General features: G+C 38.3%; 1 protein-coding gene across 1 annotated transcript; it reads left to right on the forward strand.

Moving 5' to 3' along the window:
- Positions 1-42,759: 42,759 nt before the first annotated feature.
- On the forward strand, positions 42,760-48,103 carry LOC307058379 (T-complex protein 1 subunit alpha-like; the record flags this gene model as incomplete). The annotated part of the gene is made up of 2 exons (XM_079711838.1): positions 42,760-42,785; positions 47,635-48,103. 2 exons carry the CDS (start codon positions 42,760-42,762, stop codon positions 48,101-48,103), a joined length of 495 nt encoding a protein of 164 aa, XP_079567964.1.
- Between the last annotated feature and the right edge of the window lie 240,255 nt (positions 48,104-288,358).

Raw genomic sequence — 288,358 nt, forward strand, 5'->3', positions numbered from 1 at the left:
AAGTGGAAACTATGGCTAAGGAGGTATATGAACCACTCAGGGCTTCCAGGACAGCAGAGGTCAGGATAGGGAGATTAGGGTAGAATCAATCACGTTGTGATTATCCCCAAGGCTGTGGTAGCATTTGTCTGTAGGTCTAGGTGGTCCATGGAAGCCTGGGTTAAATGAGTACATACAGTTGAAGGTTTCTTGGCATGGAGATTCATAGGTATATCCGTGATGGGATGCCAATATGTTAATATAACCACAACCCAAAAAACAAAAATTAAAAACAAATTTGGAATCATTTTTCTAAAAGGTAAGAACCATTCTATGTTGTGCTATGTTACCCAGGGATTAGCAGGTTTGAGTTTTCCCCTGATTTGGAAAATAGTAAGCATTGTCATTTACTATAAGCCTGATCAATGGGTAATGTAACTGTTACTAGTAGGTTTGCCCACGACTCTCTTTAATTTAGCATTGAAAGTCCCACATCCCAGAAAACCACTTAGTCCTGGGCAAACTGGACAGTTGGCTACTCTACCAGTAGGCTGGCACTGGAGTCACTCAGTTCTAACTCAACAGCTCATTCCAAGCTCTGTGACCTTGGGAAAATTACTTCACTGCTTTTAGCCTCAGTTTACTTACTTGTAAGATGGTAATGGTAAGAGTACCTATCTGTATGGTTACTATGAATATTCATACACAATGTACCTGTCTTATGCTTATTGCAGCCTCTTGCACATAATAAGTGCTCAATAACTTTTAGCTATTATAAGGAAATAGAAAAATTCCACAAAAGACAGAGGTTTGTCTAAACCTCCCTAGTGCATTAAGCCAACTCTAGCAATGTGCTGTAGTTAGTTTTGTTGCTCACCAAATATTTCTAGTTCTTTGTTTAGGCATGTGGTAGGATTGATGTCAGGTGTGGGTGGTCATATGACTTGCTTTGGTCAAAGAAATAAGAGAAGTGATCTGTGTAACATCCCAGTGGAAGCTTTAAAACTGTCACATGGAACACAATGCTCTCTCTCCCAGGAAGGTTCCAAACAGTGGCTACTCTGTCACTCAGGGTCCTGAACTAAGGACCAAGAAGAGCAAAGCTCCCATTGACCTGTGACAGACATGAAGCAGGAGTAAGAAATAAACTTCATTGCTTTAAGCTGCTGAGGAATTTTGGGTGTGTTAGCACAGTGCTAACTAGCCTGTACACTAAGGAAGGGACTGATATTTCCTGAACTCTGCCAATTGTGGAGAACTACAATCAGGCCCAAACTGACTGACTTAATACAGTTACTGTTATATTGTATACTTAAGTTCATTTTTGACTTCAGTTAGGTTTTCAGTTTTGTTAAAGAATGAGTTGACTTAGCATGCTTTTTCATGGTTTGACTTGCATTGGCAATGATGTTATATGTAGCACGCTGTGCTTTTACTCTATTTTGCCTGTATTTCTTTGCTGTTTGTGTGTAATGCTTCAGTTGGATAAGCATTCATAACCCTGGCTGCACATTAGATTCTTCTGGGAGCTCTAAAAAATATCCATATCCAGACCCTAGCTAGACTCCGGTTGTTTTTCAAAAATTCCCCAGGTGATTCAAATGTGAAGCCAGCGGTTTGGCCCTGAACCAGATCTTTAACTTCTCAATGAGGGACTATGACCTGAAATTGCTGAATATCCTCTTTGTTGTAAGTAGGAGCCCAGAACACAGAGGGCCATGCAGCACCATGACCAAGAATGGCTGACATGGCTTAGTGGAAACTATTGTGCCATACTTCTTTTTTTTTTTTCATACAGCAGGTTCTTATTAGTTATCTATTTTATACATATTAGTGTATATATGTCAATCCCAATCTCCTAATTCATCCCACCACCACCAACCCACCCCATGCCATACTTCTAAGTGGTATTAGCCAACCTAGAACAAGCACTCAGTGGGGTCTGACATCTTTCTGGAAGGGAATTCAGGGCTGTAGGTGCCAGGTGAATGTCTGCAGAATTAAGCTTGTTACAAGTGTCCACATCGTCAAGAGGATGTAGTCTCTTTAAGAAAGTAAGGGATCATCTCTTAGTAGGTATACTAAAGGAAGTTCACCACTTTTTTTTTTCTTTTTTTTTGCGGTAAGCAGGCCTTTCACTGTTGTGGCCTCTCCCATTGCAGAGCACAGGCTCCGGACGTGCAGGCTCAGCAGCCATGGCTCACGGGCCTAGCCGCTCCACAGCATGTGGGATCTTCCCAGACTGGGGCACGAACCCATGTCCCCTGCATCAGCAGGCGGACTCTCAACCACTGCGCCACCAGGGAAGCCCAGAAGTTCACCACTTTTGCAAAAGGGTGATACCAGTCTACAAGCACTTCGGGAAGTGACATCTTGTCTCCTACTGTTCCTTTGGCTTCACTTGTAACAGATCTCAGCTCTCTTACTATTGGATCAATTATTCATTATCTGTTTGATACTGCCTACCTCCAGCTGAAATGTATACACTTGTACAGGCTCTAGGATTTTATTTTTGCTTCTGTTCTCATTTGTGCTAATGAATGCCCTCTATGGTATCATTAGCACCATATCCTGGTGGTCGCGTGGAACCAGAACTTGCTGAGCCGTGGAGGTCTGGCCAGGCTCTTCTCTTTGTTGCTTTGCCCACCTGGAATGTTTCTATTTTTCAGCTCAATTTACCAGCTCGTGCCCACCTAGGCTCAACATAGGCAGAGTGAAGACAAAATCCCCTGCTTTCTGCAGCTTTTTTTGGCCTCCTTGTCCTTTGATACCTGTAAGTTGATTGAGAGCTGCCTTATTCCAAGAGGAGCCCTTTGCCTCCCTCTGACTTCCTACCTCTCTCACCTTCTCTGAAGATTTAAATAGATCATAGGCAGAAGTTAATTGGAGATAAAAGTTTACAGTTAAGCAGGCAGGTCGTAACACAGTATCTGTATAATCTAAAGTAACTGGGGCTCCCTCAGGGTCATTGAAATGAACAAAGGTATTCTTCCAATGCATTTTTAAAACCTAGACAAATTGTGTGTCATATAAAATGCATTATAAAAGGTTCCAATTGAGTCATTGGATTAAATGAACATTTCAACACCTTTCAGAGGAAAAGAGATTGTATTTGGTGTGATAAAATAGTCAATGCTTGGCTTCACACTTAGGTAATGCAATGGTCATCAGGGAACACTTTACTTAAAACAAAAAAATAAAAAGAAATAAATCAATCAGCCCCTGACTTTGTATCAGATATAAAATATTATTGCTTTTAAATCATAGCTTCCAGGATATTATCAGAAAGAAAAATGATATTTAAAGCTTCTTCTGTCTTCTGACCCACTATTAAACCGGTATCTAATCCTCCCCCCCTACCCAATATCCACTACAACCTATTAAGGAATTGATCACTCATATGCTAAAAACTGTCTGGTTTCTCTTGTTCATTCAGTAGCAAGTGTTACGTAAATTCTGCTAAGGTCACAATTAACAGGAAGCCAGAAGCCAATCTCTGACCAGTGAACTAATACAGAAGAATGAAAACAGATATGATTAGTATGTTAGAAAGGGCTTCCTCATTCTTTAGTTTTCTTTATTCTGAACCTATTTTTTAGAAAACTATTTAAGAGATTCAGTTTGGAATCCATTTAGATAGTCTCATATTTGGAGAAGAGTTTAAGGTCACTCCTAGAGATGCTTCATTTCATTTGAAAAACATTGTACTATCACCTTTATGGAGAATATCTAATGAGAGACAGTTGGAAGGTAGAGATGTTGAATAATATCCTCCGAACTGAGAATGAACTTTAAGGCTGAAAAACAATGAAGCAGGCAACTCCATGAAGTGCAATTATGAGGTTTATTGTGGGTGACTTACATACAGGCAGGATTGGGCCAAGGATGATCCAGAGACATACACTATAAGGGGTACAGAGGAATTTAAAGGGGCCAAAGCTAAAAATAGAATCTGACAACTGAGGGAGAAGCACATCTGCATGAAAGGGACCAGGGGTTTTTCCTCCCACCGTGGGTCTCATGACCATTAACCTTCCAGTTTTCATATCAGATGAAGGCAAGGGTAAAAGTTGACAGGGAACTTAATTGGCTTGGGTGCATTCCTTATGAGTAGGCTAAAGCTCAGCCTCGCAGAAAGGGGAGGGGCAGCAGGACTAAGATGGAGCCAACAAAATGGAGTCAGTGTGGTTCAGCCACACAGAGACATTCCCGAATCCTACATTGCCTAAATTACAAAGTCCACTTCTCTCATGCCTTGGCTTCCCTCCTCTCACTTTCACACTCTTTCTGTGTCTTGACCTTCCCACTGATTTGTCTGTGGCATCCTCAGTTTTCTTTTCCATTTAAAGGTAATATTTTGTTCAGTTTTTCTTGTTCCTTATTTGTATATCTATATCATGATTATTTTTCTTAAAATTTAAAGTATCTATGGGTAGGAGCTTTGCTCCTGCTAAAATGATGCTCTCAGATGGTGATGATGATAAACTAAAATAAGAAATCACATTTCTATATGCTAAAATGGTTATAAGAAACACTGAAATCTTTGGATAAAACATTATTATGTAGAGCAGAGCATCTTGAAAACATTTAAAGACGCTGATAAAGTTAACATTTATAAGCATTGTTTTTTCTTCTTCGAACCTTCTATTCAAAGTTTTATGGAGCAACTACTGTGTACTTCATACTGACCTAGCAACCCCAAGCGGTCTTTTTATTACTTGGATGGAATCCCAGATTTTCTTGCAGGACCCAGAGGGGACTGGGGGGAAGAGTAAATTAGCTGAGATTCTGGCATGCCAAGGGTTGCTGTGGCAGAGTGGAGGTGACCTTGCAGCTGAGTGTCATAAGATAAACCATTGGGCCAGGACTAGATGTTCAAGGAGAGATAAGTGGGGCTTAAAGAGGATGAGGCTTTAAGGAAAGCAAAAGAGGTCAGGCCATAAATCCCACTGGCTGCCAAATTTAGCAGCAGATGCCAGCAGAACATCCCAGGACAGGCTCAGTGGTACTTCTATGATTGCTAGTCCAGAAAAAAAGCATAAGGACAGAGAATATAAATCCCAGACCTCTTCCCCCTACTGTCAGGAGGACACAGGAAGCATGCCTCATATACCCAGATGTTTCCCTGGAGAAGAGAAGGGAGAGAGAGCGCATCTGAAAGACTAGACATTTATCCCCCAAATACTGAGTTCTCTAGAGGGAATTAGATTAATTTATAAGAGAGTAATAAACTCAGTTTTATCACCACTCAGCAGGTGGGTGCTAATGAGGAAGATTAGATTGGTTACAGATGAAATAAAGAAGTTAAATTTTCTCTACACATTTGTGTGAAGTGAGGGGAATTTTGGAACCCTCTGCTCTGTGTGTGTGTGTGGTGTGTGTGTATTAGTCAGGAAAGGTCCCACCTCAAAACCCAGAGAGGAAGTGGTGATATAGCAGGAAAAATTTAGAACTGGTTCTTAGGTGGTTCTGGCAAGGAGTGACTGGCATGCCCCACTGTTATACATGACCATTCCCAAAAGAGAATAGAATAAGGGCTAACAGAAATAAAAGCAAAGAGAGCATTACTAATTATTGGTCTTTAGTAGTATTAGCAATACTAATACTCACCCAAAGAGAGTATTATCGACACAACTTGGGGAATCATGAATGACTTTATTGAAGAGGCATATCCTGAAAGATGAGTAGAATTTCAGAAGGAACCTAGAGACTGTCATACAGAGTGAAGTAAGTCAGAAAGAGAAAAACAAATATCGTATATTAACGCATATATGTGGAATCTAGAAAAATGATACAGATGAATGAGTTTGCAAGGCAAAAATAGAGACACAGACGTAAAGAACAAACATATGGACACCAAGGGGGGAAAACGGGGGGCAGGGTGGCGGTGGTGGGATGAACTGGGAGATTGGGATTGACATACATACACTAATATGTATAAAATAGATAACTAATAAGAACCTCTTGTATAATAAAAATAAATAAAATTAAATTAAAAAAAAAGACTTTCAGAAGGAGACTGTTCAAGAGCTCCAAGGCAAGGGGGTATGAAGCATGCTTAGTGAAAAATGAAATGTCCAGTTTGTCCAGGGTGTAGAGAACATGGGCAGAAGGAGTTGACAAGGTGGTTGAAGAGGTAGGGGTGGGGCCAGGCTGTGAGGGCGGGGCGTTGGGATCTGCAGATGGATTTTGTTCACCTCACTCTCGTGCTGAAACTCCTTCTTAGACAACAACTTCATATCTTAGAATGGGTTTAATAACATGTCCTGCCAGGTGTTCTATGGAAAAAGAGGTTCCAGGTCAAATAAGTTTGGAAAATGTCTTATATCAAATTCTCCTCTTGGAGAGTCATAATACACATTTGCATATTAAAAGCTCTGAGAAATCCTACGGTAAAGAAATCTGTGGGTTATTGTTTACTCTTTTAACCCAGCATTTCCTGGACCTGTTTGATTCTGGAATTGCTTTTTTTCTTTTAAACATCACCCCCCCCCCCGCTTTTTTTTTTTAACATCCTCTAAGAGTAGTGTTTTTTCTCTTTGACTTATTCTCTAATTCCTCATATGAAAACTGCAAACTTTTCATGATCTGGTCCTCTTTGTGCAATGAACTTCTTTTCCTTCAGCACTTTTTGAGATACTATATTTCTCAAAACTCACCTATTTCCTCTTTAGAAACTTCTTTGTTTGCTGACCAGGGAAGAATTGATTGTTCTTTTTGAGGGGGCTCCACTGCACCTTTTATGGTATATATTTACCATTATTTGTTTTCTCTACTGAGTCCCTTGAGAATAGAATACATACCTTATTAATTTCTATATTTCCATCATCTAAGATAGTGTCTGGCACATAGCAAAGACTCAATTTATGTTAAATAAATGAATAATTCCACCTGGTCTCCACAAATTGTTCTGGCAGAGGTGTGGGAGATGAATCTGAAGAGAAAAGAATGTGGAGACAAAGAGCCTTGTGGGAACCCACTGCAGTTGTGAGAGAGAACTTAGGCCTGAACTAGAGTCATAGCAGGGGGATGAAAGAGTGGGACTAAGATTTACTGAGCGTCTGTTATATGGCAGTCACTAGACAAGCTGTTTGCACATCTTATCTGAGCCTCACCAACACCTGTTCTGTGCAGGTCATTCAAGCGAGTGCTCAATTACACTACTCTCACCTGAGAAACCTCCGAGGGCAAGCCTGTCAACAGTTCTCTCTGCATATGTACCCATGCTTTGTCCATGTGACACATGTTAGCCACACTCGAGTGTATCAAGATGAGCATCAGTCTCCAAGGCAGCCATCCACAGGCTGAACAGGAGTCTATAAGGGATAGGCATCAAATTCTGTGCTAAAGCAGAGTTTTATTCTGATTAGTAAGTTGATCAGACCTTGTCTCTTAGGCAGCTTAAAAATGAAACACACAAAAAAGGATGCAGTGAGTCATGGAAGCAGCAGAAGAGAAATACACAAAGAAATGGCCTTAGAAAGAAGGCAATAGTAGAAGTAGGAAGTTAACGGGAGTCGTAACATGGGGAGTAGAGAGAAATTAGTTAGTAGTAGAATAGAAGGAAGCAGGTGGAAAAAAAAAGAAGGAGAGAGAAAGAGAGAGAGAGAGAGATTGTTACCATTTTGGCAGAGGTTGCTAGTGTTAGAAATGAACTCTCATCTTCAGGTGAATTTGAGTCTTGATGGGCCATCAGAGCAGCACCTGCCCTGTTCTGAGTAATGATGAGCAACGTGCTGATTACCAGGATGGTGACTGAGACAGTTTCCTTTTTGTCTTTATAATATCTTGAGGTAACTGGAACATATCTCTTTTCCTTAAACCTGAGAAAGCCCAGCACAGCCCTATTATTCTGATTTTTACAGTAAGGAAACCGAGGCAAAAAGAGACTAGGTATTTTGCTCAAGTTCATAAGACTAGGAAGCACTGGTGTCAGAAGCAGAAGCCAGATTTGTCTGACTCAGAGCAGATATTATATCTAATTCAATACAAAGCTTCCGCCAGCTGGGAAGCAGAGAATGGATTCAAAAAACACTGCAGAATTAGCATCCGTGGTGCTTGGCGACCTAGTAACTGTTTCATTTGCATATCATTTAACAAAAGGTCTTAGAATGTTTCTTTTCCTCTTCGCCCACATTTTTTTTTAACCTCCATTTGTGCTGTGGGAAGGTGACACAGAATCACAGAATCAAAGGGCTGTGATGCTGTGGAGTCCGGTTCTTTTTATAAAGTTTCTGAAACACTTGTGAATTTGCTTCAGCTTAACAGCAGAGACTTCTTAAATATAATAACTCTTGATTTTTGGTAGTGATGAAAAGAGGAAGCTTTCCTGCTGCTCACCAGTCTAGATGGAAGATGGAAGCATAGCACTCACCCCCACAGAATTCACAAAAATATTCCTTGCCCTCCACCACTGCAATGAGCATTTTTGTTGACAAATCCTGGTCTAACCCTTGTTCTGCTTTCAGGAAGGACCCCACTAACCTTCCTCTGAGGGGACTTCCAAGCAAATTTTATTAATTCTGTCTCCACAAATTTAAAGACAAGTGAATAAGACACAAAGCAGTCTGAAGTTTATCCTGTATACGTACATAAAAATAATTTTCTTGGGAAAAATGGTATGAAGAAGATTGGGGTGAACAGTATGCCTTCTATAAGTAGTGTTGTGGGGGGGGAAATGTGGACCTAGTCAGTGTCTGTTCTTAAGTTCTGAGCTTAATACATCATAAGCTCCACAAAGTCAGGGACCAAGTCTTTTTTGTCCATCACTGTATTTCCATCTCTGGTATAGTGTCTGCTACCTTTTATGGAATGAATTATGTCCTCCTGAAATTCATATGTTGGAACCAAACCCTCAATGTGACAATATTTGGAGATAGGGCCTTTACAGAAGTAATTAAGGTAAAATGAGGTCATAAGGGTAGAACCATAATCTTACAGGACTGTGGCCTTACGGAAGAGGAAGAGAGACCAGAGGTCTGTCTCTCTCTAGCACAGAGGAAAGGCCATGTGAAGATACAATGAGAAAGCAGTCATCTGCAAGCCAGGAAAAGAGGTCTCACTAGAAACCCACCCTTGATGGCACCTTAATCTTGGACTTATTCGAACCTCCGGAACTGTGAGAAAATGCAGTTCTGTGGTTTCAGCCATCCTGTCTGTGGTTTTTGTTATGGCAGCCTGAGTGGACTAATTCACTGCCCAAAAAATATTTTTGGAAAGGAGAGGAAGGAAAAAAGGCAAGTAGCAGAAGAGATCTGACTTTTCTATTGACTAGATTGTATGGTCTTTGGTGAATCATTGCAAATGTCTCTATTTGAGCTTCTATTTCCTAATAGATAAAATATAGATGAAAACAAGGTCCATATTTTAGGGTTGTGTGGAGGAGTAAGTAAGAGAGTATATGTAAACTACATGATATTATTCAAGTACTAGTTGCTCTTGTTTAGGAAAATATTTTACCCCAAATATTAGTCACTTTGGCAAAAGGACTAACTCAATGACTTTTTTTTTTTTTTTAATATTTATTTATTTGGTTGTGCCAGGTCTTAGTTGCAGCAGGCGGGCTCCTTAGTTGCGGCTCATCAGCTCCTTAGTCGTGGCATGCGAACTCTTAGTTGCAGCATGCATGTGGGGTATCTTTCCCTGACTAAGGATCGAACCTGGGCCCCCCGCATTGGGAGCACAGAGTTTTATCCACTGCGCCACTAGAGAAGTCCCTCAATGACTTTTTTTTTTTTTTTACAAAAGTTTTTTATTTTGATGTTGTCCAATTTAGTGTCTGGGCTTACATTTAGGTCTCGAATCGATTTTGAGTTTATTTTTGTGTATGGTGTTAGGGAGTGCTCTAATTTCATTCTCTTACATGTAGCTGTCCAGTTTTCCCAGCACCACTTATTGAAGAGACTGTCTTTTCGCCATTGTATATATCCTTGCCTCCTTTGTCATAGATTAGTTGACCATAGGTGTGTGGGTTTATTTCTGGGCTTTCTATCTTATTCCATTGATCTATGTGTCTGTTTTTGTGCCAGTACCATATTGTCTTGATTACTGTAGCTTTATAGTATAGTCTGAAGACAGGGAGTCTGATTCCTCCAGCTCCATTTTTTTCCCTCAAGACTGCTTTGGCTTTTTGGGGTCTTTTGTGTCTCCATACAAATTTTAAGATTTTTTGTTCTAGCTCTGTAAAAAATGCCATTGGTAATTTGATAGGGATTACTTGAATCTGTAGATTGCTTTGTGTAGTATAGTCATTTTCACAATATTGATTCTTCCAATCCAAGAACATGGTACATCTGTCCATCTGTTGGTATCATCTTTAATTTCTTTCATCAGTGTCTTAGAGTTTTCTGCATACAGGTTTTTTGTCTCCGTAGGTAGGTTTATTCCTAGGTATTTTGTTCATTTTGTTGCAATGGAAAATGAGAGTGTTTCCTTAATTTCTCTTTCAGATTTTTCATCATTAGTGTATAGGAATGCAAGAGATTTCTGTGCATTAATTTTGCATCCTGCAACTTTACCAAATTCATTAATTAGCTCTAGTAGTTTTCTGGTGGCATCTCTAGGATTCTCTGTGTATAGTATTATGTCATCTGCAAACAGTGACAGTTTTACTTCTTTTCCAATTTGTATTCCTTTTATTTCTTTTTCTTCTCTGATTGTCGTGGCTAGGACTTCCGAAACTATGCTGAATAATAGTGGCAAGGGTGGACATCCTTGTCTTGCTCCTGATCTTAGAGGAAGTGCTTTCAGTTTTTCACCATTGAGAATGATGTCTGCTGTGGGTTTGTCATATATGGCCTTTATTATGTTGAGGTAGGTTCCCTCTGTGCCCACTTTCTGGAGAGTTTTTATCATAAATGGATGTTGAATTTTGTCACAAGCTTTTTCTACATCTATTGAGATGATCATATGCTTTTTATTCTTCAAGTTGTTAATATGCTGTATCACATTGATTGATTTGTATATATTGAAGAATCCTTGCATCCCTGAGATAAATCCCACTTGGTCATGGTGTATGATCCTTTTAATGTGCTGTTGGATTCTGTTTGCTAGTATTTTGTTGAGGATTTTTGCATCTATATTCATCAGTGATATTGGTCTGTAATTTTCTTTTTTTGTAGTACTTTGTCTGGTTTTGCTATCAGGGTGATGGTGGCCTCATAGAATGAGTTTGGGAGTGTTCCTTCCTCTGCAATTTTTTGGAAGAGTTTGAGAAGGATGGGTTTTAGCTTTTCTATAAATGTTGGATAGAATTCACCTGTGAAGCCCTCTGATCCTGGACTTTTGTTTGTTGGAAAATTTTTAATCACAGTTTCAATTTCATTGCTTGTGAATGGTCTGTTCATATTTTCTATTTCTTCCTGGTTCAGTCTTGGAAGGTTATACCTTTCTAAGAATTAGTTCATTTCTTCCAGGTTGTCCATTTTATTGGCATAGAGTTGCTTGTAGTAGTCTCTTAGGATACTTTGTATTTCTGTGGTGTCTGTTGTAACTTCTCCTTTTTCATTTCTAATTTTATTGATTTGAATCCTCTCGCTCTTTTTCTTGATGAGTCTGGCTAATGGTTTATCAATTTTGTTTATCTTTTCAAAGAACCAGATTTTAGTTGTATTGATGTTTGCTATTGTTTCTTTGTTTCTATTTCATTTATTTCTGCTCTGATCTTTATGATTTCTTTCCTTCTGCTAAGTTTGGGTTTTGTTTGTTCTTCTTTCTCTAGTTCCTTTAGGTGTAAGGTTAGATTGTTTACTTGAGATTTTTCTTGTTTTTTGAGGTAGGCTTGTGTAGCTATAAACTTCCCTCTTAGAACTGCTTTTGTTGCATCCCAGAGGTTTTGGATTTTCGTGTTTTCATTGTCATTTTTCTCTAGGTATTTTTTGATTTCCTCTTTGATTTCTTCAGTGATCTCTTGGTTATTTAGTAATGTATTGTTTAGCCTCCATGTGTTTGTGTTTTTTACATTTTTTTCCCTGTAATTCATTTCTAATCTCATAGCATTGTGGTCAGAAAAGGTGCTTGATATGAGTTCAATTTTCTTAAATTTACTAAGGCTTGATTTGTGACCCAAGATGTGATCTATCCTGGAGAATATTCCGTCCGCACTTGAGAAGAAAGTGTAGTCTGCTGTTTTTGGATGGAATGTCCTATAAATATCAATTAAATCTATCTGGTCTATTGTGTCATTTAAAGCTTGTGTTTCCTTATTTATTTTCATTTTGGATGATCTGTCCATTGGTGTAAGTGAGGTGTTAAAGTCCCCCACTGTTATTGTGTTACTGTTGATTTCCTCTTTTATAGCTGTTAGCAGTTGCCTTATGTATTGAGGTGCTCCTATGTTGGGTGCATATATAGTTATAATTGTTATATCTTCTTCTTGGATTGATCCCTTGATCATTATATAGTGTCCTTGCTTGTCTCTTGTAACATTCTTTATTTTAAAGTCTATTTTATCTGATATGAGTATTGCTACTCCAGCTTTCTTTTGATTTCCATTTGCATGCAATATCTTTTTCCATCCCCTCACTTTCAGTCTGAATGTGTCCCTAGGTCTGAAGTGGGTCTCTTGTAGACAGCATATATATGGGTCTTGTTTTTGTATCCATTCAGCAAGCCTGTGTCTTTTGGTTGGAGCATTTAATCCATTCACGTTTAGGGTAATTATCGATATATATGTCCCTATGACCCTTTTCTTAATTGTTTTGTGTTTGTTTTTGTAGGTCCTTTACTTCTCTTGTGTTTCCCACTTAGAGAAGTTCCTTTAGCATTTGTTGCGGAGCTGGTTTGGTGGTGCTGAATTCTCTTAGCTTTTGCCTGTCTGTAAAGCTTTTGATTTCTCCATCGAATCTGAATGAGATCCTTGCCGGGTAGGGTAATGTTGATTGTAGGTTCTTCCCTTTCATCACTTTAAGTATATCATGCCACTCCCTTCTGGCTTGTAGAGTTTCTGCTGAGAAAGCAGCTCTTAACCTTATGGGAGTTCCCTTGTATGTTATTTGTTGTTTTTCCCTTGCTGCTTTCAATAATTTTTCTTTGTCTTTAATTTTTGCCAATTTGATTACTAGGTGTCTCAGCGTGTTTCTCCTTGGGTTTATCCTGTATGGGACTCTGTGCTTCCTGGACTTGGGTGGCTATTTCCTTTCCCATGTTAGGGAAGTTTTCAACTATAACCTCTTCAAATATTTTCTCTCGTCCTTTCTCTCTCTTATCCTTCTGGCACCCCTATAATGCGAATGTTTTTGCATTTAATGTTGTCCCCGAGGTCGCTTAGGTTGTCTTCATTTCTGTTCATTCTTTTTTCTTTATTCTGTTGTGCAGCAGTGAATTTCACCATTCTGTCTTCCAGGTCACTTATTCATTCTTCTGCCTCAGTTATTCTGCTATTGATTCCTTGTAGTGTAGTTTTCATTTCAGTTATTGTATTGTTCATCTTTGTTTGTTTGTTCTTTAAATATTCTAGGTCTTTGTTAAACATTTCTTGCATCTTTTCAATCTTTGCCTCCATTCTTTTTCCGAGGTCCTGGATCATCTTCACTATCATTATTCTGAATTCTTTTTCTGGAATGTTGCCTATCTCCACTTCATTTAGTTGTTTCTCTGGTGTTTTATCTTTTTCCTTCATCTGGTACATAGCCTTCTGCCTTTTCATCTTGTCTGTCTTCTTGTGAATGTGATTTTTGTTCCACAGGCTGCAGGATTGTAGTTCTTCTTGCTTCTGCTGTCTGCCCTCTCACATTCTTATATTTTCAACATCTCTTTCCAACTCTGAATTCAGAGATGTCACATTGGTAGCTTGAATCGGCTATGTAGGAGTACTTTTACTATGAATATTGGCAAACGCTAGGAACCTCAGCTTTCCCACCCCCTCCCCTGAAGACCCGGTGGTTAAACAGCAGACAATTGGGGACAACAAGCAGAACTGACTGCAAGTGACCCTCAGGCTCACTAAGGGTGGCCTGGACAATGAACCAGCTGGGACCTGGAGAAGCGCTTCTCTCAAGGGGAATGGGGAGTGAGGAGTGTACCAAACTCAACTTCCATGGGACCTTGGGCTTCCTCTCTCCAGCAGGGGGAAGACAACTCATGTATACCAAAGTCTCTAGAGCTGGGCAGCTTGGTGTTTGCAGATATATACTATACAGGTCTGATATCCCAAAACAGATGGTGTGGGGCCAGCAGCCTGTGTGCTCCCCCACTGCTTTGTCTTATTGGTCCTATGGGAATGGCAGAATAACACAGTGCAAGGCCCTGCACTGAGACACAACCCCACAACTCCCCACCCAGCAGAGCCCTGGCCTCAATATGTATTCCTGTGAAATAATGGGAGCCATGCCATGTAACACTGTGCAATATGTCCTGAATTCTGGTGCTTGTAAGATGGGACACAAAGTCAGCAACAAAAAGAAAGGAAAATAAGACATTAACCCTACAACTTTGAAACTTATGGTAATGGGACCTAGCCATACACATAGCACCCACTTCATTTTTGGATCAGGTCCTAAAAGTTGTTTGCTGACTAAATTTTTAAAATTTGTTTTTACCACATATTGTTACAAGAAGGTGGTTTACAAAGATCTATATTTATATCTATATAGATATATACAAATATATATATCATGTTAGAATAAATTAAAAATAAATGAAAGAATTTAGACAAAGGGAATATGAGTAATATTGGGGGAGGAATAATAACAATAAAAGGAGAGGAAACTGTGAGTATACAAATGCTAGTCATAGTATCCTATATCCTTTCAAGAGGCAGGTAGTCCACATTTTCTCTAGCAGCCAACATGAAGACAAAAATGCAGACATTATATTTGAAGGATTCTTAAAGCACACACAAACAGGTTGTTTAGGAAAAGTATTAACTATTCCTGGTACTGTGACAATAGGACACTATTTGATGTAGTGAGTGATGTCCTCAGAGAGGATAAATGTCACCCAGTCAGGGGCAGTGTCAGGATTTTAACTCAGGTCTTTTTGATTCCATGTGTTATTTTTAACTCCTTCTGGTTCCATGCATTACATTTCGCCCCTCCCTCCCTCCCTCCCTCCCTCCCACCCTCCCTCCTTTCTTTCTTTCTTTCTTTCTCTCTTTTTTTTCTCCCTTTCTTTCTTTCTTTCCTTCTTTCTTTCTTTCTTTTCTCTTCTTTTCTTTCTTTCTTTCTTTCGTCCTTCCTTCCTTCCTTCCTTTCTCTCTTTCTTTCTTTCTTTCTTTCTTGACTATTTTTTTGAGCAGTTTTAGGTTCATAGCAAAACTGAATGGAAAGTGTAGACACTTGCCATATATCCCCTGCCCCCACAAGCACATCTTCCCCACCATTGACATCCTGCACTAGAGTGGTACATTTGTTGCAATCAATGAATCTGTATTGACACTTCATTACCACCCAAAGTACAAAGTTTGCATTAGGGTTCACTCTTGGTGTTGTTCACTTTATGGGTTTTGACGCATATATAAGGACATGCTTCATTACTTTTTGGTTTTGCTTTTGAACCATTTCACACATTTGCTCAGGCAGGGTTCTTTTGCAAACTGATGAAGTCCCTGTGGATCTAGCATTCAGCTTCAAGAAATGATACTATCAGTTCACTGAGGAATGATGAGCTTCTGTGGGGACTGACTTCAGGCTATCAGGTCTCATGGATTTATTTATAAACAAGTGCTAACTTATTAATATTCAGTGGGGATTTACCTTCCTTGTCACTAGAAAACCCTTATCTAAAATAACCCTTTTTATTATCAGACTTCCCTGGAATCCAAGTTGCTAATCAAGAAATTGTGAGGCAAAGATGAACATATGAGATAATGGTAAAATAAATTGAGTAATCTTGAAGGATATGTCTTTCGGATTGTGGCAAAAACTAGAGAAATCACTCCTGCTTTACTGCTGACTACATATTTCTAATGACTTGTATTCCAGGTCTCTGAATAAACCCCAACAGATTATTATTTGTCAACTCTTTGTTTTCTAAACATCATGCAGAATGCCACATCATTTTGTTTGCATTTATTATGTGCATGTGGTTATCCAGGTTATCTAAAGTCAAAGCTCAGGCTACAGTAAGTAATATTTGGACTGGGTACCTTAAGGGGATATAGAGGCACCATGGTCTCCTGCACAACTCATTTCAAAGTGCCTCTCAAAGGTCACTCCTGCAGAAGGCTAATCATATCCATTCCATATTAATTAATATAAACTTCAGTTGCAGAGGATGACTTTTCTGATTTTATTCCTATTTTTTGTTAGTGACTTTCACTTAGGCCTTGGAGTTTATTATGCACTGATTATTAAAAAATGCAAGGGGACCAAAAATACCATCTTGTCTTCCCTTTAGCAGGGTTCATCTGAGACTGGGAATATAGTGATAATCTGGCATGTATGTGTGATGATTAGTATGTCTTTAAGGTTTTTAAATTTTTACCTAGGATCTGAAATGAAGGTGTCAGTGTATTAATGTAATATAAAAAGTCATTTGGTGAAATGAAAGTCTAAGAAAAATAAAAATTGCAAAAAATAAAAACATCCATCCCATAATTTCCCTCAAAATTCTCCTTGCAGCAACTGTACCCTGGCTCCCAGCTTAGGCTGCTAACACTTTTAGGAAATGAATTCTACCCCGATTCAACCACAGTTGTGTATCTTATGGTACCAGGAAATTTTACTCTCTTGGATTCCTAAAACCAGGATCTGTCAAATTAATTGTCACTTTCTATTGAGTATGGTATGTGAACCGCTACCTTCAAAGGAACACTGTTAGAAGAACTCATTTTCCCAGGCTTCTAGGTGATAAGGCTTTTGTTTGTCAGTTTTAAATTTGCACATGCATGGTCTGAACATAAAGAAAAGAATGTAAGTCTGTCACCAGTGACTGTGGATTTGAGACCAAATATTAATGTTTTTTTTCTTTGTCTATTCTTTGATTATGATAAGTAGCAATTGAAACTTTTTTGAAAGAGACATCAAAACTCACCTTCACCTCCTGATTAAACTCCTTCAGTTTGATACTGTAAAATTTGTGCTTGATTCATGTTAAGACTAAATCATCTTGAGAGCACTTAATTTTTTAAAAATACATTGCTATTTTAATGGGGCAAAAATTCCAAGTTGGAAGTCTATTTTCTGATGAAAATGATTTTGATTTTGAGCAGTGAAACAGTCATGTCAGTTGGAAGATGAACCTACCATATATTCCAAGCAGAAAAGTACAGTTTTTCTTAAATATATCCCTTTTGGAATCAGTGGCAAAATTGATGTCTCCCTTTCTTGATCGCTAAGCCAGACTGGTATAGACGAAAGGGCTCCTGCACTGTATGCCTTCTCTTTTCCTTTAAATGCTGGTTCAAATTAAAACTTAAAAATGATAGTCAAGAAAATAATTACACGCTGCTCATTGTTCTTGCCAGAGGGGGCATTGTAAGCAAACAAAGGAGAGCCCAGTGCTTTGAAGCTATAATAGGATTTCCCTTGTGTGTTTTTTCCTCTTTGTATAGTCATTAGTTGAGGTAAATCCCATTTCACTTAATAACTGCCTGGATTAAGGAAGTTTTTGAAGAGACTAATTTACATAAAATAAGCCGATTTGAATAACTGGTGCTAGTTTTGATACTGAAAACAAAACACAGACCTGCAATTTTATAAAAGATTTTGGCTTGATTGTCATTGCCTCAGGTGTTTCTTCTTATAACAATGAGGTTAAAGTTTCCTTACTATGTTATGCATTAGTGGAGAAGGCTGAAGAAAAATTTCCGTACAAATAAATTCTTTGGCAACTAATTGCTAGGCACTTTGCCTAAAAGTCGGTACTGCCTAAAATTACAGAAATATGAAACCAAAGGACAAATTAATTCTTCTGAAACTGAGGATTTAATGTTTACCTTTTTTAAATCCTAAAGAAGTGCTAACAATATTCAATGATAAAAATGGATACAAATTAAGAATTTCTTTATGTTCAAAAGTTAAATACTTTTTGTAATAACCAAATAAAATTCTACGAAAAGTGTTTCACTCAATTTTGTGAAAAAAACAAGATGTAATAATGTATATTTTATGTCTAGAGTTTCATATCATTTAGGGAGAGGTTTCTGAACTTCTCCTGTAAACAGCACTTTTAGTGTCTGGTAACTTTTTCACTGCATCTTTAGGCCAGAAGACTAACTTAATAGACTAATTTTGAGTAATTTAGGCCCAAATAACTTAAGTATTTATATCGTAACATTATAGAAGACAGTTGGAAAAATAATACACATAGAATGGAAAGAAAAATATTTTCACTCTTAAGCACCCATAGTTATTTACTATTAGTATGTGTATGATTATGCCACTGCACAAATTCTCAAACCATGGAGTAAAATGGACCTACTGTTCTCATTTCTTGTTCTGCATTGATTTTTGTTTAGTTCTTGATTTTTATCACAACAGCTGCTGAAAATGTTTCACAAAGATATGACATCATTGCAATATATACATATACCAAATCATTTGTTGTACACCTAAAAATAATACAGTTATATGTTAATTATATCTCAATAAAACTGGGAAACAAAAGATATCAAAAGGAATGTACATGTTGAAACTGAACTATCTCAGAGCTGTTTTTTGTGTGGTGTCTGACAGATGTTGCTGTGCTTCCTTTGAAAATTAAAATATCCCATGGCACCCTTGTGAATTTGCTGCAGCTCCCTGGGTGGCTCTGTGAGTTTGAGAAGGGCAGCATTTAGGACAGTATATTTTAGAAAGTTTTATAATACATCTTAATAGTTTAACTACCTAAAGCTAAATTTCTTGTTAGTGTTCTCAGTTCTTAAACTGACCATTAGTCATTAACTGCTAAAGCAGGTATTGGCTGTATTCATATACTCAATAAGTATCGATCTGTAATAACGACTTCTATCTATTTCAGGAATGACACAACGTTTTGCATGATAAATATCTGTTGGAAATATTGACTTATTTTAACTTTCCAGAAAAGCAGTATATAAGCAGCCTTCCAGTGGATCAGAGACTAGGATGGACCCAGTTGTAGAATGGAATAAATGACCAGATGAAAGAGGGATACCAGCACTCCCCATTTCTTAGGCTATTTACCTGACTCAGTTGCCATAGCATTTCTGTCTTCTGCTTTGTTTGGAATTCCCATCCTTGTAATTGCTCCTTCACGAACACAAGAAACACAGGACATGGGTTCAAGAGATTAGTGTAAAATAAATATATCATCTTGGGGAATAGTGGAGAAGCATACAGTGGATTTGGTGTTCTACCTGTATCGTTACCTGCACTCGAGTATCGGATTAACTGTCTATTACCTAGAGAAGAAGAGAGTTGTGAGGACTGGATGGAGGACAGGTAAAATTTAGAGTGCAGATTTAGAGTCAGAGTGGATCAAACATGAAACAGGCAGAAGGCAACATGAGGGCAAGAATAGGATCTAGGTTAGGGGAGGATGGAAGAGACTAGGATCTGCAGTTCAAGTATGCCCATTCGAATGGGGGAAACTGGACTAGTAGGGGATAAGCTGTTTCCAATTGGTTACAAAACAATTCCATTAGATAGTCCTTAGATTCTTGACTCTTAGAACTAATAGTGTGCTAGATAGTCTCATACGTAAATCTTTGTGCACATTTGTGATAGTTTCCTTAGGGCAAATTTATAGAAATGCTAGATCATAGAATATAAGTATGTTAAGACTTCTGGTACACTCTGTCAGAGTATTCCTCAGAAAGGTAATAACAATGAAAAGTCCACCATCAGTGTATGAGAATAGATACCAGAAATGGAAAGTTCCATTTCTTTCGGCAAGCTCCACCTAGGACAGTTATACCTCTACATAGCCATGAAGGGATTCTGCTTAAAAGGCCAGAAGCTGATTCACTGAGAAATACTAGATTTGCAGTAAAAATTCGAAAATAAGCAAGGTAGACTAAGAGTGTTGATTAATGAATATTGCCAAGCATCTGTGAACACCCTACAGTGAGATTCTGGCTATAAATTATAATTCTTCCTCAAGAATGGGAATACTGAGCCAGAGTGGTACTAAAGGAGTGGTGTCTCTTTGTTTTGGTCTGGATACTTTTACTTTGCTTAACATAACCTTTAAAAATGACCTCATTATTTTTACTCAAAAATCTCCCCTTCTTTCTGAATTTTCCTGTCTTTCCTGGAACTACCATCCTCACATTTCACCAAGCCAGACCTGGGAGTAATATAAAAAATACCACTTTAAACCCCACCCAGATCCAGCAGGCAATTGGTTATCAATTGCTATCATTCTATTCTCTGAATATCTTCCAAACATACCCCTATTCTAGTGCCCTCATTTACACCTTTGTCATTTCTTGTTTCCTAATGTTCTTGCTACCTTCAGCCTTATATTTCTCCAGTCTATCACACTGACACTAGAGTGGAACTTCTAAACTACATGTCAGATCATGTCGGGTTCCTGCTCAGGATTTTAGATAGGTTCCTATTGCCTACAGAATAGAAACTAAAACTTCTATTCAGTCTTACAGGGTCCTATTCACCATAAAGCCCATTGTTATGTCACATAGCTGGTGTCACCCATGTACTTACTGGTCATGGTTTTCACCCTGAACCTCTTGCCTTCATCCATTTGAGGTGCCATATCCTGACTTGGGCCTTATCCTTCACGCTTTTGGTGTATGACTTATCTTCCTAGGCACAGCTTCTCATTCACCTTCCCACCTCGTGCTCAGCACTGTGTCTCTGGTTTTGACCTCTTGTATCCTGCCCTGCCTATTATTGAGAATCTCCCTTTCTCCTGGTTGCTACTGTGGAAAAAATATGTCCAGCGTTCTACTAGGATCAGTGCATCAGTTCAGAGCAAAACTCTGTCCAGAGGTGGCCCACAGCCTGGGGAGGGGCAAAACTTGCCAGAAGGGGTTCATCTGCTTGAGTTTCAGGATTGAGGATCTCTAGCACCAAAACTAAGACCTGCCTTGGTTCTTAGAGGCAAAATTCCATCTCAAAGTTCTGTCTCATTTGCGGTTTTTCCAAGAAAGCTATCATAGGAGTGCTGTAGACAGAATGAAGCTTTTAACAGAATTCCTTCTACAAGTATAGAAAGAATGGTTTCTATTTGCTAAACTATTTGCAAATGAGAAATGGTTTACGATTTGAAAAAGCAGAAAAGCACTTTATCCTGACTGAATCTTTGTATACCAATAAATAATAAGGTGACAGCTGAATTAAGCTGGTTATCCTAATTTTAACGTTTTCCCTGCTGAAATGTAATTGGTTAATGAAAGGAAACAAAACCTTGCTCATATAAATAATGTAGACACATTTATCTTATTAAAATACTTCTTATTGCTTCTGGTTAAAGAAAATACACAGAATAACTTTATTTTAAGAAAATAAAAATTGCCATTACCGTTATTTACCTAAATAATATGACTAAAATATTTATAATTTGCCTATTGAGTCTAAAGTGCTTTGCTGACAATTACTTTATGTTTGATTACCTTTTGCATGGAAATAATGACTATTAAATTTTCTTATGTGCATGGAAGATGAATATATATATTAAAATAAAGCAGTGCTGTAAAAAGTATAAATAGGCCTTACAAGAATCAAACTTGTATTTATATCTTTGTTACAGTTTTTTAGAATTATGGTATGTAACATTTTTAGGTTGGAAAGGCTTTTATTGGCCTTCAGTCATACAGTGTATGATAGATGAGGATGAATTAATTTGGAAAGTATCTGAACCCCAGACAGAATCATAGTGCCCATTTTGTCAGGGAGACATGGGAGATCAGAAGGGGGTCTCAGAATGGAAAGAGAAGGCAATAGTCATGCAGTTCCAAATCTCAGACAGGCCATAAAGAGATGTTCTCAAATATTTGTTTTAAATGTATGATTTACATTTTCATTGAGTATTGAATAAATATTCACCAGATTAACACTTAATAAAACATCAAAGAGTAAGAGATTCCATTTTTTCATGGAAAAAGAGAGAAAATATTTTAGGCAAACTGCCAAATGTTTAGGCAAATGTTGATTATGAAACACGTTGTGAACTTTTTCCAGATCGAAATAAATGCCTCTCACTAAGAAAAGCTTTCACTGACACCCCATCTTGAGACATAACAAACATATTGTAAAACCCATCCAACTGATTAATAGTTTTTGGCTTTTAGGAGCGTTTTCAATAAGATAAAGAGATTGGAGTGAAGTGGAAGGGAGGCCGTCTGTTTCAGTGTTGAATTTTAATTTTCCATTATTAATATAACAATTAGCAATTGATAATTATTCCAGATAAAAGCTGTTCGTAAATATTTAAAACAAGACAAGTGGGTGGGTTGGTTGGATAACTTGGAGGGGATTTGGATCAATGAAACCAGGATTTAGTGGTTATATGGTTTGTGTTTCTTGTCAAATTCTGGAATGGTACTGGCATATAGAGTAGCATTAGATTAATTTCTTTTTTCACTCTCGTTTTCATGCAATTTCCCACATTATAACCCTTTGCTATAAAATGTGCCATGTTCAATTAAGGTATGCTAGTATGTTGAAGTATTTTTCAACAACTCTGTTGAAATCTCATGAATGAGGTCAGTTCGCAGGGTCAAACTAATACATGCTAAATGCTTGTAGGTAATTTTTTAGCTTGAGACAGGCTCAGAGGCATTTATTTGAGGAACTCCTGAGAATAATTGGTTCTCCAACAACCTAGACAGAATAGGCGTTTTGAGAATAAAATAGGTCTTCTTTCATTCCTTTCCTGTAGCTCATTTGAAGTAGCATCTTATAATGATCCTAATTTTAAAGTTACTTCTATTCACCCAATGAAAGTAACTTGTTTCTTTTGATCCTTTTGGTTTCTGGGTCTTTAAATTGCTTAGAGCTATTCTCTCAAACTGTCACTGTTAATCACGCACATTTGTTTTGCCTTATGCTATTAGTAGGATCAAATTTACTAACTTCTTTGCATGATCCTGTTATACTGATACACTTAACATCTGCCATAAATGATGTATTAAGATTTAGTGAAAATTATATTTCAACATATTTAAGGAGCAAACTTCACTGAAAACACAAATGGTTTACTCACATGTCAGTACTCTTCAAGTCTTTCTAATTATAATTAAGATATAATTTCATTTCATTATTATTTTGGAGACCCAAGCTCTCACAGTTTATCTTTTCCTTTATGCAGCATTTCCCCCCTAAACACATTCAGAAAACTTTCATTTTATCCAGATAAGCACAGGCTTTTGGTTGCAATTTCTTTTTCAGATCAAATACATGTTTCAGAATATGGAAGATTTTATGATTTTCAAATTAATACAAAGGCCAAGGTTAGGAATTTAACCCAATAGATGGAACACACACACACACACACACACACACACACACACACACACGGCATTTGATGCTCATTTGTTTTTTTTTGTTTGTTTTTTTGCGGTACGCGGGCCTCTCACTGTTGTGGCCTCTCCCGTAGCAGAGCACAGGTTCCGGATGTGCAGGCTCAGTGGCCATGGCTCACGGGCCCAGCTGCTCTGCGGCATGTGGGATCTTCCCGGACCGGGGCATGAACCCATGTCCCCTGCATCGGCAGGGGGACTCTCAACCACTGTGCCACCAGGGAAGCCCTGTTTGTTTGTTTTTATATTGCCCACACCAAAATTTATTTTATTCAAATGCGTAAAATCACTTGGGTCACTGAAGCTAATGTAGTAAGTCCAGGCTTTTATGTTAAAGCATTAGCTTAATATATTAATATGTCTCTTCTGAATAAACAGCCCTCTTGAGACTGTTTCAGCCCGTGAGTTCAGTAAATTTACCAACCCCACAAAAGCATGAGGCTTAAATAGAGTTCTCCTCTCTTGGGACATCAGCCTCACCAACACAAAATTAAACTTTGTAAGGGTCACCCATCGCATTTCCTTTCCCATGCTTCCCTTCCTTCCTTGTCCACACTCTTACTTGTTTTGGGAGACTTTGTGACTAAGGAGACAAGAGTAACCTCATTCTGAGTGACCTCATTCTTACAATAAGGGTAGACTTTATATATTTTTGTGGGTAAAATGGTTAAAAGGAACATCTTCAGAACCACTATGGGGAGGTGGGTAATGGGGAAATGCCTTTTCAGCTGAAATTGGGTCAGTTGACCTGAATCCATTAAGTACTCAGTAAATATTAACTAATATTATTATTATTATTAAAATAAATTTGCAACAATTTTCCATTGCTAGGATATGGAGAGCACAAAACTGCCATAGCAAGGCAGAACACAGACAACACAAGACAGAGGCACGTAAATAGAAAGCAACCCTATTTCAGTGTTAATAAATGAAATATCACAGTTTAGTCTGAATATTTCTTTTTAAAGAGCATACTAAATCAAACATTCATTAAAAAATCCTTCAATAAATGTTTGCTGCCCAAAGCATACTTCGAAAAATCATTAAAGAGAGACTGAGAATAATCTACAATAGTTTTTTTAAAGCAGTGTTTCAATCTGGAGGTCCATGAGTGAAATATTCTCCTCAGTTTATTTTGCTTGACTGTCAGGCTGGTTTTAAAAATGAGTTTGAAATGAAAACGAACTTATCAAAATGTGTGGGATGCTGTGAAAGCAATGCTTAGAGCAAAATTTATAGCACTGAATACTTATATTAGAAAAGAAGAAAAATTTAAAATCATTAATCTAAGTTTTCACCTCAGGAAACTAGAAAAAGAAGAGCAAATTAAACCAGAAATAAGCAGAAGAAAAAAAATAAAAAGAGTTAGAGCATAAATAAATTTGAAAATGAGAAACCAATAGAGAAAATCAAACCAAAAGCTGGTTCTTAGAAAGATGAATAAAGTTGATTAGCCTCTAGCCAGTCTATGAAAAAAAGGGACATATATTACTAATACCAGAAATGAAAGAGGGGACATGACTACAGATCCCATGGAAATTAAAATGATAATAAAAAATACTATGAACAACTCTTCACTCACAAATTTGATAATCTAGATTAAATGGACCAATTCCTTCCTTAAAAGACACAATCTGCTAAAACTTACACAAGAAGAAATAGATTATCTAAATAGGCCTACATCTATTAAAGAAACAAATCAATAATTAATAACCTTCCAAAACAGAAAGCACCAGGCCCAGATGGGTTAACTGGCAAATTCTACCAGACATTTAAGGAAGAAATTATACCAATTCTCTATAATCTCTTTCAGAAGACAGAAGCAGAGGGACTACTTCCTAACTCATTATATGAAAGCAGAATAAGCAAACAAACTGCAGAGCAGTATCTCTCATGAACATAGATGCAATAATCCTTAACAAAATATTAGCAACTGAATCTAACAATGTATGCAAATAATTATATATGATGACAAATTGGGATTTATCCCATGTATGCAAGCCTGGTTCAATATTCAAAAATCAATGTAATCCATTACCTCAACAGACTAAAAACAAAAAATCACATGATCATATTAATAGATGCAAGAAAAGCATTTGACAAAATCCAACACCCATTCATGACAAAAAATACTCAGTAAACTATGGGTAAGGAGGAACTTTCTCCACTTGGGAAAGACTATCTACAAAAACCTTCAGCTAACATCATATTTAGTGGTGAGAAACTCAAAGTTTTCCCACTAAGATCAGATACAGGGTAAGGATGTCCCCTCTCACCACTCCTTTTCAACACCATACTGGAAGTCCTGGCTACAACAATAAAGCAAGAAAGGTATACAGATTGGGAAGGAAGACGTTGTTCACAAATGGTATGATTGTCTATGTAAAAAATCCAAAAAAGTTTGATATAAACCTAAAACTGATCTAAAAGAAAAAGTTTAAAAAAAGTAAGTACCTCTGTAATAGAAATATAATCTATCTTCCATGATAAAAAAATGAATTTAAACTACTTTACTCCAGTTTGTTACACACTCCACTACTCCCCAATGTTTAGAAATTGGCAAGGTTTCTATCTTTATATACCTTTATGGGATTTGTAGCTGATTGAGTTATGCTCTCTGAGAATCAAGCATTTATATTAAGGGTACTTTTATCCTGTCACAGAGATGTATGAGAAAAGAATGATGCTAAGTACTAACAGAATGCTCTGCTAAATCAGGAAGAACTTTCCAGACCAAACCAAAGAGAGACCACTCCTTTAGCTATGGCTCAGTATTTCTTTTCTTGAGGAGGAACTAGAACTTGCTGCTCATTTTTCTCTGTGAAGCATCCACAGATGCTTACAAGTATTCATAAATTAACATTATTAGTAAACTTACTTAATTCTTACTTTTTCGTGTGAATCTAGTAGTTCTCAGTGAATCGATTTCTGGCCTTAAATAGGTGGCAGCATCCCACTTGTCATTACTATGAACGCATGTAACTGTCCTGAGTGGACCTTACCTGAGGATTCCAGTGCCATTTCTGGTGTCCGTTCTCACACTGATGGTAGACTTTCAATTGTTATTACCTTTCTGAGGAATCCTTTGGAAAGTGTATCAAAAATCTTAACACACTTATTTTCTAGAATCTAGCAATTGTCCTTCTAGGAATTTGTCATGTGGAAATTATATATCTTGTACATTAAAACATTTTTTTGAGGGTGTCTAGTACCCTATTAGTGAAGACTGAAAAATCAGAAACAATCTAAGTGTCCCCAAATGAGTATTTGTTAAGTAAATTCTAGTTTCGTAATTTGGAATTCACTGCAGCCATTCAAAATCACTATTAGACTAGTTAGTAATATGGAGAAAATATTTACAACTAAGTATTCTGTGAAAAAAGTACATCATAAAATAATGTGTATGTTATGGTCCCATTAGAGTCTTTATAAAAGGAAAAATAAAGCCACAGAATAAGTTCAGAAAAATGTCCCAAAATGTTAGCAGTCATTCTCTGTGGGGGTAGGAGTATGGTTGATTTTTGTTTCTTCTATGTGCTTTTCTATGTTTTCTAAATTTTATTGTTTTGTAATGAGAGCAGTGCTAAAAATATCTATTTTAAGAGGTATTCTAGTGCTCTGATGGTTAATTCCAGGCAAGTAGCACCCTTTGAAGACTACTCAATTAGTCTAGTTTCTGGCTATGCTCCCTGCCTGAGCCAGAGGTCTTGGGCATCAGATCTCTGGAGGGCCCTTTCAGTAACATGGCCTAATTCTCTGATTTTAAGATAATCATGATTTGTAGATCTCTTGTCATCTCAAGCAACTTTTCAATTGGAGAGGAATTGGGAGCTTTTCACTGTCAGAGCTAATGGTCCATACCGGTACTGCCACCCTGTAGAATAATTATGCTTTTAAGAGGAACATTCTCTGTTACCCTGTGATGGTTAAGCTTGGGATTATTCTCTTCATTTCAAGAGGAGTGGCTCTAATTTAATTCTTCTGAATGATATTGCAGGGAATGGATATTTGTTCTCAGAAGGATCTTTTTAGTAGGATCATTGCCTTGAAGCAGTGTTCCCTTGGAAACTGCTTGATGTCTGTCTGTGTAGCAGGAGTATTAGATTTTTAGAAGTTGGGTACATGTGTGTGTATGTGAATTCGTATTGAAATGGCTAAAGATAAAATGAATAAAAGAAATGCATTAATATCCTAAAAATTCAAATTAAATTAAAACATATAACCATATTTTTCAGAATAGAGAGATAATGAAAAGAGGGACCATCCAATTATTGTAATTATTTCAAATGTTTACATGGTGGGAAAAATTCATATCTAAAATACACAACTCCCAAACTCACACTAGTTTTTAAATTCTTTCTTAGCCTCTATGCTCCGGGTTATATGAAGAAATTAATATATGTCACTGCAAAGTTGCTTTCTTCGCCCATGAATCCTTGCATATATGGTGTTTTGGGGGTGTGGGAAGGTAAATTAATATAAAAACTATTAACATCTAGCCCTTTTATGGATATTGTGAAAGAAGAAAAAGAAAGCTTACATTCATTAGATGGCATAGACAGATTGCATCAGAGACACAAAACATCATTTCAGTTAATGTATTCAGACCACAATCTATAGGCGATAAATATACCTATTACATATTTGAGGGGATGTTGGGGAACATCTGCCTCATGGTCTTGAATGATCGGTGTGCATGCATGTCAAGGGATGGACAACATGACTTGAGAAGATAAGAAATCAATTCTAGAGTATTTTCAGGCTGCCCAAGTCCCACTCTACTCTAAAGGGTTGTATCAAAATTGAATGGAAGAGTAGGGGGTCCATTGGTTATGTGAATTTTGAAAAATTACCAGATTCCTGCTTAAAAACCATGCTGCTTAGCTTTCTAAACTTATGAGTGAAAATATCACAGAAGTTAAGTGGCATTACAAAAAATTGCCAAACTAGTTTTTGAGAAAACTGAGATTGATTACTCATCCAGTGGATGAAGTATCTTGACTTTTTAAATAAAAATTAAAAGGGAGGGGTTTATTTATTTATTTATTTTTATTTTTATTTTTTTTGAGGTACGCGGGCCTCTCACTGTTGTGGCCTCTCCCGTTGCGGAGCACAGGCTCCGGATGCGCAGGCTCAGCGGCCATGGCTCACGGGCCCAGCTGCTCTGCAGCATGCGGGATCTTCCCGGACCAGGGCACGAACCCGTGTCCCCTGCATCAGCAGGCGGATTCTCAACCACTGCACCACCAGGGAAGCCCTGGGAGGGGTTTTATTTAAAAAAAAAAAAAAGCCTCAATAGATTGAACAAATAGCTTCTCAAATCGCTTTACGTTCTCTGCCCCATATCAACCCAATTCTTTACTTGTCACGTACCGATGGATTCAGTCCTCATGACTGTTGCTCACCCAACTCTGCATCGTATCTGCCCCTTTGGTAAAGAAATGAGTGACACTTGAGAAAATGGTCTCTATAATGTCAAGATGTAAACCTAATTGCAGGGGTTACAGCATGTGGGAATGAACAAAAAGAGACAAATACAGATAGACTGTTGCTTCAAGAAGTTATAACTAAAGAAGAAAGAGTGATAGTGTTAGTTGGATACTAAAGAAAGGATAAAACCCTTTATGAGATATGGCAAAAAAATCATGGATAAAGTGTTGTAGAAATCTTTCTACATGATATTGGTGCTGTATATGAAATTACCTTCAGGTTTTTGCCACAATAATTCTGCATAACAAAAAAATCCCAAAATCTAGTGGCTTTCAACAACAAGCATATATTTCTTTCTAATGGGCTTGTAGGTCAGATTTGACTTGTGGGCTCTGCTGGGCTTGGCTGAGCTTGGGTACTGTAGTGGAGCTGGCTCTAGATGAAGGCATGGAAAATTCACCCATGGTAACATAAAGGAAGGTGGAATAAGTGTAGCTGCATGGGTGAAGGTGGTGGCAGTAGTTTCTAGAGCTGTTCTTCTCTCAGAGATATAGGAAGCAAAGCTGAGAGTGAAGGTGAGGAGGTGCTAGAGTTTTGAGGTGAAAGTAGAGGTAACTGAGTGGAGTAGAGATATGTAGTGCATTCACTGGAGTCCATTCACTGGACGGCACTAACGGTCTCTTTGAGATCAGTGATCATGACTTAAGGATACAACACATTGTTTTTCTCCAGCCACATTCAGCTTCATGGGTGCCAGGACAGAGCAGGTGGTGAGTTGGCTTTAAGTATGATTAGAGTTTTGCCAAGCGAGACCTATGAGGTAAGAAGACGACAAGAGAGTTGAGGTCTTATGCAGAAATAATGGACTGTGGATTCTAAACTATCAGTACATAAGGAGAATATTAAATATATGAATAGGATGTGGGGAAAAAGTGATAGGTCCTTGTTAGGAATGGGATATTAGAGGAAAGATCTGGAAGGACAAGAGGTGGTTGTGGGAGAGTGGGATGCTTGATTTTGAACTTATGGGGGAATTGCTGTTACTGGTAATGAGAAGGTGACTGGGTTAGGTGGGAGACAAGATCATTGGAGATGAGCTCAAATGGATTAGAAGGATCATCAGGGGAATATTGAAATCACCAAGAATAATGACAAGTAGAGTGCTGGAATTGACAGTGAGTTAGAAGCTTAATTCTTCAAGGAGTGGGGAAGGACCCAGGTCTGTGTATAATTGCAACAAGGAGGGGTAGTGGGTTGACATGCTGAGGAATTGAAGGGTAGCCATAGCCTGGGGGGAGAGCCAGGTCAAGTTGAGGATATTAGTGATACAAGGGATTTTGCTGGTAATTGACTTCTGGATACAAGGGATTTTGCTGGTGATTGATTTTGGGTTCCAGGGGGATTTGGGGATGGTTTGGAGATAAGTTCATAAAAGGGTAAGTACACAGCTATCTAATAAGAAGAGCCCAGGGATGAAGGCATTCCTAGGTAAGGAGAGGGGCTAGGCTTTTTGAGGTGATCAACAAATCAGGAATAAAGGGATGTCTGAGTCACAAGACAGATAGATGATGAGAGTTGGTGTAATGAGGGATGAGAGTTGATTTTTACTCATAGCACATTAATTTGGAGATCTTCCTCTTCATGTCAAGGACAGTATAGAAGTGGAAGAAGAGTGGTTTTATCTGATGCTTGTAGAGCTCCAGGGCATGGAATTAGGGTGAAGTGGTGTTTGTGGCTGAGGTAGTATCTAATGTTAGAATCACCTGGCATAATCATTTGACTAGGGCTTGGTTTTCAGGGTCTTTAGGTTTAGATCATGGGACTCTTTTTCTCTCATCATAATGAATTTTTTCCTGATTATGTCATAAAGCCCATGGCTCAGTAGCCAGGTGTTTGATAGATGAGTTTTTTAAAAAAAATCAACAAAAAGCAGGTATTGAGAGCATGCATACAAGACAGAGTTATAGGACTAGTTTACCTAATTTAACTATCAATCTATCCATTTCTTTATTTACTGTGTGGGAAGATGGTTGGGTGTGACACTGTTTGAACTCAAATTTCATAGAGGATAGAAAATGTGCCCAAACTATTTAATATGAAAAGAACAAATTAAGGCCATCTATCTCCTTCCTTCTGTTTCTGTAGTCTGGTGAGTTATCCATCTTTATTTTTAAGATTCTCTTCATGGGGTTTTTCACAAGATCCTGCAAAATAATAGGCTTGAAGAAGATTAATTTTACATACCTCATGGGGCAAAATCCTCTTTCCCCCAGTGGAAAGCTAGAAAAGATTGATGAGGTCATTTTGGCTGTTTCACAATAAAAATTCCCTTTATTTTGTTTAGCAATGGGGGCATAAATATACCTTATTTTTATAAGGTATGCTTTTACAGCTACTTTACTTTCACTGGGTAATTTTATGATAGAATTTAAACTTTTCACCAACTTTTATTTATGGTGTTAAAGTTTTACATTTTAGTACTTTGCTTAATTGGCTTCCAGAGAATGACGGATGGGTATAGCTTATATTAATCAGCTCTGAATCTCTGTGGCAAATTTTCTTTTACCTTCTTTATTAATTTTATGCTTAGGGGCTATCAGGAAATAGTATAAATCCCTTCGGGAATCCCACATTTTAGAGAAACAAAGTGTGGAAAGATAATAAACCATAGCTCCTTGGCACTTGTGCCCCTCTACATTGAGATTCTCGAATAATTATACCTCCACAGGTTGAGAGCACCACTCTACTGTATTTAAAAATGAAATACATTTCAGTTCATCAATAGCATCCTTTAGTTTGGAGTCTTGGGGTAGAGGTTGTAAATACCTCATTCATTTGTTCCTTTGCTTTTCCTGAGGGAAACCACATCACATTTTGATTTCTTCTGGATATCAAATGGAGACAAAATGACCACTAGCAAGAGAATAGAACATAATTGTCTCAGTCCCTTTAGGCTGCTATAACAAAATCCTGCAGACTGGGTAGATTATAAACAACACAAATTTATTGCTTACAGTTCTGGAAACTGGAAGTTCAGTGTTAAGGTGCCAGTATCATCAGGCAAGGGCCCTCTTTTGGGTTGCAGACTTCTCATTGTACCTTCATGTGGTGGAAGGGGAGAGGTACCTCTCTGGGGTCACTTTTATAAGAGCATTAATTCCATTCATGAAGGCTCCTCCACTCTCATGACCTAAGCACCTCCCAAAGTTCCCACCTCCCAACACCACCACCATGGGCGTTGGGATTTCAACATGGGAGGACACAAACATTTAGATCACAGCAATAACAAACTGTGTTGTAATGGGCATAGGTTGTTTTGTGTAATTTTATTTTTCAGGTGAAAATATTAGTTCATTATAGTACATAATATAGTTTCTATTAAGTAGTAAAATTTTGTCATAGCTTTATTTGATATAAATTATGTTCACACATATTTTTAGAACTAGCAAATTTTTCAAATTACCACTGAGAGCTCACACATATTTTTAGAACTAGCAAATTAAAATGTATCTTGTGTGGTAATTCACATAGTTTGCCTTTATATGCTTGATTAAGTGAATGAAGTTACCATCATAAAACCTATAGAATTTTCTAATTTAGTGTACATTGTGTTTTCAGTCAAAAGACATCTAGTTGAATAAGATAGAAGGGTCAAAGTGCATAGGAAGGTTATCACTGAGATTATCTAGTTTTGCCTAAAGTTTGTGCATATGTGGTGTGTGTGTGTGTGTGTGTGTGTGTGTGAGAGAGAGAGAGAGAGAGAGAGAGAGAGAGAGAGAGAGAGAGAGATTGATTATGAGGAATTTGCTTGCTTATGCAATTATGTAAGCTATGTTCCATTATATGCTATCTGTAAGCTGGACACCCAGGAAAGCAATAGTGTGATTCCAGTTGTCTGATTTTTGTCCTATTCAGGCCATCAACCACTGCACCATGTGTACCCACACTGGGGAGGGCAATCCACTTTATTGAGTCCACCACCAATACAAATGCTAATGTAATCCAGAAACACCCTCACAAACACACCCAGGAATAATTTTAATCTGGGTACCCTGTGACCCAGTCAAACTGACATGTAAAATTAGTCATTATACTATGTAAATACTTTTGGGGAGATTTAAAATAAAATAATATCAAAATTTTTTATTACTTTATTTGTCATTTGTTTTCTAACTCTAAGTTGCTTAAATTGCTTCTCATCCACCATTGGAAATGACCACTGGATTATTTCAAATTGCCAAGAAGACCATCCACATTAAAAAGTCACATTAAATAATGAAAAGTGATGTATTAGTTTCTTACTGTTGTAACAAATTACCACAAAGCTTTGTGGCTTAGAATAACAGAGTTATTATAGTTTGCCCTTGACTCCACTCTCTCCTTTTTCATTCAAGATCTAATTTTGATTTCTTCTTCCTTCTTAATATGCTTCCTGAATTTTACTTCTCCCATGGACCTACTGAATATACAGTGACATAAGGAGCAATTCCCTCTGAGAGAAATCCAGAAACTAGGGGAGTGACTTCTTCATATTGGGTGACTGAGAAAACGCCCACATAGAAACGGGTAGGAAAAACTGATACACACTCTTGCCATAAATCCCACCATTGGGACAGTGCCACGTAATCAGGAGTGAATCCCCAACTCCCAGCTTCTCCCCAAGGAGTGAAGGGTTTGGACCACACATCTAGCACCTCAGCTTTTAAGGCTGCCACCCAAAGAACAGACTGCCAAATCACCACCCAAAGAACAGACTGCCAAATCACCTAGCTCTGAAAGTCAATGGGTCAAAGAAGAAATCAAAAGAGAAGCCAAAAAATATCTTGAGACAAATGAAAATGAAAACGTAACATATCAAAACTTATGGGATGCAGGAAAAACATTTCTAAGAGGAAAGTTTATAGGGATAAATGCCTACATAAAGAAAAAGAAAAATCTCAAATAAACAACTGAACTTTAATCCTCAAGAAACTTGAAAAAGAAGAGCAAACTAAGCCCAAAGTTAGTAGTAGGAAGGAAATAACAAATATCAGAATTGAAATAAATGAAATAGAGACTAGAAAAGATCAATAAAGCTAAGAGCTGGTTCCTTTAAAAGATAAAATGAACAAACCTTTAGGTAGACTTACCAAGAAAAAAAGACAGAAGCCTCAAATAAATAAAATTAGAAATAAAAGAGGAGACATCACATCCGATACCACACAAATACAAAGGATCATGAGAGGCTACTATGAACAATTAATTATATGCTAACAAATTGGACAACCTAGAAGAAATGGATAAATTCTTAGAAATATACAACCTACTAATAACCATGAAGAAAAAGAAAATCTGAACAGATTAATTGATAGTGAGGAGATTGAATAGTCTAGGACTAGATGTCTTTACCTGTGAATTCTACGAAACACTTAAAGAAGAATTAATACGCCTTTCTCAGACTCTTCCAAAATCTAGGAAGGGACATTTCTAAACTCATTTTACAAGGCCAGCATTACCCTGGTACAAAAACCAGACAATGACATTACAAGAAAAGAAAATTACAGACCAATATCCCTGATGAACATAAACACTCGAAAAAAATTTGCAAACAGAATTCAATAGTACATTAAAAGGATCATACACCCTGACCAAATGAGCTGTATTTCTGGTTTCAAGGATGGTTCAACATCCGCAAATCAATTAATGCAATACACCACATTAACAAAATGAAGTATAAAAATTATATGATCATCTAAGTAGATGCAGAAAAAGATTTTGACAGAATTCAATATTCATTCATGACAAAACTCTCAACAAAATGGGTATAGTGCTAGCATACCTTAACATATTAAAGGACGTATATAGGAAACCCATAGCAAACATCATACTCAATGATGGAAAGCTGAAAGCATTTCCTCTAAGGTCAGGTACAAGACAAGAATGCCCACTCTTGCCACTTTTATTCAACATAGCACTGGAAGTCCTAGCCAGAGCAATTAGGCAAGAAAATGAAATAATAAGCATCCAACTCAGAACAAAAGAAGTAAAATTTTCTGTGTTTGCAGATGACATAATATTATATATAGAAAACTCTAAAGATGCCACCAAAAACTATTAGAACTAATAAACAAATTCAGTAAATTTGCAAGATACAAAATCAACATATAAAAATCAGTTGCTTTTCTATACACTAACAATGAACTATAGGAAAGAGAAATTAAAAAAACAATCCCATTTACAACAGAATCAAAAAGAATAAAATACTTAGGAATAAAATTAAGCAAGGAGATGGAAAATCTATTCACTAAAAATTATAAAATACTGATAAAAGACATTGAAGAAGACACAAATAAATGAACAGACATTCCATGCTCATGGAATAGGAGAATTAATATTGTTAAAATGCCATACTACCCAAAGCAATCTACAGACGCAATACAATCCCTATTAAAATTCCAATGGATAATCACTCTGAATGAGTCTATATATATAATATTCTTGAAATAACAAAGTTATAGAGATGGAGAACAAAAGAAAAATACCAATGGCATTTTTCACAGAAATAGAAAAAACAACCCTAAAATTTATATGAAACCACAAAAGAGCCTGAATAGTCAAGCAATCTTGAGAAAGAAGGCAAAGCTGGAGGCATCATACTTCCCACTCTCAAACTATATTACAAAGCTATTGTAATCAAGACAGTATGGTAGTGACATAAAAACAGACACACAGATCAATGAAACAGACTAGAGAACCCAGAATAAACCCACTCATATATAGTCAATTAATTTATGACAAAGGAGCCAAGAATATACCGTTGGTAAAGAATATTCTGTTCATTAAATGGTGTTGGGAAAACTGGATATCCACACATAAATGAATGAAACTGGGCCCCTATCTTACACCATACACAAAAATCAACTCAAAATGGATTAAAGGCTTGAATGTAAGACCTGTAACCATAAAACTCCTAGAAATAACATAAGGTGTAATCTCCTGGATCTGGGTCTTGCAATGAGTTTTTGGATTTGACACCAAAAGCAAAGGCAGCAAAAGGAAAAATAAACAAGTAGGACTACATGCAATTAAAAACTTCTGTACAGCAAAGGAATCAACAAAATGTAAAGGTAAGCAATGGAATGGGAAAAACATTTGCAAACCACATATACAATAAGTGGTTAGGGGGAAAGTAGAGGGGGTCGTGGTAGGATGAACTGGGAGATTGGGATTGACATATATACACTAATATGTGTTAAATGGATAACTAATAAGAACCTGCTATATAAAAAATAAATTAAATTAAAAACAAAACAAAACAATAAGGGGTTAATGTCCAAAATATACAAGGTACTTATACAACTCAATAGCAAAAAATCAAATAACCCACTTTAAAAAACGGGCAAAGGACCTGAACAGATATTTTCCTAGAGAAGACATACAAATGGCAACAGGTAGATGAAAAGGTAGTCAACATCACTAATCATCAAGGAAATGCAGATCAAAACCATGAGATATCATCTCACACCTGTTAGGATATCTACTTCAAAAAGATACAAATAACAAATGCTGATGAGGATGTGAAGAAAAGGAAATCCTGGATGGGGAACTGGTGTTGGTGGGAATGTAAACTGGTACAACCACTATGAAAAACAGTATGGAGGTTCTTCAAAAAATTTAAGGTAGAATTACCATATGATCCAGCAATCCCACTTCTGGGTATACAGTTGACCCTTGAACAACATAGAGGTTGGTGGCACTGACCCTCTGCCCAGTTGAAAATCCAAGTATAACTTATAGTTGGTCCTTCTGTATCCATGATTCTTCATCCATGGATTCAATCAACTTTGGATCATGTAGTACTGTGGTATTTACTATTGAGAAAAAATCCTTGTATAAGTGCACCCTAGCAGTTCAAACATGTGATGTTCAAGGGTCAATTGTATATCCAAAGGAAACAAAATCATTTTCTTGAAGAGATATCTATACTCCCATGTTCACTGCAGCATTATTCACAATGGCCAAGGTGCGGAAACAACGTGTCTGTTGATGAAAGAATGAATAAAGAATATATAGTACAAATATAGAATGGAGTATTATTTAGCCTTAAAAGAAGGAAATCTTGCCAGTTGCAACAACATGGATGAATCTGGAGGGAATTATGCTAAGTGAAATAGCCAGATAGAGGAAGACATTATTTATATGTGGAATTTTTTTAAAAAAGAAAGTTGAATTCATAGAAACAAAGAGTAGAATGGCAGCTGTCAGGAGACAGGGGTGAGGGAAAGAGAAAGAGGTTAGTAAAAGGGTATAAACTTTCAGTTAGAAGAGAAATAAGATCTGAGGATCTAATATATAATGGTGACTATAGTTGATAACACTGTATTGTATGATTGAAATTTGATGAGTGGAACTTAAGTGTTCTCACGAAAAAAAAGATAAATATGTGAGGTGATAGATTTAACTCATTGGTGGGGATCATTTTACATGGTATATGTATCAAAGCATCATCGTTATACACTTTATTTTTATTTTTTTGCTTTATAACAAATTTAATCAGTTATACATATACATATGTTCCCATATCCCCTCCCTTTTGCGTCTCCCTCCCACCCTCCCTATCCCGCCCCTCCAGGCGGTCACAAAGCACCGAGCTGATCTCCCTGTGCTATGCGGCTGCTTCCCACTAGCTATCTACCTTACGTTTGGTAGTGTATATATGTCCATGCCGCTCTTTCACTTTGTCACAGCTTACCCTTCCCCCTCCCCATATCCTCAAGTCCATTCTCTAGTAGGTCTGTGTCTTTATTCCTGTCTTACCCCTATGTTCTTCATGACATTTTTTTCCTTAAATTCCATATATATGTGTCAGCATACAGTATTTGTCTTTCTCTTTCTGACTTACTTCACTCTGTATGACAGACTCTAGGTCCATCCACCTCATTACAAAGAGCTCAATTTCATTTCATTTTATGGCTGAGTAATATTCCATTGTATATATGTGCCACATCTTCTTTACCCATTCATACGATGATGGACACTTAGGTTGTTTCCATCTCTGGGCTATTGTAAATAGGGCTGCTATGAACACTTTGGTACATGTCTCTTTTTGAATTATGGTTTTCTCAGGGTATATGCCCAGTAGTGGGATTGCTGGGTCATATGGTAGTTCTATTTGTAGTTTTTTAAGGAACCTCCATACCGTTCTCCATAGTGGCTGTACCAATTCACATTCCCACCAGCAGTGCAAGAGTGTTCCCTTTTTTCCACACCCTCTCCAGCATTTATTGTTTCTAGATTTTTTGATGATGGCCATTCTGACTGGTGTGAGATGATATCTCATTGTAGTTTTGATTGCACTTCTCTAATGAGTAAATATGTTGAGCATCCTTTCATGTGTTTGTTGGCAGTCTGTATATCTTCTGTGGAGAAATGTCTATTTAGGTCTTCTGCCCATTTTTGGATTGCGTTGTTTGTTTTTTTGTTATTGAGCTGCATGAGCAGCTTATGAATTTTGGAGATTAATCCTTTGTCAGTTGCTTCATTTGCAAATATTTTCTCCCATTCTGAGGGTTGTCTTTTGGTCTTCTTTATGGTTTCCTTTGCTGTGCAAAAGCTTTTAAGTTTCATTAGGTCCCATGTGTTTATTTTTGTCTTTATTTCCATTTCTCTAGGAGGTGGGTCAAAAAGGATCTTGCTGTGATTTATGTCATAGAGTGTTCTGCCTATGTTTTCCTCTAAGAGTTTGATAGTGTCTGGCCTTACATTTAGGTCTTTAATCCATTTTGAGCTTATTTTTGTGTATGGTGTTAGGGAGTGATCTAATCTCATACTTTTACATGTCCCTGTCCAGTTTTCCCAGCACCACTTATTGAAGAGACTGTCCTTTCTCCACTGTACATTCCTGCCTCCTTTATCAAAGCTAAGGTGACCATATGTCCGTGGGTCTATCTCTGGGCTTTCTATCCTGTTCCATTGATTTATCTTTCTGTTTTTGTGCTAGTACCATACTGTCTTGATTACTGTAGCTTTGTAGTATAGTCTGAAGTCAGGGAGCCTGATTCCTCCAGCTCCATTTTTCGTTCTCAAGATTGCTTTGGCTATTCGGGGTCTTTTGTGTTTCCATACAAATTGTGAAATTTTTTGTTCTAGTTCTGTGAAAAATGCCAGTGGTAGTTTGATAGGGATTGCATTGAATCTGTAGATTGCTTTGGGTAGTAGAGTCCTTTTCACAATGTTGATTCTTCCAATCCAAGAACATGGTACATCTCTCCATCTATTTGTATCATCTTTAATTTCTTTCATCAGTGTCTTATAATTTTCTGCATATAGGTCTTTTGTCTCCTTAGGTAGGTTTATTCCTAGATATTTTATTCTTTTTGTTGCAATGGTAAATGGGAGTGTTTCCTTGATTTCACTTTTAGATTTTTCATCATTAGTATATAGGAATGCCAGAGATTTCTGTGCATTAATTCTGTATCCTGCAACTTTACCAAATTCATTGATTAGCTCTAGTAGTTTTCTGGTAGCATCTTTAGGATTCTCTATGTATAGTATCATGTCATCTGCAAACAGTGACAGCTTTACTTCTTCTTTTCCGATTTGGATTCCTTTTATTTCCTTTTCTTCTCTGATTGCTGTGGCTAAAACTCCAAAACTATGTTGAATAAGAGTGGTGAGAGTGGGCAACCTTGTCTTGTTCCTGATCTTAGTGGAAATGGTTTCAGTTTTTCACCATTGAGGACAATGCTGGCTGTGGGTTTGTCCTATATGGCCTTTATTATGTTGAGGAAAGTTCCCTCTATGCCTACTTTCTGCAGGGTTTTTGTCATAAATGGGTGTTGAATTTTGTCGAAAGCTTTCTCTGCATCTATTGAGATGATCATATGGTTTTTCTCCTTCAATTTGTTAATATCGTGTATCACGTTGATTGATTTGCGTATATTGAAGAATCCTTGCATTCCTGGAATAAACCCCACTTGATCATGGTGTATGATCCTTTTAATGTGCTGTTGGATTCTGTTTGCTAGTATTTTGTTGAGGATTATTGCATCTATGTTCATCAGTGATATTGGCCTGTAGTTTTCTTTCTTTGTGACATCCTTGTCTGGTTTTGGTATCAAGGTGATGGTGGCCTCGTAGAATGAGTTTGGGAGTGTTCCTCCCTCTGCTGTATTTTGGAAGAGTTTGAGAAGGATAGGTGTTAGCTCTTCTCTAAATGCTTGATAGAATTCGCCTGTGAAGCCATCTGGTCCTGGGCTTTTGTTTGTTGGAAGATTTTTTATCACAGTTTCAATTTCAGTGCTTGTGATTGGTCTGTTCATATTTTCTATTTCTTCCTGATTCAGTCTTGGCAGGTTGTGCATTTCTAAGAATTTGTCCATTTCTTCCAGGTTGTCCATTTTATTGGCATAGAGTTGCTTATAGTAATCTCTCATGATCTTTTGTATTTCTGCAGTGTCAGTTGTTACTTCTCCTTTTTCATTTCTAATTCTATTGATTTGGGTCTTCTCCCTTTTTTTCTTGATGAGTCTGGCTAATGGTTTATCAATTTTGTTTATCTTCTCAAAGAACCAGCTTTTAGTTTTATTGATCTTTGCTATCGTTTCCTTCATTTCTTTTTCATTTACTTCTGATCTGATTTTTATGATTTCTTTCCTTCTGCTAACTTTGGGATGTTTTTGTTCTTCTTTCTCTAATTGCTTTAGGTGCAAGGTTAGGTTGTTTATTCGAGATGTTTCCTGTTTCTTAAGGTGGGATTGTATTGCTATAAACTTCCCTCTTAGAACTGCTTTTTGCTGCATCCCATAGGTTTTGGGTCATCGTGTCTCCATTGTCATTTGTTTCTAGGTATTTTTTAATTTCCTCTTTGATTTCTTCAGTGATCACTTCGTTATTAAGTAGTGTATTGTTTAGCCTCCATGTGTTTGTATTTTTTACAGCTCTTTTCCTGTAATTGATATCTAGTATCATAGCATTGTGGTTGGAAAAGATACTTGATACAATTTCAATTTTCTTAAATTTACCAAGGCTTGATTTGTGACCCAAGATATGATCTATCCTGGAGAATGTTCCATGAGCACTTGAGAAAAATGTGTATTCTGTTGTTTTTGGATGGAATGTCCTATAAATATCAATTAAGTCCATCTTGTTTAATGTATCATTTAAAGCTTGTGTTTCCTTATTTATTTTCATTTTGATGATCTGTCCATTGGTGAAAGTGGGGTGTTGAAGTCCCCTACTATGATTGTGTTACTGTCGATTTCTCCTTTTATGGCTGTTAGTATTTGCCTTATGTATTGAGGTGCTCCTATGTTTGGTGCATAAATATTTACAATTTTTATATCTTCTTCTTGGATCGATCCCTTGATCATTATGTAGTGTCCTTCTTTGTCTCTTCTAGTAGTCTTTATTTTAAAGTCTATTTTGTCTGATATGAGAATTGCTATTCCAGCTTTCTTTTGGTTTCCATTTGCATGGAATATCTTTTTCCATCCCCTTACTTTCAATCTGTATGTGTCTCTAGGTCTGAAGTGGGTCTCTTGTAGACAGCATATATATGGGTCTTGTTTTTGTATCCATTCAGCCAATCTGTGTCTTTTGGTGGGAGCATTTAGTCCATTTACATTTAAGGTAATTATCGATACGTATGTTCCTATTCCCATTTTCTTAATTGTTTTGGGTTTGTTACTGTAGGTCTTTTCCTTCTGTTGTGTTTCTTGCCTAGAGAAGTTCCTTTAGCATTTGTTGTAAAGCTGGTTTGGTGGTGCTGATCTCTCTCAGCTTTTGCTTGTCTGTAAACGTTTTCATTTCTCCATCAAATGTGAATGAGATCCTTGCTGGGTAGAGTAATCTTGGTTGCAGGTTTTTCTCCTTCATCACTTTAATTATGTCCTGCCACTCCCTTCTGGCTTGTAGAGTTTCTGCTGAGAGATCAGCTGTTATCCTGATGGGGATTCCCTTGTGTGTTACTTGTTGTTTTTGCCTTGCTGCTTTTAATATGATTTCTTTGTGTTTAATTTTTGACAGTTTGATTAATATGTGTCTTGGTGTATTTCTCCTTGGATTTATTCTGTATGGGACTCTCTGTGCCTCCTGGACTTGATTAACTAATTCCTTTCCCATATTAGGGAAGTTTTCAACTATAATCTCTTCAAATATTTTCTCAGTCCCTTTCTTTTTCTCTTCTTCTTCTGGAACCCCTATAATCGAATGTTGGTGCATTTAATGTTGTCCCAGAGGTCTCTGAGACTGTCCTCTGTTCTTTTCATTCTTTTTTCTTTATTTTGCTCTGCATCAGTTATTTCCACTATTTTATCTTCCACCTCACTTATCCGTTCTTCTGCCTCAGTTATTCTGCTATTGATTCCATCTAGAGTATTTTTTATTTCATTTATTGTGTTTTTAATTGATGCTTGATTCATCTTTAGTTCTTCTAGGTCCTTGTTAACTGTTTCTTGCATTTTGTCTATTCTATTTCCAAGATTTTGGATCTTGGAAATAGAATCTTGGATCATCTTTACCATCATTATTCTGAATTCCTTTTCAGGTAGACTGCCTATTACCTCTTCATTTGTTAGGTCTGGTGGGTTTTTATCTTGCTCCTTCTCCTGCTGTGTGTTTTTCTGTCTTCTCATTTTGCTTATGTTACTGTGTTTGGGGTCTCCTTTTTGCAGGCTGCAGGTTCGTAGTTCCCGTTGTTTTTGGTGTCTGTCCCCAGTGGCTAAGGTTGGTTTAGTGGGTTGTGTAGGCTTCCTGGTGGAGGGGACTAGTGCCTGTGTTCTGGTGGATGAGGCTGGATCTTGTCTTTCTGGTGGGCAGGTCCACGTCTCGTGGTGTATTTTGGAGTGTCTGCGGACTTTTTATGATTTTAGGCCACCTCTCTGCTAATGGGTGGCGTTGTGTTTCTGTCTTGCTAGTTGTTTGGCATAGGGTGTCCAGCACTGTAGCTTGCTGGTCGTTGAGTGAAGCTGGGTGCTGGTGTTGAGATGGCGATCTCTCGAAGATTTTCGCCGTTTGATATTATGTGGAGCTGGGAGGTCTCTTGTGGACCAGTGTCCTGAAGTTGGCTCTCCCACCTCAGTGGCACAGCACTGACTCCTGGCTCCTCAATTTGGGATGATTTGTTGTCTATTCATGTATTCCACAGATGCAGGGTACATCAAGTTGATTGTGGAGCTTTAATCCGCTGCTTCTGAGGCTGCTGGGAGAGGTTTCCCTTTCTCTTCTTTGTTCTCACAGCTCCTGGGACTCAGCTTTGGATTTGGCCCCGCCTCTGCGTGTAGGTCGCCGGAGGGCGTCTGTTCTTCGCTCAGACAGGACAGGGTTAAAGGAGCAGCCTCTTCGGGGACTCTGGCTCACTCAGGCCGGGCGGGAGGGAGGGGCACGGAGTGCGGGGCGAGCCTGCAGCGGCAGAGGTCGGCGTGACGTTGCACCAGCCCGAGGCGCGCCGTGCGTTCTCCCAGGGAAGCCGCCCCTGGATCCCGGGACCCCGGCAGTGGCGGGCTGCACAGGCTGCCGAAAGGGCGGTGTGGACAGTGACCTGCGCTCGCACACAGGCTTCTTGGCGGCGGCAGCAGCAGCCCCAGCGTCCCACGCCCGTCTCTGGGCTCCGCGCTTTCAGCCGCGACTCGCGCCTGTCTGTGGAGCCCCTTTAAGCAGCGCTCTTAATCCCGTCTCCTCGCGCACCAGGAAACCAAGAGGGAAGAAAAAGTCTGTTGCCTCTTCGGCAGCTCCAGAGTTTTCCCGGACTCCCTCCCGGCTAGCTGTGGCACATGAGCCCCCTTCAGGCTGTGTTCTCGCCGCCAGCCCCAGTCCTCTCCCTGCGCTCTGACCGAAGCCCGAGCCTCAGTTTCCAGCGCCGCCCGCCCCGGCGGGCGAGCAGACAAGACTCTCGGGCTGGTGAGTGCCGCTCGGCACCGCTCCTCTGTGCAGGAATCTCTCCGCTTTGCACTACCCAGGTATGTGGGGAGTTTCTTGCCTTTTGGGAGGTCTGGGGTCTTCTGCCAGCGTTCAGTAGGTGTTCTGTAGGAGTTGTTCCACGTGTAGCTGTATTTCTGGTGTATCCGTGGGGAGGAAGGTGATCTCTGCGTCTTACTCTTCCGCCATCTTACCCGGAAGTCTATACACTTTAAATGTATTACAGTTTTTTCAATTATACCTCAATAAAACAGAAAAAAAGTGAAAAATGTATTGATAGTGGTGATGATTGTACCACTATCATTCAACTCTGAATATACTAAAAACCTCATTGTGCACTTTAAAAGGGTGAATTTTATGGCATGCAAATTATATTTCAAGTAAAAAATTTACATACAAAAATGAAAAAATGTTGATATTTGCTATATACAAGGCGTTGTTGGTGCTGGTGATTCATTAGTGAATGGAGAAATAGAGAGTGGTACTTAATTCTAATGTGAACAATTCTGGTGGACTTCATAGTTCAAAGAAGGATCACCAGGGGGTGGGGTTGGGGCTGGGGGAGATGAAAGAGACCTGAGCATGGAGCTGAGAAAAATGGTAAAAGGATTTCTCTTGGGAGGAAATGATACTGTCTTTTCTGAAACAGGAAGGAAGAAAGAAAGAAAGAAAGAAAGAAAGGAAGGAAGGAGGGGAGGGAAGGAGGAAGGAAGGAAGGAAGAAAGAAAAAGGAAGGAAGGAAGAAAGAAAGAAAGGAAAGAAAGAAAGAAAGAAAGAGGAAGGAAGGAAGAAAGAGAAAAGAAAGAAAGAAGGAAAGAAAGAAAGGGAGGGAAAGGAAGGAAGGAAGGAAGGAAGAAAGAAAGAAAGAGAAAGAAAGAAAGAAAGGGAAAAGAGAGAGAGGGAGGGAGGAAGGAAAGAAAGGAAAGGAAGGAAGGAAGAAAGAAAGGAAGGAAGGAAGGAAGGGTAGAAAAAGTAGGCTTAGATACTGCAAAATTTTGAGAAAGAAGTATAAGAACTCTGTGGTGTTTCTGTGTGGTGGTGTTATATCTGTAAAGAGGGATGGAATTTAATTCTTATATTGACTTTTTGTGCATATAGGAGAAAATATCAGTTTTATAGTCACAGTACTTCAGCACACTTCACCCAGGACAATAGTCTTCTAGAATCTAGGCATTTGGCAGTCCTGGTCACAGGTGGGAATTTCTACCTCAGTAGCTGTCCTAGGACAAGTCTATCAGAGCAACTGACACACAATTTCCAGCCGGCTGTTTGGTCTTATTTTTAGGCTGTAAATTTTTCCAGAAACAAGCTCTGCATTTTCAAGTGCCCTGTGTCCATGCTTTTTATAACAGCTTAATAAATATTTGATGCATGATGTTTGTTAACAGCTACTTCATTTTCAGAAGAATGTGAGTTGCCAGGGTATGTATTCTACCTAGTACTTCAGTTATTAGGGGGATATGGCAGAGTATCCTATCTTTTATTTATGCTTATACTTATACAATGCAACTTAGTGATTAAGTGAGGGATGTAAGTTGGAAGGGACTCTCCTGGGTGGAAATATCTTAAAAATCCACAAGAGGGAGATACATTGCTATTGAAGTAGAATGGTGCTAATGAAATACCAATTCCTAACTTTTCAGAGCAGAATATTTTACTGCATTTCCCCAGCTGAAAATAAGAAAAGGATAGGCTTTCTCAAGTTTGACTTTTCAGTTTTCTTTTGGGATGGGAGATTAGATTTAGGAATGCTCAGTTATTTGCAGAGTCTTGGAATATGCATGATATGTCAAGGTTTATGATGCATCAACAGCTTCAATGAGCACATCTAAAGGCTTTAAGGATTTTTGTTTGTTTTTGATCTGATTGTGACTCTTTCAAGGACGGATTGCAAAGCTGTCTTTTCTCTGCTTCCTCTTTTCATTTCTTTGGCAGTGGCAGTGGGGAGTCCCTGCTGGCCAGATTGGTTTTGTATTCTTACTGGGAAGTGCCCTCGCTAATCTCACTGTCTCCTTTGGGCAAGATTTCTCAGCAGGACGAATCATCTTGGTTTTCAGTGGCCTTTACCTACTAAGAGGCAGAGCTGAACTCTAAGTAACTATAGAAAAGGAACCTTTATTTTAAATAGCATATATTTGTACTTTGAAATTCATACTCCTTGCCTGACCTCCTCATGTTTATGTGGTCAGTAGGGCAGAAACCCTTTATAATTTCAGAAGAAATGTTTGCAACATTATTGCTAGATTACTTACAAGCTTTATTTGCTTTCTTTTTAGAAAAAAATATTTTTTCTCTTCCAATACGAAGAAATGATATGTACTAATGATACCTTTAGTGTTTGCCTTTCCTGAAGACTCCCTAATTCTTAAAACTATTTCTTCCTTGGTCTTCCCATTCCCCCTTTTTTTTTTTTTTTTTGTGGTATGCGGGCCTCTCACTGTTGCGGCCTCTCCCATTGCGGAGCACAGGCTCCGGACGCGCAGGCTCAGCGGCCATGGCTCACGGGCCCAGTCGCTCCGTGGCATGTGGGATCTTCCCGGACCGGGGCACGAACCCGCGTCCCCTGCATCAGCAGGCGGACTCTCAACCACTGCGCCACCAGGGAAGCCCCCCATTCCCTTTTATAGTGTTCTATTCTCAGTATTCTTTGAGTGATCATTTCCTTCTTCCCACATCATTGCAGTCCAGGGTGACCTCTGTGGTCAGCCTTTCTTAGGAAGGCTATGTTGTGTAAAGGCTAAGAGCACAGACTGGAGACAGTCTGTTCTGGGTTCATATCCCAGCTCCAGCACTGACTAGCTGTTTGTGACCTTGTGCAAGTTGCTTCAGTTATCTAAGCCTTAGTCTTACAAACCACAAAATGAGGATAATGATTGGATTTATGTGAGGATGAGATCAGTTAATATATGTAAAGGGCTTAGAACAGGGTCCGGCAAATAGGAAGCACACTTTAAAGGTTGGCCATTACTACTGTTTTCATTATTAATCTCTTCCACCAGAGACTCTCCTTGCAGGAGCTCAGCTACACCATAAGTCTCATATATTCCCTTTATATCTTTTCTGAGCTCTAGACACATTTCCTAGAGCTTTCTAGACATTTTCACATGGGCTGCCGACAGGGTACCTCAGACTCAACATATTTAGAACTGAACGCATTATCTATCACTCTCCACTCCTGGTAACCTGCTTCTTTTTCTATTCCCTCTTTTAGCCAATGGCATCATTTCTTGTCTAGGAGCTGAAGCCAGGAAACAAAGAGTTATCCTTGCCTTCAATCCTTTACCTCCAACTCATTTGATTACCAAATTATGTCAATGCACCTATTCAAACTTCATCCACACTCAAGCCCTTTATTACTACAGGGAACTTGAGCCCTCTCCTTGCCCTTACTTGTACCTCGTTCTTTCCACTTTGTCCAGAACGATATTTTACAAATGAAAATCTGATCCCATACCTCCTCAGATTAAAAAGTTCTGTATTTTTCATAGCTTTCAATGTTATATATAGTCTGACACACAAGATCCTTCATGATCTGGCCCTTGCTTGCCTCACTGTGCTGACCTATTGCTTCTCTTTGCCACATAGAAAATGTTGTTCTCTTTCCCATTTATTTGCTGCTATAATCTTTCAGTGATACGAGCAGTTATACACATGGGATAAAATAATGTTGGGCCACTGTGAATTCAGCTGAAGTAACCATTTCATCTCTTCTCCATGGTCTAGGCATTGCTTCCGTGTCTCAATGTCCTGTGTAAGCAAGATTTAATCGAGGCACTTAGAGTGAATTTCTACGTGGACTTATTAAAGCATTGATTTAAGAATTTCAGTATTTTTTAAGTAGCACTAAGGCTCATACCTCTGCCTCAATCATCTTACGTGGGGCGAATGATTTCATGTGTGACCAGATGGCGCACTCTTTACATGATGCTCTTTGTGTGGTGAAGAGTTTTGGAGTCAAAATCTGTGATTCCGGGTGGAGGCACTGTAGAAGCAGCCCTTTCCATATACCTTGAAAACTATGCAACCAGCGTGGGCTCCTGGGAACAGCTTGCTATTGTGGAATTTACAAGATCTCTTCTTGTTATTCCTAATACTCTGGCAGTTAATGCTGCCCAAGACTCCACAGATCTGTTTGCAAAATTAAGAACTTTTCATCATGAGGCTCAGGTTAACCCAGAACACAAAAATCTAAAAAGGATTGGTCTTGACCTGGTCAATGGTAAACCCCGAGACAGCAAACAGGCAGGGATGTTTGAACCAACCATAGTTAAAGTTAAGAGTTTGAAATTTGCAACTGAAGCTGCAATTACCATTCTTCGAATTGATGATCTTATTAAATTACACCCAGAAAGCAAAGACGATAAGCATGGAGGTTATGAAGATGCTGTTCACTCTGGAGCCCTTGATGACTGATCTGAATTCTTTTATTTACAACAATCTTAGATGCAATTTTCTTGTACCTCGAGTATTACACATTAAAGTGCAAATGTGCAAATTAAGCTGTCAAAAAAGCAAAAAGAAAAGAAAATGTTCTTATTTTGAGTTGGGGACACAAAGGAGGAAACCTCATTATACGTGCAACAGAGAGGGATTAGTGTCTAAATACCTGTTTTAGTAGAGATCCTAGCACACAGTAGATACTAAATACATGTTAATATTTGTATGAATAAAGTCTGGGCTCTATATGAATGGGAGTGCTTTGTTGCTCACGGACTGTAAAACTGTCCTCAATGTGTTGATTGGAATCAGCATGTTCCACAGTATAATTAAAATGTGAGAAATGTTTCTTGCACATCAGTAATATAAACACTTTCAAATAATGTCTGAGGAAATGCAAACTCAAATTTACAAATAGCCTTTTACATAAACAACACTCAGAGGTGCACTTGCCCCTTAATTCATGTATATAACTTCCATTAATGTTCCTTGCCTCGGTATTTAGCTTTTATTTTTATGTCTGTAGTATAAATCTGAGTCTTGACACTTTAATGGGAAGATCTTGGTTTGTGATGACATCATACCAAATGTAAAATAGAGATGGTTGCATTGTTTGGAAAACTTTCATCTGAGAATGTTTGTCTGTAATCCTGAAGAAAAATTATTTTAAGCCAGTGACACTCTGATTCTCAAGGGAGCCTCTTCCAGTTCATAGGTTCTACATGCTACCTTCACCCCTCCAAACTATATCTCCGCATGATTTATTGTGGGCAGCTATAGAGAAAATGGCTTGATAAGGCCCAGTCCCAGTTAAAAGGCAAAGGGCTCAGGCTGGAGAGAAATGCAATAACTCATTATGGCTTCTATAGGAAGGCGCTGATATGTTGCAGGGATGGGGATGAGAAGGAACGGGTCATGGGAAGGGACCAGATGTAGCTCATTCTGTTGTTGTTATTATTATTACTATTATTATTATTAGTGTAGTGTTTGGCATATAGTCGGTATTCGAGAAACCACTCTGGTGAGACTTTGTTCCACATCCTATAATGTAAACTTTTTCATACCAACTTCAGGGCAAGTTAGAGGTTTGAATGTACCAGAGTTTCCTGGGTTTTCTTATGTTGTTCTGAGATCCTGAAAAATTAGAGGTAGGCATAAATCTTTGATTCTCCTCACAATTCTCTTTTAGGCATTCCTGACAGAGGGCGTGGCCATTGTATCCTGCTAGTTATAAATGGAAGTCTGAAACGCAGTGGTCTCCCTGAGTTATCTTCACTCACTTCCCACCCCACCTACCCATAGTAGAGCAACTGCCCCGATGAATGATGTGTGGCTTTGACCTTCATGCTGAATTGTGACCATGACTTTTTATTCTAGTACTTTGTTCACTGGATGAGACATAGCCTGAGAGTTTTTATCCCAGGGCAATGCCACTTCTCCAAACGTGAATCTCAATGGCTACTTCAAGGATCATAGAATACTGAGCTGGAATCTAGGTCATTGTCCTTTTATTAGGGAGGAAGAAACAGGCTCACAGACATGAAGTTCCTTGCTCAAAATGGGTTTAGTGACAGAGCGAGGCTGGGGGCTCAGTTACCTGATTTCCAGCACAGACATTTCCTCCTTCACTCCATTCCCTGTTTCTCTCATTCTCTCTCTTTCTTCCATTCCTTCTTCCCTTCTCCCTTCTATTTTATTTCTGTCATATGAGAACACTTTCACAGCATAGAAGACACAATAATTTGATATGTTACACAATTATTTGGTACAATTTTTATATCATAAAAGTCCTAACAAGCAATTCTTGAATTACCAGAAGGTGTTATTCAAAGGCATAAAAAGATGGAGTTTACTTTTTGGGGGTTTTATTCACTGTTAACTTTCTCTAAATCAGAGAATTGAGTCCTGACTGTTTTGCTTTCAGACTGCTCAGCCACTGATGTTGTTTTGTCCTCCTTTTTGGCTCATTTTTTGATAGCTGATGCTCTTGTAAGAGCAATTCATTGTCTTGTTCTTAGTTCAGCCCACTCTCTCGTGTCATTTAATATCACCGTGACACTTCTCTCGGTTGAAAATTATACATTAGCTGCAGTAATTATTTTTCTTTTTCTTTTAAAAATATTTCAAGCATACAAGAGTTAATAACAGAAACCCGTATTTTCCACTATCCAGATTTAGTACATATTAACATTTTGCCATAACTTTTTCAGATAGTTTTAATGAAATATAACATTGCAGATCCATTGGAAACCCCCTTAACCCCCAAATCTCCCCAGGGATAAGCATTGTTAATGTGTGCCCCCTTCTTTATATTATGTCTCCAAAAACAATGTGTTTTTAATAATTTACATAAATGGAATTATTGTGTATGTTCTTTTTTGCAACTTTCCTTGTTTACTCAAAACTACTTTCTTTAGATATATTCATACTGATACAGTAATTCATTTTCATTGATCCTGGTATGTATGATATTATTTTATGAAAAACATCATAATTTATCTATCTCTTCCACTATTGATAGACATTAAAGTTGCATTTAATTTTTTCTGTTATAAACAATGCTGCAGTGAACATCTTTGTCTATATTTTTTAGTGGATTTATGTGAGAGATGCTGTAGGGTACCCACCTAAGAGTGAAATTTGAGATTTGTAACTTATATTTAATTTTGCTAAATGTGCTAATTATTCCCAAAAGTGGCTTTCCAGCTGACACTCTTCCCAGCAGTGCATGAGAGTTCACATTTCCCTTTGTCCTCTGCTGCAGTAACTTGAGTACTGTTCACCAGTGACTTCCAGCTCTCTGCCTTCTAGGCATGTGGAGGCCTTGCACTCTCCCATTCCCTTTGAAGTTAGGCATAGCCATGAGATCATTTTAGACAATGAAATGTGAGCAGAGCCTTAAGGGCCAGTGAGGCATTCATCACATTGTCTGGACTTTGCCTCAGTGAACTTTAATGATCCTTATGGTGAATTCTTCATTGTATTGGGTTGCAGTGAGTATAACATGGAGTACAAAACCTCCAGCTGACTGGACAGTAAACATTAACTATGAGTTATAAATAAATCATTGATGTTTTATATCAGAGCTTGGAAAACTATCCTGTTGGCCAAATCTGACCCACTGCCTGTTTCCATAAAGCTTTATTAGAACACAGCCATGCCAGTTTTTGTATGTCTTGTCTAGGCAGAGTTGAGTAGTTGAGACAGAAACCAGGTGGTGTAGAAAGTTGAAGATATTTACTATTTGGCCCTTTGTAGAAAAAGTTTGCTGACCCCCGTTTTAAGCCACTGATCTTTTGGGATTTTTTGTTACTGTCGTAGATCATAGCACATTTTGACTGATATGCTCACCACCATGTGGTATTATCTGACTATAAGCTTCTTACCAATCTAATGGGTGTCTTGAAATACTTTTTATCAGGTAAGTAAATAATTCCTTTTTTAAAAAAATTACTTTATTTTATTTATTTATTTTTGGCTGCATTGGGTCTTCTTGCTGCACGCGGGCTTTCTCTAGTTGTGGCGAGTGGGGGCTACTCTTTGTTACAGTGTGCGGGCTTCTCCTTGCAATGGCTTCTGTTGTTGCAGAGCACGGGCTCTAGGCACACAGGCTTCAGTAGTTCTGGCATGAGGGCTCAGTAGTTGTGGCTTGTGGGCTCTAGACTGCAGGCTCAGTAGTTGTGGTGAGCTTAGTTGTTCCGCGGCATGTGGGATCTTCCCAGACCAGGGCTCGAACCCGTGTCCCCTCTGTTGGCAGGAGGACTCCCAACAGCTGAACCACCAGGGAAGTCCCAATAATTCCTTTCTGCAAGCCACAGACATATCTTGATGACCCTAATGGCTCTTTATTTTTAAAGTTTTTAAAAATCAACTTTAATGAGGTATAATTACATACAATGAAATTCACCCATAGAATTCCATAATTTTTATTAAATGTACAGAGTGTGCAACCATCACTATAATTCAGTTTTAGAGCAATTTCATTATCCCAAAAAGTTCCCTTGGGCCCTTTTGCAGTCAGTCCTCACTTCCATCTCTAGTTCCAGACAACCACTAATCTGCCTCCTGTCTGTATGAATTTTCCATTTCTGGACATTTCATACTTTTGGAATCATGTAAGTCTAAATGGAATCATGTAATCGTTTGCATTTGTCTTCCTTCCCTTAGCATAATGTTTTTGAGATTCATCCTTGTTTTAGCATAAATCAATAGCTTGTTCCTCTTTATTGCTGAATAGTATTCCATAGTACACGGAAATCCCACATTTTATTTATCCATCCACAAGCTGATGGAAATTTGTTTTGTTTCTACTTTGGCTATTATCAATGCTGTTATAAACACTTGCATACAAGTCTTTATATAGACATATGTTTTAAATGGGTAAATTTCTGGGAGTGGTACTGCTGCATAAGATGGTTAGGTTTATGTTTCACTCTTAAAAGAAACTGCCAAACTGTTTTCCAAAGTAACTGTACCATTTTACCTTTCCACCAGCAATGTATGAGAGAGTTCTAGTTTTTCCACACCTTCACCAACATTTGATGTTGTGTCTTCTTTTTTTTTTTTGTGCGGTACACGGGCCTCTCACTGTTGTGGCCTCTCCCGCTGCGGAGCACAGGCTCCGGACGCGCAGGCGCAGCGGCCATGGCTCACAGGCCCAGCCGCTCCGCGGCATGTGGGATCTTCCCGGACCGGGGCATGAACCCGTGTCCCCTGCATCGGCAGACGGACTCTCAACCACTGCGCCACCAGGGAAGCCCGTGTCTTTTTGATTATTGCCATCTCGCGGGTGCACAGTAGTATTTCATTGTGGCTTTAATTTTCATTTCACTAGATACTAATGATGTTGAGCAATTTTTCATGTGATTATTAAACATTCACATATCTTGTTTATGAAATTATTCAAATATTTTGCCCATTTTAAAATTGGGTTCTGTTTTCTTCTTATTATTTAATTGAAAGAGTTCTTTATATGTATTCTGGATACAAGTCATTTGTTAGATATATGATTTCAAATAATTTCTCCTAGTCTGTGGTATATCTCTTCATTTTCTTAATGTCTTTTGAAATGCGAAAGACTTTAATTTTGATTAAGTCCAGTTTATCATTTTTCTCTTTTATAGATTATGTTTTTGGCATTGCTTCTAAGACTCTTGGTCAACTGAAGATCATGACAAATATAGTCTATGTTTTCTTTTAGAAATTGTAAAGTTTTAGCTTTTCCATTTAGATCTATGATCCATTTTGAGTTGATTTTTGTGTATGGTAACCCTAGTGGCTCTTACTTCATACCTTTGGGGGTGACTGGTGGAGGGGAAAGGAGTATCAGGGCTGAAAAACTGGTGCCTTAGAGTTTGGTTAAAAAAAAAAAAAGGGAGGCACAGTCATAAGCCAGAGAACCTATTTTCCAACTTTCCAAATATGAAACTTTTAAAGTATAAAAATATGATCCTTCTGTGAAAAATACATTTGAAAATGTTATCAATGTTTATATTGCAAGCAAGTAATGAGAACTTACTCCTCTTATATGCATAAAGTTGTGGATGTTTGAAAAGAAACTAATTGAAGCTTATGCAACCTTATCTTTATCTTCCCTTCTGGTTTTACAGACTTCAAGAGAGTTGGGCAAGTCCAGAGAGACTTAAGTTTTCTTCAAAAGTTTCAGGACATAACTCAACTCAGCAAGGAACACTTTCATAATTCTTTCATAAAGTGAGGGGAACACGGACGTCTTTGAGTAGGACCAACACGGCTCTCTGTAGAGATTTGGTTGTACACGTGGAGGGAGATAAGCTTGTTTTTCTTCCTAGCTGCTGCAACTTGGGAGCAGAGTGGGAAGTTACACTGCACTTACTTAGCTGCAGAATTATGCAGCTATGAATCTGTATTTCCCCCGAGGTCCCCCAACCTAAAGGAGCAGGCATTAGAGTAACAGTAACAGTAGCAACATCAAAAAACATCCTCCTAATCTCCACCCACCAGGAAAATGCTCTATCTCCCATTCCCCCCATGTTGCTTCTCTTTTGGGCAGAGTCCCGGGTGCTGGCCCCATCCTCCATGTTATGGCTCTTGACTGTGTTCGATGTTCCTCTGCTAGCCAGGGCTGGTGGATTTCATGGTCAAGTACTGTCTTGCAGGCTCTTACACCCTCTCTCCACAGGCCTCTCTCCCAATCACCATGTACCCACAGGCCTTGGAGTCAAACAGACTTGGTTTGAATCCTGGCTTTGCTAATGGCTCCATGACCATGGACAAATCATTTACCCTCTTTGAGTTTCAGTTTCCTCTTCTGTAAATATGAGACAGTAACACCCAACTTTCAGGATTTATATGTGGATTAGAGACAATAGGAAGCACCTAGCACAGTGCCTAGCTTGGTATAACACTTCTCAGCATCACTCATATTATTGAGTGTATACCATAAATGGTAGCTCCCAAAAATCCAAAACAAAACAAAAAGACTAGTGGCAGTAGAACAAGTAGGTTTTCTCTTTCTTCCCCTTTTCCCTCTCCTCCTCTTCTTTCTTCCTCCCCCTCCCCCTTACCTGTGACAGATGAGATCAATGTTGTAGATGTTTTGATGAGCACCTATGTGCTCTGAGCCTGAGGCAGAGCCACAGTCATTGTCACAAAAAACCTCTCCTTGCTGGCTAGTCATTATTGTCACCATTTCTACCATCTCCCTGTGACCCTAGACAGGGGCTTTTACCCTTTGGAACTAGCAATGCCTTTCATTTCAGGGTAGCATGGGCTGAAATGTTGCTAGGGTTGTAAGGGATAAGCCTTTCAGAGCACAATATGGGAGCATCTGATGCGTCAGCCTCTCAGCGCCTCATTCAAAATATACTCTGACTCCCTTAACATAGCCTCTTTGCTACTGCTGCAAACCCCAATTCAAGCCACCATCATGTCTCTCCTGGACAGGAGTCTCCTTACTGCTGTTTCTGCTACCGCTTTTGAACTCTATAATGTATACTACATTTTGCAGCCAGAGAGATCTTTTTTAAAAATTTATTTTATTTTTTATTTTTGGCTACATTGGGTCTTCGTTGCTGCACACGGGATTTCTCTAGTTGTGGCAAATGGGGGCTACTCTTCATTGTGGTGCGTGGTCTTCTCATTGTGGTGGCTTGTCTTGTTTCAGAGTACAGGCTCTAGGCATGCAGGCTTCAGTAGTTGTGGCTCGTGGGCTCTAGAGAGCAGGATCGGTAGTTGTGGTGCATGGGCTTAGTTGCTCCGCGGCATGTGGGATCTTCCCAGGCCGGGGCTCGAACCTGTGTCCCCTGCACTGGCAGGCAGATTCCCAACCACTTCGCCACCAGGGAAGCCCAGCCAGAGAGATCTTAAAACATAAATCACTCCATGCATTATACTACATAAAACCCTCTAATTGCTTCCCATTGCTCTTAGCATAAAATCCAAATAGTGCATCATGCTTTTACAAAGTCCTATATATATGGGCCCCACTAATGTTTCGGCCATCATCCACTACTTACATTTGCTGTGCTCTAGCCACACTGAATGTCTTTTTGTTCTTTAACCTAACCAAGTTAATACATTCCTCAGGATCTTTACATGTGCCATTTCCTTTGCCTAGAATCCTCTTACCCCATATCCTCTCATGACTATCTTTTCTTCTTTCATTTAGATTAAGCTCAAATGCCATGTCTACAGGGAGGCCTTTCCTGAATACCTGACCTAAAGTGGTATTCAGGCCTTTCCTGAATACCACTCCCCTAGTCTTTTGCTATTGCACTATCAGTGTTTTAGTTATACATTTATGTGTGTATTTATTTTTTATTTGTTTGGTGTCTGTCTCCCCCAACTAGTATGCTAGTTCCAAGAGAAAGAGACATTCCCTGTCTTGTTCACCCCTTTATCCTCAGTATATAGAGCACTGCCTAGCACACAAAAGACTTAATAAATATCTGTTTGTTAAGCCGAATAAACAGATATCCATCCAGAAACTACTTCTCCCCTTCAGAAAGCACTTCTGGCCACTTCCAACCACTCAGATGTTTTGCTCCATAATTTCTCACACTTACCTCTGAGGAACATCCCATCATCATCCCCTGGAGAGGAGTTCCTGGTGGCAAGTGTGTCTGGCCTCTTGTTCTTTCAGGATTTAAGGTAGGATTCGAGCCTGGGTGCCTCCTGTCCATAGTCTGAGTTCTTGTAAATGGTGACAGTCCGGTATTTGAAGAGTGTTGGTGTCAAAGACAGGTTTGAAGAGCTGTGGAAATCAGTTGGGTTAATCAAGAACACATACCTAAAACATGGAGCAAAACTGGGCCTTGGGATTTTGGCTGGTGGGAAGCAATGCTCAAGAAACCAGTAGAGTGGGGTGGCCCAGGGAGAGTGGTCTAGATGAATTCTAGATTTGGAGTATGGATTCCTGAGGCCATTTCCTATGGAGGCAGAGCCTGTATTTAATGTGGCTGATCTAGGTTTGTTTAAGGAATTGTAATGCTGTTTATGGAGTTCAAGACTCCCTTGGGACCTGCCTCAGCCATGTTTTTCATGCTCCCTCTGCACCTTCCTCTCTGAGGAACACTGCTATACTCCTTTCCACAGTTATACCTTTACATTTCTCTAAAGTATTCTCCAAATTTTCTGTCCCTGGAACAATGGAGAAATATGACATTTTATAATCAGATTTTCAAGAGTGAGCCTTGGACTCAGTTTTCAGGCACACAGTCTTTTGGACTAAATATTGCTTGCTTGTGAGATATCTTTGCCTGCCATCTATAGGACATAATTGTTTGTGGCAATACACAGAGATGTCCCTTAAGGAAATCCAGTACATATAAAGCTGAGCTTGCTGAACTCTAATATATACACCAGAGGTGATTATGTTACAGAACAATAAATAGTGGATATCATTAATGATTCAAAATAATATTTAACTTAAAGCAATAGATCATCATACAAATTTATGGCATAAAATAAAGAACATGTATACAAAAAAGCCATCACCCCTCCGGAAGTAGAGTATTCATAGGCTTTTTTCAACCTCGCCATATATAGAGAGTGTAAATTTTGGTTGGAGTCATTGTTTGTCAAAGCCGTTGTTTGGGGCTTCCCTGGTGGCGCAGTGGTTGAGAGTCCGCCTGCCGATGCAGGGGATACGGGTTCGTGCCCCGGTCTGGGAGGATCCCACATGCCGCAGAGAGGCTGGGCCCGTGAGCCATGGCCGCTGGGCCTGTGCGTCCGGAGCCTGTGCTCCGCAATGGGGGAGGCCACAACAGTGAGAGGCCCGCGTACAGCAAAAAAAAAAAAAAAAAAAAAAAAAAAAGCCATTGTTTGCTCAAGGCAGCAGTAGAGACATAAGTTTCCCTCAATTCTCACATAGAAAAGTATCACCCAGAAGTCACAACTCTCAAAAACTACCTTCTGTGCACCAGGCATTATCATTTGTGCTTGCAATAACCACCACGGTAGGTGCTATTTTTGCCTGTGTTTTACTGATGGGGAAATGGACAGAACAGCTGACTTCTTACAAATGTGGCTGAAGCTTCATAAATCAAGTCTTGCTTTTTGAATAATGGTCGTACCTCTTATTTCAAATCAACAGCCCAGCAGGTTTTTAACTTCACCAACTTTCTCGGTGAGAAGGAAGCTGAACAATAATTTGTCTGTAAAAGTATGAGCAAGAAATGTTACCCTAGAGTTGTGCAGAAGTGGCAAGATGCAAGAACACTGATTTTTTTTGTTGTTTTGTTTTTGACATGTCGGGAAAGTCTGTAGACAATTTTGGGTGTGAAAGAAGTTGACTAAGACGTGTAAATTTGCTCTGCTGTTCTGGCCTCAGAAACATGTTGTACTTCATTTTAACATCTCTCTGTCTCTCTTTCCTATTTTATAATGACTTTGTTTTCTTGACTATAACATGGCTGGAATTCTCCAGGCATGACTATATTAGAATTGGATTAGTTAAAAAAAAATGAAGAAAAAAGACTAAAACAGAATATCATTAGTTATTGTTAATATTCTAATAGTTATTTATATCCATTCAGATGAAAATTCATATAGGATTTGAAAATGACTATGGATGAGAAAGATTGCTTTATAATTAAGGAAATATCCACTTAAACCTCCCAAACTTCCTAAATAATTGATAGAAATTTAACCATCTACTTTCCCTGAAGTAATAGCTTGAGAAAGTGTTTCAATAGATACATCTGATTTTATCTCACACAATTCTTTAAAAAATGTTGAAGAATTCTGGAAACCTTCTGGAACCACTAGTGTTTATTATACTGATACGTAGTTAAAAATTTAGAAAAAAAATTGATCTCTTCCTTGGGGAATCCATATAATCTGAGGAGATAGAAATAGCAGGTGTTGGAAAAAGAGGGGGTAGTTTTAAGATTACTTATTTTTTATCTGCTGCCCATTAGAATTACCTGGGAAGTTAAAAAATCTCCATGTCAAGCCCACGCCTCAGACCAGTTAAATCAGAACCTAAATTGATGGAAACCAAGGTCATTCCAATGTGCAGCCAAAGTTGAGAACCACTGCTTAGAGAGACTCTGTTAAACAACCCACTGGAATTCTCCCTTCCTTGAATTCCTTCTGTATTTAACCTATTTTCACATGCCTTTGTATTTTTTGTTTTTCTAATTTGAAAAATATACTGCCTGTAGTCATGAAGTGTGTGTTAAATGAATTTTATGTATAATTAGTTAAACCACCTCTGATATATATAAATACTTTGGATAATTACTGGGCTTGTAGTCTATCATACTTAATAATGAACCACTCTTCTCCTCTAGATTGCTTAAACATATTTCAAAGTTGTTAGGATACAATCCACATTCCTTATAATTTGGTAACCCTGATCTGTCATCTTTGGCAAAGAGTGTATGGGAGAATGTGAATCTGTGTGTGTGTGTGTAAACAAATATACACATAAATAGAATTCTGCTGAAATTCCAAAGCAGCATATTAAATAGTAGAGGGAAAGTTGGTTTAATTATCTTGTATTACTGGCAGCCACTTTTCACGATCTTATTTTTTTCCCACTCAGTACAATCAGAGGCTTATGTTTTTATTAAAATTTATTAATATGCATCATCAGTATATCATTTAATTCCTAGGATAATCTTAGACAAGCTAAGCTGGTGATTTAACTATATGATAATATACTATTATATCCCACATTTGAAAACAAAGTTTATGACATTCATAGTTCATATGTGGACCAAATAAAACTGTAGATTTTTAATGAAAATATCTGTCTCTAGATTTCAGCTGAGCTAGAATGAGTTTAAATGGTGATGTGACCTACCTGTGTCTTGATTAGTGTAAAAGGAAAAGTTTGACAAACCTTTTTGGAAGAATTTCCCACTTTCACGTTTTGCTCTGAATACAAAATCAAGCTTTTAAGGGTATGACTACAAGGACATTTAAAAATCTTAACAATTAACCAGGGCAGTGAGTGAGTACATGCAGCTCAACCTAGTGGGTTTCTTTCCCCCTTTGTTTTCCTTTTTTAAAAATAAATTTATTTATTTATTTATTTTTGGCTGCGTTGGGTCTTTGTTGCTGCACGCGGGTTTTCTCTAGTTGCAGCGAGCAGGGGCTACTCTTTGTTGCGGTGGCTTCTCTTGTTGAGGAGCACGGGCTCTAGGCACACGGGCTTCAGTAGTTGTGGCTTGCAGGCTCTAGAGCACAGGCTCAGTAGTTGTGGCGCACAGGCTTAGTTGCTCCGTGGTGTGTGGGATCTTCCCAGACCAGGGCTCGAACCCGTGTCCCCTGCATTGGCAGGCGGATTCTTAACCACTGCGCCACCAGGGAAGCCCTCCCCCTTTGTTTTCTTTTCTTTTCTTTTTTTCTTCTTTACCATGATTCATGGTGAATCATAGTTGTTTAAAAAACTACAGGATTAACTATTTATGATTTGTATTAATCATACAATATTAATTGTTATTAATTGAGATACTAATCATTTTTCTGAGATGGGAACCCTAACAAAATATCCAATTAAGACTTTTCAAAATTAATTAACTGGAAGATTCTACTGTTTTTTTCCTTGTAAAGTTTTGTCTGGGAAGCTGGCACTGATTCTCATTCTTCTATCTACTGTGAGCTACTTAGTAGCTGTAAAATAATGTCAGAGCCTGCATTTAAGGAAAACATCCTTTCAGAATGAAGGGGTTAAAGAACTTTGAATTGCTCACATGTGACTGTGACAAATCGCTTTAACCTTTAGCTGCTCTGTGTTACTTCTGACTCACTAAAGAATAGCCAGACCCAGGTTGCTTTCAGAAAGGACTCCATTTTATTCCTGAAAGAAGTGATTATGTGTGAAATGCTTTTAAACTTAACAATTATGAATATTATCATCTGATGTCAGGCAGTACCTACTGTATCTGGATTCCCTTTGTGATAAAGTTTGACATTTCACGCTAGAACTGAATATATACCTTTCCTTAAAATCAAGTCTTCTCAGGAGTCACCTCTCTGGCTCATTCCAAGAGGAGGCACCTTGAGGAACAGTGTGTTCTTTCCCATTTGTATACCTCATGCAACAGCACTCTTGTTGATCAGAGGTAGTTTGACAAATGGAATTTAAAAGAGGATTATTAAAACAGCTAGCAAAAATGCAGCACCAGAAGTTCTGGAAACCTACAGAAATGACTTCTTAAATGCATTATTTAGTAATTTATATTTGATATTTTAGATTCTGAGCAGCTCCTGAGTGAGAAGAGAATTGGAATAGAGATAGTATGTTGCCTAAGGTTTCGCTTAGCTAGATGCATCTAGATAGCCACGTTAGAGTCAATTCTAGGGGTTCCATGGCAATGAGGAACTCTGAGCAGTAGAGACACTGTACGCTAATAGTGATTGCATCGTCATCCTTTTCATGTGTTGAGGTCAGTTTGATTTAAAGATATAAGTGGGTTTTTTTTGTTTATTTTTGTTGTTGTTGTTATTTGTCTGGATTATTCTGGTTGCAGTAAAGAAAGACCCTTCTCAAGTGTGCTGAAGAAAGGAGACCCTCCTCTAAGAAGAGGAGTCACAAGCGGTCTGAGTTTCACTGGTGTGGTTGTTCTGGATTCAAGGCTGCCCGTGAACCTTAGTGGCAGGAGCTCATGCATTTTTCCTTTGTGCTCAACCATTTCTGGGACTCAGCTGCACTCTGAATGAATGCATCTTTCTGTCCCCTTGTCCAGTCAGCTGTGGAGCAGGGGGAATCAATGGCCTCCTGTCCACTCAGCAGGGTCAACGGGTAAGAAATGGTTCCTTGATAATATGGATGAGATATTATCCCAAAATACATTGTTACCAAAAATGTTATTGGGAGCAAAGGAGGAAAGAATCCAGAGAAGAAGTGTTGTCGGGAGAAGATGTCAAATTCAGTTTTGCCTGCATTGAACAAGAGGTGACTGTAGATACCCAAGTGCATATACGTAGAAGTGTTTTGGTTGGTTGAATCTGAAGCTCAGGGCAGAGGGCAGAGCTCTAGAACTAGCCTTGGTTGTCATTAGCACATAGGTGAGAGTTTAAATCATTAGCTCAAATGAGGTTACCTGAAAAGAGCATATGGAGAGAAAGGCAGTGTGCAGAAAAAATGAGGAGAGGAAAAAACTCTGTGGAACACTGACATTTAAAGAACAAGCAGAGGAGAAGCAAATATACTCATATGGGAGATAGTAACAGAATAGGGTTAAACCTAGGAGAGAATAATATCATGGAAACCGAGGATATACAATTTTAGAAAGGACTGAGTCTCTACTATTCTCAAATAGGACAGAAAGTACCAAAAAATAAGAATAGAGAATTGACAGATTTGACATGATGGAGATCATTGGTTGCCATTTCCAGAGCAGTTTTTGCAGAGTTGAGGCAAGTGTGTGGTACATAGGAGGTGAAAATCAGCTTTTCATGGTTGAGAGAAAACAGGAATGGGAAGCGAGGATGTAGAGGTCATTGGAATAGAGTATTCTTCAGAAGCAGCCGAACAGGGAAAAAGAAAGCGAGCACATAGTTAGAGGTAAGGCCTGGGCCAAGAAGACATACTTTTTCAGGATAGAAAAAATTTGAACATGTTTATTAGCTAGGGGTAAGAGACTGGAGGTTGCAATAGGAGTAAAAGGTTGAAAAAAATTATGGTGCTAATGAAGCTAGGGGAAAATAATATGGAAGAAGATTTCACCATTATAGGTAGTTGCCAGTAATAGACTGGCAATTCTATGAGTTGGATACCAGTAAGTAACTATGAAAATATTTGTATATAAGGTATAGTGTCCAATTAACTCTTAAATTGGTTTATTAAGCCGCTGATATGTGCCAAGACTTTCTGCCTCAGATCTCTCATTATAGGTAAGAGATCAATTCTTTTTCTTTGCTTTTTTCTTGTTTATAATGGAGTTTGAACAACATCTTTGCTCTTGGTACAATGATGGCAGGAACAGTTAAAGTCCCCCAATAATTCATTATGAACTATTTTAAAGCTACTTTTAACCATTTGGCTCTGCCTAATATTTTAGTGAAATTCAAAATATAGTGTCATTGACTGACATGTTTTTTCTCCATTTCCTTTCCAACTTAACCCCAGGAAAAAATATTAATTAAAAAAATTCTAACATTTCCCTCAGCAAAAATATTTAATGAAATACTGTCCAACTCTTCCCAACTCCAACCAGGTGATTGAAGTGGCCTATGCAACTGGAAAATTCAAGAAAAAGTTTTTGTGATCAGGAGCTTTCTGCCATTTAGAGAGTTGTAACCATTTCCTCATGGTATTGGTGATTCCAGACTTGCCTTTCTGCTGCCAGTGGAGCTCAGTCACTCATGTCAGTAGGGAAAGAAAACAGAGACAGGGACTCAGACAGACATAGCATGGGACATTTATACAGAATGAATTAAGGAAGTGTAACTATGTGCCATCTGCCACAAAATAATTTACAGTCTCAACACAAATTCCTGATATTGCACCTTGAATTCCTTGATATGTGAAGTCAGATATAACAGTTAATTATTTTTTTGAAGTGTTTGTCATTAACAGCCCCACTCAGCTATTCATGTTGTGATCAAAGCTCTAAGGATTTCTGTAGACTTGTAGCAGCCAACATCCCTTTCTGTTCAAGCAGAGAAAAAGAACTCTGTAGCTCAACCTGACACCCTGGTAAGACCCAGAATGTTTCTCATCTACTTCATTTGGTGCCTGTGACTTGAAAAATTGATGACAAATAACATATGCATTGCTACCACCGGGACACTTTATAGAGTTCCTCTTTTTTAATACATAGACTACTGAGAATTAAAATTTTAAACTGGGGAAAGATAAAAACCTAAAGTAATATTTGAGAGGGAGCAAAAACGGCTGAGAGTAGGAGAGGCAAATAATAAAGCCATGAAATTATTCTGCAATGTTCCGAAGAGGAAGAGGGATTAAAAATAGGTTCTTGAATCAAACAAACAGATTGGAATCAGGCAGTGAGGTTTGAATCTCGGTTTGGACACTTACTAGCCCTGTGATGCTGGACGAATAATACGAGTCTATAAGCCCCAGTTTACCCAGCTGTAAATGGGTTGCTGTGAGTTTTAAATGAAATGTGAAGTGATAAGCATGATGCCTGGCACATGGGAGATGCTTAATAAATGTCAGTCATCGTAATTAAAAAGGGATACCTAAGGGATGTATGAAATGGAAAATGGGTCTGATGAATATATCCAGAGTGGTTTGTTAGAAACAGGTGGAGAACTGTGGATAGACTGAAGGGACCGCAGGTGCGCTCTGAGTGGGGGAAGATAATCACTGGCAACGTTAGTGAGGAGTGGGCGTTCTCACTTCTCTTTAACCTGTTTAGTTTAGTTCAAGTACTAAAGACAGTGACTACATGGAAAATTTAAAAATATCCATATTCCTAGGTGCCTAACATCCTTCTCCCTCCCCAACTTAAATATAATTGAATAGGGCTGGGGTAGGATCCTGAAATCTGTACATTCAAAGTGATCCTCAGTGGGTCTGATTACTTAGTCCAGGAACCACTGGGTTAGGAAATGAGGCTTAGAAGGATAGGATAGTTTAGAAAATCTCTATATGGCAATGATTTTTAAAAATATTTGGGAGGCTTTGAAGCCCTCTGAAAATCTGACATAAAGATGCTTTAAAAATGCAGCCCATACCGACTCATAAAATTTTGCATACATTTCAAAGTGTTCACTTACCTCTGAAGCTCAGCCACACCCGGCTAAAGAAAACCCACTGTAAATAATTAGTTATGGAAACAGAACTCTGTGGCACAGATAACAACTAGTCAAATAAAATAATTCTTTCCACTGGTTCCTAGGGGGCTGTAATAGAGAGAGCTGGCTTTTCATCAAAAATTTGTGTCCTTCTTATTATAGTGTAAAACTGTTGCTGGGAAACGACTATATCTCTCCCAGCCTCCCTCACATCTAGGTGTGGCCATGCCAATGGCCTTACCAATGAAATATGAGCAGAGGTGACCTGTGTCACTTGCAGGAAAAGAGGGTCAAGAATGAGACCCACCCTTTCCATCTCTTCTTTTTCTCACCTGCTGGCTGGATGAACACCCCTGGGGTAACCTTAGAAACCACATGTTGACAATAGAAGAGCAGTAAATTGGATGGAGGCTGGGTCTTGAAACACTGCTCAGAGGAGGGCTGGCAGCTGATCAGGAACATCCATTTTTCTCCCTACATGCAGGAGAGATAAATTTATGTGTTCAGCCACTGAGATTTCAGGCTTTCTTGTTTTTAGAGGTGCTAGTGTTATTTTAACTAACGACTGTCAGTTTTTGGAACTATGTATAGGGTTGAGCCCCAGAGCACTACTTGGGAAATAAGCAGCCAGTGTATAGTCTTCTGGCACAGGTCAAGAGGTTCTATTTCCCCTGTTGTGGGCAGTGAATTTCATAGATAATGTACTAGGAAGCAAAGCAATGAATGAAGCTGATTTTGCTCTGGAAGACAATGGTAGAACTAGTCAGTTACTTTTTCCCCTGACTCCTCTCTCCTGTAGTACAAGCCATGTTTTCAGCTCAGTGTGTTTCATCCTGGCAGGGTGATTAATACCAACCTCAGGCCTGATGTGTGTGTGTGGGGGGGAGATACTCTCTGCACTTCAGCTTTCCCATTTAGAAAATGACGATTCTCTTTCTTCCTGTTTCCTAGGTATATGTTTTGAGGGTTGAAAGAAAGGTTCAATGCCACTGTAGCAGAGACTGCGAGATGTTCCCCAAGTCCCTCTTCTCCTTTTCTTTATGAACAAACAGCTGGACTCAATTCCTAGCCTCTCTCGCATTCTGCGTAGCTATGTGACTGAGTTCTAGCTCAAAGTGATATATGCCACATTTTTCTGGCTTTGAAAAATCATCTAAGTGTGATCTTCCTTCCTATTTTCCCTTTTTGGCTGGCTGGGAGGGAGATGACCATGATGACCTTGGAAGCTACAATTGAAGATGGCAAAGCTTCTGTCACTTTGTTGCCCTAAATGACTGTGAGGGCAACCTCATTGATCTGATCAGCTGCCCAGCAAGAAATAAAGTCCTACTGAGTTTGAAACAAAATACGTTTTGGCAACTAGTATTACTCTAACCAATATATCTATTACCTAAACTTTGGACCATATGCTCCTCCTAAACTAAACATCCTTACGAAGTTTATAAATAAATAAACATAAATATTTATGTATATATATTTGCAATATATATTATACACAAGATCTTTACACACATATAATACCACACACATACACATCTATATGTAAAAGGAAATTACTGATAATGTTTTAATTGGAATGATGAATATAATGGTAAGAACAATGGATAAATACCCTGGGGATCTGATTTGAGGTGCAAGATATTTGATGCTGGGGAAAGCCCTTACTTAACATGGATAGGACTCCATTAATTAATGGAAAGTAAAGGGATGGCTTTGAATCAGAAGTGGCTTTCATATTTTTCTTTTCTTTTTTTAGCAGTGACTTGTTTGCTCAAATTAAAATTTGGTGGAAATTAACTTCAGAATTGCTATTTTTGTAATGAGGGTGGTGAGTGAAGGGCTGAATCCCATCATATTAAGGAATTGTCTGCAGAAGCTTCCTAGAGGCCCTGGGACCACTCAGAGCAGAATCTGAACATCTTCAATTAGATGAACTTTTTTTTTTTTTTTTTGCGGTACGCGGGCCTCTCACTGTTGTGGCCTCTCCCGTTGTGGAGCACAGGCTCCGGACACGCAGGCTCAGAGGCCATGGTTCACGGGCCCAGCCGCTCCGTGGCATGTGGAATCTTCCCGGACCGGGGCACGAACCCATGTCCCCTGCATCGGCAAGCAGACTCTCAACCACTGCGCCACCAGGGAAGCCCAATTAGATGAACTTTTAAAGTTTCTTTTGGATATAACATCCTCTTGGGAAAACACAAGTTTTTCCATTTTTTTGTTTCTGTGTTTAGCTGACAAATAACACTAAATTCTGCTTCCACTTTCTGTTTTGGTTAATAGTAACCTAACTGGACTGAACCGATGGGAATCCAATGATATTTTATCTTCTTTTCCAAGAGATCTGCATTTGAAACCATCAAGTTCCCAGGAGTCTGACCAAATTGCAGACTAGGATCTGTGTCAAACACACTTGTAATTACTTTTGTGGAAGAATCTTTGATATCTGCTTTTAATGATAGAACTATTGTTACTGTCCTTTAGAGGTTTGAGTTGAATTTTATTCTTAACTCTGCGTGTGTGCATTTGTGCTCTGTAAGTACATGTGTATGTGTGTGTGTAAAACTACTAATATCTATAGAAATGGTCAATAACACATTTGATGAGGGTCTTCTTTCAGCTCTATGGTGAAATCTATTTATTTGTTAGCTTATGGTTTTAAGCCTATCTTAAAGTATTATTAAACAAAAATGTTGACTGGTTTTTATCAGTGAGCATCCCAGCAGGAAACAGATGGGTTATTTAAAGGGAGTAATAAATAAAGGCAGGTATGTGGAGCAAGGCATAGCCCAATAACTACCTGAGAGCCAGCAACAGTGGGGTGTCATCACTATCTGTAGGCCTGAGGAACCAAAAGGAGGAAGTAGTTACCAGAACCTAGAGATAGAAAGGCATCTGGAGAAGGCTGTCTGAAAGGAGCTGTGACCTGTGATTGAGGGATATTGCTAACCCACAGCTACCCAGCAGGAAGGGAATAGGGAGAGAAGTAACCCAATTTCTCTCTGCTCCTTCTCTTCCATCCGCAGGGAATTCTGAGTAACCAATCTCAAATTGAAGCCAGAGGGCAAAGGAGTCTATTTACATAATCCATGCCTGTCAGGCTATGGGGTCAAGAATAGTGAAGAAAAAGGTAGAGACTTGATTTGGAAGGGTAAATACAGTATCCAGCCCACTGACCGTGGGTCTTTGTTGTGAAATTCAAGGGTATTTGTAAATATTAGAGTAATTAGTGCTCATGGTTAAAGAACTAATCATTTATTTAGGGTGTTCTATCTTATAGAAGAGTATTCTTATAAAAAATAAAAATATAAAGGCTATAAAAATATAAAGATTCTGGTTCTCTGTCCAATATGATAGCAAGCAGCCCCATGTGGCTATTTAAATTAAGTTTAGTTGAAATTAAATAAAGTTATAAATTCGGTTCCTCAGTTACACTAGCTTCATTTCATGTGGCTGGCAGCTACTGTACTGGACAGTACAGACAGAGGGCATTTCCACCATTGCTGAAAGTTTGGTTGGATAGCACTGCTGTAGTTAATTCATTCCTCATTGCCTAATTTCTTTCCTTTGTTCCAACTAAAAATGAAAGTGAAATGACTTTTGGAATTATTCATTTTTCCTAAACTCCTAGACCCCCATAGTAGTATTACAGTCAGATATTAAAATATCTTATTCTGAGTGAGTTAGAGTTATTTGGGTGCATGCAAAAAAAAAAAAAAAAAAATTCAGCTCTGGCCAGCTCAAGGGGAAAAAGAATATATTGAAAAGATCTAGTGGAGTTCCAGACGGGGAATAGAAGGTGAAGGGAGACTGAAGAACCAAGAATGCAGAAAATCCAGGAGTTAAGGAAACATGAACTTCTAGACTCTCATTAGATGCTGAATGAAAGCTGAGCCTCTTCTTTTCTTTTTGCTCACAGAGAGGGTCCAATGTTTTACCAGATGCCTGTACCTTGACTAGGAGAAAGTATGGTACCTTGATATATGGGTCCACTAAGGCTACACACAGTGAAAAGTGTCATTCTCCAAAGGAAATCTGGTTTTCTATTACCAAGAAAAGGTGGCATGGATGGAAATACTCTCAACCTCCAAAGTTGTTCAATACAGTCCAACCTTTGGCTACTTAATATCCACATATGTCTTTCCTATATATAATGCATACATTCTCAACAGGGATGATATTCCTCCCAAGGGGGTAAAATTTGTTTTTTGGTGGAAGAAATGTTAGATATTTATGGTAGGCTGAATAACAGTTCCCCAAAGATGTGCACGTCCTGGTCCCCAGAACATGTGACTGTTACCTTACATGGTAAAAGAGACTTTGTGAATATGACTAAGTTAAGGATTTTGAGGTGGGGAGATTATCTTGTGTTATCTGAGTGGGCCCGGTGTAATCAGAGTCCTTATAAGAGGGAAGCAAGAGGATCAGAGTCAGCAGTAGGAGATGTGATGACAGAAGCAAGAGATTTGAAGATGTGATGCTGCTGGTTTTGAAGATGGAGGAAGGAGGCCATGAACCAAGGAATGCAGGCAGCCTTTAGAATCTGGAAAAGACAAGGAAATGGCTTCTCCCCTAGAGGCTTCAGAACAAATGCAGACCTGCTAACATCTTGACTTTAGTCCAGTGAAACTGATTTCAGTTGACTTCCAGAACTGTAAGAGAAAAAAGTTGTACTATAAGCTGTTAAGTTGTGGCAGTTTATGCATGAATAGGAAACAAATACAATACTTCAATAGTTTGTGGTTCTCCATAGCTCAACCCCACGTAACAAAGTCTTATTCCTTACTATTTAATTTTTCTCATTAAGGAGAATTTAAATTTAATTTTTCTCTTTGGGAGAGGTAATAATAAAAGGTTGAGAAACTCTGATAATAGAGTTTCAAGAATCCTCCTACTTTGACATTATTTGTGGCCTAAACTATATTCATTCCTTTCCCAAAGGAACATAGCCTATAGTTGTGGTCAGCTCCTGTGTCTCACTCCATGTATGAGACATCTGGATGATGTTTTATTCCTTGTGGTTTTCCTATGATCAATCCATGCTGATATTACACACTGTGGACACAATGGCAAGGCTAATCATCATCACTAAACTCCATTTACAATATTGTAAGTGTAGGAAGCCACTAGGAAAGCGAAAGGAAATGATTAAAAGAAAAATGACTCAGCAATGAAAGGGATATGAGTGAGGGTTAAAATGTTTATTTCTTACATTTATTATTTCTTCTGTACTACCCATTCTAGTTCCTTTTGCCATTGGTTGTTTGCCCAGCGATATGCTCCAAACATTCATTCTTTAAATATCTGAAACCCTGGTGATCCTTCATTAATTTTTTAAAACAGCTTTATCAAGGTATAATTGAAATATAAAAAATAACTACACATGTTTAATGCATATGAGTTTGGACATATGCACACACCCTTGAAACTATCACCACAATCAAGGTAATAAACATATCCAGCATGACTCCAAAAGTTTCCTTCTGTCTCTATTTTATGTGGGTGGTAAGAGAGTGTAACATGAGATCTACTCTCTGAATAAATTTTTAAGTGCACAATACCCTGTTGTTAACCATAGGCATTAGGTTGTACAGTAGATCTCTAGAAACGTATTCATCTCACGTAACTGAAACTTTATGCCTGTAAACAACTTCCCATTTCTTCTTCGCCTCATCCCCTGGCAACCACCATTTTATTCTCTGCTGCCACAAGTTTGACTACTTTAAATACCTCTTATAAGTGGGATCATACAGTATTTGTCCTTCTGAAACTGGCTTATTTCACTTAACATAATGTTCTCCAAGTTCACCTATACTGTTGCAAATGATAGGATTTCCTTCTTTTTAAAGGTTGAATAATATTCCACTGTATGTATATATTATCTTTTCTTTATCCATTCATTTGTCTATGAACATTTGGTTTGTTTCTGTATTTTGGGTATTGTGAATAATGCTGTATTGAACATGGGGGTGAAGATATCTCTTCAAAATACTAATTTTAATTTACCCAGAAGTGGGATTTCTGGATCATATAGTAGTTCAATCTTTCATTTTTTGAGGAACATCCACATTGTTTTCCATAGTGGCTATACCATGTTACTTTCCCTGCAACAGAGTACAGGTGTCCTAATTTCTCCACATCCCCTGTAACATTTATCTTTTTTTTTTTTTTTTGATAATTGCCATCCTAACAGGTATGAGGTTTTATTGTGATTTTTGACTTGCATTTCCCTGATCATTAGTGATGTTGAGCACCTTTTCTATATTTTGTGACCATTTAAGTGTCTTCTTTGGAAAAATGTCTATTCAAGTCCTTTGCCCATTCATTAAATCAAGTTCTTAGTTTTTATCACTAACCATGGTTATAAAAGAACGTGTCCCAGGGAATTACCTGGGTTCCAGGTGTTATCCTTGAATGCATTTAATAGTAGTAGACACTTAAGGATCTTGGTCAACACTGTAACACCCACTTTTGCCTGTTTTCCCAGTGGCATGAGGATCCCTGCATGGTCAAGTAGCAGTCTTAATTTCCATTTCAGTGAATTGTTGTTGGATGCCTGTTGTAGAAATTCCTTCCTTGTATAGCAATTTGCTCTTTTGTGTGGTGAAAGCCTCTACTCAGATATGTGGGGCTAGGAACAAAACACATTGTGGGTGGGTCATTTTGTGTGATTGGGAGAAAATTTTTCGAAGAGTTTGACTTTTAAAAGGCAATGACATTTTTAGGAACGGGGGTGAGATGATCAGCTTTGCACTTAGAAAGTAGGACTGTATTTAATTTCCTATATGAATTATTCTCTGTTTAGTTAGTTGATGATCAGTATACCTCAAAATAAGATTTGCATTTACTCTGCCAGTCCCCTGGAGCTGATACCAATCTGGAACCACCATAAGTTAAAATTTTCTCCTGAGAATTTTTTTCAGATCACTGAGATAGAGTGAATTCAGATTGCAAACGTGGTTTAGGAATGGCTTATGTTTGTGAATTACTAGGGTAAATACATATTTTTTCCCTTCCAAGAGAGCTTAGTTGGCACAGATGAGTTTCTTTTCTGCTCCATTCTGTGCAATGGGGTTTATGTCTCACTCACCCTTACACAGTGGGTGCAGCAAGGACCACTTATCAAATAACCCACCTTGAGGGGCCCTGGGCTTTATGTTACATCCCCTATTTCCTGATCTGGTGCCAAGTAGAAGCTCAAGGTTTCACAACTTCAATAAAAATCTTCAGGTCAAAAGTCAGCCTTGGCTCTCTTTTATTTCCTAGAGCTCCTGGTTACTGTGGAGGCTTGACATCTTTATACTTTTTTGTTCTCCCAGTGATGCATTTAAAAAATAATTTAAACATTTTATCTGATATTTTTTCTTATTCAAACAGTTTGTTCAGGGTATCTAGTCTGCCATACTGTCAAATGTAGAAGTCCTTCTACCTTTATTTCAAAGGTAAAGAAACATAGATTCAGAGTTGCTATGACTTTCCTAAGATCATACAGCTCTTTTGAACAACCACATATGCACTGTTATATACTAATTTTAAGACAAGACCGGGCCTTCCCTGGTGGCACAGTGGTTGAGAGTCTGCCTGCCAATGTAGGGGACGTGGGTTCGTGCCCCAGTCCAGGAAGATCCCACATGCCGCAGAGCGGCTGGGCCCGTGAGCCATGGCCACTGAGTCTGCACGTCCGGAGCCTGTGCTCTGCAACGGGAGAGGCCACAACAGTGAGAGGCCCGTGTACCGGGAAAAAAAGACAAGACCAAAATCTGGCTTTCTGACAATGCCTGGAACCTGGTTTTTACCTCTGTACTTAAAAGATCAATGTCTTAATCAAAGCTGATTTGACTATGCAACATAGAACCTATTAAAAATATGCTAAACCAGGGACTTACCTGGTGGTGCAGTGGTTAAGACTCTGTGCTCCCAATGTAGGGGGCCCAGGTTTGATCCCTGGTCCAGGAACTAGAGCCCACATGCATGCCGCAAGTAAGAGTTTGCATGCCACAACTAAGGAGCTGGTGAGCTGCAACTAAGGAGCCCATGAGCTGCAACTAAGGAGCTCACGTGCTGCAACTAAGAAGCCAACAAGCCACAACTAAGGAGCACTCCTGCCGCAACTAAGACCCGACACAAGCAAATAAGCAGATAACTTAATTTTTAAAAATATGCTAAACCAAAAGGAACATTTGAGTGGTCTTAGAGAACCCAAAGTTAGGATGTACAGTGTGACTTCAGGAGAGGTTGGCATTGGATGTGAAAAATGATCCAAATTCAAGGCAGTCATTCTCTCTGTCTCTCCCACCTACAGGGTCTCCTGTCTCTACAATTCTCTTGCACCCACTTCATTCTCTCACTTTTTCTGTTGACTGACTTTTTGTACTTCATTTAGCATTAAGGTGAAAAATAACCATTCTCATCCCTTTTAGGTTATCTCACAACTAAAATATTCAACAGAGACTGACTAGGGTCTCCCAGTTCTAACTTCAAAATGATGATCAGAATGAGGTGATGTAACTGGTTCAGCTTGGATGTTTTCTTCCAATTAGCTTTGGCCAGAGTGTCATCTTGGGGTATGACAGCAGACTTTATGAGACTGGGATATGGACATATTATTTAAAGAGAGAGAATAAGGAGGAAATTATTAAAAAGAATATATATCCATCTCTAGTACCACTAGGAAAACAAAGAAACAATTTTTTTACTGTGGAATTTTGGGGCATGCCAATAACTTGGGCGCCTAAAATAACAGGACGGATTGTTTCCCCTTTTGTCAAATAAAAATAAGACAAAAAATCTTTGTCTTCATACTTACGCTTTGTTCATGTAATATGCTTGATAGAGTGACATTTATTTCCTTTCCAAGGTCAGTCCGAAAGTCATTAAACATGGTTTAATGCTTTATTCCAGCCAGTGCATGCCAAATATAGGATGCAAAAGAATGATCTTTTTGAGCTTGACTCCTTGTAGAGATGGTTGCCAAGAAGTAGTCAGCTTACAGGTAGATTTAATGAATGGAACAATCCATCATGAATAGGACAAGACCTACCTGAAATTGCTACTGATTGTGAGCCTATCTCAGATGCTTTATTTACCTAAGAATTCATAGAATCAGTTCTTTTCTTGATTTATTTAATTTCTTGCAGTCATTCCCAGATGTGAAATACAGAGTCTTTTGAATACTGGGTAGAGAAAAAGAAGATAATTGCAAATTGTTCGTGTGTGTGTGTATGTGTTTGTGTAGGACGGGGAATTATTTTAAACAATTAAGGGAAATATCTTCTAAGCATTAGAAAACTAGATTCTCAGGAGATGTTTTGAGAATATACATTAAAAATTTTTTTAAATTTAATTTTATTAATTTTTTCATACAGCAGGTTCTTATTAGTCACCAGTTTTATACACATCAGTGTATACATGTCAATCCCAATTGCCCAGTTCATCACACCCCCATCCCCTGCCGCTTACCCCTCTTGGTGTCCATACGTTTGTTCTCTACATTTGTGTCTCAATTTCTGCCTTGCAAACCAGTTCATCTGTACCATTTTTCTAGGTTCCACATATATTCGTTAATATATGATATTTGTTTTTCTCTTTCGGACTTTATTCCAAGGTATTTTATTCTTTTTGTTGTAATGGTAAATGAGAGTGTTTCCTTAATTTCTCTTTCAGATTTTTCATCATTAGTGTATAGGAATGCAAGAGATTTCTGTGCATTAATTAATTTCCTGCAACTTTACCAAATTCATTGATTAGCTCTAGTAATTTTCTGGTGACATCCTTAGGATTCTCTGTGTATAGTATCATGTCATCTGCAAACAGTGACACTTTTACTTCTTCTTTTCCAATTTGTATTCCTTTTATTTCTTTTTCTTCTCTGATTGCCGTGGCTAGGACTTCCAAAGCAACGTTGAATAATAGTGGCGAGAGTGGACATCCTTGTCTTGCTCCTGATCTTAGAGGAAATGCTTTCAGGTTTTCACCATTGAGAATGATGTTTGCTGTGGGTTTGTCATATATGGCCTTTATTATGTTGAGGTAACTTCCCTCTATGCCCACTTTCTGAAGAGTTTTTATCATAAATGGGTGTTGAATTTTGTCAAAAACTTTTTCTGCATCTATTGAGATGATTATATGCTTTTTATTCTTCAATTTGTTAATATGCTGTATCACATTGATTCACTTGCGTATATTGAAGAATCCTTACATCCCTGAGATAAATCCCACTTGATCATGGTGTATGATCCTTTTAATGTGTTGTTGGATTCTGTTTGCTAGTATTTTGTTGAGGATTTTTGCATCTATATTCATCAGTGATATTGGTCTGTAATATTCTTTTTTTGTAGTATCTTTGGCTGGTCTTGGTATCAGGATGATGGTGGCCTCATGGAATGAGTTTGGGAATGTTCCTTCCTCTGCAAGTTTTGGGAAGAGTTTGAGATGGATGGGTGTTAGCTCTTCTCTAAATGTGTGATAGAAGTCACCTGTGAAGCTATCTGGTCCCGGACTTTTGTTTGTTGGAAGATTTTTAATCACAGTTTCAATTTCATTACTTATGATTGGTCTGTTCATATTTTCTATTTCTTCCTGGCTCAGTCTTGGAAGGTATACCTTTCTAAGAATTTGTCCATTTCTTCCAGGTTGTCCATTTTATTGGCATAGAGTTGCTTATAGTAGTCTGTTAGGATGCTTTGTATTTCTGTGGTATCTGTTGTAACTTCTCCTTTTTCATTTCTAATTTTATTGATTTGAGTCCTCTCCCTCTTTTTCTTGATGAGTCCGGCTAATGGCTTATCAATTTTGTTTATCTTCTCAAAGACCAGCTTTTAGTTGTATTGATGTTTGCTATTGTTTTCTTTGTTTCTATTTCATTTATTTCTGCTCAGATCTTTATGATCTCTTTCCTTCTGCTAACTTTGGTTTTGTTTGTACTTCTTTCTCTAGTTCCTTTAGGTGTAAGGTTAGATTGTTTATTTGAGATTTTTCTTGTTTCTTGAGGTAGGCTTGTATAGCTATAAACTTCCCTCGTAGAACTGCTTTTGCTGCATCCCATAGGTTTTGGATCGTCATGTTTTCATTGTCATTTTTCTCTAGGTATTTTTTGATTTCCTCTTTGATTTCTTCAGTGATCTTTTGGTTATTTAGTAACGTATTGTTTAGCCTCCATGTGTTTGTGTTTTTTATTTTTTTTCCCCCGGTAATTCATTTCTAATCTCATAGTGTTGTGGTCAGAAAAGATGCTTGATATGATTTCAATTTTCTTAACTTTACTGAGGCTTGATTTGCGACCCAAGATCTGCTCTATCCTGGAGAATGTTCCATGCGCACTTGAGAAGAATGTGTAATCTGCTGTTTTTGGATGGAATGTCCTATAAATATCAATTAAATCTCTCTGGTCTATTGTGTCATTTAAAGCTTCTGTTTCCTTATTTATTTTCATTTTGGATGATCTGTCCATTGGTGTAAGTGAGGTGATAAAGTCCCCCACTATTATTGTGTTACTGTCGATTTCCTCTTTTTTTTTTTTTTTTTGCAGTACGTGGGCCTCTCACTGTTGTGGCCTCTCCCGTTGCAGAGCACAGGCTCCGGATGCGCAGGCTCAGCAGCCATGGCTCAGGGGCCCAACTGCTCCGCAGCATGTGGCATCTTCCCAGACCGGGGCGTGAACCCATGTCCCGTGCATCGGCAGGCGGACTCTCAACCACTGCGCCACCAGGGAAGCCCTGATTTCCTCTTTTATAGCTGTTAGCAGTAGCGTTATGTATTGAGGTGCTCCTATGTTGGGTGCATATATGTTTATAAATGTTATATCTTCTTCTTGGATTGATCCCTTGATCATTATGTAGTGTCCTTCCTTGTCATTGTAACATTCTTTATTTTAAAGTCTATTTTATCTGATATGAGTATTCCTACTCCAGCTTTCTTTTGATTTCCATTTGCATGGAATATCTTTTTCCAACCCCTCACTTTCAGTCTGAATGTGTCCCTAGGTCTGAAGTGGGCCTCTTGTAGACAGCATATATATGGGTCTTGTTTTTGTATCCATTTAGCAAGCCTGTGTCTTTTGGTTGGAGCATTTAATCCATTCATGTTTAAGGTAATTATCAATATGTATGTTCTTATGACCTTTTTCTTAATTGTTTTGGGCTTGTTTTTCTAAGTCCTTTTATTATCTTGTGTTTCCTACTTAGAGGAGTTCCTTTAGCATTTGTTGTAGAGCTGGTTTGGTGGTGTTGAATTCTCTTAGCTTTTGCCTGTCTGTAAAGCTTTTGATTTCTCCATCGAATCTGAATGAGATCCTTGCTGGGTAGAGTAATCTTGGGTGTAGGTTCTTCCCTTTCATCACTTTAAGTATATCATGCCACTCCCTTCTGGCTTGTAGAGTTTCTGATGAGAAATCAGCTGTTAACCTTATGGGAGTTCCCTTGTATGTTACATGTCATTTTTCTCTTGCTGCTTTCAATAATTTTTCTTTGTCTTTAATTTTTGCCAATTTGATTACTATGTGTCTCAGTGTGTTTCTCCTTGGGTTTATCCTGTATGGGACTCTGTGCACTTCCTGGACTTGGGTACCTATTTCATTTCCCATGTTAGGGAAATTTTCGACTATAATCTCTTCATATATTTTGTTGGGTCCTCTATCTCTCTGTTCTCCTTCTGGGATCCCTATAATGTGAATGTTGTTGTGTTTAATGTTGTCCCAGAGGTCTCTTAGGCTGTCTTCATTTCTTTACATTCTTTTTTCTTTATTCTGTTCCGCAGCAGTGAATTCCACCATTCTGTCTTCCAGGTCACTTATCCGTTCTTCTGCCTCAGTTATTCTGCTATCGATTACTTCTCATTTATTTTTCATTTCAATTATTGTGTTGTTCATCTCTGTTTGTTTGTTGTTTAATTCTTCTAGGTCTTTGTTAAACATTTCTTGCATCTTCTCGATCTTTGCCTCCATTCCTTTTCCGAGGTCCTGGATCATCTTCACTATCATTATTTTGAATTCTGTTTCTGGAAGGTTGTCTAACTCCACTTCATTTAGTTGTTTTTCTAGGGTTTTATCTTGTTCCTTCATCTGGTATGTAGCCCTCTGACTTTTCATCTTGTCTATCTTTCTGTGAATGTGTTTTTTGTTCCACAGGCTACAGGATTGTAGTTCTTGCTTCTGCTGTCTGCCTTCTGGAGAGAATATACATTTTTAATGTAAATGCAATGTAATGTAAAGAACACGAAAATAAGTTGTAAATTTAGAAGCTATTTTGAAAGTCTAAGGTCAATAATACACATAAACAAGGTTGGAGAAGGGAGAAGAGAACCTGGAATGGATCTCTCTCTGTTTCCGATGGAAATGGTAAGAGCATTGTAGAGAATTGGAAAAGAAATAAATGAAACAATTTAAATTTGATGCAGTTTTTGTTGGGAAGATACTCTATCTACCCACTAATAGTGCCCAAGCTCCCAGTAGTTGCTGATTTTGTATTTGTCAATCAAATCAATTGATTGATCAATTCTCTAGTCCTTGAACCACATTGTGATGACCATCAAAATATACAATAAGCCCATTTTGAATTGCTACAGATGGGGTTTTTCTGTATAACTTTTTTCGGTTGTTTATGTGATGTTATATAATATAACTCTGGTAAAATAAGCTTAGGATAGTTTACATCCTGGGAAATGGCTCTGGTTTTCAGGATTTTCCCCCCAGATATCATTTCAGGAGGTAATCAACAAGTGTCTTTTTGAGAGCTTATGCACTCTCATAAAGAAAAGTGATAGAAATGTACTACGTTTCTAAGAAGTCAGGGACTGTATTATTCACCAACGTAGATACCACTCTTAACTAATGTAGTCCCTGGCACAATATATGTGCTTAATTACTATTTGTTGGATGAGTGGACAAGGTACATATTCTATTGGTTCCAAAGAGAATAAATGACATGATATACTGTCTTAGACTTTTCATTTTATTTTGAAGGGTCTAATCAGGTGAATAAAATAAAAATAAGTGTGATATCAAATTGATTTGTTATTCAGGCTTGGAAATCTAGGAGTTCCTGGGTCATAAAATGATGGTTAAGGTTGAATCTACATAATCTACATTAACTGCTAGTTTGTCCCTGAAAACTTGTCGTGCTCATTGACATTAAAGGGAGAAAGAATTATGAACTGCAGCCTTCCTGGACACATAATTTATCTCTTTTCATATGGCATTTGCCTTGAATAGTGATGAGTATATTAAAAATATCATAAATAATGTCACAGAAGCCTGTTTTATTTTGGAATTTTAAAATTGAAAACAGGGAAGAAAGGATGCAATAGTGTAATGAATTCAGCTATGTAACATTTTTTTTTAATTCAGCACACACTTTATTTCATTAATTCAGCAAATACTTATTGAGAGCCTAGCCTGTCTGTGCCCATCACTAGAGAGACAGTAGAAAACAAAATAAGGCTTGTTTCCTGCTCTCAGGGAGGTTACAGGTGAGTGTGCAAGAGAAATAGTAATTCAACAATAGCCTGGACAGATTTTTTAGTAAAGTGAAAATAAAATTTTAATTATGAGGGAGACCTCTACATATTTTGTCATATAACTAGAACTGGAGAAAATGTCAGTTGATAATTTGGGATATCTTGCTCTTGATAGTCTGCTTGGTTGAATTGCTAAAGTGTAGGAATAATGTCCTATTCTTCTTTGAATTCCTAAGGCCTAACATAAAGTGTGGCCTCTCTCGCTCAAAAAGGGAAGTGGAGCTGATAATAGTAAATACTATGCTAATCAGATAATCCTGTGAACTTGGCTGAGAACCCACCTATTAAGACCTTTGTGGACAGCTTATGAGTGAAAGCATCAGACTTCTTCAGAAATCACCTCAGACTTCCTCCTTTTCACTAATGAGATGTTACAGTGCATTGTTGCTTTAATAACTATTTGGGCCATTTGAATAGCAAGAATGTCACCAAAATTATCATATAAAAATTCTATTTTCTACAGGGGCAAAAGGACAAAACATTAAAGACTGAGGCTTAAATTTCAGTTTTGAATTGAATGTATCTTGAAACATGAGGCAATATCTCTTTGTCTGACTAAGGTAATATGTAAGCTGAAATACCTTTCATAGAATCTGGCTTGAAAAGTATAAGCCAATGACAGGCAATCCGTTCTTTTTCAACAAGAGATAAGAACATAGTTAAAAGCCTTAATGTTGATGAGAAATGGGCTTGCTGGTGCTTTAGGGGACAGAATGGGCTGTTCGTAGGAAAAGAGCTTTCAGTTTTCAGGGAAATTTTAAGTACAATAAGATGTCACCGAAACAAAGTATTATGGAGCATTAAATCTCTGGTTAGATCAATAGGCTCAAATATTATTTCTCCCTGTCTCCTCTTTACTGTCCCTACAGATTAAGTGATACTCAGTTTTATAATTACTCACTTCTCTCTTGTACATGTGCCATTGACCTCTGTATCCAGCACTGACCTTTCCAACCACCTTGTGATTCATAGATACACATTCCTGGTGGACATCTTCACTTGGATCTCACACATAGCCTGAAATTAATATCACAGTCTTCTTCCTTTTCCCCAGTGCTACCCAGCAATGGCGCCTCTTCAAGTGTTAATGATATCACCATTCATCCAGTTGCTCAAGACAGAAAACTGGGAGTTACACTGGACAGGGCTGCTGTTTGAGGTGCTTTTGTGAAAATCAGAAAGTGTTGACATTCCTCTGTGCATATATAGACTCTACGTGATAAGCAAAGCTCAGGTGGGATTCCATTTCCCATTTCCCCCCTTAGTTCAGAACATGGCATGCATAGATATATGGGACAATCTTCATTCTAGATTCTTCTACTTTTTAAATTTAAAAAAAATTTATTATTTTATTTTTGGCTGCATTGGGTCTTTGTTGCTGCACGTGGGCCCTCTCTAGTTTGTGGCGAGCAGGGGCCACTCCTCGTCGTGGTGCACGTGCTTCTCACTACGGTGGCTTCTCTTGTTGCGGAGCACGAGCTCTAGGCACGTGGGCCTCAGCAGCTGTGGCACGCGGGCTCACTAGTTGTGGCTCGTGGGCTCTAGAGCGCAGACTCAGTAGTTGTGGCACACAGGCCTATTTGCTCTGTGGCATGTGGGATCTTCCAGGACTAGGGATTGAACCCATGTCCCCTGCACTGGCAGGCGGACCCCCAACCACTGCACCACCAGGGAAGTCCCTCTTTTACCTCTTAACCTACATATCTGATTAATTTTCAACACCTAAATATCCTGTGATCTACAACTCCTTTTTCTTTTCTGCTTCATTGTCTATTACACTAAATATTTAGTACAGAAAACTGTATGTTATGCATGTATGTGTACTATAATAATATAGAAAACACCAGTGAACCTACCACCTTCCCAAGAACCAGAACATTATTGGTATTTTGCCCTGTGCTTTTTGATTCTTACTTATCACTTAAACTTCTTTTTTTTTTATTGGAGTATAGTTGCTTACAATGTTGTGTTAGTTCCTGCTTTACAGCAAAGTAAATTAGTTATACGTATACATATATCCTCTCTTTTTTAGATGTCCTTCCCATTTAGGTCACCACAGATCACTGAGTAGAGTTCCCTGTGCTATATAGTAGGTTCTCATTAGTTACCTATTTTATAATACATAGTAGTGTATATGTGTCAATCCCAATCTACCAGTTCATCCCACACCCCCTCTTCCCCCCTTGGTAACCATAAGTTTGTTCTCTACATCTGTGGCTCTATTTCTCCTTTGCAAATAAGGTCATCTCTACCATTTTTCTAGATTCCACATATAAGCGTTATTATATGATATTTGTTTTTCTCTTTCTGACTTACTTTACTCCATATGACAATCTCTAGGTCCACCCATGTCTCTGCAAATGACATTATTTCGTTCCCTTTTATGGCTGAGTAATATTCCATTGTATATATGCACCACATCTTCTTTATCCATTCCTCTGTCGATGGACATTTAGGTTGTTTCCAGGTACTGGCTATTGTAAATAGGGCTGCAGTGAACATCAGGGTGCATGCAACCTTTCAAATTACAGTTTTCTCTGGATATGTGCCTAGGAGTGGGATTGCTGGGTCATATGGTAGCTGTATTTTTAGTTTTGTAAGGAACCTCCGTACTGTTCTCCACAGTGGCTGTACCAATTTACATTCCCACCAACAGTGTAGGAGGGTCCCCTTTACTCCACACTCTCTCCAGCATTTATTATTTGTAGATTTTTTGATGATGGTCATTCTGACTGGTATGAGGTGATACCTTATTGTAGTTTTGATTTGCATTTCTCTAATGATTAGTGATGTTGAGCATCTTTTCATGTGTTTGCAAGATCTTTTTCAATCCACCACCCAGATTAATGAAAATAAAAAGAAAAATAAGCAAATGGGACCTAATTAAACTTAAAAGCTTTTGCATAGCAAAGGAAACCATAAACAAAATGAAAAGACAACCCTCAGAATGGAAGAAAATATTTGCAAATGAAGCAACTGATAAGGGATTAATCTCCAAAATATACAAACAGCTCATGTAGCTCAATATCCAAAAAACAAACAACCCAATAAAAAAATCGGCAGAAGACCTAAATAGACATTTCACCAAAGAAGACATACAGATAGCCAACAAACACTTAAACTATTGCTAAATCCGCCTAGTTAGATTTCAACTCCCCAGTATGCCCAGATCCATCCATGTACCACACCACCACACATTTAACGTTTTCACTCTCCTGCTTAAAACTCTTCTATAGATTTCCATTCCTTAGAGAAGAACCTCTAAGTTGCTCAGCATGGCAGAGAAAGATGTTCAAGTTCTATCCCCTATGGGGCAAAAGCCTCATCTTTTGCCATTTCATACTTTAGGCAGAACTAAGGTTGTTCCTCAAATAGCTCATTCCACTGTTTACTCTGCATGAAGCACTGCTTCCCTCTGCTTTGTCCAGTCAATCCTTTCCAATGTTATTGAAGTTATCTCTCTGAGTCTGTCTCCATTCCTAGACACTTATTTGAAGACAACATATATATCTCATTTATTTTTTATTTCTAATCCAGTTTTTGGGTCATTGCAGGTTTTCAAATATTTGAATCAAAATGATTAAGAAGGAAGTTTATCTTAATATTTTTTTGGGTGACACCAAACCTTTATTCTAAATTTTTGTTTTCAATTCAACTGGTCATCTAGACATTTGTTATGGATGCCTTTCAATGTACATTTTATAATTCTTTGCCATCATATAAACATAGCCTCTGAATGACCTTAGGGAAATTTCTTAATGTGAATCAGGAACTCTGACAGTTAAGAGTCAGACAGTAGTGTTGATTTTTCCCTCCACTCCAACATAGTTAAATGAGTAAACCCAGAGGATTTGCTTGGTATCATGTAAACAGAGCTTACATGACTGTTGTCCCAGGGCAATCTTGGGTGAGGTTTTAGAAGTTTCCTTAGCACTCATGTATCTTCCCTTTTGTTTCCTTCTTTGATCTCTGGAACGCCCCTCTTCCCATTCCTGATTCCTACCCTGCTGTTCAGGGTCAGCTGAGGCTCCCATCAGCTCTGTGCTCCCAGAGCTATTTCATTTGTTACAGTTTTCTCTCCACACTCTCTGTCTTCAAACCTGCTCTTCTTCCAGGGCCACCATTTTTAACTGGTTGTCAGGAGGGAGGCAATCTCATTAAATTAATTCATTTAGTATATGAATAACTGTTACTTAACTTCATCCGTGGACTTTCTCAAGTATCTTTACCTTAAGGTAAAGAAGCTTGAGTGATGCATTGTATTTAGTGGGTAGTGAGTGCATCTTTATATTTTTCTAATCATACCAAACAATGCACATGCCTATTCCTTTTCCCACAAATCAGCCGTGCTTGGATGTAAAAATACTCAAATTAATCCTTTCATAAAAGAAAGCTTTATACGTATTATTTAGGGGCAAAGTCAAACAGATGTACAGAGCATTTCAAAATCAACTTGGGTGATTATTATCTGTGGATATCAGCCATAAGAGCAAAATTTTAGCCTCTCTAGGCATTGTTAAACTTACACTAAACAGGCTTAGCTTTTGACCTCCCTTTCCATTTCTACAACAATCTCATACTATGAGAAAGCTTGGTTAGTAATGTAGTTTCTCTTTTCTTCAGTCCTAATGCATACCATGGTGGTAAGGGATGTTTGAAAACTTTAGTACATTTTCCAAAGTGACAAAAATTTGTCAGGAATATACTATTTTCAGGGCAGTGTGCAATGAATAAGACGTGATTCCTATCCTCACAGAGCTTATTAGAGGTCCTCATGCCCAGATAGAAGGCAGGATGTGATAAAAGTTGTACAGGAGGTGCAAATAGCCTCCCTAAGTTTACAGGAGAAGATTAATTCTGTTTGGCAAAGAAGGAAAATATTTTGCAAGCGGATGGCATCTGAAGAATAGCTGTAATCTCAAAATGTAGAGATACTGGACAAGGGTGTTCCATATAAAGGGAGGAGTATGAGCCAAAATACAAAGGCAGGAAGTCGGGAGGAGGTGGAAGGGTTTGAGTGGCAGAGAGTTAGAGACCTTGTCTACTACTTTAGGTTTTGACTGAGAAGCACTCGGCACATGGCAACTCCTTTGTTATCCTTGGAAAAATAATTCAAGCTTGCTCTTTTTGCTACAGAACATATTTACAATTGAGTTGTTCATCTTCAACTGGTTTGATTTTAGGGGAAATAAAAACTCCTTTCTTATTGACTAATAGGAAAATTTAGGAAATTGTTTCACACTTTGATATTTAAATACTATGTTTTAAAACCTCTTGTTGTCCAATGAGTTTTAAATTTTCTATAGTTCTAGATTGTATCAGACCCTGCTAATGAATTTTAACAAGTAATTATTGAGTATCAACTATATTCCACGTGGCATTTTTGGTGCTGTAAATGAGACAAAGTCTTTGCTCTAATGGAGCTTACATTCTACTCAGGGAGACAGACATTGAACAAGTAAACAAATAGGACTTCCCTGGTGGTCCAGTGGTTAAGACTCCACGCTTCCACTGCAGGGGGTGTGGGTTCAGTCCCTGGTCGGAGAAAGTTCCCACATGCTGTGAGGCAGAAAAACAAAACAAACTCCCCACCCCCAAAATAAGTAAGAAGAACAAACAAGAAACCTCATAGAGTGATACATTCTCAGAGCTTTTGCTGTGACAACAAAGCAAAGAGCAGTAAATTCACAGTGGCTTAAAAAAAAAATTTATTTCTCAGATCAGGGGTCAACTGCAGTGACTCTGTTTCCTGCTGTGAGTGGGTTCTGGTCTGTCCATGTGTCTTTCATCCTAGGGCCAAAGTTGAAGGGGCAGTAGCTGCCTCAGACAAGCTCTGCTCATCATGGGAAAAGGGTCTTAGGAGCATAAGCAGGCTGGTGAGACTTACCGTACCTCCTAATGCTCACTGGCACTTCTGACCACATTTCAGTGGCCAAAGCAAGTCTCAGGTCAATGGACTGGGGAAGTACACATCTCTCACAGAGGATACTGTGGGAAAGAGTGACTATTTGCTGAAAATAATCCAATCTACCTCAACAGATAAACAAATAAAGTGAATATGAGTAAGACCTTAGAAAGTAATGTGTATCATAAAGAAAATAAAGTCAGGTAATGGGATATGTTATCTGTGGAACAGCAAGATACTCTTAGATAAAATGGCCAGTGAAGAGATGACTTTAGATGAAATCTAAATGATGAGCAAGAGCAAGTCATGGAAAGAGTTGGAGAAAAGGGAATCCAGGCATAGTCAATAATAGGTGCAAAGGCCCTGGGGTGTAAATGAGCTTGGCTTGCTCAAAGGTGACAAGATGGGCAATATAGCTGAGGCGTGGTGACTAATGGTGAGTAGACAGGAGTTTGGCATGGTAGACAGGAGTCAGATCAGACAGGAACTTGTAGCTCAGGTGGGAGTTTGGGGTTCATGCTTAGTGCAATGGGAGAACATTAGACTTTCAAGGCAGAATAATGACAACCTAATCTATATTTAAAACAATCTCTCTTGCTGCTGTGTGGATTAAGGATTATGGGAGTGAGGGTGGGCAAGGGTGGAAGCAGGCAAATGAATTAGGGAACTTTTGGAGAAGCCCAGGAGAGAGACAGCGGTAATTGGCAATAGGGCAATGGAAAAGAAAGGGGGAGAAATCTAAAACGGAACATATTTTGGAAGTATAATTGAAGTAGGGTTCATTAACCTTTCTGTTAAAAGAGACCGTGTGCTTTGAATAGTCCAAGCAAACACACATTGTGGTGGAGGGGAAAGAGCTTGGGACTTGGGGTCAGAAGATCGTTCTTTATACAGGCTTTGCTTCTTAGGACCTTGACTGAGGGCAACTTCTTAACTCTTCTGAACCTTAGTGTCCATAATTCCAATAAACAAATAAACAAATGAATGGCTGAATGACTGAATAACTAATAGATAGGGAATGACACCAAAGTTGTAATTTTTCAGAAGATTAAATGTGAAAGAAATTCATATAAAATACAAATAGTCTGCATGGGTAAGGCTTAAATTTCTTAAGTATGGTCATTTGTTGGCATTCTCAAAAAAATGTGCAAAATATAGGCAGCCCCATAAGTTGGGTATTCTGGAAGATGATATAGTGATGGTGGTACTAGTTATAAATTCACCTGCACTCTTATATAAAATGTTAATGTTGTTTCTCCCAATCTCCAAGTGAGTGTGATCACTGGGCAATGCAGGAACTGCTGACACTAGAAGTTTTTCTAAGCATGAATTTATGATATACATTCCTGGGAGTCACTCTCTCATGGGCTGACCTATATGCTGCTGCCAGGGGTAAGGGATAGTGCACCATAAGCCTTATCAGTTAATATAGCAGTTTTGCTTGTAATGGAGTGATTAAGCCATTTTTTGGCGAAAACACCTTAACATCGAATTGAGCTGTCAGGGATTTGCTGGTAATGTAGCAATTTTTCAGACGAGGTCCTTGTATTTTCTGATAACATCACTGTGTTATATCTAATTAATACTACTGTTATTTGAGTGGTATTTCTGAGATGTGAACTTCGACTACTTCAGAAGTCCAGGATTGGAGAGAGAGGTGACATTTTCTCAAGTATCTGCATTTGTTTTTCTTTGTTTTTTCCTCCTTTCCTAAACTGGTCTTCATAGCCCTACTACTGCTGTTCTTTATGATAAAAAGCACAAGCAATACCCCCATGTAAACTTAAAACTATTTACAGTTGGTGCTTTTAATAAAGAATCAGCTAATTATAGTTATCTATACACCTTTGCAGCTTAGAGGGTGTACAGTTAACTGAGTAACCTTAACGTAAATATATGTATGTGTTAGTCAAGCTCCAGAACAATAAAAAAAATGTAAGGCAGTTGGTTCACAGGCCCACTCACAGAGGATGAGCAGTTTTAAGGAAATAAATGAGGGATGTTGAAGCACCCAGAAAATAACAACGAGGGATACCATTTGAGGCCCTAGGCTTGAAGAGAAATAGTATTATTTGAGCCTAGTGAGAGTTGGAGCTTTGGAGAAGGGATCAGTTAATATTAATTGTAGTTCTGGAGGAATGTAACTGGAAGAAATATAGTCCAAAGCATAGAGTATAAGGGGAAAAAAATTGTGACTTCTCTCTCCTCCCAACCTCTGGTTTCCTTCTGATGATGCCCACTGTCCAAGCCCTACCTAAGCTCGGCCACAAAGAAGCTCAGGTGCCCTGGACCATTGGACCAGTGACAGAGCAGGGAGAAGAAGAGCTAAGAACAAATTTGTGGGGCTAAGTGAACAATAACCACATCATTTCTAATTCTCAGCTGTACTACTGTATCCTGAAATGTGCTCCAGTTATCTGAGGGGGTTCAAAAATTTTTCTAAACAATGATTAAGGTCATCTTGTAGGGTCATGTCAAAAAGGCTAACAATAGCATTGCAACTCTAAGTCTGGAAATCACTGGGTCATGAAGAATAGTCCACACATGCACTTTTGGCTGTGCTGCTGAGTATGATGAAGAGGGGGTTGGGACTTGGGGGTTCTGGCTACACCACCAAATAAGCAACTCTCCCTGACTCTTCCTCATGTAATATTAGGAAGATTCTTTATTGTTCTAACCTGCGAAGATCATTGTAATCACTACTGAATCACAAATAACTTCTGTAATATATACTTAGGAAAGGCAAATCCACAGCCAAAAATTTATGTAATAGTGAAAAGCATGTATATGTGATTTTAGTTTTATCGCTGCTTGCGATTATCCATACTATCACAGCAAGGTTAGTTGGAAGTTGACATAAACACAGATGTCTTTTGTACAAACAGTCTACTATAGCTTTGTAATATGAAATTAAATGCAAATATTTGGAACAATGAAAATCTGAAGCATGAGAGATTGCTGGAATTCCAGTACTGCAGAGATGGCTGTGTTTTTATGCTTCGCTTATAACACATGCTTGCAAATAAGCTCCACGGAAGGTCAAAGATAACAACGGTAAAGCCATTGACAGTTTTCCATGTGGTCTATACTCTCAAACCAGATTTGAGTCTTGTCTCTTGCTTTTCATGGGGAAAGGATTTATTTTCCTCCTAGATAGCACTTCTCCTCTTTATTTGTTCCTTTCCATATTCAGCTTCCTTCTTCCTCTTTCAAATTCTATATTTTTGTCTTATTCTCATGCTTTTTTCCTAAAAGCAGCCATAGTTTGGCATATAGTAGAGGTTGAGAGGTTCTTAGGAGCTGTTAAAGTACAGTGGAAGAAAGCAAGGGGAATCAAAGTGTTTGCTGATACTGAAAGTTATGGGAGTTGCCTATTAAGAGAGAAGTTGGCTTTAAGGTATAAAGAGGCATGTCTGGTATGTCTCTTTGTTCTCAGAATTATAGGGAATAAAGTATATATTTATTAATCACTAAGAGTCAGGCTTAGATGACCTTCCTTCTACTCCCCCCAAACCACTTCTCCTCCTGTAGCATCTCAACAGGTGGCACCCAAATGCATAATATAGAATTGTAGGAGCCATTCTCCCTAAATCATCACACCCAATCGACCGTGACATTTGGCAGAATTCTGTTGATTGCATTTCCCAAATATCTCCTGATGTACTGTTCATTCATAGTCTTGTTCATTCACTCAACACGTATTTAAGTGTCAAGCACTGTGCTAGATTCGGGATCCAAAGATGAATAAGTGATCATGGTCTTGACCTCACAGTGCTGATAATGTAGTGCGAAAGAAAGATAAATACATACACAAATGCATATTTACAACTTGCTATATCATAAGGTGTTATGTTAGAGAATAAGGGAGGAAGGATCTAATTTAAAAAGGGTAATTAGTTGAGACCTCCCTGAGAAGGTGATATTCAAGAGGAGGCATGGAAAGTGAGAAAGACCCAGTCATTCAAGAATTGGTGTATAGGAGGCGGCTAAGGTGGTGGTAGAGAGCTGTGTGAAGGTTATGAAGAGAGAAAAAACATAATTTGAAGAATTGACTGGAAATCAATGGTTAAAAATGAAGTGCTATAGGTTGAATGTTTGTGTTCCACAGAATTCATATGTTGAAATCCTAACCCCCAATGTGCTGGTATTTGGAAGTGAGGTTTTGGGGAGATGATTAATTCTCATGAATGGGATTAGTGCCCTTATAGAAGAAACCTCAGAGAGTTCCCTTGCTGCTTCTGCCCCGTGAGGACACAGTGAAAAGATGACAATCTGTGAACCAGGAAGTGGACTCTCACTAGACTTAAGTCTGCCAGCACCTTGATTTTTAAACTTCCCATCCTCCAGAACTGTGAGAAATAAATTTCTGTTGTTTATAAGCCATCCAGTCTAGGAGTTCTGTTATAGCAGCCTGAATGGACTACAACAGAAAGGCTCAGGGAGTAGTAGACCCAGGCAGGATTAGGAGTTAGCATTTTATTTTCATTGCAGTGGGAAGTCGTTGAAAATTGGGGAGTGACATGATCAGCTTCACATTTCAAAAATATACTTCTGGTTATTTGGTAGAGAGTGGATTTGAAGGCATCAAGAGTGAAGGCAGAGAAATCCAGTTCAGAGCTAACACACTGTCAAGGTGACAGTTGACAGTGACTTATAATAATTTTGGAAGCAGTAAAGAAGGAACTAAGTAGCTTTGATATGGTAGACTCTGTGCTGTGGCACCTAGATGGCCCCTTCAGGACTGAGGCCCTCATTCTCCCAATGCTAGGAGTGTTGGCCACTAACAGCTTAGAGCTTAATCCATCTCTAGGACTTGTCCTTTGCCTAACAGAAGTGCCTCATTCAAGATCATGCCTCTGGGTTAGCCCACACACCCTGTAACTGGTCAATGAAGGGGGCGGGGGGGGCAAAATAAGGTCCTTGCTTTAAATTGGGACAACTATGAAAGGCCATCCTAGCTTCAGAGTTTTCTGTGGAATTATCTGAGGCCTTTGATGTGGGTGCATTTCAGTTCAACCTCTCCTTTTCCCATTCTGCTTCCCTATTCTACAAATTTGTCCTGAGTCATCCCCAGTTGACTTCTTGCATGCAAATCCTCTCTGAGTCTATTTCCAACCTGAACCAAGAAAATCAGAGATAAATTTTGAAGGCAGAATTAGTGAGATTTATGAACAGAGTAGAGAGGAATGAATATGGGGGGGCAAAATACGAAAAAAATAGAAGAATCTGTTATATCTCCAAGGTTTCTGACCTCCATGTCTAGGAGAATGTGCCTCTTATTGAGCTTGGAAAGACCGAAGATCGTTAGCAGGGTTTTGAATATGTTTTGCTTTAGAAGACTCCACGACTTGCCTGCTCAGGCAGGAAATGTCAAGTATGTAGTTAATACATGAGTTGTTTCCTTCCTCAGATCACTACTACAACCTCCCTTATCCTGGCCATCCTCTCTCACCTGGAGTCTTGTAATAGCTCCTAACTTGGCTTCCCAGTTGTAATCATGTTCCTCTTAAATCCTTTTTACATTCCTTGTTTCAAGAAATATTATAAAACTTAATAATTTAAGTTTCATATTTAAAATGCTTTCATGATTTCCCATTGTCCTGATATAAAGTCAAGATCCTTTAATCCAGTTTGTAAGATCTGCCACCTGGACCTGTTCCAGATTGTTGGCCTCATCTCTTTTCCCTACCCTCTTTCATATGTATCACTATGAATTTTTTTATGCCTTAATACACCATGTTTTGTCTTATCTCAGGAAATTTGCACATGTGCCCAAACAGTGCACACTGGTAGAATGTCCTCTGACTGAGACATTGGTATCACTCCCCACTCTCCTTTCAAAGGGCTAACTCCTAATCATTTTTTGGCTTAAATATTAGCTCCTCAGGGAGGACTCTGTCCTAGAAGACCCCCTGTGACATATTTCAGGGATCACTATACTGTGCTAATCATAATCCTCATTCTACATTTGTAGAAAGTAATTTATTTCTACATTCAGGGAAAGAAAAGTCTGGCTAAACACATACAATTCTATTTAAGAGCCCTGTCCCTTCTCTTGCTCGCCTTTTATCATGAAATAAAAAAGGACTCAAAACTACTGACAACCCCCTAAACTTGGGGTGTAGGTTTCTATTAAAATTGGCTTCCAGGTCAGATAAAACTTAATGAACTTGTCTCTTTACAACTCACTGATCTCTCCTCCAGTATCCCGCCCTGGCCACAGACGTGGTAGAACCAGGAATCCTAATAACAGATTCCCCTCCTTGCCCAACTAAGGCAGCCTAGGAGGAAGGGAAGTTTCCAGCATGTGCTTTCTTTGATCTTTTTTGCTTAGCTTTGCATGAATACCTCAACCTGCCTACAAGTTTCTCAAAGCTGTCCCTACTTATGTTTTCAAGGCACACCACCTCTTCTGTATAAGGCTCTCTAAGTTATAATGCACTACATCAATTTATTCTTTACCATTAATTAGAAGTTTCTTCATCAGAGGTAACCCTGATCTGACATTTAGTCTCTGAAATGCTGAGAGGGTGAGGATGAGGGCAGAGGATCAGTGATTCTGGCTATTGTGGTTTGCACTTGAGCCTGGATTTCAACCTCAGTTCCTTTATGGATTTATTAAAGGTCTCCAGGGCTCTCTCTAGAGGAAACAGATGAGTGACTAAGGGCTTAACATTCACAGTGTTGACTTCAAGCATTGAAAATGCCATGGCTGCATATTGCAATATTGAAACTTGCTCTTGATATCCACCTCCTGAATGGCTGCATTCATTAGAGACATAGTGGACAGAGATCATATCTAGACCCTGTTTCCCAAACACTAGGGTCCAATCAGAATGGGTTTTCTAGATGCTAGACAGCAATATAGCCTTTTATATATTCATTTAATGGTGATTTCTGGCTGGCAGTCATCAAATACTCCACTTCACAGGTGATTTTCTGAAGGCTCTCCTTTTGAGATCTGGAGGATAATATCATCTTGGACTTCTTTGGCTGAGAGGTAGACAGATTAGCCATCCATTCTTGAGTTGAACACATTGATTGCCTGGTCACGAGCAAAGTGGCCAGCCTGGTTAGCCAGATCCACACACAAAGACTTTTTTCATGACCTCAGATCTCATCCACAGTGATGGATTCTTATAGACTGTGGCCTAGTTAGTGCCTCTTCCTCAACGGTGACATTGTCAGGCAGCTTGTAGCAAAAGTCTATAAAACTATCAGAAGTTCTTGTCATTAGGGTGCAAAGCGTGGAAGAAAATGGACAGAGACATTATATGGCCAATCTGTAGAATTCACTGGGTTCTCAGGGAACACTCAGGTCAATGGCAACCTGCCCAGATTGTCTTCCCCTGTCCAGGCGAGATCCTGTGGACAGGGACAATGTCTGAGTTATCACTGCTGTATTAGCAGGGTGTCTGCCTAAAGAAGTCAATAAAAGTTCATGCCACCAATGGATGTCTGATCTGCATACTTCAACTGGAGGCATTGTCATTAGTGCTTCATTTGGGTCTGCTTTTGAGATTGGGCAATTTGTCTTATCTGTTCTTTCTTGCTCCCTTGAAGTCCTGCCCTTTCTACTCAGCTCTCTGCACCATCAGGGAGAGTCTTGGTCTGGATACCTGTGGCTATGGTGCTTGCTCCCTTTGGGGTCTAGACTGAAGCCTTTGGGAGTGCTGTCCACTCTCTTTCACTACACATTGTTGTAGCTGTTGTGTTTGCAGCTTGGGCTCCCACAACAAAATGCCATAGACTAGGTAGCTTAAACAACAGCATTTTTTTCCCCCTCAGAGTTCTGAAGGCTGGGAAGTCCAAGATCAAGGTTCTGGCAGGATTCAATTTCTGGCAAACACTCTCTTTCAGGCTTGCAGACTTCTTGCTGTATTCTCACACAGCAGAAAGAGAGAGAGTGAGAAAGCAAGAGAGAGAGAGGTATCCGTCTTCTTTTCATAAGGTCCCACCCTTATGACCTCATTTAACCTTAATTGCCCCCTGAAGATTTTATGTCCAGATACATTACATTGGGAGTTAGGGCCTCAACATATGAAATTTGAAGGGACATAATTCAGTCCATAGTAGCTATTTTAAATATTCTACTTTCTGCAAAGATTATCAGCCACATGAAGGCAAGGATACTACCTTTGTATTTGGCAGTATCTTGCAGGGTCCTGACAGACAGTGAGAGCAAAGGAAACCTTGAATCCTTGAAAAGACTGGACATTTCTAGTTGACTTACTGAATTTTCCTTGGGGGAAAATCCTTTACCACTTTAGGCCTAAATTTTTCCATCAGAAAAATGAGAGGTTGAACTCTGATCACTAAGATTTGACCTGAACCTTAGAATCTATAATTTTCCTTGCCTGAGGGAAATCATTTTAGCTTGCTTAGTAGAGCTTTTTATGCCCTTCTAAGGACTTTATCATTAGTTAGCAAGGATCTACTAAATGATGTTTAAGGGGCTGTTTGGGATGCCAAAGAAGAGTTTAGTAAAAGGCATTTAACATCTCACTTCCTACATCTTCCTCGTTTTTGCCTAAGAAGTTCATAGAGAATGCCAGCTCTCTTTGTTTTAGATACTGCTACTAAAGTAACATAATATTATCAATTTTCATCTATTACTGAGTAATGTGAAATTTCTAATCCAGCTATGCTGATAACCATATTTGAAAAGTCACTTTTATTCTTCACATATGTAGAATGTCAGATATGTTTCTCTCCAATAGTTTTTTTAATGGATATTTTCAATATAAATTTCCACTGTGTGTCTTATCATGAGTTTCGTGCTTTAAGGCATTCCTGACTGTTGTAGTTACTTTATTTTATTTGGATGACGGTCTTACATGTCGGTATAACTTCTACTCTGAATGGTCTCTGAGTAGGTGAGTCCAAGACACACAGATTCAATATGACCTTCTCTCTCCATCTTTGGATTTAGCATGATCCTATACCTGACAATCTGAAAGTGAAATCCTCTTCCAAATTTGATTAGCTGGCTATTGTTTTTGGAGAAGTAGAACTTGCTCTGTTTATTTCCCCCCCCCCCATTAATGACATGATTTTGATAATGAGGACATAACTTCTAACTTCCCAAAGCTTGTGCAGTAGACTGGAAACATATAGTAAACCCTAGTACTAGTAATAGAATCTCATTCCCCTCATCTGCTATCTTATATAGAGAGGCACTGGGATGAATAGGATGACTTCTAAAATGACCTGTGAAATCTCTGCTATTCTATGGCTCAAGATAAAGCAAAAAAGGTATATATACAGATTTATTACACTTTTTCTCTTCAAGGTACTACCCTATATTTATGCATCTATTATGGATCCCTTCATGCGTCTCTGTTTTTTTTTTTTTTTTCAGTGACTGCTCAATACTTGCTTTTGAAATTATTCTCCTTTCCTTTCCCTACTTCAAAAAATCTCCATTTTGTACATGGAAATCTTTTTTTTTTAAAGGCTATTTCTTTGGTTATCTTAATGAGTATATCTGTATATAAATTGTCTCAAGATGAACATTCTGGATCATGTCCTAATAGGAACAGGTTCTTTTCTTCTTGCGAATAGGAACTATAAAAGTTTATGTACTTTTGGATTTATAAAGCAAATTTTCTGACACACTATTACAGTTCAACAGCAGTTATATAGGTATGGAATATGAGGACTATGCTGGGAAGAAGCCAGATGCTATTTAAGAACAGATAGGAAGGATGAAAATAAAACAATTAGCAGTGGGATGAGTTTTCCATGTACACCATGAGTGAGCATCAGTGGAACCCAAGAATATTCGTGTCACTCAGGCGGTGGTGCTTCTTTGGGTTGAAAAATGCATTCTGTTGTACGGGCTTCATTAGCATCACAGTCTTGAGCTCCTGTCATAACACCTACATGAGGCTGAGTACTGCTGTGGGCCTCAGCATCCACCGTGCATGCATCACTGATCAGAGCCAAGCTTTCATTGCCTTTGAATTCCTACTCATCAGTTCAGCTTGGGAAGGGAGGCATTGTGCACAGAGGCAAAGAGAGAAAACAGTGTTTGGAAGAAATGCTGGATCAAAAGTCCTGTCATCCTTTGTCTTCACGGAGCATGAATGACAAGGGCAGGCTCACCGTAGGGTTACCTGATTTTCCCCATCCATGAGTAAGCTGGCATGCTCTCCCAGAGATAAGTTGTGCTTCTTCTACAGAGCCTGACCTATCACTCTGTGCCATCAGTGATGACACCAATTAGTGTCAATTTTAATGATGGCTCTTGAGACCCAAAGGGGACCTGTATTTTGGCTACTGAAATATGAATTTGGTTTTCTATTCAAATGATAAGAGAAATGAACATTCTTCTTGAGTCTGCAGATGTGGGTGGAGAATAAGTGAGTTAGCCATTTGACTACCATAAACAATATTTTTGTCCAAGCATGGTTAATAGTTATTTTTTGGGGTAGTGTTATGGGCTTGTAGACTTCTGTGGTCTGTATTTGCATATGAGATAAGAATGACTCCAAGTGCATTCCCTAGCTTTTTGGTGCAAACGATGGCATACACCTTGAATACGTTTCCAGGAGTGGTACTGGATTGTGCTGAGCAGTTAACTCCTTTTAGACGGATCACTTGCATTTCCAAATTATCTAGACAGAGTCTACATGCAGTCTGTAGCTGTTTGAAAGAGGCTTTGCATTTGTGTGCCTCCTTTAAAATGTGATTCTAAATTACATTTAGCTGATGTGTTCTTAATATGGTCTAATCTCTTGGATGAGGAGGTCCTTGCCCTGGACACGTTTCTTTCATGTCTTCCTTCCTTTAATTATCCCTCTGCTTAGGGAAGGAACCGAACTGCCCATGTGGAAAAAGATGGAGAGCATTATCTCTATCGAGTACAAATTTCATGTCAAGGCTGATAATCCAGGAGCACAGAAATGGTTACAATTATAGCCTAACACAGAAAAACACTTTTTAGAGCAGAGATTCTACATTGGGGATGAGAACTAGTTCAAGCAATGAAATAAGTTTACCCTTGCAAGTCAAGTTGACATAGAAAACTGACTAGGCATTAAAAAACCCATGAGATTTTCTTCTAGCATAAAAAAGAATTTAAGGTTGTTATTTTCTGGGGTAAGGGGAGCTACCACTTTTTTATCTGCCAAATTCAGGGTGATCATTACCACACATTTCTCTCTCTTTATGGTCATATCATATACTACCGACAGCACAGTCTGCTCTTTCATTGTAGAAACAGAATAGATGGTTGTTTAAAGATTGAGTCCGTTCAGACTTGAAAAGGAGTAGGATAACATTTCCATTTTATCATATGATGTATTAGTCTCCCTTTCCAAACATTGTGGCAGATTCTAAAAGGGCTTGTTGGGCTGTCTTGGCATGACAGGCTTCCTCTATTTTACTGCTGTCATTGTTGAGTGTGACATGCTTCTCAGGAATTCTGAGTTCTGCTGAGGAGTATAATTTGGGTCTTAGGATGGAATTTTAAGTCTCAAACTAAGAAACTTTAAGAAATCTACCCTACCAAAGTTTTCTTTAAATATAAAAATGAAGTTAAGTATTTATCAGCAATTTGAAGCAAATACCAAAAGCTATGTTGAGGAACCACATACCATTGCAGGGAAAAATGGAAAGAACATAATGGATGCTCATTTTCAAGTTAACTTAAAAATAATCTGAGATGATTTTATATGTATGTTTTATATGTATACTTTTATAAGTTTATATATATAAAACATATAGACATATTATTCACAGTTGTGTTTTAAATAATATCTATATAACTCTGGTAATAGTACCGTTTAGTTCTCATAGGAGTTAGGAGTTAACTCACATAAGCCTCCTATTTAAGTCACATAGGAACTAACAGTATCTATTGACATCTACTGACATCTATGAGAACTCTCATGTATGTCAGGGAGAGATGAGGGAGGATTTGTGGGGCGGTAGGGCAGGAAGGAGTGAGAATGATAATGAAGAGGATAGATTGGTATCAACTTCTCTCCTGGTTCTAGGAACTAAAATTTGAGCCCCCGGAGAGGGGCTGAAGAAGCAGCTGAGAGAACTGTTAGATTTTATGAGGTTCTGGGTACAGGCAGAATTGTTTTGGATTTGAGTATTAAAGAGTGGCATGGGGGCTTCCCTGGTGGCGCAGTGGTTGAGAGTCCGCCTGCCGATGCAGGAGACACGGGTTCGTGCCCCGTCCGGGAAGATCCCACATGCCGCGGAGCGGCTGGGCCCGTGAGCCATGGCCGCTGAGCCTGCGCGTCCGGAGCCTGTGCTCCGCAATGGGAGAGGCCACAGCAGTGAGAGGCCCACGTACCGAAAAAAAAAAAAAAAAAAGAGTGGCATGGTGCTGAGTGAAGAAGACCACCAATATTCTGATACTTTGAGGAGCTGAAGCAGACAATACCCTGAGCCTCTGAGAGCCTTTGTAGGCAGCACCCAGGGCCAGACCTTGGCATGTACTTGCTGCTGCTACAGAGCACTGGTGAGGCTTCTTGGAGTAGTCCTGGCAGCACACATGAACCAGTGGGGTAGCTCAGGTCAGGAAGACTCTCTGGGTGCAAGAAGATGGCTGTGGCAGGCAGACTGCTGTTGGAGGCAGCTGAGACCTCCTCTTTGGGTTCTCCCAGGAATAAGCAGAGCAGTCAAACCACTGTGTGGGGTGAAAATCATACCATCCAAACTTTGCACACACAAAGGAAATGTGACCTTGTTTTGCAGTCAGAAGCTGATGATAAGCAAGTCCTTATTTTGTGGTTAGAGGCTATATTCGGACTAAATGAAATAATGTATGTGAAATGCTTGTTTTGGCTTCACATTCAAGATGGCTAATTGAGCACATGTATTAATCTCCTTTTCCTTTCAAGACTCAAATAAAATGCTAAAGACTAAGAAATGGAGTTTACTTAGTGGTGAAGAGGGGAGCAACAGCTGAGAGGATATTTCACTCCTTCTCTGGAGGATGAAGTAGATAGGAGCATGCTGGTGCATCCAGCAGAGTTGGAGTAGAGGCCAGAATAAGTCAGGCGGAACCCCTCAAAAGACCCCAGACCTTAGTGGGCTAGTATAGAGGGTGGGAATGGGAAAGTATGCAAATAATAAGCATAAGGGAATGAAAGGTGTGCCCACTGGAACAAGAATACTTTGGTTTCCCACTTCCCTTTCTTTTGCCCTTTCCTGTTCTCTGGCAGGCAGACTGTGGATGACTCAATATTTAACCCTTGACAAGAAAATCCAGAAGATTCTTTTCCACAGAAATTAAACAAACTGCCTGGGAAGAATTTGGGCTGCTATTCTGGCATTCGGGTTCTCTTCCTATTACAGCCTGGTTCCTTACCCTTTACCCTAAAGTGAAGTCTATCGGATGACAAGTCCTCTCTACTACAAGGCTCCTGGTCAAATTTCCTATTCAGAAAAGACCTAGTAAGGGAAAAAAGACACACACACACACACACACACACACACACACATATATATAGATATATATATATATAACAGCAGGAAAACATCTCAGAAGAAAAAGATCTAATTCAGAGGACAAAATATAGCTTAAAACAAATACAAACAATAAATTCCAAACTTCCAATTTGTATATTCAGAAAGAATAATATGTAAGGATTGATAAAACCAGGTCAACATCTCATGAAAACAAAACCAAGAACAAAAAGGAACTCTTGAAATTAATGAAAAACTAACAAGAACATAGTAAATAAGTCAGAAATTAAAGTCAGAGTCAAGTAGAAAATTTCCCAGAGTAGAAAGAGACAGATGTATAATGTATGAGAGAGACAGAGAGAGACTGTAGAAAGGTCAGCATAACATCCACTTAATAAGAATTTCAGATAGAGAAAAGATAAAAATGAGGAATCTGTCAAACCATTAATAGGAAAAATAAATGCCCAGTCTTTTTAAAAAAATACTTACTTTATTTTATTTTTAACAGTGTTTTTCTCAAAGTTTTTTTTTTAATTGAAGTATAGTTGATTTACATTTCAGATATACAGCAAAGTGATTCAGTTTTATGTATATATATTTCTATATATATACTTTTATTATTACAAGATATTGAATATAGTTCCCTGTGCTATACAATAGGTCCTTGTTATTTATCTATTTAATGTACGGTAGTGTGTATCTGTTAATCCCAAACTCCTAATTTAGCCCTCCCCTGCCTTTCCCCTCTGGTAACCATATATTTGTTTTCTACGTCTGTGAGTCTATTTCTGTTTATAAACAAGTTCATTTGTATCAAATTTTTTTTAGACTCCACATATAATAATATCATATATTTGTCTTTCTCTGTCTGACTTACTTCACTTAGTATGATAATCTCTAGGTCCATCCATGTTGCTGCAAATGGCATTATTTCATTCTTTTTTTATGGCTGAGTAATATTCCATTATATATATATATATATATATATATATATATATATATATATACCACATCTTCTTTATCCATTCATCTGTTGAGGGACATTTAGGTTGCTTACATGTCTTAGCAATTGTAGACAGTGCTGCTATGAACACTGGAGTGCATGTATCTTTTCAAATTAGAGTCTTCTCCAGATATATGCCCAGGTGCGAAATTGCTGGAATATATGGTAACTCTATTTTTAGTTTTTGAAGGATTCTCCATACTGTTCTCCATAGTGAAATACCCAGTCTTTAGATTGAAAGGACCCACCCTGTATAAATATAATGAATGAAAACACACACACACACACACACACACACCCTTATAGTCATTATCATATCATTTTATCAATAGAACACCAAAGATAAAAATATGTATCCTACAAACAAAAAGAAAAGAAATCACCCTAAAAGGAATGAGAATCAGGCTGACATTAAACTTCTCTTTGATAATCGTTAATACTAGAAAACCATGGAATGATGCCTTTAAAGCTCTGATGGAAATTATTCAATATTTTGAATCTAGACTTCCATACCCACTCGGTTATCATGGTAAATACCTTTCAACATGCAAAGATGAAGAAAATCAACTCCCCATACATATTTTTTAAAGGAAGTTACTTGAGGATTTTCTCAAGTGCTACAAATTTGACAACCAATAGAAGGAAAGATGAGATACTCAAAAAGTGTAGAATTAATTCCAAAGTCCACTGGAAACAAATTCAGGAAATCAGCTATACAGCAGGCCTAGAAATGAAGTACCATAAGGAATCTGCTGAGAAGAATGGAGTAGAATCCAAGCAGTAGATAAGAATTTCAAGAGTAGAATAAGTAACTCTAAGACATTAGTGACATAGTAGAGAAAATAACATGAGAAAATAAAGGCAAATTTGAACTCAAGGAGAAACAACAGCAACCACACACATGCACACACGAACCTCTGTAAGAAAGCCACAGTTCAAATATGAAGCAAATAAACAAATTGGCAGGTTCTGAGAAATCAGTGGGGTATAAAAAAACCATTTGACCTGGGTACTAGGACAACAAATACTGAATTCTGGCACATTTCTTGGCTTTCAGTAAATGATGCGTAGTCATAATAACGTTAAGTTCTGCTGTGGATTTTCAATTTCAATAATCAATTTATAGACAAAGCAAACAGAATAAAATGTAAATATTATCGACCTTAACAATATAAAGGTAAAGATATAGCTAACAGATGAGAAAAGGTGCCAATATCTTTATCCCACAGAGTTCAGAAATATTACCAACAACTTTGTGAAAAAAAGGCACCCACTGACCCTCCGCTGCAGAAACCAGCCGCCTGCTGCTTCCTCCCGGGCTGCTAAGCCTGGCAGCCCCTAAGCACCGCTCTCCAGCCGCCAGGCCCACCGAGGAGTCCTTGCCCCCCACCCCCCAGTCACCTCCTCTTTTGACCCTCGCGTGCTGGCAGCCGCGTCCTGGGGCCAGGGCAGCGGGAGCAGGAGAAGCGGCGTGCTGAGCCACATCAGCCTCTAGGACCCCAGAACTCCCAACGTGGGTGGCAAAGCCATGGAGCCGGCTGCCGATGCCAACGCCAACCCAAGGGCCTCGAGGGCGACAGCAAGAGCTCAGCCGCCAAGGCCAAGGAGCCCCCATGTGCCTGCAAGTCGGGCCTGGGACAGCCTGAATTCCGGAGGTCCAGTGCAAAAGGGGTCGGGGCCAAGTTCCAGACAGAGGGACCAATTACAACCGGAACTACCCGAGGCCGCTGCGGTCCCCGCCGCCTCCACTGGAGACCCGCCACCAGAGGGCGCCCTGCCCCAGCCCGGGGTGCACAACCTCCCCATGCCAACTCTCTTTTCCTGAAACAGGCGCCCAGACCCGTGCCGGAAGCACATTTGCTGGCAACACACCGGCCCGCGAGGGTGAGCAGGACGCTGGGTCCCTGAACGATGCTTCTAAAGGCTTTGACTCCACTGCCTACCCTTTTTGCCAGTAGTGTTAAGCTGGAGTCGAGAGCTCCCTGCACCCCACCCTTCCCAGGGCAATATTTAAGGGAAGCACCCAGAGTGGGAAACTTGGGGGGAGGGGCATTGGGTAGTTTTTCTTTTCTTTTTTCTTATTCTCTTTTCTTTTTTCTCTCTCTCTCCTTTTTTTTAAACATATAAATTGTATATAACCATCTTCACTTCTTTTCTGCTGCGGGGCTCCTGGGCTCCTGCCTAAGAAAACCTACTTGTGCATGTGAACAGCTGTGAGCCCCCTGGGCCTCAGCCCCAGCTGGCACTGCGCCTGAACGGGCCTGATTTTCAGAGACTCCCTAAAGCCTGGGGTCGCAGTCTGGTGGCTGGGGGTCTGGTGGGTTTTCTGGGAAAAGCATATGCCCTCCTTCTCCTCCTCCTCTGCTGCATCCTCCCCCAGGAAAAAGGGAACAGCAAGCTTCTAGAAGGCACTGAACGCTGCTCACCCCGTGTTGCATGAGCAAGATGTAATGGAGCCAAGATGGCAGTCAAGACCCACATGGAAGCAGGTCCAGGCATTTCTGGAACCCTGTCTCCTCTGCAGTGCGTGGGCCATGATGACCCCACTTCGGGGGCCAGTGGAAGTGGAAAAATATCAAAGAAAGAAAGAAAAGGAAAAGAGCCTGGGATGGGAGAAATGGAGTCCTTTCCCACTGCTTGTCTCGTCTGCATTCACACATGGGCCTTCCTGCCATCCTCCTTCCAGAGTTCATCCTTAAACCCACACCCTCCAGCCTGCATCAGAAGACTCCAGGGTGAGAGATGGACCTGGAGGTGGTAGGGCTGGTGTGGGGCAGCGTCCCCCCAAGAGCTGCCTCCAGGAAACAGTATTAACCCCTGTCCTGTCCTGTCCTGGCCGGCCGTGCCTTTCTCCCCTCATGCCGGTGTCTGTCCTGGTCCTCAGAAGCCAGAGCGCCCTGTGGGCCAGCCCCAGCCCCTCTGTGGGCAACTAAGGATGGGTGGTGTGGCCGCTCCACCAGGCTCCTGACGGTGGGAACCCTGGGTGTGTTTCTAGGCAGAGTGTTTCTGCTTTCTCCCCACCTCTTTGCACCATACCTTTAGGGCCCGTGGTTTTGGTGTGTTTGGTGTTCTGTCAAGGTGACAGGTGCATGGGTTCAGAAGTGTGTACGGTGTTGAATTTGTGGATATTTCTGGGAAAGAGGCCTGAGGAAAGGGTGGGAGACTTGTGGGGGCTGCTGGGCCCTCTCCAGGAGAGGGACTGGTGTTCCTGGTGTGAGTGGGGAGCTTGGAACTGGGAAGGGAGCAGAGATGCCTGCAGTGGACTCCCCCGGGACCTGGCTGAGGTCCAGTGCTATCCACAGAGCCCCAGAGGAAGCCCACCCCGTGGCTGTGGCCTGGGGAGACAGGCCCAAGGGGAGTGGGCGAGGCCTGTGTGGCCTGGGGTCCCTCCCGCCTGTGTGTCGGTACTTGCCTGCCGTCTCCTGCCTTTTCCTCCTCATCCCACCTCCTCAACCACCTTACTAAGGCCCCTGACTCTTCCTTCCTAATTATGAGGAAACCTGGTGTGCCAGCCACAGGGTTCCCCCTTCCAACTTCTTGGGGTGGCAGGTGAACGAGGCTCCTATACCAAACCCCCTTCCCCCAGCAAAGAAATAGTCATCGAGTTTGCGGCCAGAAGCAAGGGCGGGAGGGGCAGCCCCCCAAGGTCAGTGTGCCATGATCAGGTTGGTTTGGTTTGTCTTTGTGTCTTTTTTTTTTTTTTTTAAACAATGATTAGTGAGATTTTTCTTCAGCCACGAGTGTTGGCCTTGAAGCAGAGGGTTGTAGCCCTTGGTGTTGTAAGATAAGAAAGAATACACACTGTGGCTATGGTTGGGTTTTTTTCCCCTCCTTTGGGAATTTTGTTTTGTAAACGCAAAACTCAGTACCTTTTAAAAACAGAAATCTGTGGATGAAGCTGGAACCAGCCTCTTGGAATCTTCAGCCTAAGCACCTCACGGGACTATGAATTCACCTGAGATTTTCATTTGCTATCAGGCTGAGGTTTTTTTTTTTTTTTTTTTGCAGTACGCGGGCCTCTCACTGTTGTGGCCTCTCCCGTTGTGGAGCACAGGCTCCGGACGCACAGGCTCAGCAGCCATGCCTCACGGGCCTAGCTGCTCCGTGGCATGTGGGATCCTTCCGGACCGGGACACGAACCCCTGTCCCCTGCAGCGGCAGGTGGACTCTCAACCACTGCGCCACCAGGGAAGCCCCAGGCTGAGGTTTTAAAGAAACATTGTTCTCTAACCAGGATTGTAACAAAAGTGTAAATACTATTTCACAGTTGAAAGTTGATGGTGCAGGTATCTATAGAATGTACTGTATTTTTACAGTGACTGTCACATGACCCTATTCCCCCCCTTTCTGTATTCCATATCTGTCTTCCAGAAATGTCACCTGCCCTTTCTCCTGTGATCTCTTAATCCAATAATTGTATTACTGCCATCAAAGGATGCAGTTTTTTTTAAGAAAAAAAGAAATGTTACACATACTAATTATTTAAAATTATATAGGTGTCCAGTAGAAATGTATAGTAAAGTTATAGTAAAAATTGATAATAACTATCAAAAATTAGGAGAGACTAGAGAGAAGAAATAGAAATAGTATTAATAAGCTGTCTTTATATTTCATACCAGAGAGTCAGATTTGACAGATCAAGAGATTTTAATGTAAGCATATTTTTAAATATTAAAATACTAAACTACTAGAAGAGCTACAACAAAAAAGTCAAAAGTGATCACTTCTTGGGCTTCCCTGGTGGCGCAGTGGTTGAGAGTCCGCCTGCCAATGCAGGGGACACGGGTTCGTGCCCCGGTCCGGGAAGATCCCACATGCCGCAGAGCGGCTGGGCCCGTGAGGCATGGCCCCTGAGGCTGCGTGTCCGGAGCCTGTGCTCCGCAACGGGAGAGGCCACAACAGTGAGAGGCCTGCGTACCGCAAAAAAAAAAAAAAAAAAAAAAAAAAGTGATCGCTTCTTGAAAGCTGGAGTTCAGATTGGAAAAGGTGGGTTGGGGGATATTACTGTTCATTTAAAACACCTATTATAGAATTTTATTTTTTTTAACAAGTGCATATATTACTTTATTATATTTTTAGGAAATAAAATATCCAGAATCTAGGATATGCTTAGTAAATATTCCTTTCCACATATATATTCTTTATAGAAGTCTCTGAGCAAGCATTTTTTCTAAGTTACTCCTTAGAGTGACTCCCCTGACTTCCGAGTTTTAGTTCTGTGACTATAAAATTTTAATGTGAACTTAATCTCTTAAGGGATCCTATTAAAATGCAGATTCTGATTCAGTAGAGCTGAGGTGGGAACTAAGATTTTCTGCGTTTCTAACAAGCTCCCAGGTGACACAGACGCTGCTGGTCTGTGACCCACAGTTTGAATAGGAAGAATATCCCTGGATATCTCCCCACCCCCCATTTATGAGTTATATTTTCCTGCTTCTTTGCATGTATGGTGACTTTTTTTGGGGGGGTGGGATTTCCTTTAATTTCCAATTAAGTAAATAGTGATTGATATCGAGGCCCATAGGTCTGGATGGTTAACTCAAATTCCTTAGCAAATCCCAGTGGATGCTGATTGAGGTCGGGAAATTCCTTAGCCAAGGCTCTAAGTTCTGCTCAGGTCCAGGGTGTGTAAGTAAGCACCGAGGACGGTCCACCTCTCCCTGTAATAGGTTTCTTCTTAAAGGGAGCTATAATACTTCTGATTTCTTTTTATCTGCCTTTGCTGGGGAAGAGGGAGCAGCAGGAGGCAGAAGAGTTGGAAGAGAAAAAGAACGTCTGGGTGTATGGTGACTTCTGATTGGATGCCAGACATGGTGAATGTTACCTCGTTGCATGCTGGATATTTTCATGTTCTTATAAATATTCTTGAGCTTTGTTCTGGGATGCAGCTAAGTTACTTGGAAATAGTTTGATCCTTTTGAGGTGTTGGTGGATCCAGATAAGTCTTTAGTCTGGGGATAATTTTACCCCACTACTGAGGCAGTACTCTTCTGAGTTCTCCATCACTTTTTCACTCTGGCTATTGGGAACACAAATGATTCCTTGCCCTGTGTGAGCTCTGGGGGGTTCTTTTCTCTGCCTTTGGTAGTTTCCTCATACACGTGCACTGATCAGTACTCAGTTGATGACAAGAAGAGAATTCTCTCCACATCTCTGGAGTTCTTTCTCTGTCCAACTCCCTCCTATCTTGTCCTCTGCCTTGCAAATTCTAATTGCCTAGGTTTCTCAACTCTATCTCTTTAACTTAGAGAGACCGATGGGCTCTTCCTGTGTTCTTCTCTTGCAGACTGGAAATTCATGCAGGCACTTTGTTTCCCCTTTCCTAGAGATCACTGTTGTACACTGACTGATGTACAAATGTCTTAACAGCATTGTTTTCAGATATTTTTCTTAGGTTATAGTTATTTTGGTCATGATGATAAATTTGGCTCTCTGCTCTATCTTGGCCACATGCAGAAGTCCCTGGATATTAGTTTCTATGCCAATTGGCTTTGCTTATTTAGCTTAGTGTCAAGAACTATGAAGAGTCTGAGATTTTACCCTGCTTGCAAAATAACAAGTTAGTCCGCTACAGTTTTAAAATGCTAGCAGGGGCTTCCCTGGTGGCGCAGTGGTTGAGAGTCCGCCTGCCGATGCAGGGGACACGGGTTCGTGCCCCGGTCTGGGAAGATCCCACATGCCGCGGAGCGGCTGGGCCCGTGAGCCATGGCCGTTGAGCCTGCGCGTCCGGAGCCTGTGCTCCGCAACGGGAGAGGCCACAACAGTGAGAGGCCCACATACTGCAAAAAAAAAAAAAAAAAAAAATTGCTAGCAGAAAACATGAGACTCCGGGATCAGAGGCAAAGGATTTTTTATTCAAGGCACAGCACGAAGCTTGAGCTTCCTGTTCTTATTGGTTCCCCTTGTCCCCTAAATCCTGTGGAGTGATGTGGAAGGATCTAGATAAACAGTGTGCACAGAGTGGGTCTGTGTCATAGCTGAGCAATCCTGAGTCTTAGTATTATAAAGAAGATGCTAGCCAATATGCCAAAATTTGTTCCAGAGGGAGAGATTTTAAAACTTACTCTTGTCACTAAAGACATGTTCTCTGCCGAGAGGGAGACACTATCTTTTTCTTCCAAGATTGTTTGCTATACAATCATTCTTGGAATTATAGTCAGATAAAAGTTGTCACAACACATGTTGAAACTGTGGAGAATAGCTCCTCAACATTGAGCTTTGCTAAGTGACCTGGCTGAGTGCTTTTGGTACTGTGGTTATCTCAATTATTTTTTATTAGGCATTGAACGATGCAGAATACCTATGAAGGATGACTTAAATAAGGGCCAGACTAGTTTGGCAATGAATAGCTCTTAGGACACACGCATTGATTATTTAGCATGTACTCAATTTCAACAAATTGGATTCTTTCTAAGCATTAGCATAAAAGTTACTCACTTTTTCAAGGAAAATTACCAAGCAAAGTAGGTTTCGGCATTTTTAGAGTTGATATCTGATCTCAACTTTAAGGTGGGCACATATTCACAATGTACATTCAATGCCAACTTGAACTTCTTCAATAAGGTATAATAATATTGTTGAGCATGTAAAAGGATCATTTCCAATTTAAATTTTATATGTCTCATCATCAAGCTGGATATTTGCCAAACTGGAAAGGTGAAGCTGTGAGAGATAAGTCTTCTAGGTGCAGTGAGGATCTTTTTCTTTCTTTGGAGAATTTCTTGGTCTTTGATAATACTTTTCATGTGATGCTGTCTGAAACATTCTAATTATGAGAAACAGAGAGTAGATATGGCACAATTAGACTTGATTAAAGAAACAGAGCTGATAATACTGACTTTTTAAAAAAAAGTTATTTATTTATTTTTGGCTGCATTGGCTCTTCGTTGCTGTGCGGGCTTTCTCTAGTTGTGGTGAGAGGGGGCTACTCTTCACTGTGGTGTGCAGACTTCTCATTGTAGTGGCTTCTCTTGTCATGGAGCAGGGGCTCTAGGTGCGCGGGCTTCAGTAGTTGTGGCACGTGGGCTCAGTAGTTATGGCTCACGGGCTCTAGAGCGTAGGCTCAGTAGTTGGGGCGCATGGGCTTAGTTGCTCCGTGGCATGTGAGATCTCCCTGGACCAGGGATAGAACCAGTGTCACCTGCATTGGCAGGCAGATTCTTAACCACTGCGCCACCAGGGACGTCCCTATATTGACTTTATTATTTGGTAAAATCCCGTAGGAAACTAGAACTATTAGGCAAAACTATCTTGACAATGTCATAAGCAAGTCAATAGAAGCCACTCAAAGGCTTAGTTGGCTTATTTAACAATTTAAACACATTGCATTCTCTAAGGAGGCAGGTTTTATCACATATTCAAGACAAGCTCATGACAGAGGTAGAGACATTGTGCTCATTGTATGGCTTCATGTTAGAGCAGAATGAGAAAGGCTAATATTTATAAATGACTTCAAGGTTAAGTTTGTGTCTGTCTGACTTGTAAATGGATCTAAAGCTTTTTGTGGGTGGCATGAGAGAAGTCTATAACTCCAAATCAGCAGGAGCTCTTACCTTACTTTATGTGGACGCAAGGAGATGCTTCAGGAAGCCTATGAATCTGTGTAAAATTTTATGTGAATGGATGTGTTACATTTTAGGGGACAGGGATTCAATAACTTTCATCAGATTCTTGAAGGATCAGTGAAGATTAAGAACAGTCTTTCAATGCCCAGATTAACCAAGGAATAACTCAGAGACATTTAGCTGGCTATTTTTATATTCTCAAAGTTATCTGGAATGAAAATTGTACACTCAAATGTTAGGAAGAGTTGGTAGAATGAGTCAAGAGACGAAGGAACAATCAGGATTAAAAGAGAGAGAGAGAAAAAAAGAGAGAGGGGTGAGGGTAATTTAAAACAACAACAACAACTATGGTTAATTTGAGAACAAAAAATCTTGATTGTACATTTTTTCGGTAAAATAATTATCTGACAAGTAGTGCAGAAGTCAGGCTGGAGGGTTGTTTTTGTTGTTGTTTTGTTTTTGTTTTTGAGATGGCCAATTAGGGTATTGAAGAAAACAATTTTAGTTGCTGATAAATTCTCTTTGAGAGTTCTTGTAAGGTATACACATGACATGTTTCTTTCTTCACATGCCATCCATCGGTGCCTTCACCATAGTTAACCTAGTTCAGCCTCATTTCCCTCAGAATTTCTCACAGGTCCAGTTGAAAAAAAACCCTAAGAGAAGATCACATGGCAGAAAAACCACACAAAGTATTTCCTGAGTGATGAGCCCGGATCTCTAATAGTCAAACTCTTAAATTAGTTCTATTTTTATGCTTCTTTCAGGACGCAGTCACTTTATTACTTCAAAATTATGGACAAAGTTTTTGACACACATTTCAAACTCTGTTAGCTTAGAAGCAACTCAGTTATCATTTCCTCAAACTGTATTTTTTATGAGGAACATAATCCAAGAGCACATGTTTTATTATTAGTCACTATGCAAAGCAATTTCATATTACTAGGGAAATTGCTAAGGATGATTAAAGTCTATTTAATAATTAATTGACCTATCAGAATCCTTTTTTCTCAGCATTCAGGAGCTATATATTGGCCTAATTATGGCCAGGAAATTGATCTCAGACTATCATTATTTCTTTACTCAGTTTTAAAACTTTGCTGTCAAAACCCAATTAGAAACAGGAGAGATGTAAAACTATATGGAATTCTATTTTTAATTAGTGTTATCCTGGCTTATACCTTAGGACTCCTTTCTAATATCCTGCTTCAGGATCTTAGGACATATTGTTCTGCCCGCTAGAATGTTCTTTCCCTAGATATTCACATTCAGGGGTTTGCTCCAAAATTTTCTCCTTAAAGATGCTTTCTCTAATGACACTGAAAAGTATTAATTTATATTACCTAAAATTTAGTTATCTAAAATGTTACCTACATTTTTCTCTTCTCCATGCTGCTTTATTTTTCTTCATATCTTTTACTAGAATGGAAGGAAGCTTAGTGAAGGTAGCTTCACTATTGAATCTCTTGCTTCTAGAATGGTGCCCAGAACACCAAAGTTCCTATTTGTTGAAAGCATGAACATGTGGACTTTTATCTAAGTATTTTGGAACAGTTTCTTTAGATGGATTGTATAGTTGTCCTTCAACTATACTAAAAATAATGGTAGCTTCTTTGACTATGTTAAATACAGAGTGTATTGCCTTGTTCTAGGAGAAGTTTCTAAGAAGTTCGATTTTATGCTTAGCAATTATTAGAAAGAACAGCTGAACATCAATAGCATAATCTTAGTTGTCATATTTACCACAAATGTATAAAATATAACTGGTCACTTTTTAACTTATTCAGTAGTTTAAAATTTCATCTTTTGGTGTTTAAATGGTCTTTTTTTTTTTTCTATTATCTTGTATGGAGATATGGTATCCTGACCTATCACTAGTATGGAAGATTAAAAATCAAAGATCTAACTTATCCATTTATCATTTTACCCCACATAATTCCAAAATCAAGGTAAGATCCATACAAAGAGTAGCTGAAATAATAAAGAAGAAATTAGGATTCATACAAAATGTGAGGGAAAGGATGGTGTGAGTGGTTAAAAGTCAAAGTTGCTGCAATTGTCCATTATTCTTTGATTCCAGAAACTCAACAGCTAAATTTAGGATTCAAGAATTTTAATCAACTCGATTCAGGTGCTAAGAAGTAATATTCCACTTGCATCTTTCAGGTAGTCTGTTTCACTTTTATTCTTAAATATTACATTTTACATTCCATGATAATCTTTAAATTACTTTAGGACTTATTTGAAATGCATAGGGCACAGAGTCAATTTAAAAAAAAGCCGTGATCTTCCTTTTCAGAAGAGCTGTATATGTAACTCTGTTGCATCTTTTAGTATTCATGGTGATAAAGTGTAGACTAATTTATGATCATCTCAATGTAGAAAATGAACCAATATCCATGCAATATAGAGTCAAAATCATTTTACAGCTATTTTTAATCTAAAAATCTCAATTTTGAACAGAGATTTTTTTATCATCAAATTTTATCCTTCTTTTTGATGAAATGGGGTAAAAGCTGAAAAAAGATAATTGAAAAAACAGTTAAAAATGACTTAGTTATACTGATCCAAATGGTCTTAGCCTGCTATCAAGGTTTGCTGCTGAAATTTTTTCCATTACCTGTCATCAAGGAGTGGAGAAGTATGGTCCCTATAAATTATGTTGCAGAGCTATTGCAGTAGAAAGATGGCAGCCATTATTTTATCAAATTACTTTTTATCTACAAGACTGCTCTCCCTGCTGCCATGGTATTTTAAATTAGGTGGCAATATTTGAAAAAGAGAGTTGTTACTTAGTTTCTAATCTCTACTGCTATCAGTGACAGATTAACTTCATCTTTTAAGTAAATCCTGTAAGACCCCACTGAGTACTTTGTGGTCTGGGCTACTGTACTTGTTTGGTGCTAATACATTCTCATGATAAAAATAAATTTAAAGAAATATTTTATTTCATTAGTATTATGGGGCTATCAGTTAGCCAAGAGGTATTATGAACTTGAAGAATGGTTAATTTAACATATAGTACTTAAATCTCTTGATATTCCAACTTCCAACTGCAATTTCTTCATTGAGCTAAAATTGTAACCTCCGGCATAGGTTTCTATATGTTGCAGTGTTTTTCATAATTGTTATTCAGCTATGGATGGGGTTGTGGTTTGGCAGAAAAAAAAAAAAGCAAACCCTAATACATGGTTAGGGTCTATGACATATTAGGTGTTTTATCTTGACCAGTCTTATGATTCTGTACCTTATAGATATCTGGTAACTGTAGGTATTATTACATTTATTTTATTTTTATTTATTTATTTTTAATTAATTAATTAATTAATTAATTTTTGGCTGCGTTGGGTCTTCGTTGCTGTGCCCAGGCTTTCTCCAGTTGCGGTGCATGGGGACCACTCTTCGTTGCAGTGCACAGGCTTCTCATTGCGGTGGCTTCTCTTGTTGCAGAGCACAGGCTCTGGGCATGCAGGCTTCAGTAGTTGTGGCATGTGGACTCAGTAGTTGTGGCTCATGGGCTCTATAGCACAGGCTCAGTAGTTGTGGCACACGGGCTTAGTTGCTCTGCTGCATGTGGGATCTTCCTGGACCAGGGCTCGAACCCATGTCCCCTGCAGGGGCAGGCGGATTCTTAACTGCTGCGCCACCAGGGAAGCCCTACATTTATTTTATAGATAAACGTTCACCAAATCATATAACTTCAAGAAAGAAGAGTCAAGACTGGTCAGAATCTAAAGCTATGTTTTTGTACTACGTCATATTATTCACACACATTTTTTTATATTGGGAACTATGAGAAAGGCAAGGATAATTATACCTATTTAGTATGAGGAGAAGCAGATTGAACATGTCTTTAAGAAGGTGTAATGTTTAGGAGGCAAGATGATGTGTGGAAATAGTCCTGAAACTGAAGTTTTGGAACTCAAATCCTTGATTTAGGCACTAAATAACTATATGCGTGAACGAATAATTTAACTAAAAAAAGATCCCATTTCCTTCTATGTAAAATGAAGGAGTTGGTTTCAATATTTTAAGTTCTCTTCTATGCCTTACTTACTTTGATTCTGTGATGTTGAAAGATTACTGCCTTAACTATCTCAATTTTAGGTGAAGATGCCTTAGAATGAATTTATGAAAGGCACAAAGGGAATTCTTGTTTACTTAAAGGAAAGGTTATAATCAGAGGCCATGGAAACACCATCTTTAGGATTTTTAAGAATTTGAAGGACCACTTTATTGGAGTGCCTTGAGAATGAAAAAAAATCACTCATCAACAAATACACTTTTGAGTCCTTTCTGTGTTCAAAACACTATGGAAATGTATAAGATATAACTACTACCTTCAAGGAGACTTTGATCTAGTGGGGGAGATAGATGTGTAAACACTAACAGAATATAGTATTCGTACACTACTGTACAATAGGATCTAATCTTACTGAAGTAGTCAAAGAAATGATTTAGAAACCCAACAGTAATTCAGAAGAGCTCTCTCTTAATATTTGCTTCAACCACATGAAAAGCATTACATAACCTTAAGCAATACTTTAAATACTTCTTTTGTCACTCATCCATTTTCCTCACACAATCCCAACTCTGTGCCTCTTTCTTCTCAAAGTTTTGCCAAATTACACCCCTGCACATCTTGTGTCTTTCTCTCTTCTTTCTCCCCATTCTCTCTTATGTACTGATTTTGAAAGAAAAAATCCAGGGGAACCAATCTGGCAGGAGAAAATCCATCTCTGAAAGCAGAGAAGGAAAAGACCAAGCCAGCAAATGGAGAACATGCCTACGAGGGTCTCTGATAGTTACAGCCTGGTTTTTCTAGCTTGTTTTCCTCCCCTTCCCTTCCCTTTCTCTTTGGTACAGAACTTCTTCCTGTGGAAAATGTGTATCGGGTAGTTTGTGGGGCTAACACTGTCACAAACTAGCCACAGAGATAGACGGGCTCCAGGATTGGCCATCAGACTCCCTCATTTCCCTGACCAAAATGAATGGTTCAAGGACATACACATATCCAAAACTGTGTCAGTCATATGCCCTCCAGGGGATTGGTTGTAGACTCTTTTCTTCCTTTGTGTATCACAAGCTGCAAAGATCATAGTGTGGAATTGCCAGCATTTGTTTCCCCTCCTTTTCCTTGGTTGCATTCAATAGGCTGCCAGAAGAATGAAGCTGACTATGGAGGAGGGCAGAACTGGAAAATGGGAAGAAAAATAAACCCCTGGCCGCCTGAGCCTCTAGGTCTAACAGTGTCTGAGGCTGATGCACCCCTGAATTTTCCACTTACGTGAAGTAATAAGTCCCATCTTTTTTTCTTTTCACTTAATTTAAGTTGATTTTTTCCCTCTTGAAATGAAAAGAGCTCTGTATAATGTACATCTATAGCAGTATTTGTGGGAATAGTCACATATTAGTAATCATTGTCCAGTCATACTTCCTGTGGGTTAGTCCTTATAGGGGGTAACAAAATATTAGTCCAGAGCACCTAAATATTTTCATATCTCAAGTTCCCATCCTACTTGCTTAGTTAGTAGGGCTCTGTTTACAGTTCAGTGTCTCCTCTCCCTTTTCCTATGTTGAGATTGTATATAATACCTCTCAGGTTCCTCTGTAGGTGCTGTGAAGTAAACCCCACCTTAGTTCATTGCAGTACCTTCTTCAAGACCTTGGGACTAGGGGATGGTTAACTTCTCAAAGAGCAAACTGGCATTCTTGGTATTTAATCCCCTCTCCTCATGACCAGTATTTTAACTCTGAAGATGAAAAAGGAACATGGGAAAGCCCTCTTTGACACAATAAAGCAAGAAACAAAGGCTTCCTTTGGAATATATTCCAATCACACTGGATCTGCAATCCTCTGGGAGAGAATGATGGGGTAACTATATCCTTCCCACTTATGACCTGCTCTAATTTACTAGAACCAAATTAAGAAGCTGCATCTTAACCAAGGTCCCTTGGCTTACTCTAGAGGGCTCCCTGACCATGATTAGAGGAACCAGCTTATCTCTACCTGCTGACATCTCATCTGTTAGGATTCATCTTCATGGGAAGGAGGTAAACCTTCTTTACTTCCAGCTTCCAAGACCACTCAAAGGGTGACTTGGCTGGGCTTCATTAGTCTGGCTATCCAAAAATTAGCTAACTGTCTCCTCAGTTCTCATTAGATTCAGTATTCAGAGTTAATGAATGTTTTTAGCTTGAGTTTCCGGAAGATTTGTGATGCTATTTGTGTGAAATAGAAAATATAAGAGATAGTGTAACTTGTTTTGGGGGCTGAGACAGGGATAATTTTATCTTGGGGCAAGAGTGTGAGTCATCAGATAGGTGTGCATGTGGGAATGCCTTGCCAGGGACTGGGAATGCTGGTCTGAAATTCAGTAGAGAGGTTATAAATTGCAGTGAAGAGAGTGAGGGAGACACTGCTGAGGGAGGAAATGATTATAAGAGAAGGAGAGCGTCAGATGAGCATCATTGTGATGCCAGCCAGTGATCCTCAGACCAGGGTACAAAGAGACTTTTCACAGGGTATAGTGGTGGTTCATTTTACAGGAACCATCTTCCAGAGAATTGCCTTCATGTGTGCTGTTTTCTAAAGCTGATTTACTTGAGCAGTTATCTGAGGTAGATATTCCCTTTGCCACCTGCCCTTCCACAAAACCTCTTTGCCCATGTTGCAAAAGAAAAGCCTACCTTCACCCATTAGGAATCTTATTATGAGACTTGACCTTGGGACTTCAAAGCCTGCAGAGCAGCAGGCAGAGGGACTGTTCAATGATTCCCCTAATCGAGACATGATAAATTTCTTCTTCTCATTAAGATGTATAGACCCAATAAAGTTTTCCTTTTTATATTTATAATTTTACTTTCTCTATATATACTTTCTATATTTGTATTCACCTTTTAAATTTATATATGTTATTATATAGATTATTTTTGTTAATTTTATATCAGTACTAATTTAATGAATTATTAATTCAAAGAAAATGTATAGCCTTGTGTTAATAGAATATTAAAAATAAATTCCTATATTTTGTTGCAGAGGACTATAATAAGGAGATAATGAACAACTTTCAAGTATAAAAATATATATAAAGATCACATGCTGTGGAGACACAGGAAGAGAAATACAGATTTGAGGAGAAAAAGAAACACAGAATTCTCAGGACCTACAAACAAAAATATTTGTACTACTTGAACGTTATTGATGCAAGCGATTGGTATGTCTTTGACATTAATGTGAGCAGTGTCCCAGTGACAAATGTCTTACAGGAAGCTAAGTGTTTAGATTCTTAGACTCCAACTGGCTTCTTAGAATCTAATTTAGAGCCTTAATTTATAAATTTATTCTTTTGTAGCTCCTTTAGGGCTCCCCTTGGGAAAAACTCAGGGGCCTCAATGGTCATCTTGTTCAAGCACTTTAGATCCTGAATAATCTTTTCAGTCATCTGAGAAAGTCATTTCATCTTTCCTTCTGTCTCTTCATCTGTCCTTTCCTTCACCCCCTTCCTTCTTGGCATGAACACAGTTATAAAATGAAATTTTTTATACTAAGGATTTATGATAAGTGCTGGGGATATGACTGGTGAAGAAAATGACAAGTTCCTGACCTCTCTGAGCCTATAGTCTAGTGGGAAATACAGCCAATGGAATAAGCATTTCTGTAAAGTTCAAGGGCTGTAACCAAGGAAGCACAGGATATTATGGTAAGAACAGATAAGAAACATGTTACTTTATCAGTGAATGTTTCTAAGAATGTGTCATTTAAGTTCACTCACTATTTTGTCATTTTGTTCTTTCTTGCCCAGCCCTGTTCTATAGAGGATCAAGACAGATAAACTTGCAGGGCTCATAGAACTTACATTCTATTGAAAAGGTAGAGACAGAGAAAACAGACAATAGAGGAAATGAATAGAATCCGTTTCAGATAATGATGAATGCTATGTAGAAAAGCAGGGTGATTCATTCATTCGTTGTATTAAAATTTAATGAGTGCCTAGTATTTTCTTGGCACTGCTCTAAGTACTGAGCATACAGTCTCCTCTCATGGAGTTTACATTTGTTTTTATTAGGGGAGAGAAATAATACGCAAACAAAAATGTGTAGTAGGAGGTCAGATAGTGATAAGGATTACAAACTGAAATGATAAAAGAGAAAGGGAAAGTGTGTGGAGAGGTCTATTTTTTTTTTAACATCTTTATTGGAGAATAATTGCTTTACAATGGTGTGTTAGTTTCTGCTTTATAACAAAGTGAATCAGCTATATATATACATATATCCCCATATCTCCTCCCTCTTGCGACTCCCTCCCACCCTCCCTATCCCACCCCTCTAGGTGGTCACAAAACACCGTGCTGATCTCCCTGTGCTATGCAGCTGCTTCCCACTAGCTAGCTATTTTACATTTGGTAGTGTATATATGTCCATGCCACTCTCTCACTTCATCCCAGCTTACCCTTCCCCCTCCCCATGTCCTCAAGTCCATTCTTTACATCTGTGTCTTTATTCCTGTCCTGCCCCTAGGTTCTTCAGAACTTTTTTTTTTTTAAGATTCCGTATATATGTATTAGCATGTGGTATTTATTTTTCTGTTTCTGACTTACTTCACTCTGTATGACAGTCTCTAGGTCTATCCACCTCACTACAAATAACTGAGTTTAGTTTCTTTTTATGGCTGAGTGAGAGGTCTATTTTTGATAGATGCTGGTGAGGGAAATATCCCAAGGCAGTGAGAATTGAGCAGAATTTTGAATGAAGTGAGGGACCAACTCATGTAAATATCTGGGAAAATTTTGTTCCAGGTGGAGGAAGCTGCAAGTGAAAAGATTGTGAGGCCAAGAGCATGCAAAATATGTTCAAGGAACAGCAAGAAATCTGGCATGGCTGGAGCAGAGAGAAGCACTGATAGAGAGCAGCTGAGGATGGAGGGAGCCAGAGGTCAGACCACGAAGCTTTGCAGATCATGGTGAGGAGGATTTTGTTTTAAATGTGATCAGAAGCCACTGGAGGATTTGAGCAGGGAGTGAGGTGGTCTGGTTTATGTTTTAAAAAGATCACTGTGATTTTTTTCTTTTTGTTAGTTTATATGAGCTTGAGGGTGACTTTAGCTTGGTTCATCTGAGAAGGATATTTGAGCTGGATACCAAAGCTGTGATCTGAAGGACAAGAAGAACTTACCCAGACATTGAGGAGAAGTCATCGTGCTGTGTGTAAAGACACTAATGAGAGCTGAAGTCTGAAGGTGAGTGAAGCATGCCCTGTTCAAGGATCTGGGAAATGTTCATTTGGGCTGAAGTCCAGAGTACAAAAGCAGGACTGTGAAAGAGGAGGCTGGAAATGTATAGTGGTGAGGGAGGAGTTTTGATTTTATCCTAAAGATAATAGACTGTTTTGAAGACTTTTTGGTAGGGGAATATCAGAGCAGTTCTGTATTTTGAATGGTTTTCTTTGGCTGTTGGAGAGGAACTGGAGATGGGAGATCAGGTAGGAGGAAGGTGCAGAAGTAACTCAGGTGAAGGGATGGATTATGGTCAGACTTTGTGTGAACATTTCGTGGAGCCGCTATTAATTTTGGAAAACTGTGATTGTTGAATAGGTCTTGCCTATACAGCGTCAATCCACCATCTTGGAACATCCACCAATTTATCTTAGATTTTTCTCTTGTCACACAGGACAAATTTAATTCTGTTTCTACATGGCAGTCCTTCATATTTTTGAAGGCAGCCATTAGTGTCTCCTTTTTCCATATTTCTTTCCATCATGTGGGAGTTTTTTCTTGTGTGTGAATGTCCCAAATTTCTTTAACTCGTGAGAGTTGAGTGTGCCCCACATGACACAGCTTTTTGTTCCTTCTCAATATTCTGTTCATTTTTATCTTGATCAATTCTTGTTGGTTAGTGACCCTCTCAGGGTGTGCTACCCTACTTTTAACAGCATAGTAAAGGGGGCAATTATTTCCTCCCTTTTTATGATCATTATATTTTACAAATAATAACTGTTCTCAAAAATAATAAAATAAGAAGTTCTCAGAAACTTTTCTAGTGCTTGTACAATATTACTGAGCTTCTCAGTCAACTAAAATCCTCATTTTCTTTTCAATTATGTTACCATTAAACTTGAGTCTGGCTGTGTGATAAATAGATGCAGGGCACCAGGGTGGACATGGTGCCCAAAAGGTGGCTTTTATACAATAATCAGATGAGAGAAGGTAGAAGCTTTATCTAGGGTATTAACAATAGAAATGGAGAAAAAGTGGTTGAGTTCTATATACATTTTGAAGGAAAATCCAGTCCATATTTTGTATCCCCTGGAAAATGTAAGTAATCAATGGTATGAAGTGTCTGTCTTTGCTGTATTGTCTCAGGTGACTGGCTCATATTCAGTCCCTATCACATGGTTCAAGTTGAAACCTTTAATTTTGTGCATATTTTACATGCACTATTATACATGAATACAATTGTCAGAATCATTGACTCCTGTGATAGGCTGCAAGTATGTAACTTTAAAATACCAGGTATATGGTTTAGATTTTATTTCGTTTCACCTTTGTTTTATTGATCTAAAGTATGTCATATTATGAGACTATTACTGTCAACTTCAAATTTCATTAAATCACTCATATTATAATAGAAGACACTGAGGGGCTGGTTGTGCTTTGTGTCTTTTATAGGATTCATAGGAAATGTCATTACGATTATGTCTTTTTGCTAAATGGGATTTGTAAGAACTGCTTCACATTTATAGAGAAGATGACAGCCCCCTCCCATCTGAGACTTAACCTCTCAGTTCCATTCAGAGTGCCTATGAATCCTGGCACTTTTGCTCCACAGAGATACTCTTTTCTTTAATGCACTGTGATCTCAGAATTTGGTGTTCTATCTGCAAGTCCTGGTGATACAATGTCAGCTTGTCTTGTGCTAATTCATCTACACATTGAATGACAGCTTTGCTGTCTCTGAATGGTAGCAGGATGAGAGGTCATTCTATCTGGCTGTGCTGCCAACTGAAGTGCTTAGTGTGTTTTCAAATTTGGGGTTATTAGAGCCAAAGAAACTTTATAAATTATCTTGTCTGTTCTCTTACCTTATAAATGTGGAAAACGAGAGTAGAATAGCTAAGAAGAAAATGTTCTTTCTTTTTCTCTCTTTTTAACCATTATTACAGACAAGGAGATGTACCTTAAAAAAGCCATTATCTGGGGTTGAAGAGTGAATACTTTAACAAGAAATCTTGTCAAAATATGATAGCAGTCATTCTGGGGTCAAAGTCCTGGTGTCCGAAATATGGCATGTGAAATTATCTTCAGAGCAACAGCCTGAGGAGCAGCTAAGGGATGTGTCCCTTGTAGGTGGATATGTCTCCATCTTAACCTGAACAACACTCATATTAAAGAGAGAAGAAAGCAGTTCCTTGTTTCTTCTTGGAGGGCAAATTATTTTAGCTACTCAGAATTATTTTTAAAGGGCTATCCTATTAATAACAGTCAATAAAACTCTGGGGGATAAAAGCAAGATTAGTAACCAGTTAATGCAAGGGGAAGATAGTGTGTAATAACATCTTTCTCCGGTGGGATACTGACACTTAAACTCACATCATGCCTTGAAGCAGTTCATACATGCCTTTTTTTTAGTCACTAGCTGAGCACTGGTTTTATTTTCTCAGATATTTCTAAGCTGTGAGAGGTTGCTGCCTAAAAGGAAATCTAGGGGCTGTTCTTAGGATGAGGTGAAAATTGATTCTGAGAGGGAAGACAATGGATATTCTCTATAATAGGGTGAGTGGGTTGGGCAAAGAGATTCTCTGAGGGCTCCTTTATGATTGAACCAAAGCTTATCTACAGACCAAGTTTGCTTTCCAAACCAAGATATTATAGAAAGAGGTGGAGCGAAACAACAAACTTTTTTCAGTATCTGGGACTTCAATTCCTGGCTTTTTATTTCTTAAAACGCACATTTCTTGGTCAAGGTTTAAATCTCTTTCTAGGGACTTCCCTGGTGGTCCAGTGGTAAAGAATCTGCCTTCCAATGCAGGGGACGTGGGTTCAATTTCTGGTCGGGGAACTAAGATCTCACATGCCGTTAGGTAACTAAGCCCACATGCCACATCTACTGAGCTCGTGCTCCTCAAGGAGAGAGCCTGCATGTCGCAAACTACAGAGCCCACGAGCCACAATTACAGAGCCCACCCACCCTGGAGCCTGCGCGCCACAACTAGAGAGAGAAAACCCACACGCCACACTAGAGAGAAGCCTGCACGCCACAATGAAGAGCCCGCACTGCAACGAAAGATCCCACGTGCCGCAACTAAGACCCGATGCAGCCAAAAAAAAAATAATAATAAAGAAAATAAATAAATAAATCTCTTTCTGGAATAGTCCTTTTCACATTTCTACCTGCATGCTGTCCCTGTGGTGTGGACCTATTGCTTCATGCTTCATGGTGCATGTACAGACTTGCTTCACTTCTAGACAAAGAGAGAGGCTCAGAGAGAGACACTGAAGTGGACGTCTGAGACAGTTTTCACCATTTGTCCTTGAGCCTTGTGGACAGTGTTGTATATTCCCACGGGAGTGTGTGTTTATGGGGAATATTGCCTACAAGATGGTGTATCACTATACCGTGTACGTGGGAGAACATCTTAGAAGAAAATAAAATTCTCTGCTCTTCATGATGATCAGGCTTAAGGGAGAGTGTGAGGGTGTGAGTAGGAGAGAGATGGAATGAAGAGGGATAATAAGAAACGGGGAGACCAAATAGTTCAGTGCTTCCCAAAGTGTGATTAAATGGGTCACCAGAATTTGAAACATCTGCAAAGGATGAAGTAATTTGTTAATAATGAAGATTCTAGGGCTTCCCTGGTGGTGCAGTGGTTAAGAATCCGCCCGCCAATGCAGGGGATATGGGTTCGAGCCCTGGTCCAGGAAGATCCCACATGCCACAGAGCAACTAAGCCCTCTGGCCACAACTACTGAGCCCGCATGCCACAGCTACTGAGCCTGCGTGCCACAACTACTGAGCACATGCACCTAGAGCCCGTGCTTTGCAACAAGAGAAGCCACTGCAATGAGAAGCCCGCGCACCACAACTAAGAGTAGCCCCTGTGCAGCAACGAAGACCCAACACAGCCAAAAATAATAAATAAATAAAATAAATTTATTTATTTAAGAAAAAAAGATTCCAGGCAACCAAACAGTATTTCTGAGTAAGGGGCATAAAAATCTGCATTTTTTAACATGCACATCAAGTGGTCCTTATATAAAAAAGTTTTAGAATCATTGAGTTTGGAAGTTAATATAATTGAGAAGGTGAGAATTGAGGCCATAGATCAAGAGAGGATAAAAGAAATATTTGGTTGGTAAAATATACAGAGCTTGATAATTGTGTGGCAGTGTAAAGAGAGGTGAATCTAGGATGATTCTCACAGGTGTTTGGTTACCTGGTAGATGATTGTATCATTACTCTGATTAACTGGAACCTAGAAAAAAGAACTAGGTTTGAGAAGGTAGATGAGAAAATTTGGGCTTTGATTATGAGTTTAAAGTGTTTATGAGGCAACTTAAAAATTTTTTTGCGGTAGAGATAACCATATAGACTTGTAGTTTGGTGGTGCAATCTGGGTTAGAAAGATAGATTTAGTGGTTATAAGAATACAAGAGGAAGTTGAATCTCTTGGCATGACTGAGATTTCCCAAAGAGAAAATGTATCAGGAGAGAAAGTCTGGGGTGAAGTCAAGACCCAGGGACCATTGCTAACTAGGATCATGTGACCAGGAAGCTGGCTGTTGAATTCCTTTCTTCAGAGATAGAAGACTTCTGACAGGTTGATAAGGCTCATTACATGATCTTAAAAGAGGAATATTGAAGAGGAGTGGAGGTAAAGGCAACAGCAGTTGCCCAGGTCAAGAGATTAAGAGGCTCTCCATTTATATTAGTGCCCCTCTGGATAAAAGCTGGATGTAATTTAAATGATCTAGATGGTAACATCTGCAATGTATGTGCAGTGAATTGAAGTGGCACCACTAGAAAGGGGAGAAGTTAGAATTGTTTGATGGTATGAAAATAAAAGGAGGAATGTTTTCTTTTCACACTTGAGTGGAGTGAATTAATATGGAAGTGCCAGTGGGATGCCAAAAAAATGTGTATGCCATCTCCTTTTCCTGGTGTATGTGGGTCATCAGCATGTGGGCATCTTCCATTCAGAAGAGTTGGAAGAAAAGCCCTATCCTAAGAGAAGACCTCTGTTTTTATTTAAGCACAGGAATGGGAAGAACATCCAGTAAAGCCACTGAGGATGCAGAAGAGTGTGATGGAATTGGGAGCTCCAGTATTGGAAAGACTTGAGAGGGAGGTTAGCTGTGAGGTAATGAGAGATAGAGAAATGGTGAAGGGAAGGGTGGGGTGCGGTTCTGGGGTATGGACACAGGTGATGAGCATGCAGGAGAGGAAAGGTAACCAGAGGGGTGCTAGATAATATCTCTACCTGTGGAGTTAAAGAGACAACACCTTTGTACACCAAGATATTTACACGTTTTTCCAGACCCTATATGGAATTGTGCCAAAGTATTTTGTATATAAAATAAGTAGAGTTCAAAGGAGGACCAGAATGTGCTGAAAAGTGGCAGTGGAAAGATCATTGAATGGAGTGGGGCATGAATCAATTAGGTTAATTTATATGAAACACCCTGAAAACTGCAAAGTGTAATATAAAACTATGAGGTGGTATAGCCAGGGCAATGATTTAGAAGTTTCCAAAGTCTTTTAATAAACTTGCTGCATCAGGATCTTCTGAGGTGCTTTAGAAATTTTCGATGCCTGGGCCCTACACTCAATTTACTAGATCAGGCTCCCTGATACTGAGCCCAGGGGATCTCTTTTGTCTTTTTTTACAGCTCTCATTTCTGATACATACTTTATATACACCTACTTGATTATTGATATTATAATTCAACTTAGATGACAATAAACATGTGTGTGAATGGTAAAAAATTTAAAAGATCACAATGAATGAATAAATCTCATGAATGAAATTAACAGATAGTGAACAATTGGTTGGAAAATCATAGAAGTTGTTTAATTTCAGAATTTTAATTTGAAGGCAATGAAATACCACTAAATTATTTTGAGCAAGTAGCGATACTGTGAATTTTAAGAGAATTATTGTGGTTTCTATAAATAACATTTACTAATAAACTTGCAGTGGCTCAGAATTATTCTACTCATGTATTTGAAAATATATTTAGAATAACAAGGGAATTCCCTGGCGGTCCAGTGGTTAGGACTCTGTGCTTCCACTGTAGGGGGCACAGATTCAATTCCTGGTTGGGGAACTAAGATCCAGCATGCCTTGTGGTGCAGCCAAAAAAAAATAAAAATAAACAGAATAACAAGATTTTAAATGAAATTTAGCCCAAGTTTTGTTAAAAATGAAACATCTAATCTATAATCCTCTAAGCATTATGTTTGTCTGATATTGAGAAATCAGACATTCTTATTTTAATGTACATGGCTATATTTATATGAATAAGAAATTTAAGTGGAAAATCATTAGGCTTTGCTGTATTATTGATTTCTAGTTTCTCTAGTGAATTAGAAGTTACTGATTTTTAAACTCAGAAATAAAACCTCATATATCAGTGTTTTTTATACTAAAAAAATTATTATCTTTAGTTTTGCCTTTCAGACTAATGAATTCCTTGTAGTTTGGTAAAAGAAGTAAAAATCATAATTTGGTGAATTAAAAATAGTGTATTTTTTCATTTCTCTTGGGCATATAGAGTGACTTATTTTATGATTTGCTAAAGTTGTAGACGTTTTCTGATCTCTTCTAAAGCAAAAATTGTGTGCCACCTTTGCAAACTTTTCCTTATATTTGGATCTGTCTAAAGCTACTTTTTTTTTTTTTTTTTTTTTTTTTTTGCGGTACGCGGGCCTCTCACTGCCGTGGCCTCTCCCGTTGCGGAGCACAGGCTCCGGACGTGCAGGCTCAGCGGCCATGGCTCACCGGCCCAGCCGCTCCGCGGCACGTGGGATCTTCCCTGACCGGGGCACGAACCCGTCTCCCCTGCATCGGCAGGTGGACTCCCAACCACTGCGCCACCAGGGAAGCCCTAAAGCTACTTTTAAGAACTATATAATTCTGATCAAGAATTCTGTTTCTCCCTGAAAAACTTCCTTCTATATCTGATTTGGATGACATGATGGTGATTATCTTTGTTCCTACTTAGATATGTTGAAGTTGCCTCAAGGCTTTGAAGTTCTGAGATTTAAAGAAAAGATGAAATACAAATATGTATGTGCTATTTTCATATGGAAATAATATTCTGAATGAGAAGTAACTTCTTTGTTGGCATACACTGGGTCTTACAGAATAAATTAAAAAGCACTTGGAGGACAGGCTCCATGCTTTTTCTTATAACTTCACTAAGATACATTATTAAATTAGTAGAGACCAAAACTTCTAGGATTTTAAAGAGTAATTGATATTTTCATTAAATTTTAGCACTTAAAAATTTGAGGGGGCTTCCCTGGTGGCGCAGTGGTTGAGAGTCCGCCTGCCGATGCAGGGGACACGGGTTCGTGCCCCGGTCCGGGAGGATCCCGCATGCCGCGGAGCGGCTGGGCCTGTGAGCCGTGGCTGCTGAGCCTGCATGTCCAGAGCCTGTGCTCCGCAACGGGAGAGGCCACAACAGTGAGAGGCCCACGTACTGCAAAAAAAAAAAAAAAAAAAAAAAAAAAAAAAAAATTTGAGGATTTTGTTTATTTCTGTGTTTGAAGTGTGTTTATTTCATTCTTGAGTTCCAGTGTTCTTTTTTATAAGTAGCTTTATATTTTTTTATTTTTGATTATTATTTCTGATTATTAAAGTTATAAATTTTCATATTAAAAAAATCAAGTAATATAGAAAGGTAGAGTGAAAATTACTTATAACCTCTCCACTCAGACTGAACCACTATTTAACCTTTTAGTATATATCCTTTCATACTTTTTCCTGTCTGTATGAATCTCTTTGGGTGTAACTCAATCTGTATATCTCAGACCATTCTGTGGGTGTCTTTGGTGGGCATGCTTTTCTCCACTCTGTCTGTAAGGGGTTCCCTACCTGTCTTTTATTTTAGCTTCTGGCCCCTCATCTTTTCTCTATCACACACATTCTCACTGTCTTTCATATTCTCTGTATGCGGATTCATACATATGAGTCTCATGTATATTCATACATATGAGTGTGTGAGTGAGTCTCTATATGTGGGTAAATGTGAGTATGTGTATTTATATGTCAAAATAGCACCATTAGATACATGCTGCCTTGTAATTAAAAAATAAAACTTTCCTATAACAATAAATATAGATACAAAGCTCCATTTTTGATGACTGAATGGTATCCTAGAGTGTAGTGTGGGCTAGATTTAATTTATTTATCCAATCCTTTCGAACAATTTCTTTTGGACATTTAGGTTGTTTCCAAATTGTTTTTGTTACCATATTTAGTCCTTTTAGTGCACATTTTTACATATTTGTACAATCATTTCTTAGTAACTGAAATGTTACTATTAACTGTTACTAATAACCTGATTGTATATATCTTTAATTAGATGTTCTAAATTATGTAAACTTAGAAATTCACTATTAGGCTAAGCTCAATACAGTTTTTATAAGATTTCTTGGGAAAGGTCAGTTTTCTTTAAATAATAAAATATTACAAGATATTGCTAGCAACTATTGGTGGGATGTGGCTTTATATTGTAGTTGGACATTTCTAACTGTATTTTCTGATGGGTATGTCCTGAGCTCTCTTCTCCATGACTGACAGGAGGAGTGTTTTGAGAAAACCAGTTAAGGTTATAGCTGTTGTTTGTGATCCAAAGAGCAGAATCAAGCTACACATTCACAGACTAGGAATGAAAATCACCACCCTGCCCTAACCACTTGGGTCAATTGTATTCTTTTCTCAACAACAGCAGGTCCTCCTTTTGAGTTTTGCCTCCCTTTTCTTTTTTTTCTTTCTTTTTTTTTTTTTTTGCGGTATGCAGGCCTCTCACTGTTGTGGCCTCTCCCGTTGTGGAGCACAGGCTCCAGACACGCAGGTTCAGTGGCCATGGCTCACGTCCCTAGCCGCTCTGCAGCATGTGGGATGAACCCGTGTCCCCTGCATCAGCAGGCAGACTCTCAACCACTACGCCACCAGGGAAGCCCTTGCCTCCCTTTTCTTTAGTTCTTTGTCTAAATAAGTTCTAAGCTGCTTGAGACATGAGCTTTGTTTTCACTGTGTTGTTTTGTAAAATGCCATATGCACATATGACATTTTGTAGATAATAAAACAGCAATGATTATAGGCTGTTGGTAGTCCTCTGCTGATATCCCAGCTGATAACAGTACACTAAGATATCACTTGACATTCTATTGAGTTAACAGAAACTGTTGTGTTGATTTTTACTGCTGTTAAGAGCAGGGAGAATATTGATTTTAATCAGAAAGAGCAGGGAGAAATTGTTTTGACATGTGTTTTTTACTTGATCTTTGAGAATGTCATGAAAAAATGAAAAAAGTAAATAGTAATCTATGTGAGGTTCCTTCAAAAGAGCTGAAAGGTTGTTTGAAAATAGTGACCCAAGGATAGAGATTTAGTTTCAGAAATGAAATGTTTAATCAGCCATCTCAGAGTAATCTCTTACTTGACAAAATGAAGCCTTTCTTTGGAATATTAAATAATTGCATTTTTAGTCACACTGCGATTGAAATATAAAGAAACATGGCTTAATTTGTTAACCATTTTAATATTTATGTAGTTATTCATTCAACAAATATACAACGATCACCTACACTAAGGCTGTTGTTGTCCTAGGTCCTGGGGTCACACTAGAGAGCAAAGCAAAGTCCTTGCTTTAATGGAGTTTGTTTTCTAGAGGAGGAATAGATAACAATTAAAAATGATGTCGTATGTCAAGTGGCAATAAGTACTATGGAGAAAAAAACAGAGCAGGATGGGGAGTATGGATGGTAGTAGCCATTTTACATATTGCAGTTGGGGAAGCCACCCTGGAGACCTAAAGAAGGGGTGAATGAGTCATATCTGCATTTGTTGAAAGAATGTTTCAGGAAGAAGGAAGAGCAAGGGCAAGTGTCCTGCGGCAGGAGTGTGCTCCAGAGACAGCAAGGAGGCCTATATGTCCAGGAGATTAGCAGGTATCAGCAAGGAAGTGGGAAGATGTAGTTCTTACAGGGCTTTGGGGGTCATTATATGCCTTTGGCTTTTACTCTGAGTGGGATGGAAGTCAATAGAAAGTCATAAAAACAAAAGTGACCCGATCTTATTTTCTTGTGAAGGGATTAGTCTGGATGCTATAAGAATAACTGTCAAGGTGCTAAAATGGAGAAACACTGTAGTAATAAGCTAGGTCATATCCAGGCAATGGGCGATGATGGTTTGGATCCGGGTAATAGCAGTAGAGGATGTGGAAAGTGATTTGATTTTTGCCATGTTTTAGAGACAGGGGTGACAGAATATCCTGATGTATTGGATGTTGGGTATGAAATAAAGCAAGTAAAGATGTTTTCTAGGTTTTTGGCCTGAGCAACTCAGAAGGGTAAGGCTGCAGAAAAGAGAGTTTGGTAGTAGGGAACTCGGCAGTTTGTTTTGGGATAAATCCAGTTTGGACATTAGAGATTAGTATTTAGTTCCAAGAAAAAAGGTCATAGCTGGACATGTAGATTTGGGAGTTATCAACATGAAATTGGTATTTAATACCATTAAAGACAGGAAACTGGAAGAGATCATTTAGGGAGTAATTTAGATAGAGAAGTTCTGAGAGCTGAGGTCTGGGGTGTTTCCAGAGTTAGAGGTTGGAGGAATCTGCAGTGAATGCTGAGGAGGAGTGAGATAGTGAGGTACAAGGGAACCTAAAGAGTGGTCTTTCAGCGGCCAAGTGAAGTAACTGCTTCAGGGAGGAGGGAGGGGTGAGTGGAGTCAAAAGCCATTGATAGGTCTATTAAATAAGGACAGAAGTTGGCAACTGAGCGTCATTGTTGACCGTCTTGTGAGTTGTTCAGAAGAATAGAAAAGACTTTCTGGAGAGGGTTCAAAAGAGAATAAGAAGGTACAAAACAGAAGCAACAGTTTGGGTAACTATTGAGGAATTTGCTCTAAACAGGAGAATGGTACTGTTGTCCCAGCCATGTTGAACAGATGGCCAGACAGCATACGTGCCAGGCTTGCTGGAGCAGTGTTTGTTGGGGGAGAACTCCTAGGGGCAGGACCAGTATCAGGACATGAACCCTCACTGCCCATTGCATTTAGGGCAGTACACACATATCTAGCAGGGCTGAGTGTCAGACTCCAGGAGAGGAACTTTGACATTAGGCTGTAGGGCTTTAAAGCTGTACCAGCTCCTCTCTTGATGTGAGTAGGGCTGCCGTGATATTTTCATTTCAGCCCAGTTCCTTCAGCCCCTGCCTCAACTGCTCACAGGGCTGAGGTTCAAGTTTCTGGTTGACCAGGATTGAATATAATAAGTACTAGCTCCCCAGTTTCCATAGGAGGGCTATAGGACACCGAATTCTTTCCTGGGAGCCCAGCCTAAAGGAGATTTAGTCCTGATAAGGTAAGCCTGATCTCTTAGTAACAAGAGAATTATGAGAGGGGAATGCGAGGGTTTTTCTTTACTGCTCTCTTGTTCCCTTCCCTCACTTCCCCTGTCCTCCTTCCTTCCCTCATTCCCTTCCTTCCTTCTTTCCTTCCTTTTCTTTGATGTGCAATATTATAGATTTTTATAATCTAGTAGAGAGGAAAAACCATTGAGAATGTAAGGGAAATAGTCATTGGAGTGATTGCTGTTGAGAAGATAAGAGGATGATAAGAGTGGAGGGCTTGGCCCTGTGAGAGGAATGGATACACATCCATATTAGAGAGAAGCCAGGATTGATAAGCACAGATGTGCTTGTGCTGTGGTCAGAGCTTATGGGCATTCTTTTAGGATTGTTTCTGATTGCTCAGTGAAAGGTGAATTTGCACTGAGAGCAAGGAGAGAGATGCAAGTGTTGGAGAGATTATAACAGTGTGTGATTAACAACCTTATTTTCCCAATGAAAACAAATTTTATTAGCTATGTGCTCTAAAAAAAGAAACTACTTTCCCTCTCTTACTGAGGATTGAATTTTGTGTATTTTTGGTGGACAGTCTTGGTTAAATCTGTTTAGCTTTTGGTCAAATGTTTATTTCTATGGGCCACCTTTCATACAAAAAAAAAATCTCATTTTTTATGGTGTTCTGTGATTTGAGTCATATTAGATGATTCTGTAAACATAACACAGAAATAAGCAAAATATACTTGGGCTTCTATGGCATGTGTGCAGAAGAATCTGTACTTATTAAGCATACAAATATGTTTAAAATTCACTAACCTTTGTGTGGCTCAGTGCAAGCAAAAGCATGACATTTGAAATTGTGTCTTCATTGCTTTCTCAGGGCATGGGATGATTGACACATCCTAACCTGCTTAATAACTGTGAGACAGAGCCAGTTATTCACGTGAGTTTTTTCCCCCCACATTTGGAGCTTTAGATAATTGGATTAAAGTACAGCAAAATAAGTCAGGCCCGCTATACTTACACTCTCTCAACTGGCAGGAGACTGACTATTCTGGCAAAATGAATACATTTTATATATGTCTTTATTTTGTATGACTCTTGAAAAAGCAAGCAAAATTCTCCCATTTTAAAATAAGTAAAATAACAGGTAATGACTCCGTAATCCTTAATCTCAGGTTTAATATAGAGGTCAAGCTAGGGTTGCACTAAATGATGCTATAGACCCTTCCAACTATAAAATTTTATGATCTCAAAATAGTTTTAGCAAGTGAGCCATTTGTGGCTAAGTTATTAACCTAGATGATGCCATATACTAGTTTTCCAACATATCTCTGGTTGTTTCCTCTGATACAGCATTTCCTTAGTTCCTTTTGAGATGATCCTGCCATTTTACTTCAAGTTGTTGAGGTAGCTCAAAGTGAATTGGGGGACTTATTTCAAACCTCATACGTTTCTAAATGGCAGGAGTCTGGAGGCAAAATTTTCCTTAAACTTGTTAAAAATGCAGGTTTCCAGGACTTTGAAACTGGGCTTGGAAATCTGCACTTTAGTAAGCACTCAAGTAGTTCTGAAGTGGGTAGCTAATGAAACACGCTTTGGAACACAGCCCTGGTTAATATGTAGAATTGAAAATATGGTCCTTGAATCTGTAACATAATCTAACATATATAGTTCTACACATTCATCCTTGAAATCTATCTTGAATCCAGAAAACTGTCATGTTGGAAATTAAGAGCCCCATTGAATTATACTGTTAAATTTCCTTTCTTTCTCCCTCCCTCCTTCCCTTTATTCCCTCCCTCCTTTTTTTTCTCTCTTTCTCTCTCTCTCTCTTTCCTTTTTTTTTTTTTTCCTGGCAGTTTTTAAAAATACCTGAATCTTATATATGTATTGTATAGTCAGGGGAAAGCCTTGTCCATTATTTTGTCTTAAAAAAATTATTTTATCATTTTAAAAAAATTATAAGCTCCACAAAGGTAAAGAATTATGACAAATGCTTATTTTAGAAACCCTTAATATTTTCCACTATAATTGGTAATATTAGAATTGCAACCAGTATTTTATTTATTTATTTATTTATTTTTGGCTCCATTGGGTCTTTTGTTGCTGCGCGCGGGCTTCCTCTAGCTGAAGTGAGCGGGGGCCACTCTTCGCTGCGGTGTGAGGGCCTCTCACTGCGGTGGCCTCTCTTGTCGCAGAGCACAGGCTCCAGGCGCGCGGGCTTCAGCAGCCGTGGCACATGGGCTCAGTAGTTGTGGCTGAAAGGCTCTAGAGCGCAGGCTCAGTAGTTGTGGAGCACGGGCCTAGTTGCTCCACGGCATGTGGGATCTTCCCGGACCAGGGATCGAACCCGTGTCCCCTGCATTGGCAGGCGGACTCTTAACCACTGCGCCACCAGGGAAGTCCCTGCAACCAGTATTTTAATGAGCTTTCTGCTGTTCCTTTGCTTGAAGTGTATTTCTCATTTTCTTCCTGGGGCGAAATCCTAGTAGTTCTTTGAGATTTCATTAAAACCTTACTTTCTTTTTTTTTTTTTTTTTTTTTGTGGTACGCGGGCCTCTCACTGCTGTGGCCTCTCCCGTTGCAGAGCACAGGCTCCGGATGCACAGGCTCAGCAGCCATGGCTCACGGGCCCAGCCGCTCCGCGGCATATGGGATCCTCCCAGACCGGGGCACGAACCCGTATCCCCTGCATCGGCAGGCGGACTCTCAACCACTGCGCCACCAGGGAGGCCCCCTTACTTTCTTTGGAAGTGTCCCCTGATCACCATCCTTTAGCCTCCCCATCCCCCAAATTAATTGCTTTTTCATTTGAGTTTTCATAACAGTTTGATCATGCTACTTACCAATTTGTGATCTCCTTAAGCAGGGTGAGTATATGTCTTCAATTTCTTGGGTCAATTTTCCTGGCATAAGTATTAAAAGAGCCCCCTTTCACTCTCTGAAGTGTCCCTGTTTGGGTAATAGATGAGATGTCCATCCTATAGTGAAGAACTTTTCATCTCTAGTACTTCGCCTGTTATCTGGTACATGGAGGTTATTCAATCAGAGTTTGTCAATGAGTTTGAATTGAATTAATCATTTAATGGCTGGAAGGACTGTTAGAGGCTTGGCAGAAGCCTTTGGGTATTTTATAGGTATTATTATTTGTATCTATTATTTATAGGTATTAATGTTCAAAGACAGCCAAAGTAGGATCCCCTGAAGCCATTAGTTACTCGGAAGAAGATAGAGGTAACCTGGACCAAGCTTTTGAGGAATCGGCTGAACCCTAGTCCAGTGGTTTCTAAATGCTGATCCAAGGAATGTCCAGAGGACAGTAAATACCCTTGAAGATACTTTTATTGTTTCATGGCAAAAAGAGAAAAAATAAGGTCCAGGTAGTGAGTTAAAACTAAATGTATTTATTGGATTGATCTTTCTTTTTAAATTTTTATTGGTGTATAGTTGATTTACAATGTTGTGTTAGTTTCAGGTGTACAGCAAAGTGAATCAGTTATACATATACATATAACCACTTTTTAAAGATTATTTTCCCATAGAGGCCATTACAGAGTATTGAGTAGAGTTCCCTGTGCTATATAGTAGGTCTTTATTAGTTATCTGTTTTATATATAGTAGTGTGTATGTGTCAATCCCCATCTCCCAATTTATCCCTCTCCCCCACCCTTCTTACCCCCTGGTAACCATATGTTTGTTTTCTACATCTGTGACTCTGCTTCTGTTTTGTAAGTTCATTTGTACCCTTTTTTTAGATTCCACATGTAAGCAGTATCATATGATATTTGTCTTTCTGTGTCTGATTTACTTCACTCAGTATGACAATCTCCAGGTCCATCCATGTTGTTGCAAATGGCATTATTTTGTTCTTTTTTATGGCTGAGTAATATTCCATTGTATATATGTACCACCTCTTCTTTATCCAGTCCTCTGTTGATGAACATTTAGGTTGCTTCCTTGTCCTGGTTATTGTAAATAGTGCTGCAACGAACATTGGGGTGCGTGTATCTTTTCGAATTATGGTTTTCTCCAGGTATATGCCTAGGAGTGGGATTCCTGCATCATATGATAGTTCCATTATCAGTTTTTTAAGGAACCTCCATACTGTTCTCCATAGTGGCTGTATCAATTTACATTACCACCAACAGTGTAGGAGAGTTCCCTTTCTTCCACACCCTCTCCAGCATTTATTGATTGATCTTTACTTTAAGATTATATCTAGCGTTAGGCTATTGTTTGTATCTTAGAATTTTCTTTCTTTTCTGAATTGACGGTAATTGAAAAGAACTTTCCTTATCAAAATAAGAAGTTGGCCTGCCCCAAGTCTGGCAAACATTGACTAAGAAAACAGGCTGTGGATGGAAGGTGCTATCTGAACTCACAAGGTAAGAATGATCAAAGGGCTCAAACCGGGCTTCCCTGGTGGCACAGTGGTTGAGAGTCCGCCTGCCGATGCAGGGAACACGGGTTCGTGGCCCGGTCTGGGAAGATCCCACATGCCGCGGAGCGGCTGGGCCCGTGAGCCATGGCCGCTGAGCCTGCGCGTCCGGAGCCTGTGCTCCGCAACGGGAGAGGCCACAACAGTGAGAGGCCCGCTTACTGCAAAAAAAAAAAAAAAAAAAAAAAAAAGGGCTCAAACCTATGAGTTGTAGAAAGACCCATCACCTTTCCCTATCCATTCTGGAAAATGAGACAAACAGTGTCTTTTTTGTTCACTACTTTATCCCTAGGATGTATACAGCCTAGTACACAGTTAGTATTCAATAATTTGTTATTTAAATAAATTCAGAAGTTCCATGAATAAATCATGTGCTGAAAACATCTGAAGTGACCCGACCTGGTGAACGGTTGACTTAGTTGTGCTCTGCTGGTTATCCAGCCCTTTCCATGACTAGGAATCAGTAACTCCATCAGTTATTTTTTCTTGCCCTTTACTCGGTTAAAGTTTTAGCTAAGGATTCAGTGGGGTTTTTTTGTGCGGATTATTATAATGGTTTCTTTTTTTTCATTGTTAAAAAACCCCTAAGATTTACCATCGTAACCATTTTTAAGTGTTCAGTTCAATGGCATCCAATATATTCACACTGTTGTGCTACCATCACTACCATCCATCCACAGAACACTTTTCATCTTGCAAGGCTGAAACTCTGTACCCACTAGACAATAACTTCTCCATTTCCTCCTTTCCCAGCCTTGGTGATCATCATTCTACTTTCTGTCTCTGTGAATTTGACTACTCTATGTACTTGATAAAAGTGGAATCATACAGTATTTGTTCTTTGTGTCTGATGTATTTCACTTAGTATAATATTCTCAAGGTTCATCCATATTGTAGCATGTTTCAGAAGTTCCTTTCTTTTTAAGCCTGAATAATATATATATATATATACATTTATATATATATATCTCACATTTTGTTTATCCATTCATCTGTTGATAGATACTTTAATTGCTTCCACCTTTTGGTTATCACAAGTAATGCTGCTATGAACATGACTTTACAAATATCTCATTGAGTACCTACTTTCTCTTCTTTTGGGTATATACCCCAAAGTAGAATTACTGGATTATATGGTAATTTTATTTGTAAAATTTTGAGGAATCACCACACAGTTTTCCATAGCAGCTGCACCATTTTACATTCCTACCAATAGTGCCAAAAGGTAACAATTTCTCCACATACTTGCTAATAATTATTATTTTCTGGATTTTTGATAGTAGCCATCATATGGGTATGCTATCATGGCCTCTGTCTCCAGGATTTTTCTCTAGTGTTTTTTATTTACCTGTAAATCTGACCATGTCAAATCTATTGATGACTCTCAATTTCTTTTTTTTAAATTCTAAGGTTCATAACATGCTAACCTCTCAGGTCTAATTTCTATCCACCCTATAATCTAGTCATAATGACATATTTGCTCTTCTCTATACTTACTGTTTGCTTTCAAGTCCCTATGACTTTGTGTTCATGATTTCTTCAGCATGGAGTGCTTTAATTCCATGGTTCCCAAATTTCATTTCTTCTGTTTGTGCCTTTTCCTTCATTAACTTCCCATCTCTACTATTAGTTTCCTATGATTTTTTTCTTTGCATACATATTAAACAGTTCACTGGTTAAAATTTAGCCTCATTCTAAACAGCAACAAAAAAATCCATGAAATAATGGGTTTAATAAGTTGATCATATTAATTCTTCACACATCTTAATAAATACATTACCATTAAGTTTTTTAAAGGCCTATCTACATATCACAAAAAATTCATCTTGAACACCACCAGTGATGTATATGCCACACTTTGTGGAAGACTTTGCTAACCCACCTTCCCAAGTCTATGTGCTCAGCTCCAACTCATCCTTAGGATAAGTTTATGCATTAGTGTAAGTCATGTAGGGAGTCGTGGTGCTGGCTCTGGAGTTAGATGAGTGGGTCCAAATCCTGACCTGCCACTCACTAATTGTGTGACCTTGGCCATGTTATTTAACCTCTTTTGTAAAAAGGGGATAATCATAGTTCCTACCTGAAAACTTGTGAGGTGTTATTAGGATAATGCATGCAGGACTCAATGTTTTCTAACTAGTCTAGCTCTCCTTTTGTGCTCCATATCATGAAAAGATGATCAACATTTGCTTCAGTACACTCATTCAAAGTTATCCCATTATGAAATTGATGAAAACAAAGGTAAAGTGGAATCCATGCAGCGTATGCTTTCATGATTATTCTAATACAAGTTAAGTAATTGCAATCATTTGACCTTAACTTTTCTGGGTCCCTAAATTATAATATTTTAGAGCCAAATGGGATGTCAAATTGACCCTGAGGTGGTTTTTTCTGCCGGTTTCAGTCAACATCTGCAGGATTAGTTAATGTAACTCAAAGTGGAATAGAGGCAGAGGGGTGTGAAGCCAGTTTTCAACAGCTGCCTCTTCCTCTGCAGTCCCAGTGGTGTCAGAGAAAACCACATAAGACTGACCATTTATTTCAGTTTCCAGTGTTAGAGAACACAGTAACAGTTGTAGAAATTGGTTCCATCTCTCAGCTGTGTTCCTTTCTAAGTCTCTTATGTCGTGGTGAGATTTTTCTCTGTTATATTCTCTAGTTCCTGAAGCAGCCCTATGCACTTGGAACTGTCCATTTCTTTACTCCTTTGTCCTCAAAATGCACGTTTTTCATTTACCCGTTCTGTTAAAATCCCTAGCGAACAGAAACCCAAGGAAGAGGAGGAAAAAAAAGGAAGGTATAGGAGGATAAAAGAGAAAAAAACCTAAAAGATGCTTGAAAGCCTGTACCTCTGAAACTGACATTTAACCAAAGACCTGGCTTTCTTGTTATATGCAAATGGCTCTGTCTGTATTTCTTAGATAGTAAGTCCCTGGTATTGTACCAAGTACAGTGTGAGCATTCTATATGGAGTGATACCATATTTTCATCTTCAAATCTAAGGATTCTCTTTGCAATGTAAGAGATACTCAATAAGAATAATGCCAATTTATTTTTTTCTACCGGATCTATTTCAGTCACAATCATGGAATAAAAAAAGAGATTTACTAAGTAATTATTATTTCCATATCAATGAAAGAAAGATGGGCATGGTTTTCCTTTGAAATCATTCTTTTTTTTGTCTTAAGTTATTAAAAATATAACGATTTTCTTTACTAGCTGCTTAACATATTTATGTATCCAAGACCTTTATCTTACAACTTTATGGACTTCTAGCATTTAACCCGTGTGAACCTGACATTTAAGATGGAGCAGGTGGTATGGCAGTGATACTTGAAACTTCAGGGATGGTTACTATTTTTCAGATACCTAGTTTCAAGTTCTTATGATCCCTTCAGAGACATTAGACCTTTTAATCTTAATAAAATATTTTATATTTAAAAAAATAATTAAGCTGTTTGTCAATAATGCTCATTAAGTGGAAGGTCATCATTTGGCAGAAAATATGAATAATGGATTATACAAGCATGTTTACTGAAGCATTTAAATTATATTTCTAAAGAAGTTTACAAGTTTAGTTTGGTAAATGAGTTCTTAGTGCTCTTAGCTAAAATTAATTAATTCTAGCAGAAAAAAAAAGATTTCTTAAATACAAAAAGAGTCAGATCACAGTCCTTTTTGTACTGACTGATTTCTCCACAATTTCTACCAAAAGTTGTGGTGTGTAAAAAGAAACTTTGTTTTTATGTTGTCATTGCAAAATGTAGTAACAGTTTTTATTTAAAACAATGAGCCTCTCTTGATCAGCAGCAGAGATTTAATTACATGTTTCCATGAGAACCATAATCCAATTTTATAAAATAAAATTAAATAAAACCAATAAGTTGGGACTTCCCTGGTGGTCCAGTGGTTAGGACTCAGCATTTTCACTGCCATGGCCCCGGGTTCAATCCCTGGTCAGGGAACTAAGATCCCGCGAGCCATGCAGTGATGTGGCCAAAAAAAAAAGCTAATAAGTTGACTTTTAGAGTAGCGGCAAAAGAACACATCTTCAGCAAAGAATATGTGAATGATGTGATGGGATGTGGGGTACCTTGGGGAATGCAGACTGCCAAAGATTTCTGATTATTGACTTGAATTAAAAAGATTAAAATATAATATATATAGGGCTTCCCTGGTGGCGCAGTGGTTAAGAGTCCGCCTGCCGATGCAGGGGACACGGGTTCGTGCCCCGGTCCGGGAGGATCCCACGTGCAGCGGAGCAGCTAGGCCCGTGAGCCATGGCCGCTGAGCCTGCGCGTCCGGAGCCTGTGCTCCGCAACGGGAGAGGCCACAACAGTGAGACGCCTGCGCACTGCAAAAAAAAAAAAAAAAAAAAAAAAAAAAAAAATATATATATATATATATATATATATATATATAATATATATATAATTTTTATGGGGAGAAAGGAATTGCTTTAAATATGATTTTATTCCTTGCTGGCATGTTTCTTCCTTTTTAAAATAATAAATGTACTGATCTGAATCCCTTATTTTAATACTGTACAGAGAACTGCAAACTTAGGTTGTGAGGAGTTTGGTTATTCTGAGACACACTCAGGGTCCAGGTCAGTTTTTAACCCAACTCTGGATAAGATCAGGATGTGGGCTGCATGGCAGCTAAGGTTGTTCTAACAGCAGATATAGGCTGTAGTTGAAATTTGCCTGTAGCAGAGCTATAAAAACTTTCTGAGTGTGTATCTGTAAGATTGACAGAGATTATAGATTAGTAGCTACCAACAGTGGCTGAGGAAGAAAGAAATAATCAAACCCATGGTTAGTGACACAAGGAGTCCTGGGTTAGTGGGCCAGAGAATGACTCAATTCAGAAGCATTTCATGGTCTTGGATGACTCAGAGTAATTGATTGGGTGGGGTCTCCAACTTAACGACAGAACATTGCTGTACTTAGCAGGTATTTCCCCACAAACATGCAAACAAACCTCAATATTCCAGGACAATAGAGTTTATTTCAAGTGGATGTCAAAACCAAGTTATACTCTCTTGGGAGGAAAGGCAGGAGTGCAGTTACAAAAGAAATGTTAAGTAACAGCACTTCATAAAACAGAGTGCTAAAGAAACCTTGGACAGTTCACTGTTTCAGTCCTGAGAATTGGTTTGGCCCAAGCTTTTAAAATATCATAGAACATTGCAAATATTAATTGTTCAATGTGAAAAATTATTTTCACGTTATGCAATGTTTATAAAAACGAGTGGCTTTAAAATCAGCTATAAATCTATTCTTCCTACCCCTCCAGATACACAGTGGGGAAAAGAAAGTATCAGCTCCATGATATTTTCTGGTGTGATGAGTGATCTGACTGGTGATGATGAGTTATTTTAGATTATCAACTGATTGGTCTTTCCACAAGGAAACCATAAGGGCCACCAATTATATTTCAGCTTTTTCTTCTAAATCATTTTGTAAGATTAGATTTCTCACAGCTGAAATGACAGAATTAATGAGACTGTATAATAATGTTTTGAAATAATAAATGACGCCAAATGGAATTTCTGTCATCCAGTCCAGTAGATCTGAGGCTGAACATTATTCTCTAGTGAAAACTTGGAAAGTACAAATAAAGTCATAATGAAGTACCTTGCTCAGAAGTAATAAAACCTTGGCTAAAATTTGCCTTCCACCCCAGAGTCAATAATATGTTAACTGAGTCAGACTGTGAAGCAAAACAAAATTGAGTTCTCTCCTGGCTTGGTTACCTGTTTCAGAAGAGCAGCAGGGAAATTAATTGTATTGAGTAATATCCATAGAACTACTACTGCATGGAATGTACAATAGAGGACACAAAGAGGAATAAGGCATAGTACCTTTGTCAAATGATTTACCATCTTTTGGGAAAGAAAAAACCTAAAGACAAATGACTGTTAATAAGGAGGAACTTGATAGATCAAATATTTTAGAAAAAGACTGGGAGACCTAGAGGTCATTACAATGGTAGAAAGAAGGACATGAAAGAAAATACACTTTTCTAAAGATTCAGTGGTTCCTATTCCTTATAAATTATTTACTAAATATATAATGTTGGTGTGGAAACTCTGTAGGTTCCCTGCATCTACCCTTTCTCTTCAATCCACCCCTAAGTATAGGGATGATCATTTAATTGGTTAAGTTTCAGAAATTAATTGGGCAATATTTGCTAGTAGGCAGGGGGTGTTACACATTAATAAAATACATACATAGACCTGTCCTGCATTTTCTCCTTCGTGCCTAATACAATTCAAGTGATGAACTCATCCAGGCTATACTGTCAGAGAAATCCTTACCACATTTCATCATATATTCCCTTTTTTCCTTCTCTTTTTGCCCAAGAGTTTTGTTCAGCTCTGTAGAGGTAACTCTGCATTCCCATTACTTCTCTGCTCTGATTTTCCAGCCAGGTATGGGCTTAAAGGTTTGGCCATAATCTATCCAGGTGAACTTGGAATTAACCTTGGGATCAAATCCCTTTTGTTCTGTCTATTCCAGCATTTTGGAATGTGTGTTGGATATGGCTTTCTGTATACTGCAGTGATAACATCCTATAGTTGGGTCTGAGGATGGTGGGTAAACAGATAGTGTATCTTTTTTAATAGCTGGTATGGTTTTCCCTGGTTGAGTGGGCATATAGGTATGGAGACTTATATTTGGAAATAATGTACCTCATAGCAATATAGAGTTTCTGTGTTGGGAGATGGGAGATACATCTAATGTGGGTACCTCAAAATGTAAATAGAGAGCTGTGCTGAGCTAGATGCACTTTGCTAGGCTGTGCAATTTCAAGGGCTGTTATGAAGTTTTTAAAGTATAAAATACTATACAATTGTATGTTATTAAGTTATTAATATTACTTAAGAACTTCAAATGGCTTAACAAAGCAATGTGGTATAGTAGGAAAATCAGGCCTTTAGTTTCAAATAAAATTTACTGATTGAGTAACTTTAACCTCAGTTCCCTAACCATCAGTTCATTCTGTGAAATGGGAGTAATCAAGTTTACTCCATAGAGCTATTGTGAAGTTTAAATTCAATACAGCACATTAAGCACCTACTGTAGTCTTTGATACACTGTGGGACATCAGCAAATCGTTGTTATTGGTAGAAATTTCTTGGCACTTTGTAGGTTTCTTATAAATATTAGTTCTCCTAAAACTTGTAATCATTTTGTGGATAGTTATATGCCTAGATCTGGTAACAAATATGCTATATCAGCAGTAAAAACATTTCATCTTAATTTTATTATGATACTTATTGGAAATATTAGTGAGGTTTTGATTGTATAAAGGTAATTATATGGCATTATTATGCCAAAAGTACTCAGGAATAATCAAATTCTGTGCTAAATTAGAGCTGACCCTCCCTGTGGTGCTGAGAAAGATATACACACAAGGAACATAACCATGGAAGCAAAGAAACACTTTATTACTGGCTGAAATTGTGCCTGAAATTCCAACAGAGTTCTTATGACCTGGACCTTTTCCTTGCCTCCTAGTCCAGACTTGAGGGCTTACTGTGCTCCTACAGGGAAAGGTAAAACATGGAAAAAAGAATGTACTAGAATGAAGAAATGACCACATTTATGGGCCACTTCATTTATTCATTGATTTAAATACTGTGACCCTGTTCACTAGTAAATATGGCTAACCTATGTCCTGGAATCAGATTAACATTCTTCTTCTTTAAGGGAGTTTATTACTCTTTGGAATTCAGTTCACTTAGTTGCCTGGAGACTTTGTTCTCTGATGGCTCACAAAATGTTACAATTTTGTATATTGTCCAGCTTCTTCTTCTGTGGAAACAGAATTCAATGACTGAAATTTTTGGTATTTAGATAATAAGTAAATAAGTAGAAACATATGGAAACTTTGGGTGTTGAACTCCAAAACCCCCTTTCCCTCCATTATAGCACATTGAATTATTAAGCTCTTTAAAGACCTGGGATAGTGTTAGTAAGTTATATTTATATAGGGTTTTTCCAGCTAAGAACACTTCAGTTTTTACACTTAGTAGCTAATTGGATCTTTGTAGTCTTGTTATTTACACATTAAGGTCCTTAGGTTATAGGTGAGAAAAATCACAATTTAATGACTTAAGCTGGTAAGTAATAAGACTCAAACCTGCTTCTAAGCACACAGAGCTTTTCACAATTCCCTATCAGCATGGATATTTAATATGGATATAGCCATATGGATTCTTTAAATGTTGAGTTTACTCCCTAAATGATAAAAGATGAATTAGAAGTTTAGTACCTGAAAAGGGAAACTGATTAGTGACAAATGGCACTTAATCCAAAGTTCATTAACTCTTGAGCCTCTTTCAGCCATTGATATCATTCCTTTCTTTAGGTGAAAGCCAAATGGATGATGAGCCTTGAAGCTGTGCTCTTATTTTAGAAAAAAAAAGGTTAGGGGCCTCCCTGGTGGCGCAGTGGTTGAGAGTCCGCCTGCCGATGCAGGGGATACGGGTTCGTGCCCCGGTCCGGGAGGATCCCATATGCTGCAGAGCTGGGCCCGTGAGCCATGGCCGCTGAGCCTGCGCATCCGGAGCCTGTGCTCCGCAACGGGAGAGGCCACAACAGTGAGAGGCCCGCGTACCGCAAAAAAAAAAACAAAAAAAACAACAACAAAAAAAAAGGTTAGAAGATTCTGCTGTTCTTGTAATGAGCTAAAACTGCTTCAGAAATAATGTCAACATATCTTTCCCAGCATTTTTCTATCAATGGGAGACCATTATTAGAGTACAAATTAGTATTTTATTAATATTATCATTTACACATGCCATTTTTAATAACCCATGTACAATTATACTGGAAAACAAAAAAAAAGGCATACAAAATTCAGCCTAAGGACAAGGCAGACATTATTTGTGAAAGTATAGATATTTTAGACACTAAGATTTATAGGATTTAAAGTTGTGGCAAGTGGATGGTTCCCTCATATCAAACATATGGAATGGCACAAATGTGAATGAATAGGATGTTCTTCCTAGTATATCTTTTAAGTGAAATACATTCTGTTCCTAAAAATTTGTCCAAAGTCACATGAAAAGAAATGGTAAAACAGCTACTGTAGCCCATGCGCCTGGAGCCTGTGCTCTGCAACAAGAGAAGTCACCACAATGAGAAGCCCGTGCACCTCAACGAAGAGTGGCCCCCACTTGCCGCAACTAGAAAAAGCCTGCACGCAATAACTAAGACCCAACACAGCCAAAAATAACAATAAATAAATTTAAAAAAAGAAATGGTAAAGTATTGAATTTATAACATGGGAAAATTCTACCCCAAATACCTTTATATTTTAATAGGTTTCAGGTCCAGACCGTAGAAATAATTAAGAACTAGAAACATGTAGTAAGATTTGAAGAAAATCACAAACCCCACAAACCCTATTTGTCTCAAAATATATTCTAGAGTGCCTAAATTCTTGCCACTGAAATAGGTTTATAGGTTTAGTGTATTTCTTCTAGATAGAACCTGGAAGTTTCACCTTTTATCTGGTGGAGGAAAAGAAAAAGTCAGGTTAGCTAGTACTCAGCTTGCAGAAAGGATTGCAGTGAGAGAATGGATTGTGGTCAGATGAGTTTGTATAGGAGACAGATCAGAAAGGGTGTAGAGCTCATGACATTCCTCAGAGAGAGTAATGGCAATAAACATGAAGACACTGGGCATATGAGAGAAGAGAATGGTAGTGGAGTAAAGATTTCGACTCTCTGATAGTTTCACTCAGAGACTTGTTAGAGAATGTAGTTGCTCATATGGATAGTGTCTAGTCCTTGTCAACACCAAATCAGAGAGTGCACACTGTTTACCAGATATCCACCATGTATGAGGCACTGCTTTGGGAACAATGGGATATAAAAATAAGAACACTTTCTCCTTTATGGAGTCTCTGATCTATTTGGAGATACAGACATGGAGATACAGAAAAGCAGATAGGCAGTAGAAAAGATAAATATCCACAAAAAGAACTGAGCATGCCCATTGAGTTTTATAGCAAAGTGTGATTTACAATTCCTAGAATGAGATAATTGGGACCAAATTCCAAAGAGGAAGTAGGATTTGAAATGGTTCCTGAAGACTGAGAAAGGTTTGGATGAGTGGAATGCAGGGGCCATCTTTCAAAGGGAGTTAATCAGAAGAAGCACAATACAAGAGAAGGAGATAAATTTGTCTGGAGCAGATGATTCTCAGTGGGGAAAGATGGAAGATTAGTGAGGAGTTTTGGGACAGGAATGCATTGTGGGGTCTACTGCTTTTGCCCCTCTTACTCTATTCCTTAAATGTTAATGCTGCCTTGGTCTCCAACCAGAAACCCACTTTCACTTTGCATAATCTCTCTAGGGACTCACATCCTGTCCTAAGACTTCAGTTATGAAGAATATGTGTTGAAAATTTTCAAGCTTATATCTCTAGCCATTGTGTTTCTATGTTGCTGGACTCCAAGCTAGTATATCCAATTGCTTCTTATCAGACTTCTCTACTTAAATATCTCCCAACTATTAGAGAGACTAATGGATTCCAACCTGATTTTCCTAATCTCACTCAACCCTCTCTCCAAACTCCTCCTCCTATAGTCTTATCTTCTCTACTTATTACTCGAATGACTTTGCACAAGTTGCGAGGTCCCATTTGTTGATTTTTGCTTCCTTTGATGGGAGTGACTAAAGATGAAATACAGAGACCTGAACTAAACACCTAGAAGCTCATCTCAAGGTCTCTCAAGAGTACAGCTTTTGTACCTTTTGTACCTTGCTAGCTACATGTGAAAAAATAGGGATAAAGTTATTGTTATTTTCAGGAGTTTCTGGGAGGACAAAAACAGCCAAAATATGTAAAACTGTAAAACAGTGTTTAGCCCCTACAAATATATATATATTCAGTTATCTAAGCCAGTATGTTTCATTACTTTTCTCCCAGTATTTAATTGGTCACAAAGTGCCATCAAATATATGCTTCTCCATTTCCTTCTCTCAATCCCCTCTGGCATGGCCTTAGTCCAGATGTGCATTACCTCTCAACCGTATTGTTGAGATAATTGTACTAAACTGATAAATGCTCTTCCTATCTCCAATTTCAATTCTCTCCCCTCTAATTTCCAAAATGCCACTATTGTCACCTTTTGAAACTGCACTGAACAAAGATGCTTCAAGAAAAGTGAATTAAATTCATAATGAGACCCAAATTCCCTTGAATCATACCAGGCTCTACATGATCTCGCCCCTGATTGCCTTTTTGGCTGTCTATTCCACCGTTTTCTGAACAACTCCAGATGCTTCAGACATATCATATATTCCTTGTTCTTTACATTTTTACAGATGAAATTTTTTTCCACTTTTAAAGTCCATTCTTTAATCCCTTTTCTTCTCTTATCCAATCTTCCCTTCTTTTTCATGACCAGGTGATATACTTTGTCTTCCTAAATATGGTTCTTCCCAACCCAGTCTGGGTTGGGTGATGTATCAAGAAAACAAACAGACAGCATATGCGAAGTAGGTAATTTGAGGAGGAATTAATATAGAGATTATTTACAAAAGTGTAGATATGATTAAGGGAAACCCACAAAAGATCGTGCAGGATCCCAGGACTAGCAACAGCTGGGGGTTATTATAACTGCTAGGCCTGACAGGGCAAGAGGAGGTAGTGGTTTACCCCAGAACGGACCACCTAACAGGAGATGTAGTCTGTTGTACAACCTGCAGCTACCTCTCAAGGAGGAATTGGGAGATAAACACCTGTCCTTAGTGTTCTTGTGCCCTCTGTCCTGCTTTCAGTGTCTCTCATTGTCTGAACCCAACTTGAAGCCAGAAGGTAAGGCTGTTGAAAGAACCATAAGGTCTGCCTCCTGGCAGCATCACAGAGGAAGGGTGGAAAGGAGATCTGCAAGGACAATTGAAAACCATTCAGCAGAGGTGCTCCCTTCTGCAGTACCTAGTCTCCAGAACATACCTTTATTATAAAACTTAACACATTGTATTGAATACATATCCACTTTTGTCATAAATTGAGAAGTTTTTGGTCATACAGACTACCTTTATATTTTCTTAGCATTTAGCCACGGACCGAGGTACTTTAATATATGCTTGGATGAATGAATGAATGAGTGAATGTCAGTGTCATAGTAAGGGCTGTGCCCTATAAAACAGGGGAATCATATCTGTTTGAAGCTGTTTATCTACTTCACTTTGTAGAACTCTAGATTTGGGCTGTAATTCAGGCTTTTCTGTTAAGACATGATGCCTATTTTTCTTTCGTGTGATATGTAAATGAATGCGTCTGCACGTGTGCTGTTTACTTCATAATTTTTAAAAATGATGATGGGTCAGACAAATACCAGACAATTCACAAGCTTGAGACAAATATGAGAAAACAATTTCTCTAAGAAAATGATCTCCATTTAGTCATTTATTCACTTGATTTAACCCCATGCTGCTATTAGTTATGCAGGGAAATAGCGTTTTAATGACTCTTCAGAAAATGTTCACCATAGGAAGAAATACTGTATGACTGGAATAGGCTAAGAGGATATTTATCTCTCAGTGCATTTTGTGGGTCTTAATACTATCACACCTATGTGCTCCAAGAAAGATATTATAGTAGAACAGCTGCTAACAAAGGTGTTTATAATTCAAATGGAAATTAGGACTTCAGAAAGAGCAAAGTCCTTTTGATCTGCTAAATATAAAATAGAAATTACATGATCTACTCCTTATGTTAATCACCATGACTATGATTATAATTAAAGGTAATTTAGAAAATAATATAAGGAGTTAATGTAATTCTTTTTTTTTAAATTTTTTTTATTAGTTTCTGCTTTATAACAAAGTGAATCAGTCATACATATACATCCGTTCCCACATCCCTTCCCTCATGCATCTCCCTCCCTCCCACCCTCCCCATCCCACCCCTCCAGGCGGTCACAAAGCACCGAGCTGATCTCCCCGTGCTCTGCAGCTGCCTCCCACTATCTATCTACCTCACGTTTGGTAGTGTATACATGTCCATGCCTCTCTTTCGCTTTGTCACAGCTTACACTTCCCCCTCCCCATATCCTCAAGTCCATTCTCAAGTAGGTCTGTGTCTTTATTCCCGTTTTACCCCTAGGTTCTTCATGACATTTTTTTTTTTTAATTCCATATATATGTGTTAGCATACGGTATTTGTCTCTCTCTTTCTGACTTACTTCACTCTGTATGACAGACTCTAGGTCTATCCACCTCATTACAAATAGCTCAGTTTCGTTTCTCTTTATGGCTGAGTAATATTCCATTGTATATATGTGCCACATCTTCTTTATCCATTCATCCGATGATGGACATTTAGGTTGTTTCCAGCTCCGGGCTATTGTGAATAGAGCTGCAATGAACATTTTGGTACATGTCTCTTTTTGAATTATGGTTTTCTCAGGGTATATGCCCAGTAGTGGGATTGCTGGGTCATATGGTAGTTCTATTTTTAGTTTTTTAAGGAACCTCCATACCGTTCTCCATAGTGGCTGTACCAATTCACATTCGCACCAGCAGTGCAAGAGTGTTCCCTTTTTTCCACACCCTCTCCAGCATTTATTGTTTCTAGATTTCTTGATGATGGCCATTCTGACTGGTGTGAGATGATATCTCATTGTAGTTTTGATTTGCATTTCTCTAATGATTAATGATGTTGAGCATTCTTTCATGTGTTTGTTGGCAGTCTGTATATCTTCTTTGGAGAAATGCCTATTTAAGTCTTCTGCCCATTTTTGGATTGGGTTGTTTGTTTTTTTGCTATTGAGCTGCATGAGCTGTTTATAAATTTTGGAGATTAATCCTTTGTCAGTTGCTTCATTTGCAAATATTTTCTCCCATTCTGAGGGTTCTCTTTTGGTCTTGTTTATGGTTTCCTTTGCTGTGCAAAAGCTTTGAAGTTTCATTAGGTCCCATTTGTTTATCTTTGTTTTTATTTCCATTTCTCTAGGATGTGGGTCCAAAAGGATCTTGCTGTGATTTATGTCATAAAGTGTTCTACCTATGTTTTCCTCTAAGAGTTTGATAGTTTCTGGCCTTACATTTAGGTCTTTAATCCATTTTGAGCTTATTTTTGTGTATGGTGTTAGGGAATGATCTAATCTCAAACTTTTACATGTCCCTGTCCAGTTTTCCCAGCACCACTTATTGAAGAGGCTGTCCTTTCTCCACTGTACATTCCTGCCTCCTTTATCAAAGATAAGTTGACCATATGTGCGTGGGTTTATCTCTGGGCTTTCTATCCTGTTCCATTGATCTATCTGTTTTTATGCCAGTACCACACTGTCTTGATTACTGTAGCTTTGTAGTATAGTCTGAAGTCAGGGAGCCTGATTCCTCCAGCTCCGTTTTTTGTTCTCAAGATTGCTTTGGCTATTCAGGGTCTTTTGTTTTTCCAAACAAATTTTGAAATTTTTTGTTCTAGTTCTGTGAAAAATGCCAGTGGTAGTTTGATAGGGATTGCATTGAATCTGTAGATTGCTTTGGGTAGTAGAGTCATTTTCACAATATTGATTCTTCCAATCCAGGAGCATGGTATATCTCTCCATCTATTTGTATCCTCTTTAATTTCTTTCATCAGTGTCTTATAATTTTCTGCATAACAGGTCTTTTGTCTCCTTAGGTAGGTTTATTCCTAGATATTTTATTCTTTTTGTTGCAATGGTAAATGGGAGTGTTTTCTTGATTTCATTTTCAGATTTTTCATCATTAGTGTACAGGAATGCCAGAGATTTCTGTGCATTAATTTTGTATCCTGCTACTTTACCAAATTCATTGATTAGCTCTAGTAGTTTTCTGGTAGCATCTTTAGGATTCTCTATGTATAGTATCATGTCATCTGCAAACAGTGACAGCTTTACTTCTTCTTTTCCGATTTGGATTCCTTTTATTTCCTTTTCTTCTCTGATTGCTGTGGCTAAAACTTCCAAAACTATGTTGAATAAGAGTGGTGAGAGTGGGCAGCCTTGTCTTGTTCCTGATCTTAGTGGAAATGGTTTCAGTTTTTCACCATTGAGGACAATGTTGGCTGTGGGTTTGTTATATATGGCCTTTATTATGTTGAGGAAAGTTCCCTCTATGCCTACTTTCTGCAGGGTTTTTATCATAAATGGGTGTTGAATTTTGTCGAAAGCTTTCTCTGCATCTATTGAGATGATCATATGGTTTTTCTCCTTCAATTTGTTAATATGGTGTATCACGTTGATTGATTTGCGTATATTGAAGAATCCTTGCATTCCTGGAATAAACCCCACTTGATCATGATGTACGATCCTTTTAATGTGCTGTTGGATTCTGTTTGCTAGTATTTTGTTGAGGATTTTTGCATCTATGTTCATCAGTGATACTTGCCTGTAGTTTTCTTTCTTTGTGACATCCTTGTCTGGTTTTGGTATCAAGGTGATGGTGGCCTTGTAGAATGAGTTTGGGAGTGTTCCTTCCTCTGATATTGTTTGGAAGAGTTTGAGAAGGATGGGTGTTAGCTTTTCTCTAAATGTTTGATAGAATTCGCCTGTGAAGCCATCTGGTCCTGGGCTTTTGTTTGTTGGAAGATTTTTAATCACAGTTTCAATTTCAGTGCTTGTGATTGGTCTATTCATATTTTCTATTTCTTCCTGAGTCAGTCTTGGCAGGTTGTGCATTTCTAAGAATTTGTCCATTTCTTCCAGGTTGTCCATTTTATTGGCATAGAGTTGCTTGAAGTAATCTCTCATGATCTTTGTATTTCTGCAGTGTCAGTTGTTACTTCTCCTTTTTCATTTCTAATTCTATTGATTTGAGTCTTCTCCCTTTTTTTCTTGATGAGTCTGGCTAATGGTTTGTCAATTTTGTTTATCTTCTCAAAGAACCAGCTGTTAGTTTGGTTGATCTTTGCTATCGTTTCCTTCATTTCTTTTTCATTTATTTCTGATCTGATCTTTATGACTTCTTTCCTTCTGCTAACTTTGGGTTTTTTTTTTTGTTCTTCTTTCTCTAATTGCTTTAGGTGCAGGGTCAGGTTGTTTACTCGAGATGTTTCCTGTTTCTTAAGGCGGGATTGTATTGCTATAAACTTCCCCCTTAGAACTGCTTTTGCTGCGTCCCATAGGTTTTGGGTCGTCGTGTCTCCATTGTCATTTGTTTCTAGGTATTTTTTAATTTCCTCTTTGATTTCTTCAGTGATCACTTCGTTATTGAGTAGTGTATTGTTTAGCCTCCATGTGTTTGTATTTTTTACAGATCTTTTCCTGTAATTGATGTCTAGTCTCATAGCATTGTGGTCGGAAAAGATACTTGATACAATTTCAATTTTCTTAAATTTACCAAGGCTTGATTTGTGACCCAAGATATGATCTATCCTGGAGAATGTTCCATGAGCACTTGAGAAAAATGTGTATTCTGTTGTTTTTGGATGGAATGTCCTATAAATATCAACTAAGTCCATCTTGTTTAATGTATCATTTAAAGCTTGTGTTTCCTTATTTATTTTCATTTTGGATGATCCGTCCATTGGTGAAAGTGGGGTGTTAAAGTCTCCTACTATGATTGTGTTACTGTCGATTTCCCCTTTTATGGCTGTTAGTATTTGCCTTATGTATTGAGGTGCTCCTATGTTTGGTGCATAAATATTTACAATTGTTATATCTTCTTCTTGGATCGATCCCTTTATCGTTATGTAGTGTCCTTCTTTGTCTCTTCTAATAGTCTTTATTTTAAAGTCATTTTGTCTGATATAAGAATTGCTACTCCAGCTTTCTTTTGATTTCCATTTGCATGGAATATCTTTTTCCATCCCCTTACTTTCAATCTGTATGTGTCTCTAGGTCTGAAGTGGGTCTCTTGTAGACAGAATATATATGGGTCTTGTTTTTGTATCCATTCAGCCACTCTGTGTCTTTTGGTGGGAGCATTTAGTCCATTTACATTTAAGGTAATTATTGATATGTATGTTCCTATTCCCATTTCCTTAATTGCTTTGGGTTTGTTATTGTAGGTCTTTTCCTTCTGTTGTGTTTCTTGCCTAGAGAAGTTCCTTTAGCATTTGTTGTAAAGCTGGTTTGGTGGTGCTGAACTCTCTCAGCTTTTGCTTATCTGTAAAGGTTTTAATTTCTCCATCAAATCTGAATGAGATCCTTGCTGGGTAGAGTAATCTTGGTTGCAGGTTTCTCTCCTTCATCACTTTAATTATGTCCTGCCACTCCCTTCTGGCTTGTAGAGTGTCTGCTGAGAGATCAGCTGTTAACCTGATGGGGATTCCCTTGTGTGTTATTTGTTGTTTTTCCCTTGCTGCTTTTAATATGATTTCTTTGTTTTTAATTTTTGACAGTTTGATTAATATGTGTCTTGGCGTATTTCTCCTTGGATTTATTCTGTATGGGACTCTCTGTGCCTCCTGGACTTGATTAACTAATTCCTTTCCCATATTAGGGAAGTTTTCAACTATAATCTCTTCAAATATTTTCTCAGTCCCTTTCTTTTTCTCTTCTTCTTCTGGAACCCCTATAATTCGATTGTTGGTGCATTTAATGTTGTCCCAGAGGTCTCTGAGACTGTCCTCTATTCTTTTCATTCTTTTTTCTTTATTTTGCTCTGCATCAGTTATTTCCACAATTTTATCTTCCACCTCACTTATCCGTTCTTCTGCCTCAGTTATTCTGCTATTGATCCCATCTAGAGTATTTTTCATTTCATTTATTGTGGTTTTTTTTTTTTTTTTTTTTTTGCGGTAGACGGGCCTCTCACTGTTGTGGCCTCTCCCCCTGCGGAGCACAGGCTCCGGAGCACAGGCTCAGTGGCCATGGCTCACGGGCCCAGCCGCTCCGCGGCATGTGGGATCTTCCCAGACCGGGGCACGAACCCGTGTCCCCTGCATCGGCAGGCGGACTCCCAACCACTGCGCCACCAGGGAAGCCCATTTATTGTGTTTTTAATCGATGCTTGATTCATCTTTAGTTCTTCTAGGTCCTTGTTAACTGTTTCTTGCATATTGTCTATTCTATTTCCAAGATTTTGGATCTTGGAAATAGAATCTTGGATCAGCTTTACTATCATTATTCTGAATTCTTTTTCAGGTAGACTGCCTATTACCTCTTCATTTGTTAGGTCTGGTGGGTTTTTATCTTGCTCCTTCACCTGCTGTGCGTTTTTCTGCCTTCTCATTTGGCTTATGTTACTGTGTTTGGGGTCTCCTTTTTGCAGGCTGCAGATTCATAGTTCCCGTTGTTTTTGGTGTCTGTCCCCTGTGGCTAAGGTTGTTTCAGTAGGTTGTGTAGGCTTCCTGGTGGGGGGGACTAATGCCTGTGTTCTGGTGGTTGAGGCTCGATCTTGTCTTTCTGGTGGACAGGTCCACGTTTGGTGGTGTGTTTTGGGGTGCCTGTGGCCTTATTATGTTTTTAGGTAGTCTCTCTGCTAATGGGTGGGGTTGTGTTCCTGCCTTGCTAGTTGCTTGGCATAGGGTGACCAGCACTGTAGCTTGCTGGTCGTTGACTGAAGCTGGGTGCTGGTGTTGAGATGGAGATCTCTGGGAGATTTTCGCTGCTTGATATTATGTGGAGCTGGGAGGTCTCTTGTGGACCCGTGTTCTGAAGTTGGCTCTCCCACTTCAGAGGCACAGCACTGACTCCTGGCTTCAGCACCAAGACCCTTTCATCCACCCGGCTCAGAATAACAGGGAGAAAAAGTAGAAAGAAAGAATTAGTAGAAGAAAGAAAGAGAGAGGGAAAGAAAGGAAGAAGGGAAGAAAGGAAGGAAGAAAGAAAGAAAGGAGGGAGGGAGGGAGGAAGGATGGAAAGAAAGAAAGGAGGGAGGGAGGGAGGAGTGAAAGCAAAAGGAAGAGTGAATGGAAGAAGGGAGGGAGGGAGGAAGGAAAGAAAGAAAGAAAGACAGGATGGAGGGAGGGAGGAAGGAAAGAAAAAGAAAGTGGAAAGAAGAAGGGTGGGAGGGAGGGAGGGAGGAAAGAAAAAGAAAGAAGGAAAGGAGGAGTGGAGGGAGGGAGGGAGGAAGGGAAGGTAGGAAAAAAAGAAAGAGCAGGTAAAGTAAAATAGAATAAAGTAAGAAATATAGTAGCGTTATTAAAATTAAAAAGTAATTATTGAAAAAAAAAACCGGACAGATAGATCCCTGGGACATATGGTGGAAGCAAAGCTATACAGAGAGAATCTTACACAGAAGATTACACATACACATTCACAAAAAGAAAGCAAGGGGAAAAATCAAAAATCTTGCTCTCCAAGTCCACCTCCTCAATTTGGGATAATTCGTTGTAAAAAGAGGAAAAGGGCGAGAAGTCTGAAATCTAGCTCTCTAAGTCCACCTCCTTAATTTGGGATAATTCGTTGTAAAAAGAGGAAAAGGGGGGAAAGTCTTAAATCTTGTCCTCAAAGTCCACTTCCTCAATTTGGGATGATTCGCTGTCCATTTATGCACTCCACAGCCGCAGGGCACATCAAATGGGCCGTGGAGCTTTAATCCGCTGCCTCCGAGGCTGCACAGAGAGATTTCCCTGTCTCTGCTCTCACAGCTCCCTGGTCTCAGCCTTGGACCTGGCCCCGCCTCTGCGCGTAGGTCGCTGGAGGGCGTCAGTTCTTCGCTCAGACAGGATGGGTTTAAAGGAGCCGCTGATTCGGGGGCTCTGGCTCACTCAGGCAGAGGGGAGGGAGGGGCGCGCAGTGTGGGGCGGGCCTGCGGCGGCAGAGGCCGGCGTGACGTTGCAGCAGCCCGAGGCGCTCCGTGCGCTTTCCCGGGAAAGCCTTCCCCGGGTCCCGGGACCCCGGCAGTGGCGGGGTGCACAGGCCCCCCGGAAGGCAGGGCGGACAGTGACCCGCGCTCGCACACAGGCCCCGCGGCGGTGGCGGCAGCAGCAGCCCCAGCGTCCCACGCCCGTCTCCGAGGTCTGCGCCTGTCTCCGGCGCTTCCCCAAGCAGCCCTCTTAATGCCCTCTCCTCGTGCACCAGGAAACAAAAGGGAAAAAAGTCTCTTGCCTCTTCGGTAGCTCCAGACCCTTTCCCCGGACTCCCTCCGGGCTAGCCGTGGTGCACTAACCCCTTCAGGCTCTCTTTCTGCCGCCAGCCCCAGTCCTCTCCCTGCGCTCCGACTGAAAGCCGATACCCGAGCCTCAGCTCCCAGCCCCGCCCGCCCCGGCGGCCAAGCAGACAAGCCTCTCGGGCTGGTGTGTGCCTGAGGGCACCGATCCTCTGTGCCGGAATCTCTCCACTTTGCCCTCCACACCCCTGTTGCTGTGCTCTCCTCCGCTACTCCGAAGCTTTCCCCCTCCGCCACCTGCAGTCTCCGCCCGCGAAGGGGCTTGTAGTGTGTGGAAACCTTTCCTCCTTCACGGCTCCCTCCCACTGGTGCAGGTCCCGTCCCTATCCTATTGTCTCTGTTTATTCTTTTTTTCTTTTGCCCTACCCAGGTATGTGGGGAGTTTCTTGCCTTTTGCGGGGTCTGAGGTCTTCTGTCAGCGTTCAGTAGGTGTTCTGTAGGAGTTGTTCCACGTGTAGATGAATTTCTGATGTATCTGTGGGGAGGAAGGTGATCTCCGCGTCTTACTCTTCCGCCATCTTCCTCCGGGGCCCCGGTGGCTTCTCTCAGGAGTTAATGTAATTCTGTCTCTTGATTTTTTTAAATGAAGCACTCTCATTGAAAAAGTAGTGTTAGCTTGTTGTGATAATTACAATCACCCCAACTTCTTTTGTAACAAGGAAATCAAGTTTTTAAGAGTTTGAAGGAGGGGCTTCCCTGGTGGCGCAGTGAGTAAGAATCCGCCTGCCAATGCAGGGGACACGGGTTCAAGCCCTGGACTGGGAAAATACCACTATGCCACAGAGTGACAAAGCCCATGCGCCCCAACTACTGAGACTGCCCGCCTAGAGCAGAAGCCCGCACACTGCAATGAAGAGTAGCCCCTGCTCGCTCCAACTAGAGAAAGCCCGCGCACAGCAACGAATAGCCGACGCAGCCAAAAATAAATAAACAAATAAATTAAAAAAAAAAAAAAGTTTGAAGGAGACATAATCTCCCCCCCTTTTTTAACAGATGAGGAAACTGATCTTCAAAGAGGTCATAACTTATGGAAATCACTTTGTATTTAGATGCAGAGATAGAACCCTTGTTTGTGGATTTCCAAACCTAAATTTCTTATACCACATCATGCTGTCTCCCTAATGCTAGGCACTAATGGAGTAAGACATCATCTAAAATTAGGCAGTCAACCCCCCATCGCATTTGATGTGGGGGGGCTGCGATTCCTGGAGAGTCAAGGACCTTATTACAGAGCGCAGGGATTCATTTAACATGAACTTTCATACAGAATATGAAAGCCCAGATCCCTTTATAAACTACAGAACTAGAAAACCTCTCTGCTAAGGAGATTTTGTGGGTGAATGGTTGTAAGATGCCATCACTAATTATTTTCTTTCATTAATGGCTTATCAAAGGAAAGCCAAAGTGGTGTCTGTGTTGTTCTGGGAAAAATAGTTTTGCTTATTTTCTATTTTCATAAACAAGGAGAACCATTTTTTTTTCTAAAGTATTTTTTATAATGGTAACTTCTAATGGGAATTCCACTTCTTCTCTTTTGCTGATCACACCGAATCTTACCTCCCTATGTTTACATGGCTCAGATTTACTGTTAACTTTTTTGCCCTGTTCCTAGCTTCCTCCGTAATCATTTGTATTAGCTTGAAAGCTGAATAAAAGGAAAAATGAACTAAGAAACAACTATTCACTTGATTAAATGGAACCCATTTATTCTCATATCATGGATGAGAACTTATCACCTAAAATCTCATCACCATTTGTTTCCATCTCCTCTGTTTCTGGTTGTGAGTGAGAATCTTTAAGGCTTGGAGCTATTTTTTGATGCTAATCCTTAAAAAAACAACACTAATCTTTGTCATTTATGACAGGTCCTGACATTAGGACTGCTGAATGCCAATTTGGAGAAAATAGATATAATGTTATCTGAGCCATTTCCCCCATCTGGCAAGCATCAGGGATCTCTGCTGAAATAAGAAAGGGGTTCACTTCCAGCATAGGAAGTGTTACCTCTAACCCTAAATTTTACTGTAAGTTTCAGAGTAAGATTATCTGACTCCATCCTGAACCTCACTTGGCCCTTGCTCCCCAAACTTTCTCTTCCAGGAGTTTCCCCCACTTCAGTAGCATTGAAAATATGGCCCCAGTTTGGATGATGGGAGTGACTAAAGATGAAATACAGAGACCTGAACTAAACACCTAGAAGCTCATCTCAAGGTCTCTCAAGAGTACAGTTAGTTATGCAAGATGGGAAAAGAATTTACAAGTCAGCCAGGCCATCCATGTACCTTGAGGCGGTGGCTACACCTAAAATCTCATTGATGTGAGAACTAATCTGCTTAAGACATTTAGAAAACATAGTCTAGAGTAGATATCATGACTTGCTTGTAAACAGATGCATAGAAGGTTGAACATGAATTTGAGATATGTATATATTAAAAGAAAGACAAAACAGTTGAAGCCTATTCCAAGAGTGGGTAGTGTTAAGTGTCTCTTAGAGGGAAGCTTTGTGCTCTGTGTGAAGGGAACCTTCAGCTGCCTTCAAAACTTTCTTCTCCCTAAGGTATTCTGTGAAATAATTGGGAACAGAGAGGGGCTCAGCTTCAGTAACATTTGAATCAGTGTTTGGAGAGTTTTCAGAGTTAGCCTTAGATGCCTGTAATGGGTGAAAGTAAACCACTTGTCATAAATCACACCAGTTTATTAGTAATAGGTGGGATAAATCCTGCAGTAAGTGAAGAGAGACTTAATGAGAGAGTGCTTTATTCCTAAAGCATTTGAGAGAGAGACAGAGAGAGCTGTAAATAAAAGGCCTGGTGAGAAATAGAGGAGAGAGGGCACTGGAGAGGTGCCCTGCTCTGAAACAGCAAGTATCTGCCACTAAACACCTTGCTTTGGGGACCTAGATTGCTGGGCATTGCAAAAATAGTGGGTTGTGTGTCTGAAGAGATTATTAAAAAATGACTGCCTGAAAAAGGCCAACTATTGTTTTTTTAAAAGTATTTATCCTGGGCTCCTAACATCAGCAAGCTGAGCTTGTTCCTCTGAAAATATTGGGAGACTGGCAAGAGACTAAGTGGAAAACCAGGATATAAAATGAGAGTTCTGTTACCCTTAACAGGGTAAGGGTAACAGAGTCGACCCATATCGACTCTTCTTAGGAGCTAGTGTTATTTCCCTGCCCTCTCATATCTTCACAATTTTCCTCTTCACTGGCCTTAACCAGCTTGTCCATGTATAAAAATGTCCACATACTAAGAATTATTACAGCTTTCCTGGATCTTGAGTCCCTTTGTTACTCAATATTGTCCCTATTCTTTGTCCCCAAATTTGAAAGAAAACTCAATACTCCCTTCTTCAGTTTTCCTCAACTTGCCGGGGATTCTTATTCCCATCCATCTCTCTACAGAAGCTAGCTTCTCAAAGGTTACTGACAACCTCCTACCTGCCCTATCTAATGGCTTCTTTTCAGCTGTTATCCTCTAGGACTTCTGTGGCATTTACCATGACAAAGCATCCTTTGGCTTCTGAATCACTACATTTTCCCATTTTCCTCTTGATTTTTTTTTTTTTTTTACTATATATTTTTTTTATCAGTCTCCTTTTAGGTTTCTTTTCCTTTCAGGAGCTTGTAAATGTTGTTTTTTTTTTTTACAAGAACAGGATAAGTTCTTGGTTTTTTACTTTTCTCATCCTCTTATTTATTGCCATGGCCTCAACTATGCTGATTTCCACAAACCTATATCTCCAGCCCAGACCTTGTCTGAGCTGCCAATTATTGCCTTCATCTAGTTGGCCCTAATGCCTCTCAAAGGTCACATAACTAACTACTATTCTCTGGTAAACTTTCTCCCCTCTTCTGCACTTTCACCCTCTTAATAGAATTACTTTGAAGTTATCCTCCTGGTAACTTTGCCATCTTTGACTCCTATTTCTCACAGCCCCAGGAGCCAATCAATGAGTCTAGCTTATAGTATGTCAAAACTAACTTTGAAATTTCTTTCTTCTTCCTCCATTTACTCTGCCGTTCCCCTCATTTGACTTTCCTCATTTCTCAACTAGTTTAGTTAGATAGCCTCCTAATAATATCTTGTCTTCAGCCATCTCAGTACCTCTCCACACTTCTCCCAAATTTTCTCTGATATCTTTCTCTTATCATGTCTATTTTCTTCTTAAAACAACAAATGACTCCTCATTGCCAAGAACATTAAATTAATTAGTATGGTTTTAAGGCCCTTCCTAGTTTTTTGCCATCTGTTTCATGGCAATCCAAGTGTGTTTAAGAAGGGTTTGGATGCGCTCCTTGGACCATAAATGGAAGGAATGCTGATTGTGCCTGATTCTGTTTCTTAGAGATTGTTTTATGCAAACCCCAGGCCACAGTAGAACAAAACAGCTCCTTTGAATGGCATTCCAGAGAGGAGCTGTGTGCATGCATGAGTGAATGTGTATAGTTGAGTGCTAAGGAGATGCCATCCTGAAAAGTTAAGTCCCCATTAAGAGGTAAGTATGAAGTAAAGAAAATAAATTTGGAAAGAGGGAATAACGTAGGGGTGTAACTGGGGTAGTTTGTTTATTTAAAAAAATCTTTTTTTGACAAGAAAAGCAAAGGCAACAAAAGCAAAAATAAACAAATGGGACTATATCAAACCAAAAACTTTTGCACAGTAAGGGAAACCATCAACATAATTAAAAAGCAGCCTACAGAATGAGAGAAAATATTTGCAAATCATGTATCTGATAAGAGATTAATAAAAAAAATATAAAGACAACTCAATAGCAGAAAACAACCAACCAACCAATAGCCTGATGGGCAGTTCACTGATGTTCCACAGAAAATGTAGCCTTACTTGAATAAAACTTAATTCCCTCTCTTTTTCACTCCCTCCACCTATCTTCGCTCCTCCTACATTTTCAAGCTTGGTGGATGGCATCGCGACGTAGCCTTCTAAGCCAGAAATGTAGGGATTATCCCAGATTTTTCCATTCCCCTGTATTCCGCATCCAACTGGTCAGCAAGTCTTATTCAGTTTCCTTAGTATTTCTAAACTGGTCACATTTTCCTACTCTATTCCCACTGCCTTTGTTTAGACCCACATCATTTCTTGTCTTGAAAACTGTAGCAGCCTCAGTCATCAGTCATCCTGGTATCTATTTCCTTGCCTACATATGTAGTGGTCCCTCCTTCCCTCCTTTCCTCCTTTGTATACAAAACATATAAGGAATGAAATCAAAATTCTCCTTCTGAAAACCTTTCCGTGGTTGAATCAGCTCTGTACTCATTGCTTTGATTTTGCTCTGTGAGGCTGTTTGGACTGCGCTTCAAGGGAAGGTTAGGGCATCCCGAATCTGAATGGAATCTGGAAGAGAGTAAGGGTTCCAAGAGCTTGTTCTGCCATTTTCCTAAAGCGACAAAACCCACCAGCTCACCCATGGAAAGATTAGACTGCATGTTAGTTTTAAAAATGCTCCCCAAGCTGTGCACTTCCTCTCTCGATCTGCATTTTACTGCTTTGCTTGTACTCCTTAGAGAAGCTAGTTCTAATAGGACTGATAGCCAACTTGTTTGGGAGCAGGTGAAGCATCAGGAAAACTTTCAGAACTCTTGCCACTGTCAGTTTTATTATTTTCTTGTTTTCCTTCTTAAATTTTCTTGTTGTTAGGTAGGAGGAAGTAAGCTTAATAGTTTTCAACATTCGCAAAATGACTGAGTTGCTTGATTGTTAAAAATGGCTAATCTGCTAATTTGTGAGATTCTCCGTCCAAGCTGTATAGATCCTGAGTCTGATTAGCCAACTTTGATTAAATTAGGTGGGACTGAGTTTCCTCACAGAATCCAGTGAACTTTGCTTCCCACACAGTCTTCCATGACTTTAGCAGGTCTCATAGAGCCCCTGAGTCATTCTCTACAGGGAGTGATATGTCTAAAATTCCAGTGGAATATTATCACTTTCTTTCTTAAAATCCTTCAAAGGTAACTGATTACCTTTAGTGTAAAATTTATGTTGAATGATCTGCTTTTTAGGTAATGTGCCATGAACTCCCCATCCTATTTTCTACCTTCCATTCCTTCCACCTAAGTTCTGCCCTCTCTCCACCACCCTGCATTTCTTCATCTATTTCTGCCCTATTAAAAAACTTACAGTTACTAGGGGATAAGAGGGGCAGGGATATAGGCTTCCCTGGTGGCACAGTGGTTGAGAGTCCGCCTGCCAATGCAGGGGACACGGGTTCGTGCCCCTGTCTGGGAGGATCCCACATGCCGCGGAGCGGCTGGGCCCGTGAGCCATGGCCGCTAAGCCTGCGCGTCCGGAGCCTGTGCTCCGCAACGGGAGAGGCCACAGCAGTGAGAGGCCTGCATACCGCAAAAGAAAAAAAAAAGAGGGGCAGGGATAAATTGGGAGATTGGGATTGACATATACACACTACTAAAGTAGATAACTAATAAGGACCTACTGTATAGCACAGGGAACTCTGCTCAATACTCTGTAATGACCTATATAGGAATAGGATCTATAAAAGAGTGGATATGTGTATATGTATAACTGATTCACTTTGCTGTACACCTGAAACCAACACAACATTGTAAATCAACTATACTCCAATAAAAATTAAAAAAAAAGAAAAGTCGGCGCCAATGCTGTCTGGTCAGGGAAGACTTTTCTCATTATTATTACTTCCTGCCCCCCTTCCTGCCCAGTCTGGGTTAGGTAACATCTCCCCTTCTCACAGGCCACTCTCATAAAAAGAACCCAGTGCTTACCTTTGCCCTAGCATTGATGTGCTCCCTGATCTCACGATCCACCAGACTGGAGAAGTCCCAAGGTCAAAAGTTCTGACTTATTTGACTTTGCTCACCTAGGTCTAATACAGTGCCTGGGGCTTAGCAGGTATTTAATGTATCTTTGTTGACTAAAATTAAGAACAAAGTGCAGCTCAATGGGAATGTTGCTTTTAATGAAATCGTTAACTTTCTCAACCATTCTTCCACGAATAGCCCAGAACTTTTTAGTTTGTGACACACCCTGTGGAGAAGTCCTTGGGAGTTTAAGTTGGCCTAAATATTTCATGTATTATATACTTTTGAGGAGAGAAATTGTCCATTTAAGCCATGGTGTCTAAAAAGCACCTATGAAGAAAGGATCCTTAACCTGACTGTAAGTTCTCAATAAATGTTTTCAGAGACTCTGATCTGGATTAGCTCCTTAGAGAAGAGAGGAACAATTTATAGGGAACTTTAGCTGAAGTTCCTTGGTTCACTAGGGTAGGGCTGGATCAAGACCAAACTTTTGCCCATCGTTTTGTATAAGCAGACATTTTTGTATGTTACCAGAATAGACACTAAACAAGATTTGATTCATTAAATTGTCCTCTTTGAAATGGTGGAATTGACTCTAAAACATTTCTGTTCAGGTCCATGTGGAGTATCAACACAGGAATATGAAGGACAGAGAGCAGTACCCTCCCTCTCTCAAAATGCTGTCTTATTCTCATTTTGTCAACCTTGACTATTAAATGAAAGCTCGTCCTTTTAGTTGCAATAAACTACCTTTCCATCTTTCATGTTGACCCTGAATGCCAGATTTATTTTCCTATTTTGAGAATGTCTTAAAATGGCAGTGGGCCCAAAGGTCTCTTGGTGAGTACTGAGTAATGATGAGCTGAATCTGCCACTAGGTGTCATTGCATTTTCAAACAAATGGCTTTAAAGATCTTTTCAGTAAAAGCTAGCTTCAAATCTCAGATTTTTGTTCTTTTACGTGGTATCTATGGAGTAAGTAATAAAGCTATCATTCATTTTAACACATTTGCCCTGTTTAGATTTTGGAATTTATTTTACCTTTTCCAGCCTGTTGCATTGTGAGCTGGTGCTTACAATGCGTGAATGGTACTTTTCATAATGCAATACTGATCTTGTCTTCACTTAAGAAGGTGTGAAAACTATTCAGAAGCACAAAACAATATATATTTAATAGCCTTTCCATTAAAGAAAGCTAATAAAAATTCCAACATGAATAGATTTTGCTTGGGAAATTGCATTTCCATTTCTCTTGAGAAAAATGGGTACTTTATTTTTTATGTTCCTTTGTAAATGACTACTAAATTGCATAACTTCTGTGCATTCTAGAGTTGTACAGCAGTTTTATCAATTTTTTTGTAAAAGTGCTACTAAATTATTATCAATTATACTTTCCAGTATGAACTCTTGTTATTGTGCTAGTCATACTTCACCAAAGGGCTGTACGTGCATCTGTGTAAAAAAGCAAACAACAACAACAAAAAAACCAAAAAACAAAAAGTAAGATTGAATATAAGACAAGGTAATTAGTGAAGCATAGCAATCTCACATTTGCATATTTTATAATCTCTGATCACAGCAGGAAAAATAGTTATTCCAGTTGCATATCTAAATAATAGGCTTTCAAAATCTCAAGCCAAATTTGGTGCTATTATGAATTGATGTATGTTCTTTGTTTATTATGTTTTTTGAAAAGATTATTAATAATTGGAACTTCTTCTGAAGGACTGATGCCTAGAACTAGAAATCTCATTTTCTATCCAGTGCATGTATTCCATCTTTCTGCCCATTTCTCTAGTAGAAACTAGAAAATTTCAGATTTAAATATGGAAAAGATCTTCCTTCCTACCTTTGACCTATCAGATCTGTCCCATTTATACACCATTATCAGAGCAGAGGATTTTTTTATTTTATTTTTTTCTGGAACAGCCAATTCATCCTGCTGGTAAAACCTCTATAATACACGGACCAAAGCAAGATGAGGATTATTGTGTGTGGATATGGCTCAATAATTCTTCACAACCACTAGTGAAGTTGATTAAACTTCCACTGGGTAAACCCTGACTAAGCCTATCCTGGGAACTCATTGCCCTCTGAGGCTGCTTCTGTGATGCTGAAATGAGTAGTACTTCCTCCCTGCTGTTGCCAGGTCAGGAGAGGCACTGAAGTTGTTCACTGCTGAGGGAAACATATTTAAGGATGAAAAATTTCACCCATAATAAGAGATGAACGGTTGATGGATAAAGGTTTACAAATGAGCAAAGATGATTAAGATTATACTGACATAGTGATACCGTGTCACTGTCATCTTACTATCACTGGTGCTAAGAACAGAGAGGGGGCTAGATTAACATTTACTGAGTTGAATTATAAAAAGGAATTTTAAAAGCACATGGAAGTTTCTTTACTACTGTATGAGGTCTGTGTTCCTGTAGATACAAAATTATGCTGTCTTTTGAATAAAAAATATCATACAGTGATATACATACCCTGATGTATAGTCAGGGTGATATGCTTGGGTGTGTGTCTCCCAGGGTAGTTGAATTTTGGTGATGGTTTGTTGGTCATACTCTCGTCTTGTCTATCTTGGTCACTTGCATTTATCGCAAAACTGTGATTGGGGGATACATTCTACTTTGTGTTACAGAGAAAGGACCTCAGAAAGAAGAAAGGACCTTGCACTTGCAAGGAAGTTCACTCCGATTAAAGAGGCAAGTACTGGCCTAGAAACAGACTAAAGTTGAGTTACCTACCACATAGAAATGAAAACCATAGCTTTTGCTTCTTTAACACATTTCTCTAACCACCATGGCTGTTGGTCACCTCTTGGGTATATAAAGGCTAGAGTTCTATGAGGTCATTACAATCATATGACACCTATTGTAGTTACATGTAGTTGCCCTGAACATTTATTGTCATTATGGGGAAGCTACTGTCTACTTCTATATCTCTGCTCTAGATTGGAGACTTCAAAAAATTGATTGTTGTCTCATTCAGACATGACTGTATCTTAGATCTGACTCTGGAAAATCAAATACAAAGGGTTCAAATGTATTTAAAAATATTAAGTTATAAAGGGAGAGACTTCTGTCTAGTAAATCCAAGGACAGCATCACAGGTACTTTTCAAGATATCCATATGTGAGATGTTCTGAAGGTAGGTTTCATTTAGACCAGTAGGCAGCCCTTGGGGAGTGGTCCATCATACCCATTCACTTCTAACCAGAACAGCTCTGATACATCTGTTTTTTTTACATACAAAAGCAAAGAGTGTAACTGGGCTCAGGGGCAGACTTGTTCATAGAAACCTGGCTTCTTCCATTACAACTCGGGATATCTTCACAATTTACTTAACCTCCCTATTACAAACTTTCTTCATCTGGTGCAGACTGGGGGTAATATTACCAATATCTGGGTGCTGCTGTGAGGTTTAAATAAATTATCACATATATTTAAATCAGCACCTGCCACATAGTAATATTCAGTATTAGTTATTGCTATTTTTACTGTTCTTATATTGGATTTCTGCCTACTAATCCCTTTGAAAAATGGGACAATTTTCTTCCACCAAGAAATTTTGAAACCTACTAATCTAGACTATTACTATATGAAAATTCTCTTTTCTCCACTCGAAGCATTTTGCCTAGTATATTGAAATGGGCTCCACAGATCAGAGCAATGAAGCGCTCAGGTCAGTGCTGGGTAAACCCTGATGAATTGTTCTTTGATGAGTTGTCATTTTCTATTCTTAAAAGGGGCATTAAGAATTTATAACAATGTTCTAGCTGCATTACCATTTGGACAGTGTGTTTATGCTAATTTCTACTGCCAATCCTAATTACCAGTGGTTAAATTCATTAAAAAATATTTTTTTTCCAGACTCTTTTCTGACTCACCTTGCTTCTTAGAATATCTCAATTTCCTTTTGGTTCACTTGCCACAAGTATCAAATGATTTATTCACCAAGCAGTGTAAATCAGAGGTGCTTTTCCTTATTTACCAGTCAGTTACTGAGTGCTTCTGGATGCCTCAGGGGTATCCCAACATTTTTCCATAAAACCTTAGAGGTCATCTAGTCCAACAGGTCACCTATTATAGAGTTATTTTTGTATGCTCAGTGACAGGTGGTTCTCTGTCTGTTGCATGGAGGTTAGATTCTTGCCTTGGAATAGCTTATACTGTAGTTGCTGACACATAACATAGAACTAAGAGTAAAGTTACAAAGTTTTCACATTTTTCAATCTGGTCAGTCAAGCACATGAATATTACTTACTTGTCCAAGTCACAAACTAAGTAATAGTAGGGTTGAAAACAGAATTCAGATGCCCAGCTCCTAAAATAAAACTTTATCAAGAACACTGCTTTGCTCAGAGCCATTTCTTCTTGTGAAAAGTACTGTGAATAGTGATTCAATATTTAGTTACGTAATAAAACTAAACTTGGTTTAATGAAAAGATTGCTTGTTTTTGTGGTCAGAAGTCATGGATAAGAGACCAGGTTTTGTCATTGAACAGTTGTGTGAACACAGAAACCTCAATCAGCTTCAATTTTCTTCATGTATAAACTCAGGATTATAATGCTTGCCCTGTCCAATTTATAAGCTAGCTAATCAAATGGAATTATTCTTGGGTAACTCTTACTTTGTTCAGACTCTTTTGTAGGAGGCAAGATTTCTAAATTTAGGAATATCTTCTTTCTTAGCTTATCTTCTCCCAACCATGTGGAACTACTTACATCCTGGAGAAGAACAACATTCTTCACCTCACACATCTTGCAAGACCTCAATATAGGCTGTTGGAAGAGACAAAATAACCTTATGTAGCAGGTGTGAATCTCCATCCACAAATTCAGTCTTTCAATAGATGCCTCTGGTAGAAAGTGCTAATATTTCCAAATATTTCTCCAATATTTATACTCCTTTTCTCTCAGATATGGAACCCTGCACGTTTTAGTTCATGGATTCTCAGAATAAAGATCATATTCCCTTGACTACAGAATGTGTCCCTGTGACTACATTCTGGCGAATGGAACATAAACACAAGTGGTGTGGGAAACTTCTGGGAAGGAGTGTCCTTTCCTCTCAATTTTCCCTTTCTTGCTGTCTGTCGTATGGATGTCTATACATTTTAACTTAATCATCCCAACAACACTTGAAATATATACTATTAGTATCCTCACTCTGCTGGTGAGGAATCTGAGGCACAGAGGGGTCAGGAACCTTATCCAAAGTCATATAATCCTGAGAGAGCCAGGTTTCCCACTCACAAAGTTTGGCTCTTGAGGAGATTACATGTGTCACTGCTGCCTCTCCTCTGAGGGAAACAGAATTATACTGTTTCAACTCTTTTCCTGCTGGGCTGGAGGGAAATGTGACTGTAGCCATCTTTGAGTGTCCCCTCCCCAAGCTTCATATACACTACCAAAGTTTCAGATAGGCCTTGGTGGTCACTCATCATCTTTCCACCATGGGTATAACTGAAACGCCCATTATTAAGAGAATAAATTTTTTTAAATGTTAGCTAGAACATAGGTGGCTCTACATATTTTCAGCCCAGAAAAGGAGAGGAGCCTCAAATACAATTGTCAGACCCAAAAGAATTAATATTTAAGGAGTGATGAAACTGTACCTATCCGGCTCCCAGTTGCCCTGACATTGAGCCTTTATCTTACAATAATTTTATAATAAAAAAACCCCTCCTTTTTCTTCTCCATTCAATAAAAGAGCAAGAGCTCCTGCTCCTTTGTCTAGAGAAGTTTGTGGGAGGACTTTATGGGTTCTGTTTTCAAAGCTGAAGTCCATTGGGATTTGAGGTGAGAGAAACTTCTTCCAAGTTAAAGGAGATTGTTAGAGACTGTTGAAGAGTAGAGTTGGATCAGTGAACAAAACTAGAAGTTGGATCCAAAACTAGAGGTTGATCACTGTTGGATCAGTGAACGAAGCTAGAGGTTTATATTGTTTTACAATTTCATTTTGGCAGGAAAGTCAGGTCTGATAGTTTCATGCTGCAAATAATATATAAAATGATGAGGGAAGTACTTTTTTAACTATAAAAGGACTAAATTTATCTTTGAAGTCTAAAAGCTGTTGGGCAAAGAACATAGGTGATATTAAGTGATAATCAACCAAGCAACTGAGAATTCACATGGTCCTGCCTGAACTTCCCATCCACCTGCACTGAAAACCCAGTTGTTCTTCCTCGCCTGTCAACTTGGCTGGGGACAGTAGTAGTCTGTTGTATGGATACTCTTTCTGTCCCTTACTATTGGCCTGAAGATTTGGACTGCTTGGAGAATGAAAGAAAGTGGAACCAGAGAAGTGCCTCTCCTGCCAACATGCCTTACTCTTTCAATTAGGTGGCTCTGCCTTCCCCATGTCATTCTTGGATTATGGGGCTCTGGTCAATCCAGAAGACCCACGTAGCATCCAGTTTCCTTGAAGTTTTGTGTGACCATGGATTATAGTACCACTCCCAGTCCAAAGGCTCATAATTCAACCTGGGGCCATCTTTTTCTTTTCAAACCTCATTCCTCCCATAGTGCTAAGCTTATGAAAAGAAAGAACAGATTGCCCTGCCATGAACTTCTCCTGAAGCAACCAAACATGGAGCCTTTAAAAGCAAAGGAAGGGAAAGGGAATGTAATGCAAACCATAAATTATATCCTGAAATTATCCTGCTCCACACATATCACGCATACACATATTTTATCTGAAGACTAAGAAGAAACAACTGAGAATCCAGCAAAACAGTCAGTCTTCCAAATGTTCATCTGCCTCATGACCATTGAAGGCTTGGCTGGTGAGTCTTTCTGTCCTCAGTTGCCCATCAGAAGCCTTTGCCATGGGGGTCACTTCCAGTCTGTCAGCATTCATAGTCTCAGCTTCATCTTCTTGCCAAGAAATCTGCATTTAGTTTCTTCTGGTATCCCTGAACTTAGCCCACCTTCATTGTATTCTTTGTTTCCTGAATTCCAGGAGGCCCACTGCTGGCAAATAACTCACCTTTCTCATCTCGGACCAGGGGACAGAGATGTCCTTTCAGTTGTTTTCCTCAGGCATTACTATTTCTCTTTCTTTTCTCTCTACGATGTCTGGCATCACTTGCCAACCTGCATTCCAAAATTCCCTGACATAAAACTTGACTCACAAAGCACTTTATGAAGCATGTAGTGCTCTGTAAGTGAGCAGGTTTTTTTCCCTGTATTAAAACAGTTATATTCACTAAAATTTTATTTTCTTAAATAGTTGTACTCAAGAAAATCAGTTTTAAATGGAGGAGGATAAAACAAGCAAATGATTTTGGATCTTTTCAAAACCTTCAGAAATTGATGTCCCTTGTTCTTTTTCTATTTTTTATGTTGAAGCTACCTGTAACAAATAGGGTTCAGGATATGTTGTGTGAATGTATTCTTGGCTCTAGTCCCATCAAAAGACTCAGAAAAATCTTTCCATCAGATATTCCAGAAAACTGCCACAACTGGCTGTCCAACTGACAGTTGCCAACTGGGTGTCCAACTGGCACCAGCTCATACGAGATTGAGCGTGAAATGCTTAAACACTAATACCTCTGAGCTGCTGAAACAATGTGTCTGTACTGTGGGGAGACCTGCTTTTAGCTGTAATTCCAATCACCAATTTATGTTTTCCTCCAAAAAGAATGAGCAGGATCAGATCCTCCCATTATCACAAGGTAACTGGAAAATGCAGAGCAGACTCAAGTGGCCAAGCTGTGTGGCAGAGATGGATCATGCAAATGTAAGAATACCCTCATGGGGCAATGAGGATGGCAGGAATCTTAAGAACTGTCATGTATGTGACATTTCCTAACAGAGAGCCTGACATAGTAGATGCTCAAAATATCTTAGCTGAATATGAAAATGAAGGATATTAGAGGGAGTGCATGTACTCTGGTTGACAGTTATAAGACTCAGACCTTGAGGTGAATTCTAAGTAATTATTGATTAGAGATTGAGATTTCCCATTAGTGATAATCTGGATTTTGGTGTCTGATTATCCCTACCCCTTAAAACTCCTTAAGGTAAAGTCCAAGTCCTATTGCCCTTAAGGTAAAGTCCAAACTCCTCAGTAAGCCACGTATCGTGATTTTGGTCCTGTCTTTCTTTTCAGGTTTATTTTGAGATGTACTCTCCACTTCTCAACCATCCCCACATAAATTCTGTACATTAGCCATATCCAACAACTTGCTTCTTGAATAGATACATTATACGACATCCATACAGTGGAATACTACTCAGCAACAAAAAAGAATATTACTGATGCACACAGCTCAAAAATTTTATGTTGCTACCCAGACACAAGAATACATATTGATAATTCCATTAATAAGAAATTCACAAACAGGTGAAACCAATCCATGGTGATAAAAATTAGAACAGAGATTGACTGTGGTTGTGTTCTGCCTGCTGATCTGGTCAGATCATTGCTTTTTACTGGGGTGGATCCCTTGGCTTGTTGGGCTTGCTGCCCACCCTGTGGTTTTGTTTGTGCTGCCTTTCCTGGTCAGATAGATATCTTCACCAAGGGCAATCACAGCATTTCCTATGTCTCCTGGCTATTGAAGCAGGTAAAATATGGAGAGCCTGGGAGTTCTCCATATATAATTTTGCCTATAATAAAAACATATGTCCATGGCTTTTATAATAAGGTATTGGAGTTTTCCTCTTGAGTTGTATCCTGTTTACAGAGTAAACATGTTTACTTCCTAGATACTAACCTGGAATTGTGCCTCTGTTACTTCTTTTCAGATAAACTTTTCCTTGACCACTGAAGGTCCTGAAACTTTGATACTGTGCTCAGATATGGTAGTTGACAGCCCCGACCAGCCTCAGGAAAGGAAAAATCTCATTCCTAGGGACTAATGTCTCATCATTCTTATTGTCATCAGACAAGAATAGTCAAATTTCCAGGGGTATTGCTGGCAAGCTATATCATTACTATCCTTTCTTAAGTCAGTTGGAGGGATGAGTGTGTTGAGGATGGACTTTCCTAGTATCAGCTCAGAATACTTCCTGTAAAGAAGCAAAGATAAAAATAAGAATATTATACCCTACATCTGACAAAAATTGAGGTTTGCCATTTAATTAACACATGTACATTGTCAGCACTATTGTTAAATCATCAAGATTATGCTAAGTTTTAAAGTCAGAAATAGAATGAAGAGAGGGAACACGTTTTTCTTTCTTTCTTTTTTCTTTTTGGTCACGCCACTCAACTTGTGGGATTTCAGTTCCTTGACCAGGGATCAAACCTGGGCCCTCGGCAGTGAGAGCTCAGAGTACTAACCACTGGACCGCCAGGGGATTCTTGTGAACACATTTTTCTTGAGGTTAATAACTGACACTAGTGATCTGGCACAGAGCTTGTTAAAAATAAAGGGAGCAACAATATAGAAAGGAAAATAATGTGCAAAATGTTAGAGAATGGAAGTTACAGAGAATTACTGTGTAATGGGTAGGGGAAACAGAAAGCAAGAGGCCACGTGACATGTTGACTAGATGAAAGAAAGGCAGCTCTTGGGAAGAAGACATAGTATTAGTTCACTAGGAGGAGAGAAGCATAATGAGCAGCCTTGGGGAAGAACAAGAGAAAGAGGCAAGAAGAAGCTGGCTGTCTCCATATACTGGAGACGTACATATACAGGAGTCTGGAAAGGAGGGAGGTGGACTATGTGAAGTGATTGAACCCATTCCTTTAAGGTAAGCCTTCAGATGCCTCTGTAATAATTAGCAGGACACTTCAGACGAGCTGCATACTTGAATTTGCAGCACAGCAAGGATTAGGCCTCCTTAAGGTACCTTTGTGGAAGAAGAGCTTCTTGCCTGGCCTGTCCATCCACTGATCCAACATCACAGCTGCTCCAGACACTTGGATCACAAGGTACAAATATCTACTTAGGCATTCTTATGTTGTTCTATAAAAACAACATTAAATATAAATAGGGGAGGAGCTGAACCCACATAGATGACCTGCATTTAATTAATATAAAACTACTTAATAAACTTAAACATTATATTTTATATGTACATGTGGAAAACTCCACTATGACGCACAGTATTGCTCCAGTATTAATGGCAACTAAAGAATTGGATGCTAAGGGAATGTCCTCTTCTGGATCTATTCTGGGCCTTCTTTCTTTGAAATCTTTGTGTATGCGATGATCCTCTTCTGTGTTCCACAAGGTTCTTCATAATGTGTTTTCCCTGCTCGAATCAGGATTACTTGACTGATGGCTGAAAATTCTCAGTGGTTTTATTTGCAATTTGTAAAACTCACACTTTGAGTGCAGGTTTCGTTACCAGCTCTTTCTGTTCTTAATTTGCTGCTTTACATTTTTAACTGAGGGACCTCTTAACAATAGCAACAATCATTGGAAACACTAATCTATTCTATGCACTTTATATATGTGTGAACAATTTAATCTTCACAAAAACTCTATGATGTAGGGGCTAGTGCTATCTCTATTGTATTGTTGGGAGATGTGGGCACAGAGATGGGGAGTAATTTGTTCAAGGTCTTCGTACTGGTAATTGGCAGAGGGGTTTGAGCTTGGGCAGCATGAATCCAGAACTGGTGCCCTTAACTACTACCATTTACTGTCTCTCAAAAAGCTTCCTTCTTCTTCCTATGCAAATTGGCTATTAGCATTATCTGGAATGGTTTCTCTGTCTTCTATCTAGCAATCAGAAGAATTATATAGATCATTCTCTATTTTGATGGAAGGCTTAACCTCCAGTCAGACCGATATATGATAAAGTTAACTCTACTATGCAGAAGTCTATTGTTTTCCTTTTTTCATGTTATCAAATGTTTCCATAATGTGGATTAACTTTGGAATTTAATAAATATATTTTTATTCCCATCTATATATGCTAGCATTTAATCATCAATATTTTTTGCTTTAATATATTGGTAATCCAAAAGAACAGGCCAGGATATAGCTAAAATTTGGTGTAGAATATTAGGGTGGAGGATGAAAAATTGGAGTGGGCACATCTGGATGTGCTTCCTGAGCAGCTAGGAGAACGAAGATGATGGTACCTTGATATAGATGTTTAAAGTGGGAGAGAGAGTTCATAAATGGGTAGGGAGTAAAGTGAAGCTAAGCCTGGCCCCTATCTCGTGAGGAATAAGGGTATGATAGGAGGGAAGGGCTAGTGAAGTAAATTTTGAGTCTGACCTTGAAAGAACTAATGGATTTGGACTGATAGCATGATACAGGGTGGGTGAGAGTATGAGCAAAGTTTGGAGGTAAAAATGACCAGGAAGCAGGAAATCTGCATCAGTTCCCTTCATTTTTCACCAGATGAAGCAACCTCTATTATGGTTATTGCTTTTTGGCTTCTCAGATAATTTTAACTTATTTTTAGAAATATTATCACAGCTTTATCTTTATTGTGACCAGATGTGAGCAGATTCAAAGCAATTGGAATTGTTTGGAAATAGTAGAGTTTGTGTAAAGCAGACACAGCAGTCAGAGGTGGACTGCTTTAGATCATAAGCAAAAGTCAAAACACTTTTTGCACAAATGACAAAAAGAAGAAATAAAAATCCCTATAAGAATAAATCTAATTTATGTATCTGTTAAATACAGTATCATTTAGCTTATTAGATTGCTTCAAATGCCTATTTTCTATAAAATTATGAACTTGTAAGCTAATACTATTTATTTTTAGTCATTAGTTCACCTTTCTCTAGGAGAGGTAAGAGCCTCATAAGTTACAAGGACCTAAGAGGTAATTGAATTCAAGCCTTGCATTTGCAAATGACAAAGCAGAGACTTAAAGAAATAGAATGATCTTCCCAAGGTCATGTAATTAGTTAGCATTGAAGCTGAAGCTAGAATTCTGATCTCCTGACACTTAGGTCATGAAGTGCTTGTTTTCCTAATATTCTCCAAGGTGGCCTTTATGGCAACACTTGGAAGTCAACTCCTTAAGTGTCTGGTACTAATTATATAATACGTTACACACAAACAGAATGTTGCATTATAAATCATAAGAAGACCTTATTAAACTAAATAAAATATAAACAGAATTGAATTTTTGTTATATGATACACTAGGGAGATTGACATTAGAGGCAAGGATAAAGAATTATGGGATTATTTTGGGGAGACTTGAGTTTAAATTAAAAAAAAAGGAACTTGATATCGTAGTAAGCCGAGGTAGATTCTTCACCCGGGAGTAATGTGATCAATGTGGTGTTCTAGGAAGGTTATTGTCAGTTATATGGATATTGGCAAAAAGTCAGATTGAAACCAAGAGAAGGAGAATGATAGCAGAGGCTTCTGAGGTGATCCAGAACTGACATGAATGTGTACCTTTCAGTGACAGTGGCAACTCTGACCACTCTTCATTTAGTATCTGCGTCCTTTCAGGCTGCTATAACATGATACCATAGACTGAGTGGCTTAGACAGTAAACATTTATTTCTCACAGTTCTGAAGGCTAGGAAGTCCAAGATTAAGGCATTAGCAGATACTGTGTCTGCTGAGAGCCCGCTTCCTAGTTCATAAACAGTCATCTTCTCGCTGTCTTCACATGGCAGAAAGGGAAAGCGAACTCTCTGGGGTCTCTCTTATAAGGACACTAATACCCGTCATGGGGGCTCTGACCTCATAACCTCATCATCTCCCAAAGGCTCCACCTCCAAATACCATCACATGGGAGGTTAGGTTCCAACATATGAATTTTGAAGGGACACAAACATTGTCTATGGCAATTAGTGACTGAATAACATCAATAATGAGGAAAGACAAAAAATTATTTATCATGGTTGCTAACCAAGACTTTGAGATCGATGGAAATTTTAAAAATGCAACTACCCAAGCCTCAAACTCTGTGATTCTGATTTTGTCCTCAAACTTTGTGTCCCTGCTCTATAGGTGATAGTGTATATGAAAGGATAAATGAGAGTGCTTTAGGGGGGCAATAGACAAAACTGACCCCTTAAAAAGCAGATGTAGAGATTCTTAGATTTATAAAAGCACATTTATTCTTCTTCTTTGAAAAGTTGTTTAATTAGTTAAATAAGTAAAGACCACTACTAATTAATGATGAGGGTATGTATTCCCTATAGATAACTAAGGTTAGACTCAACGCCCGCCCCGACTTCCTAATATGTAAGCATTTAGAAATAAGTAAATGTTACACACGCAAGGATTATTCACTTTCGAGTATGCTTGTATTTTTTTTTTTTTTTTTTTTTTTTTTTTTTTTTTTTTTTGCGGTATGCGGGCCTCTCACTGCTGTGGCCTCTCCCGTTGCGGAGCACAGGCTCCGGACGCGCAGGCCCAGCGGCCATGGCTCACGGGCCCAGCCGCTCCGCGGCATGTGGGATCCTCCCGGATCGGGGCACGAACCCATGTCCCCTGCATCGGCAGGCGGACTCTCAACCACTGCGCCACCAGGGAAGCCCTGCTTGTATTTTTATTTTACCTTTTTTTCTTCTCCTCATTTTTCATTCTCTTTCCCAAGTCCTTTTGTACTGTCTAGTTTTTCTTTTAATACATACCACTCTGTCCTTACACAGGCTCCTCTCTACAGATGGAGTCCTTTGGGAGGAAGGATGGAAAGGGAAATTAATGGTGCCAAACCTCCTACCTGAGTGAGAAGACAAAGTAATCATGATTGTTTGTCTTTAGAGAAACAGTGTGGTAGGATTTATTTGAAAGCACAGAATCCTGCCTCTATCTGCCTTGTTCTCCTGCTCTACTTCAGATATTCTGATCTGAAAGTCCTGCTATAAAAATGGAAAAATTCATTTAGATTTTTTAGATTTAAAAAAAATCTTCAATCTTTTAAAGAGTGTCATTCACTGTTTTTCATTCCAATGTTGAATGTATCTTAGCCTCGACCCTGTAAACTCCAAAAGCACAGGCTGAAGATTCACAAATTCATGTCTCCATCTTGGACTCCTCTGAACTCTAGATTTGTATAGCCAACTGCCTACTCAGCATCACCACTTGTATGTGTAGCAGGCATCTCATTTTTAATGTATTCATAACTGAGCTTATCATTTTTCCCTCCAAATCTGTCTCCTCCACCCAGCCTTTCCCATTTTAATTACTTACAACTCCATTCTTATGGTTTCTTGGGAAAAATAACAAAAACAAGACCCTTGGAGTCATTCTCAACTGGTTTCTTTCACTCAATTCTCACATCTAATTTTGTCAGCAAATCCCATTCACTGTGTCTTCAAAATATATCTTGGCTTCCAACTATGATGGACTGGATTGGAGCTAACCAATCCTCTCCCTGAGAGCAACTAGAAAATCTGGATGAAATACAGAAAAACATCTGCTTGAAGGCTTTGTATGGTTTCCAAGGCAGCCAGGATTTGAAGAGTCATAATCCTAGAATAAAGAGAATGGCAGAGAAGTGATATTTACCTTCTAAGCCACATTTGCCCATGACGCAGTGCTGGCCAGGAATTAGAGAAGCTGAGCAGAGAGCAGTTATCAGAAATCTGGTGGTGCTGGGAGATAAAAACTGGAGTACAAGGTCTGCCAGGTGAATGGGCCCAGACTCTCAGCTGAGAGCTCTAAACAAAAACATGCAAGAAATAAGAGGAAACCAGAAATAGATCAGCTTGAGGAAGATTGAAACCTTTATCCCAATCAGCTTAAGCTCTGATTGGGTCAATGTTTCTGCTCCTATTCAAAACTGCCTTCTAGAAACTTGAGAAAAGCCCTTTGGAGGAAGAATCACCATTTCAGTCCCTCTACAATTTTTCTGTCCAATGTCCTGATTTATTACTAGACAGGACCTTGGGAAAGAGTGGAGAATAAAAATACTCACAGGTGATTCAGATATTGGAATTTAAAATAACTCTAAAAATTATGTTCAAGAAAAATTGACAAAATGGGGAGTTTCACTGGAAAGCTGACATCTATAATAAAGAATAAATGGAAATTCAAGAACTGAAAATCATCCTTTCCTGATGGTGATAATTTTTTAAATGTCTTCTCTATTTTTCTTGATAACTGAGAAGTTTTTCAATTTTATTGGTTATCTCAAAGAACAAATTTTAGGTTTTATTCATTCTTTCTAGAGAAATGGATTTGTTTCCACTGGGCAGCTATAGATAATCTAGTAAACCACTCTAGGATTCAGTTTTCACATCTTGAAAAGTCAGGTTTTAGCTTAAATGAGTATTTATTGAACTTGAATAAATTGAACTTCAGTAAAATGTTGATTTTTGAGTTGTGAAGAGAACACTTATGTGGAGATGTGCCATACACAGGTGGAACTTCAAAGCTGAGCTTAGGGGAGAAGTCCAAGCTAGACGGTGGGTCATCAGCCAAGAGGGGGCAGTTGTAACTAAGAGGATGCATAGGATAACCAAAAAAGAAAGGGAAGAGACAGAAGAGGGAACACAAAAGGGATAGGAATGCAGATCCCCGAACCTGTGCATTTTGAATTGGCTTTCTTTTTTTTTTTTTTTTAACACATCTTTATCAGAGTATAATTGCTTTACAATGGTGTGTTAGTTTCTGCTTTATAACAAAGTGAATCAGTTATACATATACATATGTCCCCATATCTCTTCCCTCTTGCATCTCCCTCCCTCCCACCCTCCCTATCCCACCCCTCTAGGTGGTCACAAAGCACGGAGCTGATCTCCCTGTGCTATGCGGCTGCTTTCCACTAGCTATCTATTTTACATTTGGTAGTGTATATATGTCCATGCCTCTCTCTCGCTTTGTCACAGCTTACCCTTCCCCCTCCCCATATCCTCAAGTCCATTCTCTAGTAGGTCTGTGTCTTTATTCCTGTCTTACCCCAGGTTCTTCATGACATTTGTTTTTCTTAAATTCCATATATATGTGTTAGCATACGGTATTTGTCTTTCTCTTTCTGACTTACTTCACTCTGTATGACAGACTCTAGGTCCATCCACCTCATTACAAATAGGTCAATTTGGGGTTTTTTTTGGCTGAGTAATATTCCATTATATATATATGTGCTTTCTTTATCAATTCCAGAGCTTGCTCACCAGCCAAGCTACTAACAAAGCAAAGCAAACAGCCCCCTCCCCCTGCAAAACAAAACAACTTATGTTTTACTAAACAATTTTCTCCTTTTTAAAATCTTTTCCAACAGAAGGTGTATGTAGATGTATGAACGCATGTATGAATGAATGACATACTTCAAAAATGTGGAGTTCTTGAAGGATGTTAAATAAAAAATGAACAGTTTCTAAAGATACAGTGAAAAGCTGGGATTATGCACTCTGATTCTCTGGGATCAATTAATATAAAAACAAAGGTACTGGAATGGCCTGAATTGTAGATGACTCTAAGGGGCGTGGTGACACCAGGGCATTGGAAGATTTCCATGGAGTTGTGATTTTAAAGCAGGTGTTGGGTTCCTTGGAAAATAAATCAAAACATCTATTAAAGGTATATATTACAACTGTAATATTTTCAGGTCTTCTGTTTTAGTCATTCACATCTATGTCTTGCCTAAGATTGAGTGCTTTTAATTTCTTGAGCATATTGACCATAAATACTATGTGAACCTGATGACATGTTAGTCAATGGCCTATAATTTCAAACTGAAAACTGGGCTGATCTGGCATGCTGTGTAAGAAATTTTCATCTCCCTGGTATCATCAAAATCCTGACATGCTTTTAATAAATTGTTAAAATTAACTATGACACTTGCTTTAGTATACACATTGCCTTATAATTTACAATGTATTTGTCATGCTGAAAGATTGATTTTAGATAGGTCTAGCTTGTCTGACTGGGGAATAAAATGTCATTCTGTTTTATGGAATAAAACAAGATTCCTCAAGACACATTCAGTTAAAATGAAGCAAAACTGCAGTGTCTGAGAATGGTAATGCCTTGTGTTATCTGGATTTATTGATCAAAATAAAATCAGTGTTCCATTTTAAATCTGCCTGCAGCAACGTGCTCTTTTCAACAGCCCGTTTTTTGAAAAGCTTCCCACTGTACTCCCTGTGACCCCTACCTACCTCTTTTGAGCATAAAAAAATATTGCAGAATTGCATGCTAACTGGAAGATTATTGAGTTGCTTTCTATAAAGTTAAGATAGAAAGCGAGCCAATGAATTAAAAACTCATAGGTAGAGGAGCTTTTGAAAGGTGATTTCTTAGCACCTGAAATTACAAGAGTTTTCTATTGAACTGAATTGGTTAGACTTGAATAAAACCTAATCTTACATCAAAAATTATAGCCTGAGAGACTATGGAAAAATACTCTCTCATATAGACTCTTAAAACGTTTTCTTTTGTGAGGAATTATGTACATAGGTTATTGATTTTAAACTCAACTAAATAAGAAAGAACAATCTATTGCTGCAAACTACCCCAAAACTTAACGGCTAAAACAAAAGCTATTTTATTTCATCTCAAAACTGTATGGGTCTAGAATTCAGGCAGAGTTTGGCTGGGTGATTTTTCTGCTGCTCATGATGTTGTTGGAGATAACTTAGTGGTACTCAGCTGTCAGATGAACTGGCTTGCAGGTTCCCAGATGTCTTCTCTTGGCATCCTGGTATGGATGGTTGGAAAACTGGACTCCTTGGGTCTCCACCTTTTAATGGGAGTAGCTGCAAAGAGTTTGCAACAGTCTTTAATACAGCAAGCACTGTGTCAGTTTGGGTCCTTTAAGAAGCCAAGATGGGATTAGATATGCAAGAAATTTATTGAGAGGAAGCATTTGTGAAGTAAGGTACCTCCATGGCCACCATATTTACCTAGGTTAGCAATGCTTAAATAAAACTGGGAAGATGAAGTATGGTTAATAAGATGAGTAATTAGGCTTATATGAATAAGTAAACACCAATATCTGATTCATTTCATAAAGAGTGAATGATCAGAGAAGAACCATTGTCTACTGGCTTTGAGGATGTCTGAAGAGTCATGCTTGCTCCCTCCCTGAACAAAGAGAGTGCAGCTGTAGTCTGGTTGCAAGCACTCAGGTCTTTGTCCAGGCTCATCTTCTGCGCCATTTCTGATTTATGGTATAAATAAAAATTTTAAAATATTTTTTTCTTTCAGTGGCTGATTGGTCTGGGCAGGGGCTGGGTGTTGGCTGGGGGCTCTGTTGGGATGCTTAGGGAATAGTGTGGTCAGTCTTCTATGGAAATGTAAGAAAAATAATACTGAATGTGAGCCTGAATATCATGCTATGAGTCATTATGCAAAATCACTAGGTCCAGAACAATTCTATTTGACTTACAGATTATTTATGCCCAGAAGAAACATGGAAATAAAGTTTCTGGGAGCTGGAATGTTAATTTTCTGCTTTGGCTCTTCAGCTGGAACTGTCCAAATGACTTACAGGATTGAAGTTCCTTTTACATTTCTTCTTGAACTTCAATGAAAGGAGGTTGGCAGTGATTAAAATGGATTATCCTCTGATGTCACAAGTAGTGACAGACCCTTCTGCCTAAGGTCACACTGCAGAGAGATGGAGAATATTTGTTTGGTCCTTGTCCTGGAATGGAAAATGGTTTCTGTCAGTTCTTGAGAGCAGGAGTTAGGTTTGATGTGTGTGATGATCATCTGGGCAGCTTATTGTTAAAACAGATGTCAGAGCTGTAGCCCTAGAGATTCTGGCTCAGTACGTCTGGGATAAGGCCTAAGGCTTCCCTATGTATTTTTAAGAAGCTTCAGTGGTAAGTTTGGTGCACACTAAAGTTAGAGAACAATTGCTGTTAAATCTAGGTAAGAGAAGGGAGGCAGTTGTCAGGTTAATACCCAATATCTGGTTAATCCACAATTCCATTATTATATACTAACTATGAGCATATATATTTTCAAGTTGTTCCTTTCAATAAATACCTCGTGAACATTTACTTTGTATTGGGATTTATTCTAGGAGATGGGGACACACAAAAAGGATAAGACACCATCATTTCCTCAGACAGCTCAGTTTGGTGGACAAAATAGGTAATATACATTACAGTTACAAATGTGTTATAAATAGAAAAATATCTGTACAGTGAAGGTACATAGAAGGAAATGATATATTCTGGGGCCATAAATGAAGGCTTTACTGAGGAAGTGATATACAAACTGGATTTTGAAGAATGTGTTGGTATGTGCTAAATGGATGAGGGCAGAAAAAATAGTCTAGAAAGAAGTACTAGTTTATACATAGGCACAAGTTATACTACTTGAGTAACTGCAAGTAGTTTAAGTGGAACATAAGATATAAGGGAAAGAAATGTAAGGGATGAGTCTGGAGAGGTAGGTAGGAAACAGATTATAAAAGGTCTTATATTCCATACTAAATATCTTAGTTTTTTTTAATCCATTTTATCAGTAGTTTTTTTAAGCTTTTCTGGGTCATGGATTTTTTTCTGGGATAATCTACCAGAAAATTTCACATACTTAGTCATTCAAAAAGTTTTGCATCTGATTTCAAGGGAGTCATAGTCAAAAGAATCACTGTTGTAGATGGTTCGTAAAGAGAGTTACATGGTCAGGTCTGTGCTTTAGAATAATTGCTCTAGTTGGAGTGGGTTGGGAAAAGCCAGCCTAGAGGCAGGGAGATGAGTTAGGAGGTAGTGGCAATAGAAATGAGATGGAGAGTCAAGATTATCAGAATTGGGGATTGTTGTTTATATAGGAAAAGAAGGAGTGGAAGACCTCTCCCAGGTTTCTGACTAGACTGTTGATTGCATGGAAGTGTTCTCACATGCAATAGGAAATATGAAAAGTGCAGATAATGACTGGTTTTATACATGTTAAGTTAGATATGAGAGCAGATGTTTCAGAAACAGTTGTATCCATGTGTCTATTGCACATAGGAGAGATCAGTGTAACAGATATAGTTGTCCAACTAAATCTTCCCCATGTCCCTTCTTCCTCACTGGTAGAGCTCTGACTTTGTGCCTTCGTCCTTCTCTGTGCAGCCATGTGCTCTGGGAAGGAGAGACTAATCTCATCCTCAGCAAAGGTTTCTGAGAAGCCTCTCAGCTTGAACCGTCTCTTCTGGTCATAGTGATATCATTTCCCTTGCCAGTGATTTGCTTAGGAAGTGGCTGGTGATTCAGTTCTGGTCAATGAGAAATATAAGGGTGTCTCCTGGGCCCTGCTGGGAGAGTTCCTTAATGCTTATAAGGCGAGATGTGTGAGAATATGAAGAGTGGAGCAGGTGCAACCTTTTTGAAGCCATGTAGTGAGCTAGCCAAGGTGCTGAGGATAGCTTTTCTGCTATTTGTAACCAAAATTATCCTAAATTTGGGATTTGGAACCTCTCTCCCTCTCTCTTTCTCATCTATCTAACATCTATCATGGTAAAAAACATTTTTAAGTGTATAGTTTAGCGGTGTTAAGTATATTCACAATGTTGTGAAAAATCTCACAACAGAAATTGCCATCTTGCAAATCTGAGACTTTATACTCATTAAATAATTACTCCCTCTTCCTCCTTCCCTTAGCTCCTGGCATCCACTGTGGATTTTTTTTTAATAAGTTGTAAGAGAGAACACAACCCTGCCCAGAGAGAATATAATACTATAGGAATAATGGTATTTTAGGAGGCAGAGAAAGAGTTCCACAAAGGAGATGGAGAAAGATCAACAGGTGGTAGAATGTGAGAACTGGTAGCATACATGTCCGTGAGACTCAAGAGGAAAGGGGGATGGAATAGTTACCATGCCGAGTGTTGCATAAAGATGTATTAAAGTAAAGCCTAAAAATGTCAACAGTGTTTTGTAATTAGGAAGTCATGGGTAATGCCGGTAAGAGCCATTTGGATAGAGTAAGGAGATTAGAAGCCAGAGCTGAAGAGTGAATAGTAACTGAAGAAATAGAAGAGGTTTCCCAGCAAGGGAGAGAGCCACACAATGAAATCCCCACTTTCCTCATCTGGTACAGTTCAAACTCAGCCCTTTAACACTCAGCTAACACTCACCCTGATTTCAGCTGGATGGTATCCAGAGACTGGTGCCATAGAGACTGGAACAAAGCTGGACCTTGAGGCCTGTTTATCCTCCTGCTGCCTAAATGAGTACATATACTCTAGAGGAACTTTGTCGATTTGCCAGCTTTTGTTTATCTTCGTGGGCCCTGTGGCTATATATTGTTTTATTCTTACATCAGGGTCTGGGAAGAAGTATTGTTTCTTTGAAAGGTTCGAATTTGCCCAGCAGAGGGATCTAATGTAAACACTCTTAGTTTTAGAACTACATGCCTTAAGAGAAATATTTGATCCTCTGTCTAGCAGTGCTTACAGCACAGTCTGGTCTGCTTTAAATTCAAAGCAGCTTCATTATTATTATTTACTTATTTCCCTATATTAGTTTTGGTGAAAAACATATTAGTATTGTGCAGTAACCAAGGTCATTTTGCTCTCCACAATTTTCCTTCTGTGTCTACGAAAATAGACATTTCAATGAAAGGTTGCAATGTGTTTAATTATAACTCCAAGTGGTTGAACTGCCAGGTTAGTGGGCTAATGCCATTCAGCCTCTGAAACGCTATAAGTTGAAAGCATTTATAGCAGATTCTTGGATATCCTCAGGGCTAACTTGTAACGTGACTAGGTTGCAGATTCCCCAGGCTTGGCCAAAATGAATTGTTTTTATCTTCTCTTAAAAAGATTAGTGAGTGAAGATGATCTTAAACCCCACAGAATAAGTGTATTCAAATAATAAAAATATATATATTTCTAAGAAATTATGTTAAAAATAAAACTTGGATGTTGATAAACATCTCATTTAGTCATTTAATTCATATTCAATGACTGAATCAAGCATCTACTATGTGCAAGACACTCAGGTGATATCTGTTTAAAGGGGCACTGTGTAGCAACTCAAAATGTTTTATGAAGTAAAAAGTCTCATTTTTTGAAAGTCAAACTTTCATGTGTTGAGGTGTTTTAAGTGGGTATGGGTATAATACATATGGTTTAGTGGCTCTACCCTGCTAGAAAATATTTGTCTTTCCTCCTCCTATTTCAAATGATTGCTTCTAACATTGCATATGGATATGAGCGATTCTCCTGGTTATCAATGAAAATTCGGAAGGTAAATCTAGACACTAAAGTGTTAAAATATTAAAATACGCTGCTGTACTCTGCAGGAGTTAGAGTGTGAGTAGACCCATCTTTGAAATATTTCATGAAAAAAATCTTTGGATATACAGATTGGTTCAGAGAATGTTTGGTGTTTTCAATGAATAAAATAAGTCTTGCAAGCAACTTGAAGAAGTAAATGTCAATTAAATCCTATAAAGATAGACATACGTTTATATGATAAAGAAAAGTTTTTGGAGAACAAACCATCCTGGGCTTCTGAATATTTAAATGAGAGCATTTCAATGTTCTACCAATATAGTGGTGTTAAATAAAAAGACAGCGACTATGTGCAAAGCTTTTTCATTTTTATTTTGCTTCTTTGCAGTCAGGGTATATGCTGGAATCAAATCTAAGATATCTGTTTATTCATTGGCCTGATTCTCAAAATGTCTTAAATGTAAAATTGCTTGTTGGCGTTTAGACCCTGTGGATTCCTACAGATTTGAGGATTTAATTACCTGCTTGTTCACTTTTTGAAGTGGTCAGCCCGTGAAGCCAGCTCTAAGCTGATAATCACCTAGGAGGAGGAACCGCTGGTTTTTACCCTGATGATTTTAATTATTGCTGGTAGCTCAAGAAATAGTAAGTCTCTTTAAGGTTGTTGTTAACAAGAATTTTTGACAGCAGGAAAGACAGGGAATATATTTCAATGTTAGAAATGCCCAGATAGAAGAGAGATGCTATTCACAAATGAATGAACTAATGGAGAGTAGGACTATAATTGGATTTCTCTCTTGTTCCTCTTCCTTTAAAAACCCAGGATAACCAATTTAGTCTGGAAAGGCCTTCCCTGTACCATAGGCATTATTCTCCATAATTTTCATGTTGGCAACTTACTAAAAAAAGACACAAAAACAAAACAGAACAACACTAAAAGTTTCTAATTAAATAGGCCTGCAGCTTGATTTCAACCCACAGGCCACCAATTTCCACCAACTTCTGCTTCAAACTTTCCTCAGTATGTAAGCAGAAGTGATTGCTCTCTCTTTTAAAATCATTTAAAAATTATTGTCTGTGCAATTCATTTTGAAATTAATCATGAACTGCCTCATGACATCTTTCCTATTATGTCTGAACTGTTGTTTAATTTTTAATGGCTCTGAAACTTTTCACTTGCCTTGAACCGTTAATCAATTAACTTCTTTAGCACAGGAGATGTATGTCTTATATTTCTTTGCATTTCCTCTACTGCCAATACAATGAACCCTCAATAAATTAGTGTTAGTTTTGTTTTATTTCATAAAGATGCATAATATTCCAAATCTATATTCACCTTTTTTGTAAGAGTACTGAAATTATAGAAAATGAGATATAATCAGTTCATATTCATGGAGTGATATTTATTTCTCCCTGGAAATGGCTGCAGAATTTGTAAAAATACACAAATACTTGTAAGGAAAATCAGAAAACAACTCACAAATGCCTCAGATGTGCTACCATGGAAAATGCCTCCCCCTTTCCTTTTTCCTGCACTGCAGTGTGATCAGATGGAGGAGAACAGATGAGCAGATGAAAGAGAAGAAGCACCATATCAGGAACTTTACATACCCATCTCTTTATTTCTCAAAGATCCATGAATAGGAATTATTATCCCCTTTCACAGATGGGGAACTGAGAGGTACAGAGGTAATGTACAAGATCACACAGCTGCTGTTAGAGCTTGGATTTTAATTCTGGTCTGTTCTTGCACATGTGGGGCTACATCTTTTAAGCCAAGCACCTTCTACCTTACCTACTAGAAGAAGGCAGGTCTTTATAGATATTCAGGAAGAAAGGGCTCTGGGACAAGGTCAGCAGAATGTCAAAACTGTGAAGTTGTTTTAGTTTATCTTTAGCAGGTCCTTCCTCTCTTCTCTTCATTTCTTTTCCTTGCACCCACTGACTTCAGTTCCCTCATGCTTCTCTCGGCTTTAAGAATCCACACTGCTGTTTTAGACCTCCCCAGGCCAGAGCACATGACCTAGAATCTATCTAAATCTTTACTTGGTTGCATTCTTATTAAGACTAGGGACAGGACAGGAATAAAGACACAGACGTAGAGAATGGACTTGAGGGCACAGGGAGGGGGAAGGGTAAGCTGGGATGAAGTGAGAGAGTGGCATGGACTTATATATACTACCAAATGTAGAATAGATAGCTAGTGGGAAGCAGCCGCATAGCACAGGGTGATCAGCTCGGTGCTTTGTGTCCACCTGGAGGGGTGGGATAGGGAGGGCAGGAGGGAGACACAAGAGGGAGGAGATATGGGGATATATGTATATGTATAGCTGATTCACTTTGTTATAAAGCAGAAACTGACACACCACTGTAAAGCAATTATACTCCAATAAAGATGTTAAAAAAAAGAAAAGACATCAGTTCTTTGTTTCATTACTGTTTTATAAGTCAATCTGTATTTACACATTAATGGTCATTGATGGATTAATGGCATTCTTCTAGATTACATTTAGAAGCTGACAGGTATTGTTAGGAATTTTGGATGTGATAGGAGGCATAAAGGGGGAGATTCTTCATTAGGAGTTCTTTATTTCCATCTCAAGACCAGTTCTGTGATAGACTTATCTGAAGGGTAAAATGCTTTCGTTATTACATGCTCATTTATGTTATTTATTCTTTAACAAATGGGGACTACCTGAAACCAAACAAAAAAGTGTTTCAAAATATAGATTTAGTTAGGAAAGTCCTAAAGTAGTCTATTTCAAGTTATATATTATAACTTCTTTGATCTTTGAAAACATTCTTCTTTGTAACAGGTAGTATGTGATTCCACATTGTCAAACTGAGAAATTCATTTAAATAAGCATATCATCTGCCTGCACAATATCAAGCAGTTATTGCACTGAACACATCGTGGGAACATTCTACTTGCCCCATTCTAAGGGAATTGTCTAAAATAAGTGCTTGGAAAGGTTCTTACAAAGCAGTATTTTTGAATGTATGGTCCTACATCAGAATCACAGAGGTACTTCCTAAAAATGCTAGTTCCCAGACCCAATGAATCAGAACCTCTAAGATACTATATTTTTTTTAAAAAAAGAGTCTTACCTTAGATTGGTGAGGAGCTCTTGGGAGATCTTTTGTAATTAAGGCAAATCGCTTCCTGAAAAAAATGCAGTGTTTTCAGTTAATTCAGCTGCTCACAAGTGCCAAATGCACTTGAAGACAAAACTATTCACACTAGAGAAAGATATAATACCAAAAAAAGGTCACTGGGTCACTGCATCACCAAAGTCAAAGAGAATCTGCACAATTTTCTGGAGTATGTTAAATACAAGTGGAGTATACTACACTCTTCTTGCTAGTTAAAACTATCATAAATATGCTTATCTTCTAACATTTCCATAGAATAACAGAGATTCTATACAAAGAATGAAAATGTTCTCCTAGTTGTCAAAATAGTGGTGCAATCACTTTAAAACCTCATTTCAAGGCCGTTTTATATCCTAAAGTTATTATTTTTCTTCTTTTTTATGCTCTTTCTCTCCTTTCCTATTTTTTATTTCTATGGAAGGTAGTCCTTTTAGGAAAAGCAGTTGTATATGAATTAACTTTTTGAGCAAACTCCTTTCTAAGAATACCACAATGTTTATGCTTTAGTCTCCTTTCGTTGGAGAGTAATTGGTCCGTGAGTCAGGAAGAGTTTGGTCCTGGCTTTGTAGGCTAATGAACTGTGCAGTCTTGCTGACGTAGCTACATCTTGCCATGCCCCAATTTTGCCATCTGTATAATGAGAAGGCTGCAGTGGCTGATTTCTGATGCCCCTTCCAGCTGTACAATGGGAAAGGAGCAGAGGCAGTCTTTGTAGGTGGTTTCCCTGGTAAATGTTAATTTCTAAGGAATCTTTTCTACTTTCACTGTGAAATAATATGCACATTTCTCAGTAAGAGAGAAGGCACAGAAAGAAAACATAAAATGGATCATTTGCATTTAAGTTGCTTAAGTAAGATGGAAATTACTCACTTATTTAGGTGAATCAACATTTTCTCTTGGAATCCAGTGTGTCATCATGCATTTCTTAAGTTAATCACTTCAGGAAAATAGCTCTGGAGGAGGGTAGGCCAAAGTTAGCAAAACAAGATACTTTAAAAAAAACGATCCCTGGTGGTGAGATGAACCTGGAGATTGGGATTGACATATATACACTAATATGTATAAAATGGATAACTAATAAGAACCTGCTGTATAAAAAAATAAAATAAAATTCCAGGGGGATCGGCTCAGTGCTTTGTGACCGCCTGGAGGGGTGGGATGGGGAGGGTGGGAGGGAGGGAGACGCAGGAGGGAAGGGATGTGGGAACAGATGTATATGTATGACTGATTCACTTTGTTATAAAGCAGAAAGTAATAAAAAAAATTTTTTTAAATACATAAATAAATAAAATAAAATTCCAAAAAAATCCCTTTAATGTGTACGTGCTTAAATTAGTAGTTCCTTATGAAATGAGTTTAGTCAGCATTTCAGAAAAAATCAATGAGAAATTAAGAATTGACATGCCCCTTATTCTCTACTGATCTCTTCTTGCCCCTTGTTCTGTTTTTTTGAAGACTGGCCTCAATATTTTTGAATATACACATCTATCAGAAAAACTGAGCATGTACTCCCCAGATGTATATATTTATATATGTATTTATAAGCTATATTTATACATACACACATACATATATATAAACCATCTCTAGTTACTATCTCAAGGAACGATGTGCAATTAAAAGAAATTCATCATTAGAGAAAATAGATGGAAGCCTTTAGATAATTTAAAATTGGAGGGGGGGCTGACATAGGTCCACATATGATTGAATCATTGTTATTTTTGATTTACAACATGGCAAAGAATTCATGTTAAGAATAGATGTGTTAACTCTGCCACTGCCACTTTATTTTTTATCTGCTCTAACTTGCATCATTAGTTTTATCTTTGATGTGGGTTCCTTTGCAGAGATTTTTTAAAAAGCCCTTTGACCATGTTGAGAAGATTTAGTTTAGTTGAAAACCTTATAAATATAGCCTGTAGATCTATCTAATTAGGCATACACAATCTGTAATTCATTGCAATATGTTGAAATCTAAGGAACCAGTGAAAATGTCAAATTGGAGGGAAGTCCCGCCCTTCCCTCCGTCTCCTGTGTGGAGCATATTGTCACATGTGACTCTCTGACATATGGACTGAGGGTGGAAACCCAGGATCATTCAACAGTAAATATTAGTAAAGCTTAATTTCCTTTTCTGTTTCTAGAACAGGGTAAGTGGAATTTCAATATTTTCTTCCCACATCCCACTTCAAAAAAGTACTGCCTTGCGGCAGAGTAATGGGGACAAGCTGCATAGCAAATGAGAGGTGACTTTTTGAGTCATAATTAGTAGCAAGGATATAACTACTGTAGGGTAGATAAAGTATGTTTTCCCTTCCCTCCCTCATGCTCCCAGTACTTAGGCGTGCACCTTCTTAGTAATGATGAAGTCGATATTAAATTAGGTGGGAAGAACCAAAAGAAAGAATGTGTTTGTCATGACTGGCTTTCCCTAACCATAAGCTGCTCTATGAGTCTGCATTTGTGGCTTCTTCTATGTTTTGTGGTCTTCTTAACCAGGAATTATTTATCCACTGACACAGAAACATTATGATATCTGTCCTTAGCCAGGGCTTTAAAGTTAGCTCAAGTACAAATTGCCCATTTTCTTAGAGGGACTATATTCCTTTCCACGGGACTGGGAAAGAAATGTAATACCTTTGAAATAGAATGTTACAGGCTTTTAACTCATGATGAGTATAGTTGCCCAACTGCCTGCTTTGACAGTTGGGAGCCATGCATATTTTCCTTCTGTCTTTTTCAAGTCTCGATTATTCTCTGGGGCACGTTGTGAGCTATATAAAGCTAAGTTCTGCACACTGATGGTGGTTTTGCCCTGAATAAATACATACAGTCTGCCCACATGTTTTCTCTGTAGATTCTCTTGGTGATCTCATGGCTGCTTTTTAGTGCTGTACTTAACTTTCTCTAGTGTGAAACATTCTGTCTTCAAATGCATTTGGCACTTGCTGGTAGCAGAGTTAACTGAAAATAGTGCATTTTTCCAGGCGATGATTTGCTTTGATCATGAAAGAACATTTCCTGGGATTGCTCTGAGATAGCTTGAAAAGAAAAATGATTATTGCAAACACAGTTTTGTTGTCCACCTTTAGATACACACTTTATAAATGACTACTATATACTTAAAACATGTCCAAGGTACATAAACGCAGGAGAGAAGTTTATCTTATTTTTAGAACCTGGAAATCTTAAGCACTTAATAATAATAATAATAAAAAAAGTGGAAGGGTCTGACATTTTATAACCATTCCATGTTGAAAATGAATACTTACAACCCACTACCTAGTACTGTCATTTTCAAAGAGAGAGTAGAGGAAAACCTGCCAGGAAAAAATACTGCCATGTTATCTGTGAGAAAACCAAGAAGTGAAGTTATAAACCTGATGCTTCTAATTAGACTCATTTATTTAAAATTGATTTTAAATTTAAATTATATAAGCAAAGCATTCTTGTAAAAAAAAAGAAATTACAAAGTAAAGTCTCTTCACTCTTCCCACAGACCATCTGCTTCCCCAAATCCTGTCCCTAGACTCTTCAAAAGGAACAGTTATTAACCATTATTATGAATTTCTAATACATACATGTAGGCATTTTTGATTTATATAGAAGTGCATGTGAGGAAACACACACACACACACACACACACACAGGCTAGTGCTCTCAGAACCATGCTCCGTTTGATAGTGGGGTAGGGTTCCTGGAAAGAATCAACACACAGTGTAGGGCACCTTCCACATGGAGGCACACTTTATGCACCATGCAGAGGCAATGACTTTTCCATGTTCATTTAATTTCCTAGACTCAGGTCATGCCTTTGGCCAAGGTTTCTTTCAGCTTTCCAGTGACTTCATGCAGCTGCTGCCCAATCGTTTCCAGATTACAGTGATGTTTAACATGTCCTTCATGATGTCAGAGCATTTCCATTAGTTCTCAATTACTGTGTGAAATTTCCCTTGATTTCTTTTACTATTCTCTCAAAAGCCCTATGTGTATCCCCAACACTTGCATTTTAAGCAGCAGTGAGAACTTTTCCCTTCGCGGCCAGTCTAGTGCTGTCACTAACAAACCTTCAGTAAAGGTGGATTTAATTTATTTGCTAATCCATAGACAAATGGCAGCAAGATAGATCATCACACAGCAAATAATGGAAGATACAGACCTCACCCAGTTTATGCCATAGACCTCACTGACTCCATTTGTACTCTGGGTACTCACTAGTTGGAAGTATATAGTGTAGTTGGCTAAGAAGATACTGTCACTGGCTGAGAGCATACAAAATAGATCATGAGAAAAAAATATAAACACATTATTCTAGTTACCTATTGCCTGTTTTCTGTCTATAGTGTAACAATCAGCACAGATCTTAATGGCATCAAAGAGCCAGTTTCTGATGTTCAAAACCTCTGGGGACAGGAATTTGGACAGAGCAAAGTATTGGTGGCTTATCTTTGCTGCATGAGGTCTAGGACCTCAGCTGAACAGACTGGAAGGCTGGGGCTGATATCAATAAGAGGCATATTAGCTCACACGTTAAGTAGTTGATGCTGGTTGTTGTGTGGGCCTCAGCTGGACTATCAGTCAGAACACCTGTAGATGGACTCTTCATGTGGCCTCGGCTTCCTCAGAGCAGAAGCTGGGTTCAAGAATGAGTATCCCAAGACACCAGAAAGTAGAAACTGCCAGTTTCTCATAACTTGAGTCTGGAAACTGGGTAGTGTCACTCTCATCCTGTTCTGTTGATGGAACAGAGACAGAGCCCAGATTCAAAGAGGAGGAAATAGACCTCATTTCTCTATGGGAGGAGGGTCAAAAAATTGTAGGATGTTTGCTTTTAAACTTCCATGAGTATGAACAGTGTACTGTAATGAATTGTTTACATAGTTTTCCTCAGTTAAACACAAATAATATCTCTAAATAGTATGATATTGAACTACCCTGCCTATAAGTAGTGTAAAGGCAAGCCTCACTTTCTCTCCCCACATCCTCGATATCACATTGAACTTTGTTGTTTCACAATTTCCTTTTTTTATGCAATAGGTTTCAATATCATTATTTAATTTTAATATAAATTTATCTTTACTTTTTAATTTTCTGTATAGCATTCTATTGTATGGATGTATGGACCTATTTAATTAGTTTCCAAGTAGATTTATATTTATTTCATATTTAAATAACACTTAACCATGTGCCAAGCTCTGTTCCAAGAACTTTATAAATATCAATTCATTGACTTTCCGTAATAACATAGAGACTCTTGTTATCCCTGTTTTACAGATAATGAAACATAAGAATAGAGAGGTTAAGTAACTTACCTAAGGTCAAACAACAATGAGTGGTGGAGCCTTGATTTAACCTGAGTCCCTCTGACTTCAGAATTCACTCTTAGCCATCATGCTTTTCTTCCTACTGGTAGACATTAATTTTTTCTTTGTATGCTAGTATAAGCTATGCTGTAGTAAACAACCTTTTATTTGTATCTATACTTCTACAAAATTTAAAGCGTGTATAAATATACATGTCTTTGAGTAGTACAACTTTTAATGATAACCTTATACACACATGAGCATTTTTCTTGGCAGAGGTGGGTTTCCTGTGAATATAATGAAGCAGAAGCTTCAGGACACCTCACTTGCATGGCTCTTTGAATGCTGAGAGTTGTGGAGGATTTTTGGTGCAAGGGGGCATAAGGATGCAAACAGAAAGCATTTCTATATGAGCATTTCTGGTAATTTTCCTAAGGAAGGTTTATAAAAAAAAGAAGGGACCTGATTTCTAAGACACCTATAATTTGGTTTAATTTCTTTTCTCATTATAGATATTCACTTTTGTAACTAATTTTTAATTCATACTACTGTGCTATTTTTCATAAAGAGGGCTTTCCAAATTGCATAAGCTTCTGGCCTTACAAAGAGGACAGAATCTGTCTCTTTCTGGGATAAATTCCTTAAGTGAAGTTGCTAAGTCATAGGTCTGATTATTTTAAGTGTTGATAATAATAATAATGATGGCTAACACTTGTGTAGAGTTTTTTTGTGTCAGACACAATTCTAATTACTTTGTATATGCTTATACATATGCTTGTATACATATATTTGTATAACGCTAAGTATACAATATACTTATATTATAAATAAGTGTTATTATTTCCATTTTTAGTTGAAGAAACTAAGACAGCATTGTCACAATTTATAGAGACAGATATTTCCACATTGCCGCCTTAAAAGTTTTCACCAATTCTTCTAACAAGTATAAGTGAAAGTGACTGAATATTATTGAATATTTTAATTTTTAAAGAAATCTGAGAGTTAAAGCATTTTAATTTACATTTCTTTTTATAAGAGACGTTGGGCCTATGTTTACTGGCTAGCTATACTTTGTGAATTGTAACTGGCCTTATTTTTAACTCTTTCAAAATCTTAGACGCTTGGAGATGTTGGGTACATGTGAGTCCAGATAGACTCCAGTGGTATTAAACAGGCCACTGGATCAGTTCTCCCACAGCTGGTACACAGATTTCAGGGAACGGCAGGCAATGCAGAGATGCCACGTAGAGATACAATGGCAATCTTCAAAGCTGTGGCAAATGAAACCACTGGGTTAGGCATATTGTTCATCATCATCTAGACTCATTCTGAGAGCAAACCCATATAAAAGAAGAGCAGGTTGAAAACACCGAGAAGAGTTCTGGAACAATATGGCAGCTGTTTGTATGTGAATAGCAGTTTTTGTATATTAGGTACTTACAGGCTCCAAATTTCAAAATGTCTCCCTCGTTGTGAGAAGTAAGAAACTAAAGGGACCCTAATGAGACCTGAGGATCATAAGAGACCACAAGGTGGGTACAGAGTGTTTAGTGTGGAAATTTTCTCCAGAGCCAGAGTGGCCATCAAGAAAGGGTGACAGCTGAAATCATGAATGATAAAGCCAGAGTCCTTTGGAGAAGGGTAGAAGTGACTAGTGAAAACAATGATATTCATTTATAAAGTGTGATTGGTGAGGACCCTTAGAGGACATACCTATCAGTCTGAGGGTACTGAGAAGAGGCCTTGACCTTGAAAAGAGAACCCAAAGTAACGTAAGAGATCAGTGTCGCCTCACCACGTGGGCACCATGAAGTCCCCTGCTCTTAGAGGCAAATCACTCTGCACCAAATATAGCAGATGAAATAATCCTAGAATGTCCCAAGTAGACACAGGCATTTCCAAACCCCTTGTACAATTCAATGCAATATGTGTAATTATAAAGAAGCAAAGGTAGAAGCAACATGGAAAACAGTGGTAGCAGAATAGTAGACACAGAAGTAGCAACAGTAGCAATTAAGGCAGATGCTTTTATATATTACAAGTTGGAATTAAATGAATTCAAATAAAAACCTACAGCCCTGACAAAGCTGGAGACAGTTGCTTCAAATACCATTTTTTAAAAAATGAGATAGGCTATAATTTATTAACTAAACACAAATAGACAAACACTGCTAAAATCTACACTGTAAGCCAATTGAAATAATGTAATCAGCAAAAGAAGTGTTTTGGAACTCAAAAGTTGCTTATGTCAAAGTAACTTACTTTAAGACTGACCCTCTGTTTTATTTGTGGTTAGAAGATAGCAGAAATTTGGCAATAAATGAGAATATACCCTTGTCATTCATAACCCACTAAGCATCTAGTAAAATGGGTTTCTTTTCCCATATCATTAATTATATTAGTTCTTAATTCATTTATTTCTTTACAAAAATTTCTCTGTAAAAAATCATTCAAGTAAGGAAGTAAGAACATTATGTGGAACCCTTAAAATTTCTATTTTTTATTTCCTTCCATTGTGCGAGGAGATACAATTGTCTTCTAGGCCTTAAGTCACAAAAGCAGGAGTTATAAACTGACCTTTGAAAGGGTACTGCTTTTCAGATGTGAATATTGCAGTGTAACCTGAACTTTACATGGGCATTATGAAACATTTCATCTCACCATGTTCACAGCATTCTGGACATCTCCTAATAATGCATCATCTGCTATATGTGTGGCCTGAAAATTAGTGTTAGAATTAAAAATAGTCAATGTCTCAACTTTCTGGCTACCCTGTGCTTGTTGCCAAAGAGGTAAGTAAAATACATAAAATGGAAGAAACTCAATTTTTAAAATAATCATCTTAAAATTATTATCATTACAACTATTTCCCACCATAATATATTTCAACTCTTCCACAATATTACTGAAGAATATTAGTATTCTCTACTTAATATCTTACTAGTGGCCTCTACACTCTTAACCATTTTTGCAAATTATCTTCTACACTGAATATTCCATTCTGTATTCTTTCAAAAGTAGCCGTTTACTTATCCCTAATACAATGGTGGATTTCATATAATTAAAAGGTAATTTATTGGAAATCTATTTGGACTTTAAATCGCTTACTATAAGTTGACCCATGAAAATGATCTCCACATTTTATTTATTTTTTATTTCTTCATTGAATCTGTTCCAATATGGTAAGCAGACAACTCTTTCAGCTGTTTTAATATGTATGGCCTTCTCTGGGTAGGTTTAGTTTCTTCAAACTTATGGCAGTAGCTGGCATTAAGAATGGAATAAACAGGCCTGCTTAGCTCTGCAGAAAATAAAATAAAGTGTAATTTTATCAACTTCCTTTTTTAGTTGTCAGCTCTAAATGCAACTCTCATGTTACAAGGTTAGTGTTAGGCTGACATTAAATCATCATCTAGGGCCACAGCAGAAATATGTTGAATTATGTATTTAAATGTGCTCACACATTATCTCCATATAGAATAAAACAAAGTAATCAGATTTCCATTTTATTTCTCTGCCAGAACCTACAGTATTATTTTGCACTTGCTGGAGGGAATTTGGCAATGTGTTATTCTCCTCAGGCCTGTTTTCACAGGATAGCAATTCGACTGAAGTGCAGTGTAAAAGTATTTATTAAAAGCTATTCCCCTCTGGCACTTAGAAAAGAAAGACGATAGGAGTATGCTGTTTTGTTCTCTGGGAAAGGTTCACATTTTGTGAGTTGATGAAAAAGTTCTGTGTATCACACCCTTAAATAAATATCTATGCTTGCCCCTGGAGAGAAAAGTAGCAGGAGTTTTCAAAAGTTCTTAAGAAGCTTAAAAATACAATGCCCAGCACCTTGGAACAAGGATGAAGACAGTTTAGTTGTCCAGTCTTGCCCATCCCTTTCATATGCTAACCTCTATTCTCTCCACCTGAAGGCTTAGTCCATTTCATTGACCAGTCATCATTTCCCATCACTACTTCCCAGCATCTAAGACCATCATGATTATTAGATGTGTTTACAGTCTCTGCCCAGTAACCGTTGGAATGCAGAATTAGTCTTGTTGGCAGAATCAAATACCAAGGATGCCTGCTGCAAGCCATGGATACATATATGTCCACTGAGTTGCAGTTTTCCCCCCATGGAATTGTTCAGGTCACCTGATTGGTCTTTGGCTTCTGTTTCTCTGGCTAGGTCTTCCCTGAGTCCTTGCCATGTCCTTCTGACAGGAAGAATCCACTCAGCTCTCTGTCCCCTGACTACTGAAGGTACTCTTGGAACCTGCTCAACTTCAACCAACATGTGCTCTGAATTTCTGTTGCAGTACTCCGTTTGTTGGCTTGGACGGCAGTGCCTGCCTGAGTCAAGTGTGAGTCTACCTAGCACTGGCATGTTGAACATCAGACCAAGAGTCATCTTCATTAGCCAGTGCTACACCTGGGTTGGTGGCCTTCAAATCCACTACCTATTCTCTTCTGTCCTGGTTTCTTCCTCCTCACAATCAGCTAGCACCTCTTTGGTCCCCAAATGCCTACCCCGTGGCTGCCTGAGTTCTTGATATATGATTCGTGCTTGGAGGTGCATCCATTTTGCGATGGTTTAACATCCTTGATGGGTTAGTGTTTCAGTATCTACTGAAACTGAAAAAACTCTCATTTGTCATGTTTTAAATGAATAATTATTGATCTCTCTTCTCTCTTCTGTCAAGAGATTTTGCTTTCTTTCCATTTTTTATTTTTATTTATTTTTTATTTTTTTAATAAATTTATTTATTTATTTATTTATAGCTGTGTTGGGTCTTCGTTTCTGTGTGAGGGCTTTCTCTAGTTGTGGCAAGCGGGGGCCATTCTTCATCGCGGCGCGTGGGCCTCTCACTATCGCGGCCTCTCTTGTTGCGGAGCACAGGCTCCAGACGCGCAGGCTCAGTAGTTGTGCCTCACGGGCCCAGTTGCTCCGCGGCATGTGGGATCTTCCCAGACCAGGGCTCGAACCTGTGTCCCCTGCATTGGCAGGCAGATTCTCAACCACTGCACCACCAGGGAAGCCCCTCTTTCCATTTTTTAAAAAGTGGCAAATTTAAACAGGGAAGGAAGACTTTATTCAAGGCTGTTGCAATAGGGGAGAGAGACCAGAACTCAGTCTTAGCTCCGCTCCACTAAAAGCAAAGGGTGTGAGGGTTTTTAAACACTGAGGTGAGTGGGAGAACACAGGCCATCTGTGTTTGTTAATTGGGCTTTACCCAAAGGAAAAGTAAACTTTCTGTGTCTTTGTGACAGGAGGCAGTTTTAAAACTTGGAGCAAGTTTGGCACACTATGGTTAGTCTCCTACTTTCCCACAGAAACAGGAAGATGGGGCACTGTTTCCCCTGATGTTTACATTTCAAAGAGATGGCTCCCAGGCCCTTGAGAAAGAGATTCCTGCGTTTAAAACCATCAAGAGCCTTTTCAAAATATTTACATACATTTCAGTGGGGCAGGGAAAGAATTTACAATGAAAAGTTTTCTAAAGTAAATGCTGTAAGAAAAGGAGGTCAGGAAGAAACCTGTCTAAAGTTTAGTCAAGCTGAGGAGAACACTAAGGTAGTCTAGTTGGCTTCCTTCCCTCCCCTCTCCCACCCCCTTCTCCTCTCCTCGCCTCTGCTCCCTTTCCTTCTTTCCTTCCTCGTTCTGTTTTTTCTTTTTCTGTTCTTAGCCCTTGTCTGTTACCTCCTTTTTTTTCCCCAAGGGGGTATTTATTTAACATTTAATGATAAGTTTATTTTATTTTAACTTTCTCCTATCATTACCTTGTGACTTTTCAAAGTTGTTTGTGTATTACATTAACAGTGCAAAAGAAGTGTGAAAAATATTTTACACATCCTCAGCTTGCTTGTTCATCACAATAATAATTTTCATGTCATGTTTTAAGAAAAGTTATTTCTTATCGTGGGCAAACTTTATAGATGTGTATATATTACAAAACTATCTTCTCAGAGAAAATCACCCAGACTTGTGGATTTCTTGGACCTTACACTTCTTATACTATCTCACTTTGAGAACCATTTCTGTAGAGCAAAACATGTTTTTTGTTAAATATATAGTTATTTAAAACAGCTAAAACATACATGTGTTCAGTTACTTATTTGTCCCTCATTTGTCTGCTCATCGGACAGGAACTGATCATCCACTACTCTTCATTAGGCTTCTTCTATAACTTGACCTTTATCCCACATTCTTTGTTGCTGTTGTTTTCTTTTGAAACATCTCTTGTCCTAAGGGAGCTTTACATGTCCTGGTTGTTTCACAGTCCTGCAGCTTTACTGCCTGCCTTTGTGTAACTGGTACTCCATTTTCAGGTAGTCCTTTCATTTTTGTGCAGGTTTCCTAGATCTAGGAATGCTTTCAAATTATGCCCAATTAAATACTGTATATTAGATTTACTTTGTCTGTTAAAGTTGTCTTTTTCATTTTTATTTTGTAGAATATCAGTTCACTTATTGTAATTTTTTGTCTGATTCTGTAAAATTTTTTCATTGCTTATTAGGTAGAAAACTCCCTGCATTTCTCCATGTTTTCAAGCTGTGAACTCTATTATAACATGAGCTATGAATTGGCAAGTTTGCCACATTTTAAAATTTCTCATCTATAACCTATCAAATGAATTTTTGTCACTAATTCTCAGTTTTCAGAGAAATTGTTTTCTCCATGTTAATATATGTTATGTGAATATACTTGAATATAATATTCCTTATATGAATTTACTATTCATTTTATGACTACACTATTCCTTAAATACTGATTGAGTACTAAGAAATATGAAAAATGTTGCTAAAGACATACCTAATTAGTGAACCAGTTTTATGAATATCTTTGTGAAGGCATCCAACTGTAATTTGCATGCTTTCAATGCCTGTGTACCAAGCACTGTTTCTGGTAATAGGAATACAGGAGTGAATCAAAGAAGAAAGTTTTTGCCTTGTAGAGCTTACTCTGTGTACCTTTTGAGGTGAAGTAGACAATACACCAATAACAAATTGTGTAGTATCTTTCTCATTCTTTCTGACAACATTTTGTGTATGACTTACTTTTTTAGATCTTGCCTGAAATCTTAAGTAATGACAAAAAATATGAAATAATTGAAACCTGTAATGAGAAGGAAACTAGAACTTTATGAAATCCTTATGGAGTGTATCATCTATTGGGGTCATCAACGAATGACATTTTCTAGAAGTCTGTTGCATTCTTTGACCACTAAGGATGTTTTATTTCTGATGAATGACCGCATGAATAACTAGTTATTAAGTTCATTCACATTAGAACTACTTCATGCATTTAATTGAAAAAGTGAAGCCGGAAGGAATTACTTTTTTAAAGAAAAGAACATATTATAAGATAATGTTAATTCTGTGTGAGTATAGCTACCAGTTGCCTCATACTGTAGCATTTATTACTCTTGTCATACTTTTTTCTTTTATTTCCTTCTGGATATTCTGATTTTTCTCCTTGAACCCCTTTCAGCCTTCTGATGTTTCATCTAATTTCCAAGTTCTGTTATATTATTATTTTCTTCCCTTCATTTTTTGCTTCTGAGGCTTAGTTCCTGTGTTTTCTTTAGATGTAAAGAATAATAATAGGCTGTTGGTTGAATATTTTTCAGGCTTATTAATATTTATTATGCCTTTTGTTACCACTTTTTTCAGTTGTTCCTTAGAATTTACTTTTGTAGCTGCCTTCTAGCAGGCATAGAAAGAGATGGCATAGTTACCCAGGCTTTAAAGTGAGGACAAGTGGATGGGAGAAAAACAGCAATAAAAATATTACTAGATAGGATCATTACATTTTTTCATAATTTATTCCTATTACTCTACAATATCAAGACTATTAAAAGCCATGTTATAGTGAAAAAAAGATTTAAAGATAATCCTAAATTATCAGAAATAACATTAAGAGAAACAGATCTTTATAGTGAGGATTGACTCAGAACATGGCATTGTTATTTGAAGGAGATTGTCAAGGAAGAGAGCAACATCCTTCGAGAACAAGGGGAGATTAAAGAGCAAGCTTGGCCCAGAGGAGGGAAATATTAAGGACTAATGTCACTCATCAATTGATGTAGGAGACTACAAGTGTGCTTCAGGTTTCTTGAAAATAGTTACTGTAAAAAATTAGATAATAAATGATAAATGCGAGGAAGGCATACATCCAAGATGACATTACTGAGAAAAATCATTCTAACATCACTCTATAGATATTTGTTTAGGTAGCACAAATAATATCAATAGATGGAGCAAATGTTACTGCTTATGAAGGGAAATTTCCAAGATACTTTAGCTGGACTTGATGCCTGACTTTGTTTTGAGAAACAGTGATGAAAACTTAGGTTTAACTTAATGTATATTTAAACAAAATTGTCTCATGTTTTCAGATAAAGAAGAAACATCTGAGAAATGTTATGTATTTTGCACTTTCTCTCAATATTCTTTGATTTAGTCACTCATCCATTCATTCAATCATTTGTTGTGTCCCTATTATGTTCCAGACACTGAAAGAAATGACTCAAGACTAAGACATTGACAAAACAGTAGTAAGCCTAAAGAACTTACTCTAGAATGAATTGGGATTTTCTAAATGGCAAAGTATTTAGTAATATTCTAGAGATAAGCTATTTTAAGAAAACCTAGTCTAAATGTTTAGTAAAGGAAATGTTATTAGTGTCGACATTTAATCATATGCTGCTTTGATGCTTATCTTTATGATCCCTATATGCTCTGTTCAGTTAAGCTGTAGACTCCTTAACAATAAGAATCGTGTTATATACTTCATAAAAAAAATACTTGGTACACTTTCTGGGACACAGTAAAGGTCAACATCTGCTTTAAGTAAACAAGTCCAAGCTCTGGACATATTGCTGGTTAGCAAACAAGTTGTGACTTAGTCCTTTTCAACAGGTATAGCAATTGTTGATTTGCCTTTTTCCCAGACCCATCACTGAAATTCTATAGAATGTAAATGTATCCTTAATTCTGTAGAAGTCTTCTGTACTCTAACCCATAAACAGGGTGAAAGCACTGCAATTTGAAAAGAAAACACACTATAAGAATTATCTTAATAATTAAATCTAAGTCTTGATCTTACGTCTTTAAATCACTGTAGGCAAGAGTATAATAAAGTTAAAGGGGACTAGATTGAAGAGTTTAAAACTATAAGCTTTAACCCAAAGACTTAGGGAGAATAAAATACTAAAAACAAGTATGTATTTTTAAGTATATTTAAGGATACAAATATTTTCCGTATTATCTCCAGATTTCACAACTCCTCACTGAAGTATTTTCTCCTAATGTTAATTTATGGAATAGATGAAATGTAAATGGCTTTAAAAATAACAAGATTTTAAAGATGATAATAAAATATTCTCATGTTTGCTCCAGTACAGAGATATTTTTGCTGATAAAAGTGGTGATTTACCATGAGATGATTTTCAGTCTTTGTTAATTTATAGAATAAATGATATGGCTTTTACAGTCCTTCAGACTTTCACTTATCCGCCCAAGAAGCTAATGAAAGTTTGCCTAAACTCTCCCATATTAAATGGACAGATTTAAACTTTTCTCATATTAATATAAATTAGATAACTTTTGTCCTTGCCTGAAGTGACAGTGTCAATGTCCGAAGCTTACATCTTTCATGACTATCAGCTAATTAGAATGCAGGACAGCTTTAAAGGTCTCATCTCTAATCCGCCATTCTGGATTACATCCACTGTTAGCACTCCTGTCAATCACCACAGGGCCCCGAGCTACATTTCCCAAAACATATGATAAGCATGATTTCCATGAGAATCAATAGTAGGAGGTAAAAAAGCCACCTTTTTATATTTCAGAATTTAAAGTAAATCTGATAATCGTACTCCTGTAAAGTCCTCAGTCCATTGCTGCTGAACAGATACTATCTTCCTTAGAACTGAAAGATTGTCAGAGAAGCACTCTTACTGTTTCCTGTTTACATAAAGTACAGAACTAGGAATTGTGTGTTTTGGAGAGAAGTAGTTTTTTTTATTAGCGATTTCTCCTGAGTCCTGAGAATATATTGACTTTATTTATGGCCCTCGTATCTAGCTCTTGACTCTACCTCTCTTCTCCTGACTTTCCCAAGTCCTCATTAGAAGGGCAAGTGACACAAGACAAGGTTTCTTCTCTTTCTGTCCATCTCACCCCTACCTTCCCCCATTGACCTCCCTCCAAATTTTATACACTGCACCCTCAGTTTTCCTGATAACCTGGAGCCTTTTCATTGATTTTGTCCACCATCTTCTTATTCAACTGGAATTTATTAGTAAGTCTCGGTCGTTAGTGAAGCTTATTTGAAAAGCTTCCCTCCAAAACTTTGATTGGGACTGCTCATTCTTTCACTTCCCTGTGTCTCAGAAACTAGGGTCAGTATTTTCCAGAGTTTTACTTCCAAAACGTGAACAGAAACCTATCTGCCCTTCACATTCCCTGCGTTATATCACCTTTATTTATTTATTTATTTATTTAACAAATTTAATCAGTTATACATATACATATGTTCCCATATCCCCTCCCTTTTGCGTCTCCCTCCCGCCCTCCCTATCCCACCCCTCCAGGCGGTCACAAAGCACCGAGCTGATCTCCTTGTGCTATGCGGCTGCTTCCCACTAGCTATCTACCTTACATTTGGTAGTGTATATATGCCCATGCCGCTCTTTCGCTTCGTCACAGCTTACCCTTCCCCCTCCCCATATCCTCAAGTCCATTCTCTAGTAGATCTGTGTCTTTATTCCTGTCTTACCCCTATGTTCTTCATGACATTTTTTTTCTAAATTCCATATATATGCGTCAGCATACAGTATTTGTCTTTCTCTTTCTGACTTACTTCACTCTGTATGACAGACTCTAGGTCCATCCAACTCATTACAAAGAGCTCAATTTGGTTTCTTTTTATGGCTGAGTAATATCCCATTGTATACATGTGCCACATCTTCTTTATCCATTCATCCGATGATGGACACTTAGGTTGTTTCCATCTCCGGGCTATTGTAAATAGGGCTGCTATGAACATTTTGGTACATGTCTCTTTTTGAATTATGGTTTTCTCAGGATATATGCCCAGTAGTGGGATTGCTGGGTCATATGGTAGTTCTATTTGTAGTTTTTTAAGGAACCTCCATACCGTTCTCCATAGTGGCTGTACCAATTCACATTCCCACCAGCAGTGCAAGAGTGTTCCCTTTTTTCCACACCCTCTCCAGCATTTATTGTTTCTAGATTTCTTGATGATGGCCATTCTGACTGGTGTGAGATGATATCTCATTGTAGTTTTGATTTGCATTTCTCTAATGAGTAAAGATGTTGAGCATCCTTTCATGTGTTTGTTGGCAGTCTGTATATCTTCTGTGGAGAAATGTCTATTTAGGTCTTCTGCCCATTTTTGGATTGGGTTGTTTGTTTTTTTGTTATTGAGCTGCATGAGCTGCTTATAAATTTTGGAGATTAATCCTTTGTCAGTTGCTTCATTTGCAAATATTTTCTCCCATTCTGAGGGTTGTCTTTTGGTCTTGTTTATGGTTTCCTTTGCTGTGCAAAAGCCTTGAAGTTTCATTAGGTCCCATGTGTTTATTTTTGTCTTTCTTTCCATTACTCTAGGAGGTGGGTCCAAAAGGATCTTGCTGTAATTTATGTCATACAGTGTTCTGCCTATGTTTTCCTCTAAGAGTTTGATAGTGTTTGGCCTTACATTTAGGTCTTTAATCCATTTTGCGCTTATTTTTGTGTATGGTGTTAGGGAGTGATCTAATCTCATACTTTTACATGTCCCTGTCCAGTTTTCCCAGCACCACTTATTGAAGAGACTGTCCTTTCTCCACTGTACATTCCTGCCTCCTTTATCAAAGATAAGGTAACCATATGTGCATGGGTTTATCTCTGGGCCTTCTATCCTGTTCCATTGATCTATATTTCTGTTTTTGTGCCAGTACCACACTGTCTTGATTACTGTAGCTTTGTAGTATAGTCTGAAGTCAGGGAGCCTGATTCCTCCAGCTCCATTTTTCGTTCTCAAGATTGCTTTGGCTATTCGGGGTCTTTTGTGTTTCCATACAAATTGTGAAATTTTTTGTTCTAGTTCTGTGAAAAATGCCAGTGGTAGTTTAATAGGGATTGCATTGAATCTGTAGATTGCTTTGGGTAGTAGAGTCATTTTCACAATGTTGATTCTTCCAATCCAAGAACATGGTACATCTCTCCATCTTTTTGTATTATCTTTAATTTCTTTCATCAGTGTCTTATAATTTTCTGCATACAGGTCTTTTGTCTCCTTAGGTAGGTTTATTCCTAGGTATTTTATTCTTTTTGTTGCAATGGTAAATGGGAGAGTTTCCTTGATTTCACTTTCAGATTTTTCATCATTAGTATATAGGAATGCCAGAGATTTCTGTGCATTAATTTTGTATCCTGCTACTTTACCAAATTCATTGATTAGCTCTAGTAGTTTTCTGGTAGCATCTTTAGGATTCTCTATGTATAGTATCATGTCATCTGCAAACAGTGACAGCTTTACTTCTTCTTTTCCGATTTGGATTCCTTTTATTTCCTTTTCTTCTCTGATGGCTGTGGCTAAAACTTCCAAAACTATGTTGAATAAGAGTGGTGAGAGTGGGCAACCTTGTCTTGTTCCTGATCTTAGTGGAAATGGTTTCAGTTTTTCACCATTGAGGAGGATGCTGGCTGTGGATTTGTCATATATGGCCTTTATTATGTTGAGGAAAGTTCCCTCTATGCCTACTTTCTGCAGGGTTTTTATCATAAATGGGTGTTGAATTTTGTCGAAAGCTTTCTCTGCATCTATTGAGATGATCATATGGTTTTTCTCCTTCAATTTCTTAATATGGTGTATCACGTTGATTGTGTATATTAAAGAATCCTTGCATTCCTGGAATAAACCCCACTTGATCATGTTGTATGATCCTTTTAATGTGCTGTTGGATTCTGTTTGCTAGTATTTTGTTGAGGATTTTTGCATCTATGTTCATCAGTGATATTGGCCTGTAGTTTTCTTTCTTTGTGACATCCTTGTCTGGTTTTGGTATCAAGGTGATGGTGGCCTCGTAGAATGAGTTTGGGAGTGTTCCTCCCTCTGCTATATTTTGGAAGAGTTTGAGAAGGATAGGTGTTAGCTTTTCTCTAAATGCTTGATCGAATTCGCCTGTGAAGCCATCTGGTCCTGGGTTTTGTTTGTTGGAAGATTTTTTATCACAGTTTCAATTTCAGTGCTTGTGATTGGTCTATTCATATTTTCTATTTCGTCCTGATTCAGTCTTGGCAGGTTGTGCATTTCTAAGAATTTGTCCATTTCTTCCAGGTTGTCCATTTTATTGGCATAGAGTTGCTTGTAATAATCTCTCATGATCTTTTGTATTTCTGCAGTGTCAGTTGTTACTTCTCCTTTTTCATTTCTAATTCTATTGATTTGAGTCTTCTTCCTTTTTTTTCTTGATGAGTCTGGCTAATGGTTTATCAATTTTGTTTATCTTCTCAAAGAACCAGCTTTTAGTTTTCTTGATCTTTGCTATCGTTTCCTTCATTTCTTTTTCATTTATTTCCGATCTGATTTTTATGATTTCTTTCCTTCTGCTAACTTTGGGATGTTTTTGTTCTTCTTTCTCTAATTGCTTTAGGTGCAAGGTTAGGTTGTTTATTCGAGCTGTTTCCTGTTTCTTAAGGTAGGATTGTATTGCTATAAACTTCCCTCTTAGAACTGCTTTTGCTGCATCCCATAGGTTTTGGGTCGTTGTGTCTCCATTGTCATTTGTTTCTAGGTATTTTTTAATTTACTTTTTGATTTCGTCAGTGATCACTTCGTTATTAAGTAGTGTATTGTTTAGCCTCCATGTGTTTGTATTTTTTACAGATCTTTTCCTGTAATTGATATCTAGTCTCATAGCATTGCGGTCAGAAAAGATACTTGATACAATTTCAATTTTCTTAAATTTACCAAGGCTTGATTTGTGACCCAAGATATGATCTATCCTGGAGAATGTTCCATGAGCACTTGAGAAAAATGTGTATTCTGTTGTTTTTGGATGGAATGTCCTATAAATATCAATTAAGTCCATCTTGTTTAATGTATCATTTAAAGCTTGTGTTTCCTTATTTATTTTCATTTTGGATGATCTGTCCATTGGTGAAAGTGGGGTGTTAAAGTCCCCTACTATGATTGTGTTACTGTCGATTTCCCCTTTTATGGCTGTTAGTATTTGCCTTATGTATTGAGGTGCTCCTATGTTGGGTGCATAAATATTTACAATTGTTATATCTTCTTCTTGGATCGATCCCTTGATCATTATGTAGTGTCCTTCTTTGTCTCTTCTAATCGTCTTTATTTTAAAGTCTATTTTGTCTGATATGAGAATTGCTACTCCAGCTTTCTTTTGGTTTCCATTTGCATGGAATATCTTTTTCCATCCCCTTACTTTCAGTCTGTATGTGTCTCTAGGTCTGAGGTGGGTCTGTTGTAGACAGCATATATATGGGTCTTGTTTTTGTATCCATTCAGCCACTCTGTGTCTTTTGGTGGGAGCATTTAGTCCATTTACATTTAAGGTAATTATCGATATGTATGTTCCTATTCCCATTTTCTTATTTGTTTTGGGTTCGTTATTGTAGGTCTTTTCCTTCTGTTGTGTTTCTTGCCTAGAGAAGTTCCTTTAGCATTTGTTGTAAAGCTGGTTTGGTGGTGCTGAACTCTCTCAGCTTTTTCTTGTCTGTAAACGTTTTAATTTCTCCATCAAATCTGAATGAGATCCTTGCTGGGTAGAGTAATCTTGGTTGCAGGTTTTTCTCCTTCATCACTTTAATTATGTCCTGCCACTCCCTTCTGGCTTGTAGAGTTTCTGCTGAGAGATCAGCTATTATCCTGATGGGGATTCCCTTGTGTGTTATTTGTTGTTTTTCCCTTGCTGCTTTTAATATGATTTCTTTGTTTTTAATTTTTGACAGTTTGATTAATATGTGTCTTGGCGTATTTCTCCTTGGATTTATTCTGTATGGGACTCTCTGTGCCTCCTGGACTTGATTAACTATTTCCTTTCCCATATTAGGGAAGTTTTCAACTATAATCTCTTCAAAGATTTTCTCAGTCCCTTTCTTTTTCTCTTCTTCTTCTGGAACCCCTATAATTCGAATGTTGGTGCGTTTAATGTTGTCCCAGAGGTCTCTGAGACTGTCCTCTGTTCTTTTCATTCTTTTTTCTTTATTTTGCTCTGCATCAGTTATTTCCACTATTTTATCTTCCACCTCACTTATCCGTTCTTCTGCCTCAGTTATTCTGCTATTGATCCCATCTAGAGTATTTTTCATTTCATTTATTGTGTTTTTAATCAATGCTTGATTCATCTTTAGTTCTTCTAGGTCCTTGTTAACTGTTTCTTGCATTTTGTCTATTCTATTTCCAAGATTTTGGATCTTGGAAATAGAATCTTGGATCAGCTTTACTATCATTATTCTGAATTCTTTTTCAGGTAGACTGCCTATTACCTCTTCATTTGTTAGGTCTGGTGGGGTTTTATCTTGCTCCTTCATCTGCTGTGTGTTTTTCTGTCTTCTCATTTGGCTTATGTTACTGTGTTTGGGGTCTCCTTTTTGCAGGCTGCAGGTTCGTAGTTCCTGTTGTTTTTGGTGTCTGTCCCTAGTGGCTAAGGTTGGTTTAGTGGGTTGTGTAGGCTTCCTGGTGGAGGGGACTAGTGCCTGTGTTCTGGTGGATGAGGCTGGATCTTGTCTTTCTGGTGGGCAGGTCCACGTCTCGTGGTGTGTTTTGGGGTGTCTGTGGACTTTTTATGATTTTAGGCAGCCTCTCTGCTAATGGGTGGCGTTGTGTTCCTGTCTTGCTAGTTGTTTGGCATAGGGTGTCCAGCACTGTAGCTTGCTGGTCGTTGAGTGAAGCTGGGTGCTGGTGTTGAGATGGAGATCTCTGGAAGATTTTCGCCGTTTGATATTATGTGGAGCTGGGAGGTCTCTTGTGGACCAGTGTCCTGAAGTTGGCTCTCCCACTTCAGAGGCACAGCACTGACTCCTGGTTCCTCAATTTGGGATGATTTGTTGTCTATTCATGTATTCCACAGATGCCGGGTACATCAAGTTGATTGTGGAGCTTTAATCCGCTGCTTCTGAGGATGCTGGGAGAGATTTACCTTTCTCTTCTTTGTTCCCACAGCTCCCGGGTCTCAGCTTTGGATTTGGCCCCGCCTTTGCGTGTAGGTCGCCGGAGGGCGTCTGTTCTTCGCTCAGACAGGACAGGGTTAAAGGAGCAGCCGCTTCGGGGACTCTGGCTCACTCAGGCCGGGGGGGAGGGAGGGGCTCGGAGTGCGTGGCGAGCCTGCAGCGGCAGAGGCCGGCGTGACGTTGCACCAGCCCGAGGCGCGCCGTGCGTTCTCCCAGGGAAGCCGTCTCTGGATCCCGGGACCCCGGCAGTGACGGGCTGTACAGGCTCCCGGAAGGGCGGCGTGGACAGTGACCTGCCCTCGCACATAGGCCTCTTGGCGGCGTCAGCAGCAGCCCCAGCGTCCCACGCCCGTCTCTGGGCTCCGCGCTTTCAGCCGCGGCTTGCGCCCGTCTGTGGGGCTCCTTTAAGCAGCGCTCTTAATCCCCTCTCCTCGTGCACTAGGAAACCAAGAGGGAAGAAATAGTCTCTTGCCTCTTCGGCAGCTCCAGAGTTTTCCCGGACTCCCTCCCGGCTAGCTGTGGCGCATTAGCCCCCTTCAGGCTGAGTTCTCGCCGCCAGCCCCAGTCCTCTCCCTGCGCTCTGACCGAAGCCCGAGCCTCAGCTTCCAGCGCCGCCCGCCCCGGCGGGCGAGCAGACAAGCCTCTCGGGCTGGTGAGAGCCGGTCGGCACCGATCCTCTGTGCAGCAGTCTCTCCGCTTTGCCCTTCCCAGGGACATGGGGAGTTTCTTGCCTTTTGGGAGGTCTGAGGTCTTCTGCCAGCGTTCAGTAGGTGTTCTGTAGGAGTTGTTCCACGTGTAGATGTATTTCTGGTGTATCTGTGGGGAGGAAGGTGATCTCCGCGTCTTACTCTTCCGCCATCTTCCTCGGAAGTGTATATCACCTTTCAGTAGTCTCTAGGTCTTTCCTCTTCAAAGGCATTAAAGAACTTAATACTTGGTTGTCAGTGTTCCTCTGGACTCAAACTGTCCTCATTCTATGTGACTTAAATGTCTATAGGGAGGACCCACCAAACACTCCAAACACTCTTCAAACAACATTTGCTGCCACTTGATTTCCACCACTCATGCCCAGGACAACTCCCTGGGCCCCGTCATCCTCTAACACTAATCTATTTCAGAAAACCGAACCCTTGAATTCCCACAGCTTTGTTTCTTGCCATGGTTCTGTGCATTTCGTATCTGCATTTTGACATCCTCAAGGTCTCTAGGCTCTCTGGCTACTCATAATGAGTTTGGTAGAACAGCAGTGGCGTTGGCTTCACTTGGGAACCCCTCCCCAAATTTACTCCACAATTTAGCAAGGTCCCCAGGTGCTTCATGTGCACATACCAGTTTAAAAAGAACTGCTCTACCACCTTCAGATTTTCCTCAGAACAGTGTGGTACTGGCATAAAAACAGGCACATAGATCAGTAGAACAGAATCGAAAGCCTAGATAGAAACCCTCACATACATAGTCAACTAATTTTTGAAAGGGTGTCCAAAACACACAATGGGTAAAGGATAGTCTCTTTAATATATGGTGTTGGGAAAGTTGGATGCCCACATGCAGAAAAATGAAACTGAACCCCTACCTTATACTATTCACAAAAATTAACTCAAAATGGATCAGAGATTTAAAAATAAGACCTGAAACTGTAAAACTCCTAGAAGAAAACATTGGGGAAAAGATTCTAACAGTCTTTACTCCCTTTCCCACTTAGCCTGGATCTCAAGGTCAAATATTTCAGTTTGTTCCTCACCAACATACCTGTCACTATACCCATTGGCCAGTGACCTCTGTGGATCAATCAATCCACCCTCTTTATCGGCTACTGTGCCCAAACTGCTGAGGGCTGCTAGAGCAAATGAACTAACTGGACTGACACCTTTGCTTTGTCATGGTTTATGACTTCAGCTGGATCCCAGGACTGCTTAGTGCTCTGGTTCTGAGCATCACTCTTTTCTACTTTTGGAAACTGCATAGCTCTCCTCAGAGGCCTTACTATGTATCTCCAAACTTGTTCACTCTCTGTCTTTCCCCCCCTTTTTTTTACTTATAAAGCTCCTACCTCATATTTAGAGGGAATGGGATTCTTCTGCCATGAACAATCTTAACATCTTGCCTAAATGCCTATAAACATGTTTTCAATCCTCTTCTTCCCATCTTTCCTTTTGTCTCTGAGGAAGTATTTTTTTTAGTATGTAAGATTTCACCTCCATTATACTGATTCCACTTAACCACTGCCCCCTCCCCTTTGTGAATAAACCTTTTATGCTGGAATAATTTTATATTTACAGAAAAGTTGCAAAGGCTGCACAGAGATTTCCCATATACCCCTGTAGTGGGTTGCATAGTAGCCTCAAAAGTATATCCAGGTCCTAGCCTTGGTACTTATGAATGGGGCCTTACTTGGAAATAAGATCTTTGCAGGTATAAATAAGTTACAGATCTTGAGAGACCATCCTGGATGTAGGTGGGCCCTAAATCCAACAACAAGTGTCCTTATAAGAGTAATTTGTTATGGCAGCCCTAGGAAACCAATTCAACTCCTCACCCAGTTTCCTCTAATATTCATGTCTTAAATTACCATGACATATTTGTCAAAACTAAGAAATGAACACAGGTACATTACTATTAACTAAACTGTAGTCTTTATTTGGATTTCCCTAGTTTTTACACTACTACCCTTTTTTGTTCCAGGATCCGATCTAGGATACGACATTGCATTTAGTTATATGGTGTTTCCTTAGTTATCCCTGAGATGTGACAGTTTCTCAGTCTTTTTGTTTTGTTTTGTTTTGTTTTAAATAGCCTTGACAGTTTTGAGGGGTACTGCTCAATTATTTTGTGTAGACTGTCCCTCAATTTGGGTTTGTCTGATGTTTTTTCATGATTAGACTAAAGTCTTGGGCTTGAGGGAAGAATACCAATGTTTTATTTATGTTTATATGCTCATTGCTAACCATATACTAGCTAGTTTTCAATACCCATTTACTCAAAGAATGAAGGAATACAAATCTGCCAGCACCTTATTTCTTTCCTTGCCAGCTAGGTGCTAGTTCTAGGATACTATTTTCTATTTTATACAAAAATAGACATTTTAACTTCAATTGATTTCCTTTGTTGACTGAAAAGAGAGCTGTTGTCCAAGGCTTAGACTATAGAAAAGGGCCTTTGAGTTTCAGAGAATGTTTTAGCAGCTGCTTGTTGAGATGGTCATGTTAACTATACCATCACTAAATAGTTTAGTTCATGACAAGCAGCTGTATAAAGGGAAGGACATATTGTAAGCTCTCCCATGATGGCTCTTTCTGGTGCTCCCACTTCCCTTGCCATGCTGTGCTCCAGATTCCTAGTGTTTTCTCTCCTTTACTGACATGCTCCTTAACTACTCTTCTAAACATTTCTCCCTACGTCCCCACTTTCATCTCCTTCACGAACTCTCTTAACTCCCCAAACTGGAATTTCTTTAACACACTCTATTAGGAGGAAAGTCATTTGCTTTTGTCGCTAATGATTGTATGATACCTTAGAGCTTTAACAGCAGCACTTTCCTCTACACTCTCATTTGATCCTACTTCAAAGGGCTATTATTATTCCCTTTTTTAAATAAGCAAATTGAAATTCACAGAACTTATGATTTCCCTAATATTTCCAAGATACAGTAGATTTGGGCATAGAATGCTGGCTTGATTTAAAATCCTGTATACTTCTCAACTCAGAGAAACCAGATCCTGATGACATCATCTGAACCCTGGAAAAGTAGTATCTAAACTAAAATTAACTAGGAATACCTCAGTTATAATAGCCAATATTTTTTCAGGAGGTACTTTAAGTCACATTTCTGTTTGCTGAGGAGATATTTGCAACAAAAATATTCTGATCAGATGTAGCCTTTATAGGTTCTGTTTTTGTGGTTGGTCAGTATTCACAAGTGTGGTTTATAAAGTGTCTGAATGGATATGTCTGTGTGCTTAGTGTGGAAGAGGAAAAGACAGAAGCATTGTCATGTATTTCATTGTCTTTGCAACAGAAAAGAATCAACCGTGAAATGAAGGTGTTCTTTTTTAAGTATTGCTGCATTCATATTTTTCTTGAGTGCTTTGTTTTGTTTTTTTTTAAACCAACTTAAGAAGTTGAATATAAATATAATGCTTTAAGCATATTAAAAAATACTTTTTTTTAAAACACATATGATCTCCACTGAAATTAAGGCTCTCAGGAACAGGCAATACAAGCCAGTTCCTGCCTTTTTCTCCCTCATTGTAACTGACAATATTCCTAGTGGCCCATTTGTGTCTCCCTGAACAGCTGGAGAGGATATGGGTAAGAGTCCCAGCAAAATGGTAGTAAGATTCATAAGGAAAGCCTTTTGATTCCTAAACAGCTTAGCTCACATACAGAATTTCTCAATCTACTCATTACAGCAGAAAGGCTGAATATTCAATACAGTGGTAGCCTGGTAGATAACCCTAGGGTTTTGGCTAAAAATTGCCCTCAGCATGTGGTCTATATGGCTTGATTAATCTAAGTAATTCAGAAGTAAACCAGCCTCTCTGAAGTTTATTGTGTTTGTTTTGCTTTATTTGTTTTCAGAGGGAGGGGAATTTGCAGCCTAATCTTCAAAGAGAGATATTTTGTTTGATAGAGGTTTTACTCTATACAACAAGAGATTAACGTGTGTTTTTGGATTTTAAATCAATTCTGATATTTTCATAAGCTTAAATTGACTCTAGGAATGTCCATAGGTAACACTAGGAGGTCAGATTTTGAGTAGCACTGTTGTCCTCCGTGACCTCCCTTGTGTAAGTGATCTTCCTGCTTTGGCTACCCAAGCAGTCTTCTCTAAAAGCCTGGCAAGTCATGGTTTTTTGTTGGAGCTGATGTTTTTAATTCTCATTCTTTCAGGTCTCACTGCAAAATGAACCCTATGTTCATTTATTTTGTAGAATAGAATTCACAACCGATACAGCCCTTATACTCAAATTCTAACAGGTTTTAAAATGGTATTTGTAGTGAAATGCCATAGACAAAAAAGTTCCAAAGTATCATTTTAAAATCCTGCCCATATACATTGATTTTGTAAGAATAAATTAAAATAGCAATAAAACAAACTAAATTTTCAGTTTTTAATATTCTTAAATGTCATCAACTAAACAAAAATGATTTAAGCACAAATTTAACAAGCAAACTGAATAAATGCTACTAAAAACATGATGCGGTATAGTAGAGAGCCCAGCAGTTTTGAACTCAAACCGATGTCCTTTCAAATATCAGCATTATTACTTCCTGGCCCTATTTCCTTCCATAAATTAAATTTATGTGAATAAGATTTCCTATATGAAAAATGAAGATGATGATACATATCAGCGAGGTTGTCATGAGATTAAGAATATATGTAGGGCTTCCCTGGTGGCACAGTGGTTGAGAGTCTGCCTGCCGATGCAGGGGACACGGGTTCGTGCCCCGGTCCGGGAGGATCCCACATGCCGTGGAGCGGCTGGGCCCGTGAGCCATGGCCGCTGAGCCTGCGCGTCCGGAGCCTGTGCTCCGCAGCGGGAGAGGCCACAACAGTGAGAGGTGTGTGTACCAAAAAAAAAATAAAAAGAATATGTGTAAAATGTGTGACTCATCTAAGGACTGAAAAAATGTAATTGTTATTATTACAATGACTTTTAATACTTTTCATTTCATGGTTTTACATTGTGACTGAAATTGTGTTAATTAACCCTGTTACATATATCATCAAGTGAATTCATAACACCCTTGCCCATAAATATATTTATAACAATACAAAGAATAGAAACATATCAATAGAATGAAGATTTATTACACTAAAGAATAAGAGCATATGAGCATACTAACAGCAAAATACTTAGTAGAAGTTAAGTAGAAGTTAAGAAGCCGACAAAATATAATTACACACATTTTTGAGAGCTGTCTCAGTCTTTGTCACAAGTGAATTTTTATACAGAAACTCAGTCTATTTCCATGATATGTCCCGTGACAGGCATGGCCTTCCCTGTAGGATATTCCTTCATTCATGTTAATATAAATAGACATTCAAGACAAATCAGTATTTTTTGGTAGTTTGAGTTGATTGCTTTTAATAACTATTTTTAGCCAAATTTTTTCCACTTTTGAAGATAATTTTTTTTAATAAGAATTGTTTGTGGTTTTTTTTTGGCTGCATGGTGTGGAATACAGGATCTTAGTTCCCCAGCCAGAGATTGAACCCGTGCCCCCGCAGTGGAAGCACAGTCTTTACCACTGGACTGCCAAGGAAGTCCCCTTTAATAAGAATTTTGATTGGCTGTCAGTGCATTCCCTTCCAGATGAGTTCATAGAACACCCCACCCACCATACCTGATCCAGAGAGCAGTTCTGTATCAGAAGTCAGTGGGATAGCCACCATGAGGGTACCATCATAATGACTACATGAATTTGCCCATAACTATTTATATTGCCTGCAGAGACTTTTGGAATTATCACTCTGGGACACAGAGTGTTAAACTCAGGCAAGGTGATGCCAGCTTTGCTTGGGTTGTAACTTTTGTCTGATGAGCTCTCAGTGGACATGGTGTTAGTAGTGAATCCAAATTTTGGTATGTTTATTTAAAAAGCCCATTCCTATCAAATATTTGTTACCTTTTCTTCAGGTTAATTTTTTTCAATATTCTCACAATATTTTAAAACTCAATTTCTAAGCCTTTAATTAGCTTTGTGTTTCTCGGAACCTTTCATGATTTTTGACCCAGAGAACGTCTACTCTGAGGAAATTTAAAAGTCCCTGAACCTAATCTTTGCTCTCTGCCTATCTGTCTTCTCAAGGCTTGTTTTGGGTTCTTCTGGCCCTTTTGCCTTTCACTTCTAAATCCATTTCCTATACAGGTTTGTGTTTTTTTTGGTTCTTGGAGAGCATTATGTTTGAGTCAAGGTGTTACCAGATAAGGCTAAATTCATAGATAACTCAGGTTTCTTGAACATTCAAGGGGATGCAGCAGGCATGAGGAGAGTGGTGGTTGTTCACCTGTGGAGTTTCTCAGGAAGCACACCTGGTCTGCTGATTTACAGTACTGATCCAGAGCTGGGTACTCCATTCTACAAAGAATTTCACCTTCGCTAAGGGAAAAGGGACCATTTTACTTTTATAAATACAGCTTGAGATAGTACACATAAACTAGTATTTTGTTCTCACAAGGTACTCAAAGGTATGCAGTATTTTTCAGTCTTAATTTGAGAATAGTCAAGGTGGATGTTGTATTTAACAGTAAATTCTACACTTTTTCTTATCTACTCTTTTCATTTTACCTCCTCAGAAACCTGCAATGTCTTCCTCTTTCTCCATATCATTTTCTGTCTCTCTAATCTCTCTTCCATTACCCCAGAGGCAGCTTCTCAACTCCCTACCTTTGAACATCATTGTTGATTCAAAATTTAAATTTTTTGAAGAAAGTTCTAATACATTTCCATTTGTTTGGGTTACTCCTCTGATGGGCATGCTTAGATTTTTGGAAAGCACAAACCATGTTCTTTTGTACCTTCAAAATATATCCAGAATCCAACCAGCTCTCACTACCTTCATTGCTATCATCCTAGCCACCATCATCTCTCTCCTGGATAATTGCAATTACCGCTAATAGGTCCCCTGACTTTTATGATACCTGCCCTATCACTGTCATTCTCTATACAGCAGGCAATATGAACCTTCTAAAAGATAAACTAGATCCCGTTATTCCTCTGCTCACAATCCTCCAGTGGTATTCCATTTCAGTTGAGTAAATGCAAAAGTCCATATAATTGCTTACAATGCCCTTCATCATCTTGCTTCTCTCTGACACCATTTACTACCCTCTCCCATGTTCTCTCCACTTCAGCCACACTGGTCTGTTTATCTTAACCAAGCACATCAGGTGCTGTCCTGCCTCGAAGTCTTTGCATTGCTGTCCCTTCTGCCTAGGTATCTGTAGAATTCATTCCATTACCTCTCCTGGGTTTCTGTACAAATATCAGTGAGGTCTTCCCAGACAACTCTAAGTAAAAAGTATAGCACTCACTGCACTTCCTAGCCCCATCCTTGCTTAATTTTTTCCCCACAAATTTTTCACCAAATGACATACTATATGTTTTTCTTTTTTTCCCCCTTTCTCCCATAGAATGTAAGCTCCATGAGAGCAGGGTTATTTGTTTTGTTCACTGCTATAGCAAAGCACCTCACACATAGAGGCAGTCGATGAATACCTATTAAATAGATGGATCAATGTGTAAATAAATGCCTATCATGTTAATATTCTAACTAAAAGACATTGAGTGAGATAGTGTTGGGCAATGAGGAAGAGTCAGACATATTTCTTACAAAATTTTTGATTAGTAATGACAGCGAGAGTCATAATTTTCTAAGTATGGACATGTTATGATCTTCTATGTTTAGATGTTTAAAATGTAATGGGTTACATATTTTGATCTTTAGACAATTTCTAAGGACAAGCTTTTTCAACCAAACAACTAGTTACCAAAATAAATGTAGAATCACAAGAACTGTAAGCTATTTCTCTATTTGTGGTTATTTAGGTCAATTAAAAAATTGTCTCAAATGTATAGATACCAAGGGGGGAAAGTGGCAGGGGGTGGTGGTGGTGGGATGAATTGGGAGATTGGGATTGACATATATACACTAATATGTATAAAATAGATAACTGATAAGAACCTGCTGTAAAAAATAAATAAATAAAGTTCAAAAATTTAAAAAAAAAAGGTCTCAATAGCATGAATGCTTTAGAAATTTCCAGAGGATGGAAATCAGTTTACTGAAGTATAACTTAACTATTATCCCAGCTCCTAATGAGAATAAAACATGGGCATTTGGGGGTCTTTCTAGTCCTAAGTCAGAGGGATTACTTGGGGAAGTAATTGTTGGTCCTGTGAGGTCACTGAGTTTTAAGAACATATCGGGGTTGGATGCAGTGATGATGACGATAAAATAACAGTATCTAATAGCTAATACTTATTGAAGCTCACCATGTACAGGCACTGTTCTAAGTGATTGCTTGTATGAATGTACTTGATCTTTACAGCAACCCTGTAAATCAGGCATTATTTTTTCCATATTATGAATGAAAAAACTCAAGCTTGAAGAGGTTAGATAACTAGCCAAAGTCACACAGAAAACATATATGGCAAAGATGGAATCTGAATGCGTGGATTCAGAGTCCTCTCCTTCTTGACCCCCATGCTATATTGTGCCAGTCTCCTGCCTGGAGCATAAGTAGAACTCCAAAAAAGTGTGTGTGCATGCTCATGTGTATGTGTGTGTGCAAGGGAGGGTGTATGCACACTTGCTTGTGCATGTGTGCACGTGTGTATATGAGTTGATAATGGTGATATAACCCTGTTAATGTTGAAAGTGAAGGTGATACAGTTCTGAAGAGAGTGAAGGTGAGAAAATAAACACCATTGTTAAGCTTTATGCATGTTACTTTATCAGCATAGCAACTTGTACGAGGGAACATTTTCACTTCTTTTTTAATAGATGAGCTATCAGAGGATCAGAGAAATAAGAGCCTCACCCTTGGATAAGGCCTTGTCTAGGCAGTGGCAGTGAGACTGGGAGGAAAAATCTCACCCTGCTCCTCAGGGGTAAAGCTGACAGCTCTCCTGGAGATATACAGGAAGGCATTCTGGCTTCCATGAGGAGATCCTCTGTACAAGGTATCTGTGTGTTCCCTTTGTGGTTGGGAGGGGACATCAGCCAAGAGACGACACTGGGTCAGTCTAGGGCTATGTAGTCTAAGGCTAGAGTTGCCAAGTATTGCATGGGAAATACTTATATTGAAAATTATGTGTTGTTTTTTGAAACTCAGATTTAACTGGGTGGGTGTTCTGTTTTTTGTTGTTTTTTGCTCAATCTCCCAACTCTACCTGTGGCATCTAAACCCCTGTCAGAAGGGCTGAGCCAAAAAAAGAAAAAAGTGCTGAGCAGATCACAAGAGCAGAGAGAGGCACTGCCTTAGCCTTTGTGAATCCCCATACAGATTCATCAACTGTTCATTTATTCATACATCATTGACAGAAACAATGACTACCTACCAGGGTCAGGCAGCATGCTAGGTTCTGAATGAGACTTGTGAATGTTCACTCCCAGGGTTTACAGTGTCTAGTACAGAGGTTCTCAAATTTTAGCATATATTAAGATCACTTGGGAAGCTTGTTTAAAAAATTCCCTAGAGATTATGACTCTAAGAGTAAAACCCTGGAATTTGTGTTCTTAATGAACACTCTAGGTGATCTTGAGGTAGGTGGTTCCAGGAGCATACTTTGATAAGTACTGGTCTAGTAGAGGGAAGGAGACTTCATCCAGAAGTTACAAGTATAAATAAGAAATACTCCTCAGTCAGGCTTATATACTGGTACATTGTGTGATTTGAGTTTCTCTAAGGTATTAATGCAGACTATAGAGTGTTGTATTCTCCACATTACTTTTTTTTAAATGAAAGTGTCTTCAGGTAAGATATAACTAAGTGTGCTAGCAAGTGGGAATTGGCTCTTGAAAGGAGAGATTATCCCCAGATTTCTGATCAGAGCCTCAAGTCAAGTGAAGTATGACATTCTTATAAAGTAGCTTAGACCTCTTGAGCCACAGTCAGTTCTACACCATGGTTATATATGAAAGCCTTGTTTCTGGAAGGAAAAGGTTCACTGTGTTTCCTAGCATTAAAAGCAAGGACCTGTACCTACACTTTTTCAAACCAGTTCTCTATTTCAACATAGTGTTTGTGGTACTGATAGGATATGTGCAGGCATTTCTGTATTTGTCGTTGAACACCCTGACTGCCGAATCCTCTATACATAGTCAAGTCAAAGCAGTGAGCATTCTGGGAGGGATGCCAACAACAAATTGTAGTAATCCAGCCTTGTTGTTATAAAAGCATGAATCAAAAGCTCAGCATCTTGCTGAGACAGCAATCATCTTAACCTTGTTATACTCTTGAGATGGTAATACGAGGTCTTATCAGTATGGTTGATATGGCTCTCAAAGGAAGGATGAGGGTCAAAAATGGCTGAAATTTATCATGGAGAATATTGCTTTATGGGATATCCAGCTAGAGAATTGTGACTACCTATTAAATCCTCTATGAAGTAAGAAATATATGGTCTACTGCCTGCAGGATAAGAGAAGGGGAAGGAGGGGGAATCAAAAGTGAAATAAAACTGGTCAAATGAGATGAAAGTCTGCTTTCTTAATTTTCAGCCATAGGCATCAGCGTTTGAGATTACCCCTTAGGCAGCTTCTGATTGAGTAGGGATAGTTCCATGACATGGAAGATTAAAGGTTTTCTGGGTGGCTGTATTTTAAATGATGAAATCTTTTCAAAGAGATTTTATTTTTGTAATCAAGTCTAGGCTGTGTTCATGTGAAAGCAAGTTATAAGTGACCCAAATGATTAATAGCATTTAAATAAGTATATAGAACAAAGCTACTGTGATCTATAGTTTCTATTTTTTTTTCAATTTGGGCTTTTTTTTAATGAAGTTCTTTTTTTTAAAAGACATTATTTATTTATTTGTTTTATTTATTTTTTTGGCTGCATCAGGTCTTAGTTGCGGCACATGGGATCTTCGTTGAGGCATGCAGGATCTTCTGTTGCGGCACGCAGGCTCTTCATTTTGGTGCATGGGCTTCTCTCTAGTTGTGGCGTGTGGGTTTTCTCTTCTCTAGTTGTGGCACGCGGACTCCAGAGCGCGTGGGCTCTGTAGTTTTCGGCACGCAGGCTCTCAAGTTGAGGCGTGTGAGCTCAGTAGTTGTGGCGCACAGGCTTAGTTGCCCTGCAGCACGTGAGATCTTAGTTCCCTGACCAGGGATCGAACTTGGGTCCTCTGCATTGTAAGGTGGATTCTTTACCATTGGACCACCAGGGAAGTCTCTCAATTTGACCTTTATATCTAGAAAGAAGTTTCTTAGAAACTTCTTAGAAAGAAGGCAAACCAAGACTGATAACAAGAAGACAGCTTTCTTTAGGAATTGTCATTAGTGTTCAGTTCCAACCTCATGTCCTCCAGGAGGAAGGGCAATATGCAGAGTGTTCAAAAGCCTGGGCTTTGAAGTGAGAAAGACCTGGACGTGAATCACAACATTGTCACTTCCAAGTTGTGAGACCTTGAGCGAGTTACTTACCTCTCTGTGCCTTGGTTTTATTAGCTATAAAATGCAGCTAAGATCAGTACTTGCTTCATAAAGTCTTTGTGAGGATGAAATGAGATATGTAAAATGCTCTCTACAGTGCCTGGCACATGGTATGTACTCTGTAAATATTAGCAGTGGAGAATTTGAGACTCCCCCCAAAATTGCACCTCTCTTTTCCTACCCAGGTTATGAATAATTGGGAATTTTAGAAAAAGTATAGAAACAAGCAAAATATCACCTTATTAGTTATAGAGAAAAGTTGGAGAATGCAGTTTAGTTTGAAAGATAAATTGGTCTGCTAAATGTACCCCAGAATTAGGTAGACTCACCCTACCTGTTATAGCAGTACCACCTGGGCCAGCCTTCCCAAAGAAAGAGAAAGAAGAGCAGAACATGCTTGTCCCTACAGGAAGCTCTTTTTCAAGAATGGCAGAACTGGATAGAGCATGCCCAGATATTCTTTTCAAAGTAAACAGAGACATCGCTCTGTATCGCCAGGGCCTGAGTGATTAAAAGGTCAGAAGTGAAGGGATGTGTTAGATAAAAGTCTTCTCCATGAAAACAAAGACTGAGGAGAAGATGTTCCTGTCTAACATAAAATGTTATCAACATCATCAATAATTCATTTCCATTATACTTCATTTAATTCAATATTACCTCCTAACTTTATGTTTTCAAATCATACCATAGCTGTATTAGTTTCCAACCACAAACTTAGTAGCTAAGACAATGTAAATTTTTTCTCATGCAGTCCCGAGGTCAGAAGTCCATAAACTAAAGTCAGGGTATTGGCACGGCTGATTTTTCTGGAGACTCTGAGGGGAGAATCATTTCTTTGCCTTTTTCAGCTTGCAGAGGACACCTGCTTGTGGTTCTTTCTTTGCATCATTCCAACCTCTTGCTTCCGTCCTCATATCTCGTACTACTCTCTTGCACCTACCCATATAATCCAGGATAATCTCCTATTTCAGAATTATCAGTCACATGGGCAAAGTCCCTTCTGCCATGTTAAGTAATAAAGTCAAAGGTTTCAGGGATTAGGATGTTAACATTTTGGGGGAGTCTATATTCAGCCTCTCACAATGACATTTTTTTTAACATCTTTATTGGAGTATAATTGCTTTACAATGTTGTGTTAGTTTCTGCTGTATAACAAAGTGAATCAGCTATACGTACACATATATCCTCATATCCCTCCCTTTTGCATCTCCCTCCCACCCTCCCTATCCCAACCCTCTAGGTGATCACAAAGCACAGAGCTGATCTCCCTGTGCTATGCATCTGCTTCCCACTAGCTATCTATTTTACATTTGGTAGTGTATATATGTCAATGCTACTCTCTCACTCCGTCCCAAAAATATGGAATGCTTCACGAATTTGCATGTCATCCTTGAGCAGGGGCCATGCTAATCTTCTCTGTATCGTTCCAATTTTAGCATATGTGCTGCTGAAGCAAGCACCACAATGACATTTTGATTATTTCATTTTGCCTTGTAGCTGTTTTTCTTGTTTCTGTGTACTGTATTCTTTTTAATTTCCTGAGTCAGGTTGTAAGTTCCTCAAGGATAGATATCAAATCTTCCATGTTTTTATATGTTTACTACTTCATTATATTGTGTGTTTAAAGTAAAACAGTGCTCATAATGGGCACTCAGTAGAGCCTACTGATTTAAATACTCTTGAATCACACAGTCTTTAGAATGGAGACACGGGTCTGGTCTACATATGTTCCAGGAGAAACAATCTTAGCTTTGACTTTGGATTCTACAAACATTCAGACTACATAAGAGACAATGTAGAGTGAAGCATTAGAATGTAACTTGTTTTCCAGAATTCTCACTGTTGGACTGTAGACAGGCTTTGGGACAGTCAGTTAAGTGTTAAGATTTACTGGAAATCCATGGGATTACTCCGGCCACACTCTCCTTCCTTCTGATAAAGAAGAGAAATATTGCAGTTCTTGTGAGTGGATGTGAAAACTTACCCTGCACAATTTAACTGGCTATTCCCATTAAACTTTGGAGGGAGGAGGATTATTATACAATGGAATTTGTTTCTAATTTTTTCTGCAGTGGTTAATAAGAAGTGTACTGTGACTTGAAATGAATATGGACACAAAATAATTCTCTCAGACATAGATACATCTCAAATGCATGGTTGTTCATCACAGGTTGAATTAGAAAATTATGGAGACCAATATGTAATTTTAAGGTATTCAATTTATGTTAATAGATATGTAAATGAACCATAGAATTAGCTCTGAGACGTATAGCCCAATTCATACTCATAATTTTAAAAGTTAGCAATGCTATATAGTAGCCTTGCATATAATATTTTGGTACATAATTAAGACAAAAGATTATCTTTGTGCTTAGCCCTCAAAATTTGCAATTGACCTTTTGTACCTGACCTGTGCTACCTTCATATCTTTCCTTGAGTTTTCCTCTCTAGAATGGTAGAATCTGAATTGCAGAACTGGAAAGGACCTTAGAGGCCATCTTGTCAATTTGGATATTTTACAACTGAGGCCATAGTTCTCAAAACATTAATTGACTTGCTTAAGGTCACACAGCTATTGGCAGAGCTTTATTAAAAACTCAGTTCTCCTAATTCTCTGTAAAGATTTTTTCCCCCTCTACTTAGGTAAGATAATTTAGAAGTATAGAGGAATAAGAGAAATAATCTAGTAGTAAAACAATGGAGGGTGAGAGGATTCTGGAAATACTGTGGCTTAAAGGAGATTCAGCTCTCAGTCAACTACTTTCTAGAGCTTATCATCTGTTAGAGCAAGAGGAAGAAGGATGTGTCTGCCTTGGGGATGAAAATAAGGCCAACGTGAAGGAAATCACAAAAAGAAAAAAGACAGCAGGTGTGGCAATAGTAGAAACTATGTTAATAGTAGGAAAAGAGGTATGTAAAGTTGAAAGTAGTAATCATTATAAGGGAATCTTGCAATAATAAAGTGATAAATTGAACAAACAGTTTATGAAGAATCTGAAAACCACACAATGAAAACACCCAAAGACCACATAATAGCTAAATATAAAAAGATATATCTATTAGATGTGCAAGGATAAATTACAAAGCTACGGTTATAATGGGATGCCTTAAAATACCCATTTTTAAAATTATATGAGATTATAAGGGAATTGAATAATGATATCAACACATTTTCTTGTATATAGAGAGCAAGACAAAAAGAAAAATTCAGAAACATGTATCTTTTGAATGGAGAATATAAAATTTTTTTCTATGTCTATGGAAACTTCACAAAAATAGATGTGTAATTGACCACAAAGCAAATCTTGACAAAATTTTTTTTTTTTTTTTTTTTTTTTTTTTGCGGTACGCGGGCCTCTCACTGTTGTGGCCTCTCCCGTTGCAGAGCGCAGGCTCAGCGGCCATGGCTCACGGACCCAGCCGCTCCGCGACATGTGGGATCTTCCCGGACCGGGGCACGAACCCGTGTCCCCTGCATCAGCAGGCGGACTCTCAACCACTGCGCCACCAGGGAAGCCCTTGACAAAATTTTAAAAGCAAGATTTTTACAGACTACTCTCTCTGACCATGTTACAATAAGAGATAATGAAATAGTGATTTTCTTTTTTCCTCCAACCCCCAACCTACTTGGAAATTAAGAATGCACTCCTGGTTAGCCCATGGACCAAAGACCACATGAAAACTGAAATTACAAACTATCTTAAAAACAGTAAAAAAAATGATGAATATCAAAACCTACAGAGCAGCAAAAACTCAAGAGAGAAAATTAATAACCTAAATTCCTTTGATAAGTGGTAAAATAAAAGGGAAAGAGGATGGAAGATATTTGAAACTCCAAAGAAAATTATTGATTTCTGAGCAAAGTAAACATACCAAAATTGATAAAGAAGTACAGACCTAGAGTAAAACAATTATGACTGAATAAGTGAAAAAGGTGATTAAAGTTATATCATTAAAAAAAAGCATTGTGAACCCTTGCACATTGATGGTGGAAATATGAAATGATGCAGGCACTAAGGAAAGGAGTGATGGTTCCTCAAATAATTAGACATAAACCAAATGATTCAGCAATCTCACTTCTAGGTATATACCCCCAAGAAATGAAAGCAGGGGCTCAAAAAGATAGTTGTATACCAATGTTCATAGCAGCATTATTCATAATAGCCAAAAGGTGAAAACAACCCCAAATGCATCAACAGATCAATGGATAAACTAACTTGGTATATACATACAATGGAATATTATTCAGCCCTAAAAAGGAATGAAGTTCTGATTCATGCTTCAACATGGATGAACCCTGAAAACATTATGCTAAGTTAAATAAGCCAGACATAAAAGATATATATTGTATGATTCCACTTACATGAGGTACCTAGAATAGGCACATTCATAGAGACAGAAAGTAAAATAGAGGTGTTCAGGGGTTGGAGAAAGGGTAGGATATGGAGTTATTGTTTAATGGGTACAGAGTTTCTGTTTGTGATGATAAGCTTCTGGAAATGGATAGTGGTGGTGGTTGGGTAACATTGTCGATGTACTTAGTGCCACTGAATTGTACATTTAAAAGTGGTTAAAATGATAAATTTTGTTATGTATATTATTATTATTATTATTATTATTATTATTTTTTTTTTTGCGGTACACGGGCCTCTCACTGTTGTGGCCTCTCCCGTTGCGGAGCACAGGCTCCGGACGCACAGGCCCAGCGGCCATGGCTCACGGACCCAGCCGCTCCGCAGCATGTGGGATCTTCCTGGACCGGGGCACGAACTCGCATCCCCTGCATCGGCAGGCGGACTCTCAACCACTGCGCCACCAGGGAAGCCCTGTTATGTATATTATTATCACATTAAGAAAAATGTATCATGACCAGATATTTTCCTGAGTTCTAACTAATCTCAAAAGAACAGCTATTTCTTGTATTACTTAATTTACACAATAAAAAGATGGAAATTTCATCAAATCATTTTTGAAGACAGCACAACTTTAATACCCAAATTTGGCAAAAGTATTTCAAAATCAAAAACTATATACCAATTACACATATGAATTTAGATACACTAACATTAAAAAATTTCAAATAAAATCTGGCTTTGTATTAAAAGAAGATTTATTAAGACCAACTAGAATTTATCCAGAAATGCAAAGGTGGTTCAATATCAGAAAAATCTTATTGTAATTTGTCTAATCAACAAACTAAAAGAGGAAGAAACCTTATCATTTTAAGAGAAGCTGAAAGCATATTAGATAAAATTTCGAAGGATACCCTAGGATAAAATATGAATAGAGTGAAATTACTTTTAAAACCTTGAAATCATGTCAGTTGAAATCAGGAACTAGATGGAAATGCTCTTTATTGCTGTTAATACTCAACAGTTTTGCAGTTATAACAAATGTTATAACATGGATCATTTGACAAAATGCTGGAAAGGAAGAGATTAAATCATCTCTTTTTTACAGATGAATATGATTACATATTTAAAAATGCCAAGAATTCTAACACAAGAATGGTATGAAGAAAATAATTGTGTAGATAAACAAGTAGAAGGTGAAATAGAGTAAAGGAATAGATTTTCTCTCAGTTAACAAAACCTAAGAGTAAAAATAGGGGAAAATCCATTAAAATAACAGTACAAGCATAAAATTGTTTAGAAATACATTTACCAAGAGTAGAATTTTACAAAAACGCTTATAAAATCTTTGAGTTATACAAAATAATATTTAAAAAAATGGAAAAGACACAATATTCTTGGAGGGTGAGATACAATAAAAATCTCAGTTCTGTTAAAATTAAAATAAGAATTCATTGCAATTTTAATTAGACTCTAGAGAATTTTATTTTGGGAGGGATTTCATAAAATAATCCAATATGAAATAGTAAATGCTTGAGAATATTCATGAAAAATATAACGAAGAGCTGGGATAAACTACCTACCTTATCATCGTTAGAAATACAATAGCCATTGTAATAAAGATCAATGTGACATTGTGCTAAAACTAGGAAACTAGATAAAAAAAGAATAAAAATTGGTTAAATGATTCCAGTGTATATGAGACTTTAATATATGATAAAGTTAGTAGTATTTCAATTCAGTGAGTAAAAGATGAATAATCAACCTAGGAGATGAAGGAACAAGGAATAGAGATAAATATTTCATAGAAGATAAAATCCAAATGGCCAATGAACATTTGAGAAGATGCTCAAAATTACTGGTAGTGAGAGAAATGCAAATTAAATAAAAATTAGTGTTACTTACACCCATCAGAATGGCAAAAATGTGGAAAGAATGATAACAGTTATTGTTGGTTGTAATATGAGGAAGTGGGTACTTTCATATATTGGTAGACAAATGGAATTTTGCAGTCTTTTGGGAAAGCAATCTGGTACCAATTTATTGAAATGAAAAATACATGCATTCTTGATCCATAGTCCTACTGCTGGGAATTTATATTAATACAAATTACTATATAGTTATATATAGTAATAAAATCACCAGCTTATAAAATTGCATGTACAAGGATTATGTATTACAGAATTTTTCAGTTGGGTAAAAATACAGAAAGTTGGAAATATAATAAATGCCCATTAATAGGGAAGGCTTGAAATAAATATTGGTTTGTCCACATTGTGGAATATAATGCTACTATGCATCCATTAAAAATAATAAAAACTAGAACTATACTAGTTAATTTAGAGCAATGTACTCAAGGCATTTTTTAAAGAGAAAAATAAGATACAGAGGAGTGTGTATAGTATGATACAAATTTTATAATCAATTTCAAACTCCTTATCAATGCAGATATATGTGTATATGCTTGTATGTATATGTGTGTGTGTGTGTTGTGTGTGTGTAATTACATGAGCCTGAAATAAAGCATGGAGGTGCAAACACAGGGTTGTTAACATGGGTTACCAGATCGACTGGAAGAAAGGTCAGTAAATCTGGATGAGTTGGAGAGAATTGTTGGAAAGAGGTGAAATTGGAGGGAAGCAGAAAGGGGGGGGGTAGATAATTAGCTTTTTCTTTATACATCTTCGTAAGTTTTATTTATTGAAGCAAGCATGTGTTAATCCATAGTTTGAAAAAAATATATAAAAGGAACCTTTAGGGCTTCCCTGGTGGCGCAGTGGTTGAGAGTCCGCCTGCCGATGCAGGGGACACGGGTTCGTGCCCTGGTCCAGGAAGATCCCACATGCCGCGGAGCGGCTGGGCCCGTGAGCCATGGCCGCTGGGCCTGTGCGTCTGGAGCCTGTGCTCCGCAATGGGAGAGGCCACAACAGTGAGAGGCCCGCGTACCGCAAAAAAAAAAAAAAAAAAAAGGAACCTTTAAAATATTGTTTAGATTAAATTCTCTTTGATACTGTAGTTAGTTGAATGAAAGATATGTCTACTCAGACCATGTGAATGTGATCTTATTTGGAAAAAACATCATTGCAGATGTAATTAATTTAAGGCTCTCCAGATGTTCTCATCTGGATTAGGGTGGACCCTAAATTCATGACAAGTGTTTTCGTAAAAGAAGAGAAAGGTAGAAGATGTGAAGAAGAGAAGGCCATGTGAAATCTGACGCAGGGATTGTACTGAGAGCCACAAGCCAAGGAATGCCAAGAGACACTAGACGCTGAAAGAGGCAAGGAACAGAATCTCCCTAAAGCTGCTGGAGGGAGTCCAGCCCTACTGACACTTGATTTTGGCTTTCTGGCCTCTATAATTGTGAGAAAATAAATTTCTGTTGTTTTAAGCCACTAAGTTGCTGATAATTTGTTATAGCAGCCCGAGGAAACTAATACAGATTCTAAACTTTTATTTCAGTGGAATTTTTCTGTGAATTCCAATATGTAAAAGAGTTAGTCAGAACTGTTCTTGTGTTTGGATAGGACGTCCTGCCCCACCTGCCCCATCTCTGTGTCACCACAGAGACACAAGACCTGCTGGAGCACAGCTGGAACACCACTGATTTAGCCCAAACCCCTTTCTGTACAGATGAGAAGAGTGAGGCTTGAAGAGTGCCCCCCACATTTTGATAAGCTAAGCAAACTCAGGCAACTTTATACCCCTTTCTTAATTTCTCCCTTGGAAGGCCTGGGATCGTTTTGAGTTCTTTATCACAGTTGGGTGTAGTTCAGTCAACCCTTCTCTCAGCAGAACGTTGATAATGGCATTTTTTCACTTTTCACAAATGCATTTTGCTACCACACAATCACTTTTGTAAACTTTTATTAACTTTTTTCCTGTTTCCTTTGGAAAGGATTTTGTATAACCCACCAGTTTCTTGCTGTAGATGCCTAGATATGCATCTTTCACTGGAAGTATGTATCCCTGATGAATTCTTAATTCTGTGTCTCTGATTCATCATATGACTAAACTAAGAATTCCCCTCACATCACTGCATGCAAAAAGCCCAAGATGGAAAAATGCTTGAGAAGGCAGGGCATTAGGGGTGCAGAAAGAATGAGTGCACCCTGTGTGAAATCAGGGAAGCGGGAAAAAAGTGCTGAGCAGCTACAATTAAGGTTCCATGTCACACAGTATGCCACAAGATTCCTGTAGAATGAGGTATACATTTTTCCCCAACCTCGATGCTTCTTTATTCCTACCAAAAAAGAATTTTCCACCTTCCTCAAAACAGCATCACAAGACAACTGAGGCTGAAAAGGCTCTGAAGAGCTAGACGAGGTGCAGAGGCATGAGAAGGACCATTTTTAGGTGACATCACAGCCATCACCTTGCAAAGCTTATATGGATGTCTTCCAGAGTTTCAGCTCAAGATATATATTGTGCATTGGAGAAAGAGTTAGCTGAAGCTGAAGAAATAGTTTACAAAGACCTTCTACTTGACTCTTTAGCAATCACACAGATATTTTGAGAATTTTCAACAGTAGGTTTAAAAAACCATGATTGTTACATATTAGCATGGGGAACGTGGAAAGCAAGGTATGAAGAAGTGATGCAGAATCAGGATGATCAATACAGAAATAAACACAAAAACAAATGGGGTGGAGCTTTTCCTATTTATCACAACTAAGGGGTTTTATATATTTATAATGAAGAAGGGCACAGATGATACCATAACCATGCTGGGTATATTTGTGGTTTTTGATATATATAAAAAAATATTTGGTGTGGCACATATATACAATGGAATATTACTCAGCCATAAAAAGGAACGAAATTGAATCGTTTGTAAAGAGGTGGATGGACCTAGAGTCTGTCATACAGAGTGAAATAAGTCAGAAAGAGAAAAACAAATACTGTATGCTAATGCACATATATGGAATCTAAAAAAACGGTACTGATGAACCTAGTGGCAGGGCAAGAATAAAGATGCAGACATAGAGAATGGACTTGAGGACACAGGAGGAGAAGGGGAAGCTGGGATGAAGTGAGAGAGTGACATTGACATATATACACTACCAAATGTAAAATGGATGGCTAGTGGGAAGCTGCTGCATAGCACAGGGAGATCAACTTGATGCTTTGTGATGATCTAGAAGGGTGGGATAGGGAGGGTGGGAGGGAGGCTCAAGAGGGAGGGGATATGGGGATATATGTATACATATAGCTGCTTCACTTTGTTGTACAGCAGAAACTAACACAACACTGTAAAGCAATTATACTCCAATAAAGCTATAAAAGAAGAAAAAAAAAGAACGAAAAGGCAGTTCATAAAATCAAGGGGAAAATAAAATAAATGACCCTAATTGCACATTGAGTTGATAGCTTAATTATGCAGAGGTGTGTTATTTTAAATGGTTTGAAAATACAGTAATTCACCTATATGTCTCTGGTAGGATATACCTAAGAACTGCAATAACAATAATATTTTCACTAATCATATATTTGATATTGATCTTATATGAATATATGGGTGTGTTAAAAATGGGGTAAAGCAAATAAGCAATTATGCTATTGTCATTAAGAACTAAGATTTTTAGCATAAAAGGAAAAGATTCAAAATAAAATCACAGAAGTTTAGCAAAAAAAAATTATATTTGGTAAACTGTTTACAATTTCGATTCCATTTCATAATGTGGGTTCCGTCCTTTTTGTTGGGCTTTTATATAGTATAAATATGTCCCAAATATTGCATAGGACATATTGTACTTCCACTAATTTTTAAAAAATATTTATATGAAATGCAAATTTAACTGGGCGTTTTGTGTTTTTATTTGCTAAATCTGGCAACCCTATTCTAAGAAGTTGTTTGTGTCTTATTTTTAAGACAGAGAACTTTCCTGCTTCTTAGATCTAAATGAAATCACCTCACTGATTCTACTATGTTGAAGTCTCAAGGGATCTTCCAAATTTTTGGCAAATTTACAGGGAACTTATATTCTCAGAGCTCTCCAAGTCTTTGGGTTTCTGCATCCTTGCATGCTGTACCTGTCCTACAGCTCCTCAATCCTTCGTGATGTTCAGCCCTTTCTTTAGTTTTCATGGACAGCCCCTGCACACATTGCCACACACGCATACCAGGACTCCAAGAATTTGGTGTTTTGATTGTTTATTTGGTGGATGGATCAGCATGAGAGGCAATAATAACACCATAAAGACCTCCTTTCCTCCCCTTCTTTCATCTTCTGTACTCAAATCCCTTCTTCCTGGCAGCCCTCAGACAGCTAAATTCTTCACTGTAACTTCAGGGTCAGCCCTTTAGGCCCTGATGGTAGAAATTGGGAAGGGAGAGGAGCTCACCTTCTACACTAAAAAATTAAAACATTTTTCCCAAGGGAGGTTGATCTCTCTTGAGGAGGAATTCTGCGACCAACTGTGAAGATAATGCATTTTCTCCATCTTATTACATATTTCTTATAAGTGTAAAAGCAAGTCTACAAGAAAAGCTGGGTTCAGTAATATGTTACATTGGAAAATCAGTGTGAATTCATGTCCTTAAATGACTTATTTTCCAGCTCTGTCATTATTATAAATGGCCCAACAGCAGGGGCACTACTCTAATTTATTATCAACCCTCATGTACACCCCTAGCACACAAATTTTGATCCCTGGAGGGTAGATGACTCTATGTCTGGTGCAAAGACAAAATGAGATGGATTCAAAACAGCCTGTTGTTAAGCAGAAATCAAAGCTGCTTCTTGAAACATCATGGTAGAGCTTCAATGACAAAAGAGCTGGCAAATAAGGACAGAAGTAATAATGCTAATGGTTAAATTGGAACAAGTTAAGCCTGAAAAAAGCCGTGAGTTTACAGTAATACTCAAAAGAGAAAACACAAAGTGTGCAAAGAGGTACTTGTAATATAAAAAAAGAATGATTCCAGCAGGATCTTTGCATCTTTATTAATTTAAACAAGTAGGAAATTGTTGACATGTAATGTTTTATTCTGTTTAGCATATATTTCCATATGTTTAGCACATATACTCATTTGTGTAAAAAAGAAAAAGGAACAAAGATATATAAATGAACCAATAAGACACAAGATTTCTGCACAATAAGGTAGACGTTTTTCTTGAGGTAGAAATGACCGGGAAAAGAGGGCATACTAAATACTAAAGCAGGACCAGAATTAATGGTCTTATATAATAATGACTTACAAGGTTATTAACATTGATTACAACTATGGCATATAGGTATACACCATGGCCATTACAAAACGGGGTGTTTCAAAATTATAAATGATCCAAATGTTCTGAGAGGAAAAGCACAAAAATTCAATCCCTCATCTCCTAGGAGATGAAGTATCTACTTATTATGAATAAATCCTTATGAATTCTAATAAAATAGTAATAAGAAATATGTATATTTCAATACTTGAAACAAACCAGGTCAATGTATCATAATATCAAGGCAATGGCATAGGGACTTCTGGCTATGAGAAACTTAGGGAAAGAAAAGTCTTCAAAAATTAAAATTTATATTAAAGACAGGGATACATGGGTATCAGGATGTAATGAGTGAAAGTTTGATATAAAAAGGCAATCAGCCTGTTGCAGAGACAGAAGTTTGCTTTATCTTGGACCATACAACTAAGTGTCACACCACAAATGTAAATGAACAGCCAAAAACCTGGATTCTGGTATTCTAAATTAACATTGTTTTTCTTTTAGATCTGGAAAAATTTGTTTAAATCCCTGGAAAGATTGTAAACATTGGTTCTGGTAAAGCTTCAGAAAGCTTAGGAAGGTATAAATTAGAACACTGAAAAGATGTAAAAATAAGAATTAAAGTACATTTCATTAATGGTATTAGCACTTTTGCTACTAGTATTATTTTAAGGTATTGGGCATTATGAGTATTGTGTTTCTGTATATTTTTCTTGCTGTTTAGGGTATTTAAAGTATCCAGAAGAATCAGTCACTCTAAGTTGCTAATTGCAGTTCAAATTGTTTAAAGAAATTTAATCAATCAACTTTAAAATAATTAAATGTCCACAAAAATGGATTTTCCAAGTTTTGTTTTTTAGATATGTGGATTTAATGAATTAAGCATTGAGTGAAAGGAACCATTACAGTTGAACTAAAATAACTCCTGAGATGTAATTATAAAATAATTTTGTTTTTGTCTTTTGCTGTTTCTTTAAATCTATTCTATAAGGCTAGTTCTTCTCCTGTCTCTGTTGAAAATAAGGGCCAGATCTATGGTTCTTCTAGTTATGGTTGCCTTAAGTTCAGACACAGCCTTCAGTTAATAATTAAAATGTCCATTCTCACATACTAATCAAAATTCTAAACTTAAATTTGAGATTTCTCCCTATTCCTAACTTGAACGAGGTTGGAATCCTACAATTGGGAAAAGATGTGGTTGGTTGCCTCCCTAGCACTTCCATTTTTCACCTTCATCCCCTTCCCTTGATCTGGCTAACTGCACTTCTGACCACTTTGTAGTCAGGGTATTGGAAGGGAAGAGAAGAACGAAGGTAGGAGAGTCTCAACCAACTGATGCTATCATTAACTGATCCATGCTGTCTTGGACCATTAGGAGATTAAAGTAGGCTCCTTCTCTTTTAAGAGTACTTTAGAAACCCTCCCCTACCCCAATTATGGGGACATATTACCTGAAGTTCTTTTGACCCTACCAAGTGCATCTCTATTTTGCTTTCTCAGCACTTTAACATTTCTCAATATCTTCAAATTCTGTTATTGTCAACTACCATGTGGTTTTCTTGGGTGAGACTTAAGACCACCTCACACTAGGTTTCCTATGTGTGTGCCCCTCACATCTGGTCCATGGAAAGCATTTATGCATTATTTACTCTGAATCTAAATTTATAAGCCAGCACCAACTCTTTTGCTCCATTGTCAAAACGGCAAACTACCTTCTCTCTCACGCTTTAGATTTCTTACCTGTGACTCAGAAACTTGTCCATTGTGTCTCCAGACTGCATGTGACACATATAAAGCCCTCCAAGTGGTCTTGAAATCACTCATTACATTTTCACATCCCCTTGGGAGTGATGGGTGGGACTTGTGGCACAGTTCTCCCCGAAGAAATCTTCCCCTCCAAATTCTTTTGGAATATGCCACCCTTGATCTATTTAAGTCCTTCTAGTGAGTTTGTGTTTAAAGGACATGTGAATAGTTTCTTGAAACAACCTTTTTGAATTCTGTGTATGGTCTAATGCCTCCTTTGGAATACAATACCTATTATATGATTTTGTTTCTGCCAAACTTCCATTTTAATATGTAGTAATATAAAGTACACATTTTAGTGAGTGTTCTGCTCATGCACAAAATTTTCTCTTCATCAGAGTTGCTTACAACAGTAAAGATCTGAGTTAAAGGACTCGGGATATTGTAAACATCTGTCAATAGCTACATAAACTGGGTAGACATCCAAGTGAGAACTACAGTTAATATTAAGGAACATTGAGCAAATTAGCAGCTCTACTTAGCAGTGCTTGAAATAAGACTTTTTCCTAATGTTCCATTAGCATGGTCTTTTATGTTTCCTATTAAGTTATTAGTACTGGGAGACCAAGTCAGAGCTACTTAAGAACCTTTCATTGGTGGGAGGGATCATAGGTCTTAGTTGTTAATTAACAGCACAAGAGTACTCCTGTTTCCTTAGGTCTGTAATGGAAACCTTGGCTTGAAGCCTTAGCACCTTTACTATTAGAAAGGAACCCTGAGGTATCTGGTGATTTCTTTCCATTTTCAAAAGCATTTATGGGCACCAAGTAGATTTTTTTCCCTTGAAGATGACTTTGTCAGTGTTTAATAATATTTATTTCAGAATCTCCTTAGCTTTTTAAAAATTAAACATGAAGATTTCTAGTCCCCACTCCACATCGATATGAATCCATAAAACTCTGATGGGCCCCAGGGGTCAGCATTTTAAATTAGGACTGAAGCTGATCTAAGGGACACACTTTGACTTAGAATTCTTCTTTCTTTTTTCTAAATTTTATATATATATATATTTTTTATTACCCAGATTCTATTTTTATTTCCTGGTAATTATTTTTCTTTACTTTTTTTTTTTTAAGAAGATGTTGGGGGTAGGAGTTTATTAATTAATTTATTTATTTTTGCTGTGTTGGGTCTTCGTTTCTGTGCGAGGGCTTTCTCTAGTTGTGGCAAGCAGGGACCACTCTTCATTGCGGTGCGCGGGCCTCTCACTGTCGCGGCCTCTCTTGTTGCGGAGCACAGGCTCCAGACGCGCAGGCTCAGTAGTTGTGGCTCACGGGCCTAGTTGCTCCGCAGCATGTGGGATCTTCCCACACCAGGGTTGGAACCCGTGTCCCCTGCATTAGCAGGCAGATTCTCAACCACTGCACCACGAGGGAAGCCCTAGAATTCTTCTTTCATGAAAAGTCCATGGACCTAAAGGGGCAGACAAGCCACCTCCCATATCCCCTGTCACAACTATGTGAGACTGACTGAAAACCATCCTCCACTTTGTCAATATAACTCTATCCAGAGGGTTATTTGCCACTGAAAATGCCCTTTTCTTTTTTCAATGTTAGAGCCATGGGGCAGAAACTGACCCCAGGAAAGTATCCCTGAAGAAAACACCACTTTAAAGTATCCTCCTTGGGCAATTGGAAAAGGAACCTAAGCTTTGGAAAATCATTTATCTTCTTTTCTGACTTTACTCTCAGAGCTCATTGATGTTTCTGTCTTTTTTAATATTAACTGTGACAGGTAAGTTTTGCAGATGTAATTGTTCGTAATGTCAGTGTTGATGTCCATCATTGACTCAGCATCATGGGAAAAAGGACTCTGGATACATCAACCATCACCCTGTTTGCCTTTTGTCTGATGTGGAATCAACGGTATATGAATCTCACAACGTATTTATCTTCTGAAACACAGATGCTAGTAGCTTTGACTTCTTTTTCATTGCTTTGACAATCTGTCATAGACTGTGAGGCAACTTTTAACTCTATGATGCCAAACAGAAACTGCCTGAGAATTGGGGAGACCTGGAACAATCTGGTATCCTGTCAGTCTAAGAAACCCATCCTGTTGCCACAAACTGATTCCTGCATTTGGGCATGTTCCCTTATATGTTTTTTACTTCTAACCCAACCTATTACTTTATCCACCACACATAGATACATTATGCTCATCCTCAGATTTTCTAGGCACAGCCCCTACCTGAAACTTCAGCTGCTCTTTCACCTCAGTCACTTCCGCTTTGGACAGAGATAAAGTCCACTCAGTTTTGTCCCCTAAGACAAAAGAGTCAGTCTTTTGGTTAATCATTTACTCTAGGAGGGCTAGGCCCTTCCACTTGCCCACCCTGAGCAACCAGGCTGTTCAGCATGGCCAACCAGCCACATGCCGGGTTTCTGGGCCTCCTGCCACTTCAGGACTTGATGAAACAGCACGCTCCAGGGGTAGACTCTGGCATTCTGAGCAGCTGCCTGCCAGATGATAAGTCCAGAGTGAATGGGAGTTAAGTCCCCAAGGGATAGCCATTGGGAAACAAGTCAGGAGGGAGCAGGCAGATAGATTCCTTTACCTCCCTACCTTGTATCAGCTATTTCAAGGCACGGCTTCTCTTTGCATTTGGTCCAAAGAAGACTCATGTTTAAGTAGCCAGACCTGCTAATCACACTGCACCGTCTTTCTCTGCAGCTTATGGAGAAGTGATAGGCAGCATCTAAAACCTCACTTCACATTGGTTTATAGCCTTTTTTGCTGACTTCCCTTTTTACCATCTTTCCTGCCTTGTTTCGCACCTCCCAAATAAAGCATCAACACTTTAATTCTTGTCTCAGGCTCCACTTTCTAGAGAACCCTGGCTAAGATCTGTGGAATTTATAATAGCCTGGGTCTTTGGAGTGGGCTGTATACTTTTCACAGTACCTAGGATGTTTTCTGATTTACAGCCCAATTAAGCAAAACAAACCTTTTGAATGTTTACTTTGTCTTTGTTTTGGAAAAAAATTCGTAGGGCTAAATATGACATGATGCACACACATACATTAGAATTTATTTCTAATCATGAAACACACTGAAATACTTAATTTCTTGATTGTCATTAGTTGTAAGGAGGGAAACGTATGCTCTAAGTGGTAAATATAATTAGGTCCTTTATTTCTGTAACAAGATTTCATTTCCAGTGAGTGATTTTGGTATATTCTTGTGCTGTCCTTGCTGCTCCTGGCACCATGGAAAGCTACAGGTAGTTACCTCAGTGCTCTGTTTTCTTCTACTGATTGAAATCTCACGTAAAGTGTTCCTCTTTGTAATGAAAATAAGGACAATTGAGCAACCAACAAGTTATAAACCTAATTTTCTCCTGAAATAGAACTTGGGGTTTTTTTTAGAATTGCAACTGATGGACCTAACAGAATACAATAGCGACTTTAAAAAGAATAATTTTTTTTCTGCAGGGACTCTGGAGTATAACAAATCGAATGATCTTTCACCACAAAGAAAGTAATTTTTCAGGCAAAAGGTTAAAGGCTGGGGAGAGGAGTAATTCTGCATTGTAATTACTTACATCAAATTTGACATGTAGTTATAAGATCGCACTTATAAACAATATCTTTTCTATTTCTCTTTAACTCTTGCAAATATTTGCCGTTTTTAAGTGAATTGCATTTCATCCCCACTGAGAATCAATGACAACGTGTATTGATCAACTTTAATGGCTGAGCTTGATTGTTCTATTTTACAATCATTCCAATAATAGTATTTTTAGAGAAAGCAGTGAATTAGCTTTCAATTTCTTTCAGTCTTGAAGCTGAAACAGGCCAATAAAAAGGTAAGTGACAGGATTTGACAATCAGAACTTCTACATTTCAACTTCAAACTATCACAAACGACAAGAGCAGGGCTTTTTTGGCCCCATATGTACTGATGTAGACATACACATACCCACGTTCATTTGTTTTTTGTTTTAAACATTTTATTGGAGTATAATTACTTTACAATGGTGTGTTAGTTTCTGCTGTATAACAAAGTGAATCAGCTATAGATATACATACATCCCCATATCTCCTCCCTCTTGCGTCTTCCTCCCACCTTCCCTATGCCACCCCTCTAGGTGGACACAAAGCACCGAGCTGATCTCCCTGTGCTATGCGGCTGCTTCCTACTAGCTATCTGTTTTACATTTGGTAGTGTATATATGTCCACGCCACTCTCTCACTTCATCACAGATTACCCTTCCCCATCCCCGTGTCCTCAAGTCCATTCTCTATGTCTGCATCTTTATTTCTGTCCTGCCCTTATGTTCTTCAGAACCTTTTTTTTTTATTTTTTAGATTCCATATGTGTGTGTTAGCATACGGTATTTGTTTTTCTCTTTCTGACTTACTTCACTCTGTATGACAGACTCTAGGTCCATCCACCTCACTACAAATAACTCAATTTCATTTCTTTTTATGGCTGAATAATATTCCATTATATATATGTGCCACATCTTCATTATCCATTCATCTGTCGATGGGCACTTAGGTTGCTTCCATATCCTGGCTATTGTAAATAAAGCTGCAATGAACATTCTGGTACATGACTCTTTTTGAATTATGGTTTTCTCAGGGTATATGCCCAGTAGTGGGATTTCTGGGTCATATGGTAGTTCTATTTTTAGTTTTTAAAGGAACCTCCATGCTGTTCTCCATAGAGGCTGTATCAAATTACATTCCCACCAACAGTGCAAGAGGGTTCCCTTTTCTCTACACCCTCTCCAGCATTTATTGTTTCTAGATTTTTTCATGATGGCCATTCTGACTGGTGTGAGGTGATACCTTGTTGCAGTTTTGATTTGCATTTCTCTAATGATTAGTGATGTTGAGCATCCTTTCATATGTTTGTTGGCAATCTGTATATCTTCTTTGCAGAAATGTCTATTTAGGTCTTCTGCCCATTTTTAGATTGGATTGTTTGTTTTTTTGATATTGAGCTGCATGAGCTGCTTGTAAATTTTGGAGATTAATCCTTTGTCAGTTGCTTCATTTGCAAATATTTTCTCCCATTCTGAGAGTTGTCTTTTCGTCTTGTTCATGTTTTCCTTTGCTGTGCAAAAGCTTTTAAGTTTCATTAGGTCCCATTTGTTTATTTTTGTTTTTATTTCCATTCCTCTAGGAGGTGGGTCATAAAGGATCTTGCTGTGATTTATGTCATACAGTGTTCTGCCTATGTTTTCCTCTAAGAGTTTTATAGTGTCTGGCCTTACATTTAGGTCTTTAATCCATTTTGAGTTTATTTTTGTGTATGGTGTTAGGGAGTGTTCTAATTTCATTCTTTTACATGTAGCTGTCCAGTTTTCCCAGCACCACTTATAGAAGAGGCTGTCTTTTCTCCATTGTATATTCTTGCCTCCTTTATCAAAAATAAGGTGACCATATGTGTGTGGGTTTATCTCTGAGCTTTCTATCCTGTTCCCTTGATCTATATTTCTGTTTTTGTGCCAGTACCATACTGTCTTGATTACTGGAGCTTTGTAGTATAGTCTGAAGTCCAGGAGCCTGATTTCCTCCAGCTCCATTTTTCTTTCTCAAGATTGCTTTGGCTATTCAGGGTCTTTTGTGTTTTCATACAAATTGTGAAAGTTTTTGTTCTAGTTCTGTGAAAAATGCCATTGGTAGTTTGATGGGGATTGCATTGAATCTGTAGATTGCTTTGGGTAGTATAGTCATTTTCACAATGTTGATTCTTCCAGTCTAAGAATGTGGTATATCTCTCCATCTGTTTGTATCATCTTTAATTTCTTTCATCAGTGTCTTACAGTTTTCTGCATACAGGTCTTTTGTCTCCTTAGGTAGGTTTATTCCTAGGTATTTTATTCTTTTTGTTGCAATGGTAAATGGGAGTGTTTCCTTAATTGCTCTTTCAGATTTTTCATCATTAGTGTATAGGAATGAGAGAGATTTCTGTGCATTAATTTTGTATCCTGCTACTTTACCAAATTCATTGATTAGCTTTAGCAGTTTTCTGGTAGCATCTTTAGGATTCTCTATGTATAGTATCATGTCATCTACAGTGACAGCTTTACTTCTTCTTTTCCAACTTGGATTCCTTTTATTTCTTTTTCTTCTCTGATTGCTGTGGATAAAACTTCCAAAACTATGTTGAATAATAGTGGTGAGAGTGGACAACCTTTTTTGTTCCTGATCTTAGAGGAAATGGTTTCAGTTTTTCACCACTGAGAACGATGTTGGCTGTGGGTTTGTCCTATATGGCCTTTATTATGTTGAGGTAAGTTCCCTCTATGCCTACTTTCTGGAGGGTTTTTATCATAAATCGGTGTTGAATTTTGTCGAAAGCTTTTTCTGCATCTATTGAGATAATCATATGGCTTTTCTCCTTCAGTTTGTTAATATGGTTTATCACATGGATTGATTTGCATATATTGAAGAATCCTTACACTCCTGGGATAAACCCCACTTGATCATGGTGTATGATCCTTTTAATGCGTTGCTGGGTTCTGTTTGTTGGTATTTTGTTGAGGATTTTTGCATCTATGTTCATCAGTGATATTGGCCTGTAGTTATCTTTCTTTGTGACATCTTTGTCTGCTTTTGGTGTCAGGGTGATGGTGGCCTCGTAGAATGAGTTGAGGAGTGTTCCTCCCTCTGCTATATTTTGGAAGAGTTTAAGAAAGATAGGTGTTAACTCTTCTCTAAATGTTTGATAGAATTCGCCTGTGAAGCCATCTGGTCCTGGGCTTTTGTTTGTTGGAAGATTTTTAATTACAGTCTCAAGTTTAGTGCTTGCGGTTGGTCTGTTTATATTTTCTATTTCTTCCTGGTTCAGTCTCGGAAGGTTGTGCTTTTCTAAGAATTTGTCCATTTCTTCCAGGTTGTCCATTTTATTGGCATATAGTTGCTTATCGTAATCTCTTATGATGCTTTGTATTTCTGCAGTGTCAGTTGTTACTTCTCCTTTTTCATTTCTTATTCTATTGATTTGAGTCTTCCTTTTTTTCTTGATGAGTCTGGCTAATGGTTTATCAATTTTATTTATCTTCTCAAAGAACCAGCTTTTAGTTTTATTGATCTTTGCTATCAAGGGGCTTTTAAAATTTTTACCCCTTAAAAGGGCAGAAAAAGTTTTCTAAAGTAAGTGCTCTTAGAAAAGAGCAGTCAGGTCCCACAATCTGGAAGAAGTCTGTCTAAAGTTTAGGCAAGCTAAGGGAAATATTAAGACCTTCTTAAATGAATAAAGTTGGGAAAAATCAAGGGAGTTCTAATATGACTGTTTTTTCTCCTCTACAACACAGAAGTCTAAATGCAGGTTCCTTTGTATATGACGCCACCACATACTCGGCAGTTTGGATCATCTGCTTTTATCACATTTCAGTATCATTTGATGATGATACTACTATGAAAGATATTTAATGGGAATTCTGTAAATATTTAGCCTATATTTTGATGGAAAAGGAAGGGCTCCGTAACTATATGAGAAAAGATTTCAGTGTTTTACAATTCAACATGACTAGCTCCTCATATAATAACAAACTGTCAAAAGTAAATTTCTTACTCAAGCTGAAAGCAAATAAATGGAAGACAGCAAGAAACAACAGCTGCAGGATTGAAAGTGATTTATTATTTCACTGAATGGTCACTTCAGGAAGCAATAGTGATTTCTCTGGTATTTGGGTGGTTTTTGCCTTGTGGGGAAGCCAGTGTGAAAATGGCAAGTCTTTAGGAACTGAAACAATACCCAACGATGCCTATTTTCATCATTTTTTGTTAATTTCTGTTTACAAAAATGACAGCTAGAATTATTTAAACAAAGACCAGATATGAATATTCTGGAAGGAAGAGTAATTTTTCCAAAATTCATCACTGCTCAGTTTTTACTTTGGAGAAATTTCAGAATACAAGGCCAAAAGAAAACAATTGTTTCACCAAAAAAACAAACAAAAAAATCTGTTGGCCAAGAGGTACTAATAGTGTTTAGTGGAGAGAAGAGGTATTTTGGACACTGAATTAAAATGTGGTGCGATTATTAAGACCAGTTTTCCTTCTGAATAATTGGTTCAGTTTAGTGAAGCCATATTTGCCCTCAGGTCAGAACTATTTTTTTTCATGTAATTGCATTATATATCCCTAAGAAACATCATATAGTAAACTTGAAATGTATTTACCCCAGATGGCAATGCTAAAGTCCTTAAGCAAAACTCAGAAATCAGATTTTACATGACATATACTTATACTCTGTCTACAAAGGGGGCTCATAATACAAAGTGGAAAGAACATTCTGTGTTTCCCCTCATGGGAAAAAAGTTTAGATTTTTTATCTCATGTTCTCCCCCATCTAAGTGTAGGATTCCATTCAGATATATGGGCAATAAAGAAAGTAAGTAATAATAGATTACTGAACAATGTCTAATCCTTGGCCTGGTGGAACAGAGCCTTTTCTCAAACTTCTGGCTGCTTCACTCTGTGTAATTGGTTGGACACCTCAATCATCACCAAATAAAAAGGCAACATTTCCTCTGATGATTAATCATTTGGGTCTTAGCAAGCATCAGAGACAGCCTTTGAGACATTTGTTCTCTAAGAGCTCCCAACATTAGCTCTAATATTGTATTAATATAATAGTCCCCATGTTCTTACTATTTTTCATGGTTTCCACCTGCTCTTTACATAGTGCGGCTGTTTGAACTCACAGTCTTCCTTCTCATTTGCACTCACGCCCCCACCCTTTTTGCTTATTCCCTTTGGTTTCCACTTGACAGGTTTTCTGTGGCATGTGGTGGGTGGGTCGGCAAGTAGAGCACTTGCCCCAGTTTACTCAGAAATTGCTTCTAAATCTAGGATTGTGAGTTCTTCCCAAAGTTAGCAACTTCAAAATTCAAAAGCGGTTATTCATTATATGATAGCTGCTGAACAATGATTTAGTCTGAGGCTTTGTTCTGACAATCTGTGTCCCTGGGACCACCCATTCTTCCCATCCATGATTTCCTAGGTGGCCTTCTTTAGGTCACAACTCAAGGCCCACTTTAGTATTTCTGAGATTAATACAAACCTCTCACACACATCTATACTACATTTTCTTAATAGTGAATTGAATAATTGACTTCTTAATTGTATATTCAGTGCTATCTACATGAAAAAGTGATAACTTCATTGAGAAAGTAATATGAGGAGGAATAGAATCTATAAAAATGAGTAAATGGCTAATAATAATTTAGGAAACATTTTTGTCTCTCTCTAATTTTTCATGTAATACAACTGCAATAAAACCAGAGAAGGGAAGCAAAAAACTAGATATGTGTATCATAAACTCTTTGTTTTAAATCCACTTCCTAGGAAGCAATCTTTAGTAGTAGACTTTTTTTTAGAAGACTTTTTTCATTTATTTTTGTTCAGGATGATGACGGTTTAAGGAAGGTAAAATAATATGTGACGTTGCGTGTGCTACCTGTAATTTTTTGTTTTTGTTTTTCTTTTTAGTAAAGGAGAAGTAAGTATAAAGAAAGCCCTGATCAAAAGATGAAAACATTGGGCCTCCCTGGTGGCGCAGTGGTTGAGAGTCCGCCTGCTGGTGCAGGGGATGCGGGTTCGTGCCCCGGTCTGGGAGGATCCCATATGCCGCGGAGCGGCTGGGCCCGTGGGCCATGGCCGCTGAGCCTGCGCATCCAGAGCCTGTGCTCCGCAACGGGAGAGGCCGCAACAGTGAGAGGCCCGCGTACCGCAAAAAAAAAAAAAAAAAAAAAAAAAAAAAAAAAAAAAAAAAAAAGATGAAAACATTTTCTGAGAATTCTGTGATACTTAGCATCAGGTACCCAGCTCTGCTTTGTTTTCAGGGGACTCCAGAAGGTGATCAACTGATCATGTACGTGACCTACCTAGCTATAACCAAAGCATGACAAAACTTCTCTCCAGGAGAAGCATGTTTTCTCTATTACATTGCTACACTAAAGGAAGCCCCATGGCAGTCCTAGTCCTTGTCTGGTAGTTTTAAATGGCCTTAGGTCAGACACAAAGGCAAAGAGATTTGACCCAGCAGTCTGAAGACATCAAATGAGGGAGTATCATCCTGAACAGAAATAGGAAAAGAAGTAAGGATGTCTTTACCCTAAAGCTCCCAAACTTGGACTCAAACTTTGTGCCCTGTAAGTGTGTGGATTTGGCTCACTGAAGCTGAAATTCAGTTAGCTGTAGGGCAGAGCTTGACAGTGATTGTGTAAAAGATCACAGGGTCATGCAGTAATCCTTGATTTAGTGGAGAAAAGATGCAGAAGAAGCAACCATTAGAGACGATCTAAGCATTCTGCAAGTGGGAACATTCCACATTCCAAGAGGCAAGATGTAAGGTCTCATGTAATCTCAGCTTTTATTTACTTGCATTTTTCTTTCCATCAACACCCCACACGATTATTAAATGTCTTCTGTGTGTCAGTTGGAATATAAAAGGCACATTTCTCTGAAGATATTATTTTGTGGTTGAAAAGGCAAGGATTATGTTCAATAAATTAATGGGGAAATATAAAAAAATTAGATATCAACTATTAGGTAATGGTGTAAGGACTCAGAGAAAGAAAGATGCTGCAGTCTTTGGGGATTTGATGTGTGTGTGTGTGTGTGTGTGTGTGTGTTTGTGTGTGTGTACCAGATATTGCAATGAGTACAAGGATATTTAGGGGTTCATGAATCCCCTGAAATTGTATCAATAATTTTGGGTATATATACACATTTTATAGGCACATTTTTTCTGTGAAAAAATTTTCTTTCTGTGAAAGAAGATCCATTGCTTTCTAATTCAAATTCTCAAAGTAATCTATGTAAAAAATTTAAGGACTAACTGCTGTTTTAGAGCCATCTGTATTTATGAAAAATTTTAAATAAATTACTGGGAAGGAGAATATTTTAATTTGACAAATAAAGAGGTATATTTTCCCATTTTATTTCAAGCACTATCTTATATTTAAGGAATCAATTATATAAGTGTAGAGTATTAAGCATAATTTATAACAGTTATGAGGACAAATTGAGTTGTTCCATAAATATGAGCCATTTCCAACCACCTTTGCCTTCTTTGGACCAATAAGCCTCTAATATTTCTATGTGTGTTTCTGTCATTTGGGTCAATACCTCTTTGTAGATAGTCAAATCATGCTTGTTTGAATTTGACTAACAGGTTGATCGACTGACTGAAAAAACTGAGTAACTAATTATGTTACTTGGTTTGGTGAATCATCTTATGCTTCAATTCCTCCTGAAGCTAGTTTTGCCTCTCTGGTTGGGTTTTTTGGTCATTTAACCTGTTTTTGAGTAGGAGGTGGAGAAAGGTGGAAAAGATAAGTTGATATTGCAATGGTAAGCAGAAGTATTAATTTCACTGCCCAGAGCTCTTTTATTGATCCTTTCTCCACCCAAACATTATTCAACAAATGAATAAGTTTAAAATTAAGTCAAAGCATCTTGAAAACTAAAGCTAAGTCATCTTTATAGTCTGTGGAGTATATTTGTGAGAGTTGGAGTATCATACTGCCAACATTAATTAATTCCTCCTTCTGCACCTTCTGCCATACTTGTTAACTCCCCAAGCCAGTGCTCAGCTTATAGTTTCCCCAGTATACTGGTCTGGGGGAAATTATGGCCGTCAAAAAAATTAGGTTGTACTTTTAACACAGCTGGTTTTACTTCTCTTCAATGTGGGAGGTTTGAGCTAGCCGTGAATGGGTGAAGGAAGCATATAGCAACAGTCAAAAGCCAACTGAATGTTGCCTGAAAACATGCGACAAACTCTGCTGGAAATTAGACAAAAAGATGTGCTAACCTTATAAGACATACCTCACTTCCCACACTCATAATTTTGCCATCATTTTAAGTATTCCAAACTTCTAGGAAGTTATGGTCAAACTTTTGACATGAGAACTAGTCTCAAATGTTATGTCCTTTAGATTAGAGAGAAGCAAAACAACAACAGTGCCCTTTTACCTTTGGAAACTCTATTGAGTTTACCTAATATCATGAGAAGTAGCTAGATGGTTTTATATGATTTGTGTAATTCTGCATCTTAATCACTAATAAGAACCACTTAGCAATGGGGGACCATGAAAATTAGTTTTGCAGTAAGATAGAAAATGTAGGCGTTTGAATTACCAACATTTAATATAGGATAATGGGTAAATGTCAAATCAAGTCTTGGGGAGTATTAAATAAAAAGAATTAGCAACCTAGATGCTAACAGTAATAGACAATTGGGTGAAATGGCTGTGCAGTTTCTTTAAAGATGGCAGAAGCAGCCATGCTAATTAGTATTAGAAATTAGGCTTGTCACTCTTAATTGTAGAGATAGAGTCAATGCTTATTCACAAGTTTTAGAGTATAAATAAAAATTTCCTAAAATTTCAGCTAACAGAATGGAATTATCTTACTTTTGGTCATAAAGAGGAAGAACTATGATTTTGTACAGCTGCTATGAAAAATGATTTAGCAGAAAGGAAGGCAGTGTGCTGTGAAGGTGAGGATGTGGTGGCCGTGAAAGGCTTTTTGTTTTGTTTTTGTGAGTGATTCATTTAGAGCCTTGTTTCATGTGCTGACTGTTGACAAGTGGCTTTATTCCAAAGAAAAAAAAGTCATTTTTAATGGATTTATTGAATGTATATATTTCTAACAGTGGTTTTTATAAATTATATAGTTTTTCATCTAAGAATGAATAAGCCTGTGTATGAATAACATATGGTCCTATGGAGGTATATTTTGGGGAGAGATTAAGCAAATAAAAGAATGGGATTGGAATATAATGAAATCAGAGGGAGGAAAAAAGAAAACGCTTGAACATATTGAATGCTATGGCAAGCACATAGATTTTGGAGCGTGTGTTTGAGTTCAAGCTCTGCTATTTACTAATTCCCCTCACTCAACCTTGGTTTCCTCTTTTAAAATGAAGAATATTATTACTTAATTCATGGAATTTTTAATATTTAATAACATATAATATATGCAAAGTACCTTGTACAGCCTCAAGCACATAAAGATGCTCAATAAGTGCCATTGCTTACCCATATTGCCTTCATACTGTGAAATGACTTGCTTCTCCTAAGTGGATTTTATGGCTCAGTGGTTTAGCTGGTTCATATATTTTCTCTGATTTTTTGGAAAATGCCACCTGGAAGGATCCAGTCATGCAGGGTGGGACAGATGAAGTTGACCACAGTATTTTACCTCCCGTGTGGAAACCTATGCCATCACAAGTCATTATTAGGAAAATATAGAAATAGAATTGCTGATATAGGCTCTTTCTAAAATCATTAAAATATATATTTTATTTTTGCAAATTAAAATCTTTATTTTGGTTTGCTCTTTTTGTATTTTTATTTTAGCTTTAAGTAAGTAAAAGAGATAGACATAGTTTAATAGAGGTTTGGATGACGTGGATGCTGTCTGTAAAGCTAATGTGCTTGTTTGGACCATCTTTCTTCCTGTTACATCAAGGGAAAGCACTTTTACTGTTTATGAGGTTCAGACTTAATTTATTTTAAAAGCTAGATTTTCCATCTTGTTGAAGATGCCTCATTTCTTTCCTGTTGTAGAGAGAGTCAAATAAAGTGACCTCACATTTCAGCACAACTAGAGATCTACTTCACAATTAATAAAAAATAAAATGTCCCTCTTCAAATTGACCAGAAAATAACCTTATTCCATAGTTTGTTTTAGCATACTCAAGCTTATGTATTTTTAGTAACATGATTATAAGTATTATTACAGAGTGGAAAATTAAATATAATTACAGTGTGGAATTAAAGGTATTTAGGCCTATATATATATAAATTTTTAGCTGTGAGATGTTTTTAGTTTATTCTGTTTTGTTTTCTTTGTATTTTTTATACAAATTTTAATTATTATAAAAAACACTTAAAATTTACCATCTTAACCATTTTCAAGTGTACAGCATAGTGGTGTCAAGTATCACCATGTTTTTCAACAGCTTTCCAGAACTTTTTCATCTTGTAAAACTGAAACTTTCTACTCATTAAACAACATCTCCCCTTTTCCCTTTTCTTCTTCCCTCAGCCACTGGTAACCACCATTCCACTTTATGTTTCTGTTAATTTCACAACCTTAGATACTTTAGATAAGTGAAATCACATGATATTTGCCTTTTTCTTTTCAGACTGGTAGGCCCCAATTTAAAAAAAATATTTATTTATTTATTTATTTGGCTGCACCGGGTCTTAGTTGCAGCACACAGGATCTTTAGTTGCAGCATGTGGGATCTAGTTCCCTGACCAGGGATCAAACCTGGACCCTTTGCCTTGGGAGCGCAGAGTCTTAACCGCTGGACCACCAGGGAAGTCCCAGTAGGCTCAAATTTTTAAAGTTGAGAGGAGAAATTTCAAAATACTTTGTCTAACAAATCACATATAATTAAGTTTGACAACTATATCAGTGTACAATACTGGGTGATAGCTATTTTCATCCCAATTTAAAGAAAATTATTTAAAAGTATGCTCAAGTTTGTATCAAACTATTTATATTTCTAGATGTCTTAATATGTGATGCTAAGAAAGTGAGTTGGTAATACTGTAGAGTTTTGTGTAAATAGGTCATTACGTGTACAAAGCATATATTTATCAAAAATTATTTTTGTATAATGTTTACACTTAAAAATGCCTCTACACTGAACTTTATTGACACTGATTGAATGGGGTTTTCTTTATAAAATAAAAAATATAAATCTCTTTATAATAGTAGAATAAATAGAGCTATAAAAAATAGGGCTTCACAATTCTTTTTAAGAATAAAAGGTAATATATTTGAAATACATAGAAATAGGGAATCACTATGTTGTGTAATAGGAACTAACATAGTGTTGTTGGTCAATTATACTTCAAAAACAAACAAGCAAACTCATAAAAAAGGAGATCAGATTTAAACTTCCAGTATAAGATAACTAAATACTAGGGATGTAATGTACAACATGGTAAATATAATGAACACTGCTGTATATTATACCTAAAAGTTGTTAAGAGAGTAAAGCCTAAGAGTTCTCATCACAAGAAAAACTATTTTCTTTTTCTTTTATTTTGTATCTATACAAGATGATGATAATCACTAAACTTACTGTGGTAACCATTACATGATATATGTAAGTCTAATCTTTATGCTGTACACCTTAAATTTATACAGAGCTATATGTCAATTATATCTCAATAAAACAATAAAAATAACTAAAAAGAAGAAATGATAAGATTTGAAAATCATTTGATATTTATATTTCTTTATTACACCTAAGAGTCAGAGAACATACTCTGCAAAACAAAACATTAATTTTTAAGACATGCTCTGTAAATAAAATCACTAATTTTTAGTGAAACTTAGCAAAATCATGTGTGAGTAATATTATCTAAACAGACATTTATGAACACATCATTTTGTGAATTTCCAAAAGGGCCGGGACTGTGTCTAATCTGTGGTATAGACCAAAACACCATATCTCTAACTGGACTTCAAATATATTTTCTTTTATAAGGATAGCCCCTTGCAGCAAAGGAGATCAACTCCTAGATTACCCAGCTATGTCTGTGCAGAGAATACAGGCTCCTTTTAATAACAAAATTGAAGCATTTATTACGTCACTAGTGGACCTGTATCACCTTTATTTTTATTTTTGCACGAAAGTATTCTGTGATGTTGCAGATTTGAAAACATTGTAAAACAGGGAACAGCTGATTTATACTCAATAGCAGACAATATCACCTGGTCAACATTTTCAATAACTTCAAAAATGTATAGGTAGGGGGCTTCCCTGGTGGCGCAGTGGTTGAGAGTCCGCCTGCCGATGCAGGGGACACGGGTTTGTGCCCCGGTCTGGGAGGATCCCACATGCCACAGAGCGGCTGGGCCCGTGAGCCATGGCCGCTGAGCCTGCGCGTCCGGAGCCTGTGCTCCTGCAACGGGAGAGGCCACAACAGTGAGAGGCCCGCGTATGATTATATGCAGATTTTTTATGGCTCTTACAATATCATTGAAATTTGTTAAAAATGACAAGAAAATTCAGACAGGGTTATAGTTCATTTGAACATGTAAAGGATATCTGATCAGGCATTTACTCGTGTAGCCTGAAGAAAGTCTAGTGGTGATGACAAATGGCTCAGAGGCCCTTTCCTCACGGAGTAAATGGAGCAGAAACACCACCCAGGGAAGCCCCAACTGACACTGATGGAAATGATCACAGGCGCCAAGGATAAAACAACTGAAGCAAACGTAATGGGAGAGCTCAAAAGGAGAGTGTGCCAGGGGCTAGAAAACTTTGCTGCAGGAACTAGCAGGATGGACTGAATATACATAAAAGTCTCTATCTAGTATTCTATTCAGATGGTATATTCATATGCATGAGGAGGAGTGCTGGGGTTGATGATGATGTAGTCACACATGTGGCGATCAGGTGGGAGAGAGCAATGGGAAGGTGAAAATCCTTTTAGCAGACCCTGATATAGAGAAGTGAATGATGAGCATGTAGAAATGGTGTGGACAATTGGGACTGGAATTCATTACAGAGGAAGAGGGTTGATATAGAGATCTTCCACTGAAGACTGGTGGTGGGGTAAAGGAAAAGATAATAGTCACTAATTGTTTGCAGAATGAAGGCAGTGATTTTGGTTTGTTTGTTTATAGATGGGGAGTTAATGGAAATGATGGTAGATTGAGAGGAAGGATCAGTGGAGAGAATGAGTGTTAAGAAGACAAAAGGGAAAATTTCGGACTGCCACTGACATTCCTTCTTTCCTAAGCAGTTTTTTTTGCCATACCACGTGGCATGTGGGATCTTAGCTCCCCGACCAGCGACTGAACCCGCGCCCCCTGCAGTGGGAGTGCAGAGTCTTAACCACTGGACTGCCAGGGAAGTCCCTCCTGAGCATAGTTTGATAAATTATAGGCTACCATCCGTCTGAAAAGGAGAAAGAAGGATTTGAGATGGTGGCAATGGTGACAAGGAATGTCAGTAGAGGAGATAAATTTTAATTCACAGTTTTGCTTGTAGATTGACTTCTTAAAGGAATTAAGAAGGAGTAAGTGCTGAAAGTATCCGTGGAGCTCCAGCGTTTAATCATATGTGTACTGGGCTAAAGACAGACTCCTCTTCTTACTCATATCTATTGACTGTTTCCTGTACAACAGGCACTCAACATTTTCTCATTTAAATTTCACAACAACCCTTTGCAGGAAATACTAACATTCTCTCAAATTTATGTTGAGGAAAGCAAGGCTCAGGAAGGTTAAGTAAGTTGGAGGTGGTTATATAGCTAGTGAGCGTCACAGTTGGGATCCAATCCAGGTTTGTCTGCCGGGGAACTCTCACCTCTTAAATATACTCTACAGGATTAAGGCAGATACCTTTCTGACTTAATTCGGGGTGTGTGTGTGTGTGTGTGTGTGTGTGTGTGTGTGAGAGAGAGAGAGAGAGAGAGAGAGAGAGAGAGAGTATGAAAAAGGGATTCTTTGATTTATCATGTGTGAATTTTCTTTTCCACTTAATTAAAAGTTCCTTGTGTATAGGGACCCTGCCCTCATTTGTATTAAGTGGAACATTTTTATGTCTAAACAGCTCTTTTTTTGTTGTTGTTCTTTACAAAAGGTATTTCTAGGCATTTATTTTCACAAAATATTAATCAAGGTGGCATTTTATATTCTAAGCAATAAAGAAACACTCCCTCTACTATGGATTTCAGAGCAAGTTGGAGATAGCCCACACCTGCATATTGACTGTCTCTTTCTATCCTTTTTGTGTTGTCATTGAGTTTAGAGGGCATTTTATGACCTTGGGTGGCACTTACATTAGATTCTGAGTATAGAAAGAACCGCAGGGGTATCTTTTTTTCCAGTACCCATGTCATTATATAAGTTAAATGCTACCAAGAAAATGAGTCCATTTTGCTTTACTTAGACAGAACCTATTTAGAATTTGTCAAATGCTCCATACACAAATAACCTGGAGAAGTTAGTCACAAAGGACTTTCAGATACTTTAAAAAATTACTCTCCCCCAACACTGCCCTAACTATTTCATATCTCTATTGAAATGTGCTTAGGGATCTTTTGTGTCCCAGACCAGCGTCAAAGTCAAAGTCTCATTTTGCAAGGGATATAAATCTCTGAATTTGAAATAGCTCTTGAAAATGTTTGGAGTCTTAATTTCATACTTGCCCAATTTTAATGTGGGTCAAGAAAATGGAATGGCAAATGCAACTGGTAGTTGGAATAATGGGACAACACCTAGCAAAGAGCAAAAAAAAAGAGAGATAGCATTAATAATGTATTTTGAACCCATATGTGAAGAAGAGAAATAATTTATTGTTTTAACTAATAAAACTACATTATTTTGATGTTAATTGCTATGATATTAATTGAAACTCGTGATTATTACTAATTACATATCTTCAACCCATCTTTTATTTACCTGTCACTGCTTTACGTTAGAATTTTCTGCTCTGACTTTAACAACCTACTCCTTTCTTTCCTCTTCAAGGTTCTTTGTACTTTTGTCTTAACAGTGGAATTGCTGGCAAGGCTTGCCTTAATTTGTACTTCATCCTTTCTGTTCTTTAAATTAGAGTCTCCTTCCTCTGTCCCATCGAAGTCTCTTAAGGACTTTGAAGCTAATTTATAGTGATACTTTCACTGCCTCCACTTATTAAGGAGTGATAGGTGATGATGAGTGTATGCTACAACAGAGTGAGCCTGTTGAAGTCAGTGCTCTCTTATTTGCTGTTTATTCTCAACTTAATAAAGTTGATTGACTTATAAAATTTGCTTGGTGGGAAAAATGTTTTCCAACCAGGTTAACTGCTCAATTATTTCACTGTACAATTCTTGCTGTGGGTTGCAAGGTGATCTTGCTTTTCAGTGAGAGATCGTTGATCAGAGATCATACAAGTTTATGCCTATGAGATAGTACCAACACCCTGTATAATTACTGTTGCTAACAAATTTAGATTCACTAGGATAATAACTGCCAAGCTGTCCTTATAAGGGAAAAACACAGAAGTTTATTGACTCCATGATAACTCAGAACTGCACGGTACTTCTCTGCCTTCTACTGAGGAGGGGTAGTGTTGCTTGTTGGAATTCTCTCTCTACATCGAGGCTGTGGAGACATTCTCCCTTCCACTTCTTGGGTACAGAGGCTGGTTGTGAAGATTAGACCCATTGGAGGGTCCACCATGTGTGTCAATGACAATCAACAGGACTGTCATGCTCCTCACTCTGAAAACCCTTCCCCAGATCACTATTTCAGGAAATTCAACTAAGGAAGAGCTGTGTTGATGATGATTATTCCCACTACACCTACATTAGCATTCTGTGCACACCAGTCTCTTAAGAATGTTAACTAAGTATTGAAGAGTGATTCCTTAATCTCATGTTGGTACCCCAAATAACCGCTCCTATTCTAAATCTCTAAACATACAATACCAGTACATCAAAAGAACAGTTTCTCCTAACATGTCAGTCAACTAAGTTTGCAAGTAATTTCAGGTCCTCCTGAAAATTTTGAACTGTGTTGACTATTCAGGGTTCTTCCTGCACTGACATGAAAGCAATAAAGCCAGAGTGCACGTTTCTCTTTTTTTAGGGAGCTAGCCTGTGTCTTCAAAGCAGCCAATAAATATAATTGTTCAAGGTGACATATTCTTTCCCACCATTTAACCCTAATTCCTAACATGGGCTCTATTATAAATAATTGGATCCCCTTTCCTTCTGAGTTGGGAGAATTTTTGTCTTTGTTTGTGGCCTTTTGTCATTTTGTGGTACCTATTATAGCTTCCTCCCTTTCCTCCTGGGTTACTGGACCTCTCCATGTTTTCTTGTTGTTCTTATCTTAGAGATTTTCTCTACAAAGTATTTGGTGATTGGGTATTAAGGGAACCATATACAATCAACATTTATTGCTGGGTGTAACTTTGTTTCATTAACTAATCAATGTAGTTCCCCAGTGTAAAGTCTCCATCATTTTTCCCTTTGGACCAGTGAATAGGCTTCAATTTTCAGAAAAGATGAATTTCAGAAGACATAAGAGCAGCAGACTTAGCTTGTTTGACACTTCTGGCTAAAAAGACATAACTATAACTATTCCTATTAATGTGATATTTGAAAATTAGCATCAAAAATAGTTCACTTTACTTAATATATGAAAATAATAATAATGCTTCAAATTCAGAATGATATTCATTAATTGTCTCCCACATCCCTACCGCTTCCTGCCCCACCTCAGACAGACACAGATACGTATCCAGCAGCGGTTATGACTACTGGTTATTTTTGTGAGTTTTGAGATGTTCATATTGTTCGTAACATAGAGAAAGAGCATGATGGATTTCGTTTCAGAAATTAAGTGTGGCACCTACATCTGTTACTTAGCAATACAACTTCGGGCAAGTCCTTAAATGATTCCCAGCTTTAATTTCCTCATCTAAAATAGGGGTTGTTAGGGCTTCCCTGGTGGTGCAGTGGTTGAGAATCTGCCTGCTAATGCAGGGGATACGGGTTCGAGCCGTGGTCTGGGAGGATCCCACATGCCGCAGAGCAACTAGGCCCGTGAGCCACAACTACTGAGCCTGCGCGTCTGGAGCCTGTATTCCGCAACAAGAGAGGCTGCGATAGTGAGAGGTCCGCGCACCGCGATGAAGAGTGGCCCCCGCTTGCCACAACTAGAGAAAGCCCTCGCACAGAAACAAAGACCCAACACAGCAGAAATAAATTTAAAAATTAATTAATAAACTCCTACCCTCAACATCTAAAATAGGGGTTGTTGGTGTTTTACCTATGTTATAGGACTGCTTTCTGTCTCTTAGATGAGACTTCGCGTGCTAACATCTCATGAGTTTCATGGCTTATTCTGAAAGATATGACCACTAAGGTGTTGCAAATTCCAGTGTTACCAAATTGCCATTGCTTGGGCATGGTGAAAGCGTGTCATCCCTTAATGAGTTGAGAAGTAAGTTGATTTGTCTGGAAGCTATAAAACAAATCCATAACAGCCTGAGGGTTTTACTCTATTACTAATTCTACTCATGGATTTCATAGCTTTGCAAAAGTCCAGGTTTTGTAAAAGTCCATAGCATCACTTTTAGGCTTTTAAGTCATGTTTTAAAAACACATCTCCTTCTTTCTAGCACCATTACTTCCATCCTGGATCCCAAAGCCTTTTCCTTTACTTAGTTGAATAAATTATCCTTATTCAACTAACACCATTGAAACTTAATATCCTCTGTTTTTTGCAAAGTATTGGGGAAAAAAGGATGAATGACAGTCCTTGATATCAAGGGACTTGTGGTGTAGTGAGTAAATTTGACAGGAAAATCACTAAAATTAAATGTAGTAATTTCTAAGAAGAGAGATATACATAGGATTCAACTAGTGCAAGAAAACAACTAACACAGGTTTGCCACATAGGTAGCAAATAACATAGGTTTAGTTCAGGACAGAATGTGGTGGGGAAAATAAGCAATATCAGATGTGAGTCCTAAATAAACATGTGTTATGCAGGGCAAGGAGAGAAGAGAGGGCACTCCATATTAGAGAAAAACATCCACAAAGGCACAGAAGCAAGAGAGCATAGTCTGTTTGGGAAACAACAAATGGAATATGCTAGAATGGAGTATTTGTGCAGGGAAGTTACTAGAAGTGTTACTAGAATGCTCCAGAAACACAGAACCAATAGCCCCCACCCCCTTATCTGCAAGGGATATGTTCCAAGACCCCCATCTGATGCCTGAATTTGTGGATAGTATCAAACCCTATCCTTGAAGGACATTTGGTCCTGTCCAAAAGGTCATTGATACTTGATCCTGTCCAAAGCATTCATAAAATATTTGTTCCACCCCAAAATGTCCTTGAAATTTGGTTCTCTCCAAAACATCCATAAGACATTTGGTCCATGCCAAAAGATCCTTGAAATATGGTCCTGTCCGAAACACCTATAAGACATTTGGTCCATATGAAAATGTCCTTTAAATTTGGTGCTATCTAAAATGTCCACGAGAATATGTGTTCCATGCTAAATAGTTTGGGATATATATATATAGTAGTCCCCTATTATCCATGGTTTTGCTTTCCATGGTTTCAGTTACCTGAGGTCAACTGTGGTCCAAAAATATTAAATGGAAAATTCCAGAGATAAATAATTTATAAGTTTTAAATTGTGTACCCATCTGAGTAGCATGATTAAATCTTGCACCATCTTACTCTGTCCCACCTGGGACATGAATCGTTCTTTTGTCCAGAGTATCCTGCCTATTAGTTACTTGGTAGCCATCTCAGTTATCATTTTGACTGTTGTGGTGTCACAGTGCTTGTGTTCTAGTGACCCTTATTTTGCTTCATAATAGCCCCCAAAGTGCAAGAGTAAGTGATGCTGTCAATTCAGATATGCCAAAGAGAAGTGTAAAGTACTTCCTTTAAGTGAAAATGTAAATGTTCTTAAAAGAAAAGAAAAAAAATTGTACTCTGAGGTTGCTAAGATCTCTGGAAAAAACAAATCTATTGATGAAATTGTGAAGAAGGAAAACAAAAATTCATGCTAGTTTTGCTGTCATACCTCGAAGTATGAAAGTTACAGCCACAGTGTGTGATAGTCTCTCTCTCTACATATATATAGACAGGGAGAGAGAGAGAGAGATTGAGATTTTAGAAATTGGCTCATGTGATTATGGAGATTGAGAAGTTCCACAATCTTCTGTCTGTAAGTTAGAGAACTTGGAAAGTCAGTGGTGTAATTTAGTCTGAGTTCAAAAGCCTGAGAACTGAGAGGCCAGTGGTGTGAGTCCTGGTCTGAGTCTGAAAGCTGAGACCAAGAGTGTGATGTCCAAGGAATGTCCTGCATCAATGTCCTGCATTGGTGAGTGTGATCTTCTTTACTCAGTCTACTGATTTAAATGCTAATCTTTTCCAGAAACATCCTCACAAACGCTCCCGGAAGTAATGTTTTACCAGCTATCTGGGTATCCTTTAGCCCAGTAAGGTTGACACATAAAATTAGCCATCCCAAGATGGTAGTGCAGAGGTGGGCAAGGACCAGATCAAGAAGGAAATGGTAGGCCATCCTGCAGGGTTTAACTTTTCTCCTAAAGGTGATAAAAACCATTTAATAATTTTATGTAGGGGAGTAATGCAACCAGATTTATGTTTCATGAAGATCACTGTAGCAACAGTGTAAAAGTTCATTGGTGGAGAGAGTTTACCAAAGTCAACAAAACAGGTTAGGAGTATTGAATTCATCCTGATAACAGATTTTGAAGACCTAAAGAGCAAAATCCAAGCATGTAATGGCTGTCAGTAAATATTCATCAAATAAATGAATTAATCACATCTTAGATGTGCATCGATCCAATGAGCAGAGGATACCTAGTTTACGCCTATTCCAGGTTTTAATATAGAAATCTACCATGAGGGAGAGAGCAAGTGAATATACGTCAATAATCAATGCTTTAATACAGAGCAACACTAGTCAATATTTCACCAGGGTTACCTAGAATGGATACCATATCAGAAGGATGATGTGTGTATGTGCACGTGTACTTGCGTGTATGTGTTTGTGTCACAGCATGTATGTGTGCATGCCCATATATCCAAGCTAACTGGAAATGGAGGGAGGACTAGAAAATTTAGTGAGCAAGAAAGAATGTGAGCCCAGGCAGGCTTTATGTTAATTATAAAAGTTCATAAAGTACGAAGGATTACATCAATAGAGGGTGACTCATAGTTAAATGAGGTTTTTCATCCATAAGGCATTTATCGATAAAAAATGCTGTACTTACAAACGAAGCCAACTAATACAACATAATTATAATGATTTTAAGTGTAACAAAAGGTATGCATAAATTTCAACCTAAGCACATAAAAATCTACAAGACATGACATTGTCTCAAAAGAATGGTTGATTGAGTAGCATGGGTAGTTATTGCACTTGCAGGCTTTTTATTTATAAAGTATTTATAAGAAAATATCCCACTAACATCACACTTGAATATATCCTTACTAAGTGCTGTAATTCATAATTTTTTTTTTTTTGTAGAGAAATATCTAATTTTCATTTGCCCTTCTCCAGAAGGTTTTGGAATTTCTTTGGACTTGGAGTGGAACTGCTGATAAAGTGGGATGTGAAGAGTTGAAAATTTAGAAAAGAGAGGGCGTGTGATTGAGTGATATAGATGTAATTTATAAATGGAGACAAAAGGTAGAGTGGAAATTAAAATTCTTCCAACTTGTATTATATGATTTAAATAGAGTGCAATTTCCATGAGCCAGAGGAAAAAATCAATATAACAAAGAGTCTGAAATGTTAGGAAATGCTTACCCAGCACATGCTCCCTTGGTTACCCTGACCCTCTCCTTTCTGAGGTTGAAAAAGTGGTGTGGAGTCATGAAAGAACACTGATTTCTCCCAGGAAAATGCTGTGAGGATAAAGAACTGCTTAACAGTTCAAACGAATACATTGATGTGTATAAGCATTCAATATCCCCAGGGTTTGTAAATGAAAGGAAGTTTTAATATCAGCCTATGGGATTTTTCAGTTAAATTTTAAATTTTGGAACATGTGGAATTCAATATGCATGGATTCAATAAAAGCATGTCACTGCATTTTGGATATAATGAAGCAAAAAAGGAGTGATGTTTCCATATGCAGAAGTCTTCCAATTTATATTTCATCAAAATTGTATTACATTTGGCTGTGGTACTACATGCATTTATCTCTAAACATTGTATTGGAAGAAGTATATTTTCTATTCCCTTTCCAAGTATAAGTTTCACTGTAAAGGTTTTATATAGCTAAAAATCAGACTTGTAACATTTTCATTGCTAAGGCAAGTATTCCTTCTTTTTAATCACTCTAACATATGTAATAAAATAATATCTTGAAACTTCTCATTATTACATAAATAATCTTGCTAATAGAAGAGGAAACTTGAATTCTTATGAAATTACACAAGGACTATTTTAAGAACACTTACAGAGTTTGTTTCCTGGAGTGCCTGACAGTTTTCTTCGGAATGGCTGCTTTGTAGAGAAAGTAGTAATTGTTAAACCTTTCCCCATGAAGCATACAATTTCTCAAATGTGCCCTGCATTGTTATATTTTAAGAAAGGTTTCAATTTGGTTACATAATTTCAGCCCTTGCTAGGCCCACAGTAATGATAACATTGAAAAATAACTTGGTAGGCTGCATGTTCTCCTATTGCTAAGATTTTATCACAAACTGCTAGTTAGCTAGAGATTAGCTGCTAAAATGCTCTCCTGATTAATGTGCTAATTAATTAATGCAGCTGCTAAATTGTACTGCTGATTAAAATACACCACACAGGGAACACTGGAAAAACTCCTCAAATTAGTCACTCATTGCAGGTGTTTTTTCCCTAAAAAAACCCCTCAGATACAGAGCAGAGTAGGCAGATCTATGGCCGGCTTATTGGAGCAACTGGAACATGTCTGATTCAGGTCTCCTGTTCTTTTATCTCAGTTCTGAAATTGACCTCATGTCCCAAACTCAAAGATGAGGCATAGAGAAGAATTAGGACAAACTTTTCTCTTTTTCTCTAGCAGATTATTTTCTCTAGGGTGTCTCAGGGACTGAACTTTACTAAGATATGAAAGAGTTTGTAGTGCATACAATGTGTGTTGAGTCCAAGCTCAAGTTCAGACTTAGCTTGGTTAGCTATGTAGAAGTTTGGAGCGATAACATTTCTTCCAGGTGATTCCAATTGTGGTATTCCTTCTAAGACCCTGATTCTCAGTGTTCATAGTCTGCCCAACAAAACAGGAATTATTAAGCATCTGCCATGTACAAGCATTGTACTAGGTAAAAACATAAGGCATTTTTACTCTCTTTAAGCACTTTATTTTATAATTTTGGGAATAATTGGACAGCTAACAAATCAGTGGAAAAGACATTAAGAATTACAGGAACATGGAAGAGCAATAAATAATTTGCATTTGAAGTGATATCTTCTCCAATGAAGAGGACATTGTTAAAAACCTTGAAGAATGCATTGTTAAAAACCTTGAAGAATGAAAGGATTCAGACTGATGGGTTGGTAGTTGTTAGGCATAGAGAAATCATATGAATAGATGTGTAAAAACACAAGAGGGAGCAGGCCTAAAAGTGAATAAAGTTCAGTGCAGTTGACAAAAATGAGGCCTAATTGATGAGACCCATGAAGGTATCTGAGAGTGAGACTCAAAGCTAACAAGTCAACCAGGACCAGTGTAGAGGAAGCCTTGAGTGACAGGCAAGAACCGGGCCAATGAGTCACTCATCTTTTGGATAAGGAAAATGACTTGTTTTGAGAAGACCAATCTCTGCACCAAGAAGACTGGTTTGGATGAGGAAGATTCAGGAAAGGAAGAGACAAATTAGTAAATTTTCCCATGATCCAGATATGTTATTTGTAACTTGGAAAACAGCTAATCCAAAACATCAAAGTGGATGGAGAGGGTGCCTTGGACAATAGACCAAGAAGAGTCTCTGATAAAATAAAAACACAGGCCCTTTTATTCTTTGCTTTGTGGTCAACAGAGACCCTCAATAAATTACCTTTTCATTTGTACTCATAGTTCTTACCTAACCTTGGGGCATTGTGAGTACATTTAATTAGCTTTGTTCAGAGAATTCCTGAAGAGATGGTTCACATTCTGTGCATTTAGGTAAGTGACAACTCTTAGGTCCAGTACCATTGCTATGGGTTGAATAGTGTTCCCCCCCTTCAAAGATGTATTGAAATTTTAACTGCTTGTATCTATTAATGTGAACTTGCTTGGAAATAGGCTCTTTGCAGATGTAACCATGTTAAGGTGAGGTCATTACTGTGAACTGTAGTCCAATGTGACTGGTGTCCTTATCAGAAGAGGAGAAGGGATACAAAAATAGAGATACACAGGGAGAAGATGGACATGTGACAACAGAGGCAGAGATTGCAGTGAGCATCTACAAACCAGGGAACACCAAGGATTTCTAACAAACACCAGAAGCTAGAAAAGGCAAGGAAGGATTCTCCCTTACAGGTTTCAGATGGAGCAGGGCCCTGCCAATGCCTTAATTTCAGAGTTCTAGACTCCAGAACTGTGAGACAATAAATTTCTATTGTTTTAAGCCACCCACTCTGTGTTCCTTTGTTACTGCAGCCCTCGGAATTTAATAGACTCAGTAATGATTCTAATAGTTAATTTTTGGTGAGCTCTTACCATGTGCCAAGGGTTACAGTGAGCTCTTGCATGCATTACTTCACTCAGTCCTCACATTAACACTGTCTGGTAGGTATTATTAATACCCTTTTAATATAAATAAGAGAAAGAGAAATTAAAGGCTCATCTAAAGTCACAGTCTATCTGATTTCAGTGCTAGTACACTATAACCTCATAAAGCAGAGCAGGGCCAAAAGTTTTGTAAGGTGATGAGCATTTTTCAACCCAGGCATCCTGGAATCCACTGTGTGAGAAAATCAAGCTGTGTTACTAGCTTCCATCCTGCTTTTCTCATTGCCAGGCTCAGGAAGAGTACCCCTGTCTCTTCCTTGAAGATCCAGTGGTAGCTAAGATATTGGTTTGGGTATTAGCAAACATCTATGCCAATATTCCTTCTTAACCAGTGAGTGACAAAAGCTGAAGGTTTAAAGTGGAGGGTTAATATGGTCAAGAGCAAGTTCCACTTGGGATAGAAATAGAACCAGATCCAACAGTCCAGTGGTATTTGTTTTTCTTTCTTACCAATTTCATTTCTTCTGTCTTCCTGAATATATCATATTAGAATGGATCTTTTTATATTCCTTAGCCATCATTGCTTATAGCAGGGCTAAATCCCCCCAAAGAGAGAATAATCTCTGGAAATGCATACTTTTTACTCCTGGCTAGGGATTCTGTACCAAATATAGAGTTCTTTTTTTCCTTTGGGCAGGCATATTTTCCTCCCTGTTTGTTTGTTTGTTTGTTTGTTTTGACTGCATTGGGTCTCCGCTGCTGCACGTGGGCTTTCTCTAGTTTTGGCGAGCGGGGGCTACTCTTCATTGTGGTGCATGGGCGTCTCATTGCAGTGGCTTCTTTTGTTGCGGAGCACGGGCTCTAGCAGCATGGGCTTTAGTCGTTACGGCGCGTGGGCTTAGTAGTTGTGGCGCATGGGCTCAGTAGTTGTGGCACACGGGCTTAGTTGCTCCGCGGCATGTGGGAGCTTCCTGGACCAGGGATCGAACCCGTGTCCCCTGAGTTGGCAGGCAGATTCTTAACCTCTGCGCCACCAGGGAAGTCCCTCTCTGTTTTTTAAAGGCATGTGGATGGCAGTTGTAAAACACTGCTAAGGCAAAACAATTCTTCTCCAAATGATTCCCTCAAGTTTTGTAATATCAAAACCTCAAAAACTGCTTCTAAGAAGGAGGTCACTACTCTAGTAGAAGAAGATGTGCTCTCTCTGGGTCTTTTAGATTCTTCTCCATGGCTAATATGGCTCCAAGAATTCGACACCCAGGCATACTGGCTTCATCACTTGTGCCCATGTTGTCCTTATCCCACAGTGGAGCTTCAACTTGAGAAGGGTGAAGGGTGGTAATGAGGGTGAAGATGGAGAAAGGGCATGGTGAAAGAAAACGAAATGTGGTCAGTAAATGTGACGTAATGTATTAAGTGCTTTAGTAGAGCTATGTAGAAGGAGAAAAAGTAGTACATACAAACAACCAAAGAACTCTGCCTGGGGTTGTTGGCAAAGTTTTCATGGAAAACATACTAGTTGAGTCTAAGGGTTGTGAGACATTTCTCCAGAGGAGGAAGAGGGAGAAGAGAATTTCTGAGTTAGTATATGCAGACCTAGAGGTAAGGTAGGACAATTAATGGAATGAGAGGATAGTGGTAAATCAGTGACGGCTGGACCTTGGGAGTGTCTCATACTGGGCACAGGCAGTTGTTTAGAACTTAAGACCATATATATATATATATATATATATATATATATATATATATATATGTCTTCTTTTTTTTTTTTTTTAGAAAAGAGTATTCACCACTGACTTTTTTTTTTTTTTTTTTGGCCATGCCACGCGGCTTGTGGGATCTTAGTTTCCTGACCAAGGATGGAAACTGGGCCCCCTGCAGTGGAAGCATGGCATCCTAACCACTGGACTGCCAGGGAAATCCCTACCATTAACTTTTATTTATTTACTTTTTTTTGGGTCTCTGCCCGCTATACAATTTTATGACACTGTTTCCTCTAATACACGTAGAATAAGATTTATAATACTTAGGATAACTATGTACATTTTCAGATGCTCACTTCCACAATTTATATCAATATGATCCTGGTAAATGGAAAAATGAAAATAAAAATGTGTTTAAAATTTTGGGCTGTTTTTTTAAACTGTCTTATTGAATAAGACTTTGTGCTTGAAAAGCTTTAAAAATCTACTAAAGTTCAAAAATTCTGTTTGTTTTTTTAATTAGGGTGTAGTTGCTTTACAATGTTGTGTTAGTTTCTGCTGTACAATGAAGTGAATCAGCTATATGTATACCTGTATCCCCTCCCTCTTGGACCTCCATGCCACCCCTCCCCCCATCCCACCCATCTAGGTCACCACAGAGCACCGAGCTGAGCTCCCTGCGCTATACAGCAGGTTCCCACTAGCTGTCTGTTGACTTTTAAAATAATAATGGTGATAATATTAAGCTGAATAACTCAGTAAATTTTATCATGCAATTTAATTTTCTGTAGGAAAAAGTACCCACTTATTGCTTGCACCTAGAGCTCACCATCCTCATCACCCTCCCTTGACAAATTGTTGTAAGAGGAGATTACATGGAAGTATACAGGGCAATATGGGAAGAAGTTTCCATAAGGCTAGTGAAGAAGAGAGCCAACATTTTCCTAAAGGCAGTTGAAGCCACCAGAAGACTTACTTTGTTTCATTTATATATTTCCTGTTTGTTAATTTTCCCTATCATAAATGAGTACATATTTGTTGTCAAAACAATGAAAAATAGAGTAAAATATAAAGAAAAATTTTGGTTATTCATGTTCCATCCATGTAGTGAGCCTTTGTTAAATTTTAGTTATTTATTTCTGTCTAGTGTCTTTTCATGCACATACACTACATATGTTCATATTTTACATTTATGTTCATGATATAAATGCAGTTTGATATCCTGCTTTTCTCTTAGCTATATATCATGAACATTTCCCCATACAAATAAAAATTATTTAAAGTCATTATTTATTAAGGCTCCTTAATATTCCATTATTTGGATGCATTAAAACTTTTATAATATCATAATATCATTGCCTTCTATAAGCTTACATTCTAAACTACTCATCCAGAGTACTCAAAAACTAGCTCAGCTAAGTTTGCTGCAGGGAGTCAACCCCCATTTATCTTATTGCCTTATGCTCTGAATTAGAATTGGGACTGGAATCCAACTGGATAGCTAAATGTACTAAAGCTATACTCTTTATTGACCCAAGGTTCTTCCTTATCTATTTCCTCAGCATTGGAGAAAAAAATATATATATTGTGGAAAGTTAAAGGGCTTATTATAAGAATAAAGCTAGAGATGACTTAAAATATTTTCTTTAGTCTTGTACCTTCATCAAACTGGTGACACTACTATATATTTTTCAGTAGCAAGGTATCCAAACAAAATGAGAAACTATTATTTTTGCCCTTGTCTAGCACTTACAAGATTGGGCTCCCACTGAAGCCCTACGTGTTTGTTTTAGATCTCCAGATTTTCTTTTTAACTGAAGAACCAGTTGTTCACTCTGCCCGCTGGTCACCTGGTCCAGATCTGACTGCACCAAGGATATGAGTATAAGTGAAGATATGCATGACTCAGCCTAATTTGTTGAATGGGGTGCTTGATGCTGAAGTAGCTCAGAAGGGATCACTTTGGATTAGAAGGGAATAGTTATGGGGCATTGCCACCTGCAAATTTATTCATGGCTTTGCCTGAGTTTACAGCCGAGCTTTGGGCTGAAAAGCTATTAAACATGATTTATCAACGGCTTCAGAAGTCTCCATGGGGTCTGCACTATTCAACCAGGACTTTCTGCTACTGAAAAGAATTTAAGCACCACTTTCCAGGGGCATTCATGACCTTCACAGATCAATTTAACGGGTCACTTCAAAGTTAAAAAACAAAAAAGTATTTTCAAAGCCACTAAAGTATTCTTAATATAACTTCAGTCTCATTCATATTGTACCATGTTAGAATTTTCTTCCTTCCTATTTTCTGTGACATGATTTCTGTCACAGGTTTATTTTAATAGAAGTCACTTTCTTAGGTTATAAAATCTACCTGTCATATCAGAGCTTCATTTTAGGGCAAGACCAGGATTCCTTGTGAGACAGCAGAGGACTTCAACGAGGATACTGCCAGATAAGACATCAAATAATTTGTTGGATTTTTAACTTTGTGACTTCTATTAATTGTAAAGGAGGAGATGCTGCTGTCTTGGGTAAGGGCAGGATGAAGCTATTTAGTTAACAAATTTGAATACTAATAGTTTGAATTTATTTTATTAAATGCCCCAATGTTCCATGAATGAATATATTTTAGAAAATGAAGTATCCTATGGGAGTTAATTTCATCATAAATAGAAGATACATATTTCAGTAGTACCTTGCATTTGTATGAAGCTTCTACTTCAAAGTACTCGTCTCATATAAGTTTTCTGGCAACTATATGAAATAAATAGGTCAAGGAGAAAGTTTTTATTACCATTGGAAAGGAAAAAAGCTGAGAAATCTTTTGAATGACTTTTTCTGGTAAAGGAACCTAGTTCTTCAATGATTGAATTTACATAATGGCTTGAATTCTAGTAACGAGAGTTTTTAGGAAAAGGTCAACGTCAAAAACACCTTGGGACCTATTCTATCTTCTTTACCTTTGAAAATCTTAACAAAAGACTCTTCTGGGTATATGAGAAGTTGACTCTTAGTGATCAGCTCTCTTCTATTAAGGCAATCTTTGGACCAAAGAGGAACTGTTATTACTATAGTGATACATAAAGATGGAGACACTTTAATTACATGCATCAGTTTCCTTTGTGCACCTGTGTATCAATCAGGATAGACTGGGTTATACTGCAGTAAAATCAACCCCAAATTTTAGGCCCTAATGATAATAGATGCTCTGTGTCCATGTCAAGTCAGCTCTGGCTCTGCTTCCTTTTCTCCTTCACTCTGCCATCCATGTTAATGTAACAGCCTCTATCTAGAATACTGTTTGTCTCAAGCAGAGGGAAACTAGACATGGTAGTCTACAGTCTTCCTTTTAAAAGTTCTAGTTAAAATTGACTGCATTTCACTGTTGAAAAGAAGTCGCATGGCCAGGCTGATGCCAATGAATACAAGGATGTATTATCCTGCCGCTGGGAGTGGAAGCTAATAATTGTCCATATTAAAATCTACCATAATCTTGAAAAGTTCATTATGAAATGGGAAAATGGCTTTGACCAAGATTTTTTTTTTTTTTTTTTTTTTTTTTTTTTTTGTGGTACGCAGGCCTCTCACTGTTGTGGCCTCTTCCGTTGTGGAGCACAGGCTCCGGACGAGCAGGCTCAGCGGCCATGGCTCAGGGGCCTAGCCATTCCGCAGCATGTGGGATCTTTCTGGACCGGGGCATGAACCCATGTCCCCTGCATCAGCAGGCGGACTCTCAACCACTGCGCCACCAGGGAAGCCCTGACCAAGTTTTAAGAAACAACATTTTGACTTTTGCTTCCAGATCTGATGGAATGGCTTGTTATAAACCAGTGCTTCTGATGAGAATAACTAGAACAGCTGAATTAAAAAAAAATCTTTTAAAAGATATCAGAGTGTCTCTCAAGCCACTGGGCCTTGACAGTCCAAGATACTGGAGCGAAGAGAAGCTCATTGACTTGGGCCAGCATTCTATGCATTGCTTTCTGCTAGAGGGCATTTGCTGACTCTTAAGGGCACACAGTAAGAGGCTAAGAAGCCAAGGGTAGGTGAGATGAGGCGGCTGAGAAGCAAGCAGAGTTTAAAACAATCTCATGGGACTAAGAATACAGAAAGTGGAGATCGAGAGTGCCAAAACACCTAAGACTTGAGAGCCCAAGGTTATGGATAGGAGGGAGATGTAAAGAAGAGAGCCCATAATCTGCAACAGTTTTTCCCTTGGGTCATTTGCTGAGTCTTAAACTGCACAGAGCAAGAGGATTAGAAGCCAAGAAGATAAACACTAAAAAGATAAGCAGAACTGAGTTTTTAATAGAAACAACGGAAGTAAAAAGAAAATTAAATAACATCTTTAAAGTATGGAGAAAAATAGCTGCTTATATTGATTTCTGAACTAAGTAAAAATATCCTTTAAAAGATAAAGGCATTTCTATACAAGCAAAAACTGAGAATTTGTTGCCAGTGGACCTGAATTAAAATATACATGAAAGAAATCCCTTTAGGCAGAAGAAAAATGATACAAGACCAAAAAATAAGGAAAAATAAGAAGAAAAGTGGAGAAGGTGGATATGTGAGTAAACCTAAGTGAAAATTGACAGTGAAAATAATAATACAAATAATGTACTTAACCATATGTAGAATTAAAATTGATGACAATAATTACACAGAAAGAGAGAGGAAAACAAAGTGAAAGTGTTCTAAGGACCTACCATTGTCTGAGAAGAGATAAAATTCTAATTTATATTAAATTTTAATAAATTAAGATGCTTATTGCACTCTCTAATGTTATCCCTACAAGTAAAAGAAGTATAATCTGTTATGCATTTTTGCAAGAAAAAAGACAGAAAGAGAATATGTGGGAAAAATTAGAAATGAAGAGCAAGATGATAGATTCAAATCTAAGTATAGAAATTATTACATTAAATGTAAGCAAAATAAAATTTCCCATTAAGAGTTGAAAAACAGCACACATCTCTAAGCTATTTGAAAGAAATACACCTTAAATTAAAGGAAATGTTGAAACAGAAATGTTGACATTTCAACAGAAATGTTGAAAATCAAATGTTAGGAAAAATTATAACATGTAAACACAAGCCATAAAAGTGCTTTATAACTAAATTAGTATCAGACTAATGTTGAGTTATTAAGAAAGTTTCCATACATTTCAAACTACTAAATCATAGAGGTTATTTCCTTTGATCATATTAGAATTAAATCTAGGATTCAATTACAACATAACTAGAAAATTCTCAAAAATCTGGGAACAAGCAACAAAATTTTAAAAAAGAACAAAATTATGAGTAAAAAATAAACTACAAGGGAATGAAAAGATATGTTTTATTAACTTATAAAAACAAAATACATATACAAACTTTCAGATGCAAGACTATCGAAGTAAGAAAGCCTTATATTCATATCTTAAAGATAGAGAGCTACATACATGCAGTCATTTATTTTGTATAAAGATGACACAGAATGCAGGGAGGAAAGTATAAATTATTCTAGAAATTGATAAATTCAATAAATTGGATATCTATATGAAAAAATAAATATTCTCTACCTCACATATAGATACAGTCAAATTTCAGTTAACTGTACAATAAAAACAATAAGACTTCTAGAGGAGAGCCTAAAAGAATATTTTCTAATACGAATAGAATCCAAAAGGCACAAACCAAAAGGAAAGATTGATAATTTGGACTACTTTAATTTTAATAAAGAAAATCAAAAGACATGTAAGAATAAAAAGGCAAGTCACAGAGTTGGAGAATATATTTTCTCTCTATATATAGAATATATAAAGAATTCCTACAAATCAATAAGAAAACAACCACGTGGAAAAATTGGCAAAATGTTCAACAAACATTTCACAAAGAGGATACTCAAGTTGTCATAAACATGTGAAAAGATGCTTAATCTCATTAGTAATCAAGAAAATTCAAATTAAAAGTAAAATACAATAGTACTACACGCCCATCAGAATGGTTGAAATTTAAAAGATGGACAGTACCACTTTTGATGAAAATGTACAGAAATGGGTACTCTTCCACATTGCTAGTTGGGGTATAAAGTAATACAACTTATTCATAAAATTGCTTGGCAGATTTTATACAACACTTGACCAGCAATTCTATTCTTATGTCCAATAGAAATATGTATATATAGAAACCAAAAGACTTATTCAAGAAGATTTGGAGCAGGATTATTTGTAATAGCCCTAAGTTAAAAACAAACTAAATATTGGTCAACTGTAGAATGGATAAATAAATTATGATATAAATCATACAAGGAAATACCATGGATCGATGAAAATGAATGACTATGCAACAATAAGGATAAATCTTACCAACCTAATATTAACTAAAACAATTTGGTAGCAGAAAGAACTATCCAATGGTGATGGAAGTTAGGGTAATTTTTATCTTTGGGGAAGAAAGTATACTAATTAGGTGGGGTCAGGAGATAGCTTGGGGTGCTATTATTGTCCTATTTCTTGATCTGTGAACTGGTTGCACAGTGGTGTTAACTTTGTTAAAATTCATTGAGCAGTATACTTGTTTATGTCATACCTAGATGAAATCTTACCTAAACAAATTAGTGTTTTGGCTTGGAGCAACATCTTTTTAAGAGCTACTTGGTGACAAATGGAGAGAGGGCCATGTGTAGAATGTGATTCTGATTCCCTTTCTCATTTTATTCCTTTCTTTTGCTCTGGAAGTAGAAGCTTATTTATTTTCCCCCTCCATTACCAGAAGTGTGGCAAGTTCAGAATAGATGGTAGCTTCTTTTCTCTATATTAATTTATCTTTCTGAAAATCACCCAGATTGATGCCTCTGGATGTATTTGGAATGTCCATGGAAAAATTAGATATCAAAATGAAAAAGGCATAAAACAAACGAGCTTCTTTTCACGTTGTGAGTTTTAAGAATGTAAATATGAATTAGCAAGTTTTAGAGGTAAAATCTTCTAGGAATAGCAAAGGGGAAAAATAATAAGAGCAGGAATGCCGGTGCTCTAAGACATTCAAGCATATGTATAGGTATAGTGAGCAGACATCAAGGGAAAAGAAGTAAAGAATGACAAAGTATTCTGAGATTTGGTTTCGCCAGTGCTGAAACTGCAAACTGAAACTGTAAGGACAAATTTTCATTTTTTCTAGGTGAATCATGTTGTCTACCGTGGCTCTGTAACAGATCTTGCATCCAATTTCTATTTGAAATAATCACCTAGTGAGGACTTTGCTGGTGTGGTAACTTATTTAATGCTGTTTTGTGTGTAGGCTGCAGGCTGGCAGAAACATGACAGGGGCAGAAAGCACAGGCAGAAGGGGTCTCTGAGCTAGAATGAGCAGAGCCAGAGAGAGTGGGTAGCAAATGAAGAATTTTTCTGCTATCACCTTATAATAATTTACAGTACTGTCATTCTGCCTTTGTTGTATCTTTGGACCTTTTTTTTCTTATATTCTGAGAAAAATACATTATATTTTATGTGATATCTACAATGATTACAATATGATAGATGTACCAAGAAGCAGCTATTTAGTTTGGGTCACGGCTAAAGATGCCTGTATCCAGGCTTGCCTGTCTGTTAGTGGCCCCATTCACTATCAAAAGTGTCCCAGTTTGTCCAATATATTACATGGTCATCTTAGATCAACCTTATTGACTATTTTTTAAATAAATAAATTTATTTATTTCTTTATTTTTGGCTGCGTTGGGTCTTCGTTGCTGTGCGCAGACTTTCTCTAGTTGTGGCGAGCAGGGACTACTCTTCCTGCGGTGCGTGGGCTTCTCAGTGCGGTGGCTTCTCTTGTTGCGAAGCACAGGCTCTAGGTGCGCGCGGGCTTCAGCAGTTGTGGCTCATGGGCTCTAGAGCGCAGGCTCAGTAGTTGTGGCGCTTGGACTTAGTTGCTCTGTGGCATGTAGAATCTTCCCCCACCAGGGCTCAAACCTATTTCCCCTGCATTGGCAGGCAGATTCTTCACCACTGTGCCACCAGGGAAGTCCAACCTTACTGCCTTTGAACGTGGACTTAGGACTCAAAGGGTGATTGCTCCCCTAGAGCAAATCAAAGAGGATGTAAGCTATATTTTAAAGCTGAAAAAAAATCCCTTCCTAAGAAGCAACAGCCAACTCATGTTAACAGGAAAATATAGAGGTTTTTTACTTAATAGACACATCTAAGTGTGTTCCGTCACATAAACTCTAAGACTATATAAGTCTAGAAATACACAGCCGTTGGCCTTCATAGCAAAGGGAGGCCACGTGTATATGAAATCTGTGTAAGTTTTATATGATGGTGGATATCTTAAGGAGTAAAGTTAGAAAAAACAATTTGAGTTACACCCAAATGGGCTGAGCCTTTGAAAAATATTTTATGTTCTCAGATGAGATTTGGCTATTATTGCATGACTTTGCTTTAATTACTTCCTGGTTTTTCATCAAAAATAAAAATAGAACACCTGTATAATGGATATTTGTATAGAAACAAAAGTGATTATGGCTATGAGATGCCTCACCTCCCTGTTTTACTCCCTCCAAATTTTTCACTACTTTGGGGTTTTATTAAGTAGCTATTGATTATCTATTGTGCTCATGTATCATCTATGGAAATTCATGTGTGCGCCCTTTCCCTGCAGGACTCAGAATAAGAACGATGTCAGATATTGCCTTTTGGTGTGGGGCAATGTCTTTTTGTCTACCAAAGGTAGGATAACCTTTGGTGTGGGTTATCCTTGGTTTGGCTAATTTTTAAACAACTGCCTGTATTTCTGCTTTTCTTCTCCCCGAGCTGAGAGTCTATTTGCTAATAAAGGATTTTTATGTTCAAAAAGAGGGGCAAGGTTTTATTAGAGATAGAGTCCTATTTTATGCTCATTCAGAGGGAAGAAATCTCACTGCTGAGCACACACGGATACACTTACACGCATGCATTCATGCACATACACAGACTCCAAACACTTGCCTTGTAAAAATGTAGTATGTAAAGAGACTTTTGGTGCTCAAACTTCATTTATGTTCAGGAATTCCTTTGACTTCATATTTAAAAACATGGCTTGTTGCAGTATTATGAAAGTGCAAATTACTGCCACAGAGCGTATCTCATTCTGTGTGTAAAATAGAAACCAAGCTCAAAAAGAGAAACCATGCTCAAAAATCTGCAGTTGCAGCTAGCTAACCTCTTCCAGTATTTCCTCCTCTAAAGCCCCCTCCTGGGTCCAAGCAGGGATATCGATTGAAAGCACCATCTCACTGGCCTACTGCATGTATAATACTGTATATTATATTCTGTAAAAGGCAAAACAAGGTGAAACTTTTCAAACAAACTTTTAATAGGAAACTTAAGGGAAAAAACAAAACAGAAAAGCACTGAAATGGATGAGTCTAAAAAACCTCGTGTTTCTAATCTTAACCAAAGATGACCATGAAGGGGCTAGGCAGGCAGAGCTCAGGCAACTGGCAGTCCTGGTCTCTTTACCAGACTTAACGCATCATCTTGGGAAATCCTGGCTGGAGACGTACCGCCAGCCCTTCCTTCCCTCCTTGCCCCTTTCTTTACCTTCTTTATTTTCCTTCTACCACAGTCACCTAACTTAATGGGGAAAATGAAAACCACAGACATGGATACCTTCCCAGAAAGATGCTTCTTTCTCTTCCAGTGAAGAACTTAGAGGCATCCATTCTTAATTTTAAAAGTAATGTATATTTATTGAAGGGAATTTAGAAAATCAATTGTATAAAGAAAATAACAATTTACATTGAAAACAATCACTTTTAACATTTAAAAAAACTATTTGTAATATGATGATCACGTTCCCAGTCAATGAACATTATTAAAATACATTATTTAAATGACTTTTCATTCTATTATGCTGGTTTTATAATTTAATGTATAATTGTTGAATATTAATATTATTTCTAATTTTTCACTATTAAAGATGATGACATGATAAGTGTCCGTGAATAGAAGTCTTTGCACTTTTGGAGGCATATTACCTAAGTGTATTCCAGACAGGTTATACTAATTCCATTTCTACTAATAAGTATATGATAAGTCGGTACTGCCATGTCTTTAGAAGAACTTGCTAATTTTAAATATATATTTTTCCAACTTGATAGGTTAAAGAACCTGTGTCTTCATTTTGAGGGGAGAGCATTTAAAAAAAAATCTATTGACCGTTTGCTCTATGAATTTCCCGTTTTTGTTCTGTGCTCATTTAAAAAAATAGAATCCAGTGTATTTTTTTACCTCTTACTATATTCTTTACTTAGCTTTTTTATTTGTTCTTTTCTTTTGTCCTTCCTGCCTCTCTCTCTCCTTCTCTAAGATAAACAGATTTCACTGGAAATACTTCTTAAAATAACATTTACAAAATTGTGCTTCCAAGATGAAAGATTTTCTGTTGACTTTGATTTATAATTTGGAGTAGGTTTATAGTGCTTGTCCCTCTTAAGGAGCAAACTATTTCCTCTTCAACATGTAAAAGAAAGAAAAAGATTGAAACTTAACAGTGACTTATTTTTTTTCTTTTAAAACACTTGGTTTCCTGTTCCCTGTTATTAGATCTAATAGTTCTTATGATGGAAAGATGTATTTTTTCCCTTTCTTTTCTGCCTGCTTTGATTTATGCTGAATTAATATAGTACCTGGATTCAGTTGTGCCTGCATTAATGAACAGGCTAAAAGCAATAACGTTTATACTCTATAGTATAACATAGAAGACACAGAGATACAGTCCAGCCTGTGAATTTCTTCTTTGATGTACCATCCACCATAGGCTACTGTTTTCTAAATTTACCTATTTTGTTAGTAAGGACATTTGGGAAAGTTACTTAATCTTCCTGACCTTAGATTTCTCAGACACAAAATGTGGATCTTTGTTGGGCTTGGAGTTTTGTTTTTCCCTAACTTTTTAATATAATTGTAGGTTCACATGTAGTTGTAAGAAATAGTACAGAGTGATCCTGTATATCCTTTACCAAGTTTCTCCCAGTTGCAGCACCTTGCATAACTGTAGTGCAGTATCACAACCAGGAAATTGACCTTGGTCCAATCCACTGACCTCATTCAGATTTCACCAGGTTGGCGTATGTGTGTATATCTTTTTCTGTGAAGGCTGGCAGTTTTTTAATTGCCTGATACCTGCCTACCCTGTGGTAGGTTCTCAACAATTGTTTAATAACAATCTTTGCCTAGCTAGTATTTCTTCTCCTTTTCTTCAAATAGGAACCTCTGGGAACTCTTAGGCTTCGATGGCTTATCACAGTTAAAATGATGATTTGTTCAGTGATACAGAACTCACACTTAATTTCTTACGCTACTCCCAGGCATCTCATAGAAGGAGCTCAGGGTTGTTCAGTGGCAGAGCCAGGGATTGACACCAAATCAAATCATCTGACTCCTTCTGCTATAGTACTTGTTTCCCAACCTTGTTAGACTATAAGCATCACTGAGGTGGTGATTCTCACACTTAAGTGTGTGTACAAATACCTGGGGATCCTGTTAACTTACAGATTTGGATTCAACAGGTCTGGAGTGCAGCTTGATATTCTGCATATCTAACAAGTTTCTAGGTGATGCTGCTGCTGCTGATCCACCACCAACACCTTATGTTGCAAGAATCTCAACACTTGCTAAAAGTTCTGATTTCTAGTGCCTTCTTCCCAACATTCTGGTTTAAGAAAGCTAGAGTGAAGTCTAGGACTTCGTATTTTTATCTAATGTCCTAGCCAATTCTTAGGATAAATTACTTTTGTTAAACACTACATATCATTTATATTACCCCCATCCAGAGTTTCTGATTCTTCCAGTTCCTTTTAAACATACACATATTGTTTACCTTAATATTGTGGCTCAGAGATTTGGTGCAATCAGGTTTTTTTTTTTCTTTCTTTTTTGGCTTTTTTCATTGTTTTGTTTTGCTTAGCTTGGCTTTATCTCTTGAGGACCAAAAATCCCGAAGTAGAATTGAACTCTTTTGCTGAAAGTTTAGTTCAAATTGTGAGAGCTTTAAGGTATTAAAATAATTTCAGTACCATTCCATTTGACATGCAGGGATTTTATCAGTGCTTTAAAAAGTCTTCCTAAACCTGTATATAACAGCTCTTTTTCTGATCTAAATAAATAACACATTGGACTTGCAACCAGAAATTTTTTATCATCTCTGAATTTACTCTTCTTAGGTCCAGATAAAAAGTGGTGCTTAATCCCCTGAAGATATAGACAGTTACGTGAGCTGGTCGTATTGATAAAAGAGAATCATGGCCAGAGACGTATGGCTGGGTTCAACTGTAAAAGCTGAAGCTGTATAAATCATCAAATAACTTGGGAATTGGAAAATATCATTATAAGCAACTTGTGTGAACCCTTGATGTTTTAAATTAGCCATGAAATGTGACTTGCTTTGTAATATTTCAGAGCTTCTGAAAATCCCAGCTTTTAAATCGAAATTTTCCTATTTGGCAGCAACACAGCAGACCTACAAAATAATTTACAACCATTTGCTTTGTTAGTTATCCCTTTTAAGCAACCCTTGAGGGGAGGAAAACATTATTAATCCCCATTTTATGGATGATAGGATTGACGTATTAAGAGGACTCAAAGCTTTGATTTAGCCAACATTGCATTTTTTAGTCTCAGTCCAAAGCTCTTTACTTAGGCCAGGATGCCTGCTCTTATTATTTTGGTTTATCTTGGTAAAGAACACAGACTCAATTTTCAAAAGTCAACTTAAACCACTTAGAAAAATTGGGGTAAATATAGCAGCATTGCTTTCTCAGATTGATACACTAAGGTTTTCAGTTTTGCAGCGCTATTTTATTTTGTAATTGCTATGAATATTAGCATTTGTACATCTTCTCCAAATCATACCATAGGACTACTATTTTAGAGGAGTTTACCTCAGTCATTTTCAACAATCAAGTAAAGGAGAGAAGACATTGCAATTCTAATTGAAGTATGTATCTGTACATTGTGGACTGTGCTGCCCAATTCCCTGAACATTTTGTTCTTTAATAAAATATACACTTTGCCTTGGTGTTTTATGTTTGGAGAAATATTTTTACATACAGATTTAAAAACAATCTTTGCTATAACCTTGTGATTCTATAAAGCAGATCTTAAAAGATGAGGTCATTGATGCTCCCTCAGAAAGCTGAAGAGACTCTTGTTCAGAGGCACGAATAGAGCCCATTTATTATAGCTTTTGCTTCAGTTCTCTTTCTATGGTAAAGGAAGTATTGATAATTGAAAGTAATACAGTGATCATCATCCCAGCTCCTGAACTCAATATATATTTTACTGATTTAGTTTACACAGTTGTTTCTCTAAGTGTGGTACCCAGGCAGTTGACATCAGAATCACTCCAAGATCCTGACTAAAAGAAAGATACCTTTAGTGTACCTGGCAGCTACAGAAAGAGGATTGGGGGGAAATCTTGGAATCTGCTCTTTAACAAGGTCTCCAAGTGATTTTAATGCTTACTAAAATCTGAGATCCATGGCATAGCGTAAGAGGCTTGATTCACATCTATCATAGAAGCTATTCTCCTCATGGAAGCTGTTTGAGGTCTGTGAGTAATTGGATTGCTTTGTTTTAATACAGAGTGCACTTTTTTCTCAGTGTAATCTTCACTTACTTTCTTACTGAAATAGCCTACATCTAGCAAAACTGTTTAAATCTTGCAAGCAATCCAGGTTAACAAGATGGTTGAATGTTCCTGAAACCTTCTCACATAACGTTTACACCTAGGTGGGTGGACTCCTACCAAGGAAACCTTGCTGCTCAGGCTAAATACCTGGGCCTATAGTTAGATTTATTCCTCCTACTGGACTTTCTGGGAGTGGCTAATAGTGACCTATGCTTGCTGTAGAGGGTACAGCAAGTTTTTCCTAGCTAGGCAATTTGCTTTAACTATCTACATTTTTATTACCTTCTTATCTCAAGTGCTAAATTTGGCATCTCCTTTAAAGTGTGTAAACATTTTACTGAATCTAGAGCTCAGCCGTACAATAACCCAGAACTAAGGGAGGCATAAAATGTAAAGGGCCACTCTGAGTTCTCTATTACTTCCTCATATTCTACTATATGTAGCACTAGTACTCGATCTTCAAAGAGAGCATGTTCTAGTTACCTGGAATAGTACATTAAGTGAAGAAATATTGTAAGGTATAATGTGATAGATTAATATAGTGCAACATTATTTATTTATTTTTTTTTTGCAGTATGTGGGCCACTCACTGTTGTGGCCTCTCCTGTTGCGGAGCACAGGCTCCGGACGCACAGGCTCAGCAGCCATGGATCACGGACCCAGCCGCTCCGCGGCATGTGGGATCCTCCCGGACCGGGGCACGAACCCGTGTCCCCTGCATTGGCAGGCGGACTCTCAACCACTGCGCCACCAGGGAAGCCCTATTCAACATTATTAACATCATTATCAAGAGAAATGACATCAAATAAAGTTCTCGTTTATTTAAAGGAGCAAAAGCAAGGCACTTTTCAAAAAAGTTTTCCAAAATCCAGATTCCATAGTTTTGACATATTGTATGCTCATGTAATTTCCCGTTTTTAAATTTTCTAAGATCCCTTCATACAGAAAACTCTATCATCTCTGTTTCCATTGCTGCTTACATATTCTTGGGCATTAACTCAAACTTTAGACAATGGACCAGGGTGAATTAGGGTCCAGAAAATGCCCAGGGGTACGCTGAACATAATGGGTGCTTAAGACCTTGGCACAAAGAAAGGAGGAAGGAAGAGTAAACTTTGGTGTGATTTGGGCCAAGCTTCTCAAGCTTCTTGAATTTTTCTTCTATAAAAGCATATATGTGGGGGAGACCTTTTCAAGATGGCGGAAGAGTAAGATGTGGAGATCACCTTCCTCCCCACAAATACATCCAAAATACATCTACATGTGGAACAACTCCTACAGAACACCTCCGGAACGCTGGCAGACGACCTCAGACTTCACAAAAGGCAAGAAACTCCCCACATTCCTGGGTAGGGGAAAAGAAAAAAGAATAAACAGAGACAAAAGAATACGGCCGGGACCTGCACCAGTGGGAGGGAGCCGTGAAGGAGGAAAGGTTTCCACACACTAGGAAGCCCCTTCGCGGGTGGAGACTGTGGGTGGCGGAGGGGGGAAGCTTTGGAGCCACGGAGTAGAGCACAGCAACAGGGGTGCAGAGGGCAAAGTGGAGAGATTCCCGCACAGAGGATCGGTGCCGACCAGCACTCACCAGCCCGAGAGGCTTGTCTGCTCACCCGCCAGGGCGGGCGGGGCCTGGGAGCTGAGGCTCGGGCTTTGGAGGTCGGATCCCAGGGAGAGGACTTGGGTTGGCGGCGTGAACACAGCCTGAAGGTGTTAGTGCGCCATGGCTAGCCGGGAGGGAGTCCAGGGAAAAGTCTAGAACTGCCTAAGAGGCAAGAGACCATTGTTTCTGGGTGCGAGAGGAGAGGGGGATTCAGAGCACCACCTAAGCAAGCTCCAGAGACAGGCGTGAACCGCGGCTAACAGCGCGGACCCCAGAGACGGGCATGAGACGCTAAGGCTGCTGCCGCCACCAAGAAGCCTGTGTGCGAGCACAGGTCACTCTCTACACCTCCCCTCCCAGGAACCTGTGCAGCCCGCCACTGCCAGGGTCCCATGATCAAGGGACAGCTTCCACGGGAGAACACACGACACGCCTCAGGCTGTTGCAATATCATACCGGCCTCTGCCGCCGCAGGCTCGCCCCGCATCCGTACCCCTCCCTCCCTCCAGCCTGAGTGAGCCAGAGCCCCCGGAATCAGCTGCTCCTTTAACCCTGTCCTGTCTGAGGGAAGAACAGATGCCCTCAGGCGACCTACACGCAGAGGCGGGTCCAAATCCAAAGCTACGAGGCCACCATCACCCTGATACCAAAACCAGACAAAGATGTCACAAAGAAAGAAAACTACAGGCCAATATCGCTGATGAACATAGTTACAAAAATCCTCAGTAGCATAATAGCAAACAGAATCCAACAGCACATTAAAAGCATCATATACCATGATCAAGTGGGGTTTATCCCAGGAATGCAAGGATTGTCATTATATGCAAATCAATCAATGTGATACAACATATTAACAAATTGAAGGAGAAAAACCATATGATCATCTCAATAGATGCAGAAAAAGCTTTTGATAAAATTCAACACCCATTCATGATAAAAACCCTCCAGAAAGTAGGCATAGAGGGAACTTACCTCAACATAATAAAGGCCATATATGACAAACCCACAGCCAATATTGTTCTCAATGGTGAAAAACTGAAACCATTTCCACTAAGATCAGCAACAAGAGAAGGTTGTCCACTTTCACCACTCTTATTCAACATACTTTTGGAAGTTTTAGCCACAGAAATCAGAAAAGAAAAAGAAGTAAAAGGAATCTAAATCAGAAAAGAAGAAGTAAAGCTGTCACTGTTTGCAGATGACATGATACTATACATAGAGAATCCTAAAGATGCTACCAGAAACCTACTAGAGCTAATCAATGAATTTGGTAGAGTAGCAGGATACAAAATTAATGCACGGAAATCTCTTCCATTCCTATACATTGATGATGGAAAATCTGAAAGAGAAATTAAGGAAACACTCCCATTTACCATTGCAACAAAAAGAATAAAATACCTGGGAATAAACCTACCTAAGGAGACAAAAGACCTGTATGCAGAAAACTATAAGTCACTGATGAAAGAAAGTAAAGATGATACAAACAGGTGGAGAGATATACCATGTTCTTGGATTGGAAGAATCAACATTGTGAAAATGACTGTACTACCCAAAGCAATCTACGGATTCAGTGCAATCCCTATCAAACTACCGATGGCATTTTTCACAGAACTAGAACAAAAAATTTCACGATTTGTATGGAAACATAGAAGACCCCAAATAGCCAAAGCAATCTTGAGAAAGAAAAACAGAGCTGGAGGAATCAGGCTCCCAGACTTCAGACTATACTACAAAGCTACAGTAATCAAGACAGTATGGTACTGGCACAAAAACAGAAATATAGATCAATGGAACAGGATAGAAAGCCCATTCTTTTACAGCTACATGTAAAAGAATGAAATTAGAACACTCCTTAACCATATACAAAAATAAACTCAAAATGGATTAAAGGCCCAAATGTAAGGCCAGACACTATAAAACTATTAGAGGAAAACATAGGCAGAACACTCTATGACATAAATCACAGCAAGATCCTTTTTGACCCATCTCCTAGAGACATGGAAATAAAAACAAAAATAAACAAAAATGGACCTAATGAAACTTAAAAGCTTTTGCACAGCAAAGGAAACCATAAACAAGATGAAAAGACAACCCTCAGAATGGGAGAAAATATTTACAAATGAAGCAACTGGCAAAGGACTGATCTCCAAAATTACAAGCAGCTCATGCAGTTCAATATCAACAAAACAAACAACCCAATCCAAAAATGAGCAGAAGACCGAAATAGACATTTCTCCAAAGAAGATATGCAGATTGCCAGCAAACACATGAAAGAATGCTCAACATCACTAATCATTAGAGAAATGCAAATGAAAACTACAATGAGGTATCACCTCGCACCAGTCAGAATGGCCATCATCAAAAAATCTACAAACAATAAATGCTGGAGAGGGTGTGGAGAAAAGGGAACCCTCTTGCACTGTTGGTGGGAATGTAAATTGATATAGCCACTATGGAGAACAGTATGGAGGTTGCTTTAAAAAACTAAAAATAGAAATACCATACGACCCAGCCATCCCACTACTGGGCATATACCCTAAGAAAATCATAATTCAAAAGGGTCTTGTACCACAATGTTCATTGCAGCTCTATTTACAATAGCCAGGACATGGAAGCAACCTAAGTGTCCACTGACAGGTGAATGGATGAAGAAGATGTGGCACATATATACAGTGGAATATTACTTAGCCATAAAAAGAAATGAAATTGAGTTATTTGTAATGAGGTGGATGGACCTAGAGACTGTCATACAGACTGAAGTAAGTCAGAAAGAGAAAAATAAATACACTATGTTAACACATATATATGGAATCTAAAGAAAAAAATGGTTATGCAGAATCTAGGGGCTGGACAGGAATAAAGACGCAGGTTAGAGAATGGACTTGAGGACATGGGGACAGGGAAGGGTAATCTGGGTCGAAATGAGAGAGTGGCATGGACTTATATATATTACCAGAATAGATAGCTACTGGGAAGCAGCCACATAGCACAGGGAGATCAACTCGGTGCTTTGTGACCACCTAATGGGGTGGGATGGGGAGGGTGGGAGGGAGATACAAGAGGGAGGAGATATGAGGATATATGTATATGTACAGCTGATTCACTTTGTTATATAGCAGAAACTAACACACCATTGTAAAGCAATTATACTCCAATAAAAATGTTAAGAAAATTTTCAGAAGAAAAAGCATATATATGGAATCTAGAAAAATGGTACAGATGAACCTATTTGCAAAGCAGAAATAGAGACACAGATGTAGAGAACAATCGTACGGACACAGAGGCGGGAAAGGGGGAGTGGGACGAATTGGGAGATTGGGATTGACTTACATACACTACTATGTATAAAATAGATAACTAATGAGAATGTACTGTATAGCACAGAGAATTCTACTCAATGCTCTGTGGAAGGAAATCCAAAAAGGAGTGGATATATGTATATGTATAGCTGATTCACTTTGCTGTGCAGCAGAAACTAACACAACATTTTGAAGCCACTGTACTCCAATAATAAAAAAAAAGCAAAGGCTTGTATTAGATTATCTTTAATGTAGTTACCAGCTCTAACACTGTGAGTCTCACTGAAATCTATTAGAAGGGGGAAAGGAGAGAAAGAATTATATATATATATATATATTATATATATATATATATATATATTATATATATATAAAGAGAATAGATAGGAAGAGGAAGTAACAAAAGGAGAAGAGGAGAGAGGGAATAGGGAAGTGGTTGAGAGAGCGTCCCACCAATTACCTTGGCTGTGGTTCCTTGATCCTGAGCAAGGGAGAACCTTATCTGGTATTCAGAGGAATTAAATAAACAAGTGAGTAACTAACTAAATAAATCACAAAAATCATAACTAATTTTCCCAGACAAAGTTGATTTAATAGCCACTTGGCCCTTAGTTAGTTTCATGAATTATTCTTGTATTCCTTTGGATACTACCTGCAGTTGATCGAGTTATATGGCATCACTGATTTGGACACTGTTATGCTTGGCTTGTAGAAGCCAGTAAATAGAAGACAGTTTATGAGAGGAATGCTAAAGGTGGCTGTGATAAATCTAAAATGTTATTTCCGTTCATTTAAAAAGCCTCTGAAATATAAATAACCCCAGTGTGAATGGTAGGGCACTTATCCTACCCAGTTCCTTTGTTTGCTAATGACTGTAAAAGTTCACTCTCACCTGCAGAGTCATAAAAGTTTATAAATAATAACAATACATGAACAGCCTCTCTGCCAAAATTCCTTGACCATGTCTTATTTTATTGATTCTACCCTCTAAATGTTCTACTAGAGGAAAAATGAATACGGATATTTAACAAGATTTTAGGAGGAATCAATATTAATGGATTTACCAGCTGAGTTTAATTTTTAAAAGGGAAAAAGTCTGCATTAAAAAGGCTAAAGCTTAGATTTATTTGTATGCACTGAGGAACAGTTGGAAGGGAAGGGTGTTTTGAAGTTCAGTCAGCCAGATAGATCACTGGAGGGAGCTCTAACTTCACCACAAAACCAGAACTGAACTCTTTCTTTGTTCTTAAATTTCACATACAGCTGATGCCCACCCGCCCCCCCCAATAAAATCAATAATAAATAAGAAAAGTGTCTGGAAAGGAAAAATGTGTTTTTTGGGACATCACATGCCACATTTGCTTACAAATAAAGACAGAACCACTATTCAGAGCTGACAATATTTAAACAAGTCAAAAATACAAGACTATATATAGTGAGAGCCACAGTATACACTTTGTATGAAAAATACTTTGAAAAATATACTTCAAAACTCTCCACACTCTCGCACCTCACCCCCATTATAATAGTGTAAATCCACAATGACACCACTCTCAAGGCCAGCCAGACAGAATCTGGCTTTGGTGTTCACAGAATTCACACAAGCTCTTGAGTACTTTATATGGGAGGAGACTTTGTAAAGGCGTGGGTGATATCTTGGGCCCATTCTTAGCAACATCACAACTATTTCTGTGTTGGACCAGCTTTATGAAGGACATTTACTTTTTCAGAGGCTGAGTGGTGTGCTTGATAGCACCCTGGATTGGGAACCAGAACACCTAGATTTTCATCACTGCTGAAATCCTAACTATATGTGAGCCTGTGGGCTTTATCGTCTTCACATTCCTGATGAAACAGAAGTATGAAAAGGTTAAACTAAGTGATTTCTAAAGCCCCTTCTAATTTTTAAGTTATGATCATCAAATTAAAATTGTTTATTTGCTTTTTCAGTACGAACTGACTCTGATTATCGTATATGTTCATAGAGAGTGATATTTAGAATTCACTTCTGTCATTTAGAAATCCCCCAAATGCTGTGTCTATCTTAAAAACATTTTCCAAGAGTTTTCCTACACCTTCCTTCTTATATACCCTTCCTCCTCCTTCCATTGCTTACCTGGTCCTTTTACAGTTGGCTCCAGCTAAGAAGCAAACCTGTACTAATATTCTGAAAAAATGACTCTCAGTATCTCCAGGATCAGGCCTAACCCGGTAGGAATTCTGGGGACTTAGGCAGGCTATAGAGCCGGGTCTTCTGGCAGGGATTTGTTTAATTAAGGTGTTACCTCAAGCCAAGTACATAATTTGCAGGACCCAGTGCAGAATGAAAATGCAGGGTCCCTGCTCAAAAAATTATTAAGAATTTTCAGATGGCGACAGCAGACCATTAAACCAAGCCCAGGGCACTTACGAACATGGGGCCGTGTGTGACTACACAGGTCGCATACCCAGGCAGCCATTTGTGCCTGGAGTGGTGGGAACCCTGGGTTCAGTCTCACAGGTGTATAGGACTGAGTTTGACTCCAAAAGTATTATCCATGAAAAAAAAAATCCAATACAAATAAGATAACATAAAAACAAGTCACTCCTACCAACTTATTTTTTTAAAGGTGACAAATGGTTCCAACAAAGAAGCTCTGATTATGTTTGGGCCAAATCCTTAGAAGGATAATCAGTTAAATAGCTTTGGAAAAAGCACTGTGGAAAGGGAAGGTGTTGAAATCATATGATCATTTTGTTTATACCAATTAAAATTTTCATTTTGAAAAGGTGTAATGGTTTCTTCCAAGTAGTTTCAAGAAATTGGAAAGCCAGATGGAGATGCAAACAGTGGTACAAAGACTGACAAGAAGTTTCTTGGAGGGACTGGCAAAGTGTAGGGAAAAGATGCTTTCAAAAGGCTAGAGGCATTAGTTTACCTCTACTACGCAAAGCTTTAAAATATAGTTTGTAATAGATCAACTGTATAATTTTTTCATGTTTTTTTCTAACATTTTATTTTTGTCTGATTCTGTTATTCTAGTGGGGAGAAGATTACCTTGGCAATACATACACTGTATTGTAACCTTTGATGGGATATTTGTGGTTTCAAAACAACTTCAAAGCTATTTTTTCCCTTCAGCAATAGCCGTTAGTCAGCATTGATTGACTTTATGACGGTGTTCCTTGGCATTCATTTTTATTTGAGCTCAGCGGTCCAAGTAAATTGTGTTAATATTTTAGGTAGCATCTTGTGATTTGCATTGGCTGAGATCTAGAACAAGACAATTCACAGCTATGAATTTGTTTTTTCCTCTCTACACAGCACAACTTGGTGGCATCCTGACTGCTTCAGAGAAGCACCATCATCACCTTTGAGATGGAGTCTTAGAAGGCTTTCTTCCAGCCAGTTGTAAGCAGGTAAGTTTGCATTAGTGTTTCTGCTGCCTTCTCTCCCTCTTACCCAGGTTCTGAGTCTCCTACTCCTACCCTCATCTGTGAACAGAAGCTTATACTTTTAGATTTTCAAGTTTTCCTTCTCCTGCAGTAGTCCTCTTTCTCTCTTGAGTTAAAAGCTAGCCAATCTGCTGAACTAAGTCTTATTAGTTTGTCTACTGGTGGATGACTATACACATAGGTGCACTTCTAAGTACTATGTTTGCTTTTCCTTGGAGCCTGCTGCTATGAGAAAATTTAAGCCAAGTGAGAGTCAGAAACGTAGAACTATGTCACGAGGAAGGCCAGAAGGAGAGTTGACTTGGGTAAGGAGTGATATATTGTGACCTTAAAATAACAAAGTTGCTTACTTTCTACCATAAAGGCAATCCTAATTCTTAGATAATATATCTCATCCTTTTAAGGGTGTGTTGGCCGACCAAAGATAATTTAGAGAAGCTAAAATTTAGGAATCTGAAAACAGGCCTTAATTATGGCCTTTGCATTCAGTTCACAGTGAAAGCAGATTGAATTTAAACTTCCAAATAACATAGCCCTCGGGGCTAATGCTCTTGGGATAAACTTAAAATGAAACTGTTTCATACTGAAATCCATTAGTCATTTCTTTAGCAAACCCTCTTAGGTAGGGCCCCTTTAGCCTACATTTCCTGATTCTGCTGTACTTTATGGTGTTATGACTAGGTCCCAAAGAACACAGTGGAATGCAACCTGTAAAAGCACTTTTTACTTAAAATTTTAAAATCAAAAATGACTGGAGAAAAAACATGGTAATTATAGCTTAACATAACAATGCAGAGGATACAGCCTGCAATGTAGTAGTTTCAATCATCATTATTATTAGCACAGTTTTTAGAAGTCATTAGTTGCTGAATTTTTAAATGTTTTGTTTATTAAGATAAAAAATATATGCAAAAGATGCCATCAAATCAGTGTTCCGAAGGTGGTGAGGAATTAGTTTTCTCGTTATCACAAGATCTTTCCTCAGGCATGCTGCAGAGAGATATTTCACTTACAGCTAAAATCCACCCAATTGCATAAGGAAACAAAGGACATTTCTGCCCAAGAGTTTGGTTTACACTGTTAATTTGGAATCATTTTAGACTTACAGAAAATTTGCAAAAATAATATAGAGAATTCCTATATACCCTTCACCCAGCTTCCCCTAATGTTAACATATTACATAAACATAGTACAATGATCAAAACCAAGAAATTAATATTGGCAAAATGCTATTAACTAAACTATAGATGGTATTTGAATCCCAACAATTTTCCCATTCATGTCCTTTTTTTTGGTCACAGAATCCAATCGAGAATCCCACATAGCATTCCATCTTCAAATCTACTTAGTCTCTCCCAGTGCCTAAAAATTTCCTCAGTCTTTCCTTGTCTTTCTTGATCAGAGTCATATTTCAAACAGGATTTATTCCTTTGAGTTGAATAATAATGAAAGAATAGAAAAATCCCCAACATTTAGGAACTTTAAGAGAAAAATTATATATTTTCTTAGAAATCTTTCATTAGAGTATGCTTTGCTAATTTTAAATGTATATATTTAAAATTATGAATTAAAATCTAGATGATTTAAATATTTTAAAAATATTTTTGAAAGAAAAATTTTTTTTCTGCACATTGCTGTTTTGTTTTTTGTTTGTAATGACCTGTCTTGAGCAGTTTAAATCTAAAATAAGACTCCTTTGGGAGTGGCTTTTGGATTTATAATTTAGAAGAATTTTTACAGAAATAAGATAATTGCTCTATGGCTTCTTTGGCTTAAATTAGAAAGAAATTCTATTAATTGTGTGGTATAAATTTACTCCTTTAAATAGCTTAAAGTAAATTTCAGAGTAGTAGTAGTCAAATTTCAGTGTAGTCAAATTCTGCATGTAAATACTTGTATATATTCTATGTTCCTAACTTAAGTTCCTGAAAACATTATTTATATATATAATTTATATATATAATATAATTATATATATAGTTTGTATATATATGTAGACTGTATATTATATATATATAATCTGTATAGGCATGCTTGTGTGTGTAATTCTCTGCAGCATTGTTGAATGCTTTACTGAGAGCACATGAAAAAAATACATATTTTTCAATAAGAGCTATTTCATGTAGCATAAATGCACTACTTCATCAGCTTGGAGAACAAACAAAGGTCACAATAATTCTTTTTAAAATAAACATTAATGTGACTGTCCTCCCACCTTACCACTCAAAGTATGTCCTCTCTCTGCCCCAGGGACAGCCCTCATAGAGCATTCCAAATCCTGAGGGGGCTCACCCATAGTTCAGCCCCAATCTGACCTCACTTTCATTGGTGTCCAGAGCCCAGGTGTGGCTCCCTGAATCTGAAGCATGCCCAGGTATAATCTTAAGCCAATACTTTGGATTGGATCACCTCCCTGTCAAGTTGTGGACTTTCTCCACATCCTCTTATACTACTCCTGAAAGCTGCAGCATTCACAGCCAAGGGAGCAGTTTCTCTGTTCCTGAGGCATCATCTAAAGTACCACATCTGGTTTCTAGGACCTTGCAGAAGGAGAACTAGAGGACTCAAACCAGTGCCACATAGTGCCACCTTTACATCAGGTGGTTTCCTAATGTCTGCTGACGTCCCTGTCTACTTAGTGTTCACTGGTAGTACCGTCTTTTCTTGAGGTCAGTGTTTGCATGTGTGGAGGGGGTTGCTGAGCTGGAGAGAAAAAAGTCTTTCCTCACCATGTTATGTTCACTGTGCTCACCCCACCAACCTTCAGTTGAGTTTCTGGTACCATTACCTTTGCTGTTCTCATACCCAGGAGAGTGGCATAACAAGGCTAGACACATTAAAAGGAGTTTCAGAGTCAAGGATAGGGCCCATGTATTACAAAAATGTGGTCTATTCAGTAGAAAAGCTATCCAGGCTTGTCAGACATGTTCATCTTTAAAAAAAAATATTTATTTTTATTAAAGTACAGTTGATTTATAATGTGTTAGTTTCAGGTGTAGAGCAAAGTGTGTATGTGTGTGTGTGTGTGTATATATATATATATACTTTTTCAGATTCTTCTCCATTATAATTATAAGATATTGAATATAGTTCCCTGTGATATATAGCAGGTCCTCCTTGTTTGTCTATTTTATATATAGTTGTGTGTATCTGTTATTCCCAAACTCCTAATTTATCCCTCCCCCACTTTCCCCTTTGGTACCCATAAGTTTGTTTCTATGTCTGTGAGTCTATTTCTGTTTTGTAAATAAGTTCATTTGTATCATTTTTTTAGATATATACATTCCACATTTAAGTGATATCATATGATATTTGTCTTTCTCTGTCAGAATTACCTCATTTAGTATGATAATCTCCAGGTCCATCCATGTTGTTGCAAATGGCATTATTTCATTCTTTTTTTATGGCTGAGTAATATTCCATTGTATATATATATACATCTTCTTTATCAATTCATCTGTCAATGGACATTTAGTTGCTTTCACATCTTGGCTATTGTAAATAGTACTGCTATGAACATTGGGATGCATGTATCTTTTCGAATTGGAGTTTTCAGACGTGTTCATCTTTTTAACGATGAATTTTAACCTCTTTGGGTTAAAATATCTATAGATAGATAGATAGATATAGATATTTATACACACACAAACACATACAAGTACAGAGAGCTGGAGGGATACTATAAAAAACGTAGGATACTCAATTGTGAGTGGGTTGTGCTGACAACCCAGTATGCGAGAGTTCATTTAAAATAAAGGTGTCCTGCAACCAATTAGAGGGAAGGAGCAAATCTTGAAACAGGGACAAGTTCTTCAGGTCATCATTGTTCAGTCAGTGTTCCAGATTTTCTACATAGGAAGAACCAAAGAAAACAGTCTTACTGGAATGGAGGGAGGGGTTGGAGGAGAGATATCTTGAAGCTGCATTTACAGAGCATCCTCCTCCACCTCCTTCTTTGATTCTCTTTATTTGGAGGTGGTTTGGGAATAGATACTGAAGGATTAGATTATATGGAGGCAGAAACACCCTGCCCCTCAAGGAACCTCTTGGTAACCCAAACCACAATGCAATCTCTGTGCTTACTTTACACACAGAAGTTATTGTTGAATTTCTCTGAAGCTCAAGGCTTTTTGCAATTAAGTATGAAATTTTTTTGGAGTAGAAACAAAACTAGGATGTTAGCTCCAAGAGGGCAAAAATTTTGTGTTTGTTCTTTGCTCTGTTTCTAATTCCTAGAACAGTGCATGATCCATAGTAAGAACTGAATAATAATAACTGAATATTGGGGGGATTGGTTCAAGATGGTGGAGTAGAAGGATGTGAGCTCACTCCCTCTTGTGAGAGCACTGGAATCACAAGTAACTGCTGAACAATCATTGACAGGAAGACACTGGAACTCACCAAAAAATACCCCACATTCAAAGACAAAGGAGAAGCCACAATGAGACAGTAGGAGGGGCGCAATCACAATAAAATCAAATCCCATAACTGCTGGGTGGGTGACTCACAAACTGGAGAACACTTATACCATGGAAGTCCACCCACTGGAGTGAAGGTTCTGAGCCCCACATCAGGCTTCCCAACCTGGGGGTCCAGCAATGGGAGGAATTCCCAGAGAATCAGACTTTGAAGGCTAGCGTGATTTGATTGCAGGACTTTGACAAGACTGGGGGAAACAGAGACTCCACTCTTGGAAGGCACACACAAAGTAGTGTGCACATCAGGACCCAAGGGGAAGGAGCAGTGACCCCATAGGTGACTGAACCAGACCTAGTGTTGGAGGGTCTCCTGCAGAGGCAGGGGGCGGCTGTGAGTCACCGCGGGGACAAGGACACTGGCAGCAGAAGTTCTGGGAAGTACTTATTTGTGTTCGCCCTCCTGGAGTCCACCACTGGCCCCACCCAAGGGCCTGTAGGCTCCAGTGCTAGATTGCCTCAGGCCAAACAACCAACAGCGAGGGAAGTTATTGGAAATTATGGCATTAAAAAATAAAAAAACTAAACACGCTCACTTCTATAGTTGAACAAGTTACAAAAGCTATACAAATGGACAAATGATATTGAAAAAATTACCGATTATTTTTCCCCAAGCCAAGAAATTACTGGCTTTTTGGTAAAGATATAAAATTATCTTATAGATAGTGTTAGCATCAGTCACCCTACTTGATTAATGTCTAAGATGGATAACAGAGGGGATTTTCAAGGTGCCCTGTGCATAAGACAAATATCTCATACTTTTTGGATTTATATATATTTGTGTTCAACCCTGTCTCCCCTCTAGATCATGGAACATGATACCAGCCCAGGATAGGCAGTTAATAAATGCTCATTGAATGAACTCCTGATTATCTGGGTTTAGTGGGAAACAGTGGTACAGATACTGAAAAGTAGGGGCAATGGGAATGATAGTAGCAGTATCGTGGACCCAAACTTTGTGTGGTGGTGTAGACAAATTCAAAAGATCCTCACCTTTTGCTGGCTTTTGAAAATTAGCTCTTGCATAACTTTTATCTGTACCCAAATTAAATTGGTTTGTCTTCCATTCTTTTTGGCAATAAAAGTTTTTTCCTGCAAACTCTGGCTATCAGTAGATGAAGTAAAACCCTAATTCTACCTCACCCTCCAGCACCATCAGAAGCTAATAGAGTTTTACGTACAGGATATATCTCCTCATCACTGTATT

This window comes from Hyperoodon ampullatus (genome assembly GCF_949752795.1).
Source record: "Hyperoodon ampullatus genome assembly, chromosome: 9".
NCBI lineage: Eukaryota > Metazoa > Chordata > Mammalia > Artiodactyla > Ziphiidae > Hyperoodon > Hyperoodon ampullatus.